We start from the raw sequence: 245,112 nt of genomic DNA on the forward strand, positions 1-245,112 counted from the left end.
GCTAAATGAATGAACGAGCAAACACAGACAAACTGGTATCTTGCTCCTTAACCTCCAAAGATTTAAAACTCGCCAGCCAAACCAGGGTCCCTAAGCATGACTTCCTGCTGAAAGATCCCCTTTCCTTCTTCCATTGCTATATCTCCAAAGTGGAAGATCCCGCATGTCCCATCTGAAATAGCAATCTGGGGCTGGGGTAGGAGGTCTCGGTGCAAGGAAACCTTGCAAAAGTAGCTTGAGTGACAGAGACAGATGCTGCCACCGAAGCTTCTCCAGCTGTCCAGATAACAAGGCCAAAGGGCAGGGGGAAATTGCACACAGCTATGTGGAAGGATATATGGGCATCTCTTGCTGAGAAAAGGAAAAGCAAACCATCAGCAGCAATCTTCTTCTTCCTTTGGTGATCACTCGTAGCCGAGTAAGATTGTCTTCCATAAACACGATTTTAACAATGGGTCTGTAAGTGACTGTGGAGGCCAATTCTGGATCCACACGTCCTTTCACAGTGGGAGTTGATCACGGTGTGGATTTGCCAAGCGTGCCTTCCTCTTAGCACGTTTATCCCTTGAGTCCTGAGATCGAGTTTCTTCAGCTATGGCTAGTCAAAATAAGTAGCCTCCTAGAGTGCAGCCAAAGCCTTGATCCGTGGTCTGGCTTGCACAGCACAATAAGCCAAACAACGGCTTACCCAGACTACATAAACATGCATGCTCCCTAAGAGGAGCTTGCATTCACACCTGCCAAGTATGAGCTAAGCCAAGGTTATCCTCACTAACCATAAGCTGTGGCCAATTGCAAACCTTTTAAGCCATGTCTATTACTAAGAACATAGGAAGTTGTTCTATAAAGAGCAAGTCCTTTGGTCCATCTAGCCCAGGAGTAGTCAACCTTTTTATACCTACCACCCACTGATGCATCTTTCTTGATGATAAAATTTCCTTACCGCCCACCAGTGCTCGATGGAAGGAGGATTCAGTTTGTGCCGTAGAACGCTCTACCGCCCACCTAGAATCCTGAAACGCCCACTGGTGGGTGGTAGGGACCAGGTTGACAACCCCTGATCTAGCCGGTGGTGGATGGTACCCACTAGTAGGGCAGAACACAGGGAGGCCAACACTAGGGGGAGCCGCAGCCAATGAAAGCCAGAGTCAACTGAAAAATTCCAGTTTTCTCCCCATACGCAATCCTGCTTTCAATACTATTTGCGCCTGCAAATGTTCTGGGGTGGTCATACTGCTTCATTTCCAATCAGGCAGATCCTGTAATTTGCTGATGAAATCCCATAAATGTTGTGTGTGTTTTGTTTGTTTGTGCGGCATTTGTAGTGCTGCAGCCCAGCGGTGTAGGAGACCGCTCAGTCACCCGGGGTGGCATCCCGCTCCGTAGTGCGCATGCGTCGCGCCGCTACGGAGCATGCACACTCAACGTCGTTCCGTAGCGACGCTGTGCATGTGCACTATGGAGTGGGTTGCTGCCGCCGGCGCTCCAGGGTCAGCAAACCGTGAGCAAGCCATGGAGCGAGGTTTTTAAAAAATCCTCGCTCTGCAGCTTGCTTGCTCACCTGCTAGGCGCGCTCAATGCCCCTCCCTGGCCCGCCCCTTGCCTCTGCCTGAGCAGGAAGAAGCAAAGCACGCTACGGACCGGGTTGCCGGTGGCAGTGCCGGCAAACCGCGAGCAAGCCGCGAAGTTTTTTTTTTAAAGTCTTGCTCTGCAGCTTGCTCGCTCACCTGCTCGGCGCATGCTTTGCTTCTTCCTGCTCAGGCAGAGGCGGGCGGGCCAGGAAGAAGTAAAGCGCACCGGCCAAGCAAGTGAGCAAGCAGCCATTCGCCGAGTGAGGCTTTTTACCGGGCAGCGTCTGACTGCTCGCTCGCAGCGGGGCCAAGTGTCACCCCTCCAGGGTGGCACCTGGGGCGGACCGCCCCCTACGCCCCCTTGCTATGCCCCTGCTGCAGCCTCTCCAGGCAGCAACAATGTGGCAACATTGGGGAAGTAAAGCAGAACTAATAAAGCAGAACAAATCTACCACTGGTGCACTATTCCTGTGTCAAAAAATGTGTTGCAGAATACACCGGAAATAAAACAGCAATGTGAAGGGGCTCCAAATCCACAGGCTAGAGCTGATGTGGAAATTATTTCACACCTAGACTTTAACTGGAGGGGCTACTTTCCCTGGGTGATGATGTTAATAATGATAATAATTATGCAACTTAAGGGAAATGGTCAGTGATAGGGAAATGAGGCATTCAGGCAACAGAGCACACAGGCTTGGCAAATCCTACTTTTGGGAAGCGAGAGGATGCTGGGCTGGAAATAGCAAGCCAGACAAGAACAAACAAATGTTTAAAATAGTCTGACTGCTGCCTCCTGTGGTGTGAATCATCTCAGTTTCCAATGGTGTCTTATTTTCAGTGCAGCAAAACACTCACAAAGGGAAAAGTAAATGACACGCATATCTGAGTGAGGGATTCCCATCAGGAGGGAGCTAAGGATTTGAATTATATATTTGTGGGAAATTGCAGTGGGGGGATGGGCCTAATAAGAGGCATGGGAAAACCAGCTACTATTTTTTCTCTCCCTTTTTGAAGTTTGACAAAACTTCAGGGCTTTTTTTCCAGCTGGAACTCACTGGAACTGAATTCCAGCACTTCTCAAGTGAGCACCATTGCCATTATAAGAGAACAAGGGAGATGTTCTTGCACCTCTTTTTTCTAGAAAAATAGTATCACACAACTTTATTACATTCACACATGGATCTGTGATGGAATATCTCTTATCACCGATTGCTACCGGTATATAAAGATGGAATTATTAACAAACCGACATCGATGTATGCTTGCTTGCTTGCTTATTTATAACAACATTTTTAATACCCCTTGATTGTAAAAACAACAACAACCTGTAAGCAGTTTACAACAATATAAAATAAAGCATTAAAATAATTAATAAAAAGCAGTTTAAAACAGGTATTCAAAGGTGATTAAGATCAACAGTAGCTAGAAAGAGATAAAATGCATGCAAACTTTCCACATGTCTGGATGGGCTTGCTTAAACAAAAATGTTTTAAGCAGACGCCAGAAAGAGTACAATGAAGTCTCTGCCTGATGTCAATAGGCTGGGTGTTCCAAAGCATAGGTGCTGCCACAGTAAAATAAAAATAAAAACGATTTAATTAGTATTATGTGGAACCATTAACAGAGGCAGTTCTGCAGACTGAAGCAGCCAAGTGCGCATATGAAGGATAAAGTAATCCCACACAGGTAAACGGATTCCAAGCTGTTAAGGACTTTGTATGCTAACAGTTATACATTGAACTGGGGTCAGTAGCAATATGCTGACAGGGTCTCACTCCTTTGTGGAGTCACTGTTAGCAAAGGCACTTAAATAACGTAGATGGAGTCCAGAAAGAAGAGCCCCGACTAAACTTTGCTGAGTAAACTGAAGAGAATCAGTGTATAATTTGAGGGGAAAGGGACAGAGAAGTTTCGTGCTTATTAGGTCAGGTTGTATACATAGCAGGGAGGCATTCAACCAAGCAAACAGAGGGAAAAACATATTCTAAAAATCTCTCAGAACTACACAACCAATCAGAGCACTTGCTTCCTCAGTGAACTCCTGCCAGTCTCCTTGGTTGCTGAGCAATAACTCCACTTGTCCCTCTCTTGGCTAGTTGGCTTTAACACTAACAGAATTAACCCCTAAGTTACAAACTGAATGATCCCTGTTGTCACACTTCCAACAGTCACAGCATATACAGAGCCCAGCCTGCCCTGGAATGAGTATTCGGCTTGTGCCAGCAGAGGCAAAGGGCCAATCTTCTTCTCTTCTAATAAATGTAACACAGGAAGGTTTGAATTCCGGCCTTTGTGTCAGTGGACAGCATTGGAGATGAATGGCAAAACTATCTATTTCCCCCAAAAGTATTTTCCAAACACCATAACCGTAAGCGTGCTGTGAGCAGGCATTGTCTAGTTTCTTCCTTTTCCCACACCACTGAGAACAAGACTAAGTCAATGGTCCATCTGGGCTTGTGTTGGGAGCCCGTTCTCCATAGCTGCCAAGTTTTCCCTTTTCTCATGAGGAAGCCTATTCAGCATAAGGGAATTTCCCTTTAAAAAAGGGATAACTTGGCAGCTATGCCGTTCTCTCCTTATATTTTGAGCCACTTCTCAAGTTGTTGCTGTTTTTAAATATAGGTTTACAAACTTTTTGAGACTATAGCATTAAAAAGTCACTAAGATGTGCAAGTCAATAAAAAAATAACTGTAACCATAACTGTGACTACGGTAAGTGACGTAAGGCCCACCTCTCACCCCTAAAATTAACAAACTATACAAGTGTGGCTTCAGTCTACACAGGAGAACATAGCAGTGGGTGGTGGTCGAATGAGCAAAAGCAACAACACTATCTGGATTTTTTGCCATGGACCAGTGTGAAATCTCCATCCCATGGGCTAATCCTGATCTCCCAGGGGGTTCAGTTTGGTCTGTGATGCCATTTCCTCCAAACCATGCCCACCTGTCTATCAGAGCCCCTGAAGGGAATGCACTGGCAAAGCAGCACCCAGCAGGGAGCAGGATTGTTGATGAGCCGAGAAGCCAATCCTGGATGCCCCTTTCCTGTTGGGAACACACTGGTGAAACAAACCCCTTCCTCCACCCCGTGGGTCAGCTTTGGCAGGTGGGCAGGAATACCTACTTATGGATCACCTGATGCTATCGTGACATCAGCAGATTGGCCAGGGACCCCACTTACCTGCCAAAGATGGTCTGCCGAGTAGGGGGGATAAAGATCTGGCCCTCTAGCCCATCATAGTTCCTGACTCCCTGGCCTGGGACATAAAAGTCCTCAACATTCTCATACAAATTGGAAAGTCAATTTTTTAATGGGAGAGGCCAAACTTAGTTAAGAATTTACATATTTTTGAGGCTGCTTGGCTCTGTTGTTTTACTCTATTTAGGATGGGGGTGATACTCAAATATGTCATTTCAACCTAACAAGTAGTGGTTATTTTTGTTTGTTAAACCAAATTATTTCCCTCAATGTCTCAAGAAAAGCAGCTGTTTGGAGGTTCAGCAAAATGCATACTTTCCCCCTAAATTTAAGCTCCCTTAACTGGTTTGTCAACAGATTAAAAAGTCTTTAAATCAGTAGATATAACTGAATTAACTCTGTTCTGCATAACATTCTATTTAGGATCGGGAGAGATGGCTTTGCTGTACTTAGTAAATAATATAGGAGCAAGCAGTGACACACACACACACACACACACACACACACACACACATATATATATATATATATATATATATATATATATATATATATATATAAAACACAACTAACTGCAGGCCAACATTTATTTATTTATGTAAATACATTAATGTAATGTGGTTTCCTTGGGCAGTTTTCTGGTTTTGTGCAACTCTGAGGGATCAAAAGTGGATAAATAGACCTAATACCGGGTACTTGTGCTTTTGCACACTTCCTTGGCAGAGTATTTCTTTTTTTAAAGCAAGGTGTACAAAACTATCTGCATGCATGCATGGCCTGTTGTTACTTGATCGGTATGATAGAATCAACAAATTAAAAGGCGGAGACAATTACAAAAGGGAACATCTTCTACAGCTATAAACAGAAAAGACCAAAGTTGCTACTCATATACATGCTCTGGTCTAATTCATATGGCAGGTGTGTCTCTGCCTGAGGGGAATTGGATTAACAACTAACTAGTTCTCAAATGCAGACAAGCCCCAGGTTGTTCTTTTTCTCAATTTGGATCACAGCTATTTTGGGGTGGGGAAACATATAAAACACAGTATTTCATAAGAAGCTACTGCACAGATGTGTATAGTCGCTTACATAGTTTGTACGGGGCTTCCCAAATCAGCGGTAGGTGCATACTGGATGCAGAGTAAAATGTTCAGTTGGTAAGCAGCTAAAATTGAGAGTTGGGACTGCTGAAAGCAAATTTAAGGGGGAGTGTACCACCTTGTGGCTGGCCTGCATATTGCAATCCTTCCAAGAAGCTGCCCCTATGCTGTGTACTGTACATTTATCTATGTACTGTACTGTATTTATTTCATTGATATTCCATCTTTCCCTCCAAGGAGCAAACGGTGGCATACATGATTCTCCCGTTCCTCATTTAATCCCTGCAACAACCCTGTGAGGTAGGTTAGGCTGAGAGGCAGTGACTTACTATGGTAGTTGGCTGGCTGGGTGGCTAGCTGCCAGTCAAGCCCTCTTCCAGGACCTCCTTTCTACCGCCTTCCCCACTTTCTCCATTTACCCAGCCCCACTTCTGTGGCCACTAAGCATGCTCAGTCGTCAGTGAATTCTTTGGGGGCCTTAAGGATTGATTGATGGATTGATTGATTGATACTATGGTCTTCCCCCAACCCTGTTGATACCTTCCTTTTGTGCCTGGGTTGAGTCATTTTGGCTGCCTAAGGATCCATGCTTGGAGATGGCTGAAACATAACTATGCCTGACAACCTTGGAATCATTAGCTGTGACGATATGTGACTGCTTTGAAATGTTTTATTTCTTTTGTTTTATATTGTATTGTTTTGATGCTTTGTTGTTTGCTGCCCTGGGCTTCCCTGGGAGAAAAAGTGGGCTAGAAATGTAATCTATCAACCACTGAGTTCTCAGTTAGCATGTAGGACCTGAGGTAGAGCTTGGGAAAGGGGAGGAGTTTGATTCAGTTTGTTTTTAAATGTGAACGTACCTAATTTGCACTTTCTGAAACAATACAATTAAGTGCATTGCATTAGGGGAAATTGGTTTGCAAAAATGTGTGTATTATAGGCACAATTGCATATAGACGTGTGTACATTAGGGGAAAAAACCACACACTAAAATGCTGGTGAAGTTTCATGAGGACTTTTGCAAAAAGTTCACAAACTGGAGAACCAAATTTAAGCTTTGAAAAAATGGTAAATTGCATTACAAGGGGTTGGGCTAGATGACCCTTGGGATCGTTTCCGACTCTACCATCCTCTGATCCTTTGATAAAAGGGGAGAAATTGAAATGGACTGACTCGTCACCATTCCCTAAGCAGAGCACAGGGAACTAAGTTGAAACCTGTGCACTCCGTCATACATTGCCTGTTCTTTCTCCATACCTTAACACAGACTTAGCAAAAAATATGTGCATTTTAAGCACAAGCTAATGCATGAACCAAGTGAGAACAGCAAATCCTCAGTCAGCCTCCAAGATTCAGAACTGAACAGGATTCAGTTCTGAACAGGAACTGAACAGAACTGAACAGGGCGTGACTTTTTATGAAAGCAGTGTTCCAAGAAGGTGCAGCCTCAGCTGTTGCCCAACTTCCCTTCAAAGTTTATCTAACTAACCGCACAAACCAACGGTCTAGCATTACTCTGCAGTTTCAGACGGAAGCCCCGATTGGCTGGCGCGGAGGGGAGAGCACCATTTGAAATGTGTATAGAAAGGAAACAGATTGAAATGAGGAACGAGCGGCACAGTTCTCAACACTAGCCAGGCAGAGTCCACACCTGCAGGCACATACAGGGTAGACAAAAGGCAAGGGCAATCTCTGAATACAGGAGAATCAGCAGAGTACCGCGGTTAGAGCGTTGGACTAGGAGACACCTGAAGTCAAATCTACATGAGGCTACCCCTCTGCCCAATCCTGTTGAAGTTAGTGCAGAATGCTGCACCAAGACAGAAGCGAGACTTTGTCTGCATGAAACACCCCTATGCTCAGAGATCTGCACGGGTTGGGACGAAGTTAAAGGTGTAACGATTGGTATATTAAACCCTTCTAACTTGGGACCAATTTTCCTACAAGATTACCTTTCCCCATATGTGCCCACCTGACCACTTTGATGCGGGGACGGGGACCAGACTGTTCCCAAGGCCCTATGTAATTACCAACACAAAATGTCATAAATTAGTGAGTGCAAGCTTTTGAGTCCAACAGAATTCTGCACCAGGCTGGATTCTGAACAAAACTGGTATGTGTGTCTGAGGGGGAAAAGGCTACCTTAATACTGAAGCCATACTTCCTGCATTGGTCATAAATTTCATTATTATTATTTTGTCGTAAAGCAAGGACAGTTTTGTGAGTTGTCTGGAATAGCACCTGCATTGCCTCTTTTGTGGGTGACTCTTTCAGGAACCACATTTATTCCTCAGCCCCCCCCCAGCGCATACACACCATCTGAATAACTGTCCTATACCATTGGGCTTTGGAGCCAACTTCATAATTGGGCCTGAACATCTGAGAGGGTTGCGTAGTCCTTTCTCTCTCAACAAGTTTCTGAAGAAGAGAATAATTGCCAGAAGCACAGCACTGGGTTAAACTTTAAACTGCTGTTTGATTAAGGATGCATTGTTTTACTGTATGGCTTTTTTTTTTACCATGCCTTACCTCTCAGTTCAGTGCTTGTTTTTCATCTCTGAGGTTGAATGTCAGTGTCAGCTTCTGACGGACCAAGAAACCCCCATCTAAATCCAACTTCTTGTTTCATTATACATTTCCTTCAAAAACAGTAACGTTCAGTTTATTTATTTTTATTTTCAATTTATTTTTATGCTCAGAGTAGGAAACATGCAAAATGCCACTACAGTTGTACCTTGGAAGTTGAACAGCTTAGTTCCCAAACGTTTTGGCTCCCAAACAACTCAAACCCGGAAGTGAACTGTTCCGCTTTTTGAATGATTTTTGGAAGCCAAACGTCCAGTGGGGCTTCTGATTGGCTGCAGGAGCTTCCTGCAGCCAATCAGAAGCCACACTTTGGCTTTTGAACGTTTTTAGAAGTCAGGCGGACTTCCAGAACGGATTCCGTTTGACTTCAAAGGTGCAACTGTACTCTACAGCTTGGAAGAGGCATTTGAAGTTGGGAAATCAGCACTGGGGAGGATGGGAATGATAACAACCAGATCTCCTTATTGTACCAGACACAGGTCATTTCTCGGACACCAATAAGAGACACTCCAGGTCAAAGCTTGAGGAGCACTGCAGAGCTCTCATCCGCAGAGGTTGCATTTCTCTGGCTAAACCTGATTGGGCAACCAGAACAAACAATGTATATTAAGTAACATACCTGTTGGTGCTTGAACAGGGATAGCATTACCTGAAGAACAAGTATTTATAGGGTGGCTCATCAGTGTTCCCTATCAATAACAATGTTTCCGCATGGAGATTTCAGTGAAGCATGTGCAGAAGTTGCAGATGGGTTACATCTCATGGGGCAGATCTGTTTCCCCTACTCTGTGGCTCTTATTGGCACCCAAAACCAGCCACTTGGAACAGCTGTCTCACCTTGCCTCTGTCAAGCTGCCTCTAGAAACAGTAATACTAGTACACAACAGGGTTTGCTCAAATGGAGCTCATTGCACTCCACATACAACAAACCGAACATTTCAGGGGTTAGGAACGATTTTCTTTCTTTTTATTAAATTTTCATTCTATTTTCTTTTTCTATTGTCACATACATCACATATCCATAACATTCATATTACATTCCCTCTTCCCTCCCCTCCTGGGCTTCCCCCAGCTTCCACTTCTGATTTATTTTTCCCTTATTTCATACTGCTGTTTCTAAAAAAATACACTATATTATTTATCTTCTATATATATTTGCTAATAAAGGTGTGTTTATTTAAATCCTGCCATCAAGTCAATAGCCTTCCTTAGTTTCTGCAAATATACTATAAATGGTTCCCATTCTCTTTCAAAGTCACTGTTGCCTTTTCCCTGAAGTCTGTCCATCAATTTTGCCAGTTCTGCATAGTTCATCAGTTTTTCTTGCCATTGTTCTTTAGTTGGCATTTCTCCAGTCTTCCAATTTTGTGCTATCAAAATTATCGCCGCTGTAGTAGCATACATGAATAACGTCCTCTTCTCTTTCTTAGGAACTATTTTCAGGCTTCCAGGCAACCATCTGGGGGTGGGGAATCGCATGCCAGCAGCAGGAGGGGCCAGAGGCAAAAACAGGCAGTAAAACTATGGAAAGTTTATCTTTGTCCCATGGGCTAGTTTCTACCACATTCACACACTCTTATCTATCCTCTGCCTAGACAAAAAAGAGGCATTATCTGAGTTCAAAGACACATTCCAGACAGACAAAAACACTCAGGGTATGAAGCAGAACTAATAAAAAAAAATCCAGGAGGATGCCTTAGCCCCTGGGCCTGAGGTTCTCCCACCTTTGCTACATAACAAAGCCACCACTATCACACCCCAAAATCACCATGTGTTGGTCCCAATGCTAATTTTGTGTCAAGAGAAAGTTGGATAGTTCATGGAAATAAATTTGTACAGTATTTAGCACAAAAGAAGCATATCAAACACAATTAATTTCTTTCAATTCAGACTTTATTTCTTTTTAAAGTCACAAACTCAATAAATTACACAATCATTTCTCCTTCCACCCTTTTAAAATAATTTTTTCACAAAATAGAGTTTACAATTTTTAAGGAAAAGCTTTAAAAGTTTGCTTTCTTTCTGAAGTGCTGATGAGTATCTCAGCTGATGAGTATCTCTTTGTTACGCTGGTGAATTGTTTTGTAGCTGCTACAATAGTTTTGATTTTGGAGATTTTACAAGAACCCAAAGCAAACACAAGCAACAACAACAAAAATCACACACAGATCTCAGGGACAATTTTTCAGTGGATAATTAATGAACAATCAAGTTAGCATTCAATGCCAAGGGGCTAAGCACCATGAAAGGAGGTGACCTGGTGAGGCCTCCCCAACTCTTTTAAGAAATAGCAGTGCATTTGGGCGTTAACAGTTTTACTGTACGATAAATATAACTTGCTCTATTACTAGATACTGCACTGTGTCTATGAAGCACATGCAATAATGTATCCAGAATCTGGATTTGCTGAGGATTTGCAAGTGCCAAGAAATTGTACACAGTAATCAGACTAGTTAGGACGTACATGACTGAGAGTTCCTGCTTTTCCAGTCCTCAAAGAAAAGACAGTCAAACTCCTGCAAGTCGTGCTCATTTGTTTGACACATTTTTAAAGGAAATTTGTTGATGGATAAAATTGCAGGAGTGCTTTCCTACCTGCAATATAATCAGGTCTCTAAAGGCACAGGTGGTGCTTTAAAGAGCTTTTTCCCGCCTCTGAACATTTACATTGTAACTGCACAGAAGAAATCTGACTTGTGTATTACCTTTGCATTCAAAGAACAGACATCAATAGGATCCTCAGTTGACAAAATATACTATAGCATAGCATCACACTGAAAGCGGGGCAGACAGATATATGCCAAGTGATACAAGTTGATATTCTCCTGAAGCTTGTCTCTGTGAAATCCAAGATCATTAGATCTCAGTTATTTGGGGCAAGATATAATCTGCTCCAGTGCCTTTCATGGAGGGGGGGGGGTGAAGGTCAATTTACACTCCAATTTCTAGGTTGTAGCTGATGGCATCAAGACTATTTCAACTGAGACAATATAGTTATCTTCCCCAATGAAATCAACACACATACTATGCCAGTTTTCCCTGTGGAAGTTCTATTTACTCATGAAATGAAGAAGTCTTTATTCCTGTCTGCTATCAAGTCCTGTATATGACGGTAATACAAAACAACATAGTGTGGAACTTTTGTTTACCCCGTGCATGGAGAGCCATGGGCAGAGTAGCCTGCATACCCAAAAACCAAAGGGGGAGAATCAAAGTTGCTGAAAACGTCAGAGTAGCAGTCAAGAAAGGGAATGGCTTTCTTGCAGAGTAAAGGCTTCAGTTGTAATGTGGTGCACAGAGAGACAGTAGTGAGGGAGCACCAAGATGGTGGAGGAGGGGTCTAGATTGGCCTTTGGTTGAGTCACTTCTCTGCTCTCTGTGCATGGATGGAGCTGGCTGGGTTGTGCCAAATGTTCTGCATCTACTACCCAAAAGTAATTTAAAAAGTGCCTCTCACATGAGAGCAATAGAATAATCACTATTACTTTGTGCAGAGAACAATGCCCACCCCACCCAAACAGGCAACATTTTCTAGCAAGAAAGAATCTGGATAGTTCAATGGTTATGGTACACTAAGCTTTCAGAGTCCTTCTTCCACAAAATAAGTGAACAATACAAATATCCCATCATCAAGACCACCACTAAGAAGCGACCAAAAAACCTCTGCTAAGAAGGGAGTGGCTAGCATGACTGGCCTCTAAAAGCCAGGGCAGAAACAAAATATGGGAACATTTTTCTCATTTGCAAAGTTTTCAGCAGAATTTGGGAGGTTTTTCTCTTCCCCATGATTTACATTTGTAAAAAATTAAAATAAAATAAAAAGTTGATAAAAAGAGACACAATGCATTAAAGGTAATGCTGGATGTCAAATGCAAAGGATGGGGGCAGCTAGAGACAGATTTAGCACAGATTTAGTCTTTCTTTACCTAAAAAAAATGAACCTGAATGCTCAATGAACTAAGCAATGTGCCACCAGACTACCTATTGCAGCATTTCAAACTAAGAGATTTGCCCAACAGTAGTTTAGTGCTTGAACCAGAGGTTCCCTTTGCATCACATTTGTTTTATCATGTTTTGTGCCATCAACTTTTTTTTCTAAAAGAAAAAAGTGGAGAATATCTATGATGTGGAATTTACGGATGACCCAATTCAATATGAGACAATATAAATAATGGGGATATTTTCAAAAGATGGGGAAGTCAAGTCACTCATACAGACATAAATATATACATGCTTACTCTACAAAGTTGAATAATTTGCATTACCAGCATGCAAACCTTATCTTCAATGGGCATGTCAAATTCTGCAGTATGAAACTGGAATGTTTGAAATATTCCTAGAAAGCAATCACCTTCTAAAATGTCAAGTTTCCTGGTCATGTGGATAGCATTACAGCTGCAGCTTGGAAATATACACATATGATTGTGAAATAAGAACAGCCACCTTGAGCTTTGTTTACAAAAATCAAGAGAAATGCAATGGGGGGGGGGAATACTGAACCCTGACACCTTAAATTTTGGGTTAAGTCTGTTTTTTGCTTCCACAGAGTGCTGCCCTATTGTTAGATACAATCCTGACAAGTTCAAAGTACTACAGAGGTCACGTGTCCCAATTGCTGTCTTTAAAAGCAATTTTAACTAACCGGAGTTCCAACTCAAAAGCATCTGGGCGGTCCTGTGGATTAGCAGCAAGCATTTCCTTAATCAGCTGCTTCATACGAGCATTCATTGTCTTTTTCTTAACAGGAATGAGTAGCTCCATTTTTGGATTTTCCAACAATGCCTCTCCAACAGGTACAATCGCAGTCCCTTGTTTCACATAACTCCCCAACAGTTCTTTCTTGGTCTCTGTATCTATGAAAGTGATCCTTTCCAACATCGCCCAGATTATAATCCCTAATGCAAAGATGTCTGCTTTGGCAGTATAGTGACCTTCCCAAACTTCAGGAGCCATGTAGAAGTCTGTGCCACAAGCTGTAGAAAGAAAACATTTATTCACGTTCACTGGCTCTTCAGGGTTCTGTCCTGACGCTGAACAAACCTTACTCAGTCCAAAATCAGCTACTTTCAAAGTGGGTTCCAAGTCACTAGCATCCATCCTGGATTGAGAGATCAAGATGTTGTCAGGCTTGAGGTCACGGTGGATGATCTGGTTTTTGTGCAGAAAAGCCAGGGCACTGCTGAGTTGAAGCATAAAGCTAGTATTGGTCTTACGACTAGGCTTTCGAGACAGGAGATATTCATTCATATCACCTCCATCACAGAAATCCATCACAAACCAAAGGTAGTAGGCGCTTCTGGGATCAAAGGCAATTTCACCTTTCAAGGAGGTCTCTACAAGCTGTAATAAGAAAACATTTAAGGAATCTGTTCAGCAAGTAGGAGTCAAGTTAAGAAAGTAGCTGATGAAAAGGAATGCTAGAAACCTATTATCTTTTAATGCATGTATTATAAATACCCCTTTTGTGCTCATCCAATTTTCTTCTTTAAACAGTATTTTCAAAACACAATTGATGCTACCATACATTCAACCAACATTCTCCGTGGAAGCACAGACTTAATTCTAAACCATAGTAGTTTAGTACAAACTCATGAACTTCCAAACATGCAGACATATCATGGTTTGGAGCTGCTTATCTGCTTTTATTTTCTATCTGCTCAGCATTCCTTTCTACAGAGCAAGGGACTCTAGAGGTCTCAGCTGGAACCATGGCTTGTAAACCCACTTCAAGGCATGCTTTCCATTTCTGGCTTGCTGGCTGATTAAAGCAATAGTGTGAACCAACAAACATGACAACAAACCAGTTAAGTTTCCTTTGATATGGTTTGGTGTATTGTGTGAATGAAGCTACAGTATTCCATTATGAGTACTATTATGAGCACTACTGACTCTGGATTAATGGAATATGTATCTGGTGGGACACTGATACACACTTTCCCCTCCATCTGCATGAATGAATGCCGTCAGACTAACCTAACAGAACAATAAAAATGCACAACTACAAAAAATTAGAGGCCTTTGCTTTTGTTCTCAAAGTTATTTTTACTGCTTATTTTACTGCATGAAATGCAGGTTGCTGAGCAGCTGTTTTCATGATTTGCTTGACACAAAGATGGAACTATCTCGTTCTGCTGTCCTTTAAAGAAACTGTTTTTCCTTCTTTAGAATATCAAGTGGGAGGAAGGTGGTAAGAATTAACTGTAGAACATTGATTTAGCCTATAGAAAGACTTTAAAAATATGATTAATTTATTCTTTGACTGGCTTTTTATTTTTAATTTTGTTGTTATAGTGCTGTTAGACAACACAACTCTTTGGAAATAATGTAATATGCATTCAAGGCATGGAAAAATGTATTTCATTAGAGATGATTTGATCATAACATTGCCTAATAAAGTGATGAAGCGGTCAGATACAAAATTATTAAAAGGGTTATTAATGCTTCTTTTCCCAGAATGATCCCAATAGTACTTATTGCTATAATACCACTAACATTCCTGCCATGCAAAAATAATATTATTCAGTGTTGTGCTGGCACGGCTGTCATTTAAGACTGTTGGAAGACCTATTACTTTTGGACAGCGGGATAGTTTTGAGCTGTGGGAAAGTTTTTAATAGCAGTTTCCTATATCTCACTCCTCTTTCAAGCACAGCCAAAGTTTAGAAAAATCAGTTGTATTTACAATCTCATGTAGGTAAAGGTAAAGGACTCCTGGACGGTTAAGTCCTGTCAAACTAGACTATGGGGTGCAGAGGTCATCTCACTTCAGGCTAACGGAGCCAGGGTTTGTCAGCAGACAGCTTTCCAGGTCATGTGGCCAGCATGACTAAACCGCTTCTGGTGCAACGGGGCACCGCGATGAGTGAAATTCAATGACAGCTTTGCGTACAACTGTTTTGTGTGCTTTCACTGAAGTTTCTGCTTCAGGAAAACTGCTTTTATTAATGTTTCCAAAGTGTCTAACTGCAGAAAAACAGAAAAGCAAACACTCTTCTAAAGAACACTGTAGTATACACACTTCTGGCCTCTGTGTCTTTTGTTGCCCTTTCTGCTTCCCTTTACTTCTAACCCACTGTGTTTCTTCAACTACCTGCAACTTCATTTACCTGCAAATAAAGCGAAGAGCTGGAGCCGTGGGACATCTTCTGCACCATGCCATCTTTTTGCAAAACGCATTCCTCCAAGTGAATAACATTTGGGTGTTGGCTCTTGATGCTGCTAAGTGCCCAGAATTCACGCAGGGCAAGCTCTACATTTTCTGGAGCATGGCACCGAATCTTTTTCACCGCAACACGTGCAGATGTTTTCCTCACTACTGCTTCATACACCACACCATAGCTGCCACGACCAACCTCCCGTATTAGATCGTACTTTGGCTGGCTACTCACCATCTTCAAGGTCAAGGTATCTATAAGAACAAAAAGTCAAGCACAACTAATAAATTTCTGGCAGATCGATGTCCTATCACTGATTATGCCCCATCACTGCCATCCCAATGCTATAAATATACACTCTACCCCAATTATGGACCGCACTTCTCAGTTCAGTTCTGTGCTACTGTGTATTGTTGTGTGGTGGCTGTATCTATTTGTCCATGTAGTAATTTCAGACCACACATATTTTTCTTAGGAATATCTATATAACCCACCCCACTTCTAAACATCTGTTAGTATTTAAGACAGGAATTTGCACCAATCTTTTGTTATTTTAACTACAGACTGGCAGCTGTTCTTCAGCAGCAAACCATTTCAATACTGAAGATGAGCATATAAATATACAAGAAACTACAAAGCAGATTTTAACCAAAGACAGAACTCCCATATAGCATGAGACACATACCAAATGTTTTCTATGATGCCATGGTTTTGACAAGAGTAAATGGGTATGATCTTTGGGAAGGGGCATTTTAGTTTATACAGTAGGAGAAACAACTGTCAAAAGCATGTGGCAGGTACAAGATTGTTGACGAGGAGGTGCTTTATTAGATAATCTGTAGGTAATCCTTGGAAACCTTGGAAATCGACAATGATGATATCATGACAACCGTCAGGTGCCTAGAAGTTGGGTGCTCCTGCCCACCTGTCAAAGTTGACCTATGGGGCAGGGGGGGTGGTTCTGTTTCACCAGCATGTTCTCTGCAGGGAATATGTTAAAGCAGCACCCTGAAGGACTGAACTCTCTGCTCATCAGCTGATAGCAGTGTGTTCAATAATGTTCTCTGCAGGCATCTGCTTCCTCAGCACGTTCCCTGTGGGGATCGTGTTCAGCAGGACTGAGGACTGAACCTTGACCCCTTGCCTATGTCACCCAGTGATGTCAGCTGATTGAAAAGTGAGTATGGTTTGGGGGAAATGGCCTTATGGGCCAAACTAGACTCCCTGGAAGGCCGCGGTTGGCCTGTAGGCCAGAGGCTCCTAACCCCTGCTACAAAACACAGAATTCTGGGTCCACTGAATTACACATACCAATTTGGTTTTGCTCCAACTCTCTTAGCCCCCTATCAGCTAGACTTCTCCCTATCTTCATTCCCCAAGTGTCACTTTGTTTATATATACTAGACATTGCTGTGTATCACATCACTGTGAAAAGCAGCATACTTTTACAATTCACTGAAAGGCAGCTCTTCCATATACAGTAATTTAAATTGAGCATATCCCTGTTTTAACCAGTGAAATAATTCAGCAGAACAAGGTCAGGGTTCCATTCCTTTGATTAGTTATGCAGAAGGAGAACTGCAAGCAGTATATCTTACATCACTCTTTCCCAGCCTGGTGTCCTCCAGATATTTTGTACCACAGATCCCATCATCCATTTTGACTACTAGCCATGCTTGTTGGGGCTGACGGGGAGTTGGATGTCTGAAGCATCAGATTGGGAAGGCCAGCTTACACCATCCCTCCATAACCATTAAAAGATACAGGCACCCATATTTCTCTTGCAGAAGTTGGAAGATATACAGAGATGACACTGCAGCTCACCTGCAGCAGTCTGATTCTATTCAACAGGTTAGTGTGCACAGGACTAGATCCAGATTTAGCCAAGACTAATTCAAGCCCCCATAAACCTACTCTACTTATGACAAAGTCTGGATCCAACCCATATAACTGCAGCCTCCTTTGCCATGTCAGTGTTTTCAGTCAACCTGTAAATGGCACAAAATACTTGTTTGCAAAACACATTCTTCACACAGGCATAATGATAAGAAAATGAGGACTGCTTTAGGAGCGGATGGGTGCCCCTATATATATAAAATCACCTGGAGGGAAGCCTAGAAGGAAGGAAATAAAGACAGACAGCACGGGGCCTGGCCTGCTCTTGCACCTTTAACAGTCGCTTACTCCAGAGAAACCAGCAGGCAAAGCTTTCCAGCAGAATTATCACCAGGCAATAGCCGCAAAAGCAGCAGCTGATTAGGAGACAAAAGCAGCAACCCCCGCCCGATGCAAAAAAGTTGGTGACAGACCTACGGGGCTGACAGCCGGTGGCCAACCAGGGATACGACATAGCTGCCAAGTTTTCCCTTTTCTCGCGAGGAAGCCTATTCAGCATAAGGGAAAATCCCTTAAAAAAGGGGATAACTTGGCAGCTATGGGATACCACCGCCGCTAGACCTGCAGCACTGAGCAGGTGGCCGTGTTTACTTCCGTATCATTAAAAAAAAAAAAAGTTCACCTGCTGGTACCCCATCTCTCTTAAAGCGACAGAAGGCCAGGCTAGGACAGCTTGTTTCGGGCTCCCTCCCCGCCCAGCCCCTGGAAAGCCAACCCGGGTATTCGTCACGTAACGTGTGAACCGGCGCTCCGGACACGCGAACACCCGCAATTTCCCACGACCGCCTTCCCAAAACAACACGAAGGCGTGTGAAGGGAGCTATGAAGCCTGCCGGGCGTCGAGCTGCCTGCTCCGAGCGCCCAAGGCCAGGGACGCTAGCTCGGGGCTCCCTCGGGCCCAGGCCCCTGGGACGCCCGGGACTCTTGGCTCGGCCTCTAGGGCCTGACGCGGAGCGTCCTCGGAGCTCCGGGCGCTGCTCCCATGCCAGGACTCGGCGCCGAGGCCCGAATGTGTCAAACATTTACCTCAGAGGCGCTGCAGCGTTCTCTTCTCCTGGCCGCCATTATCATCGGGCTCCCTTCCCCCCTCCTGCCGCCGCCGCCGCCGCCGCCGCCGCCTTCGCTTCTCCCGGGTTCGCCGACACACCCCCTTCTGGGCCAGCTTGCGCAGGCGCGCACCCGCGCCAAGGACAGAACGCTTGCGCGCGCGCACAACCAGACAGACATGACAGGCCGACACCAAACTCACCGCCCCCTCTTTTGATTGGCTGCTGAAACGGAGAAAGGGGGCGGTCCGCCTCCTTTCCCTTCGCAACGCGGAGAGCGCGCGCGCCGCTTCTCATTGGCTGCTGAAGCCGCAGAGCCGGTGTTTCGAGCTCCGTTTCCCACCCTGCGCTGAGTTTGGGCAACCTTGGGTTGCTCGCGGAGCGAGAACGGCTCAAAGTCCGCTAGGGAGAGTTTGGAGGGGGGCGGTTTGAGGGGCGAGGGAGAGATTGCATGCACTGCGTGGAACGTTGCTACAAGCAAGCAGCATTCTTTGCTACGGGTTTTGTTTATTTATTTAATGCAGTATTATTTCCCGTGCTTTATTTGCGAGACGTTTTATTACGGCTGCTGCTATTAATTGCTCCTGCCTGATGCATTTGGAAAACCCTTCTTATACTATGATGATGATGATGATGATTAATGCGGATTGCTCCTGACTTTGACTAGCACGCTTCGTATATTCGGGATCGCGATGCGCAGCTCCGAGGAGCGCGCCGATGGGCTTGCGCGGCGGGCCTTGTACATTTGGCAAAGCTGGGGAGCGTTTGCTTAGTGCGCGGCTTGGGAACGGGCCTGGAGCATGAGAGCTCCCTGGTAGAGGACGGGAAGCGGCGGGGAGACGCACGCCGCTTGCCTTTGCGTGAGCGCAGCCGCCGCAAACCGCGTTAAAGCGTGCGGAGGAACGGCGGATTATGCACCGCTTTCGAGGCGGCTCCTACAGGCGATTGCGGAGAAGTGCACGGCGCCTGGTGAATAATGAAAGAGGTTGCGCAGAAATGGGGAGCCTATCTGCACGCACCGCCACCCCTTCCTCCCGCCACCGCCACCTCCCAAATTAGGTGCTGAGGCCTATTTGCAATGGTGCGCTATAAGCCACTTGTCACCGCTCTGCTCCCGGCTGCCTCCTACTTGCTGTCTTGCCCCCTGCAAAATACCTACCGTAGCTGTCACCCAGAAGTCTTGCTGCTGCATTCCCCGCTGGATTTTTGTGCATTTCTCATATTTATTTTTCTTCTTTCAATTAGATTCCTAGCCAATGTTTTCTTTTTGTTGTTGTTGCTGCTTAAAAAAAATTGGAATCTCTTATTTGTCTGCCTTTCTTAAAGAAAGGAAGAAGAGAGGAAAGAGTCAGCTGTCCTTATATAAACAGCTTTTGCAACTGAGGAAGCTTAGTGACACCTTTTGTTATCCCCCCTCTCCCCACCATGCCATGGGGACATGCTTCTGTGGCTGCTGCAGACACATGAAGGTTGCAATCTGATGGTAAGATCTTTCCCACCCCTCTCCTCCTGAGAATGGAGGGCTGTTGGTATCTTCCCTTAAAGGGACACCGTCTTCCCATTTTTCTCGTATTAAGGGAGAATGGAATCACTTTTATCTATATGGCATCTGGGGTGGGGGTGGGGGTCTGTGCTTCAGGGAGAGAGAAGATGAAGTGCAGCTTTGCAGAAGGACCTGCTGTGGATTAGAGGAGCTCACCTGTCAACTGCAGAAGGATCCGTACAGACCAGTACCTCCATTGAATTTCCACTGTAGAGCTGCTTGGGAGCAGCTCCACAATTCTTACTAGTAATATTAAGTGTGCAGCAGCTGTGAAGCAGGCAAATCTCATGCTAGGGATCATTAGGAAAGGAAATGGAAATAAAACTGCCAACAGCATAATGCCATTATACAAATCTATGGTGCGACTTCATTTCCAATACTTATGGTTGCCTCACCTCAAAAAAGAATTTGTAGAGCTGGAAAACACTCAGAAAAGGGCATCCCTTAGGCCCTTTTCAAAAAGGGATAGATTTTTAAAGGATTTAACCCCAAAGTTGTTGAGCTTTTTAAGGGTTTTATCCCGGGGCATATACTGCCACGGGGGGCCGGATTAAATTGACTGGCAGGCCGGACTAGGCCCCTGAAACGGACTTTGGACATGCCTGCCTTAGAGTGACTCCCCAATGAAGAAAGGTTGCAGCGTATTTAGTTTACAGAAAAGGTGAGTAAGAGGTGACATGTCAGATGTTTATAAAATTATGCATGTCATGGAGAAAGTGGATAGAGAAGTTTTTCTCATAATGTCGTGGACATCCATTGAAGCTGAATGCAAGAAGATTCAGAACAGATAAAAGCTGTTATGTAGTTAAACTATGGAACTGACTCCCACAAGAGGCAGCGTGGCCACTAACCTTTAGAAGAGGGTGAGACAAATTCATAGGGGAGGGTGTGATCAAAGTCTATAGCCGCCATGGCAATTCTCTGCCTCCAGTGTTGCAAGCAGCAATGCTTGTGAAAACCAGCTGTTGGAGACCACAGGAGGGGAGAGTGTGCTTGGGCTTGAATCCTGCTTGCTGGTTTCCCCACAGGCATCCAGTTGGCCACTGTAATAAGTTCTTAGTTCTAGCTAAGTTGGGAATGCAAAGCAGTCATGCTTGCTCGTTGAATCTCTGCAGGAGAAAGAGGCAGAGGTGAGCTCAAGAAGGAGAAAGTGCAGAAATGAGGGCAACAACCCTAAGAAATAACAGTCTAGCATTTTGGGAGAGGAGAGCGGTCAGCACAAATTAGGTCAGAAATGGAGGTTTCTCTGCCTGTTTTCTCCCCCTGCAAAGCTCCATTAGTCTTAAGCTGAGTTTGAATCCCAACATTCCAGTATGGGATGAGTGCCACAAAATCCCCATCCTTGGTCTAAAAGCGTGATGCAGCAGCATTGCTCTAGCTAAGCAGGTCTGGTTGGTCCTTGGACCACTTGGGAACTACAGTAGAATATAAATGTGATGGATGCATCTTTAAAAAAACTGCTCTATTAAAGCTTAGGTAGAAAAAGTATGAATTTTTGGCACTGTTTCTCAGCTCCCTTCATGCATACTATGGGGACAATACAGCTCTGCCCAAAAGGCTTATTAAAATAAAAACAAGGGAAGCGTTTCGAACATTCCAGCATCTAGAAACGGGCTTAATTATTACTTTTTGTCCATGATACACACTTACATGTTGGAAATGACATGTATCCTGCATGTATAAATGATCGTGTGAGATAATTACACACCTGCATTTTGCCATATGCTGTGCAGTGCTTGTTTCATGTTATATTTCATGCTGACAGGGCAATCCTATGCATGTCCGCTTAGAAATATGCCGTGTTAAGTTCAGTGGGACCTAGTCCTATGGAGTAAATTTATATGGGATGGGTTGGGATCCTGTGGCCCTCCAGATGTTGGACTACAGTTCTGTTCTAAGCAAAAATCTGCTCTTATTCCCTTATGGGGTACACAAGAGCCTTATTGGGTTCTCCATCGGTCGGAGAATATATAACAGAGGCCAACCAGAGAAGTTTGAGAAGCAAAGCCTTTATTTGCTGTTGCAACAGGGTCCTTCCCCTCACGCAGGAGAACAAGGAAGGAACCCAGAACAAAAGAGAACCTCCACTTTTATCAGTTTTCCCATCACCAAGAAACGCCCCCAATACATCATTCCTACATCACAGCTATGTAATCAATAACTCACAAAAAAGGAGGGTTCAAGGTAGAAATCTGAGCACTTTTGACACCTCTCCTAGTCCTCCTATCACCCCTCCCAGGTGTGAATTCCTAAACACAAAGAGAAATTAACATTTTCATAAGAGTTGATCACTGTCTTTTGTTCAGAGGAGTCTTCCATTGTGAATGAGATGCCATCGACAGGGAATTATGGCTCCCAAGTTGCTAGTCATGTGGAAATGTGCGCATATGCTGATCCTTAAGCCTTCCTTAAGGCAGGGTTGAGTCCAAGCGGGAGGGGTGCGGGTCTCTGGAGTGGAGCAGAGGCGAAGAAGGTGGTGTTGAGAGGGATTCTGGGTAACTGCAGCTGTCAGGTTCGGTCACCCCTCTCTGTTCATTAGTAATGGTGTTCTGCAACCCCCTTATAATTTTCTATAACAGTTCCCATCACCCCCACCTGACATGGCCAGTGGTCAGGGGTGATGGAACTGGAGTCCAACGACTTCTGGAGAGAGTGGTTTCCCGCTTCATATATAGGGTTACTGTCTAAGCCAGTGTGAGCACCGTGGGACTTAGGTGGTATCTACATTCCCATTTACTTTGCATCCAGTGTGCACTCCCACCCTGATTTGTGAGGCAGTGTACACATGGTGATAGGCTCTACCCTGTATCTATCCCATCATTTCTTATGGTATTCTGTGGTTTGTTTGGTAGTTTGAGTGCAACTCAGCTGGCGGAAGAGGGGCTTGCAGTGCTATTTTTCTATGGTGCCGGAACTCACCATGTACACCTCCCTTGTTCTCTTAGAATGGCCATGGCCAAGGCCTGAGTGCTGCCAGAACTGAGTTCCTATGTGTTCCCCCTGGGAAAAAGCCCTGGTCGGGGCATCCAGGTTCCCTAGACTATTTTACCGGTATATCTTGACTTCTGATGAGCTTTCCTCTTACCTTCGGTTGTTCAACTGATATGTCTTAGGTTGCACCCTGCTTTACAGATTCCTGCTCCTCTCGTACTTTTCTCTTGCACCTCAAGATAAGAGGTCACACTGGGACTGTCTTCTGAAAGAACAAAGCAGCCTGCATGATTGCATTGTTCTGCTACCGTATTGGCTAATAAGCTAAACTAGAACCAGAAACTTTCCTCTCCAAGTGTGCATTTCCTACAATAAAATGCTTTGTTGTTTTTCTTACCTATAAACAGTGCTTTTTTCAGGGGGCGCTCAAGGGTACTGAGACCTCTTTTTTTGTTCTTAAAAAGTGTGGCACTTCCTGAAACAACTTCATGCTGAGTACCAGCACCTATTTTTCTAGAAAAAAAGCATTGCCTACAAATACCGTGTATTCCGGTGTATAAGATGACTGGGCGTATAAGACGACCCCCCAACTTTTCCAGTTAAAATATAGAGTTTGGGATATACTCGCCGTATAAGAAATATGACCCGGCGTATAAGACGACCCCCAACTTTTGAGAAGGTTTTCCTGGGTTAAAAAATAGTCTTATACGCAGGAATATACAGTACCTCTGTGTGAGATTGCAACAGGTAAAACTCTGGGCCCTAACCACTCCTTTGACGCTGCCTCACCCCACAGACCAAATGGGTTCCAATAGGTACCGTAATTGGCAACCAAATCATCCAATATGTTGATGCACCCCCCCATCCAGTATTTTGATGTGTTTCCCCACAAAACCATCTTCGATTCAAATGGAGATAGAAGAACTACCTAGTTGTGTTTTAAGCTCATAACATGTACACAGCCTTACTTGCAGGTTAATACACGTTGCGCTGTGAATTACAGCCTTAGTAGAAACCTAGTGTTGTCACCAGCTAAGTTTTACTCAAAGTACAGTGGTGCCTCGCTAGACAAATTTAATTCGTTCCATGGGTCTTTTCTTATAACGAAAAATTCGTCTAGCGAATCCCATAGGAATGCATGGAAATTTTTTTTTTGAATTTTTTTTTGCCCATAGGAATGCATTAATTGAATTTCAATGCATTCCTATGGGAAATCGCTATTCGCTAGACAAATTTTTCATAAAACGAATTCGTCTAGCGAGGCAACCTCCGCTCGAAAAATCCTTTCGTTAAGCGGAAATTTCGTTAAGCAGGGCATTTGTTAAGCGAGGCACCACTGTATACTCATTGAAGTAATGGACCAAACTTAGTCGTGTCCATTAATTTCAATCTGCTGAGTAGGAGAACGTAGGATTGGGTACAACTCTAATATATAAAGTGGGTCTCAGTGGTTAGCCATTTGCTTATCCAATGGAACAGCACTCAGAGCCATTTTAGAATATGCAGATTTCAAAGTAATTCTGGACATGTCAGCAAGCTTCTCTTTCCTTGCCCCTTTGTAGATCCTCAAGAGGCACACACACAGCACTCAAAAATAGTCACAGCAGCTGTTAACAGAGTGCATGGTGGGAAGGGGAAAAACCAGGAGTGTTTGGGGGTTTGTGTGTCAGGAGGGGGCGCTTTGCAGCTTCAGAAAGAGCTGGAGCTCTCAGGTAGGTGAAATGTTGGTTCATAGTTCCTAGAAGAGGATGCTGAAAACTGTCCAGTCAACAGAGGATGATGAAAAAGAGAAAAGAGGGCACTGAAAAATCAAACAACCTACTGGTAGAACTTAGTTATAAATAATAATAATAATAATAATAATAATAATAATAATAATAATAATAATTTATTATTTATACCCCGCCCATCTGGCTGGGTTTCCCCAGCCACTCTGGGCGGCTTCCAACAGAAAAATAAAACACTGTAATCTATTAAACATTAAAAGCCTCCCTGAACAAATAATTTCTACACAGATCTCTAAAATTGGGTGGGAAGGCTTCTTTTTCAGCCCGAGGACCACATTCCCTTCTGGACCACTTTCTGAGGGCCATATACCAGTGGTGGGTGGGGCCTAAAGCAAATGTGGGTGGGGCAACAAACACACATTTCCCTTTTGTCCAATAAGCTAGTTTCTACCAGAGGTGGATTTAGCAGTGCAGAGCCTTGGAGACACCACAACTACGATTTACAATGGAGCGCGAGAGGCGGAGGGGTTCTGAATTTTGGCTTCGCCCAAAACCCTGCTGAAATTGGAGACCCCAAGGTCTGCTACAGCTTCTATGTGTATTCACCCACCCCTCTTTATCCTCCACCCAGACAAGCAGGAGGCACGATCAGAGTTGCAGACAGGCAAAGCCACATGGAGAATGATGCAAGACCCATGTGGGGCGTGGCCTGGGGAGAGTTCGGAGAGCTACATTCAATCCCCCTCTCCCAGTCTCTCTTCTAAATATTGCAAGTTTGCTCCTGATAGCAAAGGTTTGGCCCCACATTTCTAAAGTGTGTCAAGATGGGCAATGCCAGTAAGGATTCTCTCACAATGTGCTTACCATGGGATTGGGGTGGGGGGTGTAGAATGGATCACTGTTTTCTAAAGCTTCCATCCTATACACACTTGCTCTCAAGGAAGCTCCTTTATCTCTGTGGGACTTGAACTTGAAAGCCCATCCAAACTCTCTCTTAGGTCTAGGCTTATTTACCCTGCTATGATTTTGTTGGTGAAATACCGTATACTCAGAGTCCTGTAGTGACTTCATGCTCTTTATTGCAGCTTGTAAAACTGAATGAAATGCCCCCCAAATCTCAGGCTTTTATATACATTATTTACACAATGAGTCCCATCTGATTGGCTGATTCTGCTTCCCTCCTGGAGCCTGATTGGTCTTTTCCTGCAGGCCAATCAGTTGTCGCATTCTACGATCCTACCAGCCTAATAGGCTGATTAACTTCTTCCTGGAGCCTGATTGGTCTTCTCCTGCAAGCCAATCAGTTGTTGCATTCTAGGATCCTACTCGCCTATTCTAGGATCCAAGCTTAGTACATAACAGTTGGGGTCTTGCTTTCCCACCTGACTGCTTGTCTTAGATTTTACAGTCATACCTCGGTTTAAGTACGCTTCGGTTTGAGTATTTTCAGTTTAAGTACTCCGCGGACCCATCTGGAACAGATTAATCTACTTTCCATTACTTTCAATGGGAAAGTTCGCTTAGGTTAAGTACGCTTCAGGTTAAGTACAGACTTCTGGAACCAATTGTGTTTGTAAACTGAGGTACCACTGTACTCATTTTTTTTTCAGGAGAGGACCACTGAATGGCTGTGATTTCCCATTAATCCTTCTAGTCCATTTTTTGGTTGCCTCCTCCTCTGGCCTCCCATGACAGCCGGGTTGAGCATGCACATTCAATTCCTTGCCACTGCCGAGGAGACGTCTTTGCACTAGACTCAACTTTCTGCATAAAATGGAGCTCCAGCGACCACGGCGGGGGAGGAATGCCTGTACATGCATTTGATTTTTTTACCGCTAAAGATCATTTTGCTGTCCCACGACAGCCAATGGAAATAAATGTAAGTGGCATGCAGATCACACTGCCACAAAGCACAACTAGCACTGTGCAGTGGAAGCGGATCTTGTGTTGCAAAGTGTTTAATTTGCTAAGGAAAAGAGGCCTTGTTGGTCCTGTTCCTTCTGCAATGTGTCTTTTTTCCAGTTACATTTTCTACAGATCAGTTTCATTTATTGAGATATTAGTGTTACATTAGGAAGAAAAGTGAGAAAGAGGTGGAGGGGGCCATGGTGAGGGGTGGTGGTGGAGTTGGGTGGCAATATTTCTGTCTTACTTAATGTATGTGTGGGGTTTTGTGTCAGACTAAGGAAAATTCCCACAACACTAAACAGGTACACACACAGAGACCTGTTTAGCATGGAAAGCATCAATAGGTAAACTGTTCCTTCTTGATGTAAGAAGCTCACGTCATGGACTCCACCAAAATGGCCAATCCCCTTTCTTTCAAAAGGCCTCCAAGCGTAGTGATCTAGAGCAAAAGGAAAGTTGCATTTCAAAGATGAATTATATAGAAATCATTCACAATCTGTTCAGAGTGGAAGCATTGGCAGGTGGCTGAAAAATGGGTGAACCTGGCCATTAATGAACCCTCAAGCCAGAAGGGCACAGAAGGACATGTCCATACAGCTTTGGGTGTCTTCAGTGGAGTAAATTAGAAGCGTTGGGTTTTAAGCGCTCTCTCCAGAAGGCTATTGATGATTGAAGAGTGAGTGACGGCTACCAGCTGCTGGCTGAGAAGCAGCAATTCCACCCCACTGTAAGAGAAGTTCCCAGAAGGCAATCACTTTTTAGTAAACAAGTTCTCTTTATAAATCCATGGGTTTCTGGGGCAGAAGATCTATTTCAGAATACTTGCTAAGAGAGATTAGGAAGTATTCATCAGGATATGCACAGTTTTAATCTCACTTTTGCCATTCTGGCCTTAAGTGGCCGACGTCATCTTTTGTCTCTCAGATGTTCTCCCATCACCAGTATGGGGATACTGATTTGTTTCCAGTGTATTAGTAAGGAAGGTCACTTAGTGGTATATTTGCTCTGCAGACGAAATGTTTTTTGCGCTACTGAAATATTGCTGTGCAAGAGGATGCACTAGTGGGTTGCTGGAAAGTCTGTGGCTGTGGCACGATGCATAGTGCAATCTTCTGCACCGTGAGCTTTCTGCTAGTTCAACTGCTGCACAGCATTCCACCATTGAAACGGGTAGAACTTCACTGTAAACTTGGATATTATTGCACTGTAAGATTTCTTTAACCAGCTGTTATTTTCACACACACACATTTCTATGCAGATGGAACTCACTTTGGGGACTTAGAAATTTGAAACAGAAATCAGTATACAAATTAAATCAACTAATCACATGCGCTTTTCATCTCACATTATCATTTTATTGCAATTCCTAGACCACCCATTGACCAAAGTCCTCTGGGCAGTTTACAAAAAAAATCAATAAAATACACAATACAATAAAACCAATGAAAACCACCTCAATAATAACATTAAAATACATAGTGGCCCTTGCCCTTGTATCACTCCCAAAGTGACTCCCTCAAGGAGTGAGGCTGTTTGGTGTTTTCGCTTTGGCTGCAGCATGTCAGTGACAGTCCACTGCCAGTGTTAGCCTTCCAGCTTAGCTGTTGCAGGAGAGAACAGTTGAACAGCAATTCCTGCTTTAGATTCATTTGCAGGCACATGATGATCACACAGTAATCACATGACAGTCTGACCATTTAAAACTTTTTATCATGCTGTGGCTCTTGCATCACTATGTACCACTAGTTGTCAATGAAGATAAACCTCACAAATGATGAACCCTTTCAGCTCTTTTAGATTCAAAGGAAGTCCTTTTCCACACAGTACTGATTGGTTAACAAGAAGGATATCCCACTTAATCAACAAAAGCAGGGCAATCCAACGTGGTGCCCTCCAAGAATGATTGGACTACAACTCCCATCAGCCCAAGCCAGCAGGGGCAATGGTGAGTGCACAACATTGGCTACCATAGCTGCCAAGTTATCCCTTTTTTAAAGGGAAATTCCCTTATGCTGAATAGGCTTCCTCGTGAGAAAAGGGAAAACTTGGCAGCTATGTTGGCTACGTTTGAGAAAAAAGTGCAGCTGAACAAAGACCTCTAAGTGGTTTACATATAACAATAAAAAGTGATGAAATCAAACATTAATAAACTAGCAGGTATAAAAATTTCTTTGAAAATATAAAGTCAGAAGTTTAAAAATGAACATTCATAATAAAATTACGTGTCTGGGTTAGCTTGCCTACATAAAAAAAGTTTTTCTCAGGTGCTGAAAACAATATGGAGGACCCACTGTCTGCCTAGGGTTGACCGACCCCTACGCAGGAGAAGGAGGAAGTGATTGATGGGAACCAGGGCCAGAGGAGACAGGCTCTCCCCATTGTATCTCAATGTCAGCTGCTTCAGAAGGGGGAGTAGTGATGTTGGTCCCAGCGAATTGAGCAGATGAGACCAAGAGTGGGTCCAACGGTCAAAAAGGCGGTTTCTGCACGTGCCATAGAGGGAAGTGAGGGACAGATGGGACTTGTCAACCTGGGAAGGTAGCCCGTCTAGGAGAAGATACCCTCTGATCCTAAACTTCTACTGCCTTGTGGGATATCTTCAGGAGAAGAAAAGGCTAAGGAGTAGACCCTGCTACACAAACCCAGAGTGGAGATGATTGGGTGGCGACTTGTACACCACCTTCCGACACCTCCAGCAGCCAAGCTGGAGCCAAACATATCGCTCTGCTTTCCTTTGGACCACATCAGCAAGGCCTGTGTCTGTGCAGCCCAGGACCTCCATACACAAACTGCCCAGGCTTGTGCTTCAGGGGAGGTCACTTTGGTGCTGCTAACACAGCAGTTTGTGGAGACGCACTCCATTGTCCCCCTCCATTGTCTCTCGAGACAGACGGATGCCAACAACAGCAAGCATGTCAACATTGACAGATAATGAAACTAATTGACTGGCAGATAAGTAAATGCCCATGGCCAGGGATAGATATTGAAAACTAAAACCTTGACCTCAGCCAGAGGACTCTGTCAATTTTCACTGGGGGTGGAGGAGAATGAGGAGGCGGTGGGGGAAGTCATAAAGTTCAGGTCGCAACTCATTCACTAGGCAGATATGCGAGAGCCCAGATCAACACCTCTCCAAACAACAGCTGAGACTCTCCCAGGCTGCACAACAGATGTTAGTGTTGCTTAACTCTTCTGGAAATGAGAGAGAAAAAGAGAGAGAACTATAAACCGATACGTCCAAAACAGTGAATTTCTGTCTTACCCATACTGTTGCTGTCTGAGAAAATGTGTCTACACTGTCAGGGACACCTGTGCCCTCCCTCAAAAGTCACAAGAACTGTATTGCACGGGAGAGCAATGGTGTAACTGTACCCCCATTCTTGGAAGATCCAAACAAACAAAATCAGGCCTGGCAAAAACACGTTCTGGCCTTAGAAATAATAAACAGGGCAGGCAATGTGATCTGTGCTCCTGAGTGAGTTTCTATTTCTGGTCTTCAGCCGGTCACTTGCAAAGCCCAATCCTATGTCTGTTTACTTGCAAGTAAGCCCCATGGGGTTCACTCCCAAGTCAGTGGACGTTGGATGCTTGCAGCCTTGGCCTTGGGATTGTTTTCTGTACAACTTGACTGTGCTCTTTTTCTTGCAATGAAACCTAGGGGATGTGTCACCCTGCAATTAGCGTGACCAAGTGAATGGGCTCCTGCACCTTTAATAGACTGTGTAGAACAGCCATTGCCAGCTTGGATGATAAGCTACACCTGCTGAAATTCCCTCTCCTTCACAACTATGAAAGGTGCAAGAGCTTTGTCTACTTTGGTCCTGGGTCACCCTATGCGAGTCTCCTTATTAGATCTGGATTGCTCAGCTTTTAGCCAGGCTGCACAGACTGAAATATATTGCAAGCTGCTTCTGCTACTTCTCCTCCTTCCTCCTCCTCTTTTTCTTCTTCCTCTCCTCCTACTACACCATATCTTTCGGAAAGTTGTTTGCCTGTTCTCTATGCATTTAGACACTTCTTAAAATATCATAACCAAATTTTGTATGATGGTTCCTGAGATTTTCTTATATGGCTGGGTGCCATTTTGAATCATGATGGTGGACTGCACCTTTAAAAACTGCATGGCTTTTAACCACTGAATTCAAAACTTTGTTGTTGTTGTTGTTTAGTCGTTTAGTCGTGTCCGACTCTTCGTGACCCCATGGACCAGAGCATGCCAGGCACTCCTGTCTTCCACTGCCTCCCGCAGTTTGGTCAAACTCATGTTCGTAGCTTCGAGAACACTGTCCAACCATCTCGTCCTCTGTCGTCCCCTTCTCCTAGTGCCCTCAATCTTTCCCAACATCAGGGTCTTTTCCAGGGAGTCTTCTCTTCTCATGAGGTGGCCAAAGTATTGGAGCCTCAGCTTCATGATCTGTCCTTCCAGTGAGCACTCAGGGCTCATTTCCTTAAGAATGGATAGATTTGATCTTCTTGCAGTCCATGGGACTCTCAAGAGTCTCCTCCAGCACCATAATTCAAAAGCATCAATTCTTCGGCGATCAGCCTTCTTTATGGTCCAGCTCTCACTTCCATACATCACTACTGGGAAAACCATAGCTTTAACTATACGGACCTTTGTAGGCAAGGTGATGTCTCTGCTTTTTAAGATGCTGTCTAGGTTTGTCATTGCTTTTCTCCCAAGAAGCAGGTGTCTTTTAATTTCGTGACTGCTGTCACCATCTGCAGTGATCAAGGAGCCCAAGAAAGAAAAATCTCTCACTGCCTCCATTTCTTCCCCATCTATTTGCCAGGAGGTAATGGGACCAGTGGCCATGATCTTGGTTTTTTTGATGTTGAGCTTCAGACCATATTTTGCGCTCTCCTCTTTCACCCTCATTAAAAGGTTCTTTAATTCCTCCTCACTTTCTGCCATCAAGGTTGTGTCATCTGCATATCTGAGGTTGTTGATATTTCTTCCGGCAATCTTAATTCCGGTTTAGGATTCATCTAGTCCAGCCTTTCGCATGATGAATTCTGCATGTAAGTTAAATAAGCAGGGAGACAATATACAATCTTGTCGTACTCCTTTCCCAATTTTGAACCAATCAGTTGTTCCATATCCAGTTCTAACTGTAGCTTCTTGTCCCACATAGAAATTTCTCAGGAGACAGATGAGGTGATCAGGCACTCCCATTTCTTTAAGAACTTGCCATAGTTTGCTGTGGTCAACACAGTCAAAGGCTTTTGCATAGTCAATGAAGCAGAAGTAGACCTTTTTCTGGAATTCTCTAGCTTTCTCCATAATCCAGCGCATGTTTGCTATTTGGTCTCTGGTTCCTCTGCCCCTTCAAAATCCAGCTTGCACTTCTGGGAGTTTTCGGTCCACATACTGCGAACTCCTAGAAGTGCAAGCTGGATTTCGATGGGGCAGAGGAACCAGAGACCAAATAGCAAACATGCGCTGGATTATGGAGAAAGCTAGAGAGAATTCAAAACTACACCGATTCTTTGGTTTCTTAGAATTCCCAAGCAACACCATGTACAAGGCTGCCACTTAGATATATTTTATTGTAAGCTAACGCTGCTACTGAGGACTCAGCTACATTAGTTAAAAAATAGTGTTCTGAATGCATTATAAACATGCAATGACAGATGGCGCTGGAGAGCAAAAAAAAACTTTGCGATTTTCCATAGAGTCTTTGGTATAATTATACCCTTTGGTATAATGATTTAATTTCTTACTTATTTATAGTGTTCCTTTTCCTCTGTGTAGATCCATCCCTGAGCTATTACCATATGTTAATAAATGCATTAGGCAGGATCTGTGCTTTAGCTGCAACCCTACAATATAGGGGTGAGGAACTTCAGGCCTGAGGAACAAACATGGCCTACTAGGCCTCTCTATCCGGCCCTCAGGACTCTCCAAAGGCCACACACCCTCCTCAGCCACACCCACTCTCCCCAGGCCTCGTCCCTCACCAGCCCTACTTCCTACCTTCCTTTAATGCTTTTGGCTGACTGGAATGTAAGTGGATATAGGAGAATAGCTTTGATCTGGATTCAACCCATTATTTATTTTTATTTTATGCATTTACCACCACTTTTCAGGTATGCAGCCTCCTAAAGCGGTTCTACAAAGATTTTCAAACAATACAGCATTAGTGAAGATACAGTATAGAGTATAACTGTAGAAGACGACAACAGAAGAGCATTTGAAAAGCCATCAGTCAAGCAAAACCTCCTGAAATTTGTTTATTTACTACATTTCTCTCCTGCCTTTCCTCCCATGTAGTGCACATGGTTATCTTTCGTGCTCTCCATTTTGCCTTCACAACAATCCTGCGAAGTAGGCTGGGCCATCCCAGCAGCGCAGCTCTCCCAAAGAGTTGAAAGGAGTTTGCTAGACCAGCCTTTGCTAGCACCCTCCAGATTTGGACTGGTGGGCCTGATGGAGTGGTTTGGACTGTTTTGGACTGGTGGGCCTGATGGAGAATTGTAGTCCAAAACACCTGGAAGGGCACCAGATTGGTGAAGGCTAGTTAGGGGGCAGGGTGAAGAAGGCTTCACAGGACCGGCTGTCCCCTTGGTCTTGCACCCAAGTTGCTTTCTTACATGAGGTTGGAATGCGTCCCCGGAGAGTGCCAACCCGATTAACACGAGGCTCTCTGGCATGACAGCCCTCTGAGTCACTGTGCTAAAATTGTGCTGTTGCCTCCCCTCCGCACCCCTTGGGCTGCCAATATTTACAGGTCTCCGTGTAGATCTGGAATAATAACCTGTTTATCGTTTGGGTCCCCAGATGTACTGGAATGTGAAACCCTGGTCATATGAGCTCTTGGGTTGCACCCAACACTTGTCCTGCCCAGTTAGAGCCATTGAAATGAATGAGCATGACTAAGTTAGGCCCATTAACTTCAATGGGTAAAACTTTGTTGGATAAAATCCAGCATTTTGGTGGTTGTTTCTGCTTGAACTAAACTCACATCTCTTCAGGTTTCAGGACGATGCTCCAGCCCAACTCCTGGTAGCTCAGTTGGTAGAACAAGAGACTCTGAATCTCGGGGTCCTGGGTACTTTGGACAAAATATTCCTGCATTGCAGGGGTTGGATTAGATGACCCTTGTGGTACCTTCCAACACTATAATTCTATGAAACCTATGAAACCCTCCAAATTAGCCCTCTCTCTAAGAGCAGCAAACTGGGAGCATATGTATTTCACAAACTGCTGGAACAATGGGAAACTTTCTATTTTCATGCATTTCATGCTATGCAGCAGCAATGAGGAACCTTTAGCCCAACAGAGGTTGCTGAACTACAACTCCCATCAGTCCCAGCAAACATGACCAATGGCCAGGGATTATGAGAGCTGTAGTTCAGTAACATTTGCAGGCCCAGAGGTTTCTCACACTGGCTAGATAGCATACAAATTGCAGGTTCATTCTCATTAACGTAGCCAAAACATCACCAACTGTGCACAAGGGGAGGCAGCAACTGGCTTGGTGAATCACAAGGTTTGTAGAAGTGCAAAATATATTTTTTAAAAAACTCTGAAGGACCCCAAAAAAACAGTCCAATGAGTACTGAGCAGACTTAATGACACTGACTGAATGTTTGAGGAGAACTGAAAATGGGGGGGGCAGGGGATGGAATGGAGTATCCTGGGAGAGAGAGTGGCTGGCTGGCACCATGAAGGGGGGCACTCCACACTGCAACATTTCATCACAGGTGAAATATTCACCTCAGCTGATTTTAAACCCAGGCGAAGGTGACAATTTTTACCAGGTTAATCATTCACCTGAGGATGCTGGAGTGCTGAGCCCCAGGAAAACAGCATTGGCACATCTGGGAAACCCCCCAATAGTAGTGACGGTGCTTCAGAATATGGTCATCATTTTCTCATCACATGATAGTGAGCAATCCCTGAATTTCCTGTGGTCGAGGGTGCAAAAGCAGCCCTTATGCAACTGCCAGAATCGGCTTTCCCCAACCTAGTGCTCACCAGGTAATTCAGACCACAATTCCCATCAGCCCCGAGCTCCAGCATGATCAATGGCTCCTACGGACCAGGGACATGTTGCTTCGAGCTGCTAGGAGTTGTAGGCCAAAACTTTTGGAGATCCTCACCAGGTTGGAGAAGGCTGGTTTAAGTTCTTTCTGTCATCCTGGACCAGCGGAATGAAGCTAATCATTCTAGGAACATGCCTTTTCCAGGCCTTATAGTCAATTTGTCTGCCTGGTTGAAGTGTGGCGCACCTTTTGCACTCCAGAGGTTGCTCAGCTGCGACTCCCACCATCCCTGGTCCCTGGCCACACATCTGGTCTAGCCTCATGTGGTCGTCTAATCTGAATGACCAGGGCTCTCCAGGACCTGAAGCAGAATTCTTTTACATCACTAGCTACCTGCTGTTTTTTTTAACAACAACAACACAGCTGGAGATGCCAGGAACTGAACCTAGGACATTCTGTGTGCAAAACATATCCCTCTCATACACACAACAATTTAACAATGGTTATATATCCAGTAGCTGAGCGAAAAGCATTAAGTCATGGCTGGGTGTGTGTGTGTGCCCTCCATATGTTGTTGGACTCCAACTTCCATCTTCCCTGACCATTGGGTATGCTGGCTGGGGCTGGTGGGAGCTGGTGGCCCCAAACCACAGCTTGGTTATCATTGCATCAAGTCATTGCTAGGTAATAGTTCAGTGCTTCCTCTTTCCTAGAGAATTCGGGAAATGTCCCAGCCGTGGCAAAAAGGGGTGTGGCTGGTGATAGTGCCACAGGCCATACAGAAAAGTTGCATTTCTATATTCTAAATAAGCTCTTTCCTGTTGGCTTGCCAACTTTTGATTGTATAAGAATTCACACCTAACATTTAAAGCCCATGGCTTTCCCCAAAGAATCCTGGGAGCTGTAATTTTGGTTGAAGGTGCTGGGAATTGTATCACTGGGAGGGTAAAACTTTTGATCCCCCCCCTAAAGTTATTGGCATGTCTTCGCAGGAGTATCTGGCCATTTTCCTGAACTAGATTCTTCCATAGCATCTAGAGATCCCCAGAAAACAAATGCGCTTGACTGTTCTTTTAGAATAGAAGCAGCCATCTCCCCATTTCCCCTGTTTTAGTTTATCCCCAGCATTTGGCATTCAGGGGTAGGTTGCATCTGCACTTGAAGGTTTCACTGGTGGTCAGGACAGCTAAATGAAACCTCCAGCTCCAGATGCAGTCTACCAGGTAACAGGGACAAACAGCATGGGAGAGCTGTTGCCTCTGTGCACTGCTGGTGCAGCTGCAGAATAGCTGCTGTGCTGTAGAACAGAACTGAGTTAGAGAGCTAAAGTAAGGGGTTTCCTGATGATCTCTTCTAGACAGCTCAGATTTCCTTCTACTTATGCCCTTGATTCACAGCACCCAGTATTAGGGGGATTGCGGCCTTACAATTAGGTAAGGATTATATCCAGTTCCATACCCTCCAACATTTCTCCAATGAAAATAGTTACATCCTAGACCTATTTAATAATACCGGCAGTAGTAGTAGTAGTAATTGTAATACCCCACCCTTCTGACTGGGTTGCCCCAGACACTTAGCACGGCTTCCAACATATATGAAAACAATAAAACATTTAAAAAATTTTTTTTAAAAAAAACTGCCTTCAGGGCTGCCTTTGGGGCGGTCAGATAACTCCATACCATCCAACATTTCTCCAGTGAAAATAGGGACGTCCTAAGGAAAAGCGGGACATTCCTGGCTCAAATCAGAAACCAGGACAGCTTCTGTAAATCTGGGGCTGTCCCTGGAAAAGAGGGATACTTGGAGAGTCTGCAGCTCCTGCCGTGCCTCGGTTTGTCCGGTGTCCTTAAAAGAAGTGTTGTAATTTGCACTTCTTGGGTGGGAAAGAACATATAACCAGCCCACTTCAGATAGTGGCAGCAGTGCAGTGCTTTAAATTATGGCAGCAGTGTCAGGAAGAGCAAACAGAGGCGTCTTATTTGTGTTTGGCAAGTTCCCCAAGTTTTGAAATTCACGTTGCTACAATCCACTATGAAAGATAACATGGAGGTGGGGAGAGTTTTCTTTTCTTTTGTTCCTAGACCCACAGCTCCTGGGCTTGGCTAGCTGTCTCGGGGCAGAAATGTTAATAAAAGAAACTCCACCTAGTAACGGCTACCGGCATTGGGCAGCAAGTTCAGCGTAAAGCTGCTAATTTTGTCCCAGCTGTTACTTGGCTCCCTGCAAAACCCATCAGCGAAGTTCTTTAAGAGGTTAGAGAGGAGGCTGGCCAAAAATAGAGCTGCAGGCGCTCAGAGGTGATCAGTGTCTGCAGTCCTTGAGATGCAAGCACTGCGCTGTGTACATAGGGCCACCCCAGTCATTGGGCAGATAGTGCAATGTTCCGTCTTGCTGGGGGTCTATCATCACGCAGCCATTTGCTGGTGGGGGGCAGGGAGATTTTCTAAGACTGGCTCGTTTTAGATTTTGAAACCTGGGTAAGGTCAAAGGGGGAGGGGGAGCCAATGGAGGCCAGGGGGTGGAGTTCGGCAGACTCAGGTGGGAGAGGGTGCAGAGCTCGAATGGCCCAAATCTCACTACTGTGGCTCACACTGGCAGCAGCAGCAGCAAACTCAAACGCCCCCTAATTCCAGCAGGGAGAGGTGCACAGAATCAGATGCCACCACAACACGATCCGTTTCTTTTGGTCTTTGGTTGCTCTCATATATATATAATTGATGGGGGTTTTTTGGGGGGGGGAGCTGTTGTCACTGTCCCAGATAAATCACTGTCTTATTTTATCCCTGGTTTTGTATTGGATGATGCCTTATTAATATTGTGTTGAGCTCTTAAGAATTAGAATTACAGAACTGGAAGGTATCTTGGAGGTCATCTTGTCTAACCTACTGATCAATGTCGTTTCCTTGAACTGTGATTATGCTTCTTGCCTCTCTTGATTGAGAGATGGGGCTTGGAAACATCTGGATTTTGCACAGCTGGAATGGAGGCTGGTACAAAGATAAGAGTCATGTTTGTTGCTCCTCTTCCCTGTGCCTCTTACCCTGCCCAACACTTTAATATAGTGTCATAGACTGGGAAAGTAGATTTTTCAGCAGTCAACAGTTAGTCTGTTCCTTGCTCCTGGACTCCCACTGGTGATACTGACCTAGAGATAATTTCACTACAAAATTCACCACTGCCCCTCCTCAGTCATGGACCTCCTCTCTGTGTATTCCGTTTCTGCCCTATCAGAGAAATGGGCTCCCCCCACAGAAGGATCAGAGGTGTGGCTTGTTCTGTTTGCATGGAACAGTAAACAGGGTCCTTTCATTCCAGATCTTTGTGGCATCTTGCAGGGGCCAGTAAAATCTTCCATTTATTTTTCAGGGAAATCACTTGACCCTCTTCAGAACATGCACACAAGTTCCCCCAGCCCACTCTCACAGATGTGAGATCTTCCTGGGAATCATTGACTAATGTCAATAAAGATATACCGTATCAGGAAATTGCTCCTTAAGTTGAGCAACAGACATACCTGGTTTTTCAGAGGCTCTTTGCAAGGATGGTCCAGGACTAAGGGGCAACATTCAATTCAATTTGCATTTAAAATGAATTCACCTAATTTGCACTTTCTGAAATAATATAAAAATGGAAACAAAGTCATTCTTCGAAATTCATGCGTCTCTAAATTTTGCATTTCAGTTGTCCAGGCAAGTAATGTGTTGAAAAACACATTTGCTAGTGTAAAGTATGCATATCAGTGCACATATAAGTGAAAATAATTTACCCAAAGGAATTATGCTAGAGGAAATTGCTTTGCAGAAATACGTAAAATTGCATACAACTTCCCTGTTAATCAATATTTTCACTCCCTCTCCCAACTTTTTAGCCAATCAGAAGGATTTTAGTTCCCCCTTAGTTGCCAAGTTCCTAGGATGAAGAGCAGAAAGGAAGTTCAGCAGAACAATATCCCTTTAATATTTAAAACTTGTTTTTTTGCACTATTGACCCTCCTATGCAAACTGGCCTTCAAAGTAAAAAGCAATCATTTTGCAACCCAACTTTTACGACCAAAAAACACAAACACAAAATGGCCAGACCTCTTCTTTCACCTGGACTAATGGTAGCTTCCTGTGTTTTGTTCCCAATTTCCAGCTGACAAGAGTTTTGATATAAAATGTAGGTGTCAAGCAGACTAAAGTGGATTAGTCTTTGCTAGACGTGAAACTGTTTTCAGGATGCAGAGGCTACAGGGACCAATAAACAACCATGCCTCTTTCTCGGGGGCCTTGAGTTTCTCTCCATAGAACTGTAAACCTCTAATGTCCAAAGGACAGCTTCAGGCATTGTCAGAAGCATCAACAGCTGGTTAGTGCCATTGGGTTCTTCTTTTTGATCTCCCGCCATCTAGGTTGGTGTCCCCCCCACTGCCTCTTGCAGGAGCGAGTGGCATAATTCAACTATGCACTGCATGAAGAACTACTTTCTTACCGTATATCTGTCATGACCCTTCCAACCTTTGGCTTCATTGGATATCTATGAGATATTATGAGAGCGAGCAAAAAACGTTTCTCTATCCACTTTCTCCATGACATGCATAATGTTATAAGAATTTTGAGGTCATATCTATATATATATAATAATTGTTCATAAAACATGTACATGAATGTACAGAAACATGTCTGAAGCAGCACAGGAAAACAGGCCTGACTGACACCATTTTGACTCTCTCTGACCAGGTGTTCCTCTGCAAGGAAGAAGTGGGGTGGGGGGAACCTTCTCATTGTCTCAGGAATTAAAGTGATAATCCCTGGCATCCTGATACCTGACTGCCAGACAAAAGGGTGTGATTAACTTGGCTGGGAAACAGGGAAATGTAAATATCTCTCAATTTTGTTGATTAGGTTTTGGGGGGCAGGGGGCAGGGTCCAGACTGCTCAGATTACTGCCACCAGACCTCCCCTTTCATGATGTACCTATGATGAATCTAGGGAGGGGGGTCTTGGGCTACACCCCTTCTGTGACATATGGATGATGCTTCTGGGGGGGTGGGCTGAAACCAATTTCAAATCTCTTTTTAAGGACAAGACATCTTTGTTTGGGGTTCCTTCCTTGTTCTCCTGTGTGAGAGGAAGGACCCTGTTGCAACAGCAAAAATAAAAGTGCCTTGCTTCGTACGTCCTGGTTTGGTCTCTGTTATTTGGTGGGCAGGAGACGCTTAAATTTGTCTGCTTGCCTGGATCCTTGAGCTCTCCCTGGGTCAAGATCCATTTCTCTGGGTTCATAGGAACCAGCTTAAATTTTACAACAATTTGGCGACCACTTCGGGGACCCAGTTTTGCCTTGAGCTCCGGGTTGACTGAGGAAGGGGAGCCCAGCGCGCCCTTGCCTCTTTTGCAGGGGGGTAAACCAACCTCAGGACCCGAGGCACTTGGTAGTAATTGAGAGTCCAAGCGGGACCCCCAGGACGAAGCAACGTTTAAAGGGACAAGGCTGTTTTTTTTCAGGAACCAGTTGGAAGCTGGAGACAATGGGATTCGACTGAAAGGATCGGTCGTGAGTATTAAAAGGGGACACCTTGGGTGAGCTAAGAACCACAGCAACTAAAAATCTATTTCTCCACTTGGACTATCCTTTTCTACTCTCCTCTTTGGACCTTAGTTGCAGCAAGGCTGCCAGGCACAGTTACAAGGTAGAACTGAGGTCCAGGGCAACAGTCTTTACGTTAAACGCAGAGCTCAGAAAGACTGTCCCAGCTCCCTTCTGCCAAACTGAGCAGAAGTCTGAGCAAACTGTCGCTTTTCTACCAATCTGGGAATCTGGCTATCCCAGCTCTGTTTCCTATTCCTCTGCTCTTAATCTTCGGGTGAAGACGCCCCCCTGCCATGGCGACTCGTGTCGGGAATGACCCATGACCAGAGATTGCAAGTGCGCCCGTTCCTTTCCTACTACTCTGTATTCCTCAGTTCCGACCTGACATTGCGTAGGCAAGCGTTCAGTAGGATATGAGTCTAGTGTGTAAGAGGCAGGGAAGTTGCTGTGGAACCCTCAGGCAATTGATGACCAGTGGGAGGGTTCCAATAGGGTTTTAGCTGCACCAGGCCGCCTAGTAGTTAGTGCACGCGAACGGCAGGCAGGAACACCACTAGGACGTGGGGGTGAGTCATAGACTCGGGAAGTTAAGAGTGTCCAGGAACAGGGTCGGGGACCCGAACTGCAGTATAAAAAGGCTTAAGTAAAATGGGTGCAACCCACTCTAAGGAATTCCTTTCCCAGACTCCCAACCGAGGCAAAGCACAACTGAGGCTTGGCTCCGGTAAGGACTTTGAGGATGAAAGTCCACTCCAATTCGTTCTCTTAAATTGGCACGAAATCCCCGGGGCGGACAAGCTTGAAGGGAACCAATTGCAAAAACTTTGTAAGAAAAAAACATTGGGTCCGATTTACTATGGACCACCCAGATGAGGGGAAATGGCTACCAGGAGGTTCCTTTAACATACAGTGAATCTCCGCTTTAAAATTAACCCTGGTGAACTCTGAATGAGAAAAGTTTTGTGAGGAATCCTACAAAGTATGTTATGGTATAAAATTATATATGTTTGCATGTTACATGTTGTCTGTGTTGTCTGTGAAGTGTATGTGCGTCTGATCCTTGTGTCTGCTATAGTTCATTGTTCCCCTTAAAGTAAATGAGAGATATAATCCAGGTTTAGGAAATTAAGGGTTTGTGTAAAATTTGGCCATGACACCCACAGACTGCCTTTTTTAAAGCATGCATAGTTTAAAATAATATAAAAATTAAGGCAAGCTTGCTTAAATAATCTTATGTAAGGGCTTGATCAACCCCAAAACATGGCAAATCTTTAAAAGAGTGGAGGTAGTGTGTAAAGGTTTGTTTTAAAGAGGCTGTAGAAGGCCATTTTTTTCCTCTCCAAAAAAAAAAAAGAGGGGGGGGCAGGATGAAGGAAAATAAAGAGTAGTAAGTTTGAAAATGCTTGCTCAATGCTTTGAAAATATTTTGAAACTTGAAAATGTTCACTTCATGAGGTGTGCAAATGTTTGTTATTGAGAGAGGCTCTAAAAGGGAGTCTTCCTCCAAGTGACTAGAGGAATTGTCTATCTGAGTCTAGTTTTAACTTCAATTGTGTTGGACAGAAGGGTTATTGTTGGGCTCCTAATATCAGTCTCTTAAGGAAAAAACTCATCTGCTAAAGGGTTCTGTATAAAGTTGGTATTTTCATTCAAATCTTGTGAATCCTGTATCTTAGAGGGTTAGACTAAATGACCTCAGGGTCCCTTCTAACCCCCATTTTAGAGCTATGTGAAAGGCAATGTGTCTGATGTGGTGATGGGTTGAAATTCAGCCCAGCTCTGCTTTCTGGCAAGGAAAGATTATTGGTTTTCAGAGTTGGAACAAGAGTGTCCTTGTTGTTTTTATGGAGTGATTATATAAGTTTTTATCACTTTCTCTATTAAGGTTTAAAGTCTAAGCACATATGAAAGTCTTGAACATTTCCCAATCTTTCTCTAGAGAGTAAAAGAGGGGTGTATGTGCATACCTACCCCTTTCTGTACAGAAAGGGGGAGCGGGAAGGGAAAAGGGAGATTGTAATCTTGAAAATGTTTGTTTGTGAACTCACAATATTTAAGGTCTGTGTCACAAGGGAGCCATGTGCTCTGTATGTAATGTTTCACCATGTGACTATGGAATATGGTGTTCCTTCTAGGGAAATGTTATTAAAAGTAGAGGCTCCATAGCCAGCAAATGTCTATCTGAGTCACTTTAACCTTGATTCAAATGGACAGAATGGTTTTAGTAAGGAAGTAAATTCCCTCTTAAACTGTTTATCCAATCTTAAGGTTTGCTAAAGGCTTCTATATAATGTTGGTACTTTTAATCTTCCCCTTCCTTATTTTTCCCTTAGTACACACGTGTGCTTCCGTGATAGGGCATAACCTGTGTTTCCCTCCCAGTCAGGCGTCTGTACTCAAATGTATGTGTATCCTAAGGGCAGTGATAGTGTTGAGATCCCCATATTTCAGAAGGGGTGGACTAGATTACTCAAGATCCCTTCCAACCCTTTCCAAACTTGCAAAAAGGAGGGAGAGAAAATGTGTTTGTAAGCACTGAAAAGTGAGTTTAAACCCTGGTGGTATAGTGAAATGGCCTGAATTCAGTCAAGCATTACTCTTTGGTGGAGAAGGATGGAAAGATAGATTTTTAAAGTTTGGCATGAAGAGTTTGAGGTGCCATTCAGAAAGAGGTAGAGATGGTATATCATGCATTGAAAATGAATGTCTGGTGTTATTTTTACCACCATAGTGTCAGCCATTTTTTTTTTAACTGCAAAACTCCAGCCAACAGTTCAAGCACATACAAATTCATAATCAAGCAGAATGAGCCTTGACCATCCCTGTAAATAAAGGGCCAGAAAATTTTGTCTGAAATTGGTAAGGCTGAAAATCAATGAGAATGCAAAGGATTTTATGAATTCTGGCTCTATGACCATATCACCCATAGATAAGGGGGCAGAGAATTTAGTCTGCCATGGCTGTAATAAATTAATTAAAAACAAACAAACAAACGAAAACATTTGCAATTACGAATTCACCCCGAACCCTGTAGATAAAGGGGGCAAATCAAGATTTATTTTGCCTGGGGTATGAGATGTTTATATAGTACAGTAAACATGGCTAATTAGTGCCATGACTTCATTAAGGAGTTTAATTTGACCAAACTTTTCTTGCAGCTTTCTGGTGAAAATATTGGGTTGCCTGGATATTGAAGTTTTATATATTTAAAGTTTAAGATTTATAAGCCTGCTTCCTAAGCAGCAAGGAACAGGAAATAAGAGGTGTCAGAAATATCTCAGGACACAAAAGCTAAAGAAATGGATTTAAACTGACCAAAGAATTTAATTTCACCACTTTTGTTGCTGGTTTGGTGGAAGTGTAAATTGCTGGGTTTCTGTGTAAAATCTAACCCTATTTTAAAATCTACTCTTTCCCCTTCCCTTCCTTTATTCAGATGGTAATTTTGTCAAGAGGTACAGCACTTTAAAAAAAAAATGGTACAATAGACTGCCGAATCATGAACTCTGTACATGCACAGAGGCTATGTCAGCTTGAAGAGGAAAATAGAGGAGAAAAAGGAGGTTTTAACTAAGGGGCGAAAAGGTTATAATCTGCTCATGAAATATTATTCAAATTTCTTAATGTAAAGCTTTGAACCACTGAGGGAAAACAACCTCATGTGTGTTACTGGTCCATCAAGGTTAAGTGGTTGCCAAGTTCCAAAAATCTTAACATGCCAGATTCTTTCCACAGGTATAAATAGCAGAGTACTACTATAAGTCTGTCTCTTGAGTAGTTTATAAATTAATTAAGAGGTTCAAGGTTATGCTTTGCACATGAAACTTAAATTTAAATTTCCTTATGTAAAAATAAATAGATAAAGAACCATTGAGAACCATCAACTGTTTAGAAGCTGCCAATTCCAGTTCAACATGCAAAACTCTGTACATTTTAGGAACATTTCCTGACTGATTTTCACATGAAATAATTTTCCCTTTCCAGCAGAATACTGAGATTCAGGGTGTGGAGAAATTCTTTCAGAACCTTAATGCAAAATTATCTCCCAATGGGGGGGGGGACACGCCACCTAAACAAGCCCCCTCCACACTTGGAAATTCATAGAAAATTGCTGTCTACCAGTTGACAGACTATGCAAACAAAAGGCTCCATTTCTTTCCTAGCAGGTACTCAGGATGGATACTTATCTCTCATTTGCATTTCACCCCGAAGCATTACCCTATGTTAATATAACCCTCCCTTTTCTAATGTAGCAATGTTTGAGTGTTTTGCCAATTCTTTTCTTCCACAGCAAAAAAAAAAAAAAAAAAAAAGTGAGGAGTGAGGAGATACAAACAGTAATTTCATTTCTCTTTGGCTTTGCCTCTTCTCTTTAGCTTATAAATAATCTGCTTCCATTTATTAAATCAGTTTTTCCATTATGTCTATGAAATTATTCTAACAATAACCAGGTATTGTTTTGTGACTGTATTTTGTCAGGTAGTCTTGCCTGAGTATTTCTTATTATGATGAATTTCAAAGCTTTTTCCGTTATTTTACCATTTTTCCATCTTAATTGGATATTTCACCTTCAGATCTTTAAGGTTCCTCTCCAATTTATAATGTCTTTGTATTATTTAATGATAATTTTTTTAAAAAAAATCTGATACGTCCAATTTCATTTGAAAAATTGTTGTGTGAGTGGTAATCTAAATTTTATTATTTTATTTTTGTATCTTTTTTGGTATTTCTACTTTTTCTTTCTGTACATACAAATGTAGCATCTAAGTCATTCTTTCCTGTAAATAATAATAATAATAATCCCTTTCAAACAAGATACGTGAACCTCAAAGAGAATTCAGAACCACATAAGGAAAATGTTAATAACTTATCGATTGTGTCATAATTAACAAAATTTTTGTCCTTTGTTTCCTCCACAGCCAAACTAGGTGAAGTAAATTAAACAGACTGAGCAGACAATAACAGCAGTAATTAAATATGAATGATAATAATAATATTTAAATGAATAAAATGCCTAACTATGATCTTATATTATTTGCAGCTTCCCAAGAAGAAATTTCTAGAATATTCTCCCCTTTCTCGACTATTTATTATTATTATTTTTTAACTAATTATATCTTCAGGCCCCAACCCCCTGCAGGCCTATTTTCAAAAGGATGTTTTACAGGAAACCAAATTGACATTTTATCTCTTTGATCACAACCTAAGAAGGAGGACCTAGAAAGCTATAACGTTTCAGCAAGGTTTAGAAGTGCTGTTATAGAAGTACTGTTAACTTCCTCCCAGTGACTCGAAGGCAGACAAGAAAACCCCCTTGTTGGAGATACATGCAAAAGCAGCAAGAATTATCTCAAGTTCACCTGATTGCCTCAAGATATACAAATGGCGTATAATTAATAATTTGAAGGTTTTGTGCATTCTGTGTTATATAGGAATACTGAAATGTGTCAAATGACTTTGGGACAAAGGGGGAAAGTGAATTGCAAGGACATTCTCTCTCCTTGACCTCAAGACTCTGTGCCCTAGGATTTAAAAGCAGCCGGAATTGTCTCAAGATCATGATGGCCTCAAGACATACAACTGATATATGATTATGTTTTATGTTGTGTGATATTCGACAGAAACATTGAACTATGTCTGACAGTATGTTATTTCCACAAGGAGGGGGGGGTGAACCAATTTTGTGTTTAGTTGTTTTTTAATGTTTAATGTATAGTGTCCCAATGTTTTTTTTGTATTATTGCCATGCATTGTATGCCTTTTAAAGGATCAGGATATTGCATAGTTCAGTATTTAGATTAGATCAAATTATGACCACATTTTCTTGTCCCACCTGGCACTCTGCAGTGTGCCAGCCTTCTTACACAATTTTAGATTGTTTAAATCATTTTACCAAGAATAAGCCCCAAGATCCATGAAACACCAGATAAATGAAGGTATTTATGTCTTGATTTAACAGGAATGATCCCTTTTAGAGTTAAATTTGACTAATTTGGACATGTTTTATGGGGCTGTATAAATTTTAATTTGGCTTCAGTTCTAATTGGGCAAGTGTATCCAAGGTGCAAGTAGCTTTCTTCCTTTAAGAGCAACTGGGCAACTCCCTACAGTGCAAGGCCAGAGCCTATAATAAAGGCCCATAGGAAGCCCAAGGCAAAGGCATCTCTCTCATGACATGTCCAAACCTGTGGCAGCTATGGGGGGTGCCAGGCGACATGGTCAATATGAAAGCCCTAAGGGGATTCACCAGGGATTGTTGCTGTTGTGCCACGATGGAGGTGTGCAACCAGAGGAGAGCTAGCTTTTGACACCTGAAGAACACACAAAAGGGTAAACAAACAAACTGCACTTTCCAGTCAATATTGGTGGACCATCCTGTTAAATGAAATACGTAGACCATTTTTGAGAAATGCTTCTCCCAAAGTACTAAAACAACACATCTGGTTATTCTTTTGTGGGGCAACAATTTTTAAGAAAAATTATAGCCCCAAATGGGGAATTGTTATAAGAATTTTGAGGTCATATCTATATATATATAATAATTGTTCATAAAACATGTACATGAATGTACAGAAACATGTCTGAAGCAGCACAGGAAAACAGGCCTGACTGACACCATTTTGACTCTCTCTGACCAGGTGTTCCTCTGCAAGGAAGAAGTGGGGTGGGGGGAACCTTCTCATTGTCTCAGGAATTAAAGTGATAATCCCTGGCATCCTGATACCTGACTGCCAGACAAAAGGGTGTGATTAACTTGGCTGGGAAACAGGGAAATGTAAATATCTCTCAATTTTGTTGATTAGGTTTTGGGGGGCAGGGGGCAGGGTCCAGACTGCTCAGATTACTGCCACCAGACCTCCCCTTTCATGATGTACCTATGATGAATCTAGGGAGGGGGGTCTTGGGCTACACCCCTTCTGTGACATATGGATGATGCTTCTGGGGGGGTGGGCTGAAACCAATTTCAAATCTCTTTTTAAGGACAAGACATCTTTGTTTGGGGTTCCTTCCTTGTTCTCCTGTGTGAGAGGAAGGACCCTGTTGCAACAGCAAAAATAAAAGTGCCTTGCTTCGTACGTCCTGGTTTGGTCTCTGTTATTTGGTGGGCAGGAGACGCTTAAATTTGTCTGCTTGCCTGGATCCTTGAGCTCTCCCTGGGTCAAGATCCATTTCTCTGGGTTCATAGGAACCAGCTTAAATTTTACAACAATAATTTTTGTAAACTTCTGTCACGTCACCTTTTAATCACCTTTTCTCTAAACTAAAAAGTCCCAAACACTGCAACCGTTCCTCACAGGGCAATCGCTCTATCCCCTTAATCATTTTGGTTGCCCTTTTCCAAACCTCTCTTCTGAACCTAAGATATCCTTTTTGAGGCGAGGTGACCAGAACTGTACACTGTATCCCTTCCCTCATGATCTCTAGTATGGGATTTGCCTTTTTCACAGCTGCTGCACACTAGGCCAACGTCTTCATTGAGCTATCAGCTACGACCCCAAGCTCCCACCATAAAACTGGTGGTCTGTCCTGTAAAAAGTCCTGCAGACTTTTTACTCTCAGTGGATACAGATCAGAGAAGAGAGGGCTGCGGCTTGAGATATGGGCAATGGGGCTGAGAGATTCCAGAGCCAACAGTAATAGGAGGAGGAGGAGATGTTAAGAGTCTGTGGAGGTGCTGAAAATAGCAAACAATTTTGTTGAGTGCTTTGAGTTTAACCCTCGGTTTTCTGGAAGTCAGGGGTGACAGGCGGGCTCATGTTGCCTCTTTTAACTCCCTGGAAAGTGTGACTGTGTTTACACAACGATGTCTCCAATTTCTTTGTCCCAAAAGACACTGCCGGCTGCAGCAGAGGAGGAAAATAATATACATCCCTGGAAGTTGACTTCCCAGCCTTCGAACAAATTGTCCTCAGCCTTGTTTACAGACCTCTCTCTGGAGGGGTCACCCCTCCCCATGTGACAGAATGTCAGCCTTTAGGAAACACGACCCTCTTCCCAACTGATCCTGCCAGCCAAGGCACATGTGACTCAGATGATATAAATAGAGCAGAGGAGCTGTCTCAGACAAAGTGCAGAAGCCCAAAGGTTTGCTTGAAGGGTCAGCGCACACAGTTCTAGAACCCAGACGCAGACGGTAAGACCGTCCGCACGGAGTCTCTCTGCAGTCGCTTAAAAAGAAAAGAAAAAGGATATAATTTGGAAGCACCGAAGGGGGCAATGGATTACCAGTCGAGCATCATCCGGGACTCTAACCCCATGGAGAATCTGGAGAAACAGTTGATTTGCCCCATCTGCCTGGAGATGTTCTCCAAGCCTGTGGTGATCTTACCATGCCAGCATAACCTCTGCAGGAAATGCGCCAACGACGTCTTCCAGGTTAGTATTGGCCAGTCCTAGCATTGGCCAAGGTGTGTGCTGGGATGACCGGGGGGGGTGTTGTGGGGGTGCTGTGGGTGTGTTTTAGGTGGGGGGAGAGCAGCGGGGAGTTTTGCCACTTAAATGTATAGACCACCTCTGTGCAAATTAAGATGCAACCCAACCTAAAAAGAAGAAGGAGGGGGAAAGGGTAGAAGATCTGGGTTCATCCCCGAACAATATCCCCCGTGTGGTGTGCATATCTCAGGTTTGTGGATTCTACTGGGAGGGGGGCAGTTACCAGAACCCTGAGGTCCCCCCTCCCAAGTGGGTACAAACTAATAGCTTCACTGAGCTACAATTCCCAGCACCCTTAACAAACTACAGTTCCAAGGATTCTTTGGGGAAGCAATGAACTGTAAATGTGCTTCAAATGTACAGCCTACATGCTCCTATCCATGCTTATTCAGAAGCAGGTCCCACTGATTTCAACAGGACTTCCTTCCAAGAATGCTTGCCTAAGACGGCAGTCTTTGACTTATGGCCAAGTGAGCATGGTTAGGGTCCTAGAAAGAGATCAACAGCCCTCCTCACATGTTATTCATGTGCAAAACCTAAGTGTACAGAGCAGGGAAAGGGAGCCTCCATCCCAGGGGCCAAATGCAACCTTCTGGGCCTCTCCCTCTGGCCCTTGGACCTCTCCCAGGTCCCACCCTTGTACTGCCACACACCCTGTCCCCAGGCCACGTCCCTCACTGGCCCTGCTTTGCAGGCCCCTTGGGTGCTTCTGCCTGGCTGGAATGTGCCCTTGAACTCTGATATTGTTTATTGCTTTCCTAGAGGGGTGTGTGCGAGAGTGTGTGTATTAAAATGAGCCAACAGCAAAAATTACCTGGGTTGCTGAACCCACTTTTGCCTCTGGTCCCGCCCACATCAGGACACCTGGCTGTGCTGGTATACCGATCACATGGAGCCTCTTCTAGAGAGCAGGAGCTCATGCGTTGGGCTTTTCTCTTCCACAACATACAGCTGTGAAAGAAGGGAAGATGTCAGGGGTGGAGCTTGAAAAGTCCCCCTGCTCCTCATGCTTCTTATGCCCCTTATGCACACCAGTAATAGGTGAAGAGCCTACTATGCCATCCTGTCATCCTTGGGTGGGACTTTGTATCTTAAATCATAGACCTATATGTCAATAGCAACAGAATTTTTGCTCGTTAACCAATCGGTTGCATAGAAACAGTAACAAAATTGGTATATGCAAAATGCATTAACCCACTACAAAGTGCACTATTCTGTTACAACTGCCTGTCACTTATTACCATTCATTATAATCTAAAATGGTAAGTGCATGAGCCTGAGGGATAGCTCAGTTGGTAGAGCATGAGACTTAATCTCAAGGTTGTGGGTTCGAGCCCCATGTTGGGCAAAGGATTCCTGCCTTGCAGGGGGTTGGACTAGATGACCCTCACGGTCCCTTCCAACTACAATTCTATGCTTCTATGTCTTCTGCTTCCATAAAGCCATTTAAAATTTAATACCCTGTTGAAAGCCGCCCAGAGTGGCTGGGGAGGATAGGCCAGATAGGGTATAAGTAATAAATTATTATAAAAGTTTTCACAGCCCTAAGTGTCACATAATAGTCTGGTTCATCCAATATGTACCAGTTTCTTATTTATCCACTTATACAATGAAGAATGGTCTCCATCATAGTGTTATATACCTACAAATACTCAAAGGCCAATGCGCCCCTTTTATATGAGTGTGGAAAAGATTTCCCTTGACTCGAGAAAACCAAGCTCTGTCCCCAGAAGGACTCAAAGATACCAACGGAGCCAGAGAATTCCATGAAACCCCTCTCCCAACTGCCTGAATACCCAGCCCCCAAGATCAGGTTGTCAAATGCAACGTTGCCATTTTCTAGTTGAAAATAAAAAATCTCAACTCAACCTTGGTGCTACATGGCCTGGAATTGCCAGCAGGGAAATAGCTGTTTAGTCTGTTGTGAGGCCTTAAAACAGGAGTAGCCAAGGTGGTGCCCGCCAGGTGTTGTGGACTACAACTCCCATCAGCCCCAGCCAACATGGTCAGGGAAGATGGGAGTTGTAGTCCAACAACGTTTGGAGAGCACCACCTTGGCTAGTACAGCTGCCTTAGACTTAAAACTTTATTATGGGATTCACTTTTGTGAACTAAAGGAAGTGCACTCCAATCCACAAAAGTTTATGCCATAATGAAACGGTTAGTCTTTCACAATATTATTTGACGTTTTACAGAATGATCCAAGTAGGGTTCCCCTCTGGCTAATTCCAAGCGCAGTTCCGTGTTCTTATTTCATCCCTGAACAGAATGTTATGTTCTGAAAGAAATCACCCTCTGCCCAATCCCATTAATTGATCTATTGACTCAATAACTGGAAGGACAAGATGAGCCAGCATTGAGGAAACTCATTAGCAGCATTGTGCCAAAATGCAAGAAGGAAATGAAAAAGGATGTACTGTATCAATGTACTTTAGTTGCAACATGAGTTAAATATAATGAAAATCATGATAACTGTGAAATATCCTTCATTACTTTTGCCAGGGGTCTCATCCCCTTGAAAATTCAAATTTCAGTTTGTTGAAGTGCACCAAGACCACTTCCCAAGAGAAGCTGTGGCCAGGAGCCAGTTGATAAGAGTGCTGGGCCTCTAGGGGGCCTGTTTAACTTCTTACACCGCCTTCCCAAAGTGTGTTGATTGTTGTTGCCAAACCTCCAAGGCAACAAAACAAGGAGAGGCAGGAAGGAAAACCCAGGGGCAGAGGAGAAATTGGATTCTGTTTGCTGGGACAGGGAGATTAAAGTATTCCAAGGGTCTTACAGTTTGACAGCCAATTGTGGAGGGGAAGGCAGGGAGTGAGGTGCTTGTTGAAACCCAAACCAGACCTGTTGTTCCTTATCACCAAGGGCTGCTTCTCGCAAGATGGCTTCCTGCATAGGCATAATTTCCATCCAGGAAAACCCACATGTCCACTGGGTCATGTGACAAATACATGTGTGAATGTGTCATTTGTAGATTTTTTTTTAAAGAAAAGAAACTAATTACAGTGGTGCCTCGCTAGACGAATGTAATTCATTCCACAGGTCTTTTCTTATAACGAAAAATTCGTCTAGCGAATCCCATAGGAATGCATTGAATTTTTTTTGATTTTTTTTTTTTGCCCATAGGAACGCAATAATTGAATTTCAATGCATTCCTATGGGAAACCGCGATTTGCTAGACGAATTTTTCGTAAAACGCATTCGTCTAGCGAGGCAACCTCCGTTAGAAAAAACATTTCGTTAAGCGGAAATTTCGTTAAGCAGGGCATTCGTTAAGCGAGGCACCACTGTAATACTTTCATGGAGGAGAACCATCTGGTGTGAAGATACCTCATGAGCTTCTAGAAGCAGAGTTTTAGGGAAAGCCGGTCCACAGTTTTACCTAATGCGTTTTTGTGCATCGCAACAGTCAGAAAAGTGCAGATTTCAGAGGATGCTGGTGTTTCAGATCTCATGTTGCTTTGGAACGTGCAAATTTATTTTATTTTTTAAAAAAATAAACTTATTTTTTTGCAAGAATTTACAAACAATTTGCCATACACAAACCAAAAAATATATAGTAAATAATAATCAAAAATTATCACAACCTAACAAAAAATACAACAAATAATAAATAATCTTTGCTTAATCGAAAGGCAATTTACATCTCATCAACCACCCCCACCACCCACCCTCCACCCACCCTATTGTGTTTTCCAGCCAGTCTTATATTGCGCCTTTTTACTCTTCCTTTACTCATATGTATACCTATATCCTCTCTGTCCCTTTTAATATTCATTGGTTTGGGCCTTCATATATCTATTGATGGAACGTGCAAATTTGATAGATTCTCTTTTAAATGAATTGAATTTCTCCCCCATCTCTGGCTGTCACAGACTTCTTCTTCCTTTATGATAAGACCCTTAAAACAGCCCTGCTAGATACTCTAAAGGCCTACCCTAGCCCTGCATTCTGTTCCCACAATGGCCAACCAGATGCCTCCAGGAAGCTCACGAACAGGGCAAGGCAGCAGTGACCCTTTCCTGCTCTTGCGTGGCAGTAAATGATAATCAGTGACATACCAGATCCAAAATCTGGAGAAGGTGCATAGTCATAGTGATGAGCAGCCATGGATAGACCTACAGAATCTTCCTTCCCACCAGCATCCATTTTGTACTGCTGGCAGTTCATGGTGCAGTCACAAGAAGCTATTGTAAAATAAATAAATTCCAACACTGTTTCAGCTCCTCTTAAATAACAAAACACTTCTTTCCCTTATAATCCCCCACTTGAACCATCTCTACCGGTAACACTGAAATTAACCTGTTGCTCAAAAGTTGGATCTGAGCTCTGCTAAAGAGGATTGGAGCAAGTGGCCTGTTCCTATTAAGGGTTGTCCAACCCATTCAGATTTGCTCATCAACAGGCTGAAAATTAATCAAGGGCTGGAGCGGCTTCTCTCACAGTCATTATCTAATGGATGTGATTTGCAGCAGGCACAGGATGGACCAAAAGAAAGTACTTCACACCCCACACTCTAGCTTAGATGGGCTTTTAAAAAGGAATTAGGTCAGGGATAGGGAACTGGGGAGCTCCAGTTATTGTTGGACTCAAGCTCCCATCTGCCCCAGCTAGCATGGTCAATGGCCAGGAATGATGGGAGTTGTAGTACAGCAACATCTGGAGGGTACCGTGTGTTGTCCATCTCTGGGTCATAGAAATTCATGGAGCATAGACTTAAATTCAATGGGTATTATCCATGATGAAGTGTGGGGCACCTTTCACACTCCAGAGCAGGCATCCCCAAACTTCGGCCCTCCAGATGTTTTGGACTACAATTCCCATCATCCCTGACCACTGGTCCTCTTAGCTAGGGATCATGGGAGTTGTAGGCCAAAACATCTGGAGGGCTGCAGTTTGGGGATGCCTGCTCCAGAGGTTGCTCAGCTGCTTTGGACTTTAGTCTTATTCAGCAAAGAGCTATTTTTGCGTTCTTCAGTTCTTGTCTTTATAAGTTAGGGATGGGGCGGAAATCTGCCACTTTCAGTTTCTCCTGTTTCTAATCTTAAATTCAATTCACATTTCTGCAGCAACTTGCAGTTATTATTATTTTAATCCTCATGAAAAGTATTCAGCATTTTAGTGTAGATCAGGCATAGGCAAACTCCGGCCCTCCAGAAGTTTGGGGCTACAATTCCCATCATCCCTGACCACTGGTCCTGTTAGCTAGGGATGATGGGAATTGCAGTCCCAAACATATGGAGGACTAGAGTTTGTCTATGCCTGGTGTAGAACTCTCCTTATATACACATTTTTTGCAGCTTTGACTCGTGTGCTCATTTTTGCAAGCAATTACAGTATCTCCTAGTACAATGCATTTTTGTATGTTATCTTCACCAATACATTCATTTTTATGCACATCTCCCCCCCTTATATATGCATTTTTGTTACATTGGTTGTTGAACTGCATCAGAAAATTTGGAGGTGTGAATGTTGATGGATGGCTGTGTTTTGGTTCTCATACATTTTCAGAAAGTGCAAATTGTGATGAATTCAGCTTTAAATGTGAGGCGAATCAAACTTCTCCTGCATTACTAGTTAAAACAATAATAGTTACTAAGAAGTTACTTTAAAAAAGGAATTCTTGAACTGTCAAACTAGGCGCGGAAATATTAGAACTTTGGGAAAAGAATGTTTTAACCGGGAAAAGTGACGTTGGATTTTATAAATAAATAAAGGACTAAGAAGTAATTAAAGGATTGAAGCAGACTTGGCAAGGAATGTGCGCCATCTTTGGGAAAAGACACCATGCGCCCTCCATTGTAACCTGAGAACACAAAGGAATTGGACAGACATAACAATGAATACCCAGCTGGATAACGATAGACTGCAACTTTTGTTGCAATTAGTTCAAGAGCTGGGAGAAGATGTTCAGGAATACGGGAGACAGACACAATGTCTTAAAGAAGTGATACAAAAGTTTCCCCTAAATGATACTTTGGAATTACAAGATGAGACAGAAGAGCCGAAAATTGAAGAACCGGAGCAACTTGTGGGAGAAGTTGCAAAGGACATTGAGCTTACGCAGATGGCTTCGACTCAGAATCCTGGACTCTCAGTGGGAGAGGGAGTCCAGATTCTGGTCAAGGTTAATCAGACAAAGATAGAAGTTTTGAGAAAGTTATGGCTTTGGGGGGGAGAAGAGAAGAAAGTCGGGAAAGGGAGGTGGAGAAAGAGATTTGAACAACAGAAGAAAAAGTGGAAAGAGGGAGGGGGCATGGAGTGGGTAAGGGATGGAGTGGGGTGAAAAATAAAATGAATTTTAACAGGGGATGATTTAAATGGTTTGAAAACGGATTGTTAAAAGGAGCTGGCCAAAGTTTGCAGGGAATCGCCAATCAGGGGAAGGAGGGGGGTGTTTAGAAAGGATTCAATATATTATACGGTGATTTTAGTAAGTAAAAGATTGGGAATATTTTTTAGGGAAATTATAGGCTAAGGGGTTTTAGTTTAGATATTTGATTGAATATTTTTTGGATAGAAGTTTATGTAAGATGAACATAATTGATTAAGTAATAATTTATGTTACGACATAAGGGTAATTGATTAAATGAGAAAATTGCTGAAGTGGGGTTTAAAATGAACTCGGGGAGGGAGGGACGGGGAAGCCGAAGTTATGTTAATGATTATTAGATAAGATTTAAAGAATTTTTTCTTTTTCTTTTTGCTGTTTCCTATTTTTCTTTTTTCTTGTTTTCTTTTATTCTTTTTTTCCTTGTGCCTTTTTTTTTAAAAAAAAGTTTTATTGTTCTTAGGATAATTGCTTATGTTATGATGATATGAAAAATGTCTAAATTGAAAATCTTCAATAAAAATTATTTGAAAAAAACAACAAGAAGAATAGTGAACCGGTAGACCTCCAGGTTTTACCAGTATTCAGCTACAACACAGGTGGGGAAATCTCAGCATCAGGAAGACATGTGAAAAATCCAAAAAGAGTAGATAACATCTGGTCGGATCATCCACTTGGCCAGCTTTCCAATGTCATGCTCTGATACAAGTGCAAAGCATGATGGGGTTTTCCCATCCCATAAGGACAACTATGAATCATTCTTTCAAGGGTCACCGGATAACTGTGATGATACTTGAATAGTTGAGCCCTCACGTCATCCTTTCCAGGCCAAACAGTGGTAGGATTGGTAGTTTTGTGGGGTCCTTTGTGATTTATTTATTATTATTTATTGGGAAGATTACTGAACTTTGCCCTTACATTGTTGATGGCACTTGCAGGCTGCTAACCCATACTGGCAAACGGCCCGGGGGACTACCATATCAGGGGGACGGTTCCGCTGCCCCTCCTGCCGCCACGAAGTCATCCTGGACCGCCACGGAGTCTATGGCCTGCAGAGGAATCTACTGGTGGAGAACATCATTGATATCTACAAGCAGGAATATACCAGGTTTGTATCACAGCTGCCTTCCTCCTGTTTGCCATAGCTCAAGGGGGAAGTCATAGCTCAGAGGCAGAGCATCTGCTTTGCATGCAGAAGATTCCACATTCAATCCCCAGCATCTTCAGGTAAGCCCGGGAGACGCCTCGTCTGAAACCCTGGAAAGCTACTGCCAACCAGTAGACAATACTGAGAGAGATGGGATAAAGGCAGCTTCCTGTGCTTTGAGGGAGAAGCATGGTTGTCATTCATATTTGGGAAGGATCCATTTGTTAGAAAGCGGGCAGGAAAAAGCAGACCTGTACAGGAACACTGGGAGGACTATAGGAACCCAGCACACATGCACCAATCCATTTCCATTAGAGGAAGTGGAATTATTAGAGAGGTATCTGAATATAGTAGGGGAGGCACTGATGATGCTTTGTGGGGGAGTGGGGTGTCATTAAGTCCTGCCCAGAGTGAAGAAATAGCATTGGCTTCCAAAAATAAGATCAACAGCTCTGCAGAGCCAGAGTTAGCTTCTTGGACACTTTGGCACGCACAGAAGCAAGGTCTAAACATAACCTCAGTGTGGAGGTTAATATTAGAGAGGTGCTGGGAGTCATTCCAATTCCTACTGTACAAAGAGATGGCCAGGGTCTAGTATGTCAAATCCATCCCCCATTATATTCTTGCAGAGAAGCTGGTAAATGTGGACTGGATAAAGTAACTGTTAAGTAGATTTGTAGCTGATTGACAAACCCAGAGACTGCTCACTAACAGTTCCTCGTCATCCTGGAAAAGAGTGACAGGTGGTTCTATCCTGAGTCCGTTGTTGTTCAACGTCTTTATAAATGACTTGGAAGAAGGAATTGAGGGGATGCTCATCAGATTTGCAGATGAGCAAACCAGTGTGAACTGAACACACAACTATCCTTTGAAATCTGCACTTCTCCAAATTTTGTGATGCAAAAAGCATGCCAAAAATGAATAGATGAGCGAAAATGATGTACAAAACTACATCATATGGGGGAGGGGGAAGCTTGCAAAATGGATATATTAGGCAAGATGTGTACAAAGATGCATAGCTGAGAAGAAATGTGCACACGAAAAATAGTGTGGCCTTTTTAAAAGGAAAAAAAATATTAGTTGATGTGGAATTGGAATGGGGAAATGAGAAGCAGAGAAAGACAGAAATTGACAGATTTGTGCATCTCTGTTGTAGCGGTTGGTTGCTGATGGAGAAACACACCTGAGCCACTGTTCCCATTTAACCAAACTCACATGTGAACTCTGGCTTTATTCCCATAAATAAAAAGACGTCATTAAGATGAGAAAAGAGGAGGGAATGTGTGTGCTTGTCTTTAAACAGAAGTTCATTATGTCCAGGACTAAGGGTCTCATCTGTCCAACTGGCTTCTTTTGTGTTTTCTCCAGCCGACCCCTGAAGAAAGGAAACCACCCAATGTGCAAGGAACATGAAGATGAGAAGATCAACATCTATTGCTTAACTTGTGAGGTGCCCACCTGCTCCATGTGCAAAGTCTTTGGGGCTCACAAAGACTGTGAAGTGGCGCCCCTTCAAAGTGTCTTTCAGGGCCAAAAGGTACCAGCTGTTGCTTTCAACGGCTTTACACTCGTTTTCAAACTTTTTATTGATTGATTGATTTATTAATTTTTGCCTCCAGAAAACCCTTCCCCCCCCCCAATTGGCTGATCTGCAGGGGAACTCCAAAGCCCTTGCCATGGAAAGTCTGCAGGTTGTTGAACATTATTACAAGAGCAGGGAACCTCAAACCTAGGGGCCAAACACGGCCCTCCAGTCTTCTCCACCCAACCTTTGGGACTCTCCCTAGGCCACCCTTTTGCACCTCTATCCAATTGCCAAAAAAGGGACCCTGCTTTCTTCACAATGTAAATAAATAACCCTACCGAAACCTCCCACACATGGCTGGCTTGTTGGTGGTAGGGCATAAGCTGTCTTTCAAGGAAAGCTGTTGTTCACCATTACTGATCTTCTCATTGAGGAATCCTTGATAAGCTTTGGAGGAATCTCAAGGGGTAGTTAGACCATTTTTTATTCCAGAGCTAATTGTCTTATTGATGAGGAGGGGACTCTTAAGGTGGCAATGGGCATTATTTCACTTGTGGCAAGCCAGACCTGCTATGTTTTGGTACCCACCCGCTCAGTCTCCCAAGTGGGGCCCTGGATTTCTGCCCCAAAGTCCTACCTGGATGGCGCAAGTATTGGACACTACCACATTAGAGCGAAAAGGGGACCCATTAGGAAACCTTGGTGCATTGCCCAAGGACAAAAGGGTTCAGTCCCTTGACCTTAGAGGGGTTCACATCTCATTGCTTGGCATGCAGATGGAGAAGGAGGGAGCATCTCCCATTTGGGCTGAGAGGTGATTGGAGACATCAGGAGGTGCTGCGCTGTGCCTTTCAGGAATAGCCTTTGACCGCTAACACAGCTGGTATGGATATACACAGATGACTGCAGTCTCCAAGCAGCTACCAGCAGATTATATTTAGAGTCACTTGAGAGCGGTGGTGGACCCCTCAGAAAGGCATTCAGTCCCAAAGGAGCAGCTGTGAGCAGGGCTGGGTGGCTGGAGGTCTTTCCCTGGTCTTATTGGATGTGTGCCATGATTTATCTCACAGGAGTCAAACAAATCAATCACTGGGTCCCTTCCCCACTGCAAGCACAGCGAAGGGCCATAGCCCAATGGTAGAGCATCTCTTTGGCATGCAGAAGGCCCCGGGTTCATTTTCCGGTGTTGAGAGTAGAACCCGTGTGTGGAAGTTGCAGCTATAAAATAAATAAACCTGCCATGCAGGGATAAGTTGATCACCTAATGGCTTCGTCACCATTCACAGCTCACAGTGCAACTCATCCTTCTCACCACAAAGCTAGGTTGAGCTTTGGCCAATGTCAGTTGCACTGTTTGCGTCATGATAGGGACAAAACAATTGCCCCAAGGCCCACTCACCCAACCAACCCAGGCCAAGCTGTGCACGGCACAATGTCCATGTGAGAGCCACAGTTCAGACAGCTTTTTGGATCCCTGGAGGAGGAGGAGGAGGAGGTGGGGGCGGCGGCAGGGTGTGTGTGTTGCCAAGCGTCCAGGTGACAAAAGACCATCTGTGCTGGCTTCTGCTTGGTGAAAAGCACATTGTCTCCCAGGGGCTGAAAGGATCATGTGAAGGTGTCTTCAGAAGCCATCAGGTCTGCAAGGTGTTGAATTTGCAGGGAGCATGAGGAGAGGGGTTTGCAGAAGCAACCACTGAGCTGAGGTTTTCTTAGCAACATTCTCTGTTTCCTTAATAAGTCCTGCCCCATTCTTTCAGAGACATGGGGTCTTGGGCTGTGATGTGCTGGGGGCAAATGGCACCTGAGTTAATAATGATAATGATAAATGTTTTCTGCACTGTACAACCCCCTCCCAAGTACCTGCCACCAGTTTACAGTCTAACTAGACATGGCATGAAAGGGAAAGGGGCTAGAGGAGAAAGGGAAGCAAGCCAATCTAGGCTGGGGCTGTTTGTATTACAAGTCCCCCCAGCCCTGTCCTGACCCAAATTAGAGGGTTCCTCTTTATCTCCTCTATTAGGACCTTTCATTTATTCCCATAGCCATCCCTTCTTTCACTATTATCCAGAGAAACAGCATGGCATGCCCTTTCTCTCGAAGGGGAAGGGGCACGCAGGATTCCAATCTATTTTTGTTGCCTTCTCTCACACACAGACGGAGCTGACCAACTGCATCTCTATGTTGGTGGCAGGCAATGACAGAGTGCAGACGATCATCAACCAGCTGGAAGAGTCGTGCAAAGCCACCGAGGTGAGGAATGCAACAAATGACTGAGCCCTTGGAAATCTGAGCGGCGGAAGGGAAACTCAACTCTGAGAAATGGCTGGTGCAGGTGTTGACAGGCCGGGGGGGGGGGCGTTGGGGAGGAGAAAGATGTCTGCCTGTCTCCGAAGTTCACTGGCTTCCCTCTTTTTCCAAATCTGGACAGCTAAATCAGGGGAGAAGTCTGCTACTCCATTTAGGCAAAGCAGTCGCTGCAAACCCGCCATGTTCCTCATCCACTTCTTTCCTCTCAATCCCTGGCAGGAGAATGGCCGGCAGGTCAAGCAGGACTTGTGCGAGAAATTTGAAGCCCTCATTGCCACTGTAGAGGAGAAGCGGAGTTGGCTGCTGGAGCGCATCTCCAAGGCGCAAGAAGAGAAAGTTGGCTTCATGCAGACCCTCATCCAGCAGTACAAAGACCAACTGGAGCAGTCTAGCAAGCTGGTGGAGAGCGCCATCCAGTCCATGGAGGAAGAGGCAGGAGCTGCTTTTCTCTTGGTGAGGCAAACCTTATGGCCAACCAGGTGTTGGCTGGACTACAACTCCCATCATAACTAGCCATTGGGGTTGCTGGTGGGGGCTGATGGGAGCCCAGCGGCATCTTGATAGCTATAGGTTCTCCAGCCCTGTGCTAAGGAAGTGGAGTGGGCGGCCAACTCCTCTTTGTCTTCTGGCTGGAGACCAAGACCAGATTGCCCTCCTGCTCCCTTCCATAGCTGCAAGAAACTCGGTGCAGCAGGCCTTGACAATCATAATCATAACTGCAGGATTTTCTTTTATGACCATTGTGGGTCCATCACTGGCAGTAGGGAGGGATGGTTGCTTGCACATCAGGAACCTTTAGCTCTGCCGAGGCACTGTTTTTCTACTGGAAGTAGAATTTAAAAGGCTGATTCCACATGGGGCAACATACCATTCCATCCATGTCCAGCAACGGCCATCCTCCTGGCCTAGATCAGGGGTGGGGGGAACCCTGCCGGCCAACTTTGACAGATGGACTGGGCAATCCAGCTGTCAGTCACATGACACCGTTGTGATGGCAGATGACTCACAAAGCAGGTTGCCCTGCCCACCTGCTGAAATCCCTTGCGCAGGGTTCTCAAGATGTTGGAGGTGCAGCAGGAGACACCCAAAACAGCTCACAACAGAGCCATTTGCAAGTCTCCTCCAGGGTGGAAAGGAGCAGCACAAGGGGACTTCAAAGAGCACTGCTGGGAGCAAGAAACCGTTGACATGAAATAGAAACTGCTTCCCCCTCCTTGAGCAAGCCACCCCCCCCACCTATCAGCTGATGGGTTGTTGGGAGCCCACCTCACTTCAGCAAAGGAACAATTGGGAGCCCATTTTAGTCTCCTGATCGTTCCTTTGTAGCCTCGCCCTTCCCTGTTCCACACTGTGCCACCCTCTTCGCTGCATCTCCCTCCTTCTTCCAGGAAGCAGCAGCAACTCACCTGCCAGGCGGCCAGGTAAATGTCTCCACCCCACCATCTACTATTAAATTCTGCTGAGTGCTAGCACCAATCACAGTTGAGGGAGAGAGGGACTTTACCCAAAATAAGTCCAAGGGAGACCTTGCGTATCCTTTTTCAACTCTCCACCTGCTGCTTTAGGAGACCCAACCTCCAAACTGGCCTCTAGATCAAAATATTTGAAAAGAATCACTTAGCATATGCCAAATACCATATAAATGCTATCTCAGTAGTTCCAACAACAACCCTGGAAGGTAGGCCACTATGAGACTAAAGGAGAAACACAAGTTCTAATCCCCCTTCAACCAGAAAACTCATTAGAAAACCTTGGGCTATCACTCAGCCTAACCTACCTCATAAGGTTGTTGTGAGGATGAAATAGGAAGGGGAAACCATGTATGTTGCCTTGGATCCCTGGAGGAAGGGCAGATGATCAAAGCAGGTCAAACTTTTAAGATACTGCCTCTAAGGGGTGGGTGGAAGCAGTTTTAAAGTGAAATGTCTTTATCCACTAATGATCACTCTCTGTCCCCCCCCCCCTCTCCTCCCTCTTTCTTCCTCATTCCAGTCTGCCAAGCAGCTCATTAAAACGTAAGTCCTGGAACATAATTTTCTAAATTGCAGCTTCAGTGTGCAAATAGTAATGCTGTTCTTCTCAATGAATACAGGATCCTAATGAGAAGTTCTCTCTGATTGAAAGCTTAAAAACAAGGCTCCTTTTCAGAGCTGACCAGCTTAGAAGGGGTGTGCTGTTTTTTTGTTTCTTTGCTGAGTTGTAATACTCCTCCTTGCAGAAATTGAGAGGCAGAATAATGATCATAAAGTATGCTTTATTCAGTTTGCATTAAATGTGAACCTTCCATATCCCCACTTCCTCTTGTTCCGCTTCTTCCACACACCCTCCAGAAAACTTCTCTTTAGTGCTCTATTGGAGCAAACAGCAATTTGGGTTTTCTCTGGACTGATGTTTGCTCTGATTTAACACTAAAGAGTGGGTTTTCCCTGAGAATGGAGCAGGGTAAAGAAAAGAAAAAGGCTTGAACCCATGCCTAGAAAGTGCAGGTCAAGTGGGAAACTGCTTGGACTCCTGCTTTTTAGGCACAAAACAATCGGAAGTGTGGATCAACCCAATAGGTGAACCAAAGCAAAGCCATCCTTTGAAATAAATTTCAGGATGAGTTATAACCAAAAATGAAGCAACACAATGGGTTAATGAAGTTCTGGGAACACTCATCTGGGAAGAAGCCCCACTGAGCATACTTGTAGAACTTACTTGTGAGTGAATTACACTGCACAGGTGTGGTCCTCTACCTACTTACCTGGGGGCAAATCCCATTGAATTAAGTGGGGATTGACTCTGAGTAGACATGTATATGATGGCATTGGGAAACGCACTAAGAGCAGGAAGAAAAACAACATCTCTTTCCATTCTGTTTTCTCTGTAGAATTATCGAGGCATCAAAAGGGGCTCAATTGGAGAAGATTGAGCCAGGTTTTGAAAACATGGATTATTTTACCATAGACCTGGAAAACATTGCAGAAGCCTTGAGAAGCCTTGACTTTGAGGCAGGTATGGTAAACATGGCACCTTTTCAGTGTTCTTGTCATTTAAAGAATCTTTTCCCTCCAATTAATATTAACAACAACAACTTCCAAAATAATTTACAGATCAATAAAACCAAGACCAAGTCCCTACCCCCAGAATTCCAAATATACAACAGAAATGGAAACTAGATGAGTCAGTCACTAATACAAAAAAATCATTACAAGTTATCTCTCAAGCTATACTAAGTACTATTGCATGCCAGCTGTCAAACACCACCTATCAAATACTGACACCAAATTTCCTTCAGGGTTTCCTTGAAGGGGTCACATGCAGTTGTCAGATATACAGTGGGACCTCGGTTTACGAATTTTCGGTTTACGAACGCCGTGGATCCATCTGGAACAGATTAATCCACTTTCCATTACTTTCAATGGGAAAGTTCGCTTCAGTTTATGAACACTTCAGTTTAAGTACTCCGCGGACCGTCTGGAACAGATTAATCCACTTTCCATTACTTTCAATGGGAAAGTTCGCTTCAGTTTATGAACAGACTTCCGGAACCAATTGTGTTCATAAACCGAGGTACCACTGTATGGTGCATGCCTAGTAAATATTGAAAATATGTCAAGTGTTCTCCTGAGCAAACATTCATAATGGGAAATTTGCCAGAGAAAATTCCTTTTGTGTCTCAATCGCCTCTCCCAACTGCTCTGTGGCTAAGGTCCATTGCTCCCTACTAAGGACAGCTGCATCACCTTGTTTTCTGTTATTAGAGAGGTTGAGCAGACTAATGAAACTGCCTCTACTTGTAAGCCAACTGTCCTGCAAAACAAAGATAATGGATTATTAGCACAGTTAGAAATAATAAATAATATTTTCAAATACTGCCCCGTTAGGCACAAAAGGTTTTCAGAGAATCCCATGCATTGTTGCTTATGAGGAAGAGATCATAGCTCAGCAGTAGAGCATGTGCAAAATATGCAGAGCATCCCAGGTTCAATCCTCAGTATCTTCAGGTAGGACTGGAAGAGTCTTCAACCTGAAACCCTAGAGAGCCCCTGCCAGTCAATGCGCTCTACGTGGGGCTACCTTTGAAGGTGACCCGGAAACTACAACTAATCCAGAATGCGGCAGCTAGACTGGTAACTGGGAGCGGTCGCCAAGACCACATTAACACCGGTCTTGAAAGATCTACATTGGCTTCCAGTACGTTTCCGAGCACAATTCAAAGTGTTGGTGCTGACCTTTAAAGCCCTAAATGGCCTTGGTCCAGTATACCTGAAGGAGCGTCTCCACCTCCATCATTCTGCCCGGACACTGAGTTCCAGTACCGAGGGCCTTCTGGCGGTTCCCTCGTTGCGAGAAGCCAAGTTGCAGGGAACTAGGCAGAGGGCCTTCTCAGTGGTGGCGCCTGCCCTGTGGAACGCCCTCCCAACAGATGTCAAAGAGGAAAACAACTACCAGACTTTTAGAAGACATCTGAAGGCAGCCCTGTTCAGGGAGGCTTTTAATGTTTAATAGATTACTGTGTTTTATTTTTCTGTTGGAAGCCGCCCAGAGTGGCTGGGGAAACCCAGCCAGGTGGGCGGGGTATAAATAATAATAATATATTATTATTATTATTATTATTATTATTATTATTATTATTATTATTATTATTATTATTATTATTATCAGTGTGTAGACAATACTACCGGTAAACTGGGCAGACCAACTGTCTGATCTGGTCTAAGTCACCCTTCTGTGTTCCTTTGAAAGGATAGTTGTAGTGAGCAAACTGCTTTCCTCCCAGTGTTTTCTGCGAGGAACCATTGAGCACAGATGTTTTTTCATGCAGACGGTCTCCAGTTTGGTTCTTGGCATCTCGTTTAAAAGGGATCTGGTAAAAGGAAATGGAAAGACCTTAGCCTCAGCCACTGCCATTCATCAGAGTAGACCAGGGGTAGTCAACCTTTTTATACCTACTGCCCACTAATGCATCGTTCTTGATGGTAAAATTTCGTTACCGCCCACCAGTGCTCGATGGAAGGCGGATTCAGCTTGTGCCATAGAACCCCTTACCGCCCACCTAGAATCCTGAAACGCCCACTAGTGGACGTCAGGGACCAGGTTGACAACCCCTGGAGTAGACAATAGGGGAGCTACCATAATTGTTGGCTGTGCACACACCATACATTTAAAGCACACACATCCCTAAAAAATAATGGGAAGTGTAGTTTGTTAAGGGTGTTGTAGCTCTGTGAGGGGTGAACTACAGCTCCCCTGGTTATTTTGGGCTGGTGGTGTACTCTAAATGTATGTGGTGTGTTTGCAAGATCCTTCCTAACTGAACTCCTGGCATCAAATGTCAGTAGATGGTTCCTTCGTAGAAAAAGGTGGTTCTAAATCTCCTGCATTGTTTATCTCTCCGCCCGCCCGCCCCCCCCCAAAAAACCCTTTTAAGATGAGGAAGATGAAGAGCTGAATGAGGAAGAAGAAACAGAAGAGGGAGACCCACAAGATGAGAAGGTGGATGGTACGTGCATAACTGGAGCAAGCCTGAGCAAGTGAAAGAGAAAGGTGGATGTTGAGAAACTCTTTTAACTTTGGCTGCTCAGAGTATCCACGTTCTTGCAGAGGACTGGTGTTTGCGTGGCACCTTGAATCATGGCAGTGCTATTTTCATTTCAATACCGTGAGGGGGGGGAAATGGCACCCATGGGATGCCTTTTTGAGTTTTGCCCTTCCAGAACTTCACAGCTTTGGCTGCCATTGATGGAGGCAAGGAGATTCACAGTGCAATGTCACCCTGTCACTGGAACGCTGTTCTCAGCAAAGAACGCAGGCTAGATGAAAGAGAGGTCCCATCTGAACTATACATTTAAAGCAGTGTCATACCACCTTAAACAGCCATGACTTCCCCCAAAGAATCCTGGGAACTCTTTGAGAGCTGCAATTCCCAGAGTTCCCTTGGAAGAGAGACTGATCAACCCCTCTTCCCAGGGCACTCTGGGAATTGCTCTGTGAGGGGAAGAGTGCTCTGTGTAACTTGGGGTGAGCTACAGTTCCCAGAATTCTCTGTGGGAAGCTAAGTGGTATAAATGAGCTTTAAACGTATGGTGTGGATGGAGAAACAGTCTGCCCTCTTACAAGGCAACTGCCATCACCTGTTGGCCATATTAGTTGGAGGCAGAGCTGATGGGTTTTGGGGTCCAATAACAATTGGAGGGTCCACAAATTCTCCATCCTTTCCTTGTGTACTAAACTGGTTTCACTTACATGTATTTTCTACCTTTGTTTGTTTCAGGTCCTCAGTAACAAAGGAGGAGGGGAAAATGAATTCCAGAGGGAAAGGAGAAATTCTGCCTGTACGGACCGGGAAGATTTGGGGAGGGGGAGGAAGAGGGGTGTAGTGGGGTGGGACGCCCAAATTGAATGCCCAACAAGCAATGAGGAAAAGGAGCAAAACGAAGTTCAGCTGAAGAAGAGCCATTTGAGATGTGGAATTCTTGGCAGTCCAGAAAGAATACTTGCACAAGGACACTTTTATACACGGGTGCAAAATGGAACCTTTCATACATTTTATATGTTGTTGGTGTGCATGTTTTTGTACATAATTGTCATGCACTTGAATTTTTTTTGTAAAGAAAAAAAGATAAGCTTTTTCTCCCCTCAGTTTTTTTTTGGGGGGGGGAGGAGCATTCAGAGCACCCTTCCGCAGACCGAAGGATGCCAATTCTGGGAATTAGTTAGAGTTACTTTGCACTGCTTAGACTGGTAGGAAAAATGGGAAAGTTTTAGGGTTAGTAGACCTTAGCAAACCAACCGTACCAATAGTTTTAGTCAACTTTTTTGATCTTGGAAGAAGGATCTGATAAAAGAATATTATCTGCCTCAATGCCTGTAGATGAACTTTTAAAGGTGTCTGCCGATTTTACTTCTTTGTTGTATATAGTTAAAATAAAATGAATTCCAGTTTTATCTCAATTGGTTATTTATTTCAGCCAACCAATCTCTATTATTATGATCACAGATCAGCCACTAAGTTGCTGTACAGTTAAACAAATGCAGTTTTCAGGCCAAGAAAAGACTATTAGGAAGAATTACTTATTTAGAATATTTATAACCTGCCTTGCAAACAAATGATCCATACTTACCGTAAGTTATAATACTAGTTTGGGGAACTTTTGGTTCTCCTCTAGATCAGGGGTGGCCAACTCCCAAGTGATTGCAATCTACTCACAAGATTTAAAAACTGGCAATGATCTACCCCCTTTTTTGGGGTTCAGGTCAAAGTTGTTGAGCTTTTTTGAGGGAGGAGGAAGGCCTGTTTTTGGGGGGTGCAGGGCTGAAATGTTTTTTTAGCTTTTTTAGGGGAGCCAAAGTTGTTGAGCTTCTTTGGGGGGAGCCAGTTATCTGCCAGTGATCTACCGGTAGATCCCGCTCCACCTGTTGGACGTGCCTGCAATGTTGCTAAACTACAACTCTCATTAGTCCCAACACACTGGTCCTGAGTCGTTTAAGGCTGTATAGGTCAAAATCAGCATTTTGAATTGGGCCCGGAAACTAAATGGCAGCCAGTGCAGTCAGGCCAGGATTGGTTTAACATGCTCAAACCATCTTGACCCATTGGGCAAACTGGCCACTGAATTCTAAGCTATCTGAAGTTTCCAAACAGTCTTCAAAAGCAGCCCTATGCAGTCATCCAGGCACATCCAACTGGCTCCCCCCAAAGAAGCTCAACAACTTTGGCTCCCCTAAGAAAAGCTCAACATTTTTGCCCTGCACCCCCCCAATTGAGGCTTTCCTCCTCCCTAAAAAGCTCAACAACTTTGACCTGAACCCCCCAAAAGCGGGCAGATCACTGCCAGTTTATAACTCTGTGAGTAGATCGCAGTCTCTTGGGAGTTGGTCACACCTGAGTAATCTAACCTAGGGGTTACCAGAGCATAAGGAACAGCATAAGTTAGGCTGTCCCTGCCCAGATAGGGGCCCAGCTGGGGCACCAGCCAAAGCTGATGGAAGGCACCTGAGCCTCAAGCAATAGCCAAGGATCTAGAAGTACCCCCAAGCTACTTACCTGCTCCTTCAGAGGGAGTGTAACCCCATCAAGAACAATAACCTCCCATGATGAATGGGAACTGACTTACCTTTCTGGGAGATAAGAAGGATAACCTCTGAATGGCCCTTGATCTGATGGCGGGGGGGGGGGGGCAGAGATGTTACAATAATCCCTGTGGTCACATCCACACCATACATTTAGGGCACAAATCTTTCCCCAAAGAATACTGTAGTGTGGGAGCTGTAGTGTGTTTAGGGCGCTGGGAATTGTAGTTCTATGGAATGTAGTTCATTCTTTGGGGGAAGCCAATACTGTTCAGGTGGTCTAAATGTACGGTACATTATATGTATGCTATGCGGTGGATGGGAACTAGACAGCTTTGGATAAAAAGGATTGGCCAAAAGTGCAGTGAACAAGCTAAACCACACAATGGCTAAAAACAGAACCTCCATTTTCCAAGACAGTATACCTTTGATTACCAGATCCTGAGAACAAACAGCAAAGACCAGCTAGCTGAGCTACCATACAACTGTGTCATTGCTTGCCAGCTCTTGAAATGGACAATTGTAGTATCTGGGGGGCTGAAAAGCAGTGGGTCTGGCATCTCTTAAAATTATTTTCTTCTGGTGGATTGTTGGCAAACGGCAGCCCTGACTGGGTGGTGTGAACAGCATGACCATAAGGCACACACCAGGCCCAGCAATGCACATAATTTGTGGCATCTCTCCAGTCAAAATGTTGCAGCATGGAATGCTTCTGTTTCACACCCTTACCTCTTTCAAGTTCCATTATATACCATTATATTTGCATTTCAGTCCTCATTGGGCTATATTTGGGGGTGTCCCCACCCTGCAGGATTTTAAAGAGCCAGTGGTCCAAGTCCCCTTTGAGTGGACCACAAGTCTTTGTAGCAACTGAGCATCCATCGGTACTGGACCTAGCAGGGCTCTCCTTATGTTGGATAAGACACAAACAAGTCGAAGTTCCAGTTTTGACCTTGGAGTTTCTGGGTTTGCGCCCCATCTCCTGAAAAAGCAAACAAACCCGGAACTCCCCACCACCACCCTTTTGTGTGCGCGCGCGAGGGGGAAGGTTGGGATCAGGGAGGGGTCGGCGTCTTGCTCTGTTCGCGTCTACCAGGTCAGCCGGCGTTTGCAAACTTTGCAGCCGGGCCGCCCCGGCCGCCTCCTTCTCCCCCTGCGGGGCTTTGCGCACGAGTCAGCGCCGTTTTCACACGGGCTGCTGCTCGCCCAGCCGAGATAAGAGGCAGCTGCCAGCGCGCCGGCCTTACCGGGTTGGAAGGCGGCGGAGGAAGGGGGCGGAAGGCCGGAGAGGTCGAGGCTGAACGGGGGCCTCCACGGGGAAAGGAGCGTCCGTCGGTTTGCACCTGCCGCCGGCGAGGATGGAGCCGGGCTCGGGAGAAAAGAGCCAGCTCCTCAACGGGGTGGAAGGCAGGTGAGTCCCGGGCAGCGGCCTCCGCGTTTCTTTCCCCCACCTTGCTTTCTGCTCCTGCAGTTCTCTGCCCCGAAGGCAACGCGGACGCTTCGCGCCAATATACGGTAGCTCCAGATCCTCCCCAAACCATTTACCACCTCGCTGCTTCCCCACAGTGCAGTCCGATTTTAAGCATGTTTACTCCGGCATAATAGCAGACTCCAAAGGGCCCAGATCCCTTCTGGCTCGCACCCCAAGTTGATAGGCAATACCATTCAAATAGTGTTCGCCTTGTGATTGATTATGCCGGGTGCAGCTTCCTCCCCCCCCCCACAATATTTTATTTAAGTTGATACCTTTGTAGTCGGGGTAAGTCCCGACAGGTTAAGGATATGATGATGATGATGATGACACTAAATAGGTGCAAGATTGGACTCTAGGTGTGCAAACCTGTGTTTGCTCAGGTGTGAATTGTGTTGCGTTCAGTGGGAGTTAGGCCCTAGTGAGTGCCAGGTAGAGCCTTGCAGCCTTATCTAGGTCGCTGGCTTTGGGAGAGGGGGGTCATCACAGCCTGCCCACCTTAACCTGCATAAGAGTTTGGGGGCTCCATAGAAGCCTTCAGATCCAAAATTGTGCAGGCAGACCCTCCCAGTACAGACCCTCTTACAGTACTGGGCTGGAGCCCAAAGAAGTGTAATGAACTTACAAAAACGAAAAAGAAAAATCCTGCCAATTCCTAAAACACGGGTGGAGAAGCTGTGCCCTTCCCCCCAATGTTTTTGGACCCCCAATTTTGCCAGTCCCCACCAGCAGGACCATGAGCCAGGGATGGCTTTTCTGATTGGTTTTGGCAATTTACACCCTGCTTAACAGCACTCCTCTCTAAGTAGTAGTAACAGCAAGCTCAGTAAATGCCATGGAGATAAAATCAGTTAAAAGCTAACTCTAAAATAAAAAGTAGCTTAAAATGACTGCTGATATGGACTCCGGAAGTTCAACAGGGAAGTGGGGGGGGGCTATCTGATATCAGCTGGGAGGGGACAGTAAGCTTACAACATCTGGAAAGCCAAGGGTTCGCCATCTGTGGTCTAGAATCAAATCAAGAAGTTAAACTTTTCCTGGCATAAAATTTCAGGGAGGCTTTATCTGTTGAATGTTGATATCTGTTGTGCATTTGTTAAAGGCAAGGGAGGCAGCTTTGTGTGAAAAAAGGATGGCAGCCTCAGGCTCAAGCCCTCCCAGGGTGCGTGTTCAAAGAGTAATTAATCACTACTGTACTAAGTAACTTTGACATCCTTTTTTAAACTGCAATAATGGTATCTAAAAGCAAGGTAAAAGGGTTGTTCCTGTACACCCCCACTATACCAGGGAAAACCTATGAGCGGCGTGTGGGTTCTGTTCTTGTAGCAGAGACTGCGAACAGAGAGTGGGATCAGAGGGTAGGGATTGTTCCAGTTTAGTTAATGTAAAAATGGAATCTTGTGTAATCTAGCATAAAATGCTTTGCAGCAGGGTGATGGCAGCATTTCAGGAAAAATGCAGGGCTGTTTTGGAGAGAGCCCTGGGCTGCGACATGTATTTGTAACTCTTATACACCACCCTCCTAGAAGAAGCACTGGGCAGACCACTCCCCCCCCCACATTATCCTTACAACAACCCTGTGAGGTAGGTTGGGGAAGAGAGAGTTATATGCCAAGGTCACCCAGCGCGTGGGCTAAACTCTATGCGTTTGTTCTTGTTCTATAAAGAGCATCTGCAAGGAAGCAACTTCCAGGCAAATGTGGCGAAAGCTTAAAACTTTTTCTCTGCCTGCCCTTGTTCTGAGAAAACTTGCCTCTTGGAAGCAGCTGTTGGCATTTCAAGGGCACCATCAGAAGCTTCCCTTGAAATGTAAATTGCAACTTTAGAGAGGAAAAGGGTTGGGTTTTTTTGGTCAGATAAGGTTGCATGGAGAGAAAATAAGCTCCTCCCCACCCCACCCTCAGGGTCCCAAGATTGCTCAAGCTTTGCAAGAGATGCTGTATTTGTCCTTAAAAACTTACAAGTTGCTATATACAGTACATTGAAAAGCTTGAACTTGGTGTGATATACAGAACAAAACCCTTGTATGTTAACTGCATTATTGCACTCAGCTTCATGGCTGAGTGGGGATTTGAACCCTGGTCTCCCCTGCCCTCCTTTGGCACTGTAGAAACCGAAATTGTTTGCCTGGGTGGATAGTAGGAATGTGTGTGTGTTTGTGTATGTGTGTGAGAGAAGAACCTCTGCTCCTCAAAAAGTAAGAGTCACACCCATCCATTGTTCTGCCTGTGTCCCTCTTGCCTGCCTTTAGCATGCAGCCCTCAGAGGTTGCCTGTGAGTGATTGCAAGAGGCATTGTCACATTGCAAGGGCACATTCCACCCAGGAAAAGAACACCTGGGAGGGGCAGAGCAGGGCTGGTGCTGCAGGACAAATTACCTGGGGAATGAATGGGGCTTGGTCAAGGAGGAATCAAGAGGGCTGGAGGGGAAGGGCTGCATTTGCCCCCTGGGCCTGAGGTTCCCCACCCTTGACTTGAGTGGTGCATATGTGCAGAGGCAACAGGAGCCAAATTGCTTGGTAGTGCTGCCTAATTCCTGGAGGGCATGTAAATCAATCTCATTCACTCAATCTCACACACAAGCAAACACAATAATAAATGTGATCAAGATACTATTTATTTATTAGTTTACATTTCTTTCCCACCAAGGGATACATTTCTATCCCACCATGTTGCCCAGAGTGGTTGGAGCAACACAGTAAAAGTAAGAAATTATTATTATTATTTATTATTATTATTATTATTGGCTCAAGGTTATGTACCTAGTTTTCCCACACTCCCATTTTATCCTCACAACAACCCTGAGAGGTAGGTTAAACTGGGAGACCCAAGGACCACCCAGTGAGCTTCCCATGTGAGGACCTGAATCTTGGGCTTCCTATGTCCTAGTCCTGCACACTAATAGTGACTTTTGTAAATTAAATTCATCAGGAGCTGAAGTAAGGCATCCCGTTCCAGCATCTGCTGTTTTCTGCTTTGCTTTTCCAGCTGACATTCAACATTGTGTGGCTAACTAACATACTTGGTCCTTATTGGACATCTTTTGTGGTGGTGGTGGGGGTTATTCAGTTTATTGTTGTGCTTCTGCAAATTTAGAGTTTGGGGGACAGCAGCATCTCTGCCTGAGACAATCTCTCTCTAAAAATCTTCTCTTTATGACACAGGTCTTATTTAGGAGTTGTGGGTAAGAATTTCCCGAACCCAATGGTCGGCTACGTTCCGGACCTTTCCTCCTTCGAGCTGGGCCTGAACGGGAACCAGCACTGCCATTCCAGCTGGGCATCCAACAGCAGCTACGATGCTGAAAAAGAGAGAGCTCGGAAGAAGCTCTACCTCGCCTCGGCCATCTGCTTGGTCTTCATGGTGGGAGAAGTTGTGGGTAAGGCTCTTGACGCTTTTTGACACAGCCCTGTTTGCTTGCAGAGAGCTGTCGGGTTGTGTATCATGACTGTGTACAAATTATCATCATCTATCGAATCATAGAATTGTAAAGTTGGAAGGGACCTCGAGGGTGTTCCAAGGGATACATACAGAGGCCCAGAGGGCAGCATTTGGCCCACAGACCTGAGTTTCCCCAACACTACTGGAATGCATGAATCCTCTGTACTCAGTGTTGGAAACTCGCATTGCTCTAGGCACATTTTGCAATAGGGAATTTCATTGGTGCAAGTAGCTTCTGAGTTCTGGGTGTAGTACTGCGCCTAATATTTCAGATTAAAACTGCAGAGTGGAAAGAAAGGAGGACCTTTTTCTGCCTCCCCACTTCCAGCTACTCTCTGAAGACTGGAGAAGAGACCCTCTCAAGAATATTAGGAGGGTCGGCAGAGAAAGGACTAGACCATGTGAAAAATGAACATAATATTTTAGCTGCAGTTCATTCATTTTCAGCTTTGTATTCCTGTTATAAAAAAGCATGCCTAGACATTCTGTTGTCTAGGATTAAGGTGCCATTTAGCTCCTAGCTTCCACATCTCAGTTTCTAATACTGCCTTCTGCCTGTTGGGCTCTCTCTCCCCAGGGGGGTACCTTGCCCACAGCCTTGCCATCATGACTGACGCCGCCCACCTCTTGACGGACTTCGCCAGCATGATGATCAGCCTTTTCTCTCTCTGGATGTCCTCTCGGCCCCCCACCAAGACCATGAATTTTGGCTGGCATCGAGCAGGTAACAACATCCTGGCTACTAAGGAGTAAGTCTCAGCGAATACAGTTAAGCAGACTTCCAAGGAAGCCCACCTAAGGTTGTGCCTGCCGGCTATGTGGCATTCACACTGTAGTAGATCAAATACAAACTTCTGAGCAGGGAATATAGAGCTGTGTTGGTGGGGCATGCTGATTTAAAAAAAAAAAAAACCCAGCACAATTGGGGGTGTGTGTGTGAAAAGTTGCAACATGATCTGGGAATTCAAAAGATATGTTGGTTAAATTAATGTAACTTAGTTTTGCTTGGTAAGTAAAATGTGTATAAAATTGCATAGAAATAATTAAAAATGATTGCCAAGTACTTGCAGTTGTTGTTGGCATCCATTTGTCTCGGGAGACAATGAAGGAGGGTGCCTTTGGGGGTTATGTCAAACTGCTGGAGAGTTGCAGCGCCTGCTGTGGCTGTAGAGACTGACGTAGGAGCAACATGTTTTGTTGCAGCTGGGGCAGATGAAGGCGTCCAATTGTGCTGCTGAAGATGCAGCTATATTATTATTATTTAGCATTACCTGATATTTTTCGGAAGGTAGAATTAAAAGTGTTTGGGTTTCCGAAAGCAGAGGGAGTAATGGATCTCATTTTAACCCAGAAAATAACTATGTGTGTGTTATCTCAGTGATGCAGGGAGGACTGAGTTGGGGACGGTAAGATTTGCGGGCCCAATTCACATGAAACTCCTGCACATGGGAGAATTTACACACAGGTCCCAATATCTCCCGTTCCCCCTCCAATAAGGTGCTTAATGCCTTTATTGTTGTGATCTGAAACAGTTCTCAGCACATAATTTTTACTGTTGAGGCTGCCTGCACAAATAGAGTAGCACTGAATCGGGCCTCTTGCTGCCTTGTGCAGTTGGTCGGTCTGTCGCAAGAGAATGTATTGGAGCAGTCTAACTGGGTAGCTTTATTTGGTGGATGTGCTCCCGAGTGTATGCACCTAGGACCAAACGCTCAGCTAGTAGCTGCTTGGGGAGTAGTTGCTCTTCGCCTGCCATTGAAACCTAACCTAACCAAACCTTCCTGGCTTTCTCTACAGAGATCTTGGGAGCCCTGTTGTCTGTGCTGTCTATCTGGGTGGTGACTGGTGTCCTGGTTTATTTAGCAGTGCAACGGCTGCTCTCGGGCGAGTACGAGATAGAAGGGAATGCAATGCTCATCACCTCTGGCTGTGCCGTGGCAGTAAACATCATGTATGTAAGCATGCTCAGAATGGACTTGAATGGGCACCTAAGGAAGTTGCATAAACTGGAGATTCTCCTCAGATGCGGGTTGACCCTGGCAATGGATTTTGGGCCGCATAGATCAGTGGTTGTTGTTGTTGTTTAGTCGTTTAGTCGTGTCCGACTCTTCGTGACCCCATGGACCATAGCACGCCAGGCACTCCTGTCTTGCACTGCCTCCCGCAGTTTGGTCAAACTCATGTTCGTAGCTTCGAGAACACTGTCCAACCATCTTGTTCTCTGTCATCCCCTTCTCCTAGTGCCCTCAATCTTTCCCAACATCAGGGTCTTTTCCAAGGATTCTTCTCTTCTCATGAGGTGGCCAAAGTATTGGAGCCTCAGCTTCACGATCTGTCCTTCCAGGGAGCACTCAGGGCTGATTTCCTTAAGAATGGATAGGTTTGATCTTCTTGCAGTCCATGGGACTCTCAAGAGTCTCCTCCAGCACCATAATTCAAAAGCATCAATTCTTCGGCGATCAGCCTTCTTTATGGTCCAGCTCTCACTTCCATACATCGCTACTGGGAAAACCATAGCTTTAACTATATGGACCTTTGTCAGCAAGGTGATGTCTTTGCTTTTTAAGATGCTGTCTAGGTTTGTCATTGCTTTTCTCCCAAGAAGCAGGCGTCTTTTAATTTCGTGACTGCTGTCACCATCTGCAGTGATCAAGGAGCCCAAGAAAGTAAAATCTCTCACTGCCTCCATTTCTTCCCCTTCTATTTGCCAGGAGGTGATGGGACCAGTGGCCATGATCTTGGTTTTTTTGATGTTGAGCTTCAGACCATATTTTGCGCTCTCCTCTTTCACCCTCATTAAAAGGTTCTTTAATTCCTCCTCGCTTTCTCCCATCAAGGTTGTGTCATCTGCATATCTGAGGTTGTTGATATTTCTTCCGGCAATCTTAATTGGTACCATGCTTTATGGGCCAAAACAAGTCTTGTGTTCATTGTGGGGAATCTCCAGCCTTTGGTCCTGCCCACTGACATCAGATGGTAGGAAAAGGCATGGCTGCCTTCTCTTTGAAGTCCCTTTGCAAGCAGTTTCTATTGAAGCATCCTGGAAGCTGACTTTAAAAGTGATATTGTCACTTGAAATGATAATGAAGTCAGGTGATTAGCCTGCAGGGATGCGTGGAGATAGAGATGCCCCACCCAGTGCCCCACCCCTGTGCGAAAAGGATCAGGAAGCTGGTAATAGAAAGGACTTTAGCCAGAGGCCCTGGAGAGACACTGCCCATTAAGGGTCTACATTACTGGGCTGGGCAGACCACCTGAGCTGGTGTGAAGCAGCTTCCTGGGTTTTTGCTTCCGGATGTCAGGGGCTGAATGAACAAAAGCCTCTGGTCAAAGGAAGAGCCCAACTCTCTTGCCCCCACTTCTGAGTGTTTTTACTTTCGATGTTCTTCATTTAGTGCAGGGGTAGGCAACCTAAGTCCCGGGGGCCGGATGCAGCCCAATCGCCTTCTCAATCTGGCCCACGGATGGTCCGGGGATCAGCGTGTTTTTACATGAGTAGAATGTGTCCTTTTATTTAAAATGCAGCTCTGGGTTATTTGACCCCCTGCCCCATTTCCACCCTTTTCTTTTTTTCCCATATGAGGCTGCATTTTAATTTTAATGTATTTAATCTTGTTCTTATGTTGTATTTTAATCAGTTGTTTTATATCTAGTGTTAGCCGCCCTGATTGGGGAGGGCAGGTTCCTGACCCCTGGTTTAGTGCAATTATCAGATTTCTGTCCTGCCCTTCTTCCTGAGGGTTCCCAGCAGGGTGCCAAACAACAAGTAATACAACTTATATACAGAATGCAAGAGGAGTTGAGAAGTCAGTGTGGGATTTAGTTATTTAACTGTAGCATTATTTCTCTGCTCGTCAGCTGGGGAAAGGGTCGCAGAACTGCATCTGGAAGAATTAAGATAGTTTCTGCCCAACGCAGTCAGAAAGAAATGACAGAGGAGGAAAAAGCAATGGGGAGGGAAGAGGAAAATAAAGAAGCCCAGATACGAATTTTTAAAGGAACTAATGACAACCAGCTGAGGCAGGAAGAGAGTTCAGGAAAGATCAGAAAGCAGAACGAGCGGTTTGGCCCTGCTTCCCTTCTTTGCCTCTGCTGCAGCCTGATGCTCTCCTTTTGGTAAAGGCTTCTCTCCCTGCCCACTTTTCCTTTTCCTTTCTCCCTCCAGAATGGGCATTGCTCTCCACCAGTCAGGGCATGGGCACAGTCACGGCAATGGGCATAGTCATGGCAGTGGGCACAACACCAGTGTCCGGGCTGCTTTCATCCACGTGGTTGGGGATTTCCTGCAGAGCATTGGAGTCTTGGTGGCAGCCTACATCATCTACTTCAAGGTACAGTAAAGCGGTCTGGAATAATTGATAACTGCAAAGAATATTTATTCCATGATGGAGCAGCTCTGCCGACTCCTTAAGGGGACAACTGCTGCTGTTACCATGTTGGCTCTGTAAAGAACAAGCTTGTTTGGGGTCAGTAATAAGTTAGGTGCAGAGCACAGCAGGGAATCTGCAGTCCAGTGGCAGAGCATCTCAGGTTCGGTCCCCAGCATCATCCCTCCCTGAAACCCTAGAGAGCTACTGCTGGTCATTGTAGTGGGTACTGATCTAGATAGTCCATTGAACAGACTCTGTCTAAGGCAGAGAGGCTCATGGTTTTCTTTCTCCTTCGCCTTCTTCCTCCAGCCAGAGTACAAATACGTGGATCCCATCTGCACCTTCCTGTTTTCCATCCTGGTCCTTGGAACGACCCTAAGCATCCTCCGAGATGTTGTCCTTGTGTTGATGGAAGGCAAGTCTCTCCTTTTGAAGTAGGGGAAAGAGATTGGAGCATCAAGTTGGACTGTGCCATGAATTTTCTATGTATGAGGAGGAGGGGGAGCGGCTACTTGGTGTGTGGGGGACATTGCAAGTCAAAGCAAGGCATTGCAGCACTTTAAAATGCAGGATGTCGTTTTACTTTTACTTTGTTCGACTTCTGTTGCATTCTAAGGGTTTGGGTAGTAATGTGTTAGTTACCGTATTTCACCTTGTGTCTCCTTGTCCCCATAGCAGCTGGAGGGACACACTGTTTCAGTCTGGAAAATAGGGTGGGTGGGAAGGAAGCACCACACCTCTGAGTCTCTGGAAGGTCCCTCCCTCTCCAGCTGCTGAAATGATAGGGTGGGGAGCCTCAGGCCTGGGGGCCAAATGAGGTCCTCCAGTCCTCTCTCTATGGAGGCATCTCCTCCCCCATCGTTCTGCCCGGTTCTGAGGTCCAGCTCCGAGGGCCTTCTGGCGGTTCCCTCGCTACGAGAAGCTAAGTTACAGGGAACCAGGCAGAGGGCCTTCTCGGTAGTGGCACCCACCCTGTGGAATGCCCTCCCACCAGAGGTCAAAGAAAACAACAACAATTACCAGACCTTTAGAAGGCATCTTAAGGCAGCCCTGTTTAGGGAAGCTTTTAATGTTTGATGGATTTCTGTATTTTAATGTTTTGTTGGAAGCCGCCCAGAGTGGCTGGGGGAACCCGGCCAGATGGGCGGGGTATAAATAAATTATTATTATTATTATTTATTTATGGCTCTCAGGGCTGGGGGAAAAGACCCCCAAGGAAACACGAAGTCGTCTTCCATGGTATAATCCAATCAAACCATGTGTTTTAGCTTTGCGCAAGACAAAGAAGCAGTTGTGTCGTCATGTTGTCCGCTTCTCACCAGCATCTCCTCCTCCACCTTTGCTTCTTTGCAGCCACCCCAAAGGGTGTGGAGTTCAATGATGTGAAGAGTATCTTGCTGTCCATAAGCGGAGTGAAAGCCTTGCACAGCCTCCATATTTGGGCCCTGACGGTATCTCAGCCCGTGCTGTCTGTCCACATTGCCATCAGTAAGTTACACTCCTGAGCAAGGAGGTTTTTTTTTCCCTGGGGGTTTGGGGAGAAGGGGGGGGGGGAGAAAATATAATAAATCGGGCTTCTAGTTGTGGTCCAAAAATATCTGAAAGGCACCCAGGTTGGCAAAGGCTGTTCTAAATAAACAAGTATAACTGAAAGGTGGGAGCAAGTTAGTTTCTCACAGAAACAAATGAGGGGACTCGTGCCTGCACCCCCTGCCTTGCATCTCACGTTCTACGAATGCTAGAAACTTACTTTGTTTGGGGGTGTGTTTTTTTTTAAAAAAAGAAGAAATATGGGCATCTTGTGTTACATCTGGCAGGGGAGAGGCAGTCCTTCCTTCCTTCCTTCCCTGCCCACATGGCTACGCATGCCTCGATGAGTTGCAGGTTTAGGGGTTACAAGCTGCAGTCACTGTAGCTGAGGTGGGTGTTGGATTTTGCAACTGGGGAAGAAAAGCATGTGGGCATAGACCAGGCACCCCTAAACTTTGGCCCTCCTGATGTTTTGGACTACAATTCCCATCATCCCTGACCACTGGTCCTGTTAGCTAGGGATCATGGGAGTTGTAGGCCAAAACATCTGGAGGGCCGCAGTTTGGGGATAGACAGCGCTGGCACCCAGAAAAGCCAGGCTTTGACTGGGATGGTCTGCCAACCTCCACCTTTGATCTAGCAAGCATGCATCCTCCTCCTCCTACCCAGTGGCTGGATGGCTTAGGCAGCATGCTGAATATCTTCAACTGCCCCTTACCCCCAACCCTGTGCTTTTTAAAAAATAGAACACTTTGTATTTGTTTAATAATAATAATTAATAATAATAATAAATAAGTAATTTATTATTTATATGCCATCCATCTGACTGGGTTGCCCCAGCCACTCTGGGTGACTCCCAACAAAAAATAGTAAAAACACAACGCAATTTTTTATTTTTAAACATTTCTAAAACGTTTAAAAATCTCTCTTAAGCAGTATACAAAAATAACACTGAACGAAGTAAGACTATCACAAAATCAGTGAATGAAACCCAGGAACTGGTTAAAGACAGGCATTTGGAAATAACGGGGCCCAATTCAACAGGTCACAGAAAGCACAGGCAGAAACAAAAACAAAGCAAAAAACATCTTCACAACTAATGGATGATTTTTCATATATACCAGAGGGTGCTTGTGGTGGTGCGGATGGGGGAGAGAGGCTCTGAAATTGCTTGGATCCTGACCAGTTTGTGGGCTTTGTCCTTGGTGATGTTTTTGTTGCCATTGACTTGATTACATAATCACCTTCATGAACAGTCCGTTTTGATCCTTTCTGGGGAAGAAGCTGCCCTAATAGGCAGCTGTAAACCTGCTTTGCAACAGGCAAAACTTAAGAGGGTATGTAGGGGTGCTCTCGCAGATATCTGGGGCCCAAGTAGGGCCACAAACGTACTGTGAGAAAGGCTCCCAGATGCATGACTTAGCATGGCGGAAATAAATCCACTTGTGCCGCCTTCCTCAACATGGCACCACCCAGATGTTTTGAACTACAACTAACAGTACACCATCTCCCCTCACCCTCGGACTTTGTGTCAAATAAACGGTACCTGTCTTCCTTTTGCTGCCCTCGCTTGCTGGCCTCCCTTTCCAGACAAAGACGCAGATGCTCAGGCTGTCTTGAAGGAAGCGAGTTCCCGCCTGCAGGGAGCCTTCAACTTCCACACGACGACAATCCAGATTGAGAACTACTCCGAGGACATGAAGGACTGCCGGGAGTGCCAGAGTCCCTCTGACTGACTGTTTAGAAAATAAAGAGAATCTGAGGAGAGTTGTAGAGCAGCCTGCAGATGGATATGCAGCCTTGTCAAAACTGCTACCTCAGAATTCGTTCCAGTGTGACCGTTACTCAGGGCCAAGTAACTCATTCAGAGTCACCTAAGTGCTGATGCTTAGTTTGTTGGGAGCAACTGAAAGTACCACTGCGCTCTCTCTCTCTCTCTCTCTCTCTCTCTCTCTCTCTTGTCTCTCTCTCTCTGCTTCTCCCTTTCTTTCTGTTTCTCTCTCTCTCTCTCCTATAGTTTTATAAGTACTGTACCTGAAAATAAAACTCTGGGATCTTTCTGTTTATTGATTTGGCTGTAATACCTCCTCAATGCAAGGAGTTTCCTCTTTCTCAGGGGAGTTAGGATCTTTCTCCTTGTATCTAGAGTGGAGATGGGAGAGAAAGTCATTTCAGTTTGCATTTCAAGGCAAACTTGCATAATTTTTGAAGCGATACATGGACTAAAACACCACCCATTGTTAGTAATTTGCACTTCTTGGCTGCAGAACTGCACTGCAAAATTCCAAGTAATGTGCTCAAAAATGCACCTGCTAAGGGAAAGTGTGTTAGCTAGTTAGTTATTTTTGTGCATATAATAGGGTTGCCATATTTCAAAAGTGAAAATCCAGACACAAAAGTTTTTGAGCTTTTTTAAAAAAAATTATTTTCAACACAGAAAGCCCTGTTGCCATACATCTGGGTTTTCCCAGGCATTTTGCCATTTTCCAGAAATCCTGGACACTATTTACAACAACCGATTCCCAAATATGTTCGTGGAAACCCAGATGAATGGTAGCCCTAGCATATAACATACAAAAATATATTATTTTGGGAGAAATTGCTTTGTGGAGATGTGCATGTTTGGCAAAATAGCATCCAGAAGGGGTGTTTTTCGTGGTTTTTTTTTGTTTTTGTTATTGTTTTTTTGAGAGAGAGAGGCTCCCTAAAAATGCTGATAAATTTTCATGAGGAGCTTTTTCTTAAGAAAGAATACAAACTGATGAGGAGAGGTAGAGAACTGAAAATTGGAAGAATGAGAAACCAAGAAGATGCTGACAGTTACGTCCATCCCTTATCTACAGTTCAGGGCCAACTCCAGGACTGAGGAGAGCCCTAGCCATAGAATTGCCTCACCATTTAAATTTCCCACAATGCCCTGAAATGTCCAACGTAGCATCACTCTGAGAATTTACAGAACTGGCTTCACCGCAAGCTTTTAATAACTGGTTGAAGCCAAAGTTACTCACACAACAGGACTTCGCTGTCCTCTTTCCCCCTGGGAGCAGATTTTGAGGGTTGTGACTGGGTGGTAGTGGAAGGTGCAGCCTGGCTGTGTAAGTCCACCCCACTCATGCCACCGCTGTTGAGATACAAAGCGATGCTTTCATTGTTATGTACCGTTACGCTGTTCTGAGGGCATGGGAATAGGGTGAGGAAGCTGTTATAAATTGTATTAAGAGTGATCTGTTAAAATGGGGGGGGGGAGCCCTCTGCTCTTATGCCTTTGACAGCAGTCCAATGCAGAACTTAAAGCAAGTCATGCTCTGAATGGCGTGGAGTTAAGGCCTCACCTGTTTAATTTCCAGTGTGGCAGAAAAAGCCTCACCTTAATTTCTGAGAATCCAGCTGCCATTAACATCACAGGAGCCCAGTCAGTGGTGGTGAGAAGGCTGGTCACACTGGGTGGGGGTTTTTTTGGGTGGTGGTGGTGGTTCTGGAACTGTAGTCCCCTGGCAGGATCTGGTGATGCCACAGAAACCATTCTGAGGAACTGTGGGAAATTAAAATGGCCTTCCAGTCAGCCACAGCTGATAGCAGCTCTAGTACTGCTTCGAGCACCAGGTAAGCCTGTGGGATGGGTGGCCATCACAGGACACTTGGTCAGGGGCTCCTCACAAACAGCAGCCGGCCTGGGTTTAGGAAGCGAGCAGGCTGCAAGCGTGACGGACCAGGCGTGGCCTTGCAAAAGACAACAAATGCCTAGTGCTCACTGAGCCTGATTTAAGTCACTAACCAACCACTAGAGGGCAGCAGAGGCTTACCTTAAGCTGTGCTGTTGCTCACAAATGCCCCAAATATTCCTTCTAGACCTTTTAAGTAACAGGTTCGGGCTTTATGTTGGGCAAGGACCCACTGAATTAAATTTCGATTAGCAGCCAGTTTCTCACCTGGGAGAGATCTCTGCCTGAAAGCTCTGGATATCTGCTGCCATTCAGTGTAGACAATATTGAGCGAAATGGACTAATGCTCTGGCTTGGCATAGACAGCTCCCTAGAGAGCAAGGTATATTACTTCCCTGACCTCAATACATGGTAAGTTAGTCCTTGCTGGCCTTTTAAGAGCCTTCCTGCTTGTTTGGTTTAGGGGAGGGGAGGGGCTTGGACTTCTGCCCTCAAGTCCAGCCCCCGAGGGCAGGCGCTGCTGCATGAATCTGTGTCATAAGACTTGCACATTTTGCGCCGTGATCCCTCCAGCGTGGCCGCATGCCTGGTGTGCTTTGTGCAAAAGGTGGAGGAGTGCAGAGCCTTCCCCTGTGCTGTGATGACCCCAAAGAGGCCAGCAAGTCACAGCTGCTTAAGGCAGCATCACATGAAATGCTTTTTCTTTTTGCCCTCAAACCTCCCTGTTAGAACAGCTCTTGCTGCCATGCGGCTTTGCAAGTGCCGACTGTGTTGCTGTTTTTGTGTTGGATGAGTTCCAGTTAGTAAGGCTTGAGAATGTGGATAAGGTGCTTGCGTTGATCTGAGCGACCGCTTGCATTCTGGACCCTTGCCCCCTCTTGGCTGATCAAAACTAGCAGGGAGGGGGCAGCTGGCTGGGCCAGGGAGGAGATCAATGCATCCTGCAAGAGGGGGTGGTCCCTGCCTGCTTGAAGGAGGCAGTGGTAAGACCACTCCTCAAGAAACCCACCCTGGATTCAGAAAATCTAAGTAAGTACCACCCAGTTGCTAATCTTACCTCTTTGGGCAAGGTTCTTGAGCAGGGGGTTGTGGACTAGAGCCAAGCACTCGATAAGAGGAAACTGATGATAAATCCACTGATTAAAGGCCACTGCATTAAACTAATATTTCTCCTGGAACTTCGTGGCTCAGATTGATGGATGGATTGGTTACTATTTATAGCCCACCCACCTTATCATCTTGTGTCAGGGCTGATGACATATTTAGTGAACTGCCTGCCTGCTTTGTGCAAAACTGGCTTTCCCCTTCTTATTTTACAAGATTACACATGAAATTACAATAATAATCATAATAATCATACTGCACAATGCAGGTAACCACACATTTTTATTCCTCATCTTAATAGTCTCACTATATATTACTGTGGGTTTCACCAATGTTAGTCCTCCTCAGAGTAGTCCCATTGAGGTTATGGTTCATTACTTTCAATTGGTCTACTCTTGAGTTGCACTTTGTTGGCAGCAACACTTTGATTACACAAAAAAATTCTCTCCCGTTTATAATTAATGTTTATGAAAGAATAAGCTGTATTATGATTCACAGTGCAACGTTTTATTCTCTTTATTGCCAAAATCTAACTTAAGTGTCAAATACTGTACTTAATCATTAGATCCCAGCTCTTCAAAGTTTGTATTTTTGTGGGATTCACAGAAGTGGTGCCAGTTTATCCATTTCTCTTTGTTTACATCGTTTCCTCAACAGACGGGTCTGACTTGGAGAGCATATAAAACTGATACATGCTTATCTCTGGATACTGAACCTCCTCGCCCATCCATCTGTCTGTCCTTGAGAGTAGTCATTAACCAGCTTTCTATTTTGAAAAGGCTGAAGTAGTGAACAGGTTTAATAATCAACAGCACTGGCCCCAACATTAGGCAGAATGAGCCAGCTGCTTCAGGGGGTGGATGCTGTGGCTGGCAGGCAGCAACAGAGGAGAGGCAATGGAGAATGCAATTGTTTGCACCACACAGCCTGCCCTGCCCTGAGCCTAGCCTGTTCTCCTAAACCAGGGGTCAGCAACCTAAGGTCTGTGGGCCACAAGCGGCCCATGGGGGTCATTTAACCAGCCCACGAGCTGCTCCCAAACTGAGTCGCCCAGTCGGCAAGTCCCCACATGCTGTGCTAAACCATGGCACCAGAAATCACATCTGCGCATGCGCAGACGCAGGAAATGACACACACACACACACACACACACACACACACACACACACACACGATCCGGACCACAGCAGGATCTCCGCTGGAGTGAACCGGCCCAGGAGGGGTAAACCTTGCCGACCCCTGTCCTAAACCACGTTAAACAGGGAACCTTTGCCTGTGTTTGAATAAGATTCAGCTGCCAATCTGGTCAGCTTTTGCGCATAGAAGTATGTGTGGGTGTGCCACCTTGTCCTTCACTTCATGCAGCAAAATGGCTTATCACATTTTTTTAAAATAGTGCCTCAATCATACCACTTCTGAAGAAAAGTGCATGTTCAGGATCCCTTACCTGTGAACATGGGACAGGGAACCTGCATTCTTCCAACTATCCTCGGGCTCCCAACTCTCACCAGCCCAAGCCAGACGGCTCACAGGGCTGATGAGAGCTACAGTCCAGCAACATCTGGAGGGCCACGAATTTCCCATCCCAGCATCAAAGCACAGCACTTATACAAGTGTTCTGTTGCTGTTCCTACACACTTTGGCTGAGCTGCCAGAAGATGAGCCTGTTTGGATGTGGGAATCACACACACACAACCTGAACCTCTGCAGCAACCTAGTATAAAGAAAACTGGCTTGGAGAGGCTTGGGGAATGTATGCTCAATTGGAGATTAAGCTAAATAAAATGTTATTGCTTGTTTCGGGGGAGCGATATACTAGGACATCCAATTCTCAAGTAAGAGACCTATATAGCAACAGTGCTTTTTTTCTTAAAAAAAAAATGCTTAGGGGTACTCTCATTTTCCTAAAGGGACCCCTGACCATTAGGTCCAATCATGACAAACTCTGGGGTTGCGGCACTCATCTCGCATTATTGGCCGAGGGAGCTGGCATGCAGCTTCCAGGTCATGTGGCCAGCATAACAAAGCTGCTTCTGGCGAACTAGAGCAGCACACGGAAACGCCGTTTACCTTCCCGCTTGGAGCGGTACCTATTTATCTACTTGCACCTATTTATCTACTTGCACTTTGACGTGCTTTCGAACTGCTAGGTTGGCAGGAGCTGGGACCGAGCAATGGGAGCTCACCCCGTCACAGGGATTCGAATCGCCGACCTTCTGATCAGCAAGCCCTAGGCTCAGTGGTTTAACCCACAGCGCCACCTGCGTCCCATTTTCTTACTCATATTGAAATACTGCCCCTCAATGAGGCCAAACTTAGATTCCATTTTAGCTAATGGGGGCTTCTGCTGCTGCCGCTCAGCCGGAGCATGATTTCTGTTCTCATCCTGAAGCAAAGTTCTTAACCTGAGGTACTATTTCTGGGTTAGTGGAGTCTGTAACCTGAAGCATTTGTAACCCGAGGTACCACTGTACATAGATAGATAGATAGATAGATAGATAGATAGATAGATACATAAATTGATATAGATAGATTGATAGATGATAGATGATAGGTGTCTATAGATAGATTCATAGATTGATAGATCCATTAAAAATATACATACATACATACATACATACATACATACATACATACATGATAGATTAGATATAAACAGATAGATCCATAGATAGGTAGGTAGGTAGATGATAAATAGATAGATATAGATACGTCTATTGATAGATAAATAAAAATATATAGATACATACATACAAGGTAGGCAGGCAAATAGATCCATAGATAGATAGATAGATAGATAGATAGATAGATAGATAGATAGATGATACATACATACATACATACATACATGATAGATAGATATATTACATCTATAGATTCATAGATTGATAGATACATAAAAATATATAGATACAAACATACATACATACAAGATAGATAGATCCATACATAAATTGATTCTGATCGCCGAAGAATTGATGCTTTTGAATTATGGTGCTGGAGGAGACTCTTGAGAGTCCCATGGACTGCTAGAAGATCAAACCTATCCATTCTGAAGGAAATCAGCCCTGAGTGCTCCCTGGAAGGACAGATCGTGAAGCTGAGGCTCCAATACTTTGGCCACCTCATGAGAAGAGAAGACTCCCTGGAAAAGACCCTGATGTTGGGAAAGATGGAGGGCACTAGGAGAAGGGGACGACAGAGGACAAGATGGTTGGACAGTGTTCTTGAAGCCACCAACATGAGTCTGACCAAACTGCGGGAGGCAGTGGAAGACAGGAGTGCCTGGCGTGCTCTGGTCCATGGGGGGTCACGAAGAGTCGGACATGACTGAACGACTAAACAACAACAACAACAACATTCCCATTCTCATTCTCATTGTTATTCCCGTTCTTCTCATTCTCATTCCTATTAATCGGCAGCCTTTGCATTCCTGCAAACCACCATCTGTTTGTCACACACACACACACACCCCGGAAGTGCATCTGGGGAATGTGGGACACGGCCCCATTGCCATGGCGACAACGGTCTTTTTTTGGAAAAGAAACAAGTAAAACGTCAGCAGGCAGCAGGGATCAATGTGCAGCCGGGGGAAGGCAGAGCAGGAGAGAGAAATTGTTCTTGCAGTGGTTTGCAAACAGAAAATTGCAATGAAGGCCAGTTGCAATGGAAATTATCTACCGTATATATCTCGATAGAAGGGTAAATAGATCCATAGATAGATAGATAGCGCTCCAGTTGGAGAACAGCCTTGACCAAAGGTGTCATGAGCTTTGAAGACACTTGAACTCAGGACGCAAGGGAGAAACGTGCTAAGAGAAAGGCACAGCTGGCAAATCCACATCGGGATCAACTCCCGCCTGGAAACCAATGTCCCCACTGTGGAGGGACCTGCAGATCCAGAATTGGCCTCTACAGTCACTTACGGACTCATTGGTCAAACCGTGTTTATGGAAGACAATCTTATTCAGCTACGAGTGATCGCCAAAGAAGAAGAAGACAAGATAGATAGATAGATAGATAGCTCCATAGACAGATACATAAATTGATAACATAGATAGATAGATAGATGATAGATAGATAGATAGATAGATAGATAGATAGATAGATATAGATACTTTGATAGATTCATAAATTGATAGATACATAAAAATATACATACATACATACATACATACAGGATAGATAGATCCACAGACAGACAGATAGATAGAGATATGTCGATAGATTTATAGATTTATAGAAGGCGAAGCATTTAAAATATAGATACATACATCTATATATATAACGAAGCCCCGTTCATCCCTCCCTCCCTCTGCCCCCTGCATCCCTCCCTCCCTCCCCTCTCTGCCCCATCTCCTTCTTCCCAGGCCCTCTTCCCCCCCCCCCGGGGGGGCAGCCTCGACCCTCGCTCTCTCTGCCCCCCTGCATCCCCCTCCCTCCCTCTCTGCCCCATCTCTTTCTTCCCAGGCCCTCTTTTTTCCGGGGGGGGCAGCCTCGACCCCCCCTCCCTCTGCACTGCTGCACCCCCCCTCTCTGCCCCATCCCCTCCTTCCCAGGCCCTCTTCCCCCCCGGGGGGGGGCAGCCTCGACCCTCCCTCCCTCTGCCCCCCTGCCCTCTCCCTGCCCCAATTCTCCATCCTCTCCCCCCTCAGAGCATCTCCCCCCCAAAAGGGAGAACTGGGGCGGGAGGTGGAGAGAAGGATCCTTGCAGCTGGAGGAGAAGCGACCACGCCGGCTTCGCTGCTGGGGAGTTCGGGGAGGGGTTGTTTTTTGGGGGGGTCCCTTCCTAACCCTGCGGGGGGGAGTTGCGGGTCGGTGGGGGGTGGGGTAAAACATTGCCGGGGTGGAAATGTCTTGAGAAGGGAGGCTTGGCTTTCCTCCACCCCTGCTTTGTATTGGGGGGGGGATTTACGGGGTGGGGGTATTCTCTTGAGAAGGGAGGCTTGGCTTTGTATTTTGGGGGGTTACATCATAGGAAGATTTACGGGGTGGGGGCGAATCTCTTGAGCGGGGAGGTTTGGCGTTCCGCAGCCCCCCTGCTTTGTATATTGGGGGGCACATTCTATAAATATTTGGGGGGCACATCCTAGGAAGATTCGCGCGGGGGACACAGCGAATCTCTGGATTTCCTCTGCCCCCCAATTTCTTCAGCCCCCCCACCCCATCCGGCTTTGATCTCTCCCTCCCCCCCACCCCAAGCTCCGCCCCCCCCCCGCCCGACACGAAGCACTGCCGCATTGACTGGCCTCCTTCTCCCTTGCGCGGGTGCGCGCCTTTGCAGGGGGATTTCTGCACCGCGGACAGCGCCATTCCGCCATTCGCCCCCCCCCCAAAATCATTTTTTTGCGGCTGTTTGCAGGGGGGGCATTTTAGCACCAAAGAAAGCCGCGTTTTGCAAGGGAGATTCAGCACCTAGGACAGCGGCGTTGTGCAAAGGGGGCAATTCAGTCCCGGGGAAAGCTGCGGTTTTTTGCAAGGGGGGCAATCCAGCACCGGAGAAAACTGCGTTTTTGCAGGTGGGGCGCAATCTAGCACCCGGGAGAGCGGCGGCTTTTTGTAGGGTTGCAATCCAGCACCAAGGACAGCAGCTTTTGCGGGAGGGGCAATTCAGCGTCGGGGAAAGCTGCATTTTTGCAGGGGGGCAATCCAGCACCCGGGAGAGCTACGGTTTTTTCTTGCAGGGTTGCAATTCAGGACCACGGACAGCGGGGTGTTGCAAAGGGCTAATTCTAATCCAGGGAGAGCGGCAGGTCCCCCCCCCCCAGAGGGGGCAATTCAGCACCCGGGACAGCAGGCGCCTCTCCTTCTCCCAGACCCCGGGGCAATTCACCGCTGGCTGGGGGGTTGCCGGGCAGCGCCGGGCGATGGTGGGGTGAGCGCCATGCGCCTCCTTCTGCTGGCAGTGCTGGTGTGCTTCTCGGTGGCCCGCGCGGGCTGCGAGCCCAAGGTGATCAACATTGGGGCGGTGCTCAGCACCAAGCGGCACGAGCAGGTCTTCCGTGATGCCATCGGCCAGGCCAACAAGCGGCACGGCACCTGGAAGATCCAGCTCAATGCCACCTCCGTGACCCACAAGCCCAATGCCATCCAGATGGCGCTCTCCGTCTGCGAGGACCTCATCTCCAGCCAGGTAGGCAGGGGGGGGGGACCCGAAGGACCAAGCCAGGAATGGGATGGGCCTAGAAAGGGCCACCCAAGGACCCCTGGGTCCTGTGGACTGGGCTGTGGGCTTGGGGCACCAACATTATTATTATTATTAGTAGTAGTAGTATCCGCCTATCCGGCGGGGTTTCCCCAGCCACTCAGGGCAGCTTCCAACAAATATTTAAAACACATTAAAATGTCACACATTAAAAACTTCCCTGAACAGGGCTGCCTTCAGATGTCTTCAAAATGTCTGGTAGATGTTTTTCTCTTTGACATCTGGTGGGAGGGTGTTCCACAGGGTGGACGTCACTACCGAGAAGGCCCTCTGCCTGGTTCCCTGTAGCTTGGCTTCTCGCAGCGAGGGAACCACCAGAAGGGGCTCAGCGCTGGACCTGAGTGTCCAGGCAGAACGATGGGGTTGAGACGCTCCTTCAGGTATACTGGACTGAAGCCGTTTAGAGCTTTAAAGGTCAGCACCAACCCTTTGAATTGTGCTTGGAAACGTACTGGGAGCCAATGTAGGTACTGGGAGCCAATGTAGGACTGGTATTATGTGGTCTCGCCGGCCGCTCCCAGTCACCAGTCTAGCTGCCGCATTCTGGATTAGTTGTAGTTTCCGGGTCACCTTCAAAGGTAGCCCCACGTAGAGCGCATTGACTGGCAGGGGCTCTCTAGGGTTTCAGGTTGAAGATGCTGGGATTGAACCAGTCTAGCTGCCGCATTCTGGATTAGTTGTAGTTTCCAGGTCACCTTCAAAGGTAGCCCCACGTAGATTGCATTGCAGTAGTCCAAGCAGGAGATAACCAGAGCATGCACCACTCTGGTGAGACTGTCTGGGGGCAGGTAGGGTTTCAGCCTGCATACCAGATGAAGCTGGTAGACAGCTGCCCTGGATACAGAACTAACCTGTGCCTCCATGGACACCTGGGAGGAAGCACCACCCAAGGACCCCTGGTTCCTGTGGACCAGGTGGTGGGCTTGGGGCACCAACCTAGGGGCTGGTTGGCCCTAGAAAGATGGCGTGCAAATTTATGCCATGACAAAACGATGGTCCATCAAGGTTTTCAAAACCACATGTTCCGAGGATCTCTCTATGAAGTATGGCAGACATGTCCAACAGGTAGATCACAGGGTGTTTCTGGTAGATCCTGGTTTATCTCTGCCCTCTCCCCCCCCCCAGTGATCTCCTTAGAAGAAAGCAAAAAAAGCAAAACAACATCAACAACTTTGGCTTCCCACAGCTAGATTTTTTTTTTACGACAATGGGTAGATCACTGCCAGTTTTTTAAATACTGTGAGTAGTTCACAGTCCCTGAAGTATGGGATAGGTAAAAAAAACCTATTGGAAAGGAAAACCCCTTTTGTGGTTATCCCCATTACAAATACGATGGTAGGATTGCAAGTATCTTTGTAAGTTGAATAATAAAAGTCATCGTAAAGAAGATTTTTAGTAAGGGAATAGGATATTATATTTAAGCAGTGGTTTAAATATAATAAATATAGAATTCAGAAATAATTGTCAGGGTTGATGGAAGTCAGGCTTTGATAGCCAAAATGTGTATATAAGAATGGAATTTGAGATGGAATTTCATAATATGTTATGGACAAATGAATAAAAATTATTTAAAAGAAAGAAAGAAATTATGAGTGTGAAAAAAATTAATGTGAGTAAGAAGTGGGTAACATAGAAAGTGTTACTTCAAAAGGATTGCAGGAAATGGAAATTAAAACCGTATGAGGAAGGGAAAGAATATGTGAAGGATTGGCTACATGATGATCAAATTAATGAAATGTTTAAGGATAATTTTAAAAAGAAGGGATTTGGAGTTGTTCAATCTAAGTTTGAGGTTGAAATATTGAATAACAAATAAAAAATATTGTCCAAAATGTATTTTTTTTTTGCTGGAATGGCAATGGAAAGAAGGTGAAGTTGGTAATGATTCGTTGGGCCAAAATTTTGGGTTATAATATAACGCTAGAAGATTGAAGGTGATGTATAGGTGGTAAACTACACCGGTTAAAAATTAAATGTATTTTAATATTCTGTTGGAAGCCGCCCAGAGTGGCTGGGCAAAGCCAGCCAGATGGGCAGGGGTGTTGTTGTTGTTTAGTCGTTTAGTCGTGTCCAACTCTTTGTGACCCCATGGACCAGAGCACACCAGGCACTCCTGTCTTCCACTGCCTCCCGCAGTTTGGTCAGACTCATGTTCGTAGCTTCGAGAACACTATCCAACCATCTCGTCCTCTGTTGTCCCCTCCTCCTAGTGCCCTCAATCTTTCCCAACATCAGGGTCTTTTCCAGGGAGTCTTCTCTTCTCATGAGGTGGCCAAAGTATTGGAGCCTCAGCTTCAGGATCTGTCCTTCCAGTGAGCACTCAGGGCTGATTTCCTTCAGAATGGATAGGTTTGATATTCTTGCAGTCCATGGGACTCTCAAGAGTCTCCTCCAGCACCATAATTCAAAAGCATCAATTCTTCAGCAATCAGCAGGGTATAAATAATAATAATTCCTCCTAAGGAATCCTGGGTCCTCTGGGCCAGACCGTGGGCTTGGGACCCCCTTCCAGTCCTAAAGAATCAGCCTAGGGTCTCCTCGACCTGAAGGACCAAGCTCTTGGCATAGGGCTCCAGTTCAGGGACCCCATGACTTTTAGAAGCCAACCTAGGGGTCCTTCAGCCCTAAGAGACTAGCCAAGCCTTGACCCTACTCAGGAAGGTCCAGTGACCCTATGGGTCAGGCTCTTGGCTTGGCGGGGCCAGCCTAGGGCCCCCTTGGCCCTAGAGACCAAGCTCGGGATCCTACAGCCCTAAGGATGGACCTAGAGACTTCTTGACCCTACTAAGGACCATCCAAAGACCCCTTGACCCTCTTGGCTTGGGGGACCAGGCCCCCTATGGACCCCTTGGCCCTACTAAGGACCGCTCAGTGACCCTATGGGTCAGGGTCTTGGCTTTAGAAGCCAACCTAGGGGGCCTTCAGCCCTAAGAGACTAGCTGAGCCTTGGCCCTACTAAGGACAGCCCAGTGACCCTATGGGTCAGGCTCTTGGCTTGGGGGCCCCAGTCAAGGGACCCTTGGCCCTAGAGACCACCCTACAGACCCCTTGGCCCTACTAAGGACTGCCCAGGGACCAGCCAAAGACCCCTTGACTCTATGGACCAGCCTCTCGGCCCCCTTGGCCCTAGAGATGAAGCTCGGGACCCCCTTCCCATTTTAAAGAATCAGCCTAGGGTCTCCTCGACCTGAAGGACCAAGCTCTTGGCTTGGGGCAGCAGCCCAGGGACCCCTTGGCTTTTAGAACCCAAGCTAGGGGACCTTCAGCCCTAAGAGACTAGCCGAGCCTTGGCCCAACTCAGGAAGGCCCAGTGACCCTATGGGTTAGGCTCTTGGCTTGGGGGCCCCAGGGACCCTTGGCCCTAGAGACCACGCTCGGGACCCTACAGCCCTAAGGACCAACCTAGAGACTACTTGACCCTACTAAGGACCGGCCAAAGACCCCTTGACCCTATGGACCAGCCTCTCGGCTTGGGGGCCCCAGCCAAGGGACCCTTGGCCCTAGAGACCACCCTACAGACCCCTTGGCCCTACTAAGGACCGCCCAGGGACCAGCCAAAGACCCGTTGACTCTATGGACCAGCCTCTCGGTCCCCTTGGCCCTAGAGATGAAGCTCGGGACCCCCTTCCCATTTTAAAGAATCAGCCTAGGGTATCCTCGACCTGAAGGACCAAGCTCTTGGCTTGGGGTAGCAGCCCAGGGACCCCTTGGCTTTTAGAACCCAAGCTAGGGGACCTTCAGCCCTAAGAGACTAGCCGAGCCTTGGCCCAACTCAGGAAGGCCCAGTGACCCTATGGGTCAGGCTCTTGGCTTGGGGACCCCAAGGACCCTTGGCCCTAGAGACCAAGCTCGGGACCCTACAGCCCTAAGGACCAACCTAGAGACTACTTGACCCTACTAAGGACCGGCCAAAGACCCCTTGACCCTATGGACCAGCCTCTCGGCTTGGGGGGCCAGGCCCCCTATGTACCGCCTTGTCCCCTAGGGGACTTTTTAGCCCACCCGCCTCTCCCGGGTGGGGTGGGGGTCCAACTGGAATAAAATATTGGGGGGAGGAATGTGCAGGGGTCAAGCAAAGCTTAATTTCACCTCATTTGGAACTCCCCCACCAGGATGGGAGACTCAATGGCACAAAAAAATATCCCAGGATTATTTGGGGGGGGTTAGGCTTTTATTGGCGGGGGGTTTCTCATAACCTCAGATTTTCATTGGTTCTTATTGGTTTTATTGTTTTTAAAAATTGTTTTTGATTGCTTTTGTTGGGTTTTGGAATTGGTTTTGAATTGGTTTTATCTGGGTTATTTTTTGCTTTTTTAAATTGGTTTGATTGGGGTTTTAAAAATGGGTTTCCGATTGGTTTTAAAAATTGGTTTCTTATTATAGGTTTTTTTAAAAACCAATTTAAAACCGCCGCTCGCCCCCTTTGGGGAAACCGGGAGCGCTGAATCCGGATCGAATCCAGATCGAATCCGGACTGCAGCAAAGCGGGCACGTGCAGGGGACGTGCAAAGGGGCGGCTCTCTTTTTTGCGGGGGGGGGGGGAGATTCTCTCTCTCTCTCTCTCTCTCTCTCTCTCTCTCTCTCTCTCTCTCTCTCTCTCTCGTAAAGCCAGGGTGTTTTTTTAGGGGGACCCCTTATGGGCGTAGCAAATGTGGGGGGCAGGTGCCCCATTCTAGATCCATCAAAAAGTTCTCTCTCTCTTTCTCTTTCGTCCTTTCTTTCTCCTACTCTCCCCCCTCTCTTTCTCTCTCCCCTCACCCACCCACCCCTCCCTCTCTCTTTCTCTCTTTCTTTCTTTCTCCTTCTCTCCCCCTCTCTCTTTTTCTCTCCCTCCCTCTCTCTTTCTCTCCCTTTTTTCTCTTCCTCCCTCGCTCCCCCTCTTTCTCTCTTTATTTTACCTCCATCTCTCCCTCCCTCTCTCCCGCCCCCTCTCTCTTTCACTCTTTCTTTCTCTCTCCCCCTCTCTTTCTCTTTAGTTTTTTCTTCTCTCCCTCCCTCCCTCTCTCCCTCCCTCCCTCTCTTTCTTTTTCTCTCTCTTTCCCTCTTTATTTCTCTCCCCCTGTCCCCCTCCCTCTTTCTCTCCCCTTTTTTCTCTTCCTCCGTTGCCCCCTCTCTTTCTCTATTTTTTTCTCCCTCCCTCCCTCTTTCTTTTTCTTTCTCTCCCTCTCTCCCCCCTCCCTCTTACACACCCACATATTGGGACCTTAAAAATACCAAACACATCCCATTTCCCAAGGAACAAAGCGGGTACCCAAGGCATCAAATGGCGCTATTTACGTCCTAATAATAATAATAATAATAATAATAATAATTTATTTGTTATTTGTACCATGCCCATCCGGCTGGGTTTCCCCAGCCACTCTGGGCGGCTTCCAACAAAGATTAAAATACATTAAAATGCCACACATTAAAAGGTTCCCTAAACATTCACGTCTCATTTTTGACCCTCCCCCTCTGTCCTTTTCCCTTTTCCCTTCTGTGATGGAACTCATATCTGGGGACTTCCCTGGCTTTTTGGGGGGCCCACAGAGGACCAGTCTGGATAGTTGGCCTTCGGTGAAGATTTGACATTTTCTTCCCCAAACCGTTTTTGATTTGAGTTTCTCTTGAAATGAGACTGCCTTTTAACATTGTATTTCATCTTGTTTTTAAGCTGTATTTAAATCAATTGTTTTATATCTGGTGTTAGCCGCCCTGAGCCCGGTCTTGGCTGGGGAGGGCAGGGTATAAATATTATTATTATTATTATTATTTTAAGTTTTTAAAGAGAAACTTTATTTAGATTCTTTAAAAACATGCAAAGAAAAAAATCAACTAATCAAAGAATATACGAATATCATAAAATCCAAGACAAAAAGATAATCAAGTAATACATAAACAAAGAAAGAAACAAATAAATAAATAAATTTGAGATTAAACATTAAAATTGACTTCCAGTTGTTTATACATTGCTTCCTTTAGTGATTGTTCATATCCTGCTAGATCCTGCTAAATACATTATCTGATGGAAAATACCAAACCAAGAAATTTTAACTAAATCTATCTTTCTCCCTGTGCATATCTCAGTATAAGCAAATCACCAATTCTGTTTTATACCATCTTTATTCAAATAATCTTCAACATATTTCCACTCAGCCTTAGATTTTTGTTTAGCTACATTCCTAATGGAATATTATTATTATTATTATTATTATTATTATTATTATTATTATTATTACTTTGAAGCCATCAAAATTGCAAACCTGACCTACCTTTGAAGGCGTCCCCCAAACTGAGCAGAAAAGGCCATTTGTAGGAGAAGCCAGCAAGGCAGTAGGATGTTTCCATGGCAACCGCATCTCAGTTGCTTTGATTGGGCAGATCCTCTCTCCATCGATTGCTCTTCGCCTCCGTCTCGCCAGACCATTTCATCATAAATAGTCCCCAGAGGGGAAATCACATTTAGGCCTTAAATGTGCGGTTAAGGAAATTGGATTATCTTGCATGCTGGCTCGGCAGACTGTTCTCTCTCCACCCGTCAAAGGCTGGGCATTCGAGGACGCCCATATTTTCATGGGAGAAATGTTGGAGGGGAAGGAAGAAGGTCTGTAATTTCTTTTTTGGGGTGACAGGAGGCGGGCAGGTGTGGAGGACTCCCTAGTCCTGAATGGGGTAACTGTGCCCCTGAAGGACCAGGTGCGCAGCCTGGGAGTCATTTTGGACACACAGCTGTCCATGGAGGCACAGGTCAACTCTGTGTCCAGGGCAGCTGTCTATCAGCTCCATCTGGTACGCAGGCTGAGACCCTACCTGCTCCCAGACTGTCTCGCCAGAGTGGTGCATGCTCTGGTTATCTCCTGCTTGGACTACTGCAATGCGCTCTACGTGGGGCTACCTTTGAAGGTGACCTGGAAACTACAACTAATCCAGAATGCGGCAGCTAGACTGGTGACTGGGAGCGGCCGCCGAGACCACATAATGCCGGTCCTGAAAGGCCTACATTGGCTCCCAGTACGTTTCCGAGCACAATTCAAAGGGTTGGTGCTGACCTTTAAAGCTCTAATCGGCCTCGGCCCAGTATACCTGAAGGAGTGACTCCACCCCCATCGTTCTGCCTGGACACTCAGGTCCAGCGCTGAGGCCCTTCTGGTGGTTCCCTTGCTGCGAGAAGCCAAGCTACAGGGAACTAGGGAGAGGGCCTTCTCGGTAGTGGCGCCCACCCTGTGGAACAGCCTCCCACCAGATGTCAAAGAGAAAAACATCTACCAGACTTTTAAAAGACATCTGAAGGCAGTCCTGTAAAGGGAAGTTTTTAATGTGTGACATTTTAATGTATTTTAAATCTTTGTTGGAAACTGCCCCAAGTGGCTGGGGAAACAAATAATAAATTATTATGATTATGATTATGTATATAGGTCCATAATTTCACTGGGAAAACCTCTATCCCATAGGTCTACGCCATCCTGGTGAGTCACCCACCGGCTCCCAATGACCACCTCACCCCGACGCCCGTGTCGTACACAGCCGGTTTCTACCGGATCCCGGTCATCGGCTTGACCACGCGGATGTCCATCTATTCGGACAAGGTAAGCCCACAGTCAGGACCTGCAGTTCTCCTTGACCTCTGGTGAGAGAAGGCCTCAAGCTCCTCCTCTGCCCGGTTCCACGCCGCTTTGCTTCTCGCATGGAGGGATCCACCAGAAAATCTTCAGAGATAGACCCCAAGGGAGTCCAGAATTCCTGGTCCATTAGAGGCCATATCAGACTGCCCCCTGCCCCTCAGAAACAGTCATTCTCAGATGTTGACATCCATCCATCCGTCCGTCTTCCAAGCTCCTTCAGGCCCACATCACCTTCAATGGTTGAAAGGACGCTTGCTATCTTTCCCATACTGGTGAGCACCTAGCCCAAACCTTCTGGTGGAAAACTAGAGCTTGGTTGTTGTTTTTGTTGTTGAGTCGTTTAGTCATGTCCGACTCTTTGTGACCCCATGGACCAGAGCACGCCAGGCACTCCTGTCTTCCACTGCTTCCCGCAGTTTGGTCAGACTCATGTTCGTAGCTTCGAGAACACTGTCCAACCATCTCGTCCTCTGTCGTCCCCTTCTCATTGTGCCCTCAATCTTTCCCAACATCAGGGTCTTTTCCAGGGAGTCTTCTCTTCTCATGAGGTGGCCAAAGTATTGGAGCCTCAGCTTCACGACCTGTCCTTCCAGTGAGTCCTCAGGGCTGATTTCCTTCAGAATGGATAGGTTTGATCTTCTTGCAGTCTATGGGACTCTCAAGAGTCTCCTCCAACATTATAATTCAAAATTATAATTCTTCGGCGATCAGCCTTCTTGATGGTCCAGTTCTCACTTCCATACATCACTACTGGGAAAACCATAGCTTGAAATAAACGGATCTCGGTCAGCAAGGTAATGTCTCTGCTTTTTAAGATGCTGTCCATGGATCACTGTCTTGTCATGGCGAAGGGGCTTGAATAACTCAGAGAAGCTATGAGCTATGCCATGGAGGGCCACCCAAGATGGACAGGTCATAGTGGAGAGTTTTGACTAAACGTGATCCACCTGGATCAGGAACTGGCAAGCTACTCCAGTATCCCTGCCAAGAAAACTCCATGGACAAAGACAACAGGCAGAAAGACTAAGCCACTATAAATCAAAAGTAATGTGGATTTGTTTTAATTAAAATGTATTTTACCTCGTTGAGTTTATAATGTATATATTTTATTTATAATGTCTGTTCTGAAATTGTCGGGTCTGTTATGCCTAATAAAGGTTATTGAATTATGGAAATATGTTTCCCTCTATGATGGTAAGAGGAAGGTATTTAGCTCTTCCAAAATCTGAACGTTTCTGTAAATGTAGTAAGAATGAACTTGACCATTGGAGCATATCTTCTTCTTGTCCTGTAATCACGGCACTCATGCTAGAAGGCGATTGTTAAATGCTTTACAAATGGACACATCAACCTCTACATTACCAGCTCTTCAAAGATTAGTACCGAACAGTAACGACAAAGTTGCTTTGATAGTGGCTGGGTTTTTATGCTCAGTCCATCCAGAAAGACTAAGCCACTACAAAGAAGATTACGGGATCTTAATAAAAAATAACGTGGATTTGATATATTGTTTTAATTAACATGTATTTTACCTCATTGAGTCTGTTCTGAAATTGTCGGGTCTGTTATGCCTAATAAAGGTTATTGAATTGAATTGGACGCCACCTCTGTCTCCTTGTCTCCGTAGAGTATCCACCTATCTTTCTTGCGCACGGTTCCCCCATACTCACACCAGTCCAATGTCTGGTTTGAGATGATGCGCTTCTACAAGTGGAACCACATCATCCTGATCGTCAGTGATGACCATGAGGGCCGGGCGGCCCAGAAGAAGCTCGAGACCCTCTTGGAGGAGAAGGAATCCAAGGTCAGTAGCTCCCCGCACCCGCCGCGCTCCTCTTAAAAGTCTCAAGCTTTGTCGTCCGTGCGTAGATTGATGTCTGTAAAAAACACCTTCTCTCTCTTCTTCCCATTGTTAAACATTGACCCACCCAATGCTCTAAGCACCAGCCGTTTAAGTCCCTGACCCAAAAGTTTGTTACTCTTTATTCATTTCACTTGCTTTGCCATGGTCGAAAAAAAATCTCCGACTACATAATTTTTTTTTAAAAAAAATGAAATCTGAAACGGACAATAACGGGGAGATGAGGGGGAGACGTAACCTGGAGCTCGGCCCCAAAAACCCGTTCCTTATTGGGGCAGCTGGTAGGAACATCTAGGAGAGCATCTCCTAGTAGCACCTAGTAGCTGGTAGCATCTAGGCGAGAGTAGACTTGGATCATAGAGTTTGGAAAGGACATTGAAAGGCCATATGGTCCAACCAAGGCAGGAATCTCAATGTGGAATCATAGAATTGGAAAGGGTGGTCTGGTCCAACCAAGGCAGGAATCTCAACGTAGAATCATAGAGTTGGGAAGGAGCCCCAAGAGAAGCTGGTGAGGCAGGGGTAAGCAGCTCTCTTGACATGTTTCCTTCCCCATCTCCAAGGAAGCGCGTGGTCAACACAACAAACTGATCAGTAATATTGATCATAACTTTATCCTAGATACCCCCATCCATCAGACTGGGTTGTCCCAGATGTTCCAACCTATAGAAGGACACCATCAAATGTCCAACCATCCACAACTTTTCCCAACTTTTCTTGAAGGTCCAGTTCCTTCTCTCCTGGGTTGGGGGTGTTCGCAGGACTCCACTCCTCTCTGACATTTCTCCCGTGAAAATACGGACGTCCTATTCCATCCCCTCTGACATTTCTCCCCTGAAAATAGGGACATCCTATTCCATCCCTTCCAACATTTATCCAACGTAAAGTTCCAGAAACTCGCAAGGGACATTCACCAATTGAAAGGAGAAGTAGAACTTGCAGGAACCCCCATAGGAAACTGCATAGGAAACCCCTGTAGGAGATCTTGTAGGAAACCCCCTTGGGAAACTTTATTGGAAACTTAATCAGAAATCTTATAGGAAACCTTGTAGGAAATTTAATAGCAAACCTTGTAGGAAACTAAATAGGAAACCTTGTAAGAAACTTTGTAGGAAATTTAATAGGAAACCTTGTAGGAAATTTAATTGGAAACCTTGTCGGAAACTTTGCAGGAAACTTAATAGGAAACCTTGTAGGAAACTTTGCAGGAAACTTGATAGGAAACTTTGTAGGAAATTTAATAGGAAACCTTGTAGGAAATTTAATAGGAAACCTTGTAGGAAAGTTTGTAGGAATCTTAATAGGAAACTTGTAGGAAATGTAATAGGAAACATTGTAGGAAACCGGGTTTTTCCGTGCTCCTCTGTTACGGCGCCCCCACAATCCCCCCGGCCCAGATCAGGCGGAGTTGGCTATGGAATTTGCTTTGAGTGCCCGTCTTCCTTTTTTCAACTGTTTATAATCTTCTTCTGTGTCTGCATATTTTCTCTGTGCACATTACCCATCAGAGTAAAAAAAGGAGCTATGACAGCCTCGAACAGCTATCCTATGACAACAAGCGCGGACCCAAGGTATCTTTGCATGGAAAATGCACGCCGCCCACCAAACCTATAGAGCAAAAAATAAAAATAAAACAAATTTAATATACCGGGCCGCCTCGGCCCATGGGCACCCCACAAAAAATAAGAATAAATTTTAGATATATCTATATATATATTTAAAGGGAAAAAATTAAGAATGTCTCTCGAGCCAGCGAGCAGACTCCATGTTTTTTGTTTTTTTTGGGTCGCACGTTCTTTTCTGTTGGGATCTGCTTGGTTTGACCTTGACCTTGAGGAGCAAGCCAACCTTGGATGTCTCTCTTCGGGAGACCCTGCATGTGAAGCCAGAGCGAATTTGCAAGTTTATTTCCCACCCACCCCTGTTTTCTCCTGGGACCATCTGATTCCCCCTTCCTGCTCTCCTCTTCCTGCTCCGCCCCTTCCTGTCCTGACAGGAAACGTGAGATGCTCACTTCAATTCCCTTGGAAAGGCGGAACCCTTGCGTGTTTTCTCCCCCCCTCCTCCCCTTTTCCTTTTTTAAATTTTTTTTTTTACTTTTGGAAAAGCAACAGTCAACTGCATCGCGAAACCAGCCAGCCAACTGATATATGGATATACGCAGTTGCCGCCAGGAGGAGCTCCCTCGCCGTCGCAAAGTCGGCGGCGGCGGCGGAGCCAAAAAGGCAGTACGGCAATTCACTCCTCATGAGATGGCGGGGGTTCTGCAGATTTTGCAAATTTTGCAAAAATAATATAAAATTTTGCAGATTTTGCAAAAAGTAGTTTTTGCAAATTCTGCAAAAAAATTAATTGTTTGCAAATTTTGTAATAAAATTGTTTGCAAGTTTTGCAAAAAAAATAGCTTACACATTTTGCAAGAAATATATATATATTTTTGCAAATTTTGCACAAAAAAGAGAGAGAGAGAGAAGAAAAAAAGTGAGAAATCAATTTGCCACGGTGGGTGGAATTGTTTCGGCGGCTGCTGTGTATCTCTATATATGCCTTTTTTTCCTCTTTCCTCTACCAATGCACGACCTTCTTTTGGGGATGGAGTGACCTTCTGTTTGCATGCCCTGTGCAACAAGAAAGAAAAATGATTTTTTAAAAAAATATATAATAAAATAAAAAAATAGATATTTTTTTTGGAAGGGGGGTGGGGAGGAAATAAACCCAGTAGAAAATGGAAAAAAATAACGGGGGGGGGGGGATAACCGAGAAAAAAAAGGAAGGAGAAACGACCAGGTAGACCTTGGAAAGAGAGAAGGAAGTATCTTTCTGAGGAAAAGCATGGCTCTCGCATGTGGGATCAGGGCAGAACTGGACTGACCGGATTTGCTCGCGCCAACCTTGCAGGCAGAGAAAGTCCTTCAGTTTGAGCCGGGCACCAAGAACGTCACGTCTCTGCTCCTGGAGGCCAAGGAACTGGAGGCCAGGGTCATCATCTTGTCTGCCAGGTAAGGGACGGCCAGCGGGGCGAGGTTGGGATCAGGTGAGTGGAGGAGACCCAGATTTTTTCCACCCCCATGCCTTCTGACCTTTCTCCCGTAAAAATTGGGACCTCCTCTTCCATCCCATCCAGAATTTATCCCATGAAGATAGGGACGTCCTATTCCATCCTGTCCAGAACTGATCCCACAAAAATAGGACTTCAACCACCCCTTCTGATGTTCCTACCATGAAATTATGGATGTCTGCCATCCCCTCCGCTGACGTTTCTCCCATGGAAACATGGACCTCCTAGAATTTATCCCATGAAAATAGGGACATAGCAAATTTGTTGAGGAGTGGAATAGTTTTTTGATTTATCTAAACAAAAGGTGCAACCTCAACATGATTCACACACTGGAATAACTTGTAGAAAAATATTTTTGTTATATAGCAAACAAAATATTAGATAAAAAATCAGAATAAAAGTCTTAGATGATTGGTTTCAAATTAACAATTATGAACTTCATGTTTATCTGTAAAAAAAAAAAAATTCCTTCAGTAGCACCTTAAAGACCAACTAAGTTTTTATTTTGGTATGAGCTTTCGTGTGCATGCACACTTCTGCACACGAAAGCTCATACCAAAATAAAAACTTAGTTGGTCTTTAAGGTGCTACTGAAGGAATTTTTTTTTTTTTTTACTTCGATCCAGACCAACACGGCTACCTACCTGTAACCATGTTTATCTGTGTATAATATGCATAAAATCAATGAAGAGTTGTGTTAGGGAAGTCAAAATGTTCATGTAATTAAGTTCTATAAAGTAGTTTCTGAGTTGATAAAACTAACTGTGTTATTGTTTTTTTCTTAAAAAAACAACTTTAGGTTATATATTATATGTAATAGAACTTATATTATATTGTTTAGTAACTATGTATGATGTAAGGATTTATTTTTGAAAAATGAATTTAAAAAATTAAAAAAAGAAAGAAAAGAAAATAGGGACATCCTATTCCATCCTTTCCAGAATTTATCCCATAAAAATAGGGATCTCCTATTCCACCCCTTCCCGAATTCATCCCATGAGAACAGGGACCTCCTATTCCATCCTTTCCAGAATTTATCCCATGCAAATAGGGACACCCTGTTCCATCCTTTCAATTCAATTCAATAACCTTTATTAGGCATAACAGACCATTGCATTTCGAACATACCGGTACTGTATTATATATAAAATATTTAAAATATGGACTCAACAAATAAGGCTTATATTAATTAAATCATTAACTCTAGAATTCAATACTAATCCATAAAAAGATTAAAACTTCTCATAATAAACCTTAGTTAAAACAACAATTGATATAAATGATATAACAGTTTTATAATGCCGCATTAGTATTTAACCAAGATCCCTAAACCTCTTTAGGATAGCTTAATCTTTCTATATGACTGAACTTAAAAATTCGGTTAAAATTGAAGTAATTTTATAATTACTATCCGATAACAATGTTTGAATAGTTGGAAGCATAGACCTTTCCATTTGTAGGGTATCTAATACAGTAATTGACTTCTAGTGTTAGTGCGAAAGTTGCAAGAGAAGAAAATATATTCCAATGTATCCAGTTCCTTCTTACTGCATTTACATAAATGTTCAGATTTTGGGAGAGCTAAATACCTCCCAAACATGTTAAATATACTCCACCCCTTCCAGAATTCATCCCATGAAATTATCAACTACTACCATCCCCTTTGACATTTCTCCCATGAAAATAGGGACCTCCGATTCCACCCCTTTGAGAATTTATACCACGAAAATAGGGACGTCCTACCATGCCCTTCTGACGTTTCTCCCACCAAAATATGGACATTCTACCACCCCAAAAGCCTCCTTCTCTTTCTCCAGTGAGGACGATGCGACCACCGTGTACACGGCTGCTGCCAAGGAAAACATGACTGGTCCCGGCTACGTCTGGCTGGTGGGGGAACGGGAGATCTCCGGGAATGCCCTCCGGAACGCCCCAGAAGGTAAGCTGCAAGTCCTCCCCGTGGTCCAGCTTCCCAGTGGTGCTCTCCTTCCATTCTCCAAGTCCATTTCGAGGTCTCTGCCTTGCAGCGGGTTTGGCTGGATGACCTCCTTTGGGGTCTCGGCCAACCCGATTGTCTGTCTCTACCCCACCCCCGTTTCAGGTCTCATCGGTCTCCAGCTCATGAACGGGAAGAACGAGTCGGCTCACATCCGCGACGCCGTGGCCATGGTGGCCCAAGCCGTCCATGATTTATTTGAGAAGGAGAATATCACTGACCCGCCCAGGGGATGTGTGGGGAACACCAACATTTGGAAAACAGGGCCGCTCTTCAAGAGGTAACAGTGTGTGGTGGTCCCATGGGGAATCCAACAGGCGAAGTCCAGGTCTGGTCCACAGTCCAAAGAGTCAATGTCGAGTCACTTTAATTTTTTATTATAGCCATATATGGACCAAGGGTATGGAGGACATCCTTATTCACTATTCCCTCCCAGAATTTCCTGAGTTGTCATCCTGGGACCAAGATAATATTCACGACTCGATTCTAGCCAAAAATGAAGCTGTGGACTTGGCATTGTCCAAGTCAGCTCGTCTTTCAATGTGGTTCCCTTGAGTGAAAGCAGTAAGGTCTTTTGCTAATTATTTGGGAGACCTGACGGAGCCTGCATTAAGAAGGGCTTTTTCTATGGCCCACTTCCATACTTTCCTCCAGGGTATATAATAATAATAATAATAATAATAATAATAATAATAATAATAATAATAATAATAATTTCTTATTTATACCCCGCCCATCTGGCTAGGTTTCCCCAGCCACTCTAGGTGGCTTCCAACAGAAAAATAAAATACAGTAATTTATAAAACATTAAAAGCCTCCCTGAACAGGGCTGCCTTCAGATGTCTTAAAAAAATCTGGTAGCTGTTTTCTCTTTGACATCTGATGGAAGGGTGTTGGCAATGTTTCCCGGCCATTGGCCGAAGGATTCAAACGGACTATCGTCCGTGGGCCAGACATGTGCAGAAGCCATTTCCGGCACCCCGGACATGGGCAGCACAGCACCGGAAATGGCTTCTGCACATGTCCGCGGCTGTGCAGACGCAATTTCCAGCGTTAGCACAGGTACCATTTTTGGTGACGCTCGGCGAGTCCCCGAGCCACGCTGTGCCGGTTTAGCACAGCGGGCGAGGGACTCGCCGAGCGGGCGACTCGGTTCACAGGCAGTCCGTGGGCCGGATAAATGGCCTTCGTGGGGCATATCCAGCCCATGGGGCGGACGTTGCCAACCTATGCCTTAAAATCCCTATTGATCAGTGCCTCTGTTCCTGCAATATGAAAGAGACAGAGGACCTTATACATTTCTTATTTCAGTGCCCCTTATACGATTCAATAAGATCTAAGCTTCTTTCCTTGATCCCGCCCTCCATTATATCTAAAAATGACTGCTTGAAATTCTTATTAGTAGATGCAAATCCTCAAATAACACGTGGATTGGCTGTTTTTAATTCTGCAGGCATTGAAACTTAGGGATTCCTTGATAGGGACTGTTATCTAGAACAGGACAATTAACACACTTATTCATTTCTAGAACGTATTAATTAAAACCCATCCCTGTTCTTAGCTGCTTGGTATCTACCAGTAATTCTATAATCGGCCTTAGGAGTTTTAAATACTAGCCCTATATGTGTTATTGTTATTCATGTTTTATTTTGTTATGTTATGCTTGTAGCTCAGTGCTATTTATGTAATTTATCATTTTATTGTTTGTATTCGGCATTACTTGTTGATGTCGGTCGGGATTCTGCTATGGCTAATTGCTAATGCAATAAAGAATTTTGACTTTGACTAGAGTCAGTCCGATGTAGCCGAAGCAGGGTGCAGGGCAGGAAACCAGGCAAGGTCAGGATCAGGAACACAGGCAGGATCCAGCAAACAGAAACATTTCTCCCATAACCTGGGGTGGGGTCTGACTGCCTTTTATCTCTGACGGGACAACAGCCGGTCCAGATCCCCCAACGACTCACTACCCTGTCTTGCCCAAAGGCGAGCACTCCTCCTGCGAGTTCTCTCAAGTCTCTCCTTCTCTCATACCTGGGTCTCTGCAGCTTGGACTCATCATCCATTACCCATCATCCATCATCTGTCATCTCAATATTCTGCTCCTTAAAAGCTGGGCTAAGCACTGGACATTTTGTGAATGTAAGTTTGGCACTCAAACTTAGATGTGTGTCTGGAGGCGGTTGGAGGATGGATGGCGGCTAACAGATTGAGGTTGAATCTTGACAAGACAGAAGAACGTACAAGGGGGTGGTAGGACACCTGTAATCTCATGGTAGAAAGGTCAGAAGGGGTGGTAAAACATCCGTAATTTCATGGGATGAAGGTCAGAAGGGGTGGTAAAACATCTGTAATTTCATGGGACGAAGGTCAGAAGGGGTGGTAGAACGTCTGTAATTTCGTGGGAGGAAGGTCAGAAGGGGTGGTAGAATGTCCGTAATTTCGTGGGAGGAACGTCAGAAGGGTTGGTAGAACACCCGTAATTACATGGGAGGAACGTGAGAAGGGGGTGGTAGGATACCTGTAATTTCATGGGAGACCTTTCCAGCGCTCCGCCTCCCGATCCATCCGCCTTCTCCCCAGGGTGCTGATGCAGACGAAGTATGCCGATGGCGTGACAGGCCGGGTGGAGTTCAACGAAGACGGAGACCGCAAGTACGCCAACTACAGCGTCATGAACCTTCAAAACAACAAGTTGGTCCAGGTCGGCGTCTACAACGGCAGCCACGTAAGTCTTCCGGGGGGGGGGGTAGAGACCTGCCTTTCTGACCTTTGGGGGTCCCTTCCGACTCTATGGCCATTTAACCAAAAAGGCTGGCGGAGAAGGTCCGGTCTCAACGGTTCTCTCCTCACCTCCGCAGTTCCTGCCCAATGACCGCAAGATCATCTGGCCTGGAGGAGAAACCGAGACGCCACAGGGCTACGAGATGTCTACGAAGCTCAAGGTATCGTCTCTGTTCTGCCTTCCTCTCTCATGAACCTCAGCCTGGCAAGGAATGGTTGAAGGAGCTGGAGGAGGGGAGACCAAGGAGATGGGAGAGCCACCTTCAAACGTCTCAGGGTGGTTGAGAGTCTAGGAGGCAAGCCTTAGAAGGAACGTTTGAAGAAGATGGCCATCTTCAAACATCTCAAGATGATGGGGGGGTCTAGAAGCCGAGCCTTGAAGGAGATGGTTCTCTTTAGCCCAGAACAGAGGAGACTGAGAGGAGATGCTAGGGCCACCTTCAAACATCTCAAGATGTTTGAGGGTCTACAAGGCGAGCCTTAGGAGGAATGGTTGAAGGAGATGGCTCTCTTTAGCCCAGAACAGAGGAGACTGAAAAGAGATGTTAGGGCCACCTTCAAACATCTCAAGATGATGGAGGGTGAATGGTCGAAGGAGATAGGAATACTTAGTCTGAGGAAGAGGAGCTATGAGAGCCATCCTCAAACATCTCAAGCGCTTTCGCCTGGAAGAGGGAACAAGTGTGTTTTCTCCCACACCAGAGGGTTAGGACTCAACCTCCAAGAAAGGAGAGCCTGGGCCAATGTCAAGAAGAAAATTGCCTTCGGCCGCAGGGTGCAAGCGAGCAGGCTCTCCTTCCTTGGAGGTTTCCAAGCAGAGGTTGGATGGCCATCGTTCCCGGGTGCTTTAGTGGAGATGGTTGCATCGTGGGGCGGGGGGATTGGTCTAGATGACCCTGGAGCCCTTCCAGCTCAACCATTCCTGAATTCCCTGTTGAGATCCCGGCGTCCAACTCTCCCGTTCCAGGAGAAGGTAGCAGAGGGATCGGTAAGCCAGCCTGGCTTGGAGGGGGACCATGTCCCACCTTCTGACTTTGGGGAGTGTCTCCCTCCCTCCACAGATCGTCACCATCCACCAAGAGCCCTTCGTCTACGTGAAGCAGACCCTCGCCGATGGCAAGTGCAAAGCCCTCACCAACAGCACCGGCGGCTTGGTCCAGCAAGTCCTCTGCACGGGGCCCAACGTGACCATGCCAGGTAAGTCTCAAACCCAGGGCCGGGCCGTCAGGTCAGACGCTGTCTCCATTGGGCGGCAGCCAGCTCTCCTTCCTGGAAGGCTCTCCAGGGAGGGCTTTCTCTCCTGGATGCTTGAGATGAGACCCTGGGGAGTCTAAACCAGGCTCCCTCAACCTGTTGTGGGGCTACAACTTGCATGATCCCTCAAAAAGTGTATTTATTTCAGTAACACAACTTAAAAGGAGCAAGATTGTTACTAGCACAAGTCTGAAAACAACAACAAATACCAACAGCAGAAGAGTGGCAGCCAAAAATAATGGAATATGCGGGGAATAGTCAAGTTAACAGGGAAAATTAGACAAGAAGGTGATGAAAAATTTGATAAGGAATGGAGGAAATTTATGGACTATATAGAGAAGATATGTTGAAAGTGAGAATATCAGTAGATTTGAAATAAATCTCACAAAGCGATTGTATTCTATAAATGTGTACAGTTTATTGGTTGATTAGATGGAAAATGGCAATAGAAGATTAACAGTGAATATAATTTTCAAGGATTTTTGGTTCAAAATAGATATTAATAAATATTAAAAGATTAGGCAAGAAAGGGAAAGCAGAAAAGCAGAAAAGCAGTGCGTAGGAAAATTTGTTTGTAAGAAGACAGTCAAAGGAAGAATGGAAGTCAGCCGTGATGGAGTAAGGAGAGGATGTGATAACAAGAATGTGAAATATGTAAAGTAAGCAATGATAGAAAATATGGAAATAAGAATGTAGAAAAGATAAAGTATGTAAAGTATGGGTATGATGGAAAACCAATAAAAATCATAACAATAAAAAAATCATACGTGGAATGGAATCAGCTGGAGGGGCGAGGTTGAGGGAGCCCGGTCTAGAGGAACCCCAGATTCCCTTCAGATGATTCCGTTCCATAGATGATCAGGAAGGAATCCAGATTAGCAGGCTGGAAATGAAACAGATCAACGGGGGAAGAAATCAGGAAGCAATCAACCTTGTCCTAAAATGGTATCTGCTTGATGGAGCGATTTAGAAGGTCCTCTCCGCCCTCTGCCAGAGGGATTGGACACATTCCAATTTGCCTATAAAATGAAAAGATCAGCAGAGGATGCCATGGCGATTGCCCTCCATGCTATTCTTGCACATCTGGAGCAGCCGGGGAGCTATGCCAGACTGCTTTTTGTAGATTTCAGGTCAGCATTTAATACTATTCTACCGCGATGTCTGATGACTAAATTGGAAAATCTGGAGCTCCCACTATCACTCTGTGGGTGGGTATTGGACTTCCTGTCAGATCGCTGCCAGAGGGTTCGGTTGGGCCCTTATACCTCTAATATGCTTAGGACTAACATAGGAACACCACAGGGATGTGTGCTTAGTCCGCTCCTTTATACTCTCTATACGTATGATTGTGTCGCTGCTCACCCTAGTAATAGGGTTTTCAAATTTGCAGACGGCACAACCGTGATTGGGCTCATCTCTGATAAGGAGGGTGAAACGGACTATAGAGATGAGGTGGAGCGGCTTACAGAGTGGTGCAGAGTTAATAACTTGCTCATAAATACGAGGAAAACAAAGGAGCTCGTGGTGGACTTCAGGAGACAGAAGAACGAGATCCAGCCAGTTTTGATTGACGGAATCCGTGTGGAGAGCATAACAATGTTTAGATTTCTAGGCACTGAGCTACAGGAGGATCTGTCTTGGAGTGTTAATACAAGGGGGCTTGTGAAGAAGGCGCAGCAGAGACTGTACTTTTGAGAATTCTAAGGAAAAAACATCTTCCACAAAAGTTGCTGCTTGCCTTCTATCACTGTGCCATACAGAGCATGCTCACATATGGTTTATGTGTGTGGTACAGAAACTGTACTTCTCAGGATAGAGCAGGGCTGTGCAGAATTATTAAAACAGCAGAGAGCATTATTGGCTGCTCACTCTTCACCTTAGAACAAATCTATACCACCAGGTGCCTTAGAAAAGCACTAGACATATCAAGAGATCCAATGCACCCTGGTCACCATTTCTTTGAGCTCCTGCCATCGGGACGGAGATATAGAACAATGCAGGCAAGAAAGAGGCATCTCAGGAACAGTTTCTTCTCTAGAGCGATCTTGGCCTTGAATGGAAAGTCTGGACTTTGAAGAGTCATCTTATTTTACTTGTTATATTGTATCATATTGCACTGTTTTAATTAGGGTTTTGTAGTAATTTTGGATTATGTGGAATGCTTTATCTGAGAGGATGTGGTAACCGAGTAATTTCCTCGTTCCCGCAAGGAGACAATGACAATAAAGATTATCTTAGAAAGGCCCCGCTTTCTACTGCCCACGCAGGTCGCCCCAGCGTCATGCTCTGCTGCTATGGGTTCTGTATTGACCTCCTCATCAAGCTGGCCAAGACCATGAACTTCACCTACGAGGTCCACCTGGTGGGTGACGGGAAGTTTGGCACCCAGGAGCGGGTGAGTGGGTCTCTGTAAGCCTCCGACTTCTCGGTAGACCTCCGTGGGTCCGTCCCTTTCCCTGGGGATGGACAGGCACCGTCCCGTTGAGAACGGGGACCTAAACTTTCCATAGAGTGGTTGGCTTTGCCCATCAGCTTTCCGCCCACACTGGGGTGACCCAGTTATTATCTCCAACATTCATCCCATGAAAATATGGATGTTTTACCATCATCTCCAACATTTCTCCCATGAAATTACAGACCTCCTTGCCCTTCTCACCCCAGCTCTGTCTCGCCGCAGGTGAACAACAGCAACAAGAAGGAGTGGAATGGGATGATGGGGGAACTCTTGAGCGGACAGGCCGATATGATTGTGGCTCCTCTGACCATCAACAATGAGAGGGCCCAGTACATCGAGTTCTCCAAGCCCTTCAAGTACCAGGGACTCACCATCCTGGTGAAAAAGGTACGTCAACGGGGCAAACGGCCACTAGGCGTCGTTGCCCTCCCAAGGGCTTGGTCCACCAAGGTGGCCACACTCTGCTTTGGTCAAGCCCTTCCTGTTTTCCATCTCCTTCCCTTTACCAAATCCCAATGGAATTTCTCACGAATATAATGTCATGTAATATAATATACAATCAGCACCCATCAAAAAGGTCATATGTGAGGATTTGATGATGGCCCACCCTTTAAACGCCTGAGGAAGTCTCCTCAAGCTTTGTGAGGAACCCTACGCTGCCCCCGCCAGGGTCTCCCCCCGGCCACTGACGCCTGTTTCCGGTTCTCCCTTGCAGGAAATCCCCCGCAGCACCTTGGACTCGTTCATGCAGCCATTCCAGAGCACCCTGTGGCTTCTGGTGGGCCTCTCGGTCCACGTGGTGGCTGTGATGCTGTATCTCCTGGACCGGTTCAGGTAACTGCGGCTACCCCCTTGGTCTTCCTGGTTGTCTCCTCCTCCTCCCTCTTTCTCCTCCTCCCTCTTTCTCCTCCTCCCCCTCCTCCTACCTCCTCCTCCTCCTTCCTCCCTCTTCCTCCCTCTCCCCTCCACCTCTCCTCCTCCCCCTCCCCATTCCCCCTCTTCTTCTTATCTGTCCTCTTTGTCCCTTCCCCGGTGGGGAACATGGGGAGAATTCACAAGCGACCGCACCATAGAGTGGCAAAGGAGCCTGCGGGTGTCATTCAATCCAACGTTCTTCGACGTAGGCATCTCAACCTAGATCCATAGGGTGGTGGTGTTGGAAGAAGGGACCCCAAATGTAATCCAGCCCAGCCTCTTTGCAAGGCAGGATGGGGAGACCAGAGGAGCCATGAGAAGTTATCCAGCTCTGCTTCCTCCCACCTACGAATGGGGGCAGGGACAAGGAACGGAAGGTTCCTCAAGACATACCCAAATTACGTACCCATCAATGATGCAAAGGGACCTCTCTCCACTGGCTTGGCCTAACTTGTTCCACCTGTGAACAGCACGAGGGAAACCAAGGCATCCTTGAACCCCTGTCTCCTCTGCCTACCCGGACCTCTGGAGTTCCTCACACCCGTGAGGTCCAGAAACTTCTTTTCCATGGGGCATCTTCCATGGGGACAGACAGCTGACCGCTCGCCCCGCTTGCTCTCTTTTCCAGCCCCTTCGGCCGCTTCAAAGTCAACAGCGAGGAAGAGGAAGAGGACGCCCTGACTCTGTCATCCGCCATGTGGTTCTCCTGGGGAGTCTTACTCAACTCTGGCATCGGAGAAGGTGAGTCTCTCTCATGGGAACGATCCAGCTGTGTCCATCCATCGAGGCTGCAGAGCAAAGGCTTGGGCCGTCGAGACCCCATCTCACCTTCTCGGACATTTCTCCCGTGAAAATAGGGACCTCCTGGATGAAAATAGGGACTTCCTACTGTAGTGCGTACAAAGGAACCTTAGTTCCACAACTTCTCAAGGATCACAAACACAGGTCTATCCTGGTCTGAATAAAGACATTGGATTCTTATCTCATTATACACGATAAAGCTATCTTTAGCCATCTCACCGCTTGCTTTTTCCTGTAAGACCAATTGCAGTTGTTAACAGTCGTCAACAGCTATCAGTCAGTCAATCACCCCTTCCCACCACCCTTCTGAGTAATACCCCCCCCCCACCCTCTCACTATATATAAGCATCTGGGGACTTCTGTTTCAGTGTATCTGAAGAAGTGTGCGTGCATGAAAGCTCTCTGCTGTTCAGTGGAGGCGGCCCCAGGCGCAAGCCTGGGGCTGCCTCCTCCGCACCTGTCACTGTTGAGCGGCTTCAGGCCACTATCCCGAAGCGTGTGCGTGCCTCCGGAGAGCAGCCTAAAGCTGCTCAACAGCTGACAGGCACAGTGGAGGTGGCCCCAGGCTCACGCTCCCCGTGCGAAGCTCTGGAGGCACGCGGGGAGTGCGAGCCTGGGGCCACCTCGCCACGCCTCGCAGCTGTTTTTTTCTACTTTTTATTTTTTTCTACTTTTTATTTTCTATTTTCTATTTTATATCTTTAATTATTATTATTATTATTATTTATTAATGGAGGGACGCCAAAAGGTGATCTCGCCTAGGGCGCAAAAAACCCTAGCACCGGCCCTGCCCAAGTCTTGGAGCCTCACCTTCAGGATCTGTCCTTCCAGTGAGCACTCAGGGCTCATTTCCTTCAGAATGGATCGGTTGGATCTTCTTGCAGTCCATGGGACTCTCAAGAGTCTCCTTCAGCACCAGAATTCAAAAGCATCCATTCTTCTGCGACCAGCCTTCTGGATGGTCCAGCTCTCACTTCCATACATCACTACTGGGAAAACCATAGCTTGAACTAGGCGGACCTTTGTCAGCAAGGTGGTGTCTCTGGGAGGTCCTACCGTCCCCTTTGACATTGATGAAAATAGGGAGGTCCTACCATCCCCTTTGACATTGATATGGAAGTCCTACCACCCCCTTTGACATTGATGAAAAATTGGAGGTCCTACCATCCTGTCCGACCTCCATGATTTCTCCCATGAGAATAGGGACGCCCATCTCAGCTTCCTCCTCTCTGGGTTCTCCCCCAGTTTGATGGTCTTCTGGAGGGGTGGCACTAGAGAGCTTGGGTGACGTCTCTTTCCCCACGGCTTCGGCCCTTCAGGTACTTGAGGACCTTCCCGACCTGCCCTTTCTCTTCCAGGCGCTCCCCGGAGCTTCTCTGCTCGGATCCTGGGGATGGTGTGGGCCGGATTTGCCATGATCATTGTGGCATCTTACACTGCCAACCTGGCAGCCTTCCTGGTGTTGGACAGACCCGAGGAACGGATCACAGGCATCAATGATCCCAGGGTAAGCATGGAAGGGGAAGGCCAACCCTCTGAGGTTTCTCCCATGAGAACAGGGACATCCGACCATCTCCTCCAACATTTATCCCATGAAAATCCCTGGTGTTGGACAGACCCAAGGAACGGATCAGGGGCATCAGTGATCCCAGGTTAAGCATGGAAGGGGACACCAACCCTCTGAGATTTCTCCCATGAGAATAGGGACGTCCATGGGTTTAAGTTAAAGCCATATGAACAGATACAAGATCAGTTCACAGGATGGTTACAATATTACCAAGTAAATGATCTGTTTAATGCTGATATGGGACATCGGTGGCGCTGTGGTCTAAACCACTGAGCCTAGGGCTTGCCGATTGGAAGGTCGGATGTTCGAATCCCTGCGATGGGGTGAGCTCCCGTTGATCAGTCCCAGCTCCTGCCAACCTAGCAGTTTGAAAGCACGTCAAAGTGCAAGTAGATAAATAGGTACCACTCCGGCAGGAAGGTAAACGGCATTTCCGTGCGCTGCTCTGGTTCGCCAGAAGCGGCTTAGTCATGCTGGCCACATGACCCAGAAGCTGTATGCCAGCTCTCTCGGCCAATAAAGCAAGATGAGCACCGCAACCCCAGAGTCGTCTGCAACTGGACCTAACGGTCAGGGGTCCCTTTACCTTTACCTTTAATGCTGATAGCAGAAATTTAGGATTTGAGAAGAAGTCAAAATTTCAAATCGAGTTGTTAGGAAGCAGAAATAAATTATTGTCAAAAATGTATAATTTGTTATTAGACTGGTATACTCAAGATGAGGAAATGAAAGAAGTTATGATAAAATGGGCAATTGATCTTGGGCATATTATTGAGTTTGATGCATGGATTAAATTATGGAATGAAAATTAAAAGTTTACGGCATGTACAGCATTGAAGGAGAACGTAATGAAGATGATGTACCGTTGGTATCTGACACCTGTAAAATTAGCTAAAATGTATAGAATGAAAGATTAGGCATGCTGGAAATGTAAGGTATTAGATAGTGATTTTCATCACATGTGGGTTGAGCTGTGATAAGGTGAAAAAAAATTGGGAGCTGATTCATAATGACTTAAAAAGGGCTTTTAGGTATACATTTCCCAAAAAACCTGAGGCTTTTTCTGCTGGGGCTGATGGGTAATGAAATAGCAAGAGTAGACCAAAGACTGTTCATGTACGCCACAATAGCTGCGAGAATATTGTTAGCTCAAAAGTGAAAATCCCAAGAGGTACCTTCGATTGCGGAGTGGCAGACGAAGATGCTGGATTACATGGAGATGGCCAATCTGATCAGGATGATTCGAGATTCCAGAAAGAATGGAGTAAATTTGTAGTGTATGTAAAGGATAATTATAAGAATTTGAAGACACTAGCGGCACTGAAATAAATCCTACAATACTGATTTTTAGCTAAAGTAGAAAAATGTACGAGTGGAATTAAATAAATTGCCTGCTGAGGGGAGGGAGGGAAGTCTAAGCTCGGCAGAGCTATTTGTTTTATCATTGTTGATTGTTGTATGATGTTAAAGAAAAGAAAAGGAGAAAATAATAAAAATTTATTGGGGGGGGGAGAGAATAGGGACGTCAGGCCATCTCCTCCCACATTTCTCCCATGAAAATATGGACATCCTATCACCCCTTCTGACATTTCTCCCACCAAAATATTATTATAACAACAACAACAACAACAACAACAACAACAATTTATTTATACCCCGCCCATCTGGCTGGGTTTCCCCAGCCACTCTGGGTGGCTTCTAACAGAATACTAAAACACAATAACCTATCAAACATTAAAAGCTTCCCTAACAGGGCTGCCTTCAGATGTCTTCTAAAAGTCTGGTAGTTGTTTTTCTCTTTGACATCTGGTGGGAGGGCGTTCCACAAGGCAGGCGCCACTACCGAGAAGGCCTTCTGCCTGGTTCTCGGAGCTTTGCTTCTCACAGTGAGGGAACCGCCAGAAGGCCCTCGGCGCTGGACCTGAGTGTCCGGGCAGAACAATGGGGGTGGAGACACTCCTTCAGGTATACTGGGCCGAGGCCGTTTAGGGCTTTCAAGGTCAGCACCAACCCTTTGAAACGTACTGGGAGCCAATGTAGGTCTTTCAAGACTGGTGTTACGTAGTCTCGGCGGCTGCTCCCAGTCACCAGTCTAGCTGCCGCACTCTGGATTAGTTGTAGTTTCCGGGTCACCTTCAAAGGTAGTCCCACATAGAGTGCATTGCAATAGTCCAAGCAGGAGATAACCAGAGCATGCACCACTCTGGTGAGACAGTCTGCAGGCAGGTAGGGTCTCAGCCTGCGTACCAGATGGAGCCTTCTACCTCCCCTTTCCTAGTTGCGCAACCCCTCCGACAAATTCATCTATGCCACGGTCAAGCAGAGCTCGGTGGACATCTACTTCCGCCGCCAGGTGGAGCTCAGCACCATGTACCGGCACATGGAGAAGCATAACTACGAAAGCGCGGCTGAGGCCATCCAGGCCGTGCGGGACAAGTGAGTAGGAACCCTTCGAATATTCCGGGCAGGCGGGTTTGGGGAAAGAGGCCTTCGTCTGTGGGGCTCATATTTTATTTTATTTTTGACCAATTAATTTCCATGAATTTTGACCAATTAACAATATATTTTTTTGACAATTAATTTCCATGATCGTTGACCAACAAACAACCCACTCGCTGGAAGCCAACCCAAAGGCAAAGAATTTTCACTGGGATTTGGCTGGGATTTCTAAGAAATTGGCTGGGATTTCTGAGAAATTTGGCTGGGAATTCTAAGATATTTGGCTTGGATGTCTAAGAAATTTGACTGGGAATTCTAAGAAATTTGGCTGGGATTCCTAAGAAATTGTTTGGCTGGGATTTCTAAGAATTTTCTGCTGGGATTTCTAAGAAATTTAGCTGGGATTGATAATCAATTGTTTGGCTGGGAATTCTAAGAACTTTTGCTGGCATGTCTAAGACATTTGGCTGGGATTTCTAAGAAATTTAGCTTGGATGTCTAAGAAATATGGCTGGGAATTCTAAGAAATTTGGCTGGGAATTCTAAGAAATTTGGCTGGGATTCCTAAGAAATTGTTTGGCTGGGATTTCTAAGAAATGTTGCTGGGATTTCTAAGAATTTTTTGCTGGGATTTCTAATAAATTTTGCTGGGACTGATAATCAATTGTTTGACTGGGAATTCTAAGAAATTTGGCTGGGATTTCTAAGAAATTGTTTTTGCAGGAAATTATAATAAATTGTTTTGCAGAAAATGGTTTTGCGGGAATTTCTCAGAAATGGTTTGGCGGGAATTTCTAATGAATGCTTTTTCCAGGAATTTCTAAGAAATTTGGCTGGGATTTATAAGAAATGGTTTGGTGGGAATTTCCAAGAAATTTGGCTGGGATTTCTCAGAAAAGGTTTTTCAGGAATTCCTGATAAATGGTTTTGTGAGGATTTCTAAGGAATGGTTTTGCAGAAATTCTGAAGAAATTTGGCTGGGATTTATCAGACATGATTTGGCTGGGATTTCTCAGAAATTGTTTGGGGAAAATTTCTATGGAATGGTTTTGCCGGGATTTCTGTTCTTTTCCTTTTTGGGATCACTTTATCATGGGGAAATGATACGTGGGAAGAGGGGGAGGGAAGGATTTTATAATTTGCTGGGAGCGCCAGAGCCCTTTTCCCGTTGACCCTTCCTGCTGGTGTCGCCTCCCAGCAAGCTCCATGCCTTCATCTGGGACTCGGCAGTCTTGGAATTCGAAGCTTCTCAGAAGTGCGACCTGGTGACCACGGGAGAGCTCTTCTTCCGGTCAGGATTTGGGATCGGGATGCGGAAGGACAGCCCCTGGAAGCAGAACGTCTCGCTGGCCATTCTGAAGTCGGTACCCCCTCCCGGCAGGGAGATGCTGGCAGTCTGGGGGAAGGCAGTAGGGTTGGGGAAAGAACAACGGGCCCTCTGAGCATCCCTGGTCCCATCCCGGAAGGTCGTGGAGGAGAAACATTGAGGGGCCTCTTTTCATGGGAGAAAGTTCCAGCCACCCCCTCTGGCGGAAATCAGGGGGGACAGGACGTCCGGGGTTCAAACCAGAAAGTTGCCGGCCCCTCCGACGTTTCTCCTCCCCCCAAAATTGGGGTGTTCTGGGGTCAAACCGGAAACCCACCATCCCCTCCGACATTTCTCCGACCGCCCCCCAAATTGGAATCGAATCCAGAGACATAAAAGAGGGAGTCCCATTGGGCCTGACCTCCACCGGATCTGTCCAAGATGGCTGACGAGCCTTCTAGGCCAAGTTCCTGATTGGCACTCCTGGAGCACAGGAAGATGTCCAGGAAGCAGGGAGTGGCCTTTTCCTGGGGTTCCCTTGGGTCCCCCCATAACAGATTTCAGGGTCGCAGGGCGGGGTTTCCCCTGGCCTTCTGCCCACCCCACCCCCGCTCCATATTTTATTTAAGATGGCGGGACAACCCCGCTTCAGCTCTCTCCTCCCGCCCGCAGCCTCCATGAAAACGGCTTCATGGAAGAACTTGACAAGACTTGGGTGAGGTACCAGGAGTGCGACTCGCGAAGCAACGCCCCGGCCACCCTCACCTTTGAGAACATGGCAGGTAGGTTCCTGGACCTCCCCATCACCTCCCCCCCCCCCGGAGCTCCCTTCCCTCCGGAATCAGAGAAGAAGGTGCACGAGGGACGCCACCCCACCCCCTAGGGGTCATCCAGTCCAACCAAGTCTTCACTCAAGCATCCAGCATAATAAATAATATATTTATTATTCATACCCTGCCCATTTGGCTGTGTTTCCCCAGCCACTCTGGGTGGCTTCCAACAGAACATTAAAATACAATAATCTATTAAACATTAAAAGCTTCCCTAAACTGCAGCTGCATCCTTCCAACACAGTTCTCCGACCATTCTCCCGCCTTCCGTTTCCTTCTCAATATCTTCCTCCCAGGGGTCTTCATGCTGGTGGCCGGAGGGATCGTGGCCGGCATTTTCTTGATCTTCATCGAGATCGCCTACAAGAGGCACAAGGACGCCCGTCGAAAGCAGATGCAGCTGGCCTTCGCGGCGGTCAACGTCTGGCGGAAAAACCTGCAGGTAGGACAGGCCGGTTATGGGGGGAGCAACCCACAGAAACCATCCAGGGGGAAAACAAAACAAACCCAAAACAGGTGGATGTCTTCTAATTTTCTTTCTTTTTTGGACGTTCTTTTCCGTTTCTCATCTCTTCACCCCAACAGTGACTACCGTGCCGAAGGGGAGTAGCGCAGGGGGAAACCCTCTCGGTGGCCTCCACTTACAAAGGGGAGGGGAACTCCGTAAGGGTCACTCCTTCCGGGTGGAGGGTTGGTCTGGATGACCCTTGGGGGACCCACCCCACTCGTCCTGGGAAGGCCTTTGAGTGCCCCTCCCCTCCTCAATGGGGGGGGAATTCCCCAATGGAAATAGGAGTTCTTGTTGTTATACACACCAATAAGAGTCAGACCAAGAACTCAGGTCAACAATACCATTCCATCATGAGAATAATCCCTATTAACAAACCAATTGTGAACATAGAAAACATTTTTTTATTTTTTTATTAAATTGTTTATTTTTTCATATTATACCAATCACCAGCAACCCAGACACAAAGAAAGGTGAACCCCCCCCCCCGGCAGTCGATACATCTGATATACATCAACAGTGTTGTTGTTTAGTCGTTTAGTCGTGTCCGACTCTTCGTGACCCCATGGACCATAGCACGCCAGGCACTCCTGTCTTCCATTGCTTCCCGCAGTTTGGTCAGACTCATGTTGGTAGCTTCGAGAACACTGTCCAACCATCTTGTCCTCTGTCGTCCCCTTCTCCTAGTGCCCTCAATCTTTCCCAACATCAGGGTCTTTTCCAAGGATTCTTCTCTTCTCATGAGGTGGCCAAAGTATAGGAGCCTCAGCTTCACGATCTGTCCTTCCAGTGAGCACTCAGGGCTGATTTCCTTCAGAATGGGTACATCAACAGTAAAACATATTTAAATCTGTCATTTGTACAATTCTCTATATATATTCACATTCCATTAGGTTTATTTAACTTTTAACATTTTAATTACCCCCAAATTGTTGTAAATACACAAATAATTCACCAACTTCTCCAGCCAGTTCTCCTCTTTCTCACTGACCTTAAATCCTTTCATTCTACATATCTTCACCATTAAATATTCTAATATTCTAATATTGTTCTATTTTTTCCTCCATTGGTTCACCTCTATTTTTTCTGCGTTTTCCCACTCACTTGCTATAACCTGTCTGGCTGCAATTACTATCAAATTAACCCATTTACATTCCTCTTTTGTTTTTAGCTCAGTGTTCTCCAGGCTAATAAGAACCATTAATTTAGATATTTCCACTTTCCTTCCCACAATTTTTGATATTTCTATACCTATCTGTTTCCAAAAATTATTAACTAAGGGACAATCCCACCACATGTGACTGTAAGTTCCCATCACTCCACATTTCCTCCAGCAATTTCTACCATTTTTGTACCAGCTTCAACCCCTGCTCCTGGATTATGTGAACACAGAAAACAAAATTACATGCAACCATACAGAGAATAATTGGGAACACGCTGACCTCCTTAAACTTAGCTGACGAAGGCTAAAGACAGTGAAACAGGGTTCTGTCCTGGCTTCTGACTTTGGATAATTGTGGACGCGACTTTATTTTAGAAGACTCTCACATCAAATGCGGTATTGATATATTCTGACTTCAGGTTATTTTGCTCTTTATCTGACTTTCAAAGACTTTTACCCCAAACACCATCTTGTTATTTTGCGTCAAAAGACTCTTTAATGAAACGGGAACCTGAATTATTCAATTAGATACCAGTTTGTAAATATTATTTAAACATTAAGTTTATTAGGGAAATGGTATGGTTGCATGTAATTTTGTTTTCTAATTTTGTGGTATCTGAAGAAGTGTGCATGCACACGAAAGCTCATACCAAAATAAAAACTTAGTTGGTCTTTAAGGTGCTACTGAAGGATTTTTTTTATTTTGTTTTCTATGTTCACAATTGGTTTGTTAATAGGGATTATTCTCATTATTGAATGGTATTGTTAGCCTGAGTTCAAGGAAAATTGGGGTGTCCTATTCAGTCCCCTACAAGGAAAATTGGGGCATCCTATTCAATCCCCTTCAAGGAAAATTGGGACGTCCTATTCAATGGAATAAGGGCGTCCTATTCAATACCCTTCAGGAAAATTGGGACGTTCTATTCAATTCCCTACAGTGGAAATAGGGGTGTCCTGTTCAATCCCCCACAAAGAAAATTGGGACTTCCTATTCAATGGAAAGGGGGCATCCTATTCAATCATCTACAAGGAAAATTGGGACGTCCTATTCAATGGAAAAGGGATGTCCAATTCAATACCTTACAAGGAAAATTGGGACGTCCTATTCAATCCCCTACAAGGAAAATTGGGGCGTCCTATTCAATGGAATGGGATGCAGGTGGCGCTGTGGTCTAAACCACAGAGCCTAGGGCTTGCTGATCAGAAGGTTGGCGTTTTGAATCCCCGTGATAGGGTGAGCTCCCGTTGCTCGGTCCCAGCTCCTGCCCACCTAGCAGGTCGAAAGCACTTCAAAGTGCAAGTAGATCAATAGCTCCTGCTGCAGCGGGAAGGTAAACGGCGTTTCCGTACGCTGATCTGGTTCGCCGCAAGTGGCTTAGTCCTTCTGGCCACATGACCTGGAAGCTGTACACTGGCTCCCTTTGCCAGTAAAGCAAGAAGAGCGCCGCAACCACAAGAGTCATCCGCGACTGGACCTAATGGTCATGGGTCCCTTCACCTTTTATTCAATCCCCTACAAAGAAACGTCTTATTCAATGGAATAGGCGCGTCCCATTCAATCCCCTACATGGAAAATTGGGATGTCCAATTCAATCCCCTACAGTGGAAATTCAGATGTCCTATTCAACAACCTACAATTAAAATTGGCACATCCTATTCAATCCCCTACAGTGGAAAGAGGGGCATCCTATTCAATCCCCTACAAGCAAAATTGGGACATCCTATTCAATCCCCTACAGTGGAAATAGGGGCGTCCTGTTCAATCCCCTACAAAGAAAATTGGGATGTCCTATTCAATCCCCTACAAGGAAAATTGGGACATCTTATTCAATGGAATAGGGGCATCCTATTCAATCCCCTAAAAGCAAAATTGGGAAGTCCTATTCAATGGAAAAGGGGCGTCCCATTAAATCCCCTACAATGGAAATTGGGACGTCCAATTCAATGGAATAGGGGCATCTTATTCAATCCCCTACAAGGAAAATTGTGGTGTCCTATTCAATGGAATAGAGACGTACTATTCAATCCCCTACAAGGAAAATTGGGGCATCCTATTCAATTTGCCTACAAGGAAAATTGGGACGTCCTATTCAATGGAATAGGGGTGTCCTATTAAATACCCTACAGGGGAAATTGGGACATCCTATTCAATCCCCTACAAGGAAAATTGCAGCGTCCCATTCAATGGAATGGGACGCGGGTGGTGCTGTGGTCTAAACCACAGAGCCTAGGGCTTGCCGATCGGAAGGTCGGTGGTTTGAATCCCCGTGATGGGGTGAGCTCCTGTTGCTCGGTCCCAGCTCCTGCCCACCTAGCAGGTCGAAAGCGCTTCAAAGTGCAAGTAGATCAATAGGTCCCACTCTGGCAGGAAGTACATGGCGTTACCGTGCACTGATCTGGTTTGCTGCAAGTGGCTTAGTCCTGCTGGCCACATGACCCGGAAGCTGTATGCTGGCTCCATTGGCCAATAAAGCGAGAAGAGCGCCGCAACCCCAGAGTTGTCCACGACTGGACTAATGGTCAGGGGTCCCTTTACCTTTTATTCAATCCCCACAAGGAAAATTGGAATATATTATTCCCCTACAGTGGAAATTCGGATGTCCTATTCAACACCCTACAATTAAAATTGGGACATCCTATTCAATCCCCTACAGTGGAAATGGGGGGGGTCCCCATTCAATAACCTACAATGAAAATTGGGGCGTCCTATTCTATTCAATCCCCTACAGTGGAAAGAGGGGTGTCCTATTCAATCCCCTACAGTGGAAAAAGGGGCATCCCATTTAATATCCTACAATGAAAATTGTGGCGTCCTAATCAATTCCCTACAAAGGAATTTGGGGTGTCCTATTCAATCCCCTACAAGGAAAATTGGGACATCTTATTCAATGGAATAGGGGTGTCCTATTCAATCCCCTACAAGCAAAATTGGGACGTCCTATTCAATGGAATAGGGGCATCCTATTCAACCCCCTACAAGGAAAATTGGGACGTCCTATTAAATGGAATATAAGGCATCCCATTCAATCCCCTACAAGGAAAATCGGGGCATCCGATTCAATCCCCTGCAGTGGAAATTGGGATGTCCTGTTCAATCCCCTACAATGGAAATTTGGATGTCCTATTCAATCCCCCAACAAGGAAAATTGGGGTGTCCTATTCAATCCCCTACAGTGGAAATAGGGGCGTTCTATTCAATCCCCTACAAGGAACATTTGGGCGTCCTATTCAATCCCCTACAGTGGAAATTTGGACGTTCTGTTCAATCCCCTACGAGAAAAATTGGGATGTCCTATTCCATACCCTAAAAGTAAAATTGGGATGTCCTATTCAATCGCCTACAGTGGAAATAGGGGTGTCCTATTCAAACTTCTACATGGACAATAGGGGCATCCTATTCAATCCCCTACGAGGAAAATGGGGACGTCCTATTCAGTGGAATAGGGGTGTCCCATTCAATCCCCTACAAGGAAAATTGGGACTTTTATTCAATCCCCTACAGTGGAAATAGGGGCATCCTATTCAATCCCTACAAGAAAAATTGGGATGTCCTATTCAATCCCCTACAATGAATATTGGGACTTGCTATTCAATCCCCTGCAAGGAAAATTGGGACTTGCTATTCAATCCCCTACAAGGAAAATTGGGACTTGTTTTCAATCCCCTGCAAGGAAAATTGGGACGTCTTATTCAATCCCCTACAGTGGAAATTGGGGCATCCTATTCTATCCCCTACAAGGAAAATTGGGACGTCCTATTCACACCCGGCAAGGAAAATTGGGGTGTCCTATTCAATCCCCTGCAAGGAAAATTGGGACGTCCTATTCAATCCCCTGCAAGGAACATTGGGACGTCCTATTCAATCCCCTACAGTGGAAATTCGGACGTCCTGTTCAATCCCCTACAAGGAAAATTGGGATGCCCTATTCAATGGAATAGGGGCATCCTATTCAATCCCCTGCAAGAAAAATTGGGGCGTCCTATTCAATCCCCTACAAGGAAAATTGGGGCGTCTGATTCAATGGAATGGGATGCGGGTGGCCTGGGGTCCAAACCACTGAGCCTAGGGCTTACCGATGGGAAGGTCGGCGGTTCAAATCCCCGCAACGGGGTGAGCTGCCGTTGCTCGGTCCCTGCTCCTGCCCACCTAGCAGTTTGAAAGCGTGTCAAAGTGCAAGTAGATCAATAGCTCCTGCTGCAGCGGGAAGGTAAACAGCGTTTCCTTGCGATGATCTGGTTCGCTGCAAGCGGCTTAGTCCTGCTGACCACATGACCCGAAAGCTGTACGCCAGCTCCCTCAGCCAGTAAAGCGAGAGGAGCGCCATAACCCCAGAGTTGTTCGCGACTGGACCTAATGGTCAGGGGTCCCTTTACCCTATTCAATGAAATAGGGGCGTCCTATTAAATTCCCCACAATGGAAATTCGGACGTCCTCTTCAATCCCCTACAAAGGAAATAGGGCCGTCCCAGGGTCCAATCAGAAACCGGGACAGCTCCTCTCCATCGGGGGCCATCTATCCCTTCGTCCCGCCCCCACCCCGCCCCCCAAGTGAGGCAGGCTTGAATTTTTGCAGGCAACCCCGAGCACAATAGTCACTGCCATTTTTCACTTGCCAACTTTCTAGAGAGGAGAAACCCTTCCCTGGGGTGAAGGCGGGTCCGGTCCAGGGTTTTGGGGGGGGCGAGATATGGGGGGCCAGGATTTTTGGGGGGGTGGCCGTCGGCCGAGCATGCCCCTCCCCCTGCGGCCGACGACCAAGCCGACGCACCGGAGATCCGTTTGACAATGTAAGACTTTTCCGCAGGACGAACCTTCCGGCCACTAGTACAAATGCTAGAAGGTAGGCAAGTGGAAAGATTTCTTTGTTCAATAAAAAAAAAAAAAATTAAAAATATACACATCAAAAAATCAAAATATGACCAAAAAAATTATATGTGTGTGTGTATATGTATATATATATATATATATATATATATATATATATATATATATATATATATATATATATATGTATATATGTGTGTATATGTGATATGTATATATATATATGTATATATATATATATGTATGTATGTATGTGTATATATATATATATATGTATAATATATATATGTATATATATATATACAGGTGTTTCTTTTCAAAGTATTATTTGAAATCATGGGTGGGGTATAAATAATATATTATTATTATTATTATTATTATTATTATTATTATTATTATTTGGTTTCGGTGCCCCTTCCGCCATGGCTTTTTCTGGCGCAACGCCCCGGGAAGCCCCACGCCGCTACCTCTCGATTAATATATGTAAATATATATATATAGATATATAGATATATATATATATGCGGGTATCTACCCGTCTATATATATTTAGATATAGATATAGATGTAAAGCCGGGTGTTTCTTTTACAATTATCCTTTGAAATCATGGGCGGGGTAGAAATAATCTATTATTATTATTATTATTATTTGGTTTCGGTCACCCACCCCCGCCGTGGGTAGCCACCTGCCGATACCTCCGGATCAATATATGTAAATATATATATATATATATGTGGGTGGGTGGGTATCTATCAATATATATATTTAGATATAGATATCTCCATCCATTCAATCCTATCGCTGGCTTTTTTTTCCCTGTGCATGCGTGGGTGCGGGGAAGAGGGGGGGAAACGGGGGCGGGAGGAGGATGTGGATCGATATCCGCTCGGCTCCCCCAACCCCGGACGCGGAGGAGCCAGACCTGGTCTCTCCCCCCCAAAAAAAAACCAAATCCAATGGTGTTTGGGGCAGGGTGGGGTGGGGTCAGAAACGGAGTCCTCCAAGGGGATTTCAGATCGGGGGCCCTCCAGATCGTAAGTCATCCAAAGACACTAAAAAAACAACAACCCCGAAACCAGGTCTGGTTGCCTCCCGGCCAACCGCTCCCCTCAATTTCCTCCCCTTTTAACCCCTCGTTCACCGCCCACCCGCCCCCTGAACCTCTCGCCCCAGCTTTGCTTCTCCCCTCCCCCCTTGAATCCCACCCCCTCTTTGATATTTCCGCTTGGGGTCATCGCGTCCCCCCCCATCCCCTTCCCTCCGGAAAGCAGCCCCCGCCAGTTTCGGGAGAACCCCGCTAAGGTGACCAGACCCCATCGGAAACCCGTCGGGGTTGAAAAAAAAATAAGAATAATCTGGTAACCTTACTCTATCCTTCTTAATTCTTTTTTAATTCTGGTTTTTCTTTCTTTTCTTTAAATTCTGATTCCCTCCCCCCATTTTCTCCCCCCTTTAACATACAATGACCTCCCTTCTCTTTCAATGCAGTCTTCTCTCTCCCTCCTGGCCGTAGGATTCACCTTGAGAAAAGGCCCCAATATTTTTTATGTAGTGGTAGGTGAAAAGTGTCTCTCTCTCTAGAAGCTGGAAGGAAAGGGGTGCGAGCAGCTGGCAGGGACCCCCCACAAATAGGGTGGGCCCCACCTCCTCTTCAAACTCCCAAGAGTTACTGCAGGAACCCCAATGTTGCTCATACCTGCACCCGCCCCAGTCCTGCAAAGGGGTCCACCCCACATACAAGGTCCTCACGTACAGTTGCCATCGGAACAATCCTGAATTGGGCAATCAAAACCAAAGGAACAGGAGGAGCTCCTACCTTTCCCTTTGATGGTCCTCCCATGAAATTATGGACCTGCTACCACCCTCCCATGAAATTATTGACCTCCTACCACCTGTTTTGACGTTCCTCCCCTGAAAAGATGGGTGTCCTATCCTCCTCTCCGACCGATGCTTGGAGTGCTTCCAACGCCATCTTTGAGACCCAAGAAGCCCCCAAAGTTGCCCTCTCAGCGGAAATCTGCCTGCTTGGCCCCGGGGATGGGATGGTTTTGAGGGCAACTGTACGTACTCTCTGACATTTATCCGGGGTGGTGGTGGAAGAGGAACGTCCGTTTCCACCCCCTTCCATGAAAAGAGGGACTTCTGATTCCATTCCAAGAGGGGTGTCCTCTTCCACCCCGCCCCATGGAAACTGGGTACACCCTCCGATGTCCTCCCCGTGAAAAGGACAGTGGATCTGCTCAGAGTCTGGACCGCCCCAACCCCATAGGGTCGCTCGGAGGGTCATCGCTCATCAGAGCGGCCTCTCTGGAGTTCAGCCGCCCCGTAGGGCAGGAGGAGGACAAGGTGAGGAAGGCGGTCCAGGAATGCGAGGCGCAGGGCGGTGCCGGTGTAAGATGTAGAGGCCCAAGCCACCGGCCGGTGATCTAATCGCTTATATACATGTTCGTTTTAGGATAGAAAAAGTGCTAGAGCAGAGCCAGACCCTAAAAAGAAAGCCACATTTAGGTCCATCACAGCCTCCCTGGCCTCCAGCTTCAAGAGACGTAGGTCCTCCAAAGACACGGTAAGAAGAAGACAAACGGTTATGCCCTCCTTCTCTCTCTCTCTCTCTCTCTCCTGCCATCCCATCAACCCGCCCCATCCCATAGCTGCCATGGCCACATGTCCGTCCAAGGTCGGCCGTTCCGTCCTCCGTCAATCCGTCTCCACTGTCTGTCCCAAAGATCTAGGGCTTCCTCTTCTTCCTGGCAGCGACTTTCCCCCCTCCGTGGTTTGTTTTCCTTTCTGTTTCGACCCAGATTTTTCTTTTTTCTTTCCCCTTTCATTCCTTTGGGAACCGGTCCTCCCTGTCCTGATTCCCACCAGCAAACCAGTACGCCCTGCTGTTTTTCTCTCGTCCACCCCCTGCCCCACCGTGTCCCTCTACCTGTGGTCATTGTATGGCTCCGCAAGCGGCCACCGCCGGGACTTCCTGCCCTCCCCCACATACACACCGTCCTCCCCCGCTGCACTTCCTGTGGGATTTGGGCCTCGCCCAGCACCGTGTCTCTTGTCACCTTCTGTACCTGTGCTTTTTCGTCCGTGGCTTCCTTGGAAACAATGAACCAGGGAGAGGCGGGGGGAGGGGTGCCAACACTTCTCCTGTGAAAATAGGGACATCCTGTCGCCCACTCTGGCATTGACCTGAAGGAAATGGGGACATTCCCTTCCAGGGGTTGACAAACCAAGCCCCCCCCCCCAATCCGGATCAGACCCAGCTGGGTCCTCAATCTGGCCAGAACCCAAGATTATCAGCAACAGCAATGGGACTCAGCCGCTCAAAGGCCGTGCCCAGTTTGCCCCAGTGGTGTTGGATGGGCAGGGATGCCCTGCGCTGTGATCCAGGCGTGGCGTTTGATTGGCCAAACTGCCGCCTCTTGGCCCCTTCCTCCCGCTCCTGCCGCCCTGGCACTCCTAGGGTAAGGTTGCCAGATGTCCCCATTTCCTGGGGACAGTCCCTGTGCAAAATCCGTTGAGATTGAAAAGCAACCCCGGATCCAGTGACCTTATTATGGGCCAGGGACAAGCTTGCTCTGCCTACTCGCGAGAAGAAGAAGCAGCGGTGGTGGCAGCAGCCCTTAGGAAGGAAAGCGCAGCAGCTGGAGCTGGGGCTGGGGTGGGTGGGGAGGAGGACTCTTTGACCCCCTCGCCTCTTCTTCCAGTTCTCTCCCCCCAGGTCCCGCTTCTCCAGCCTGCCACAAGGTCTGAGGGAGAGTGGACCAGCCCGCTGCTAGGAAAATGGCCGCCCCCTGTCCTATTCCAGAGCCTAGAGCTTGCCGATCAGAAAGTCGGCAGTTCGAATCCCCACGACGCGGTGAGCTCCCATTGCTCGGTCCCAGCTCCTGCCAACCTAGCAGTTCGAAAGCATGTCAAAGTGCAAGTAGATAAATAGGAACGGCTCCAGCGGGAAGGTAAATGGCGTTTCCGTGTGCTGCTCTGCTTCGCCAGAAGTGGCTTTGTCATGCTGGCCACATGACCCGGAAGCTGTACGCCGACTCCCTCAGCCAATAACGCGAGATGAGTGCCACAACCCCACAGTCATTTACCTTTACCGTCCCCTCTGACATTTCCCCCATGAAAATATGGATGTCCTATTCCATACCTGCCAACATTTCTCCCAGGAAAATATGGACGTCCTATTACATACCTGCCAACTTTTCTCCCATGAATATACGGGATGAACCCTGGACCCAATTAGAAACCGCCATGGCTTCTTCAGATCTTGGGCCGCCCCTGCAGAATAGGGACCTGGGGCTCGCTGCTCCGTTAGGATCCTTCATCGCAAGCGATTGATAGGCTGGGAAAGAGGTCAAGGAGGGACAACCTGAACTTCCGAAATCGGCAGGTTTTTCCTGCTGTTTTCCTATGTGCGGGCAGTTCCCCAGCCAGATTTGGGGGAGGGGGGTATTTATTGTTATTATTACTGCTACTATTACTACTACTACTACTTAATTAATTCTTATTACATTATTTATTTATTATCATGATTGTTATCATTTATCATTTATATTTAGCATTATCATCAGGTAGATAGCCATGTTGGTCTGAAGCATTAGAAATATAATAATGATAGTAAGAATATGAATATGAATAATATGAATTCATATAAATATCATCATCATCAGGTAGGTAGTCGTGTTGGTCTGACAAAGTAGAAATATAATAATAATAGTAATAATAATAGTAATATTTATATACATGTATCATCATCATCATCATCATTGTCATTATTATCATCAGGTAGATAGCCGTGTTGGTCTGACGCAGTAGAAATATAATAATAATAATAATAATAATAATAATAACAACAACAACAACAACAACAACAACAACAACAACAACATATTATCACCATCACCACCACAATTATTGTTGCCAAAGAGGCATAAAAATCCCCTCCCACATTTCCAGATGAAAAAACAGGTGATCTACGACCTCCTTCGGCGTTTATCCCATGGAAATACGTACTTCCGACCGTTCCTTCCTTCCGACATTTCCCACGTGACAATAGGGTTGTCCTCTTGGATTCCAGATTTGGACTATAAAGAAGACATAAAATCCCCACGGAAACATTTGACTGGGACTTCAACTCACTTGCAGAATGAATCAGGGGCTGCGGAAAATCATGAAGGACGTAGTAATTATAATAATAACAACAATAACAATAATAATGATAACAACTTTTATTTATTTATTTATTTATTTATTTATTTATTTATTTGTACCCCGCCCATCTGGCTGGGTCTGCCGAGCCACTCTGGGCGGCTTCCAACAAAGATTAAAATACATTAAAATGTCGCACATAAAAAAACATCCCTAAACAGGATGTATTAGAAAACACAGGAAGGAAGTGAAAGGCTTCTGGGAAATGATTTAGAAGGAGATGAAAAAGATATTGAAATCATATGTATGTATGTATAACAGAAGCATTTTTTACTTGGCATTGTAGCCGCTGACATTAAAGGACACGAAGGATAATTGTAATCTTTTGAAATGCAGTAGAACTTTGAGATGATTAGGATTCCCTCCAATCTCGAAGCATGGGAAGTCACCTAAAAAAATCACAATAATTTACAATTAGGCATAATATTGGGATTCGTTGGATTCTTGGATAATTTGTAGAATTTGGAATATATCATTTGGTTGGATTGGAAATTTTTAACAACAACACCAGCAACAAGTTGTTGTTGTTGTTGTTGTTGTTGTTGTTGTTGTTGTTGTATACCCCGCCCTCCCTGGCAAAAACCGGGCCCAGGGCGCCTAACACTATTTTAAAAAGAAAAAGGAAATAGGGACATCCCTGCGACGCGGTGAGCTCCCGTTGCTTGGTCCCAGCTCCTGCCCACCTAGCAGTTCGAAAGCACATCAAAGTGCAAGTAGATAAATAGGTACCGCTCCGGCGGGAAGGTAAACGGCGTTTCCGTGCGCTGCTCTGCTTCGCCAGAAGCGGCTTTGTCATGCTGGCCACATGACCCGGAAGCTGTAACGCCGGCTCCCTCAGCCAATAAAGCGAGATGAGCGCCACAACCCCACAGTCATTTACCTTTACCCTCTGACATTTTCCCCATGGAAATATGGATGTCCTATTCCATACCTGCCAACATTTCTCCCAGGAAAATATGGACTTCCTATTCCATACCTGTCAACATTTATCCCAGGAAAATATGGACTTCCTATTCCATACCTGCCAACTTTTCTCCCATGAAAATACGGATGTCCTTAGCAAAAGCGGGATGAACCCTGGACCCAATTTGAAACCACCATGGCTTCTTCAGATCTTGGGCCGCCCCTGCAGAATAGGGACCTGGGGCTCGCTGCTCCGTTAGGATCCTTCATCCCAAGCGATTGATAGGCTGGGAAGGAGGTCAAGGAGGGACAACCTGAACTTCCGAAATCGGCAGGTTTTTCCTGCTGTTTTCCTATGTGCGGGCAGTTCCCCAGCCAGATGGGGGGGATTTATTATTATTATTATTATTATTATTATTATTATTATTGCTATTACTATTATTATTATTATTATTATTACTACTACTGAATTAATTCTTATTACATTATTTATTTATTTATTATGATTATTATCATTTTTCATTTATCTTTATAATTATCATCAGGTAGATAGCCATGTTGGTCTGAAGCATTAGAAATATAATAATGATAATAAGAATAAGAATAAGAAATCTGAATAATATGAATTTATATAAATATCATCATCAGGTTGGGTTGCTGTGCGTAAGAGAAACCTGGTGGACAAGCAGTGGCAAGGACAGGCCCATCTGTGTCGTCCAACCAAGTCTCTGTCACACATGCCAGGTCAAATCCTCCATCCACAATCAGGTCGTGGATGGCAGTGGTTTTGTTCATCATTGACCTGGCATTACACAGCAACACTTTCAGGTCATGTGGGTTTCCCTTGCTGATTCCAGTATCCTTCTGGTCAGGACCAGACCTGGAGGCAGGGATAGTCCTCAAACAACGACTAAACCTGCCTCCTCGGTAATGACATGGTCTGGTCTTAGCGTAACTCCTCCTCCTGCCCGTGATCACTGAGATCCCAATACACCCCCCCCCCCCGTGGAACCTGCCCCATTCCCAGGCAGCGCCAACCCTATCCCCCTAAAAAGCAAAATACAAACCATACAGTAACTTAACAAAAGAATAAAAATAGAAACAAGACAAGAAATAATTATACTAAAATTAAACTACTCCCTACCCCAACAAAACATTTGCCCCAGCCCAAACAGAAATAAATAATAATATAATATCACAAAAAACCCCACCCTTCAAGGTGCAACAGATTAAAACACAAAAGGCATTTAAAAGCATTTGGTTTGATTGGAATTTTTTAACAACAACAATAATAACGATAATGATGATGACAATGATAATAATAAAATATAAATAGTAATAAAAATAAACAATAAATAAATAAATAATATTTTATTTATACCCCGCCCGCCCTGGCCAAAACTGGGCTCAGGGCAGCTAACACTATTTTTAAAAAGAAAAAGAAAATAGGGACATCCTATCATCCTATCATCCCCTCAGACATTTCTCCCATGGAAGTCCCAGCTGGTTCAGCAGCAGTCCTTAAAACAGGTTGTTTATTATTATTTATTTATTTATTTATTTATTTATTTATACCCCGCCCTTGGCTTCCCCAGCCACTCTGGGCGGCTTCCAATGAAATATTAGAATTCAGTAGTCCATGAAACATTAAAAGCTTCCCTAAACAGGTTGAAGGCTATTATTATTATTATTATTATTATTATTATTATTATTACCAGTCTACTAAATGTTGAAGATAGACATTTCCAAGTACTATCTAAACCCACCTTGTTGTTGGACTACAACTCCCATTATGGCTCACTGCTGGTCCAGACTGGAAATTACTAGATTTCTCAAACTTCCTCCCCAAAGAGACCACAAATCCCATCACATTTTAATCAATGTTTTATATTTGCTGTTAGCCGCCCTGAGCCCGGTTTTTAAACCAGGAAGGGTGGGGTATAAAAATTATTATTATCATCATCATCATCATCATATTTGTAGTAGTAGTAGCCCATAAATCCAGACCATAAAGGGAGAAAACATAGTAATACTAATACTACTAATAATAATAATAATACCTTGTTTCCTTAAAAATAAGACATACCCATAAAATAACCCATAGCAGAAATTCTAAGCATTTGCACAATATAAGCCATACCCTGAAAATAAGACATAGTGATAGGTGCAGTTCTGAAGGGCGCCGAGGAAGAGGCAAGGCTGGACATGTAATAAAAATAAGACATCCCCTGAAAATAAGCCATAGTGTGTCTTCTTGAGGAAAAATAAATATAAGACAGTGTCTTATTTTGGGGGGAAACACGGTAGTAGCAGTAGTAGTGGCCCATCTAACCAGAATATAAAGGGAGTAAACACAAATAAAAAGCAGTTTGAAATAATGTCAACACATTCCCATCCCCTTCTTATTTATTTTTATTTATTTTAAAGACATTTTCCAATTTTCTTGTCCGTTTCCCATGACAAGTTCTTCCTCGTTGGACGTCCCAAGCCATCACTCCACGTCCGTCCGTCCGTACGTCCGTCCGTCCGTCCGTCCATTCATTCCTCCCTCCCATCCATTCTGCTGAATGTCCGTCCATTCATTCCTCCCTCCCATCCATTCTGCTGAATATCTGTCCCTTTATTCCTTCCTCGCATCCATTCTCATATATGCAGATAACACAACCCTGATGGCAGAAAGTGAGGAGAATTAAAGAACCTTTTAATGAGGGTGAAAGAGGAGAGCGCAAAATACGGTCTGAAGCTCAACATCAAAAAAACCAAGATCATGGCCACTGGTCCCATCACCTCCTGGCAAATAGAAGGGGAAGAAATGAAGGTAGTGAGAGATTTCACTTTCTTGGGCTCCATGATCACGGCAGATGGTGACAGCAGTCCCGAAATTAAAAGACACCTGCTCCTTGGGAGAAAAGCAATGACAAACCTAGACAGGATCTTCAAAAGCAGAGACCTCACATTGCCAACAAAGGTCCGTCTAGTTCAAGCTATGGTTTTCCCAGTAGTGATGTATGGAAGTGAGAGCTGGACCATCAAGAAGGCTGATCGCTGAAGAATGGATGCTTTTGAATTCTAGTGCTGGAGGAGACTCTTGAGAGTCCCATGGACTGCAAGAAGATCCAACCGATCCATTCTGAAGGAAATCAGCCCTGAATGCTCACTGGAAGGACATATCCTGAAGCTGAGGCTCCAAGACTTTGGCCACCTCATCAGAAGAGAAGACTCCCTGGAAAAGACCCTGATGTTGGGAAAGATGGAGGGCACAAGGAGAAGGGGACAACAGAGGACGAGGTGGTGGGGCAGTGCTCTTGAAGCTACCAACATGAGTCTGACCAAACTGCGGGAGGCAGTGGAAGACAGGAGGACCTGGTGTGCTCTGGTCCAGGGGGTCACAAAGAGTCGGACATGACCAAACGACTAAACAACAACAATCAATCAATCCCGTTATTCCTTCCTCCCATCCATTCTGCAGAATATACATCCATTTATTACTCCCTCCCATCCATTCTGCCAAATATCCGGCGATTCATTCCACCCCCCCATCCATTCTGCCGAATATCCATCCCTTTGCGTGTGGAGACCTTTTAACCACCCCCCGAAATAAATCCAGACCAGGCTCAAATCTTTGGTTTGGTTTTTGGCGGAATTGAGGCCAGCACTTGATGATGACAATCAAGTGAGTGGTTGCATAGGCTCTGGTTCGACTAGCTCCCTGCACCCTTGCAGGCGGCGCTGACCCAGGGCTCCAACCATAGGTCAGCCTCAAGTGAACACCTGGGATGGTGGCAAGCAGGGGGGTCTGCTAGGCCTCCACCCACATGTCCCCTGGACTCAGGTTCAGAGCACAACCCCTCACAGGGTTGACCAACCATGAGTCCGTGGATTCCTTTTAGAGGAATACCCAAGGCATAGGGATGGCTAGGCATCCTGCCACCCCTATCCTCCTGAACCAGAGCCTATCCACAACCTTCCAAGCTGTGACAATTTGCTACGCAGCAGGTGAAACCCAAATGGCACCAGCCAATCCGCCAAGTGGGGGGAATACCTGCCGTGCCCCTGTCCCAACGGCAGGCGACACATGGCAGTGTAGCAAGGTCAAGTGTGCAAGCCCTCAAATTAGGGAGAGCTGGGCGGGTCTTCCGATGCACTGAGCCCGAAGAAGAAGCTCAGGGGCATGGGCATGGGCTTCAATAGAGGTCCCTTGATCGCTTTGACTGGCGTCCCTCTGGCCCAATTGCCCCCCAGATCGAGGGAGTGGTGGCTATCCAGATGTGCCCACCCACAACACAGGGTCTGGTTGCCAGGTTGCACCGCAACATGTGCCCTCTTGTTAGGGAGGACCCGATTTATTCCTTCCTCCCATCCGTTCTTCTGAATAGCCATCCCTTTATTCCCCCCTCCCATCCATTCTGCCGAATATTCATCCCTTTATTCCTCCCTACCATCCATTCTGCCAAATATCTGTCCATTCATTCCTCCCTCCCATCCCTTCTGCCGAATATCCGTCCATTAATTCCTCCATTTATTCCACCCATTTATTCCATATTCCATTTATTCCTCCATTTATTCCACTCATTTATTCCAGATTCCACCCGTTGCTTCCCCCATTGCTCTTTGGTTGGGAATTTCTCTTTCATTCAATCTTCCGGCCTATGCAGTTGCAATCCAAATGGTTTGATCCCCATCGTGAGTCATATTCGCTCTTGACATTTGCAGAATTCATGCTCTTTCCAAGGAGCAGGTTGCACAAAAGCAATCTGTCCAAATTATTCCCTTGCAAAACCAGTTTCTGATCCAAATTTGCAGAATTCCCGCTGTTTCCAAGGAGAAGATTGCACAAAAGCAATGTGTTCAAATGATACCACCCAATTTTATTTAATTTCAAGATATTTCCCCAATGGCACATCATCATTTCCAGCACGGTCACCACACGTGCGAGAAAGTTCCCTCTCCCTCTCAAAACTCCCGGCACATTTTTTTACCCTCTATTATGCATGTTTGTGAGTTCAACCGCATTGCCCCCCTTTTGCATCTTTCTAAACGTCCCAGATGTTGAAAGGTCCATCTGGGGCAAAAGCCAAATTCTTGGCCATCTTTGAATTCTTATTTTTCGTCTCTTTTTTTCTTTTCTCCCCCAAAAGGACATCTGTCACTAGATATTGGGCGGGTGCTCTTCCCAAAGGGAAAAGGTCTCTGCCAGAAAAGATAGCTTCGCCCATTCCAAACTTCCCCCTCATGACTCTCAATTCATTCCTCCCTTTCGTAACTGCAGGAATTTATTAAAAATGTCTCCTCTCCAGTGGTGGGCATTTGCATAGCCTCCGGTGATTCTCCCATGGAAATAGGATGTCCTATTCTATCCTCTCTGACATTTATCCGGTGAAAATAGGGACGTCCGATTCCATCCCCTCCAACATTTTTTCTGATGAAAATAGGGACTTCCTATTCCACTCCCTCCGACATTTCTCCCATGGAAATAGGGACGTCCGATTCCATCCCCTCCGACGTTTCTTCCATGGAAATAGGGACGTCCGATTTCATCCCCTCTGACATTTATCCGATGAAAATACAGAAGGGACATCCAATCCACCCCCTCCAACGTTTTTGCGATGGAGCTAGGGAACTCCTATTCCATCCCCTCCAGCGTTTATGTGATGAAGATAGGGACGTCCCATGGAACAGCGGGACCTTCTGGGATCCCGGCGTCAAATTGGGGTGGATTCTGTCTATCCTGGGAGAGAGGGGCGCTCGGAGGGTCTGCTTCCCATTCTAGGCATTCCAGCATGGAGGGCGGTGGGAGGAGGAGGAGGAGGAAATGCAGCCGGGCGGCGTTCAGCTTTTCCGGGGTGGTGGTGGTGGTGTCTCCTGGGCTTCGGTGCCAGGTTCGAAGCTGGCTTTCAATGTAATAGACCATCCCTTTGATGCGCCTGCTCCCTACAGACGGCCCCGCGATGCCACCACGCCCAGAGTCCGTGAGCTGCAGATAAAGCCCTGTAGAGAATCCCCGCCTTCAGGAGCTGATCGGCACAGGGTGGGCTCTTGTCGTGAATGTTGATGCACTTTTGTCCTGTATCCAAAGTCCTGTATGGTATTGTGATGCTGCTGGTGGTGGTGGTGGTGGGGACCAGTTGTCCCATTCTGGGATGTCCCAGGAAAGGACAGGGGGAGATAGGTAGGGTGGCCGCCTTGGAAAAAGCAACTTATTTTTGAGCCAAGTTGCCGAGCTTTTTCTCGGAGGGAAACGGGGAGTTTCTCAGCAGCCGTGAAGGGAAAGTCGTCGACGTATTTCGTAGAGAATTGACCCAAAGTCTATTGATTTCTAAGGGGATTTGCTCAAAATCGGCAAGGTATTGAAGTTGCCAGGCAATTTTGAAGGGAATTCGCCCAAAATCGGCAAGGTATTGAAGTTGCCAGGTGATTTCGAAGGGAATCTGCCCCAAATTGCCAAGCTATCAAAGTAGGGTTGCCGTATTGGGGGAAAAGTGACAAAGGAGCTTCTTTTTCCTTAGGGGGGGAAATTTGAAGTTTCTGAGCTATTCTTAAGGGAATTCGCCTAAAGTCGCCGAGGTACTGAAGTTGCTGAGCGATGTACAAGGGAATTCAGACAAAACTGTCCAGGTATCAAAGTTGCCCTAAGGCAATCTGCCCAGAGATCGACACTTCCGACGTACGCCTGGCTTTTCCCGGACATTTCCGCAATTTCCCCCGGACGCTATTTTTTACGGATCAATCCGGGAAATCCTGGGCGTAAGGGAAGCCGACAAAACCCAACTCCATCTGCTGTGAGAGAATACGATACGCCGAACGTTGAGAGAGAGAGAGATGTGAGGAAAGCTAGCCGGATGGACAGGCTATAAAGCAACGCACAGCATCTGAGCCTCAAGACATTCAGAAAAAAAAAATATTTATTGAATTTATATACTGCCCTATACCCTGGGTGTCTCAGGACAGGTTCACAGAAAAAAATCAATATATAAAACCACAAAATACATAATAGAAATAAAAAACAACCACACAATAGCCCCACTACCACATATATACAGCCGTGCAAGTTTCTTATCTATTTATTTATTTATTTATTGGCCAAAGAGGGCAGGGTATAAATAAAATTTTGATTATTATTATTATTATTATTATTATTAATGAGATGAGAGTTCAATCGTTCAGCTAGGGAGTTTTTAAAAAAGGACACAGAGAACTCCGGATATATACATATTAACACTATGCTATACTATATATATGCATATAGTATATATATATATGGGGTGCGGGCGGCGCTGTTGGTTAAACCACAGAGCCCCTAGCGCTTGCCGATCAGGAGGTCGGCGGTTCAAATCCCCACGACGGGGTGAGCTCCTATTCCTCGGTCCCAGCTCCTGCCAACCTGCAGTCCAAAAACACGTCAAAGTGCAAGTAGATAAATAGGTACCGCTCTGGCGGGAAGGTAAATGGTGTTTCCATGTGCTGCTCTGGTTCGGCTCCATCGGCCAGTAAAACAAGATGAGCGCCGCAACATCAGAGTCATCTGCGACTGGACCTAATGGTCAGGGGTCCCTTTACCTTTTTTTAAATTCTATCTACTGTAATACACAGAGGACTCCAGATATATACATATTAATAATAATATATATATATAAAGGTAAAGGGCCCCCTGACCATCAGGTCCAGTCGTGTCCGACTCTGGGGTTGCAGTGCTCATCTCGCTCTATAGGCTGAGGGAGCCGGTGTTTGTCCGCAGACAGCTTCTGGGTCATGTGGCCAGCATGACAAAGCTGCTTCTGGCGAACCAGAGCAGCGCACGGAAACGCCGTTTACCTTCCCGCCGGACCGGTCCCTATTTATCTACTTGCACTTTGATGTGCTTTCGAACTGCTAGGTGGGCAGGAGCTCACCCCGTTGCAGGGATTCGAAACGCCGACCTTCTGATCAGCAAGCCCTAGACTCTGTGGTTTAACCCACAGCGCCACCTGGGTCATTAATATAATATAATATAATATAATATAATATAATATAATATAATATAATATAATGAATATAATATATGGTCATACTCATAATTGTGTCAGCATATCGAGACATCAGTTCTTTGCGTTACTCCGCTCTCGAGCTGTTCCACGAATCAGAAAGAGGCATTGGGTGTCTCATTCTGCTCTCACAGCAGACGGATTGGCGCTGGGTTCAACCCTGTTCCCTGCACCCTGCATCTTCATCGGAAACAGAGCCCCTCAAGAGGAGGTGCAAGCCACCTTGGGGGGAAAGTGACTTTTTTTTTAGCCAAGTTGCTGAGCTTTTTCTCGGAGGGAAGACTGGAAAGTTTCTCAGTGACTGGAGGGAAAGTTGTCAATGTATCTCGAAGGAAATTGACCCAAATGTGTCGAGGTTATCGAAGTTGCCGAGCGATTTCGAAGGGGGTTTGCCCCCAAAATTGCCGAGGTGTCGAAGCTGCCAGGTAATTTCAAAGGGCGTCCGCCCAAAATGGCTGAGTTGGCGGGTGCTGCTTTCCGGGGGAGGCGCTGTGCTGCGTGGGGGGCCCTGCTCCATGAGGCTGCCGCCCGGGGGAGATCCCTGAGGGACGATGCGCTCCAACCGGGAAGGGGCTGAGCCGAATGGAAACGGGGGGGGGACGGGGAGACAGGTCAGGGTTCCTAAAATTGGTAGGGTGGCCCTATGTCAGGGTCCCTAAAATGGGCAGGGTGGCTCCATGTCAGGGTCCCTAAAACGAGTAGGGTGCCCCTATGTCAGGGTTCCTAAAACAGGTAAGGGGGCCTTATGTTTATGTTGACAGCCATGAACGCATCTCGGTTCGGGGAGGCGCAGCATCATCCCTGAGCGGTTTCCCGTCGGGGGTGGGGGCGGCATGCGGTGGCGTGTGTCTCGGCCACGCTGGCCCACCTCTGCCTAACCGCCGCCCCCCATGTCTTGTCTTTTGTCTCCCCTGCAGCAGTACCACCCCACCGACCTCGCAGGGCAGCTCAACCTCTCGGACCCCTCGGTCAGCACTGTGGTGTGAGGGCCACCAGCTCGGGAAGGGGCGGGGCGGCGGAGGCTTGGGGGTCCGCCCCCCGCACCGCTTCTTTCCTGCCCACCCCCTCTCGGACTACCCCGGGGGCCTCGGAATGGACCAGTTCTTCTTCTTTTTCTTCTCACACGGACCTCCCTTGGGGACTGGCGCAAAGGAGTTGGCCCCGCCCACTGCACCGCGGACGGAGACCTGGCTCCTGTATGCCTCCGGCACCCGGGGCCCATTTCCTGCCACCCCTTGGAAGGACGATCTCCCGGGGAAAAAATCCCGTCTGTGGACGTTGCTCCTCTTCCGGTTGTCCACGTTGGGGCTTGCTCGATTGGAGGGGGCATCTTCCTTCCCTCCTTCCCTCCTTTCCTTTGTCCCTCTCTGCCATTCTCTTCCCTCCCTCCCTCCTTCTCCTTCCTTCCTTGCTTCCTTTGTCCCCCTCTCCCTTTCTCCTCCCTCCCTCCCTCCCTCCCTCCCTTTCCTTCCTTCCTTCCTTCCTTCTCCCATTTGGTAAGGACATATTTTCAGGAGAGTCAGGCAAGGGACCAAAAGGAAGGCGGAGGGAGACGTTCCAACATTTCCACCCCCTGCAAGGAAAACTGGGACTTCCTGTTCCATCCCCCTTCTGTTCTGGCCCTTTCTGGGATCCTGTTCAAATATCCGTTTCCACTCTGAATATTTCCCTTTTAATAAAAAACCTTTCCAGGGATTCTCAACCACTCGTTCCCTGCTTCCTGCCATTTCCCCAACATTCCTGCTTATTCCCATGGATCCAGTGAGCTGACTTCGTCCCTTCTTAGAGATCCATTCCTCCACTGACCTTCCCTTTATTTTATATTCTGCTGTCGGAAACCCAGCCAGATGGGTGGAGTATAAAATTATTATTATTATTATTATTATTATTATTATTATTATTATTATTGATACTGATATTATTGTTGATATTATTAATACTATTATTGTTGTTGTTATTGTTATTATTATTTTCCCGAATCCTGCTAGCATTTTCCCTGGTCTGAAATCATTTCCTACACATTTATCTCACATCTGGAATTGTGGGCTGGAATTTGGGCATCTCTTCCCGAGGATTCTGTGGATTTTCTGTACGATGATTATGACAATAAAATGTGCCGTTCCAAACATTCGTCCAGCGCTTCCCTGGGTTCCTCTGTACATATTTGCCATGTGGTTGGGTAGGTGGGTGGGTGTGGGTGTGGGTGTTGTTGTTGTTGGTTTTTTGCAGGATTTTTCATTTATTTTATTGTTACTTTTCAAATGCTCACTGGAAGGACAGATTGTGAAGCTGAGGCTCCAATACTTTGGCCACCTCATGAGAAGAGAATAATCCTTGGAAAAGACCCTGATGTTGGGAAAGATTGAGGGCACTAGGAGAAGGGGAAGACAGGACGAGATGGTTGGACAGTGTTCTCGAAGCTACGAACATGAGTTTGACCAAACTGCGGGAGGCAGTGGAAGACAGGAGTGCCTGGCGTGCTATGGTCCATGGGGTCACGAAGAGTCGGACACGACTAAACGACTAAACAACACTTTTCAAATGGATACATTTCCCATTAGTTTCACAATCCATTGAACATTGCAAAAAATGAATTTGGATAGGCGGAAGATATTAGGAAATAAATTTATGGATCCACAGAAAAAGGGGAAGGGAGTAGATAGATGAAGTAGATAATTATATGAGCAAGTGAAATGAATTTAAATTTATTTCCTAATATCTTCCGCCCCTCCAAATTCATTTCACTTGCATCTAATTATCTACTTCATCTAATAATCTATTTCATCTAATAAACTACTTCATCTACTTCCTTCTCCCTCTTTCTGCAGTTCCGTAAATTTATTTCCTAATATCGTCCGCCTATCCAAATTCATTTCACTTGCTCATCTAGTTATCTACTTCATCTAATAATCTAATTATCCGATTATCTACTTCCTTCCCCCTCTTTCTGTGGTTCCTAAAATTTATTTCCTAATATCTTCCGCTTATACAAATTCATTTCACTTGATCATCTAATTATCTACTTCATCTAATTATCTAATTATCAACTTCCTTCTCCCTCATTCTGCAGTTCCGTAAATTTATTTCCTAATATCTTCCACCTATCCAAATTCATTTCACTTGCTCATCTAGTTATCTACTTCATCTAATAATCTAATTATCCGATTATAGACTTCCTTCCCCCTCTTTCTGCAGTTCCTGAAATTTATTTCCCAAATATATTTGAAAATATCTCCCGCCTATCCAAATTCATTAGATAATTAAATGAGCAAGTGAAATTCATTTGGATAGGCAGAAGATAGTAGGAAATAAATTTATGGATCCACAGAAAAAGGGGGAAGGGAGTAGATAATTAGATGAAGTAGATAATTAGATGAGCAAGTGAAATGAATTTATATTTATTTCCTAACATCTTCCACCTATCCAAATTCATTTCACTTGCTCCTCTAATTATCTACTTCATCTAATAATCTACTTCATCTAATTATCTGATTATCTGATTATCGACTTCCTTCCCCCTCTTTCTGTGGTTCCTGAATCCCCCCCCCCAAAAAAATCCCCCCCAATATCTTCTGCCTATCCAAATTCATTAGAGATTAGATTAGTGTGTGAAATTAATTTGGACAGGCGGAAAAGATCAGAAAATAAATTTAAATTCATTTCACTTGCTCATCTACCATATATACTCGAGTATAAGCTGACCCAAATATAAGCCAAGGAACCTAATTTTGCCTCAAAAAAACTGAAAAAAATTATTGACTCGAATATAAGCCGAGGGTGGGAAATGCCGACAGTGGTCTCCTTCTTTGCTCCACAGGGACCCACGGGTTCTGCCCGGCAAACTAGGTGGCTGAGCAGCCTCGCACCTGGATTTTTCCATAACAAATCTTATGCCTTTGACAGTAGTCCGATGCAGAACTTAAAGCAAGTCATGCTTTGAATGGCTTGGAGTTAAGGCCTCACCTGTTTAATTTCCAAAGTGGCGGAAAAGCCTCACCTTAATTTCTGAGAATCCAGCTGCCATTAACACCACAGGAGCCCAGTCAGTGGTGGTGAGAAGACTTGGCCACACTGGGTGGGGGTTTTTTTGGGTGGTGGTGGTGGTTCTGGAACTGTAGTGCCCTGGCAGGATCTGGTGACGCCACAGAAACCATTCTGAGGAACTGTGGGAAATTAAAATGGCCTTCCAGTCAGCCACAGCTGATAGCAGCTCTAGTACTGCTTCGAGCACCAGGTAAGCCTGTGGGATGGGTGGCCATCAGAGGACACTTGGTCAGGGGCTCCTCACAAACAGCAGCCGGCCTGGGTTTAGGAAGCGAGCAGGCTGCAAGTGTGACGGACCAGGCGTGGCCTTGCAAAAGACAACAAATGCCTAGTGCTCACTGAGCCTGATTTAAGTCACTAACCAACCACTAGAGGGCAGCAGAGGCTTACCTTAAGCTGTGCTGTTGCTCACAAATGCCCCAAATATTCCATCTAGACCTTTTAAGTAACAGGTTTGGGCTTTATGTTGGGCAAGGCCCGCTGAATTAAATTTAGATTAGCAACCAGTTTCTCGCCTGGTTAAAAAAAAAAAGCCACTGCAAGTAGCAAAGAGTAAACCTCTTAAGTCCTGGGTTTGATTTCTGGCATCTCCAGGCAGGGTTGGGAGAGATCTGTGCCTGAAAGCTCTGGATATCTGCTGCCATTCAGTGTAGACAATGTTGAGCGAAATGGACTAATGCTCTGGCTTGGCATAGACAGCTCCCTAGAGAGCAAGGTATATTACTTCCCTGACCTCAATACATGGTAAGTTTGTCCTTGCTGGCCTTTTAAGAGCCTTCCTGCTTGTTTGGTTTAGGGGAGGGGTGGGGCTTGGACTTCTGCCCTCAAGTCCAGCTCCCGAGGGCAGGCGCTGCTGCATGAATCTGTGTCATAAGACTTGCACATTTTGCGCCGTGATCCCTCCAGCGTGGCCGCATGCCTGGTGTGCTTTGTGCAAAAGGTGGAGGAGTGCAGAGCCTTCCCCTGTGCTGTGATGACCCCAAAGAGGCCAGCAAGTCACAGCTGCTTAAGGCAGCATCACATGAAATGCTTTTTCTTTTTGCCCTCAAAGCTCCCTGTTAGAACAGCTCTTGCTGCTGTGGGGCTTTGCAAGTGTCGACTGTGTTGCTGTCTTTGTGTTGGATGAGTTCCAGTTAGTAAGGCTTGAGAATGTGGATAAGGTGCTTGCGTTGATCTGAGCGACCGCTTGCATTCTGGACCCTTGCCCCCTCTTGGCTGATCAAAACTAGCAGGGAGGGGGCAGCTGGCTGGGCCAGGGAGGCGATCAATGCATCCTGAAAGAGGGGGTGGTCCCTGCCTGCTTGAAGGAGGCAGTGGTAAGACCACTCCTCAAGAAACCCACCCTGGATTCAGAAAATCTAAGTAAGTACCACCCAGTTGCTAATCTTACCTCTTTGGGCAAGGTTCTTGAGCAGGGGGTTGTGGACCAGAGCCAAGCACTCGATAAGAGGAAACGGATGATAAATCCACTGATTAAAGGCCACTGCATTAAACTAATATTTCTCCTGGAACTTCGTGGCTCAGATTGATGGATGGATTGGTTACTATTTATAGCCCACCCACCTTATCATCTTGTGTCAGGGCTGATGACATATTAAGTGAACTGCCTGCCTGCTTTGTGCAAAACCGGCTTTCCCCTTCTTATTTTACAAGATTACACATGAAATTACAATAATAATCATAATAATCATACTGCACAATGCAGATAACCACACGTTTTTATTCCTCATTTTAATAGTCTCACTATATATTACAGTGGTATCTCTGGTTAAGAACTTAATTCGTTCCTGAGGTCCGTTCTTAACCTGAAACTGTTCTTAACCTGAAGCACCACTTTAGCTAATGGGGCCTCCTGCTGCCGCTGCGCCACTGGAGCTCAATTTCTGTTCTCACCCTGAAGCAAAGTTCTTAACCCGAGTTACTATTTCTGGGTTAGTGGAGTTTGTAACCTGAAGCGTTTGTAACCCGAGGTACCACTGTACTGTGGGTTTCACCCGACTGGATTGTCGTAGGACTAACTCAGGGTAGTCCCGTTGAGGTTATGGTTCATTACTTTCAATTGGTCTACTCTTGAGCTGCACTTCGTTGGCAGCAACACTTTGATTGCAAAAACATCGTCTCCCAGCCACTCACCGTTTATAATTAATGTTTATGAAAGAATCAGCCGTATTATAGTGCAACGTTGTTTTCTCTTTATTGCCAAAATCTAACTTAAGTGTCAAATACTGTACTTAATCACTAGATCCCAGCTCTTCAAAGTTTGTATTTTTGTGGGTTTCACAGAAGTGGTGCCAGTTCATCCGTTTCTCTTTGTTTGCATCGTTTCCTCAACAGATGGGACTGACTTGGAGAGCAGGATCTCCGCTGGAGTGAACCGGCCCAGGAGGGGTAAACCTTGCCGACCCCTGTCCTAAACCACATTAAACAGGGAACCTTTGCCTGTGTTTAAATAAGATTCAGCTGCCAATCTGGTCAGCTTTTGCACATAGATGTATGTGTAGGTGTGCCACCTTGTCCTTCGCTTCATGCAGCAAAATGGCTTATCACATTTTTTAAAATAGTGCCTCAATCATACCACTTCTGAAGAAAAGTGCATGTTCAGGATCCCTTACCTGTGAACATGGGACAGGGAACTTACATTCTTGCAACTATCCTCGGGCTCCCAACTCTCACCAGCCCAAGCCAGACGGCTCACAGTTAGGGCTGATGAGAGCTACAGTCCAGCAACATCTGGAGGGACATGAATTTCCCATCCCAGCATCAAAGCACAGCACTCTTGCTTAAGAACGTTCTGTAGCTTTGCATGCAAAAATGTCCCCAGTTAAATTCCCTGTTATGTAACTGTGGCTTCATTTACAGTGACATAAATATTCCCATCAATGTGATTGATTCTAGAAAATTCTACACATACAGTGGTACCTCTGTTTACAAACACAATTGGTTCCAGAAGTCTGTACTTAACCTGAAGCAAACTTTCCCATTGAAAGTAATGGAAAGTGGATTAATCCGTTCCAGACAGGTCCATGGAGTCCTTGAACTGAAAATACTCAAACCGAGGCGTACTTAAACCAAGGTATGACTGTAGATGTTCTGGCTGGGATCATGTGAGCTGTGGTCCGAAACATCTGGAAGGCACCAGGTGGCCAAGAGACGCTAAACATACCAGCCTATCCCAGGCAGCGATCAAATTCCACAATCATCACACAATTGAATATTCTTAAGAATTTTTGTATTCGTAGGGTAATATGTCCGATGAAGATCACGGAGTTTCGATTACCAGAAGGCCTGCCATTAATTTTATTTCACTTAGCAATTTGTTATGTAACCGTTACATTATTCACAGTGGCATAAATATTCCTATCAGCATTAGGTGATAGATTTTAGAAGGATCTGCATGTAGTACCGTAGAAGATTCTTTGCACAGAGCTCAGCCTGGGCTGGGCAGTCCAAGCCATTTTTCTGCCTAGGGACTGGGGAACCCGGGTTCAAATCCCCCCCACTCAGTCATGAAGCTCACTGGATGTGACCTTGGGCCAGCCACTGCATCTCAGCCTTTCCTACCTCACATGGTTGTTGTGGGGATTAAATGAGGAGCAGGGGAGAATCATGTTGTGGGGATTAAATGAGGAGCAGGGGAGAACCATGTATGCCACCTTGAGCTCCTTGAAGAAAAGGGCGGGGAATAAATACAATAGATATAGATCAGATAGATAGATAGATCAGATAGATAGATAGATAGATAGATAGATAGATAGATAGATAGATAGATAGATAGATAGATAGATAGATAGATATAGATAGGGCTGTCCATTCATGTCCAGTTTAAAGACAAAGAACCAGAAAAGGTAAAAAACTGAGCCCCTGGGGAAGCAGACTTGAGTGGCACACAGGTCACATGGCCAGTCTTCTCCACTATGATGAGATATATTGCATTTCTTGTTTAAATCGTTTTGTGTGTGTGTGTGTGTGTTTTTCTGAATCTGCACACATAGTCACATAAATTAGCATATTGAAATGTGCATCCTCCTTTTTCCATGATGCCTAACTGGCCCCTACCTTTCTTCTTAGGTGCTATCAGAGAGCTTCATCAGAATGATTAAGAGAGACTGCTGATTTTAGCTTTTCTTGATGCAGAATTTGGGCTCATGTGGTACATAAATTTGTAGTGTTTGGGCTAAGCTAAAGGAGCATTTAAGGCGAAAGATTTATACGATCTGAAGAGAAACCAGAGTATAGGAGCATTTAAGGGATGTGGGTGGCACTGTTGGTTAAACCACAAAGCCTAGGGCTTGCTGATCAGAAGGTCGGCGGTTCGAATCCCCACCAGGGGGTGAGCTCCCGTTGTTCGGTCCCGGCTCCTGCAGTTCGAAAGCACGTCAAAGTGCAAGTAGATAAATAGGTACCGCTCCGGCGGGAAGGTAAACGGCGTTTCCGTGTGCTGCTCTGGTTCACCAGAAGTGGCTTTGTCATGCAGGCCACATGACCTGGAAGCTGTACGCCGGCTCCCTCGGCCAATAGAGCAAGATGAGCGCCACAACCCCAGAGTCGTCCGTGACTGGACTTAATGGTCAGGGGTCCCTTTACCTTTACCTTTAAAGGAGCATTTGGTATTCAAACCAACTGTCCTTTTTGTGTTGTGAACTGTAATGTGATCTTCAGATGAAGGGCAGTATACAGATTAAATAAATAAGTAAATCCTACAGCAATAGGTGCACTCTACCTCCATATTGTTTGGCCTTTACTCTCAAAGCAATGGAAAAAAGAAAAGGATGACTGCTAAAAGTAATTATGCAGACTGTCATTATTATCTTTTGCATTGTTTAATGCTTTGGAAACCTTTATTTGTTAAAAACCTGTGTTTCTTCTTTTACTCTCCTAGGAAAAAAAGGTGGTTTTAATTCTAAATCTGCAACCTATTAGCATGAGCATTTGTGGAAACACCAGCTACAAATCCCTATAACCAAGTGGCAGCCCCAATTTCTTTAAAAAAGCATAAATGGCCCTAGGTCTAATCTTCCCCACTGTAATACCTAATCATGAAAGAGTGGATTCTGCCAGTTGAAAATTCTAAAAGGAATGAAACACACGGATGTGGGAAACGTTGCAAAACCCCCACCAGGAAACACTCATGCTAAGGAATTATTTATGGCTCCTTTCTCCTCCCTAGGCTTCATCCCTGTCTTTATAAGCGTCTCATTTTTCACAGCCTTTTACCAGGAGAATATTAACCACAAATCCCACCCTTAAAAAACCCCAGTAGTCTTTTGGCAGACATAACAGCAGCTTCTTACCTCTGCCCCTCCTCCCCCAAGTCTCATTTTATCTACTGCATTTTGCAACAGGGACCTGGACCAAATCAATTGCTTGCAAATTATGCAACTGAGTAGATGCTCTTTAGCCAATTGCCACCTCCCAGCTTGAAAATTTCACTGCCATACAAATCAGATTTAGGTGGAATAGGGAGGGCTGGGCTGGCATGAGACATGTTAATGCCCCAGGTAGAGCGTCCAAATAATGGATAGGAACACAGGAAGCTGTCTTTCACAGAGTCAAATCATTAGTCCACCTAGCTCATTACTGTCTGCACTGACCGGCAGCAGCCTTCTGGAGTTTGATGCAGGAGTCTCTCTCCCAGCCTGACCTGGAGATGCCAGGGATTGAACCTGGGACTTTCTGCATACAAGGAGATGCTCTACTGCTAAGACCTTTCCCCGCTAGTTAGCATGGAAGTTCTGTGCTAGCCTCATCCAAAGCAGTGGTTCAATGGGGATTGTGCAGGAGAACTGTATCCTGGATTGACATCCCTAGTGGGTCACTGGGGTTGTCAATTGGCTTGGGGGGCGGGGGCGGAAGCCAGCCTCTCCTGTTCCTGTTTGAGCTCCAGAAGCCCACAGCCAAAGCTTTTTAATTGCACCTAGTGCCTGCTTAAGCTGTGAGGAGCAGTTACCCCTGCCAGGATGTCGATGAACTGCAATTGCCATCATCCCTGGCAACTGGCCATGTTTGCTGGTGCTGATGGAAACTGAAGTTCAGCAGCAACTGGGCAGCTCGTTCCTGCAGATCAGCTTTCCCCAACCCTAGTGCCCACCAGATGTTGGACTACAACTCCCATCATCCCTGGCCATTAGCCATGGTGGCTTGGGTTGATGGGAGCTGGATTCCAAAGCACCTGGAAGGCACCTGGAAGATTGCTGCTAAAATGGACAACTACAAGAGCTGGTTGGAAAGTTGACAACCACACTTCCCAGGTCTGTCTGCCTCCTCCCCTGCTGCCTCTCGTGCAAGTCTCTTCACTTCCTCTTGCTGCCTCTGACAACAGGAACCCAAAGGAGGAACCAGATTACATAACCCCCAGATACTGATGTTTGCAAAATTTCCTCTTTCTCTCCACTTGCTTGCTTGTTATTGCTAAAAAGCAGCAGCAGCAGCAAAGGTCTGCTGCAAACAGTGAGGACAAAATGAGAAATCTATCCTGCTAAAAATCTATCCCATCTGCCCTGCATCCAATCTCTTGTCTTTGATAATAAGCAGAAATTTAGCAGGTGGAATATCTTCTCACTGCAACTGCATGCTGGGAAATACTTCAACTACTGAATTTTCACCTGCTTGTTTTCGAAGGCAAAAAGAGAGGCCTTGTTATGCATTGCCACCCATTCATTCATTCATTTCCAAAAATTAGCACCTCTGAACATACGCAAAGTACATTTTACCTGCTCAGGAGAGAGAGAGAGAGAGAGAGAGAGAGAGAGAGAGAGAGAGAGAGAGAGAGAGAGAGGTTTTAAGGACAAATAAGTGCTTTTCCTTTCGTAGGGTTGCCATATTTCAAAAAGTGAAAATCTGGACACAAAGTTGCTGGGTTGTTGTTGTTGTTTTGTTAAATCTGAGCTATTTTAAAGAAAATTCACCAGACTTCCAACATCAATTGCCATATGTCCAGATTTTCCCGCACATTTCAGCGATTTCTGCTCGGACACTGCTTCTGACTTCAATGTCTGGGAAATTCCAGACGTAGGGCAACCCTACCTTTCCAATAGTAAGCAGTTTAAAACAAATAAACATACTACTTCTCAAATCACAGAAGAACAAAGGGTCCTCCCAATCCCCTTACCTTTTCTGAGGGTCCCTTAATCACTGTTTTTAGACAGCTACCACAGACGCAAAAGATTTGGCTAAAACCAGTGGTGGCTGGTTTCCATTGGGACCAACAAGGCTTGAATGCAGAGAGCCAAACAGTAGGTGGCGCCAGAGCCCACTAATTGTACTTTTGTCCATATCCTGCTTCCTTCTGAGAGCTGACTGAAAGATCAACATTGAGACTAAGGAGGAGGAAGGTGACATGCAGTTTTGCACCCTGGACTGGATATAAGTAGAAAGGCAGGCAGGTGCTGAAGGCAGACTAAGGCTGGACTAAGGCACTGCCCCATTTGCCCTGATTCACCAGCCTCCACTGGCTAACAGTGCATGAATCAAAGGGTGGAGCTAGCATATTTCATGATAGGACCCCCAACCTTTTCCTCCAATTCAAAAACCAGGGGACAGAAAAAAACCAATGCAAGAACACATTGCTTTGAGCATGTGCAGAGTGCTTCCACCCCACCCTCCCAGTATCATCCATCCATCCATTCATTCATTTTAAAACTGCATCTGCTGGAAAGCAGGAAATAACAAAGAAATTGAACAGAGGTGATATATATTTATGGCGTATCCTCCTGTAATTCTGGCATATTAGCAGCTGGGTGACATAGTAGATCAGGCAAATAAATTCCGAGCTGCTGAGGTTACGTCAGAAAAAAATGCTGACAATTCTAGCTGAAGTAAAGACAATGAAAAAACCGTCCTGTTAAAAACAACCAGGGAGAGACAGAGCCAATTCCTGCAAACCTTTATTTGTACTGGTAAAACCCAATAAAGACTGAAAATTCATCTGGCATCTCCACAGCTACCAGCAAGACGAGAGCATTCCTCCTTTCAGTATCGAAAGTTAGAAGGCTCTGGGGGTCTGTAGTCTCCTTCCTTGCAATGCTACTGATGGAATAGGCCCCAGCTCAGCAACCCACCTGTGTGCCACAGCACTGCAGGTACTCCCAGTGTCCAATATGGGGAGGGCTGAGTCTGCCAGTGCTCCTTCTGCACCATTTCTTCTCCCAGAGGGAAGAGGTCTCCTCCTGCTCTCTCTGGAGCTAGGCTCTCTCTAGATGTCGGTACTTTTTCCGTAGCACGGACACCTGGTCCTTGAAGAGCACAGGGTCCAGGCGGAACTGGGAATGCACCAGAGGCATGTACCCAAACCAGGCTGCAAACTGATTGACACACTCCTGGCGCTGAGAGAAATGAAGGTTCCCATTGGATGGGGGAGCGCTCTTCAACAGCTGCAGGGGAAAACAAAGGCAGGCAATGGGAGGGAGAGTTCAGACACATTGCTGTGAATTAACACACACACACACACCCGCAAAAAAAAGGATGCCATTCAGAAGCCATGCAAAGGTTCGTGGCTTCTCCTCTCTGCAATTCACATAGAGATTTCACATAAGGGCTGTTCACATGTTATACTGAACGCAGGTATAAGCTGACTCTAAATGCACGTGGAAGTTTGTGTGAAAGAGTGAGCACTTGTTGATTTGTACAGCTCAGCCATTGTGTACACAGGCTGTGAACTCATTGAGCCTTGCAAGTGAGCATGTGTACGAGTGTACAGCTTAGCTATGTCTGCGCACAGGCACATAGCTGGTACATGTATTGAATGTTATGTGTGAACACCCCATGCGGGGACGGAGTATTTGTCTGTCTAGCCTATGGAATGAGAGAGACATGTGACTTTGTTTGCATTTTAATGAGTAAGCACCTAATTCCTTCAAAAAACAATGCACAAACAACAGCTATCGGTCAAAACTCGCACTTCTCTGGCTGGGACTGATGGGAGTCGTAGTCTGGAATATCTGGAGGGCACCAGCTTGGGGAAGGCTGACATTTCAGGGGTCCAAATGACTATTGGAGGGGAAATGATGTGGAAACAACCCTTGTTCAGATCTTTCCCCCTATACTCCCCATGTTGGCCAGTAAACACCTTGTACCTGCTGCGAGGGACTCTCTCTGTGCTGCTTCTTCTGGGTCACTTTGATGGGAGGTAGCTTGGTGACAGCAGAAACCAGGAAGTTCATCAGTATATCTTCACAGTTGGCAATCTGATCAACAAGGCTCCTTAGTTTAGCAGGCAAATAATTGGTGAAGAGGCTGTGATAATACCTGTCGAGGGGGAGAAACAGAGGCATCGTAAAGTGACAGGAAAGGAGAAACAGGTGCATTAATGCCGTCTCCGGATGGTTCAGGGCATCAGTGGTCTAGTAGGGGCAGATGGGGCTGGTGCTCATTGGAACTGGTTGGGCAGAAGGCAAGGAGGCCAACAGTAGGGGGAGCCAAAGCCCAACAGCAGCCAGAACCAATGACAGATGAAGTCAACTAATTATATTTCTGTCTTCTTCTTCTTCTTCTTCTTCTTCTTCTTCTTCTTCTTCTTCTTCTTCTTCTTCTTCTTCTTCTTCTTCTTCGGCAGCAGTGAGACTAAGGAGGAGGAAGGCAGGCAAGTGGGGGTGGGTTGAGGGTGGACTGAGGTTGGTGGGACAGCACTCAGTGTCAAAAGACAGTCGAAGCGAGGGGTGGGGGTGGAAGGAAAAAAAACAGAAAACCAGGAGGGGAGGAGAATGGAATGGAGCATCCTAGATGAGAGCACAGCTGGCTGATTGGAAGGCTGAGCAGGAGAACACTGCAACATTGTGTTGCAGGCTCCACTTGTAATTCTCAGTAGTGATAGCTGAGATTGGGGGGGGGGTGTACCTGTGGTAGAATGCAGCTGCGGTGAGGACCATAGAGAACTCATTGGTCCATTTCGAAGTATAGCTCCACTGGTTCTTGCTGGCATCCCAGAAGTGGCTGCGCATAGGGAAGCCTACAATCCGGTCGGGGAAACTTCTCCACACCACAAAGGCAAAGTCAACCTGGAGAGTCAGGAAGAGAGAGGAGGAGGAGGATAAGTGCACCATTCTTCCAAGAAAGGATACTGCTTCCCAGTCACCATCCCTTCTCCAGCATTTTTCAGTAGATTGTAAAACAAGAACAGCCAATCCAACCATGCAAAGAAGAGCAGGTGGTATCTACTTCCCAGGACTGTGCCACTTCAGAATGCAGTGGGGCAATCACATGTTTGAATGCTTCCATTTTGATAAGAACTCCCTGCACACAGAAAGGTAAGAGGAAAGGATTTGAGCCTAGCTTCCTCCTTGAAACGCTAGTCTTCCATGTGCAGGGGATTTCTTGTTGTTGTTTAGTCGTTTAGTCGTGTCCGACTCTTCGTGACCCCATGGACCATAGCACGCCAGGCACTCCTGTCTTCCACTGTCTCCCGCAGTTTGGTCAAACTCATGTTTGTAGCTTTGAGAACACTGTCCAACCATCTCGTCCTCTGTCGTCCCCTTCTCCTAGTGCCCTCAATCTTTCCCAACATCAGGGTCTTTTCCAGGGAGTCTTCTCTTCTCATGAGGTGGCCAAAGTATTGGAGCCTCAGCTTCACGATCTGTCCTTCCAGTGAGCACTCAGGGCTGATTTCCTTCAGAATGGATAGGTTTGATCTTCCTGCAGTCCATGAGACTCTCAAGAGTCTCCTCCAGCACCATATTTCGAAAGCATCAATTCTTCGTCAATCAGCGTTCTTTATGGTCCAGCTCTCACTTCCATACATCACTACTGGGAAAACCATAGCTTTAACTATACGGACCTTTGTCGGCAAGGTGATGTCTCTGCTTTTTAAGATGCTGTCTAGGGGATTTCTTAAGGGTGTGATTTCCAGCAGGTACTCAGGGGCACACTGCCTCCAACTGAAGCTACGGTAGTAGCCAATGATAACTTTATCCTCCAGGAATTTGTCTAATCCTCTTTTAAAGACACCCAAGTTGGTGTCTTTAAACAGGTGATTGCCTGTTTGAGAAGTGACCTACTAAGCATTTTGCTGCATTTGCTCTGGGAAAAGTCAACACGCCTGTATATTTTTAAATAAAAGAATGACATCTTCCCCACCCAAGCTGTCTACTCCTCCAAGCCTGAAAGAATGGTACTTCTCCCTTGCTCACCACTCCCTAAAGCAATTAAATGCATGAGCCTCAAAAGGCCAGGGCTTCAGCTCGGGGGCAGAGCATCTGCTTTCCATGCAGAAGGTCCTCGGTTCCAGGTAGGGCCAGGAGAATGACTCCTTCCTGAAACCCTGGAGGGCTGCTACCAGTCTGTGTAGATAATACTGAGATAGATGGACCAGTGATCTGACTCTGTGTAAGTTACCTTCCTATGTCCCTATCACCAGCTCGACTCCCTCAACCATTCCTCATAAGGCTTGGCTTCCAGAGTCACTTCTGTGAACCACCTGAATGAAGTATAGGGGCCACTGGTGGTCTGCAGACCAAACTTTGGGAACCCCTGTTTCAGAATACTTATTTCCTGCTTTACAGACCCTCCCCCCGCTGCCCAAGGCTCTCATGGTGGCATACAAACAATATATAGGAAGGTGTCTGTGGGATTTTCTGCCCGAAATGCCAAATATTTATACTGCCTTGTGCCTGCTATTCATCTTGACTTGGGAATGGGGGCGATATCTGCTGCTCCACCTCAGACAGCAAAATGTCTTGGACCAGCCCTATCTGAAACAGAAATAGCACAGTGCCCAAATGATGCCAGGCTGATGCAGGCGGCATTTCCTGCTCTCATCCTTGGCCCTCCCTTGTGTTGCCAGGCAGCAGGTCCCCACTGAGGACCTTTGCGGCAAGGGAGTGAGGCTGAGCAGCTGGAACTCACTCAGCTCACGATGATGAAAGCAAAGGTCTTCCCTTGCTGGCAGTTCACCAGCTGAAAAGGAGAAATTCTATCAAGTTGCGGGAGAAGGAGAGAGATGGGAGTGCAAGGCCTCACTAAACAGCTTAGCTAAAAGACCAGCAGCTTTTGACTCATCTCCCAAAAAATTTTCCATTCCTGTTGCTCACTACAATAACTTTATTTATCTAAGAATTAGTGCCTAAGCTTGCTTTTTTCCTCCTCCCTCCCAGCCTCTTTTCCTTTTGTGCTGTGTCTCTTCAATTGTGAGTGTGAGTGCAGGGCACGGCCCATCAAATATTATGCCCTTTGGCATGCCCATATATTATGGGTGCCCATGTCTGCGAGCAAACCATTAAAAGGCTCAGGAGAGCTGCCTCACCTCACCGGTTGAGAGGCTGGTGTGTTCATCCAGACTCAGCACCGCATCTGTCCCAATGGCGGAGTAAGGCAAAAACCGGTCACTAACCTTCAGCAGAAGAGAAGGAGACACAAGAGGGACATGGATCAAAATGACAGAAGAGTATTATTTAGGTACATCAAGAAAACAGTATTGAAGGAAGATTAAGAAATGACCATTCATTTACTTCATGCAGCATGAATGACCATAGATCAGGCATGAAAAAAGGAATACCAAAAGGAGAAGAATGATTAAGTAAAATCCGGCATATTGCCGAAATGATTACCGTAAATTCGCAAATAATGGTTATGGGAAGACATGGTAACACCTTTACTGAAAAATCAGAGTTTGCTTATTTCCTATTGGAATGAGAGAACTCGGGGCAAAATAAACCAATATGTTACTATGAAGAATTGTAAGAAGAATTCTATTTGCATTTATCCTGGGTACGTTAATGCCAATGTTTTCACTTCTATATCTCCTCCACGGCAGTCAAAGGCAACTTACCTTGCTGCTGCCTTGGATGATGGTCAAAGGTACCGCCGTCTGCGGCCATTTACTGCTCTGTGGGGGTGGCTTCTCACAGCTCCATAAAACTAAAATCTGTATTTAAAGAAAGAAGAAGAGGAGGCATATCACTCACAGAATGATGCATCAACTGTCACAGACAAATGTGCACGCACACACATTTCCAGAACCCCCTCTACAACCCTGTAGTGGGGTGGGGTTGCCTTTTACTTTGTACAGATCATTCTAAGGCTAACGACCCCACCCCAGATCAGGAGTGAGGGGGAAGGTTGCCTTTTCATCTTAAGAGATAACGCCTCTTCCTGCTTTTATCTCAACACTAAGATCAGAGATAAAAGATCCCTCTGACTGTTCTTTAGAGAGGATCTCTGAAGAGCAGTCAGGGGGATTTTATATCATGAGATAAAGTGCTCTTGCTGTCCTCCAGAAGTGGCTCTCTAAAGATCAGGCAGAGTGCTTTATCTCCCAATCTGATTGGCTGCAAGGGCTGGCAGGCCACTTCCTGTGGCTTGGTGGGCTAGATACGGCCCCATAGGCTGCAGGTGAAGCATTCTTGAAGTAGACCATGTGATGCTGGCCCTCCACCTTTGTCCAAGCAGCTGACTGAAGGTTGGAGGAAGGTGGATATAAATGTATTTTATCTTGCTTATGTTAAAGGGAGAGAAAATTAAAAGGGGGGGAGGGAGGTGATATAGGACAGAAGGATGGCCCCTTTGCAGGTAGTGCACATTTCTTAAAGAGCTTTAGGGTGCTGGAAGATGCTTTTATCTACCTGGAGTTCTCAGATAAAAGATAACTTTTCTCCACTCCATCCTAACTTCAAAAGGCTGTATATGATAGGTCACCAGCGGACCACATTTTAAAAACAAACAAACGAACCAAAACTGGCTTGCTTTTGGGACTTTAAGAGAGGTTTGGTCTGCAGAACTCAGCAAGTGAAGCTAGTTAATAGCATTGAATTAATAACCAGTCTCCAGCTTCATTGCTGCAAATCAAACAGCTTTAAAGGGACAACTCAGGTGCAAAAGTTGGCAATCCTATCTGTATGTAACCAGACAGCCTGGGCTTGAGGTTTTTTTAAATATGTTTGCATGTGTGTGCATTTAGATAGTAAGGAAGGTGTGTTTGCCTCTGTGTGTACATACAGTAACTCCCTCCGAAACCCATGGCCAGGCCAGCTCAGCCTTCTTCTTCACCAGCAAATAAAAGTACCCTTACCTTGATTAACCTTTTTAATCAAACAGGCCGGGGAGTTGCCGGTATAAAAACAAAAAAACCTGGAGAGAATAGTACTGTATAAAGTCTCCTATTCCTTGGCCTGTGGTTGTTAAATATCAGGGCCAGGGATGGTGAAGCCATTTCAGTCTATGAGTTGCTGTACCTTTCCGTGTATAAGATTAAGTTTTTTTCCTTAAAAATCATGCTAAAAAGTGGGGGTCGTCTTATACATGGGTACTAGTGCATAGGGTGGGCGTTTTATTGGTTGCTGCTGCGTCTGTCAGCGGCTATTGTGCATGTTACTGGTTGCTGCGTCAATGGGTGGTGTGGATTGGCTGACACCCTGGCAGTTGGGTGGGAGATAGGCAGTGTCTTCTGGCGATGGGACAGACAGGAGGCAGATTTTGTGACGTGTGTGGGTGAGAAACAACTCAACAACTCTGGGCAATCCTCCGCAAGAAAGCTCAACAACTCCGTGCCATCTCCCCCCATTTTCTTAGGGTCCCCCAAAATAGCGGGTGTCCTATACATGGGGGCGTCTTATAGATGGAAAGGTACGGTACATTCCCTTCTAGGCAACTTTCCAGGTAAAATTCCAGTAGTGGGCGGAGTCAGGGGCAAAAGTGGGCAGAGCAAGAATATTGACTTACACACACACCTCCCACTGAGGCAAGCAAGAAGCATTATCAGGCTGAAAGAAAACCTTCCCTGCCTGCATGAATGGCGTCATGTCAGGTTTGGGCCTTGGGCTCCGTTTTATGAGAAACTTTCCCTGGATTGATGGCAACTGTCTTTGTGTTTAGCCTACCCACTATCCTGCCCCACATCCTATTTCAAAGGATTTATTTTTATGTTTGTATCTCTAATATTTTTTTTCCTTTTAGAAAAGAATACTTACCGCCGACCATATAATTACCATGCTAGAAGCAATTACAGTTCCGCTCTAATAGATGACATCTAGAGTATGCGCTTTAATACAACCTCAATATTATTACTAAAAGCAAAGCATCGTTGCTAATAAAAGACTCTCGTGGGGGAGAGCGCCTATTGTAATGGGTCTATTTCGTTTAATTTAGCAAGAAGGCTTTATATTTCTCCAGTGATTTGAGTTTCCCACTCCACATCTTCTTCGCCTTCTGCATGAGCTAGAAAGTTAACGCAGGGACATAGGAAGAGGCCTTTTGCAGCAGGCGAGCGCATCGTTCCATCGACTCAGCATGATCTACGATGGCTATGGAAGGGGCTCTCGAGGGTTTCGGACAGGGATCTTTCAGAGCCCTGTCTGGAGAGCTTGGGAGCTGAACCTGGGATCTTCTGAATGCAAAACATGTGCTTTATGGGTTTAAAGCACAAGGCACCCCCTCCTTTAAAAAAAGAATCCTGGGAACTGTAGTTTGTTAAAGGCATTGGGAACTGTAGCTCAGTTAGGGGTAAATCACAGTTCCCAGGATTCTTGGTGGGGAAGCTATGTGCTTTTAAATGTATGGCGTGTACACTTAACTACAGCAGGCATCCCCAAACTTCTGCCCTCCAGGTGTTTTGGACTACAATTCCCATCATCCCTGACCACTGGTCCTCTTAGCTAGGGATCATGGGAGTTGTAGGCCAAAACATCTGGAGGGCCCCAGTTTGGGGATGCCTGAACTACAGCATTTCCCCAAGGATGCAAATAATTTTTCTCATGAGGCAAACATCTCTAGCAGCTTTAACTTATGTTAATTTGGCCATCCTGAAGCTATTAACATAGAATCATAGAGTTGGAAGGGAATCTGAGGATCATTCTAGTCCAACCCCCTGCAATGCAGGAAACTGCAGCTGTCCCTCACGGGGATTGCCATGTATTGTGCAGGGAACTCGTGGATGAGAAGAGAAATTATTGTGGTGGGCTACCTTACACTTTTTTCCTTTTCCTTTTCAGAGTTTCTTGCACTCAGTCATGAACTCAAGGAAGGTGCCTCTTAGGCCACCTAGCAAGCTTCCAGCTGTGAGTTTATTGTGCAATTTCACACGGGAGAGCTGTTGTGTGATCTCAGTGACTTGTATGTGCATGTTAGCGGCAGGTTCCACAGGGTATCATCATCGCAATGGAATGCCAGCCCATACTTTCGTTACACTTAATGCAGATTTCCCCATACCATGGAGAATCCTATTTGTAAAAATGAGCCACGGTGCATCTTCTGTCACAGTTGGTGTGGAGGGGTGGGCAACTGGTCACTTGTGAGGTTGTGTTTCATTGGCTGCTCTCTATTGCCACACCCCTATTTCCACTTGCCCAATATGGACATTTTATTTTCAGAGGCCCAAGTGACAAAAAGAGGGTTCCTACTTCCACTGACTGGTGCAGGCTGGAGGCATGTCTGTATTCAAGAAGCCAGGTTGAAGGAGCTAATTTCTCAAGGTCTTCACAAAGTTAAAAAAAGGGGGGGGAACTATATCAGCCTTTTAAATGCTAATGATATGGTAGTTTTGCACAAGACTGGCTATCACAATTCCGCTATTTCATTGCAGGTTGACTCAGCTAAATATTCGTCCTGCAGAGTCCATATTATTATTTTTAAAGACACAAAATGGAGATGGATTTTGCTCCATCCCTAGAAAAAGCACAAGACTCCACTTTGCCAACCAAAACATGATCCTCGGTATCGTAAACAATAAAATAGTAGGGCAGGGAGGACCATGCACAATAAAGTCTCACTGAGTTACAATCCCCAGAAACTTTAGCAAACTATACTTCCCACAATTCTTGGGGAAAGGTGCTTTAAATCCCATGGTGTGTACACAGCTGAGATGTTTTTTAAAAAATTAAGAGTAGCAAATCAGAAGGGAAGAGCTGAATTTCCACTGTGCAGTGTGCACTGTGCTTGTTTAGAACTGGTTGCCTCAACTCCTGGTTGTAGCTGGTGCCATGCCATTGTGGATGACACCTCAATACGCACTGCTTCTGCTTGGGTAAGACCAGAACAGCTGCATTTTTGTGGGCTTCCCCTGTTCTTTCCCGCCCTACCTCAGGGTTGTCAATAGGTTGCAGATCAATATCTTGCTTTCTCCTCGCAACCATCTTATGGGTTGGTATTCCAGCAACATCGTTGGGAGGCAGCCCAAAGCCACAATCTTTTGTGGCATGACTGAACAAGGGAGCTGGGCCTCTCTCAGAGGCCAGCCCTACCATCAGGTAGAATGAAGCTGCAGCCTCAGGCTACTGGGTGTCATTAAAGGGCAAACCGGTAGCTATTTCTTATTATCGCATTCTTTTAGAAGCAGGGAGGTATACAGGGGGGTGTTCCATCTGCTTCATGGGGCATAATGACTTGACCTGCCTTGAGTGTGATACACTTTGATTTGGGAGAAAGGATGCACCATTTGCTACTCGGCTTCAGGCAGCAAAATATATTGGGTCAGCCCAGCCTCTCGCCAGAGAAAACCCAGTCTTCTGTCTGCCACATGCCACATACCACCTAAGACTGAACATATGTACTTTGAACAAGTTCAGCTGAAGTAAAATGGACCCCCTGATTAATCTATAAATTCACTTTCTCTTAGTTCCCTCCGACAAGTTCAGTTCTCAGCTGGCAGAGCATGAGACTCTTAATTTCAGGGCCGTGGGTTCGAGGCCCACATTGGGCAAAAGTATCCTCCATTGCAAGGGGTTGGACTAGATGAGCCTCATGGTCCCTTCCAACTCTATAATTCTATGTTTCTGCATAAAAGTATAATTATTTTTAAAAATAAATAAATAAAGGGCCTTATGAAATTTCAGTAGCATTTTACTGTGATTTTTTCCCTAAAATATACTGTACTTTCATGTGTCGTTCCGTCCAACAGACACATTTTTGCCAAGCCATTCCCCCTAATACGATGCATTTTTGAATGTCACTTTCACTGACATATTTTTTTATCGACACTGTACACGTTACTTGGCTGGAGAGCTGCCTCTCAGAATTCGCAGAAGCACACATGTGGAAAGAAAGGTGGCGTACCAGTTTGCACACTGCTTTGGAAAGTGCAAATTTAGTTCACACTTCATATGCGAGGTTAATCAACTCTCTCCCCTACCCCTACTTCAGAGTAAATGTGGCCTGGATCTAGGGTGCAAGGGCATCCTAGCCCGCCATGCCCGGGCCAATTTGTTGCTGTGCATTTCTGAGCACCTGGGGTGGCCTGAGATGGGTGAGGCCTGTTGGCAGAGTTCTTCTTCAGCAAGACATAATTGCTGACAGGACTTGCCCCGCAGGTAGAAGGAGAGGTGAGCACCTGCTGGCAGCGGCGGTGGCTTTATGCCCACCCAAGTGCTTCCTCCAAGCTGCCAAGCATTCCAGGGGAAGAAATCTACCATCTCTGACATTTTGCCTTGGTGCATTTGGGTGCATATTTATGGAGGGGCAGAAGAATGTCTCACTTCATCAAAGATTACTGGAGATTTGTTTTTTTTAAAGGGGAGCAGCAGTAGTACAGGAATTGTTACATTGGCACCATCAAGGCAGGACTTTAGGGCAGAAGCCCACAGCCCTGTTCAGCAGAATGAGCACAAGGACCACCCAAATGCAGCAGAGTTTGTGTACCACCATTTGATGCAAGTGATGTAATACATATGAGCATATAAAACAGGTCCAGGGAAACCTTTGAGCCTCCAGATGTCGCCGAACTACAACTCCCATCAGCCCCAGCAGACATGGCCAATGCCCAGGGATGAGGGGAGTTGTAGTTCAGCGATATCTGGAGGGCCAAAGGTTCTGCAGGCATGATCAAAACAGTTCCTCTCCCCTCTGCTCCTCTGATAACAGCATTAAGACCTGGATCTAAAGTTACCTTACTCCACTGAATGGTGGAAAGAATAAAGGTGGGGACAAGGTGGTAGAACCTAGAAGTCAGGGTGTGGAGTTCTCCCAGAAAGCCACTGTATTACCGTAGGACAAGCCACACCTCCTGCTTACCTGGGCGCAGTACTGGGACCCGGAGACAGCTTGGATGAGCTTGAGGATGGGCTGAGAAAGGGAGACAATAGGCGAGACAGCACGGATGAATGCTGTAAATTTGTTGGAGGGGCTGGATCCTGTTACAGGGGGAAACAAACACGATTAGTATGAAATACCAAGACTGCTCCTCGTGCCCCACCTTTTCCATGTAGCCCTGCCTGTCCCAAGGAACTTGCCATCTGTAATGCAACACAAAACAATAGAGGAAAGGGCAAAGAGGGAGAGGAGGGTGGAAAGGAGTGGCTTGGGGGATCGTTGGGGTGGAATATCGCCCATCATGTGATGCTCCTGCTGCTAAAAGAATCGCACTGGCTGCTCAAGGTGTATAAAGCCCTGTACGACTTGGGACCAGGAAACCTAAAAGATCATCTCAGTACCTATCACTGCACCCTGCAGGAAGGCCTCCTCCAGCTGATACCATCTCATCAGGAGTTCAATTAGGCATGGCATAGGAACTGGGTCTCTATTGCCGAAGCATAGCATGTGGGTATAGGGGGACCATGGCCCCTGGTGCACATTTTTGAGCGGATACAACCAGGTACCCCTACGACAGGTACAGAGCCTTTGCAGCTGAGGCACGGAGGCAGGTGGGTTGGTCTAGTGGGCAGGTGGGTGGAGGCAGAGGGGCAGGAGCCTGTTTGGGGCAGGCTCCATTCACCCTCTGTGTGGGCTCTGCCTGGGCCGTCCTGGTGCAGGCCCCCACCCTTGCTGCCCAGTCCATTGGGGGGTGCAGAACACTTGCCATGCCCCCGGCACCGGCAACCCACACTATGCCACTGCTCTGTTGTAGCAGCACCTACCCACCCATTACGTACCAGACAGTTGGCGTTGCTATTATCTTTTTGCCCCCTTCTCTATTTCTAGTGCACACCTCAGCAGAAGGTTGAAGGACAAACATGGAGGGGAGGCATCTGAATGTGCGCTCCCACCCATCAGCGGATGAGCAATAGGAGCGCACCTTGCTCAAGACTTTCAAACGCTCCTTGAGTTTCTCCTCCAAACCTCTGCTAAGGTTTAAAGGAGAAGTGTGAAGGGTGGGTATGAATGCACCTCCAACACTCCCCCTCTTCTCCTGAAAACCTCCACAGTTTGAAGGAGAAATGTGGGGGGGGGGGGTCCTGAAAGCCCTTTGTAAACATCCCTGTGTGAGGATGTTGACAAAGGGCTGTTTGAAAGCTCTGCAATTCACTTTGAAGCCTTGTCAATCTGGCCTTCAAAGGGAAGCATCACCTGCCATCACTGTGGCATCAGGTGTGACTGACAGGTGGGCAGCCCTGCCTGCTCTACCCTTCATAACTTCGTTTAATCCCTTCCATTGCTTTCAGGCTCCTTGGGAATATAGGCTTGTTTAGGTTGCCTCTGTGCAAGGATGTGCCCTGATGGTGCAGTAATAACCATCGTTCCCTCTAATAGCAAGCGCAGCTGCCGGGTGCTGGCAGAACTGTAGCTAAAATGGGAGCACTGGGGGAAAAACAAGAGGATAAGCTACAAGGTTTACAGAGGATATAGCAAAAATTTGTAGGGGGAGTCACCCACTCAGGCATCACAGTAAGGACTGTGCATAAATAAGACAGTAATTGTTATTGTAATAATTAAGGATGCGTGGGAATTTCGGTTCAGTTCATGCTTTCCAAAGTATTATGCAAATTTTACAAAATAAATCAAAAATTGCACTTGTGATTCAGTTATCCAACCAAGCCACATGTACAGTCAAACCTCGGTTTACGCCTACCTTGGCGAGCAACTGCTTCGGCAAGCGACCACCACGGACCCGGAAGTGTTTAGATCCGGGTTCCGTGGCATCGGATGCGCAGATGCGATATGCACAGCTTGCACATGTGCAGAAGTGATCTGCACAGCACGTGCACAGAAGCAATCTATCGGCGCTTCGCGCACATACAGAAGTGTGCCTTCGGTGAGCGACCGCCTCCGCAGAATGGATTGCGGTCGGAAACCAAGGTACCACTGTACAAAAATGTGCATATTAAGAGAAAATACACATAAAAGTACACATATTGGGAGAAATAACAATACAGAATGTATCATCCTGGGGGGGGGAATTGCTAAAATGGAGAAAATTTTCATGAGGATGATGTGGAAATGAACTTAAGGTTGGTGGGGGGGAGAGAACAGAAGGGAAACTGAAACTGACAGATTTATCCATCTCTAATGGAATAAAAAGCAAAGTGAAGGCATAATGTGATGTGTTAAGTGACAGTGGGGGTGGTGGCGGGGGGGGGGGGGGGAAGAGTCCCATACCATGTTGCAGATAGTAGAAAGGGAAGTCATTGAGGTGAGTGGAGTATTCTGGCAGTGCCAGCAGCCCTCCTGGAAGGGCGTTCCAGAAGAACTTTGGGCGGGATTCCTGATGAAATATCCGATCCTTTATGATCTAACAAAAGAGAAAGAAAGCTGTCATCACGCAAGCAGCATTACGCTCCTGAAGCTGTCAGCACCTGGCAGGTGATGAGAGGGTGTCACCTGGCCTATGAGATCATCTGCAAACTGCCCTCCTCACTTCAAGGTAAGGAAGGGTGGATTAGGGGCACATAGACACTCAGAGTCTGAACTGCAAGCCAAGAAACCCCAGTTCAAAATTCACCTGGGGGGGTGAGCTTCCATAGTTACCTTATGGCAGGTGGGGAAAAACTTTGGGGGGGGCTTTTGACCTCTGACCTGCTGGCCAGTCTTGGCCTGCAAGGGTGTTCAATTTGACCCAAAAGGCTATTCCCCCCTGAAACCACGCCTACCTGATGAACAGAGTCCATAGCTGCAAAGTGCTGGTCCACCTGCACACTCCCTGCAGGGAACACACACTGGTGATGCAGATAGCAGGACTGAACCCTACACTCATCGGCTGATGAGCAGAGCATTTAATCCTGCAGAAGACTGCTTCACTGCTGGCTCCTTCCCACATGGTGCCTGATAATTGACAGATGATTGACACCTGTCAAATTTGGCCTGGGAAGTGGGGCTGAAAAAGAACTGTCCCATCGGGCCAGAAAGGTTCCCCGCCCCTGCTATAGCCCTTCCTACAATGGGGCAAGAACCTCGCTATATTTTACATGCATGCACAAAGCAGCACATGAAACAGGCTGCTCCCGGTCTTTGGAACTGCCTCCCTAGAGAAACTAGACTCCTTGTCCTTCTGCTGGCAAGTGAAGACTTTTTTGTTTCAATAGGCTTTGGGGAACTGGCTGCTTTCAATGGAAGGGCTGTTTTATTGCAATTATTGGCATGGTCTAAATATGTACTGTATATGGTTTTACAATGACTGTTTCTCCTATGTTCTTAGTGGTTCTTATTATATGTAAGCCACCTTGAGTCCCATCAGGGGAAAAGATGGTATATAAATAAATATTTAATAATAATAATAATAATAATAATAATAATAATAATAATAATTCCAAAGGCCCCTTTGGAGGCAGGCAGAGAAAAATGGAGAGGAACATAATAAGCAAACACACAGGGAAACAGGGACTGGTGGCTATCATTCTCTTATCTGTTTTTAAAATATTGGTTAATATTCCCCAGGAGTTGAGAGGGGAAGGGGTCAAAGCAGATTAGCTGTTTAGAAGAGGGAGATAAACAAGCAGAAATGGCTTGCTAGGAGCCGCGAAGCCCGCTTCCCAGCAGGAGGGCCCCTGCAGCTTACTGGGAAGAAGAGTCGGTGGGGGAGACGCAGCAGGGAGATCTGCACAATGAAAATGTTCAGATGGAGCAAATTTGGTGTTCCTGCTGGTGCATTTGCACCTCACCAACCATCTTGCTGGTCACCTGCGGGGAAGCTAGCGTAGCGGCTCCACCTCACCTGACAAGCAGCTTCCATTAGCAAGGAATGAAAAAAGGCTGCCAACAATACTTTATCTGTATGTGCTATTTCTCTCTCCAACCCAAATTTCCCTGCCTTTTTTTTTTTTTTGGAGGGGGGTTTCAGAATTCCTGTTGAGCAGAACCCTGGATTGGTGATTGTCACCTGTAGCCAGACTCAGCATCTCTTGGGACAGTTTGCAAAGGGAAGTGGTCCCCGTGGGTAAGGACCTGAGCCTCTGCCCTTTTGCTGAGTTACCTCAGGGAATATTTGAAGGCTCAGGTGTTCAGGTTTAGACAAGCAGCTGTAAACTGCAGGGGTTCATCTAAGTTCTCACCACTTTGCTTATCCTGCTGCTAACCAGGCATGGAAACAAACAATGAGGTTGTCCTAATTCTTTCTATTCCTGCCTGGACTGAAAGGAACCAGCTCTTCCCCTTTTTGAGAGACTTTCATGGGGTAGTCAGTAGACAATGACACAATTACAGGCACTGATCAGGCTGACACCTGTTACAGCACTGGATGCAGCCCAATTGCTCACTGGGCCTTAAGGGAAATGTGGTCTGTGTGTTTGCTTTGAAAAGCTATGGATCTAAACACCATGTTAAAGTCTGCAATTCCGCTGATTTCCTGAAATTCTAATCTTAATTTATTTGCAGCTGACCTCTTGGAATATTAATCTTACTTATCTTTCTCACATTGGAGACAAGGTACTGCCAAGAGTTCAGGACTGAACCAGCAGATCAGGTGTTCCAAAACGATTTCCAGGCTTCACCTGCAGAGGCCCAGAGGCCTTGGTACAAAGCATGTTGCTTTGTTTTCACTGTCTTCAGTTTTGCAAGGTTTGTTTGACTTGTCTTAATCAGTACATGGGGGATCCGAGTATGCTTTTGGTTCAGTATTGCCCCAGACACCCCTGATCAATCTCTCTAGTCTTTCCTCGACCACAACAACAGCCATTCATTCATCAACAACAGACAAATGGCGGGCACGACACAGCACTATCAAGTTATGAATGACATGGAAAGAGTTGATGAAGATCCCTCCTCTCATAATATTGTAACTCAGGGTAAAGTACTGAAGTGGGTGGGCTGTAGGGTAGGCTGTGTATATAATCTGAAGGCACATGGGACCACCACCTTGCTGAAACTAAGCAGGTCTAGATCTGATCAGTGCCTGCAATGTTGGGTTCTATTATGTAAGAAAGGTTGGAAAGAAACTTGAGGTGTTTTTTTAAAAAAATATAAAATGCTTCAAAGCAGAGAAAAGGAAGCACTATTTCACTTGATGCACTTGCAGGGTTCACTGCCACCAAAACACCATGATGACTCCTGGCTTAGGTGGTTTTAATATATTTCACAAATGCATGGAGGAAGATCAGTCTACCAGCAACTATTAGTCATGATTCCTACAGAACTTTCCCATCTAGAGGCAGTCTATCTCTGAACACTGCTAGCTTTGGGGGGGGGAGGGGAGGGCAAACAAAGGGAGGTTGTTGTCTTCAGGTTTTCCTGGATGGCTTCCCAGAAGCATTTGTTGAGCTGCTTTGAGGAAACAATGCTGGACCAGGCAGATCTTTCGGTCTAATGCAGCACAGGTCTTCTTACAGTTTCAAATAAAAGTGTGCAGTGAAAATGTTTTCAGTTTCCTTTAATGCTGGGAACAGCAGGGCAAGGAGTGCAGCTCTGGAAGTTCCCATGCATCACCAGGCTTCCTGATCAAGGCATAATTTCCCGTAATTTTTCAGCCACTAAACAATGCAGAATTGTCTACAACTGTTCTATGACCAGCAATAGCCATGGCCTCTGGAGACATTTCCTCTTATTCCTTTCAGTTTCACTGAAAGGTGATGCTCACTTACATAAACGGATTATTATTATTATTATTATTATTAAAAAATGCTGTATGTGCAAGCCAAATGACAGGCTTTTCCTCTGCAAATCTGTCCAGTCAATGAGGACTTGGCATGGATGATAAAATGGTCTCAGAGGCTGTAGCCAGGGAGTGGTTGCCAACATCATATGCCCTGCTGGCAAACATCTGCTGTAGCTCTGCTGAAAGCCAGGTTCTGAACGCCATGGGCATTTTGGTTTGTTCCAACACGGCAATTCTTGGTTAGTGTGTCAGACCCCACCCAGCTGTCTCTTTGGGCCCTCCAGGGGTAAGGAGATAAGGATCTGGCCGGCCGGCCAAAATAGATTCCCCATCAATGACAAAGTCAGCCTCCTGCAGTATTCCTCTCTTCAATCCAAACCATTCAGCAACAATTAACATTGAACAAGGAGCTGGCCCATCGAAGGAATCAGCTGCCCAGGCTCTTGTGGCTTACCTCAAGGGTGGTTTGCACAATCTTCTCCACAGAGGAGAAGTATGCTTCCCACAGGAACTGGGTCTGCTGCTGGAAGGCCAGGATCTTGTCGCTGTGGAGACATCGGACTGTAGATGGAATCTGTGAGGAGGTGGGGGGGGGGAGGAAGCAGAGTGATTTATGACCAATCACAAATATATACCCAACATACTGGCTTTAAAACCAGGAGCAGCGGGGCCCCTCAGAAGTGAAGGGTAAAGATGTTGAGTCAGCCAAACAAGCTGCACAGCAGGCATTGCCTGAAAGATGCATCGTGCAGGTTACATTTTTCATACTTGGGAAGTCTGAATATTCTGAACTTGGGGGGAGGGAGTCTATAAAACCTTTGGAAATGACATTTTGTGGTCAGGGCAATGAAATAAGTTACTATGCGCTTCAAAGGGAGACTCCGGCATGATACCACTATTTTAAGAAATACAATATTATCACCTATGACCTGAATCAAGAGAACAGGTTTTTTAACCCAATATAGATGTTAATTGCTCCACCAGTGCCAGGAATTTTGTATTACCATTAGCAATGCTTAGGTCACTGTACATTTAAGTTTTAATGTAATGGTCACAGCCTGTAGTTTTTGCATTTCATTATTCTGACCTCACCACTAACTATTGTGCAGGGGGTGGGGTGGGCAGGCATGCACACGCGCGCACACACATAAGACCTTCCAATTTAGGCTTGCACTCCATACATCAACTCCAGTCCACAAAAGCTCATGCCATAATAAAAACTGTTAGGCAACTTCTGCATCTTATATTTAGGACAGGATCATACCACTTTAACACCCATGGCTTCCCCCAAAGCATTCTGGGAACTACAGTTCGTTAAGGGTGATGAGCATTGCCATACCTTCCTGAAAAATGTAGCTCTGTGAGGGGAATAGGGGTTTCTGAACAACACTCAGGACCCTTAGCGAAACTACAGCTCCCATGAATCTTTGCAGGGAAAGCATGGCTGTTAAAACCAGTGCTTTAAATGTACGGTGCAGACGGGGCCTTAGTTGGATATCACCAGTGCTTTTTTATCTGGGGGGATGCATACCCCTAAACATTTTGTGACTCTTAAGTTTGGCCTCATGGAGGGGCAGTATTTCAATATGAGTAGGAAAACGAGAGTACCCCTAAACACTTTTTTTTATAGAAAAAAAGCACTGGATATCACCCTCTGCAAATAACTGCTTAGATGTCTTTCATTATTTCAGGCACTGCTCCTGTCAATGCACCCATTTCCTTCATGGACTCTTCAGATGCACGATCTGCCAAGAACCAGTTCAGGCCAGAGCCGTGATGATCTCACAATCTCGCCTGCTGCTATACAGTAAGCCTACAGTGCTCGGTGTGAAAAGCACAGCCCTGCACAGAGGACCGCTTATGCTGTGCCTTCTTGTACCAGGCTGCCGGCTGGGCTTGGGTTGTTAACACAGTGCAGGCATTGTTACCTGCAGCAGGAGCCTCTCATCCCCGACGATGGCTGATTTGCTCCAGTCGATCACCTCTGAAAATGGCAGCTCCCAGCCGTTGCTGAGCAGCACCGGGATGCAGGCGGCCTGGATCAATGAGAGACGAGGAACAGAGATCAAAGAGACAGAAGAAAGAGAGCTGTGCAAGGGGTGAGGTGGGGAAGCAGGCAGAGGTAGCTTTAGGATGAACAACAGAAATCCATGCATGCTTCCTCAAAAGCAAGCCACACTGTGCTCAGTGGGGATTACTTCCAGGTAAGTGTGCACAGGGTTGCAGCCTTTGAAATTCCTGCTGTGCTAGGAAGAGTGATTTAATTGCAACCTCTGTGTATCATACAAGTGCTCTGTTGCTGTTCCTACACACTTTGGCTGAGCTGCCATAAGATGAGCCTGTTTGTACGTGGGAATCACATACACACAACCTGAACCTCTGCAGCAACCTAGTATAAAGAAAACGGGCTTGGAGAGGCTTGGGGAATGTATGCTCAATTGGAGATTAAGCTAAATAAAATGCTATCGCTTGTTTCAGGGGAGCGATGTACTAGGACATCCAATTCTCAAGTAAGAGACATATATAGCAACAGTGCTTTTTTTCTAAAAAAATGTTTAGGGGTACTCTCATTTTCCTACTCATATTGAAATACTGTCCCTCAATGAGGCCAAACTTAGATTCACAAAATGTTTAGGGGTATGCATACCCCCAGGAAAAAAGCACTATATAGAAATGTGGAGGGGTTTTGCTTCTTTTGATAAGGCTTTCCCTAAATTAATAGCTGGATGATGATGATGATGATGATGATGATAAATAATACTCAGACAATTGATCTTCCCGTTATGGTTTTCAAGAAAATTGGTAGGGGGTGGCAGAGAGTGGAGAAATGTCTCCATCACTATCATATACCCTCAAGGAGAATTCCAAAAAGCACACATCTCTGTTGAGCCATTATTTTTCAGTATATAATACAGATATGCATACACATTAAGCTTTAATGGCAGATCATCAGTCAGTTGGAATGCAACAATTTTAACTTAGAAATGCAAAGAATGTTACCATTAAACTGCTGGTGTGAAGAAGTAACCCCATCAAAGGAAAGGAAAGAAGTAGCTAGGTCTTGCTTGGTTATTTTGCTCTTTCCTTAACTTCCTCTGTGCCAATCTGTTTCAAATAAGCCGTATTATCACTTCATTCACTGGTCAGAGCCAGGTGAGTCCAGCAGTTATCCTGGTACTTCAGCAGATGATGGCACTACTCCTGCGCTTGAAAAGTCTTTCCTGTGTCCTCACCCGCCATTACACCATTTATTGAAAGGAACTGAGCTTGCTGAAGGCATATCTACTCTACAAACTGTCGTGGCCTCCACAAGAAATCCTAGGAACTGTAGTTTAGGAATTGTGCTGAGAGAAAGCACTGCACTTTCCGTTTAAAGAATTACATCTCACAGTGTAAGGAAATGAGGAAATGGGAATGACTCGTAAAACAGCTGATACCTGCAGTGCACTTGAGGTGGGGCAGGTAGATCTACATTACAAATTTTGATTGCTTCAGTACCATTTTCTGATAAAGACAGCAATGAATGAAACAAAAACTAACATTCCCACCCACCAATATATTTAAAAGGATAAATCCTCTGAAAAGCAAAGAGCTGAAAGAGGAAGCAGGGAAGAAAGTTTCTTTCTTCCACTTTCCTTCTTCAGCTCTCTGTACTGTACCTTCTGTGAGAAACAGTTGCCTGATAAACAGTAACAACTATTAAACCGGTTTATATCTGTAAATACAAAAAAAACACTTTTTGTTGTACCTGTAGTGCTTCTAGAAACCGGAAGGACCCCAAGCGTCTCCCTCGGGGAATGATGCAGAAGGTGGAATTGTGCAAAAGTTCCTGGTAGTCAAACCTGGGAAGAAAAGACCCAAACTTATTTTTCAGAAAGTTGCCATTGGTAGCGCTGTACTCTCCCCTATGCCGTTGGACTCATGAGCAGAAGACTTTGACTGAATAGCACTGGCAGGGGAAATAGAGACATTCTGGGATCAAATCAGAAGCTGGGATGGCTTTTGGAATCCCAGGATTGTCCCTAGAAAATTGAGGCACTTGGTGCATATGCAATCAATAGATCAATGTTAATAAATATAACAATATCTGGAGGTCGCCATCACACTAGCTATCCCCAGTAGAGCCAGTACGGTGCTAGATGAACCAATGGACTGACTCAGTATGTTTCTAATAATAATAATTACCGTATATGCCCCTGAGTTGCCTGTTTGGGGGCTGGCGTAATTGGCAAACAACCAGCTCCCAGAAAGGGTCTCAAAACAACTACAAGACTCCAGTGGTCTCTCCTGTTTCCACCATTCTAAGCAGCTACTTTGAGCACACATTGCACATCAGGTCAGGTCCAAGGTGGGCCCAAGATGTACATCCTTCCCGTATGCGTTTAAGGCACTGTGGAACAAAGAATGCACTCACGGCCCAGGGAATGGCTGACAGAGAAGTCGTGTGTGCTGAATGTGACGCAGCTCAGGGGGAGCGGAAAGCTGAAGAGAGACAGAAGTTTCCACACAGCTCTGCTAAGGGTGCCGAGTTTCCCTCACCACACACATACAAATATCTTAAGTACGGTTAGGGAGGGAGGTGGGGGGGGGGCAACAGAGGAGCTTTGTACATGGAAGGATTTCCCACAGGATATGTGCATAGTTATATTTCATGGCTTCTCTTCCAGGCCCAGGGCTGCTTAGCTTGTGAATGAGAGCGAAGCGCATTCTTACACGTGGCTTCAAGCAGCTCCTGCTTCAGACAGGTTTGTAACGCAAACGTAAAGCCTGCGTTTCGGACAGAAACGATTGTTCACATTACAAGTGCCAGACGTAATTTTCCCACTGGGTTTGGGCCGGCCCTGTTGTTAAGCAAAAGGAGGCCGTCACCTGGGAAAGCCAAGTTACATGAAAGGGCTGCAAATAGTTATGTACCTGTTTATTATTGTCATGGTTTGAATCTCAGGAAGAGGTGTTTGTGGGATTTTCTGCATCAGGTGAAAAAATAACTGGGCCAGTCAGCCCAGTACTTGACTAGAGGTTGGGGAGCCAGTGCCGCCATCTGCGGCTCTGCCTGGGCAAAATGCCTTGGTTTGGCTCTGTCCTGGGCACAGAATCACCCAGAGGGTGCTTTCTACCATAAACAATATAGTTTGTTTTCTATAAACGTACCCCTGCAGGTTATCTGTTTAGGGTGCCAGCAATTTCTTTTAATATACCCCAAGCAGTTTGCAATTCCAGCGTGTTAGTTAAGTAGATTCATTTATTACATATAATGGATCTCAGGGAAAATGCAATAGAGGACTAAATGGAGTGAATTAACAGTATAATAGTGATAAATGTCTCCTTCCGTAAGGGAAGCATTATTCTGCATTTCATGGAAAATATATTTTTCACACGCACACATTTATTTATTACAAGGGCTGTGTAGCCTCGGCCTCCAAGGAAGAACAAGGCAAGGGGAAGTCCAGATGGGGCGCAACCATTGACCAGAAATGGAGCTTGCTTCCCCACTCCCTGACAACAAAAGCACTCTGCTCCAACGGCCAATTGCCCTGGGACTGCAGAACTGAAGAGAAATATGCTCTGGCCACAGCCATCGGCCAGGGGACCAAGGGCTGGTTGGGAGCTGCTCCCTTTGCCTCCTAGGAAGAACATCAAGCTAAAGAAGAGACCAACTTGGTCCCATCCATCAGCCAAAGAAGGAGCAACTAAAAGAAGCTTTCTTCCCCCACTCTCTACCAAAAAAGAACACTTGGGCTCAAGTAGAATGTGCAGAGAAGTCTGATGGAAATGAATTTGCCAATGTTCACTTATGCGTCCCACATCTGGATCGGAAATCAATCCAGTCAATACGTTCAGTTTGTTGTTGTTGCTTTCAGTCCAAAATGATATATAATTGATTATGTTCACTCCCCATTTGCATTGCATTTCCTTAGCATTAAAATGTATGGAGTGGAAATTACAACACAATTTACACTTTCATTCATTCATTTATATAATGTCCCACCCTCCCAAAGGAGCCCAGGATGGAAATTATGTAATTATGTAAATTACACAAGTTATGTAATCTCATCGCGGCGGGCAGCAAGATGAATAACAGAGTTTTTGGCAGAAGATGAACCGCTCTAGAACAGAAACGGTGCCACATGTGACGAATATGGGATGGAAAACACCCGTAGCCCCAACTGCCAGTTGCCCTGGGACTACAGAGTTGAAGTTTTAATGGTGTGGGTTTGACACATGGATGCACACATGTGTCCTGGGAAAGCCAAGTGCTCAGCCTGCGGAGATTGGAGAAGTAAAGGCACGCTTAGTGTATCAGAGCTGTGGAGCCACCCTCCTAACACTGACGTTGCTGCTGCTTGGCTGGACAGGGACAGAGAAGGGTTGTGGCAAGGTGTGGGCCATGCAGCTGCACCAGTGGAACAACAAATCAGGCACTCCTGTTGGTGGACCTGCATGGCCCAAACCTCACCAGCATGCCACCCTTCCCCTCCCCTGTCCAGGTGTTGTGGGAAAACTCCACACCGCTGTTAGAAGTGGGTCTGAGACCTTCAAAATAAAATCTGAACAAAATTGGTGAAGCAGCAAACAATTTATTGATTGCAAAAGCGTTCTTGCAAGAGCGGGTGTCCAAAAGTAGTCACACCCCAAAATTGGCAGACACAAGCTTATATCCCCTATACCCGAAGCGCAGGTCCCTCCCTTGTCCCCCCCCCTTGGGTGGGGACTACAAAGTTTTCAGCCTCTCACGACCGCCTAATTACCCTATTAACATTTTTCATTATTTCCCTTATTTGGTCTATTTCCTTTACAACTACATGCTAAGGCAAGCAAAAATAGCTGGAGATAAGTATGAATTGATCTCTATATTTGCTGATGCTTGTCTACTTATCACACCCACATTCTGACCACTAGCAGGTATCAGCAATATGCCTGCTTCTCTGAGATTGCCTAGCGCCCTTGTACAACGCAACATTATGCCTGAAGTTGTCCAGTAACTATGGTGTTGAGCAAAGCAACATCATAGCCGCGGCCTTGTGGCTTTTATATGAAAAGCAACATTTTCATTTCTTACACCATTACTCTAATTTTGGCAGCTACCACCCTTGATTACCTTTGGTCCATGTTTCTTATGTTTTTACACATTGACTCATGTGATGAAGCCACATCCCAACCACTAGTGGGTGTAAATGAGTTCCATATCAGCGAAGCATACAATAAACAGCATTTCAGTTGCAAACGGCCCTTATCTATGAGCATCCTAACCACAAGCTTTTCTAAAGGTACGCCCTAGGTGAGCAAGTCTGTGATTACCTAGCCATTTGCAACCTTATTTATGGTCTTTTGAAGAAGCACGTTCTTATTCCTCACAACCACCAAGACCAAAGCCACGGAAAACACAGGTAAGCAGCAGCGACACAAGTGCTGGTAAGACACCTCTGTCACACCACACATGCTGCTGCCAGGTTGCAGGGCTTGGGTTTTTCATCTCAGTCTTGAGCTGGCCATGCTATTGCTGTTGCACTCTCGGGATCTGGATTATTACACTGCCATCGTCCCCTGTTAGCCGTGGCTTTAGATCCCTATGTATAAATCCAGGCTGATGATGAGGCCTGCACTGCAGTCCACTCACCTGGAGTCTTCATCAGCCCTTCAAACCAGGAAGAAGAAAAAGGAAACTAGTCTTTCTGTTGGGCAAGTCAATGTCTTCTAAACATCTTCCCCAGTGCACAAAGGGCTCTGTTGGGAATGTTCCTGGTTCCTGGAACCTGGCAGCAACCACCATGCTCCATGAAACACCCGGAGATGAAAGAAGCCTCTGTGCGAACTTCACAGTGAGAGAGGTAAATTCACTGCAGGCTGCCTGTGTAACCACAGTGGAAAATCCAATATTTACATTTGCTCTGGACACACCATCTTGTGTTCCAAACTTGTGCTCCACCAACAAGCAGCACAGTGGGGCAGGAAGAACAAAGGGGCCAGTGTGGGGCACGGCGCCGCATGGAATAGTACTCTTCTTGGCTTTCAGGGAGGAGGTCAGCTCCCCTCGCACACAAAACATTGAGGGGAGTGCAAGGCTGAACAGATTGCTGGGTTATAAAGTTCTCCAACCACTCCAACCCACCCTCACCCTTAAGAAACTTAAGAAACTTTGGGTCTTAAGAAAACAAAGAAAAACCCTCTACCAGTCTGCAGTCTCATAGCATAGTACAAAATCTACTTGCTTGTGTACATCTCTTGGGTTGTTTCTTAAAAGCCACAATAGTTTCCTTAGCAGCAAATCTGACGACATTCATTGGACCACCATCTTATTCTGACTGTGCTTCTGGTTTAGGATCTATTCATGCGTGTGTGGGCCTGTTTCACTTTAATGAGGGATGGAAGAGAATTTTGTTTAGTCCACATTTAGAGAGTTTCAGCTCATTTTGACATTTCTCTCTACTTCTTTTTTTTTTAATCACTTATACCAAAATTGAAATAAAATTTTGCACAAACTTTAAATTGTGTAAAATTGCAGGTTTTTTTTATTTCAAAACTTGTCAAAAACACCTCCACTGTTAGAGGCAATATGTTTCTGAACACCAGTCTATGGAAACCACAGAAGGGGAGAGGGCTGTTGAGCTCAGGTCCATCTTGTGAACTTCCCAAGGGCATCTGACTGGCTATTGTGAGAACAGGATGCTGGACTAAGTAGGCCATTGGCCTGATCCAGCAAGATCTTTGCATGTTCTTAAAGTGAACTGACCTGACTCACAGTTCCCAAATTTAAACCTGGATTAGAACACAGTTATCAATCAGATTGCACATGCCTCTGAACTCTGGGAATCGAAACTCTGTGAGGGGAATAGGACGCCTCTTAACAACTTTCCGCGCCCTTAACAAACCACAGCTCCCAGAATGCTTTGCAGGAGTCATGTCTAGGATTGCTTTAAAGGCATGGTGTGAACGTGGCCCTGCTCTAAGCATGCAGCAGCAAAATCCCCCCCCCCACTAGCCACTTCAGGCTGTGAGCGACTAAATGACTTCTGGTGTTCAAAAGGAATTTTTTTAAAGAATGGACCGTGTCAGCGCTGGAGCCCTCAGACTGCCTTGTAAGTACTTCTGTTTCTTTATTTTATATTTGCGTTTCCACACAGACCCTAAGGATCCCCCCTTTTAAAATCCACACAGAAGCATGTACAACCGGGATGTACGTGACCAAAATGGCCAGTCCATCCCTAATCTCTCCACAGTGAGGAGGACTACAGACAGGTGCCTCCTCGGCCTGCTTTCTATGTGCTGCTAACAGATTATGGGCAACTTCAAGGCCCCTCTTGCTCTCTCCTCCTCTTTAAATCAGATTTGGCCCAGCAGCCTTCAAACAGAGGATGCCATCGGTAAAACAGGAGACAGTGCCCACCACTCTGTTAACTATTCTGGTATCTGCACCCTAACTCCTAGCTTGTTAAAATGGTAGGGGAAATGTGTGGCATCTGAAAAGGTATTGTAGAAGAACCCTATTCCCCGCACAGAGCGCCTGTTCTCATAGCAATTTTAACAACTATATTAGCTTTCCCAGAGAACTCTGGGAATTGTAGCTCTCCGAGGGGAATTGCAGGCCTTCTAACAACTCTCAGCACCCTTAACAAACTACAGCTCCCAGGATTCTTGGGGGGGGGGAGGCATGACTGCGGTATGATAGTGCCTTAAATGTATGGTGTGGAAATGGCTTTACACACATGTAAGCAGCATGAGTTTCTCTTCAGTCACAAACCTACACCTACAAAAATGGCCCTGAGAAATGGCGCAAGATGCAAGTGACTGCCGGCAGACCTTACAGCAGTGCCCATGGAGCCCTGGGCAGGAGCAGAAAGACGTCTCTGTGGCCAGAATGCCCCTCTGCAGAACCAACGTCAAGCTGTTGGCGGGTATCCAGCAGTCTCTACAGCTGCCAGTTCTTTGGCCGACATACCACACCAGAGTGATCCCGAAAGCACTCCACAGTTGGCAGGCCTGACGTGATATTTCTTTTGGAGCAGTTCCTCTGCTTGTTGGCTGGCACTAACAGCTCACAGCCTTTCCAAGCCTGCTAAAAGGGGCTGAAATCTGTGTTTCCAAGCCTGCTAAAAGGGGCTGAAATCTCCGTGGAACATCCGTGGAACATCCTGTGTTTGGGGGAAAGGACCATCAATAAAGTCCCTCCTTTAAGGAGCTGTGCTCTGAACCTCTGTCCCACAAAGGCCCCAGACAGATTTGCTGAACATTTTAGCATAGTGATGTATGTGTGTGAACAGCAGCATTTATTTATGTTAATTATAAAAGTATTTAGATACCGCCCTTTCATAAAAATATCAGGGCAGTGTGCAGCAATCTAAAAAAAATTTTTTTAGAAAACAAAACTTTAAACCCTGGCTTGGTAGTGTGCTTTGGCCTCTGCCTTTGGTCAGCAAGTCAAAGCAGTTATATATCCCGGTCTCATCTTGCCCCCACCAATTCAGCAAAAAAAATGAGTTGCAGCAGAGAGCTGACTTCTCCCCTCCTTGCCATAAAGAACACAAAGATGTTACTAAGAACTAGTGCCTGAGTTTTGTTTATACTCACAGTCAATCAGTAAAATTAGATCCAAAGTTGCACTACACTTTGGAACCCCCTGCCTATTGACACCAGGCAGACACCTTCCCTCTGCTTTCTTATGGCACCTGATTAAAACAGTTTTGTGTAGGCAAGCCCACCCAGGCATGTAGAAGTTGCGTGCATTTTATTTATTTTTAGCTACTGTTGATTTTAATCATCTTTTGAATATTAGACAGCTGAATCTTAATTCAGCATGTCGGAGGGCACTGACATTCACTAACCACTCTTCTTGACACCTGCTTGCTGCTCATCCCCCCAGACATTGCAAGGCCACCACAGTGCATTATTTCAGTTGAGACCTGTTGGGGGCTGTATTCTAGTAAAGCAGGAGAGGCCAGAAGCCAAAGCGGGCAAGGCCAGAGAACATGGTGAAAATGAGGCGTGCACACACAGACAGATGAGTTTTTTTGGTGGGGAGAGGTAGGCTGTATGCCTTGTCTCCCTTCTAATTCCTGTAATAGCCAAGCTAGCTTCCTAGTGAGGTGATTGCCTAATGGTAAGGGGCCATGTTATGTACTGAGCTGAATCCTAGAACAATAGGATTCAGAATCAGCGGGAGCTACCCAATCCAACTCCAGGTGGAAGTGAATCCGCAACCTGATTGGCCTGCTGGAGCAGCCAATCAGGCGGCTGGCAGAAGTGAATCTGCTACCTGATTGGCCTGTAGGAGCAGCCAATCAGGCTGCAGGCAGAAGTCAATCCACAATATAATTGGCCCACAGGTGTAGCCCTGAAGTAGCCAATCACGCAAGGCCCATTGTGTAAATAATGTATATAAGCAGATGGTTTTGGGAAAAGAGCCATTCTTCTTCTCCTCTTCTCCTTGATGACTATGAGCTGAATAAAGAGCATGAAATTCACTCTCGACTCCGAGTACATTTCACTGGCGACGAAGGTGGGATCCTGCTGAGCTGACCGCCACCACGCACTGCACCGCAGCACCGCCACCTGCTGCACCGCTGCATCGCACCGTGCATCCAGGCTTCAGCTCCAGGACCCAAGGAACCCAGAATGGCAACCGACAGCAGCTTCTCGCCATTCAAACCAGCATCAGGAGACTGGGAAGGGTACGCCGCCCGTTTCAACTTCCTCCTGCAAGCGAAAGAAGTCACCAACGATGCCATGAAGAGGGTGACATTCTTCAGCGTCTGTGGAGAGGAGACGTTTGAAATCGCCCGGGCTCTCCTTGCACCTAGAGATGTCGCTACCGTCTCTTACAAAACAATAATGGAACGGCTGAAGGAGCACTTCTCACCACAGCCCTCGGTGGTAGCTTGCCGAAATGCCTTCTACGCAAAGCGGCAAGCCCCGGGGGAAACCATAACTGGGTTTGTGACCTCCCTCCGCCAAGCCGCCCGGCTATGCAACTTCTCAGAGTTGGAGAACATGCTTCGTGACCGCCTCGTCGGTGGCCTGAGGGACGAGATGTTGCAACGACGCCTCTACGCAAAAAAAGACCTCACGTTCCAGATTGCTCTGGAGGAAGCCCTGGCAACCGAAGCCGCCAAGAGGTCAACGCAAGAGGCACGACCGGCCCCGCCATCCCAACCGAGGGTCTACCACGAAGACCTCACCGACGAATCCGAATCTGACAGGGAGGAAGTACACCGAGTACAGCGGCGCACTCAAGCAGCACACACACCACAGCAGCCTCGACGAGAAGGAGGGAACTGTGCAAGCTGCGGGGAGAACCACGAGAGGAGGACCTGTCGATTCCGCAACGCAGAGTGCAGGCAGTGCCGAAAATTGGGACACATCGCCCGGGTGTGTCGGGCTCGACTCACCCGTCGACAAGCATCAGATGACCGACCCAGGAGCCCCAGGTCACACGGCACCATGCACCAAGGCAACTCGACGGAGATCACGGACTACCAGGTATTCCAGTTACCCCATCCCAGCACAGAGAAAATTTATATAGAGGTACAGATAGAGGGAGCCCCATGCCGCATGGAGCTGGACACGGGTTCAACTCTATCCATAATCTCGGCCCGAACATTAAGGGAACTGTGCCCTAATGGGGGTCCCAAACTAAGGCCGGCCCCATTCACCCTCCGGGACTTCCAGAAACGTAAGGTCCCTACAATGGGGGTGGGGACCTTCAGGGTGCAATATCGAGGGCGAAAGCAACAATTGGACTTGCTGGTAGTTAAGGGCCCCTACGTTAGCTTACTGGGACTGGCATGGTTTGGACCTCTGGGGCTAGCCGTTACCGGGGTGAACCGCACTAGCTTACAAGTGGACGTGGACGCCATATGCAAAGAGTTTCCAGGGGTTTTCGATGGGGCATTGGGACGATATACAGGACCCCCCATTGCCCTACAGCTAGACCCCGCTGTACGACCCATCAGGCACAAGGCCCGCCGGGTCCCGTTCGCCCTGAAACCCCGCATAGACGAGGAATTGGACCGGCTCGTGGAGCAAGGAGTGCTGGAGCCGGTGCCCAACGCCCCCTGGGAAACTCCAATTGTCACACCCGTCAAGCCTAACGGTTCGGTCCGCATCTGTGCAGACTACAAATGCACCATAAACAAGGCTCTCACGGCCCATGCATACCCAGTGCCAGTGGTCAGCCATGTCCTCGCCACCCTGGCTGGGTCAAAAATCTTTGGCAAACTGGACTTGGCCCAAGCGTATCAACAGTTGCCTGTGGACGAAGCCACAGCAGAGGCTCAGACGATTGTGACGCACAGAGGGGCATTCAGAGTAAAGCGGCTGCAATTTGGCGTTAGCGTGGCACCAGGCATATTCCAGAATCTAATGGACTCTCTCCTTAAAGGGATTCCTGGCATCACCCCCTTCTTCGATGATGTACTGATCGCCGGGCCCACACCAGAAGAATTTGAGGACCGCCTCCGCTCCGTCCTGCACCGTTTCCAGACGGCGGGCCTCAAGGTGAAGCGGGAAAAGTGTTTACTGGGAGTGCCGCAGGTGGACTTTCTGGGATTTAAGGTGGACGCAGAAGGGGTCCATCCAACCAGTGACAAGGTACGGGCCATTTGTGAGGCCCCAGCGCCCAAGAGCAAGCCCGAACTTCAGTCATTCTTGGGACTATTGAACTTTTACCATGCCTTCCTTCCCCATAAGGCAGCGGTAGCGGAGCCCCTACACAGACTCCTAGATAAAAGGGCCCCTTGGGTGTGGGGCCAGCGACAAAGGGCCGCATTCCAGGCAGTCAAGGACTTGCTCGTCTCGAACTCGGTCTTGGCACACTTCGACGAGAGGCTGCCAGTGGTGCTGGCATGCGACGCCTCTCCCTATGGCATCGGCGCTGTCCTGGGACACCAACTCCCGGATGGAAGAGAGGTGCCGGTGGCATACTTCTCCCAGACGCTTGCTGCAGCCGAACGAAACTACTCACAGATTGACAAGGAGGGTCTGGCAATCGTGAAGGGCGTAAAAAAATTCCATGATTTCTTGTACGGGCGGCCCTTTACCATAGTGACTGACCACAAGCCGTTGCTTGGCCTGTTTGCCCCCGAGAAGCAGACCCCCCAAGTGTTGTCTCCACGTGTCCTCAGGTGGTCAATTTTCCTTGCCGGCTACCAGTATGCACTAATCCACCGCTCTGGGAAGGCGATGGGCCACGCAGACGCCCTCAGCAGGCTACCACTACCAGAAACAGGACCCGACCCAGCGCCTGCGCAAGAGGTTATGACCCTGGAGCTGCTTCCCGACCGACCCATTCAGGCACAAGAAGTTGCGCACCATTCCACAAAAGATAGGGTCATCTCCCGGGTCCTGGACTGGGTGTGGCGAGGATGGCCCAGCAGCAGCCCCGGGCCAGAATTCGCTGGCTACACAAACCGCAAACATGAACTGTCGGCCCACAAGGGGTGCCTGTTATGGGGAAGCAGGGTTGTTGTTCCCCAGCCCCTCCGCAAAAGGGTCCTCACAGCCCTACACGAGACACACCCAGGGGTAGTGAGGATGAAGGCCCTTGCCAGGAGTTATGTGTGGTGGCCGGGGATTGACAGAGAGATAGAGGCCTGGGTCCAACACTGCCAGACCTGCCAAGAATCCCGCCCGGATCCCCCAAGGGCCCCAGTCCAGCCCTGGGAGTCCGCCCGACATCCATGGTCACGCTTGCACGTGGACTTCGCTGGCCCCTTCCAGGGAAAAACATTCCTCATAGTGGTGGATTCCTACACCAAATGGCTGGAGGTCGCACTGGTACCGTCCACTTCTACGGCGGCAGCCATCCGGGTACTACGTAAGCTTTTTGCAACCCACGGGCTCCCTGACACCCTCGTCTCGGACAATGGAACCGCATTCACGTCAGAGGAGTTCCAGACCTTCACAGCGCAGAACGCCATCCGCCACATCCGCTCAGCACCATTCCACCCTGCCACCAATGGCCAAGCGGAGCGCATGGTGCGGACCACCAAGGACAGCCTCCGCCGCATGACACAAGGGGACTGGGAATACCGCCTTGCCGCATTTCTTCTAGCACAGCACAGCACCCCAAGCACAACGACGGGCCGGAGCCCAGCTGAACTACTAATGGGCCGGCGCCTTGCAACTAGACTGGACCGACTTCACCCCGACAGAGCTCAGGATGAGGTAGTGGTGGGGAAAGGCAGGAACCCCCGGACATTTGTGGCCCAGGACGCAGTGTACGCAAAGAATTTTGGGGCAGGCCCAGCATGGGTACCCGCCACAGTCACCAAGGTGACCGGTCCCGTGTCGTACGAGGTACTAACGGAAGGGGGGCAATGTTGGCGCCGCCACTGCGACCAGCTACGGCGACGATTCCCAGGAGGAACCCGGGAGGAGAGCGGGACAGAGGGGTCCCAAGGGGACAGCAGGGCAGTGAGGCCTGTAGAGCGAGAGGGGTGGACAGGGGAAGCAGAAGCAGTAGGCACAGAGGGGCGCCCTGAGGCTGGAAGGACACCGGAACCAGAGCCACAACCTAGTGGTTCAGTGGCGCCAGACCAGACAGCCCCGGCACAGCCAGCAGCCTCGGAACACGAGCCAGAACCAGAACCCCTGACCAAGGAACACCCCAGGCCACAACGCACACGGAGGCGGCCAGCAGACCTTGGGGACTACGAATGCAACTTCCCGGGCAGGACTGGAACTTAGAGGGGAGGGGTGTTATGTACTGAGCTGAATCCTAGAACAATAGGATTCAGAATCAGCGGGAGCTACCCAATCCAACTCCAGGTGGAAGTGAATCCGCAACCTGATTGGCCTGCTGGAGCAGCCAATCAGGCGGCTGGCAGAAGTGAATCTGCTACCTGATTGGCCTGTAGGAGCAGCCAATCAGGCTGCAGGCAGAAGTCAATCCACAATATAATTGGCCCACAGGTGTAGCCCTGAAGTAGCCAATCACGCAAGGCCCATTGTGTAAATAATGTATATAAGCAGATGGTTTTGGGAAAAGAGCCATTCTTCTTCTCCTCTTCTCCTTGATGACTATGAGCTGAATAAAGAGCATGAAATTCACTCTCGACTCCGAGTACATTTCAGGCCATTAAGGGAATAAAGGAAGCAAAAAATGGGTTGAGGGCTCCTCCCTCAACTGATTGGTAGTTAGAAAAAGAAGGGTGAGAGCTGAGAGTGGAGTGATGTGAGCGAGAATCAAAGCAGCAAGCTAGGAAGCAAGAGAGTCAGAGCATGCTGCGAACCCTCCATTGTAGGCTCAAACTGTAGATATGTGTAAATAAACTGTATACAGTATCGTAAAGACACCACCATCTGCACTCAACCTCATTCCAAAGGAAACACAAACCCTGGTTAATTCTGCCTGGAACCCCTAGAATCTCACACTGCTCGGAGATTGAGGTGGCATGCAGCAATACTTTTATAACATAGCTTCTCAGGCCCAGGATGAATTAATACGCTTGTCACACAACTACAATATTTGCTTAACAGAATGCATTCTGCCTCCCAACCCCTGCCCTTTCAAATGGAGACAATGATTCATATTGATGGCACCCAGTATAAATGAAGAAACAGGTATGAACAGATAATCCTTTTTCCATACCTTGTCACAGACTCGATTATAGTTGCGGTCCATCCCATGTTTTGCAGATTTAAAAAATGCATGAAAACCCCACATTTAAACTGCACGCATTTTATCTGTGTGCTTCCCCTAAAATATTCTTCTTTTCAGTACATTTCCCCCAAAGAAATTCCTCAAAATATACAGTTTTGTGCACCCCCCCACACAATGAAATTGCATCATATAATTCAGAGAAGTGTATAGTTTGTGTGACAGCTGCGCTTCTGATCCACATATAAATCCATTGCTGACAAATTAGATTGGTTCGCTTTAAAATGCAACACAACCAAACACATTTCACCTCCATCTCTGTGAAGAAACAGCTTAGCTGCTCCTGCCATCAGCTTACGAACTAGGAGGGATTTCTGCAAGACCCAACATCCCTGAGGAGTGTCCTTCCCTGACTTGTACTTGTAATAATCTGTGGCCTAATTCGAGGACTCGTTGAGCAAAGGTAGCTGTGGACAGAATTAGCTGGACCAGCCTCACTTTTCATGCATTTTAACAGAATAGGCAAGGACTTGAAAAGAACCTAAATTCTTTCCCAACCGTCACAGGCCCCAAGGAAACTACAAGGATGTAGGCTGTTTGACTGTTCCTTAAAAACAAAAAGTACAGAAAAGGAGCGGAAGATGTGAAACCTCCATTCTGGCTAGCTGTAGAAGCACCAATGCAACAAGGTGAAGTTTTGCTCAGAGGCAGGTCTGAGGGAGCAGGCATGAGTTGAGAAAATCCTTTAGTCTTTCCTGAATCTACTGCAATTTTATTGGGCACCCCCAAATTCTAGAATAAAGGGAGTCCTCTCAGGCACTTTGGGCTGATTGACATCAGACCCTCCAAGTGTCCCTTTTTTCAGGGCCAGTTCCAGATTTACAGAAGCCGTTCTGGTTTCTAATTTGATCCTGGAATGTCCTGCTTTTCCTTAGGACGTCACTATTTTCGTAGGAGAAATGTTGGAGGCTATGGAATTATCTGAACCCTGAGCCAAGGAGATAAGTAACTATATAACCTAGAAGATAACTGAAGGCAGCCTTTTATAGGGAAGTTTTAAAATGTGTAATGCTTTATTATGTTTTTTTATATGTTGGAAGCTGCCCAGAGTGGCTGGGGCAACCCAACAAAATTGTTGCTGTTAATGTTTTGCCATGAGAGCAATTTTACCTTTACAAGACCCATAGATTTCCAGGAGAAATTCCACCGGTCCCTTGGATTTTATGCTGCCAGTGCTTTCTCTGGGTGGTATTCAACTTAAGCTTTACTCATGTTCATTGATTTTAACGGGTCTACTCTGAGTAAAACTCAGTTGACTATCACCCTCTGTTCTTGCTCCCATTTACTTCACTCAAAGTAGAGCCTTATAGCCCACTGTAGGTTACAAAACCCAAACCCATGAGGCACAGGAACAGTAAGCAAAACTCACATACCCAAAAATATTTGGGGCCTGTATCAAATTACAGATAGGAGCAGATGGTTGCACAAGTTAAGAGCAGATGGAATCTGCAGGAGTAATGTGGATATTTAAGCATGCCCACAGCTCAGTATGTGCTTTTGCTTTAGCGGAACTGTATATTTCACTCCAAATCCTATTTTGGTCAGAATCTGGCAGTAACTGTAATTATAACATTGCTACGAAGTAAAAAAAAAGTAAGGCAGTAAATGAGCCTAGACAGAGCTGCTCCTAATGGGGAGCAGAGGTGATGAGTGCAGGCAGAAGATCTTTTTTGACTACAGTACTTTTTTTGCTGACTTTTTCTGAACTGCTTTGTTGGGACAGACAAGTGGAGGGGTATCATCTGAAAGCTGAGAGGGAGTGTGGTGTAGACCTGGGAGACCAGTGTTCAAATCCTCACTCAGTCATGGAGCTCAATGGGTGATCCCAGGCTAGTCACTCACTCTCAGCCTGACCCACCTCACATTGTTGATTATGAGGATAAACTGTGGAATAAGAGGAATCACAGACGCCGCCTTGAGCACCTTGGAGGAAAGGTGGGATGGAAATATAATGAAAATAAAGGGGCACACTTTATCTGGGGAACCTGCATGCAAACATCCAACGCCCTTCTCCCTGCCGATTCCTGGCCCAGAGGAACAGCATACTAAAAGAGCACTGTTTTGTTCTCTCTTTTTTTAAAAAAAAAACTTGTCTACTGCCTTCCTTTCTAGCTTCACAGCATTGTCAATGTCAAACTTAGAATTACTGCAAATTCTGACCAAAGTAGAATTTGGGGTGAAACATGCAATCCTGCTAAATTCGAAGTGCATACTGGAGTTAGGAGCATGCTTAAAGATTCACATTACTCCACAGGTTCCATCTGCTCTTATTTGCAAAGCCATCTGTTCCTATCTGTGAAGTCATGAAGGACCCAAATCTTATTGGATATGTGTCTACTTCACCAGCAGTCACTGTGCACCATGGGTTTCATAGCCTATGGCAGCTTTGTCAGCAGCCATTATGCACCAAACCCTCACAGACCTATTTGCATGCCCAGTAGCCAATGTCCCGCTGAGAAGAGCACTTGGCAAAGACCACCATGTTTCAAGCCTTGATAGGTCATGAATGAATGTGGGCCTACAGAAATGAGCATGGCTGCAGGGTGAAGGTACAGCCAAGAGGCCGGGCAAGACTTGGGGAAGCTGGGACTGAGGTGAAGATCCCAAGGCAGGAAAAGAGAGAGGGTGCAAGGAGAAAGTTGGGGCAAATCCAGATGGAAGGGGGAACTGGGGCCAGAGTTTGCTCACCCACTCAGCTACAGCCTGTGTTTGTAGACACAGATCCAGTCTTACTGTTTACTATTTTGTGTTCATCCTGATAGCTGACCTGAATCAGAACCTAATTTCTGAACAACTAGTAATAGTAAAAGATTTCCTATAAATATTCTTAGTGCAGCATAAGTACAAAAGCTCCCTCTTTATTTGTGCTTTGATGGAACCTGTTTGTTAATACAGTTCCTTGGACAAGAGGTGAATGGGGGACGTTTTAAAGCTTTCCCCTTCTTTGACAGATCAACCCCTGGCAATAGGTGCACTGTTAGGCAAAGTTCACCCTGGGAAATTGGGTGGGGCTGTTGCCAAAAAACAATTGCTCTTCTATCAGCTGTCACAGACTACCACCACTCCCGCCAACCCAGAAAACTGCCTCACCATGGTAATGGAGCATGGGGTCACCAGATGTGAAACTGACCTGCAGTAAATGCACGACAGACCAAACAACAACAACCCTGCATCTTCCACAAGTTCTAGTGATGGCTGTGGTTTTAAGAGAAAAGGACTAGACAAATTCATGGAGGATTATTGGTGGCTATTTGTCACGATTGCTTCAGTGGAACTTCCACACTGAGAAGCAGTGTATCTCTCTGAATAATGGATGCATTGCTTTCATGCCCTGCATACATATTTCTGGGAGCCTACGTAGACAGCAATTATTGGAAGCAGAATTCCCCTGGATCCTTGTACAGCAGAACATTTCTTACGTTCTTATACAACTAATTACAGGTAGGTAGCCGTGTTGGTCTGCCATAGTCGAAACAAAATTTAAAAATTCCTTCCAGTAGCACCTTTGTTGTTGTTTAGTCGTTTAGTCGTGTCCGACTCTTCGTGACCCCATGGACCAGAGCACGCCAGGCACTCCTGTCTTGCACTGCCTCCCGCAGTTTGGTCAAACTCATGTTCGTAGCTTCGAGAACACTGTCCAACCATCTTGTCCTCTGTCGTCCCCTTCTCCTAGTGCCCTCAATCTTTCCCAACATCAGGGTCTTTTCCAAGGATTCTTCTCTTCTCATGAGGTGGCCAAAGTATTGGAGCCTCAGCTTCACGATCTGTCCTTCCAGGGAGCACTCAGGGCTGATTTCCTTAAGAATGGATAGGTTTGATCTTCTAGCAGTCCATGGGACTCTCAAGAGTCTCCTCCAGCACCATAATTCAAAAGCATCAATTCTTCGGCGATCAGCCTTCTTTATGGTCCAACTCTCACTTCCATACATCACTACTGGGAAAACCATAGCTTTAACTATACGGACCTTTGTCGGCAAGGTGATGTCTCTGCTTTTTAAGATGCTGTCTAGGTTTGTCATTGCTTTTCTCCCAAGAAGCAGGCGTCTTTTAATTTCGTGACTGCTGTCACCATCTGCAGTGATCAAGGAGCCCAAGAAAGTAAAATCTCTCACTGCCTCCATTTCTTCCCCTTCTATTTGCCAGGAGGTGATGGGACCAGTGGCCATGATCTTGGTTTTTTTGATGTTGAGCTTCAGACCATATTTTGCGCTCTCCTCTTTCACCCTCATTAAAAGGTTCTTTAATTCCTCCTCGCTTTCTGCCATCAAGGTTGTGTCATCTGCATATCTGAGGTTGTTGATATTTCTTCCAGCAATCTTAATTCCGGCTTGGGATTCATCTAGTCCAGCCTTTCGCATGATTAATTCTGCATATAAGTTAAATAAGCAGGGAGACAATATACAACCTTGTCGTACTCCTTTCCCAATTTTGAACCAATCAGTTGTTCCATATCCAGTTCTAACTGTAGCTTCTTGTCCCACATAGAGATTTCTCAGGAGACAGATGAGGTGATCAGGCACTCCCATTTCTTTAAGAACTTGCCATAGTTTGCTGTGGTCGACACAGTCAAAGGCTTTTGCATAGTCAATGAAGCAGAAGTAGACGTTTTTCTGGAACTCTCTAGCTTTCTCCATAATCCAGCGCATGTTTGCTATTTGGTCTCTGGTTCCTCTGCCCTTTCGAAATCCAGCTTGCACTTCTGGGAGTTCTCGGTCCACATACTGCCTAAGCCTGCCTTGTAGAATTTTAAGCATAACCTTGCTAGCGTGTGAAATGAGCGCAATTGTGCGGTAGTTGCAGCATTCTTTGGCACTGCCCTTCTTTGGAATTGGGATGTAGACTGATCTTCTCCAATCCTCTGGCCATTGCTGAGTTTTCCAAACTTGCTGGCATATTGGGTGTAGCACCTTAACAGCATCATCTTTTAAAATTTTAAACAGTTCAGCTGGAATATCATCACTTCCACTGGCCTTGTTATTAGCAATGCTTTCTAAGGCCCATTTGACTTCACTCTCCAAGATGTCTGGCTCAAGGTCAGCAACCACACTACCTGAGGTGTACGAGACCTCCATATCTTTCTGGTATAATTCCTCTGTGTATTCTTGCCACCTCTTCTTGATGTCTTCTGCTTCTGTTAGGTCCTTACCACTTTTGTCCTTGATTATGGTAATCTTTGTACGAAATGTTCCTTTCATATCTCCAATTTTCTTGAACAGATCTCTGGTTTTCCCCATTCTATTGTTTTCCTCTATTTCTTTGCATTGCTCATTTAAGAAGACCCTCTTGTCTCTCCTTGCTGTTTTTTGGAAATCTGCATTCAGTTTCCTGTATCTTTCCCTATCTCCCTTGCATTTTGCTTGCCTCCTCTCCTCCGCTATTTGTAAGGCCTCGTTGGACAGCCATTTTGCTTTCTTGCATTTCCTTTTCCTTGGGATGGTTTTCATTGCTGCCTCCTGTATAATGTTACGAGCCTCCATCCATAGTTCTTCAGGCACTCTGTCCACCAAATCTAAATCCTTAAACCTGTTCCTCACTTCCACTGTGTATTCATAAGGGATTTGATTCAGATTGTATCTTACTGGCCCAGTGGTTTTTCCTACTTTCTTCAGTTTAAGCTGGAATTTTGCTATAAGAAGCTGATGATCTGAGTTACAGTCAGCTCCAGGTCTTGTTTTTGCTGACTGTATAGAGCTTCTCCATCTTTGGCTGCAGAGAATATAATCAATCTGATTTCGATGCTGTCCATTTGGTGATATCCATGTGTAGAGTCGTCTCTTGTGTTGTTGGAATAGAGTGTTTGTGATGACCAGCTTGTTCTCTTGACAGAACTCTATTAGCCTTTGCCCTGCTTCATTTTGAACTCCAAGGCCAAACTTACCAGTTGTTCCTTTTATCTCTTGATTCCCTACTTTAGCATTCCAGTCCCCTGTAATGAGAAGAACATCCTTCTTTGGTGTCATAAGTAGCACCTTAGAGACCAACTAAGTTTGTTATTGGTATGAGCTTTCATGTGCATGCACACTTCTTCATACTAATGAACCTCATACCAATAACAAACTTAGTTGGTCTCTAAGGTGCTACTGGAAGGAAATTTTTTTATTTTATACAACTACCATAAGTTATGCACTCATGCAGAGGAAGATTGCATGTCTGAAAATATTTATCGTGGAGAAAAGAGGAAGGGGGGAATCACCTGTGCATGCACATGCATTATTAACCCTCCTGGGTGTTCTATAATCATAGTGCCACATTATATTAGTTATATAGGTAGGTAGCCGTGTTGGTCTGCCGTAGTCGAAACAAAATAAAAAAATTCCTTCCAGTAGCACCTTAGAGACCAACTAAGTTTGTCAACATGGCGTAATAATGCGTACAAAAGTAAATAAAAATGGGTCATGGAAGCCAAGTGAGTGCCAGTTCTTGTTTTCACTGTTTCTACACTTACAGGCACATGGGGGAAAGGACATGTGCCCCAGTGTGCCCCACACTCTTGGGCAGGGATGGCTGCCCCTATGTTGCAAAGCACCACTTTAGCTAGTGCCCATCAGGCATCTTTGTGCCATTAGACTGTTTTCCCAACAGTGAGCTATGGCTGCTTCTGATCATTTAATAACAAGGCAGAATTGATGCAGCTGACAGGGCAGGTGTGTGTGTGTGCATGAGACAGAAGCGAAGCATCCAATAAGTACAGGGGAAAAACAGTCTGTGCAGAGACATGGGGCGGAGGTGTCACTGTTTGAATTGCCTTGTGAGAAATGCAAGGGGACCATTCCACATCCAACCCTTTGTCTGCACATATCATCTCCCCAGTAGGGATGGGTGAAGCTGTCAGTTTCAGTTTCTCCCCGTTTCTCATATTTTCCAATCTTAAGTTCAGTTCTCTGCATTACTGTTGGCAATGAAAAAGAAAAAGTCCTCATGAAAATTCATCAGCGTTTTAGTACAAATTTCTCATAATATACAATGCCTGTGTGCCATTTTGCCTGATACACACTTTTTGTGGAAAACTCTTTCTCCTAATATAACACATTTTTGTACACTGTTTTATGCACTCTTTGCCCTAGTGTGTGCATTTCTATACATATTTGGCTGGATTACAAAATTCGGAGAAGGGCAAATTTAGAAAGGTTGTTTTGTTTCCATTCGTGCTTTCTTTCAGAAGGTATAAATTAGGTTGATTCAGTTTTAAGTACAAACGAAATCAAATTTCTCCTCCATTCCTAATTCCACCAGGCATACTTGTGTCATTAGAACATTTCCTCATAGGTGAATTCTGACTGCTTCTCATCGTTTAATAGCAACACAGAATTAATAGCACTGGGCCGGGGAACATTAAATATCAACAACATGTCCAATAGCTATGAGAAAACATCAGGTTTGTGGAGAGACATGGGGGAAGTCACTATTTGAAATTGCTTTCGAGAATATGCAAGGGGGCCACTCCACCTTCAGCCCTTTGCCTACACACTTGTCCTTTCCCCAGCCACTTTCTGCAGGGGAAATACTCTGAAAGACAGAGGTCGGCAGAGAGGTTATACTACTGTATACTGTGGGCATATGTTCAAAAGCACCAAATCTTCTTTCCCCTCCACCCACAATTAAAATACTTGACTTGACCCTGCAAATCCTGGTCACTTGCAAGAAAGCTGAGGCTCAGCAGGGCATCCGAGTGCAATCTTCGATTTACAGCCGCTCTCCCTGGGTCATGCCCTGGCCCTCATGTGCTGGCAGACGTCTGAACATGTAGGGCAACCTTCATAGCATCTTAAGACAGGAGTGGGGAACAGTTCCCCAACCAAACGTCATTAGTCATCATCATCATCATCAATTACCTGCCCACCCTGTAAGCTTCTGAGGTACAAAATGCATATATAAGGGCACAATGTGAAGGGGGGGGACATAGATAACATACAAAAATGCATTATGGTAGGGGGAAACTGTTTGCAAAAGCTTGTGCATTCAAGAAACTACATTCAAAAACCTGTTTGTAAGGAAAAATTCACACCAAAATGCAAATGAATTTTCATTAGGATTCCCCCCCCCCAAAAAAAAAAAAAATCTGCAGAAACGTGGAGAACTGAATTTGTACAGTATAGAAAAAACTGAGAAACATAGAGAAGCAAAATTGACAGATTCATCCACCCCTAGTGCCCTCCCATTTCTGGAAGGAGAGCATATTTTTGGCAAGAGTGACAGAAGTCAAGACCAAAGTCGCAGGGAATGTAGCCAGCCTGTGTATCTTACTGTAGCTTAGCCTCAAGCTTACTGTACAGGCGAGCAAGGGACTGTGGTACTTCACGATGCAGGTCTGGGAGTGGGATACCTGGATCACTTTGTGGTTGTAATTTGCTACCAGGTGTGTGTTTTATAGTAATGTTTTATTGTTTTTCTCTCGTGCACCAGTTTGCGGTTTTGAACTGAAATGAGTACAAAAAGAGTTTAATTAATAAACAAAAATTTAAAATGACAGCACTCCTCAATGTAAATCAGTGAACCAACACTGTGCCCTTCAGATGTTGGACTACAACTCCCATCAGCCCCTATCAGCATGGTACACAGCCCTTCATCTGTAGACTTTGTGTTATTGTCAAGTTTACCTAGGGATGCATTTGAGCATGCAATCTCATCTCATCCCTTCCCAGGTCATCGAGAACCCAGTCCCATAAGGACGGCACCATGCACTACCCCTGCACCCCTTTATCAGCCTATTCTCTGCACTCACTTAGGGTACAGTTGGTACTGGTTTCCCCAGGGCCATCACACTACAGCCACCCTTCTCCAAATCAAATGGCCATGGAACTCTAATGGCCATGGAAACGATTGCACACCTCTGAAAGAAATAAAAAACAAATTGCTGATTGCTGAAGGGGAGAAAACATAATACTGGGGAAATGGTGTTATTTATTATTTTGTCACAGAAGCGAAGTGGGAACATGGCATTTTGCTAACTCAGGTGGGGATTCTCTGACCCGGCAAATTCCTTTGTTGTACATGATGGATGGATCCCTGTCAGTGCTGAAACCTGATTATGTCAGGGGAAGAGTCTGTAAACACCCCCCCCCCCACACACACACACAAAAGAGAAGGGGCGGGGAGAGAGAGAAAGAGGAAAATAAGAACAATTCCTAAGCGCTAAGGCTTGTATCCAGCTATGTTTTACTCAGAGTAGCCCCACTGACCTACATTAGTAATGTTCATTAATTTCAGTAGTCCAGTTCTGAGTACGACTAGCATTGGATATAACCATGATGCTGCAATCCACTTACCTGGGAGAAACCCCCACTGAGTTAAATGGGACCTACTTCTGGTAGACACGGGTAGGATTGCAGCCTAAGAAAGGGAAAGGGTCGTGACTTTTGTAGTCCTGTGCATGCTTACTTAGATGCAAGATGCACTGAATTCCACATATCTTGCTCCTGGGTAAGTGAGCACACAATATGCACCCTGTATCCCTTTCTGAACTGTTCACCTTGGACTTTGGGAAGTTTATAATACCATACTATTTCCCAAAAGGACTGTAGGTTTTGTGGGGGGTGGGGATAGAAACCGGGTTGCAGTTCCACTTCAATCCTCATTAGTACTTTCTGGTATTAAATTGAACTGGGGGAAACCAGTTTGCTCACCCCTGGAATGCGGCCCCCAGAAGGTTCTCTCTGAGAGATGCGGCCCTCATGCTGAAAAGGGTTCCTTATCCCTGGAATAAAAGATGGAAGAGGAATGTGCATCAATGTGTTCTATGATAGGAAGGATCTCATGGGTATGTGAATAGAAGCATTAAGAAGAAAGAAGTATCCCCATTTTCCACCTGTGAGATGCTGCAGAGTATGTGGACAACCTCACCACACCTCAAAGGTTGTGTCTAACAACAGAGGAAACCTGTTTTTCCAAGTTAGGAAATAATTTGTGTGTCACATGTGCAAAGAAATATACAGATATTGTGGTTCTGTAGGAGCCTTTAAGCTGCAAAAGCCAGTTAAAACTCGATTACGGTAACCTGGCATGACTTCAGACTGCTTAGAAAAGCTAATTTGGTCGGTTTTTCACAGGACAGAGATATTGCAAAGTGACGCATATCCGGTTTGGGAATATTCACATTTTCTGCATGGCTGCCTCATCATGTGAAAAAAAATGATGGCAGAAGAGACCCCAGGCGTTGTGGGTAGGGGACATCAGACAGTTATATTGAAAACAGAAAAGGAAGTGGAAATTGCAGTAGGTTGCATGTTCATATGTGGTCAAAAATGGAAATCGGAGAAAGGAATATGACTGGCATTCGTTCACACTGTTTTTTTGGTCAGGTCCACAAAAGATTTGTAATTAATGGCATTTTTCATGCTGCTTGGATGTTTCCTTTGCTTTCAAGGTAGTTACATAACTTGTGTTAAATAGCAGTGAGCAAGACAAACAATGAAGTTTTTGGCTGAACTCTGCATTGTTCAGAAGCTCCAATTTAGTGCAATTCAACATGAACAGATCATATAACACCAATTCTGTTGCAACTACAATGGCTGCTTGTATGTTTCCAAGCTCAGTTCAAAGTGCTGGGGGTTTTTTATGTATAAAGCTCTTTACAGCTCAGGAACCCAAAATCTTCCAGAATGTCTATCCCAGTATAGGTAAAAAGGTACCTTTATCTCAGTATGAAACATACCCAGGCCCTTGAATCTTCCTCTCAGGTCCTGGAGGGTAGTGACAAGGGAGAGGGCCCTTTCAGTTGTGGCTCCCCATCTATGAAAGGCTCTCCCCTGTAAGATGCACCTGGCACCTTCATTCACATAGTTTCAGTCTCAGGTTTATGATAAAGATTATGTTGCATTGTTACTAGTGTTGCCAAAATGCCCTGTGGCTGTTATGGGGTTTGTTTCGTTCTGATTTTATGGTACAGTTTACATCTGCTATGCCTACCTCTGGAAGCCTTTGGGTAACAAGTGACCCGTCCCTGTTTTCTTACATCCCTATTCGTAGGTCAGGAGATGTGTGGGGCTCTTGAGCATCCCTCATCAGGGTCCCTGCCCAAACCCTACCAGCTCTTTTAATCCAGGTCCTATCAAACAAAGCTGGATCTACACAAGCAGGAGAATGAGATAGTAGAGTCCTAACGTGGCAGAACTGTCTGTACCACTTCAGAGTGCAGAAATAGAACATTTACCCTGCATGTAAAAAATAAATAAATCCTAGGACAGGAGAAGGAGAAGGACTGGACTAGAATCTTTCTTCCAGATGTGCTAGACTAGTTATCTACCGTACTTGCAGGGAAATTATTTGTTTATCATACATTATGAGAGAGCATTAAAAATGGTATCTGCTTTACAAAGCAGGGCTCTACCCTCTCACTCTGCTGTGAATACAGATCTGGCCTTAGCCACAAACTCAGTGGATGGTTGTAGGATAGACAACCCACTGTTATCTCAGTTTCAGCCTCTCCAAATACACAGAAGGGATAATAATACTGAATCAATCCAACAAGGGGGAGCAAACAGCTGCAAAAGGCATGTAAGATAAGTTTAAAAACAGCTGTCCAGAAATCCTGTATCCTTTATTCCCAATGCATTTCACACTTTGCTTTTTAACTTTACAATGAAGCAGATGAGCTTCTGCTCATCTGTAAACACTGACTCGGTGCTTATGATTAAAATAACCTGGAGCTCTTACCAGCCAGAAAGCTTGTGTTAACTGTGTAAATCACAAGTTGCATATCCTCTAACATTTCGCTTAAGAAAATAGGGGCGTTCATATATGTGTAACTCTCTTATTCTTACACAAAGATTTACAACTTTAGAACACGCACGCGCGCGCGCACACACACACAGTGCACACTGAAATTAGCTTTCGTATCATTGTGTGTTAGTTAACTATAACCATTTCCTTCTTCAAAAAAATAAGAACGTGTAATCTCACAATTGCTCTTATTATTATTATTATTATAGAGCTTTTGTTTTCATTATAGAGCTGGTGGAATCTGCAACAAAACATTGCAGGGTGGAGTGCGCCTGCTTAAGGTGCCTACCAGCCGGACATGCCCTCTTCAAGGGTGCACCATTCCGTTCCCCCTCTTTCCTGGTTTCCTCTCTCCCTTCCTCCAACAGACACTCTGACAACAGGCATTTTGTAACCACTGGACCTGCTCAGGTCGGTCCATTATTCCTGGTATGGTTTATTCTGAATAAGGACAGGGGAGAAATGTTATTCAGTTTGCATTTGTCTGGAGAAATCAAACCATAAGCTCTGGTTTGCGCATGGCACTAAAACAAACCATGGCTTAGCTCTAGCTGGTGCAGCAGCAGCAGCTTGACCAGGGGAGGAGCTGAGTTAGTGTGATTTTTGCACGCACACACCCAACTTGCTCGTTCATACTGAGCCCTGATTTGATTTAGTGTTGGGCCAATATATGTGAACCAAGTGTGCATATTTGACTCAGGGGTTTCAAGGGCTTACAACCTTCAAACGTAATTCTGTGCTACACATAGAGGGAGATCATATGGACTTCATGGCATAATGCAATCCATGCTCCCCCACCTTCCCGCCCTCCCTACGAGGAGGCTCAGATGCATTTAAGACGCAGGCTGGGAATCAAGAAACCCCCCATCTCAGAAATATCTAGTTCTGGGCCAACAGGTCAGTCTCGTTTAATCAGAACTCGCTTTCTCTCTGCCTGGAGATTAGTGGCTCTTGATTTGATCCAGCCTGCCTCCTTGCAGAGCAGGCTGCATATATCCTAGAACAAATCTATTGGAAGTGATGTTTTCATTAGAAAGCCATATGGCGGCTCTTAACTACGATTCTGCTTTCTGCAGGTGGTCAGACAGAAGGTAGGCAAATCTGCCTGGTTTCTCCTTTCCGAGAGACCGGCTGCCACGGAAATGATACCCACGCCTGCATCTGCAAGCGAGGCCCAATTAGCAGGAAGAAGACTCACCAGGGACTCTTCCGAAATAATTCACTCCTTCCCCTCACTGGTAATTCCAGAAGACTTCCATCCCCAATAGTCTTGTCCCCAGTCATTTGCCCCAGCTGCACTGCCTTGCCAATGACCAGAGTGGGGCTTTCTGTCCCTTTGGGATCCCCTGTGAGGTTCGCAACACCCTTATCACGCTCCACAGGCAAACTGTTGAATCCTCTTTCACAAGGAAGCCATGCCCTTTGCAGGACAAAGGGCTACCTGCTACAGCTACTGCCTGACTTTCGGGAAGGGCTGTAGCTCAGGGGTAGAGCAGAAAGTCCACAGTTCAACCCCTGGCATCTCCATGAAGGGCTGAGAAAGGTTGCTGAAATCCCTGGAGAGCCATTGCCACTCAGTGTAGACCATACTGAGCTAGATGGACCAACGGTCTGACTCTGTACAAGACAGCTTCCTATTATCCTCATGCCAAGGAGAGGGGGATTTGCAGTCTGGGGTTAGGGATGGGGAAGAAATTTCAGTCAGTTCATATTTAAAGGTGGACCTACCTAATTTGCGCTTCCTGAAACAACACACAAACTGAAACACAGTTGTCCTTCAAAATTAAGACTTCTCCAGATTTTGCAGTGCAGTTCTCCAGGCCAAGTGGTGTGTACAAAAATGCATAAACTAGGGTAAATGTGCACAACAACTTACATTGTAGTGAAAATAGCTGTAGTGAAAAGTGCATTGTATTAGGGGAAACAGCTTTGCAAAAAAATTGTGCATTAGGCAAAACTGCATACAAAAATGTGTGTGTCAGGAGAAATTTGCACTAAAGCATTGGTGGATTTTCATGAGGTTTTCTTTTTTAAAAAAATATTGCAACTTATGGAAACATGAACAACTGAATTTAAGATTGGAAATATAAGAAACTGAGAAAATATGAAACTGGCAGATTCGCCCATCCCTACCTGAAGCCTGTGCGGAAGGGTGTGGAACGTGTGGCAGTAGCTGTGGCCTTTGGTCAGCAGGGAAAGAGACCTGGATGACGTTGTCAGGACTGGGTGGCTGTCATTTTAGCACACAAGAGGATGCGTGGAGGGGGGGTGTTCAGCAGCGGCACATGAGAGTGAGGCTCAGACATGGGGAGTTCTGAGTAGCGGTTCAGACCTAGAATGGGAAGCTGGCAGTTTGGGGAAGGTGCTGGCATTGATGGAGATTTGGGTAGGCAAGATATAAGGGTTGTTCAGCGGTACATTCAGGGTTATGTATATGTGTACAAAAATAGTGTAGCTGTACACTCATATAGTAATTTGTATGTAATGATCAGCGCGTGCCCTGTCTGTGTACCTGTGTGCATAATAGCTGGGCTCGGCTAATGAACAGCTGTTACACAAACAGTTGTACATGTGTAGAAATAAGTTATCCCTGAGCTTCGTGCAAAGTGTGCACAACCTTACTTAGAGCCTGAAACCACCTGAGATTATATCAACACTACAAGCTTACATTGGTTTCATTCCAGCTTGCTTTTATTTTTTATGATTTGATTTATAAGCACAACAAACAACACACACAGAGACACACACACTTATTTACCACATACAGTGGTACCTCGGGTTACAAACACCTCGGGTTACAAACACTTTGGGTTATAGACTCCGCTAACCCGGGTGTAGTACCTCAGGTTAAGAACTTTACCTTAGGATGAGAACAGAAATCGCGCACTGGCGGCGCGGCGGCAGCGGGAGGTCCCATTAGCTAAAGTGGTACCTCAGGTTAAGAACGGTTTCAGGTTAAGAATGGACCTCCAGAACGAATTAAGCTCGTAACCAGAGGTACCATTGTACCGGCTTCTTTAACATATTTTTGCAGTGCTGTTCAGCACCCTTGTGTCACCCCGCTACCCTCCTCTTGCTCTTTGGTACCATTTTTCTTCTTCTTTGCCCTCACTGTCCTTGGCCTCACTTGCTTTTGTTCTCATCCCATCCGATTGACAAAATCACATGGTCTGCCACTGCCAATGATGTGACGATACTCTGAGTAACGTGGTCCCACCACTTTACGCTCATATGGAAAATCTGGTAGGTTGTTATTGCCAAACAGACTAAACAGCAGCAAGGGCAAGTGAGGGCAAGGACGAAGCTTAAAAAGAATGCCAAGAAACAGTAGTTAAAGAAAGAAAAGAGCACCCAAACAAAGCAAATGTTCAGTGGGGTTTGGGGAAGGGGGTACTTGCACTGGCTTCTTTGAATGTGTCTATTTCGAAATGAACATCTTTGATGCAAACTTTGAACAAAGTGGCACCAGCTGATGCACACGGAAATGAGGGACACGTGTGTGATAAATGGAGTTTTAAAGCGAGAAGACAGGAGTGCCTGGTGTGCTATGGTCCATGGGGACACAAAGAGTCGGACACGACTAAACGACTAAACAACAACAACAACAACAACAACAACAAAGCGAGAACAACAACAACAAAGCGAGAATTAGTGGCCACACAGTACTTGAAAATCCTCACCAGCAAAGTAAAGGGCACTGCTCATTTTGACGCTGTTGATCTGGCAACTGTTTGATGACATATGTACTACATTAACAAACGGCATCTCTGTTCCCATCGTAGCATCACAGAGTGTCTCAGCTCTTGGCAAGACAATCGCTCATCTCCTCTTTGCAATGATGCGTCTTTGCCTCCTCTTGGGCTTTTCATGCAAAGATACACAGATATGAAAAATGCACTGCCAGGCGTGCTTGGGCCTAATGTACTGAGATGTGAATCAAGATGCAGATGTTTTCATTAATGAGTGCATCTATTTTCTCGACATTCCTACAGTACATTTCCTTGGTTATTTCTCACATCTTCACATCTAGGGTCCAGAGGGGAAATGCCTTAAGGTTTATCTTTTATTTTTTTAAAAAAAAAAAAAAAAACCAAGAATAGCTCTAAGGACCAAAGGGGCTCTTGGAGCCAATGAAAGGATACCTCTAAATTTCTCAGACTGGTGGTTTCAATAGCAGTGTTACCACGAACAAGCCACAGCAGGCCTTAGACTCAAGCACTCTTCTTCCCTCTTCTGCTCCCAAATGGCTGAGGGTGGCAGACTGAGTAGGTGTATTAATGTTCTGTGTCTGCTTCCAACAAGTCCTATGAGGAAAGGCTGAAGGAACAGGATATATGTGGCCTGAAGAAGAGACAACTGAAATGGAACAGGAGAACACTCTGCAAATGCTCAGCCAGAAGAGGGCAAAGACATGTTTTTTTGCTGCCCCAAGGTGGAGATGGCCAAACCTGTCCATTTCTCTTTCTCTCAGTTCCTAATTTTTCTACCCTTTAACTTCAGTTCTCCACATATTTTTTTGAAAAGAAACTCCTCATGAAAAATTGGTGCAAATGTCTCCTAATATGATGCGAGTTTAGTGGTGGAAATTTCTCCTATATATTTTTGCATGCAATTTTGCCCAAAACATTTTGGTAAAACAATTTCTCTTCATCTAAGACATTTTTGTATGTTATTTTCACTCATATAGACACACTTTGCACTAATATATGCAGTTCTATACACACATTACTTGGCTGGAGAACTGCACCGCAAATTTTGGAGAAGTGCAAATTTCTAAAGATGGCTGTGTTTCGGGAAGTGCAAGTTACATAAATTCAAATTTGAGAATTGAATTGAATTGAATTGAATTTCTCCCCTAGTTGCACAAAATCCGCAGATTCCTAAAAAGCTATGGCCAGGGGCAAAAGTTAGTTTCACAAGGGCTGCTTGAATGGGGGAAACTGCAGGCCAAAAACAGGCAGACACAAATCTGCCTGAGAGCTCACCAGGGGGAACTTCCCTCATCCCTCTGCTGAGCAGAACAGCCGGCACAGATCCCTACCTCAAATGTCTCATTTACACTTCAGATTTAGAGCTAGTAAGAAATGGCATGAGGCCCTTCTGAGCAACAATACAAACCCCTGTTTCTCGCTTTATCCATATCCACATAAATGAGAGAAACCCTTGTCTCACCAACATGCTCTCTGTGCATGCCAGAAAAGGCAGGGAAGGAGACTGTTAACAACCACAAATAGCAGCTTGGTAGTAAGCAAAGGTAACGTTTGTGGACTCCCTGGAAAAAAGGCAATGTGCATGGGAAACAAACTCTTAATCCGCTTTTCAAATGTAAGAGCTCAAACCATGCTGTAGTAAGTCCCACTGTGTTCAATGGGGTTTACAACACAGCTTTTCGAAAGGAGGGAAAGGGGCTTTGATATTGTGCAAAGCTGGGGGGGAAATGACTCGGCAGACTTGCGGTCCTGGCAAGTAGGCAAAAAGTAGTCCATGTGCTTTGCAACTGCAAGCGTGTAATTTTCAGGATGCAAGAGCATTTTGAAGTTTGGGGCTTTAAACTCAAGTCCGCCGTAGGGCAGGTTTTGCAGTACAGCAGTGCATTGACTTTATTTGCATTCTTCTGCTGGGATTACTCTTTTGTATGGACAGGAAAGATAATGGATACTACGAAAACTATTCTTAAAAGATACTTGTAAAGTAAACAAAAGATGATAAAGAAAATGGAAGGTGAAATTTCAGTGACGTTACTAAGAATCAAATACAGAACTGTTTCCATGGGAAACAGTGTTTGTGTTTACCTGTGTGTTAGTTAAGCGTGTGCGACGGTGTGTGGATCTTGCCTCACCCACTACTGGAATATGACCCCCAACAGCTTTCCACAGGGGTAATGTGGTCCAAAAAAGGTTCCACACTTCTGGTGCATAGGAATGGTGTTGCCTTCAAAGCTGTTGCCCACCTTTGTCTCTCTGGCTTCTGAATCTCTGACTTCTGTTAGTGTACCCCCCCTTTCAAGGTTCCCCTCGGTTAATATTGGCCTCCTTGCTGAATAAACCAATCCAAGCATGCAGCCCTCACACTAAGCAGCGCATGCACAAAGTTACTTCTCCCACATCAACACCACTTGCACGAACACCAGCGCTCTCCACCGAAGAAAAATATCTCTGTGCGGAAAGAGAAAGTGAGGTTGAGATGGGAAAGGGAGGCGTGGGGATGGGAGAAGAGTGGGAAGCTGAGTGTCAAAACAGGAGGAGGGGAAATCCAGCAAGGTGAATGCTCATTTTAAAAACAGCAGCAAACAAACAAACGCAATGGATTATACTGAAATCTCAGAACGACAATTACTGAGCGCGAGTCTGGGCTGACGCGATGGGGCGAGGACCCATTTAATAATGCATGAGGCGGCGAGTGTCTTTGTGCTGCTTCTGCCGATGCCTCCGTCATGTGGAGGAAATGAAAGGGGAAAAAGCCCCATCACTTCAGACTTGCCTTTAATTAATTCCTTGGAGTATGAGAAGGAGCCCAAAATAGTTACCAGGAAATGTTGCCACTGTACTCTGGAGAAGATGTGCAGCCTGCCACGAGGGCAGGAAAGCAAAGGACAATCCCTAGGCCCTGTCTCTTTCCAGGAGACCCAGGCACTGGGGTCTGGCAGGGCTAAGACTGAGGAGAAGGATGAGGGAGGAAGTCAGTTTGGGTCGCATCCTAATACAAACCTACCTAATTTGCATCTCCCCCCCCCAAAAGGAAAAATCTGTGCAAACCACAATGTAGCTATCATTCAAAATGTGCACTTTTCCAACAAGAAATATACAAGAAAATGCACGTGCTAGGAAATGCGCATAAAAATCCATGTTATTGAAAATGCGCACAAAATGCTATTTTTTATTATTTTATTAATATGTATGCATATTAGACAAAAAATACATGCAAAAATGGGTATATTGAGAGAAATGCTGGCTTAAATTCTGATCAAATTTCATGAGGACTTGAAAAATAAAGAATCACAAGTTGATGCAAAAAGGTGGTGAACTGAACTTAAGACTGGAAAAAATAGAAACTAAATTTGATAGATTCGTCCGACCCTAGGCAAGAGTATTGGTACCCATTTCCACAGCACCTTACCAGAATGTTGGGACCTAGTACGTATCCTATATGTCCCTCTTGGGGGTGGGGACACAATGCACAGTCACATGACATGTTATTTGACCTCTGAGGCCTACTAGAGCCCTTCAGAGCTTCTGGGGCTAATGGGAGTTGGAGTCCAGCAACCTGCAAAGGTTTCTCACACCTGGGTTAGCAAATAGAAGTTTATACGGTCCAGTCAACGCCCTGGATGCTGCATTCTGCATTTGTTAAATGTTTTATCCTTATTTGTTTTAACAAAAGCTGCTTCTGAAAGCACCGGCTGGCTCTTCTGGACAGCTGGCAACCTAAAACCAATCTACTTTCCTGTATCTGAGAAACATTGAACAATGTTTCCTCTCTCTCTGCCCACACTCCCCATCCACTCTACCATATGCAATGACCCCTGATTGCAGCTTTCTCGTAACACACTCAGCCATATTCCCAGGCCACTCGGTTCCTTCCAGCCAAACGGTGCCACCATAAATGCCCTTGCCTTTGGTTGCTAAGAAGCGACAGGACCTTTGTCACCTCACCTTCATCCCTGCCGCTTGGTCGCTGCACTACAGCCCCAGAGACCAAAAACAACAAGCAAACGGGATCTCACTCTCACACTCTCGCTCTCTCTTTCACACGCACAGCACAAGATGAATTGGCTTCTCTCTCCTGTTCTGACAGATACATTATCTCATCTGGCTGGTTTCACAGTTCATAGGAGAACCGGGAAGTAAAGCTTGCTTTGCAATTAACATCCTCTCTGTGCAGAAAGGCAGTGGCCAGGATGGATAGGGAAGCAGCAGGCAAAGAGTGTTGGAGATTCCCCCTTTGAGGCAGGACTAAAGAGACTTCCCAAAAGCAAGCCATTTATAGTTGAAATTCTATGCAAGTTTACTTAGGGGTGCAGCCTACTAAGATCTACTCAAAGAAGACCCATTGAAAGTAATGGACAGAAGTTAGTCTACTCTGAGTAGGACTAACATTGGCTATAAAAACCATTAGCCAGAAGTAAGTCCAACTGTGTTCAGTGGGGCTCATTCCCAGACAAGGGGCCACAGGAATGCAACTTCACAATTAAGCCATATTGGCCAGCTGGTGCCCTCCAGGTGTTGCTGGACTGCAACTCCCATCATCCCTGGCCACTGGCCATGCTGACTGGGGCTAATGGGAACTGGAGTCTAACATTTGAAGGGCACCAGGTTGTGGGAGGCTGTCTTAGCCTGTGCACCCTCTCGAAAAGATGGTACAGAAAGGCTATTCAAAAGCCATTTCGGGAACTTAGTAGGGTGTGAGAAATTACAGAACAGCACCTATCTGATAGCAAACACAAGAAATAGTCTCTTGCAGTACCTGAAAGACAACAGTTTTATTGTGGCTTTCTAAGACTACATCCCACTTCCTTGACAGCACTCAATCCATCTGATAAAAGAGGCTCCAGTCTGCCGATGTAACAATTCACCTGTGAAGCCTTTGGAGACTAGGGATGAGGAAGATATTTGATTCAGTTTGCATCTGAAGGCAAACTTACCCAATCCATACTTTCCAAAACAATACGTAAACAAAAACAACAACATCCTTGGAAACTCACATTTATCCAAATTTTGCACTGTGGTACTCCAGCCATGTGTTCAAAATATGTTCAAAAATGCATGTGCTAGGATGAAGTGCACATAAAACATCATATATTAAGGGGAACTAACACACCAAAACTCTTTGCATTGGGAGAAATTGAATAATTTTGTAAGCAAAATTGTGCATGATCAAAATTCACATTTAAATGTGGATGGATTTTGATGAGGACCTTTTTCTATTTAAAAAATGATGTGGAAAACTGAATTTACGGCTGGAAAAATGAAAGGAACACCTAATTTTGACACAAGACTCTTTGTTGGTCCACTTATGAAACATTCCAGCCTCCTATCAGAGTATTCTCTTGAGGTGCCACCTCTCACAACTTAATTATCTCCTGTATCTGATAATTGAGCTCTGTGCCTCTGTAGGGAAGCCTAACATGTGGTGAGGCTTTACCCTTTCAAAGAATCCTCTGGAGACACTCCCAACTGCTATTTGATAACTGCCTTTATGATGATGCAATTCCCCCTTTTCCCCATCTTCTATCACTTAACCTGCCAGTATCTCCAGATTATTCCTAAAGATTGCCAAATGGTTCCAAGGCTGCTTGACCCACACCTTACACTGCCCAATGGTGGGGCTTGCCCCATCTCTCTTGTACTCCCCCCACCACACACACACACACACACTTGCTTCACTAAGTACGTAAGAAGAGCCTGCTGGATTAGGCCAATAGTCCATCAATAGTGTTGGGACTGAGCTTTAAAGCCCTAAACAGCCTCAGTCCAGTATACCTGAAGGAGCGTCTCCACCTCCATCGTTCTGCCCGGACACTGAGGTCCAGTGCCGAGGGCCTTCTGGCGGTTCCCTCGCTGCGAGAAGCCAAGTTACAGGGAACCAGGCAGAGGGCCTTCTCAGTAGTGGCACCCGCCCTGTGGAACACCGTCCCACCAGATGTCAAAGAGAAAAACAACTATCAGACTTTTAGAGGACATCTGAAGGCAGCCCTGTTTAGGGAAACTTTTAATGTTTAATAAATTATTGTATTTTAATATTTCTGTTGGAAGCCGCCCAGAGTGGCTGGGGAAACCCAGCCAGATGGGTGGGGTATAAATAATAAATTATTATTATTATCTAGTCCAGCATCCTGTTCTCCAAGTGGTCAACCGGATGCCCCTGAAAGCAGGAGCTGAGTGCAACAGCCCTCTCCCCCCTTCTAGTTCCCAGCAATTGCCTCTGACTGTGGAGGCAGAGCATAGCCATAATGGCTAGTAGCCACGGATGGCCATTACATCTACAAATTTGTCTAATTCTCTTTAAAAGCCATCTAAATTGATGGCCATTGCTGCCTCCTGTGAGAACATGTTCCACAGTTGACAATGCACTGTACAAAGCAGTTCTTATTTTGTTTGTCCCAAATCCTCCAACATTCATCTTCACTGAATGTCCATGAATTCTGAGAAAGGGAGAATAGGAGGCACTGCTTCTTCCACCCCTACAGAGGAAACGGCGGGGGCTGCCCCTCGGGTCTCCTGAGCTCTGCACCTTCCCAGCATGATTCAGCATGGGCCCATTTCCTCCTGCAACAGACTTGGATTCCCAGTTCAACCATTGGGCAAGGTCAATTAGATTCCCCGCCATCCCATTCCTGATGTAGATCTTCACTCCCCACTTCTTCCGTGGTGGACAGGATACCATTTTGTGGTTTGCCTCAGGTGCCAAAATATATGGAGCTGGCACTGGGCTAGTTCATACATTCTGGTGCTCCTCTCCCTTTTGCAACTGTGCATGACCCTTCTGTTTAGAACACTCACCTCACACATGGCATGATGGTAGGGTGTCTTACATTGCCCATTCGATACCAATGTCTTTGTCTCCAGTTGTTCAGACATCCTGGGCCCTTATAGCTTAATCTCACTCTGTTGTTCTCTCATGATGTTGCAGTGGACCCCCTGGAAACTCTGACAGAGCCCAAGACTCTGGGTGCTCTCCAACAATCTGACAGACGCATTTTCCACCCTCCTGCATTCACAGGAAACATTTGGTATGTGCAAACATTTATTTGGAGGTGTAACATTTAAGGCCTGCAAATATTTGAAAATGCAACCTTCAGGAATGTGGGGCCCATAAAATCAGGCTCATTAACCCTCAGAATCCACGAGGGTGAATTATTTCCTCACAGCGTTCAGAGATCTGGTCATGGTGCGAGCCCTAAAACATCCTGAGAAGTTTGATTCAATGTTACAGGGGGCGTGCTGTTTTGCTGTGCCAGGTGAAGAGGCATCACCCTCTTTTAGGTTCTCCTATAGCCTAGAAGTAGTTAACAAAAGGTGTTTTAATAAATAGCCCATTAACCTGTTCTTGAGTACTAAAGCATTCAAAAGAACGCAATGTGCCTCTTCATAACTGGGAACCTCGATAAGGCAATGTTTGCTAAGTTAACACTTAGTTCCACTAAGTTCAAGGTGCTGGTACTGCTGTACCAAGCCCTTGCCTGGTATTGAATCCCTTCCTCTTTCAACAAGCCTTTAAAGTAGAGCTGTATCCCAGTTTGCATCTGCACTGGATTTGAATGATTTTATATCTGAAATTGGTTTTTATGTCTGAAATTCTATTTCTTAAAGTGCATTTAACATTTAATTTCCCTCCTCCTACCCCACCCCGCCCCAGACATTCCATGGAGGTTAGTATGTTCCAGTTACTTAAGTAGCAGGTAAACTTATGAAATACTTCATGCTGTTGGTTTTGATCTCTGTCCAGATCAAGCGTCTCCTCCATGTCTTCTTAACAGGTTTTTCCAAAATGAACCATGAGTTGATGGTGGCTACACTGTTTATTCAACACATAGGAAAATACCAATACTAAACTATTTCAAAGTCATTCTTGCTTTTTGTATTCCGCAGTGCTCCAAGTCCTCTCTTTGAGGAATATATATTAAACTGATTTTTGGAACTGGGATTGTCGCTGCTGCACTCAGGCCCCCCTTGCAGGCTTCCCACAGCCACCATGTCAGCCATTGTGAGAACAGGATGCTGGACTAGATGAACCAATTGCCTGATCCAGCATGCTCAACTTAGGTTCTTATGTCCCTAAGTTGTTTTGTTGGTTTTTCCATTAGGGCTACGCTCTACACCCTCTCCCACTGTGCCACTAAATTCATGTCGGTAGCCATCTTCCAAGGTTGAGTAATTAGCAGTCTAGTGAAACTGCTTTTATTGCTGGGGTTTTTTATGGATAAGCACTTTGAGCTGTTTCATAGAAAGCGATTTGTGCATAGAATTAAATAAATAAAATACATAATTCTTACTGTCTTGAAAGGTGCTCATGGCGGGGTGAGGAAAGCAGCATGGATTTAGATTGCAACTGTGCATATTAATATGCATGTGTACTATGAGATTTCCTTACTCAGATACTTAACTGAATAACATGTGTGGCATGCATGTCTCTTATAAGAACATCAGAAGAGCCACGTTGGAGCAGGCCAGGGGCCCATTTAACCCACCATCCCATTCTCACAGTTGTCAACCAGGTGCCTGTGGGAAGCCCACAAGCAGGGCAGGAATGCAAGAGCTCTTCCACTTGTGTTCTAGTATTCAGAAGCATGCTACCTCCAGCTGGCGTTAGAACCTAGCCATTGTCTCTCTTAGCCATTGCTAGCCTTATCCTCCAGCATCACTCCCAAAATTACAAGAAAATGTTACTGGTGAATAGAGATAGGCCACGTGCACACCATACATTTAGAGCACTATTATACCCACATTTAAAGCCCTGTTACACCACTTTAACAGTCATGGTTTTCCCCAAAGAATCTTAGGAATAATAACTGGTTAAGGCATACCCTCCAACATTTATCCAATAGGGACATTCTAAAGAAAAGCAGGACATTCCAGGATCAAATCAGAAACCGGGACGGCTTCTGTAAATCCAGGACTGTCCCTGGAGGAGGAGGAGGAGGAGGAGGAGGAGGAGGAGGAGGAGGAGGAGGAGGAAGAGGAGGAGGAAGAGGAGAAGGAGAAGGAGAAGGAGAAGGAGAAGGAGAAGGAGAAGGAGAAGGAGAAGGAGAAGAAGAAGAAGAAGAAGAAGAAGAAGAAGAAGAAGAAGAAGAAGAAGAAGAGGAGGAAGAGGAGGAGGAGGAGGAGGAGGAGGAGGAGGAGGAGTTTGGATTTGATATCCCGCTTTATCACTACCTGAAGGAGTCTCAAAGCAGCTAACAATCTCCTTTCCCCTCCTCCCCCACAACAGACACCCTGTGAGGTGGGTGGGGCTGAGAGACTTCAGAGAAGTGTGACTAGCCCAAGGTCACCCAGCAGCTGCATGTGGAGGAGCGGAGACGTGAACCCGGTTCCCCAGATTACGAGTCTACCACTCTTAACCACTACACCACACTGGCTCTTGGAGGACACTTGGAGGGTCTGTTAAGGGTACCAAGAGATATTAGGAGACACCATCCCCCCCCCCATTCCCTTCACGGAGTTACAGTTCCGAGAATTCCCTAAGAAAGTTGTTGTTTAGTCGTGTCCGACTCTTCATGACCCCTAAGAAAGAGGGGGTGACTATTAAACCACTCTGGAATTGTAGAATTAAGGGGAATAGGAGTCTCCAACAGCTCTCAGTACCCTTAACAAACTACAGATCCCAAGACTGACAGATTCGCCCATCCGTATATCAGGGAGATCAAAACGGCAGCTCCAAGTCATCCAGCAATGATCACTGCAATGCCTGCAGCCATGGGCAAGCCTGCAGGAGTCCCCCAAAACCTGGAATCAGTGCTGATCATTAAGGTAGTCTCTGTACTCAGATCTCTGTGCAATCGGTATGAATTCCAAATGTCACTCTTCTCTCTGTAAAAATGGTGATGACCCCCACTATGTGTCAGTAGTCTAATGCTTTACTATCTGCCTGACAATGTCAGAAATTTCTCTGATATCAAATTTCATTATCTTTTCTCCCTTCTTCTTCCCTCCGGCTTCTAAGTATTATCTTTAATTTGTATTTTTTTTTCTCTAGACGGTTTAGTGATTTGAATTTTAACCTCTGAATGAATTGCATGTTTTGTTATTCTGTTTTACCTGCACGGCTTAATGTTACAATGAACATTAAAATAATAATTTTTAAAAGAGCTGAAATCCACATCAGAAATACGTTGCTTGGTTACTATTTATATTCTGGTTCCATTTAGTTAAAACGATTGCTTAATGTTTTCAAGATCATAGCAGATGCCAAATTAAAAATTAGTGGATTTGATGCATTTATATATTCCACATTATTCTTGTACACAAATGCCCAACCTTCTGGGGCTAGAAACTCTGCTTGGTTTATGGACTTCCCGTAACAATCAGGGAACAAACGAATTAATTTGAACATGACCTCAGATTTCCAGAGGCTCAAGTTGTAAAACATCCCATTTTACCTCTCCCTTAATAAGGACTAGGAATAGTCCTTATTATTAATTCTTTCTGTACTATGCCAATTCTTGTTTGGTGATTTATGATGTTAGATATTTGTGGATTATTCTGTTAAACTATTGTGTTTTCATCATTTTGACCACATTGTTTTTATTAGTAAGCTCAATGCTCAGAGGTAGGAAGGGAAAATAATATGACAAAACAAATAAATAAATGAAAGATGCCAATCATTCATTGTACCATCAGATACTCCTCACACCTGCTGAACACGCATGCCAGTGTTGTGCTGTGGTCACTGTTGAACTAGAACCTTGGAGCTCACGTTTTAAATCCCATCTCAGTCATGAAGCTCGCTGGGTGAACTTGGGCTGGTCACTGTCCTTCTGCCTAACCTTTTCATTTGATGTTTTAATGCAGATTGTAAACTGCTTTGAGATTCCCCCCCCCCCTAAAAACATAAAGCAGTATAGAAATGAAATGAATAATAATAATACCTCACAGGGTTGTTGTGAGGAAAAAACGAAAAGGGGTTGAACCAGGGAGGAAAGGTAGGATTTAAATTTAATAATAAATAAATGAAATAAATTCCAAAATGAGATACAGTTTTCAGTCAACTTCAGAGAAGCATATTTGACTGACTTAATAAATGCAAGAAGGAAGAGAGGGAATGGGATACTTTCTCCTGGAGCGGCTGGCAGGTAGGCCAGCACTCAGAGGAGCCAGTCTTCTGGCATCACAGTTTTCTGAGACAGGGCACAGCACACACAACAAGAGTGCACTGGTAGAGCCAATCCAGTGTTCCTACTGGTCTGCTTGCACTGCACCGATCTGAGAGTTGTTAGCAGCCCCTTATTCCCCCGCACAGTTCTAAATCCCAGAATGGTTTCACAGTCCATCACTCTTTCCAAAGGAATTCTGGGAACTGTAAGACAGTGAGGGAAATGAGGGTTTCCTAACAATGACTGGTTCTCTTAACTCCTCCCAGGATTCTTTGAGGTAGCCATGACTGTTTAAAGTACAGTGGTACCTCAGTTTATGAACACAATTGGTTCCGGAAGTCTGTTCATAAACTGAAGCGTTCATAAACTAAAGCGAACTTTCCCATTGAAAGTAATGGAAAGTGGATTAATCCGTTCCAGACGGTCCGCGGAGTAACCGTTCATAAACTGAAGCGAACTTTTCCATTGAAAGTAATGCAAAATGGATTAATCCGTTCCAGACGGGTCCGCGAAGTACTTAAACTGAAGCGTTCATAAACTGAAACATGGGTGTAATTGGTTCCGGAAGTCTGTTCATAAACTGAAGCGTTCATAAACTGAAGCGAACTTTCCCATTAAAAGTAATGGAAAGTGAATTAATCCGTTCCAGATGGGTCCACGGCGTTCATAAACCGAAAATTCATAAACCGAGGTGTTCATAAACCGAGGTTCCACTGTACTGTAGTATGATACTGCTTTACTCTATATACGCCCATTTGACAGCTTCAATTTGTGGAACTGGCACATAATGTGCCACAAAATGCCCTCTCCACATTTGTAAGAACTCAATATTTTAGTGTGGCAGCCCCTACATTTTGGAACTTCCTGCCTACTGATACCAGGCAAGAGCCGTCACTCTACTCTTTTTGGCGCCTGCTAAAAACATTTTGTTTAGACAAGCCTACCTAGTTGTTTAGAAAGTTGACGTAACTTTTTGAAAGTCTTCCATTGTTGTTGTTAATTTTTCTTATTTTATTGCTTTTTCTTTTTTTGTAAACAAGGGTGTACAATTTTTTTATGAAATAAATAAGTGCATTGTGCCAGGTGGGTCTTGAGTTTGAAACAAAAGGGCTGCTTCGTGCATCCACATTCGTCACATGAGAATTTCTGCGTCAAGTGACGGTGTGCATGTGCAAATGACTCACCGGAGGTCAGGCACCCACACACAGGAATTTCATATTCCTTCTGCATCGTCTCAAAACCCAGTAATCTAGTAGAGTCTGTTCACACATCTGGCAACGAGCCATCAAGTGTTGTGTAATCAAAGCGATGTCCTTTCATGTGTGAACTGGCAACCAAGAGCTTTTTCTAGGTTGAGTGTAATCCAATATTTACTACAGAAAAATCACACAATGAAAGCATGATTCATCACGGCTGGAGGCCTGGTTTTTGTTGTTGCTGTTGTTTGTTTTTAAAAGAGTCCTGTCCAAGAAAAAGAGGAGCAGGTTATCTCACCTTTAATTTGGCTAGATTATTTGACCTTTCCCGAAGAGCTGCCTGGGAATCCCTGAATTTCTAGACACTTCATCTTCTTCCACCCCATCAAGAAAATTGAGTAGTGGTGTACTTGGGGATGGCGTGGAAGAGACAGGAATGATCACGGAAATTATTCGCCATCTGTTATGTTCCTTGAAACTAAGAGTTAAGCTCTATGCCAGCAGAAGCCTGCTGATTTCAACAAACTTGAAAGGTCAGCAAACAAACCAAAACCCCTGATCATTTATCCCGGGCTTTGGTCATTCAAACCCCCTAGCTTTCCTGATTCAACATATATATCATGTGGTGAAATTTCATCTGTGTCATGACATTTTTGAAGGAAGGCACACTCCCAAGCCTTCAGGTTTTTGGTTAAGCAGGTACAAACCTTGATTAAAAAAAAGAGCTTTGCATTGTGGAACCTCAAAGTTTGACACGTTTATTATAGCACAAGATTTCCTGTGTCTAATGAAGTGAACTGTATGTCACCAAAAATTATTATTATTATTACTAATTTAATTTCTATTCCTCCTTCCTCCAATAGCAGCCCTGGGCAGCAAAACACCAAAGTAGTAAAACAATGCCATGATAAAATAATATAAAACCATATTGGAAACATATTGGAAAAAATTAAAACATCTAAATTTTTTAAAAACAGGCAGAGTTCAAAACAGCTAATAATTGCAAGGCCCTAGTACAGTACCTTGAAGTGGGCCTAGTAGCTTTCAGAACCGGTAACACAAGGTCCTGTCAGACTGCCCCACTAACCGGCCTAGCAGCTGCATTCTGTACCACCAGCAGCCTCTGGGCTGTCTTTTGACATAATAAATGTGCTAGTCTTGAAGATGTCACAAGAGTCTTCTGCCCAGACCTAATTTTTTATCAAAATGCCTGGATTTCCCAAAGATCTGGGGTCCAGGTCTTTTAAATACTTGAAGTCACAGTGAAGATTTTATGCACTCTTTAAACACCATTGATCCAAGCTTTAGCACTGCTGGTATATTCAGCAAAAGAGACTAACCCTCCTCATTCTTCAACAAGAAGAATTTTACAGGATGACCAGCTCAAACAATATCTTTAATGCTTATTGAAGTCCAAAAAGAAAAATAATAATAAATCAAAGAGTGGTCAGAAAGGCCCCAGGACTCACATACAAGAGAAAAAAAGGGGAATCAACTATCTTCCAGTTTTCAAAAGATTGCTTGCCTGGTCCCTTTGAGTAAATTCTGACTTGCCCAGGGCTAGTAGCTACTTATAGTGTTGTCTTGCATCTCATCCAGTATACAATAAGCCATGGTTTCCCAAACTTGAGTCTCCAGCTGTTTCTGGACTACAACTCCCATCATCCCTAGCTGATGGGAACTGTAGTCCAAAAACAGGTAGAGACCCAAGTTTGGGAAACATTGCAATAAGCAAAGAGCTCCATGTCACAATTGAAAGAATACCAGATTGTTCTCTCTAAGCTTTAGAATCTAATGGTCTGCATGGCAAAAGGGGATAAAATATTATTAAAATATCCAAATCATTTAAAGCAGCCTTCACCAACCTGGTGCCCCCTAGATGTTTTGGACCAGAACCCCCAGCAGCCCTAGCCAGCATGTGCTTCTCTTTTGAAAATATTAATATCCTACCCAAGAAATAGAATAATAGGTTCACCCTGTGCAGGCATCCTCCAAGAGAGTAAAGTCAACATGCAGGGGGTGGGATTGTACCCCTGGCTGTGACCTCTAGGCGTTGATTGGGCCTTTTGCACAACTCGGCTAGGCATTGTGAAGAGGCTCTGTACACAAGGTCTGAACAACACGTTGGAGGTCAGAGGGTGCAATTCCATCCCCTCTCCATGCATGGGCTGTATCCACTTCAAGGAAGTCTGGGCAGGGCTTTGTTCTGTCTATTGCATGACAAATAAATAGGTGATTCTCTCTGTAGACCAGAATATAACATTTCAACTTGACTTCTGAAAATTGGATTTGCCATATAGTACCTATCTACATAAGTTATATCATTTTTTGTATGGGGCATCACTCAAGAATTTATCTTGGTTAGTCACGTAGACAGAACTTTGTCCTATAAGGTGGCCCAAAAATATTTAAGTGAATAAACCAAAGGGAATTAAAATAATCATAAAGATGTATCCAATTGTGTCACTGTGTGAACAGAATGGACTTCTACATGTGCAACCAGAACTTTCCCTTTCTCTTTCTTTCTTTATTTCCTCCCCCACCCCCACCCCAATGGACTCCCTATGTGTATGTGCTCTTGAAAGTTGGCGGACTCTCCAGAGCAGATTTGGCCCTCAATCATCATAATATAATTTTAATAATAATAATAATAATAATAATAATGTATTATTTATACCCCATCCCATCTAGCAGAGAGAGGAAGAGGAGAGACTCCACTGCAGAACAACTCACAGAATTTCCTGGTCATGTCAGTTAACATCAGAGGCGGCCCATGACTAGATGTTAGTGACAAGGCACTTTCTTGAAAGTAGTGATAATCTTGTAAACCTCCTTGATTATTCAGCATTTGGCAACTCACCCATCAATGGTTAACACTATTTCGGATGGGTTAATGACTGACGCATCCCAAATATTATTAAAACAAATGACTGGGACCAGTGATGCGCTTAAGACACAATCCAAAGACACACCCCACTTATTTACACATGTTTACTCAGAATTAACTTTCACCAAGTTCAGTGGGCTTGTTCCCTACTCAAGTGTACACCACATTACAGTAGCCTTCATAAGCCTGTCCGACTACGATCAGGGAGACCCGTGTTCAAATCACCGCTCAGCCATTAATTCTCTCACCTACTTCGAGGATAAAATGGGGGGGGGGAACCACCACATATGCCATCTTGAGCTCCTTGGAGGAAAGTTGGGATATAAATAAATTATACAACACCCATCAGCTCCAGCCAAAGGCTAGGGTTGCCAGACTCAATAGAGGACAGGACTTCTGTGCCTTTAATTGCCCTGCTCTCTTTTGAGTCTGGAAACCTTAAAGAGAAACCAGCAGACCCTTTGCTTGAAAATGAAACAAAAGGTCTGCTGGTTTCTCTTTAAGGTTTCCAGACTCAAAAGAGAGCAGGGCAATTAAAGGCACAGAAGTCCTGTCCTCTATTGAGTCTGGCAACCCTATCAAAGGCTGTATTAGAGCTTCAGACTTCCTTAAGTCCCTTATAACTACTTTCTCATCTATGTGCTTAGCTCCTTCTCACTAAAATCAGTTATGCAGCTGTCGTACTCACACTTATTTGAGAGCAAATCCCAGTGCATACTGTGGGGTTTACTTCTGAATAAAGCATGCATACAATCAGGATCAGACTTATAGCTGCCTTACATCACCTGGAACATGATGGGTTTTTAATTGCCCTGAGTCATTCGTTAGAATACTGAGAACATGAGTGCACTATTTTAAATTGCTTTAAAAGAAAAATTCTTAGCATTCATTGGCTCAATAGTTTTTGAAATAATGATGGCAATAACAGATTAAGTCTTAAGAAGCCCAGAGACAGTGAACAGAAGTCCAAATTCATTATGCATTTTAGATTCTGATAAAATATTTCTGAAAAAGGGTTTCAATTGGATCAATAATTCCAGAACAAGAATCAATGTTATGTCACAGATGAAGTATCCAAAACATCTAGTGCCTCGAGTCCCTATGCCTTTCTGAAAATGATATGCAAGTTATACCAATTTGCCTAAAATAAAAACACGCGGACTATCTGAAAGTAAAAGAGTAACTGCTGCCTGCAGTGTTGAACATGAAGCACTTTTATTAAGGCCAATTAGCACTGAAAGGAAGCCTGCAAGTCAGGCTTAGCTGTTCAGAAGAGAAAGAAAGAAAGAAAAAGAAAAAGGAGGCAAATATTTGTTTAGCCGTCTCCAAGATGCTATAGAAGAACATAAAAGACTAAAGAAGATAGTTTACGCCCAGTAAATTATGCAAAGTAGTGCAGACCACATAAGTTTGCATGATAAAAATGAAGAGTACCAAGGCTTGGATATAGAAACGGCCTTCCGTCTTCTACCCCAATCCCAGAAATATGGGAGTTGGCTGCAGAGACTCAGCATTGAGAGGATAGCACTCTGCACGTGTTAAGAGGCACACTCTTCTTTACTATCATTTCACACATCCAGAGCTAAGCTCTGGCGGTGACAAAGCTTCCAGGGACAAACCCTATTGAGGAGTGGCTCAACCAAAGCCCTAGAAGTTTGAGCAAACAAACCTGGCAACATTCACACAAGGTTATGCTGACACATCATTACATTAGGGTCACGCTACAAATCCACGTAACAAGGCTTTCGAGATATCTTAGCTTTTTGATCCTGGAAATTCTGTCACACTTGCATTTTTTAATTGCTGAGTCCTCTGTTTGCCTCACTGCGTGAACATCTGCACCTAAGCATATTAGAAGCAAATTATAGGACTCACCCAACACATTTCAATGCCTGAGGTGAGAAATAAAAATCACACCTCACACATGCTTATTAAAACGGGACATGGCTGATTGGGAAATTGTTTTGTACAAGCCTTGTTGGAAGGAGTACATGCTCTTGGCACAGGACTTCTGCAGAATTTTCCTGTGGATCCTGACCCATGTTGATCATAGCCGCTGGCATCCCTCACTACTGCCCTAAACCTTGCCTTGTGGTATGACCTGCCCCAGAGAGTCATAAAAAGTATCGCACTTACTTTTCGTAGTCTTTATTATCCTTGTCACACCGCTTATCCTTGTGTTTCACCCAGTCTTTGCCATGTTTACATGTGGTCAGGGAAATTATATCTTTGCCATTGTGGATATGGTGGAGGGCATTCCTGGTGTCTGAACCAATACCGGTCAGGTACCTTTTCCCTTTGAAAACCAAGAGGTACTTTTTCTTCGGAGGGACAGAGGTCTTTTGCAGCCAGCCCCTCTCCCCACCTTTCCGGGGATGGTCCTTTGAAAACAAAGGGATGGAGATATCAAAACCAGGCCGGAAGTTCTCCACGTAAAAGCTCGCCTTGGCTAGGATAGCCTGACCAATGTCAAAGCCCAGGTCTTCGGTGTAATTAGGCCACGTGCCAGAATAAAGGTTAAATATGAGGTGGTTGCGGCCATCGTTCCAAAGAGGGAAAGCTTGGATTTTTTCATTGATGTTGTGGACATACTGTACAGAGAGGTGGTCCCTGTCCAGAGTGTCAATGTTTAGGACAAAGAGACAGGCTTCTTCGGGATTGGAGGTATAATACCGCGACTCTTCAATGGACGTGATGATTTTGAGGTAACTTTCTGAGACAGGGTCCCCTCTTTCCAAGGGGTAGACAAAGACTTTGAACCCATGCTCCCTACACTTGGAAAAATCAAAGCAAGTGTCCATGCGGCATCTGCTGTTCTTGTAGATGCTTCTCCTCAACTCCCTCCGGGTTTTGAGGGACAGCTCAGCATGGTCCCCATCATCACTCTGGAGCTCTTCAGGATCTGCAAAGTTCTTCAGAAGAAATCCATCTGCCCAACGGGGCCAGCTCTTTAGCCCTCCAGCTTTCTTGCTAGAGAAGAATGGGAGGCGCCTGATTTGGTCTCCAAATAAGAAAAGCAGAAGCCAGGTGGCAAAGAAAGTCATGAAAATGTATTTTTTCCGGGCCTGCATAGGTTCATACAGAACCCTCAACTCTTTCTCTGAAAAAAGGAGGCCAGGTTGGTCATTCAGTCAATCCAGAAAGGAAAAATTATTCAGGCAGCATTCAAAAGATGCAAGTAAATCAACTGGAGATAAGCAGGAGCCCAAATCTCAAAACTAGTGGAGAGGGGTGTCAATCATGCTGGTAGAAGGACCTGGAAAACTGTATTAACCTTTCCAAACCCTTTCCCATCTTCTCTCTCACACACACAGGCACCGGTGCTCCTTCCACTTTTTGAAGTTCGGTTTCCTCCTTTTCCTGTGCCTCAATGGCAACCCTTTCTTCTCCTTCAGAGCAGCACCACTTAAGTTCTGCTATATGCAGCCTACCTTATCTTTGAAGATGGCAAAGCATTGCCGGGTAATGTTTTTTAATCGCAGTTTGCAACCACCCTGAACTGAAATGATTGTTACTATTTTTCCCCTTGCCACTTCCTGGTGTGAGTCTTGTGCTGCGGCTTTAAATCCACAGTGAGGCTGCCCTCTTTTTCCTCCCTCTTCAGATTTAAGAAAAAAGCAAGTCGCCCTATGCCTTTTGTATATTGCTTTCAAACCACTCTCTTGCCCAGTCTGCGGTTGCAGATTTGTTTTGTTGCTCTTAAGTCCCGGTATCAGTTTCGGGGACGCCACAGCCCTGCCTCTTTCTGCTACGCACACCCCTCTGGGGAGTTCACCCTGTCCTACTCTCAACAGATCAGCCTCTCTCTGGATATCTGACTCTGTAGCCTGAGGGTCGGCCTCTCCTCACACGCCGGCCGGATCCGAATCGGATCCTTTGCCGTTAAAGACTCGCACCGGCGGACTTCAGCAGCTTCTGCCATGGACGGAAGACCCACCGAGCCACGGGTTCCGGGGCCACGTTTCTCAGGCGCCTCGTCAAGTGTCAAGGAGTGTCTGAGATGCCCCTTTTCCAGCGATGTCCATCGACCCCGCTTCTTTCTCTCCCACCCCCTCCTTTTTAGCTTGCTCAGGAGTTACAACAAGCTTACATTCCCAGCCTCATTACAGAAGCCTTTTGGAGGTCCTTTAAGACTAAGCTGCGTTTTTGATATATTAATCTCCTTCTCTTTCCCTTGATCTCCTTTAGTTTATATTCCCCCTCCCGCGCCTCCTTTCTCTCTGATTGAAGTTATTTCTGTCCCTGAGCGGTTCTGTTTCGCTCTCTTAAAAAAAAGGAAAGAACAAAAAATCAACCTGTCACTTTTCTCCATCGGCTCGGACGTTAGAAGAACCCGATCCCCGCCTGCTTTTGCCCCGTGGGATCTGATCCCTCTACTTGGAGTTGCACTGGCCTCATGATATGCGCCGGGAGAATTCCTCGGAATAAATCCTGCGGGGCGCCAACCCTGGGCTCAGCACCGCCGCCACCTCGCCACACACCTAACTGTCTCTGGATCGCTGCGTGCCGCGCTCTCCTATGCCATTATTCATTCCGCGTCACACTCCGTTGACCGGCCCTCTTGCTCCAGTCAATAAAGCAACAAATGGCATTCACCTCTCCTCTCCTCCATCCTGCATCTCGGCTGCTCTTAAACCGCTGGACCGCTCATCTCTCTGTCTGGCAGCCCCATCTCGCCTCCTGCTAACCAGCATCTGGTCCTTGCACACAGCGTTCCAATTCCACCTTCACAACATTCCACCCCGGCCACGCCCCCCTCGCCTGCCATTCGCTCTCCGCCTACCAAAAAGGCGTGGCTGCCTAATAACCCTTTCCTCGCCTTGAGGGGTGGAGGGGAAGACCTTGTTTTTGTGGGGGGTGGGAATTGAAGCCTTTTACATTTTTTCCCTTCCCATTGGCTGCTGCCAGTGCTGCTCCACGTCGAAAAGTGCCGGTCCACGTGGCCAGAGTTGCCCACCACCCAGGCAAAACGGTAGCTCGGCGGTGGAGCACGTGTTTTTGCAGGGCGGGATGTCTTAGGTTCAATCCCCGGTATCTCCAGGTTTGGAAAAAGCCCCCTATCCGAAACCTTAGATCAAGGAGAGCACTATGGGTGTTGTGTAGACTACGGCTCCCATCACCCCTGATCATTGGTATAGCCAGGAATTTTGTGGGAGGGGTGGCCTTTTGTGGGGCAGAATCTCAGTTTGGTATGTATTTTTATTGATTGGGGGCAGCTGCCTCTCCCTGCCCCCCCCCTGGCTACACCCATGCTCCTGATCATTGGTCATGCTGGCTGGGGCTGGTGGGAATTGGAGTCACAGAATCGTAGAATTGTAGAGTTGGAAGGGACCAAGAGTCCAGTCCAATGCCCTGTAATGCAGGAATCTTTTTACCCAACGTGGGGCCCGAACCCATGACCCTGAGATTAAGAATCTCATGCTCTACCGACTGAGCTATCCTGAAACATCCAACCTCATAATCATACTATTATCATGATTTATGTCACCTTTCGGCTTTCCGTGGTTAAAGCCATGCTCAAAGCAGCTTACAACATGAAAAAATTACATAATTTATAGGGAGGTTTCCCATATAATTCCCAAATTTTGTAGAAATTAATTATTCAAGAATCACATACATACTTCTCAGAGTTGCCAATTCTTATTTCTATGTCACATTTGTCTCAATCAGCCATTCACAGAATCTATCCTGGTCGTCTCATCAACCCTGCTTCATGTGAGCTTCCTTTAAAAATATGCCACTGACATCAGCCTTTCCTTTGAAATAGGAGATACACACTCCATCAAGTCAGGGTTTTAATTACCAGAGATTCAGAAGTGCTGCCGCGTTTGAGGTCTTCAAAATATTAAAGCAAGATCCATAGCTGTGTTTGTACTACAATGATTTAACTCCCCTGTGGTTGATTGCATCATGGAAAAAGACAGGACAGTGTCATCGCTATTTTGCATGAGGATTCCTGTTCAGATAGCTCTATTATATGTTATCCCAATAGTATTTTGGCCTACCACAAAACTATCTGCCCTTATGCAGATATGATGCTTTATGAAGGTTAAGGATTCCCCAGAAACCAGGGTGCAGAATCATGGTTTGAACCAGATTTACAAACCAAAGTTTGTGTTAACCATTGATTCATATTAAATCTACACTGAGGAAACTATCGTTAATAAGGCAATTTCCTCACATCTTCAGACTCTCTGCTTGAGAAGTGATAATCGGGGCCAGCCCTACCATTAGGCAAAGTGAGATTACTTCCTCAAGTGGCAGATACTTGGGGACAGCATTGGAAGTCCCTTGGCTGTACCACCTAAACTTTCCTACAGCCATTTCCATCTGCTGGAAGACAGGCTTTAAATCTAATGTCAGTTGTTCCTGAGGGAAAATGCATAGGCTTGGGTTGTAAAACAGGTATCACTGTACATCTGGAATTTTAATCAGAGTTACAGCAACAAACCATGGTTAAGTGTTATATTTTGACTCGCCCTAGGTAGGCATAAGTTTAAAAGTTTCTGGCTGACTGTAACAAGGATGGGGAACCTTTTTGGCTCCAAGGGCCAGATCCTTGTCAGGAACTGCCTCACGGGCTAAATTTGACAGGCGCATGGGGCTGTTCATCTGTCAGTCACATGATGCTATTATGACACTGCATGATTGACAGGTGTGCAGGGGCACAAACATGTCAAAATCCATTTCGTTCAGATCTTAAAACATTTTCAGCAAAGGCAATGATATATATTTGCTTATTTCAAAAACCTATACTACACTTTTCAACTTGGCGGCATAAAAGTTAAAAGGTAAAGGGACCCCTGACCTTCAGGTCCAACCGCAGATGACTCTGGGGTTGCGTCACTCATCTTGCTTTACTGGCTGAGGGAGCCGGCGTACAGCTTCCGGGTCATGTGGCCAGCATGACTAAGCCGCTTCTGGTGAACCAGAGCAGCGCACAGAAACACCGTTTACCTTCCTACCGGAGCGGTACCTATTTATCTACTTGTACTTTGACGTGCTTTCGAACTGCTAGGTTGGCAAGAGCTGGGACCAAGCGACGGGAGCTCATCCCATTGCAGGGATTCAAACCGCCGACCTTCTGATCGGCAAGCCCTAGGCTCTGTGGTTTAGAACACAGCGCTATCCGCGTCACTAAGCCATAACAAGTTAAAAAATCAGCCAGCAATATAAAATAGAAAGCAGCATAAAAGAACAATAAAACAGTACTTAAGAGAGTTTATTCAACTGCAGCTGAAACAGAGTTAAACACCAAAAAATAAAACCAGAAAATAAAACCAGCAGTTTTATGGCACATGTTCTTAAATAGCTATTTCACTAATTATCAGTGAAGAATAAAATTTCCTCTCCATGCGACCAGGCACAGGAGCTTTCTACAAACTCATTCATTTTCTTCTTGCAGCCACAAATAACTCATATAGTCACAGGCCAGAAACCATTTGTGTGAGGGAATATTCTGTGAATAGATTTCCAACACTGTAGCATGTGTGTTTTCTTCACATCCCTCAGAGTTAATTAACCCTTCCCACCTTGTCCCATGCGCTACAAGTGAGAATTCTGATCAGACTAATTAAAACCTCCTCCCTCGATGGGAAGAGAATCTAACACTGAGGCAGTTAAGAGAGGCTAGTCATCACAAATTCCCCAGCCATGATCAACAGGAAGAAAAAGACAGCAGGAAACAGGACCAGGAAACAGAAAGGTTTTAACTAAAAGCACTGGTGACCCAATAAATCTTGATAGTACTTGGTCCACCTACACCTGGTACAGGGAACCTGTAGCCCTCCAGATGTTCTTGGAATGCAGCTCCCATCATCCCAAACCACTGACTATGCTGATTGGGGCTGATCTGATGGGAGCTGGAGTCCCGCCACATTTGGAGAACCACAGATTCCTCATCCCTAACCTACACTGAACATTGCAAATCCCCCCCCACACACACACACAAAGTACTGTATGCCAACAATATAGACCGTAGAATTGTAGAGCTGGAAGGTACCATGAGGGTTGTTAGTCCAACCCCCTGCAATGCATACCAATTGAGCATATATATGATATATTGAGCTACTAAGCTGAGCAAAGACTTAAAGGTTATCCATTTACTGAGCATTCATGCTGATTTGTTTGCAGGAGGCTAGATGATATTGGGCCAAAGCAAGTGTTTACCTATACTTACCAGTGCATTTCCAAACCACTATTCTTATTGTGAAAAGTCTAGTCTTTGTGGGAAGGGGTTTTGTTGCACCAGAGTGCCAAATCAGCTTTAACTGTGAAACCCGACTTTGCCAGTATGTGTTTGAATCCCACCCCAAAATAGGAACCATCTGGAAGGACCCTCACTTTGCACTGTCATAACAACCCCACTTGAAGCCTGGCTCTGTCCAATGGAGGCTGGTCTTGTGGGGCATCAGCCCAAGCAACCACAATCTGCCCTCAGCAAGCCTGCACCTGCCTGCCTTACTCATAACCAGAAGGTGGCCCTGGGTGTCAGCTTCTTCCTCCTCCTCCTCCTCCTCCTCCTCCTCCTCCTCCTCCGCCCTGTGGTTGCCCTTGCCAAACTGCTGGGAAGAGAATGGAGAGAAAATGAGAATTATAGTTGGCTCTGCCTCTCATTTGCAGTGACTCTGCCTGTCACTGTATCTGGCTCCACCCAGTCATTGAGCCTCCCTGCCTTCCGCCCTACCAGTTCCATTGGTCTGTCTCCTTCTAGTGCGAGAGGGAAAAGTGACAGGTTGTGTGAGAGAGAGGTTTTTGTTGTTGTTCCTGCCAAGCACAGCTACACAGGGGATCTAACCCATCTGACCTGTCACCCGGCCCACACTCCATCTCCACCCCTTTCTCTGACTGGAATCTCTTAGTTCTGCTTATAATCTGATAATACCATTCTTTACGAGATCACAGCCTTTTACCATGGCAACACAATTGACCTGATTTGTAGGGAAGGTAGATGGTCCATCCTTGCCAATTGGCACCCTGCCGCTATTAAAACCAGCACTTGGCTCTGTTTTTGAGTGACATGAAATAAGGCTAAAATAATTGACGATGTGGGGGTGGGAGCAGGTGAAATTCTATCAGTCTCTCGACGTGGGGATCATTCAGAACTAGCGTTACCAGACTCCGTTAAAGATTGGCCCTTTCGCAGTTGCAGAGAAGGGAGAATTTGATCCCACATCGCCTCTTTCATTTTGGTGCTGAAGGGGTGATGGGAGAAACTGTCTTTGCTGAAATTCTCACTCTTAGGCAAACTTCCTGCAACCTGATGCTGCTCAGGTCTACGTACTGAGGATTGCAGCGTCCGAAGTTGAATCGCACCCCCTGTGTTGAATTTAGCAGCCGCCACCCTGTTGTGTCTCAGATCTGCACCTGCATTTGCCGGGAGCCACCTCAAAAGCAGACATTCTCAGGGCCCTGCTCAGATTGCCATTTCAAATGCCGAGTAGTCCAGCTTTATAAATAAGCTCACAAAATTATGAAGCTGTAGCCTCCATTTCCACGCTGAGCATGGAAATGAGCTGGATGCTGAGGAAGGGAAGCCCACCCCCCATGGAAATGCAGGCTACTAGCCCCTCTTAGCCAGTACTGCAGTGGCAAAATCAGAAGTGCAGAACCCCTTCACATCCATGTAGGGTTGCCAGGTGAATAGCATCCCAGATCCTGAGATTTCAGGACCCAAACCTGAGACCCTGGGGTCGCCCTGGAGAAGGGAGCCAAGGAAGGCAGATCCATTCTCTCGCACTTGGAGATTCAAGCCCTCCACCTGCCACCTGTAGGGAGTCAGGTAAACCTGGAGACTTCGTTTCAGACTTCGAAGTCTGGCAACAAAGCAGCCATGTCCCTTCTAATATACAATAATATTATATTTATACAATAATAATGATTAGGGGTGCATTGGAACAAGATCTTCAGGTGTTGTCTTTCAGCTAGATCTACTATTTTCTGGGTGGGCATGTACATGAGCAAATGATCTGGAGTGCTCCAATATCTTCTTTAGGAGTGACTTAATTTGCATTTTCCACAAAGTTCTGTTGTATATAACAGAACTTGCACATCGTTCTCTTGAAACGGAAGCACCTTGTGTTTTCAGTGTTCCCAAATTCTTAGCATTGGAATCACAGCGACTATAAAGCTTTGCTTTCATGCTGACTGGCCAGCTCTAGGACACTGGAGACAGGGTCCCTGCAGGGACTCTGTTGCAGAAATAGTAACAGGTCTTTGACATACACACACACACACACACACACACACACACACACACACACACACACACACCACATCCAAGACCAGTATGCTACTGCTCTTAGTAGACTACTACTAAAAAAAAAAAGCCTTCTACCAAGGGAATTGGTGATGTAGCCATCTATCTCTGCTCTGCAAGCCTGCTTGGCTTTCCTTCCTCCATGGCTATTTATATCTTTATTTTTTAAAAAAAAATAATCCTCCCAGTAGCACCTTAGAGACCAACTAAGTTTGTCATTGGTATGAGCTTTCGTGTACTTACTTACTTACTTACTTACTTACTTACTTACTTACTTACTTCATACCCCATCCTTCCTCCCAAAGGTGCTAAGGGCAGCAAATGCAATGTTAAAACAATACATTTAAACAACATATTTTAAAAGTACCTAAAAATAACTGCATACTCTCACAGCAATGTTTGCAAGAACAGAATTTTTCAGCCATAAAATGTTTGGGGATACAGAAATGTTTTTAAATTCCTGCTGAAATTGGAGGAAGACAGATGCACCTCACCAGGGAGGGCCTTCCACAAATGGGGAACCACCACCAAGAAGGCCCTGTCACAGGTCAACACCATCCGGGCAACACCCAGCAATGGCACTACTGATATAGAAACCAGGTAGACTGGTGAAGACAGATGGAGAATGCTCTCCTCACTCCACCAGCCTTCTCACTCGTCTGCATGGAATTCCTGATCACCTATGGTGAGCAAACAGATTGTTAAAGGCACAGCTGCAGTAGCCCCTGGTGGAGAAACTTTACTGGCATTATAATGTCAACCTATAGCAAGTCCATTTTCATACATATCGGGTGTGGGGAACTTTTGGCCATGCTGCTGGACTACAACTCCCGTAATCCCTTGCCATTGGGCATGCTTGCTGGGACTGATGGGAGTTGTAGTGCCCAGGATTTGTGGGAATGTTGAGGATAGTAGGAGAGCATATATTGATTAAATATTATCCTTCCTCACTCACGCTAGTGAGCTGGTAGCAGAGTTCATTCCCCTGTATATTGCAGGAAGCTAATTGGTAGTATCTCTTGAGTCAAGCAATCCAGTCTGGCTTGTCCAGATTGGCTTGTTCCTGGTAAATTCCCTTTGTTCCCTCTTGAAAATAATACAGACACAACAGTCTTCTCTTAAAGTTTACTTACATTCAGTTCACAGTATGATCATGAAGGTAGGCTTTAGCTTGTAATTACAGAAGAGAGTGTGGGTTCATCCCATGTGGGGAATGAGCCCATGTGCTGCTGGCTGAGAGCCAGCAGACAGCAAAAGAACACCTAGGTGGAACAAGGCAAACCAGCGAAAGGAGAAGAAGGGAAGATGGCTGTGTGACCAGCTCTTATATGGGGTCTCCCATCTATCTGATCACACGCAGAGGGAGGATGCTCCAGACCAGGTGTCACAGGAAGTGCTCCTGGCTGGAGTAACATCCCCCTTTGTGTCCACTCTGGGCAAACAAGAAATGTTGTACTTCTTGACTGCTACAGTGATGTTACATCCCACAAGGCTCCCCACCACACCTGATATATACAGAGAGGTGTGGCATTTTATTGGTGTGCTGAAAGCTGCATGTATATATTAGAATGCAATGCTGTCTTGTCTATGCTATGAAGATCAATTTATGATAAATGTTTAAATTGAAAATCTTTAATAAAAATTATTTATAAAAAAAAAATAGAATACAATGCTGTGGGGCACTCCTGTGGGAATAGGCCCATTGGAGCTATTGGAAAAAGGTGGCTGGGAAGATCTGAAGGCAGCCAGTTGTGCAGTGAAAGCCATGCATTTGATTTTCTAACGTAAGTACCAATGAGACCTTGTGACGCTCTCTAAGATTCTTTTAGGCCAGCTCCATGAGCTTCTCTGATGTATTATATTTATCACACCCTTCCAAAAAGGAGCTGAGGGAAATCATACATGAGATTATCTCATTTATCCTTACACGACACTCCAGGTGACCTGCCTATGGTCGCTTGGTGAGCTCCCCCCCCCCTTTTCCACCATTGGCTCTCTGCTTTTAAGTTGTTAATCTGTAAAAGTAAAGCAGAACTGAGCAATAAACAAGTGAGACCTGAAACAACATGTTGAAGCCTGGAGTGCTCTTGCTCAGGGTTCCAGCCAGCTAGCCATGCAATCTTCCAGTGCACGCCGATCCCCAACCTACCCCATAGTTTTCTACCACTCCCAACATCCAGTCGGGGTTAGGGATTCGGGAGAAATTCAATTCGGTTCTCCATTAAAACCAAAGCTATCACATTCGCACTGCCCAAAACAATATGCTAACCAGAACACAGCTATCTGTCAAAACTTGCACCTGTTGGAACTTGGTGGTATAGTTCTCCAACTGAACAATGTTTGCAAAAAAAAAATATTAGGGGAAAGTATTCATAAAAATGAATACAGTATATTCATGAAAACAACACAAAAATGTATTGTATATGGGGAAATTGTTTTGCAAAAATGTGTGCATTAGTCAAAACTGCATACAAGAATGTGTATTAAAAGAAATCCACACTGCATAATTTTTTGTGAAGCAGCTTTCCAGGGTCTCTGGTAGAGGACAACCTTCCCCATCATCTGCTTCCTGGGATGCTTTTCACTCCCAGGAATTAAGATGGAGACCCTGCACCTGTGCTCTGCCACCTACAGACTACAATAATATTTATCACTGTGGTGCTACTATGAAAGGCTTATCTCCATTATATTCTCACAACAGGATTTGCAAACAAACTATGGTACCAGGTGCAAGGAGAGATTGTGATCACCACTACAACACTTGGGGAAGAGATGCTTAACCTTTTCTTTCCTTGGGGCCAGAAAAAAAAACCAACCCAATGCAGCAATTAGCATTATTTTATAAAATATTAAAATATATTTTGTATGGCTTTGTATAGTGCTAATGACCACATGGGAACAAGGTGGTTTTTATTGAAATCATAGCTGGGAGGGGGTTAAACCTCCCCGCCTTGTGACCTGCAGTACCAATCACAACGTCCCCCCGGCCCCAGTTTATGTTTATTTTTATATTTTAAAAAAACAACCTGCAATGTGATTGCCAATCACTTCATTAACATGATGTGGTTTGGCCAGAAGTTACTAGCTGAGCTAGAATCTAGACACATATAAAAAACGCTGTGATTTTTTTTTTTACAGTTTTGAAAAATACCATATTTTTTCGTATACTGTACAGTATAACACAACCCCATGTATAAGACGGCCCCTTCTTTTGGGAGACCAAAATTGAGAAATCAGTATCTAAAAGTTGTTCAGCCTTTTTGGGAAATCATCAAAAAGCTGTCAAGCTTCTTGCCTCTGCAGCTTGCCTCTGGCTTCACCTTGCCTCCGCTGGTGAGAGCCAACAGTGCCGCAGCCAGCTCCCTCCTCGCCTCATCCCTGCCTTGCCTCTCAAGCTAGCTCCGCGGCCCTGAGTCCAGCACTCGCTGGAGCCACCAGCTCACCCAAGACTTAGAATATAAATCAGTGTATAAGATGGGGAGGGAGTGGGAAGGGAGTGGGGACATTGTCTTGTACACAGAAAACTATGGTATATTGAATTTGCTCACCATCGCCATCTAGTGTCACATTTGTATAATGCACTTTAAACACACTTAAAATGTTCTATTTGCAGCTGTATAGCTGAGTTCTGAATCATAGCATTGTGGGTAGGGAACCTCAGGCCCTCCAGGCACCTCTCTCCAGACCTTGGGACATTGCAGGCCACAGCCCCTCTCTCTTCATTCACCCTGCTCTATGTGCTAAGTGATTGCTTTGGCCCATAGCTGCCAAGTTTTCCCTTTTCTCACGAGGAAGCCTATTCAGCATAAGGGGAAATCCCTTAAAATAAGGGATAACTTGGCAGCTATGCTTTGGCCTGGTTGGAATGTGTCCTTGACCTGTGATAATGCCTCGTTTCTCTGGATGGGGGATTGAGAGGAGTGTGTATGCATGTGTGTGCAAACCTCTGGCTTTTGACTGGGAAGAACATAGCCCCACTGCACAAGGGCAAGAGTCACTTCACTTCCATTGCTTCACCCACTTTTGATTATGGCCCCGCCCACCAATGGTCTGCATGGGAATGGCTGCTCACCCTGGTCTAGCCAGAGGCATCCAGCTGGCTCCTAAGGGGCACAGGCTGCTGAAGTAGATAGGCCTTGTTCTGCTGCGGTACAACAATTCGTATGCGCCTACATATTGGCCACAAAGCTTGTTCTGGCTCCTCCTCAGACAATGATGAAGAGGCTGGCATATTCTTTTATGAGGAAGGGGCTGTTTCGAGTGCTTCAAACAACTCGGCTGTTGGCATTTGGTAAGCTCTTACATTCCTAACCATGCCCTGGGGGGCTGTTCCCTTTTACAAGAGATTTATTTTAAAGGACTGCAACTGCCAAGATGTGCATTATGGTCCCCTTATACATGTATTGAGCCTCAGGCTCAATAAAGAGATTTTAAATAGTGGAGAATTGATGTCTGCTTCAACTGGGCTTTTAACTGGATATGTTCCATTGAGTCCTGCTCATCACTGGGTTCTTATTTGCTTGGGAAAGGGGGCAGATGAAGGCTGGCTTCATTTGAACTGATTCCTCCTAGGTCTACCTCCTTTCTGTTTTTAACCTCATAATAATCCCATGAACTCTCTGCAGGACACACACACATGGCCCTGCCAGCCCCTGCAAGTGCTTTTGCTTGGCTGGAATACATCTTTGAACTCTCATAAGGCCTCTGGCTTGTCTGGATGGAGGAGAGATGGGTGTGGGGAGTTTACCCCTCACAGAGGTACAGTTCCCATCACACTTAACAAACTAGAGTTCCCAGGATTATGTAGGGAAGTCATGTTCTTTAAATGTCTGGCGTTTGTGCAGTCACAGTTCTAGAATGAATAATCTAAGGCAGGGATGGAGAACCCCTTTTTTAAAAATAAAAAAATTCAAGGACCAGATTCCATTGGGTGTAATCTGTCAGAGATCAGATACTTGAGGTGGTTAGAGCCAGGGCCAAAAGTGGACAAGGCCCGGTTGGAAAGTGGGTCAGGCACCCTGTTCCCTCTTTATACCTCTTTCTGCTACCCCACTTCCCCTCCTTGTGATATGCCTGAAATTAGGCTGAAGGCACACTGGTCCCTGACCCCTGCTTAGGGGGAGGAAAAACACACTCTCTCATGCACACTAAAACTCCTTGTAGGAGAAAAGATTTGCAACAGAGCTTTGAGACTGAAAGTGACCTGAGAAAATATGACTATGAAATACAACTTTATGGATGGGATTTTTCTCTCTCTCTCTCTCCCTCTCCCTCCCCAGTGCTGCTTAAAATGCAGCAACATCCTTGGTGAGAGGTGACCACTTTCTTGGCAGTGAAACTTGGCCAAGAGAAGGTGTAGCTCTGAATAACTAACTGAGCTCTCTTGATGTTGGAGGCAACAGCAGTAGCTTGGCCCAGGTTGGGAAGAAGAGGTAGGCAATTGCCCCTGATATGAGCAGTGATAAAGGGTGGCCTTGGGCCCTGAACACCAACTATTTGCATCACACGTCAGATTCCCTTCCCCTTATTAAAAAAAAACCCTTCCCATCTTTATTTGCCCAGAGAGATCTCTACATAGAGCATTTAGGATTTATTTATCATACTTCTATCCCAAACAAGGATGGGGGGGGTCTGTCATAGCAACATAGGAAGCTACTTCATAGCATCAGAACATTGATCCTTATAGCCCAGTATTGTCTGCACTGACTGGCAGCAGTTCTCCAAGGCCTCAGATGGGGAACATTCCCAGCCCTACCTGGAGATGCTGGGGTTTGAACTGGGGATTTTCTGCATGCCGGGGAGATGCTCAGCTATTGGCTACAGCCCTTCTCCAACCTACGGATGTCAATTTTGGTTTCTCATACTTCTCTCCCCCCCCAAACTTAAGTTCAGTTCGCCATGTTTCCACATCAGTTTGCGCTCTCTCTCTCTCTCTCTCTCTCTCTCTCTCTCTCTAGAAGTCCTCATGAAGATTCATCAGCATTCTACTGTGATTTTCTCCTAATAGACACCTGTGTATGTCATTTTGCCTAATAGACACATTTTTGCAAAGCAATTTTCCCTAATGTGATGCTTGTGTGTGTGTGTGATATATGCACATTTATGCACAGTTTATGCATTTTGTTCTTGGCTGGAACACCACATTGCAAAACTGAGAGAAGTGCACATTTTGAAGGATGGCTTTCTTTCCGTTCTCAGATACTTTCAGAAAGTGTGGGTTAGGTATGTTCACCTTGAAATGCGAAGGGAATCAAATCCCCCCCCTAAGATTCCTAACTTACTTCCCTCATGGAACTCAGGGTGGCACATACCAGGTTTGCAGGCAGCCACCCACCCAGGCACAGACAGAGCCCAGAACTGCTTAACTCCCACAAGGGTCACATGCCTTCAGATCAGGCCCTACTGGCATCTGTTAAAAGTGGGGGGGGGCAGTTCACTCAATGGATGCAGACCCACCTGAACTGATCCAACCACCCTCAGACACACACTCAAAGAGATGCATGCAATGTGTGGCAGTGATTCAGCAGTGATTCACATAAGCAGAGCCCTGTGGGAGCAGGCTCATGGCCCATCTAGTTCAGCATCCTGCTCATACAGTGGCCAACCAGATGCCTGTGGGAAGCCTGTAGGCAGGATCCAAGCACAAGAGCACTCTCCCCTCTTGTGGTTCCCAGAAAATGGTATTCAGAAGCATTACTGCCTCCAGTTGTAGCCATCAATAGCCTTCTGCTCCATGAATTTGTCTAATCCTCTTTTAGAGCGATCCAAGTTGGTGGCTGTCACTGACTCTGGTGGAAGCAAATTCCAAAGTGTAGGTATGCACACTGCGTGAAGAATTGCTTTTATTTATCTGACTTGGATCTTCCAACATTCTGCTTCTTTGGATGTCCCCAAATTCTAGTGCTAGGAGAGAGGGAGAACAACTTTCTTCTATTCACTTTCTCCATAGCATGCATAATTTTTCCAGCTCCTGCCATGCCACCTCTTACCGTTTCTCCAAATGAAAATGTCCCAATCCTTCATCCTACCTTCTCCCCAGACATGGTGACTCAACTCTTTATCTACATGTGAAATATATAACTGGTGTATGTTAATTGGTTTCCAGAAACACTTGGATTCATCTAAGAGCATCTCTTAGAAAACAAGATGCCCCGCCGCCTCACTGCCCTGCCTTGGCTGCTGGAAGCAGAAACTTGAGATTCCAGCGTGCCCATGCTGGGTGGGGTACGTGCTTGCTGTTTGCACTCTGGCTATGGGAATAAGGAGCCACCTGAAGTGGATTAAGAGCTCCTTGTAACTTGTGTTAGCTAGCCTGCTCTTTGTGTCTTTGTTTTCTTTACATGCCCAGTTTTACGTTCTCTTCTATTGCTTCAAATGAAACTCTCCCTTGTTGAAGATGACAATGGAGTTTTAACTGGGGTGATTCAAAACACTCAGTCTACATAAGCTTCCTATCGTTGAGTAATCGGATGCTGCTGGGGGAGAGGGTGCACATGACACTCCACCCAGGGATGCTACCTTCTGAAACCACTTTCCCAAGGTGAGCGATTCTCCCTGGCTCTACGTATTTCGAATATCAGTTACCCTGCCCAATGCCCCTTGCTGGATGTTGTTGATGAGAGGGAGAGGAAAGGGATGGGCAGGCTGTGCAAAGTGTATTCCAAAAATAATCTGGGGTGGAGGGTGGGAGGATTGACCTGGTTTGCACGTAATGCTAAACCAAAACATGGCTTGGTGCAAACTCATGATTGTGCAGGATCACGGAGAGGAGATTGTATCTGCTTTGCTTCTCCTTGGGGAAGGGCTGTAGCTCTGCAGTAGAGCTTCAGCTTCGCATGCAGAAGGTCCCTAGTTCAATCCCCCACATCTTCATGTAGACACTACTGAGCTAGATGGACCCAAGGGTCTGATTCAGTTCCAGGCATATTCCTATGTTCTTCTAGTCCTGTTGTTGCTGAAAGCTAAGCCATGGTTAGCATGTCATCTGATCCTGGGCTCGTGGTTTGTCTTATACCAGACAAGCCACAAGCTACAGCAACCAAAGGTTGTTCTTGGTTTGTCTGGAGGAGACAAACCCAGGTTCTGACAGCAAGCTAAGCCAAACCATGCAGTAGGAGCAGGATCAGAAGAAGAGCAAAGTTAACATGATCTCTTATCCAGGAGTCTGCATGTTCACTGAGCCATGGTTTGGCTTAGCATCACATGTGAATTGAACGATTGTGCACAAAATTAATTTAGATTCCAGATTAGATTCAGATCATGCCCATATGGCAGCTGTGGGGAGCCCATGCCCCTCCCCCAGATGTTGTTGGACTCCACTTCCAATCAGCCCCCAGCCAGCATGGCCAAACTTCGGGGCCAATGGGAGTTGTAGTGCAGCAACTTGGGGGGGGGGCAGCACAGGCTCCCTATCCCTGCCTTATGGCAATGATATCACATATGGCCCACCCCAAGATATTTTGCTGCCTGAACAGGAGCAGCAAAAGCCCTCTGTCCAAGCCAGTCACACTGTATAGCACCCAAGTCCAGCCAAAATATCTGACACCAGAGGCAGAAAATCCTGTAAGCAGTAATAATACAACGACACAACAATTTTCTGCCCTTACATGGCTCCCAAAATCAGCTGCCTGAGGCAGATGGTGCAGGGGGGGGGGATTGTGGCCAATATGGTGCTCTCCAGATGTTGCTGGACTACAACTCCCATCATCCCTGACTGCGGCTGATGGAAGTTGTAGCCCAAAACATCCGGAGGATACCATACTGGTTACACATGCCACAGCAGGACCATGAGTGCACACTCATAGCATCATCACAGCCATACAAATACGCATTGAACCAGAATTTGCTGTCGCTCAATGGGAGAACATCTGCTTTGCATGCAAAAGAGCCCAGATTCAATCCGCCGCCATCTCCAGGTAGGGCTGGGAAAGATTCCTTGCCTGAAACCCTGGAGAGCCATTCCTGGAGAAGCCAGTGGGGGCATTCCTGAACTCAATGGACCAAGGGTCTGACTCATTATTAAGGTAGCTTGCTACGACTACAATCCTCTTTCAAAGGAGTTCACAGATCGGTTGACTCATAAAACCTACCCAAAGTCTTTAGTGTGCAGGCTTCGCTGTCAACTCCATCTGCTGCAGAGGTTTTTGATGCGATAACCAGGAAATGTGTGCTAAGCAGGGTGAAGCCTGTGACAGCCTCTCTTGTCACATGTCTGTTTCCGATGACCTCTCTGGGGCAAGTGCCAGGAGCAAGCTGGTCCTGAGATAACTCTCTTTAGCAGAGACGGCTGCAGTGTAGGAAAATGATACTAGTCTTAAAAATAGGAATGGCAGCATGGACAACAAACCGATTCCTGGAACTCTGTGCATTAAAATATGGCCATTGGATGTCTGGGTGTCCTACTTTATAGGAGGCAGTCCACCCTCTGAAGTGTTGCCCAGCCCAAGTTCTGTCCTCTGTAAAGTAGGGTCCATGGCCCCACCTGGAAAAGAGGACTGTCCAATTAAGAACAGTTGAAGTGGGAAATGGGCAAATCTGTCAATTTTGGTTTCTCATTTTTCTAGTCTTAAGTTCAGTTCCCCACATTTCCACATCAGTTTGCATTGCTGTTTTCATGAAAACCCCTCGGTATTTTAATGCGAACTTCTCCTAAGATGCATATAAAGGAAAGGTAAAGGGACTCCTGACCGTTAGGTCCAGTCGTGACCGACTCTGGTGTTGCGGCGCTCATCTTGCGTTATTGGCTGAGGGAGCCGGTGTACAGCTTCCAGGTCATGTGACCAGCATGACAAAGCCGCTTCTGGTGAACCAGAGCAGTGCACGGAAACGCCGTTTACCTTCCCGCTGTAGTGGTACCTATTTATCTGCTTGCACTTTGACGTGCTTTCAAACTGCTAGGTTGGCAGGAGCTGGGACTGAGCAATGGGAGCTCACCCCATCGCGGGGATTCGAACCGCCGACCTTCTGATCGGCAAGCCCTAGGCTCTGTGGTTTAACCCACAGCGCCGTCCGCTGTCCCATATTTGTATGCACATATTTGTATGCAATTTCCCATTTTTGCCCCTAATACAATGCACTTTTCTAAGTTACTTTCACTAAGGTATGCATTTTTTAAACTGCACACTTTACCGTGTTATATTCATTTTTGTCCACATTGCCTGGATGGAAACCTGCACTTCAAAATTTGGAGGAGCACAAACTTTGAGGGATAGCTATGTTTTGGTTTGCATGTTGTTTTTTGGGAGAAGTGTGAATTAGCTTCGCCTTTAAATAGGAACTGAATTTCTCCCCCACCCCTAACTACATAAAACTGCCTTTTGGAAACTCCAGCTGGTTCAGGGGTGAACAAATGCTGGCTAGCTGAAGCCTAAGCAATTGTAAGGCTGCAGTGCTCCATCCCCTTCCCTGAGCATCACCTCCACCACACTCAATGGGACTTAACTTCTGCAAACACATGTATAGGGCTGCTCTGTAAGGGGAGTAGTTCAGCTCACTCCTATACTAGTTTTCTCAAGATCTTTTGATCTACTCAGATTAATCCCTGGATCTGTAACAGCTTTTCCTGTTTGTTTGTTTGTTTGTTTGTTTGTTTGTTTGTTTGTTGTTTTACACAGGGAGCCTGTAATAAAGACCTTGGAGCCGTTCCATCCTCAGGACAAATGGATGTGTCCTTGCGATGTTTAGAGGCTACCCAAGGAACATCGCACACCCCTCCTTCCCACCCCACTTCCCCGGTGGCCCAATAAATATGTAAAAAGCTGCAGAGACCGATTTAATCAGGAGCAGAGAGGAGGCAGAGCCGCCCTGGGATCGGCAGATGATGAGAGAGGGGAGCCGTTCCCTGCAAGAGTGAGACAAGGCCTTGGACCAATCTGCAACATTTTCAATCATTTCTCGTCTTCTTCCTCTCCCCCCCCCCCATCCCCGTGCACTAAACTCATTTCATTCTGCCAGCTTTTATGGCTGTGGGGATGATCTATGGAGACACCAGCATTACTTTGGTGTGTGCCAGCCTCATAAATACTCACAGCCAGGGGATAGGAAAGGGGGGCAAACAACTCTGCCCTGGGGAAGAAAGAATAACAGCCAAGGAGACTGAGATATATATGTGTATGTGTGTAAGAAACCTCATGCTGCTTCTTTGCCCTGCATTGTTGCACATGCACCCACTGACAACTGCTTCATAGGGTGGCTGTGCATGCCTTTAATAGCAGCTTGAGCCTCAGACTGAATCAGCCTGAGATAGCTGGTTAGAGCATGGTGCTGATAATACCAAGGTTGCAGGTTCGATCCCCGTATGGGGCAGCTGCATATTTATTCTTGTATTGCAGGGGGTTGGACTAGATGATCCTCGTGGTCTCTTCCAACTCTACAATTCTATGATTCTATGAGACTTTTTGGCACTTGAGGTGAACCACAAAATGCTGCCCCCCAAAATAAAACCAGGTAAGAAGGAGTGAGTGAATAGCTACATCAGGAACAAGGGAGGGATAAAAATCCTGCATGGGGATCCGCTGCTCCTGTGGATCCGGCCCCACCTTGCGTCATGAGTGGGCCGGCTCACTCATTAATCTTGTTCACATGTTATGTTGAACACAGATACAAGCCGTCTCTACACATGTACAAGTGTTTGTGTGAAAGAGTCTATTCTTGTTGATTCATAAAACACAGCTGTTTGTGTTCACAGGAGTGCAGATTGTCCACTAGTTGAATGTAAAATGTGAACACCCCTAATATCACCTACTAATCAGGAGTGGGCAGTGTGGTGGGGGGATGGAGCTCATCTGACCTCCCAACGGCTGAGTTGTTGCTGCTTCCCAGGGAGGAGAGGCGGTGTCAAGAGAGGTTGGCACAGTGCAAACACACTGGCAGGAGAGCCAGAGAGGTTCCATTAGTATGTTCGCACCACACTGACCTCCCTGCTTCCTCCCCGCTCCTCCCCAGTAAGCAGCAGTGACTCAGGTGTTGGGATTAGTGCCACCACCCCGCCACACTGTCCGCTACTCTGACTAATGTATGCCTATCAGGCTTCTACAGAGAAATGTTGAAAAGTTGGTAAGCATGCTAGTCAGTTGCAGCAGAAGCTTGTCAGTATTCCAATTTTTCATCCTTAAAAAAACAAGGCAGCATGACGAATGTTGGCTGGAGTTTTGGGGATTTGTTTATGAGTGTGGAATCCCTTTGTAGTCAGGAGCACTAAGTGTTTTAATTTAAGCCCTTTCTCTCTCTTTCCAACTACAGGCACATTCTTTAGTGCTGATTAGAAAGTCTGATTTCATTGCAGTTATTTCTTTAATAGCTTTTATGTGCCTCTGCGTCTGCCTCCGACTCACCCCCTTGCATACAGAAACATGCACACACCCACACAGAATGTGTCTGCCTCTGTCTGGGGGGCATTCATCTAAATTAACAGCTCTGATTCTTCTGGGATTTTCAAACAATATTCCAAAAAGCCCTGTGATCTCTCAGAAATGTCCTAGGAGTATTGCAACGAGAAGATCAGCCATGGTAGAGAAGGATCTCTGAGAAAGCGGTGCCCAGCATTGCTGATTTCCTCAACAGCCTGTTGCAAAAGTGATGGAGCCAATGCCCCCATCTGCATTACCATATATATTTAAACCAGTATTATACTGCTTTAAATAGTTATCACTTCCCCCAAAAGCACTCTGGAAACTATAGTTTGTTTATGGTGCTGACAGTGGATCTTTTCATGGCAGGATGAGATAAATATTATTTATTTCTTACACTTTATGCTATCCTTCTTCCAACTAACTCTGTTTAGTTCCTGGCACAATTTAAGCTGTCACCATGATTACTTTTAAAGTCCTACTGCTGTTTCAGCTAAAAGGCAGTCACCTTCTCTCATGGGGAACCTTTTAGGGGGCAAATTGGGAGGAGCAACAGATGTGTTTCTTTTCTTTGTGCACAAACACCAGAGGTTTCTGCGTACAGTCACAATCTCGCCATCCAAGGAAGCAAAAAGTGTTATCACTGTTCAAAGATGCATCCCACCCAGGAAAAAGCACTTGAGGAAGATGTGAAGCAGGGCTTGTGAAGGCTATGACCTGGGGAGACATGGCCTAGGAAAAATCTTGGCCTGAGGTTCCCCACTCCTGTCCTAATGGCTCAGGCTGGGGATACTTGAAATACTGTCTTCTGCACCATCCTGCTTGCTCCCTATGATCTGTTGGAGAGGCTCTTTTTCATGCCTGAAACACAATTGTTTGGACTGAGAGAGAGGGCCTGATCTGTAGCAGTGCCCAGACGACAGTGCTAGAGGCAGTGTGGTATAGTGGTTAGGCTGTCAGCCTAGGACTATGGAGAACCAAGTTCAAATCCCCACTTGCCCTTGAATCTTACTGGGCGACCTTGACCCAGTCTGTCTCTCTGCCCAACCTACATCAAATATAAAAGTGGGGGAACAGTCAACAGCAATGTATGCTGCCTTTTGCTCCTTGGAGTAAAGTTGGTGTATAAATGTCCCAAGGAATCAACATTTAGGCCTATGAGAATTGTGTGCACAGCTATAGCTGGGGCTGCAATTCTGGGTGGGTTACCCTTCCTCTAAACTAAAATCTATTTCAAAGTGCTCTTCAGCTGAGTTGCAGTTCCCCTCCACATTTTCCCTCCCCAAACCCTACATTTATGGCTCGGGCTACATTTAGACCTCACCAAAGCTCCCCCTGTCCTCTTCCTTTTCACCACTGCAAAGGCTATCATTAGAGATCTGGCAGGCACAGCTAACCTCGGAATGGGGAGGCAGAGAGGCCCCTCTAGGACTGCAGGGGGGTCCTTCTTAGGGTCTGGTCTGAGAACATAAACAGGAGACAGAACAAACAGGCTATGTTGCATACTCGGACATGTGCTACGATCTGCCCTCTCCATCACTTTAGGCAGTAAACTACGTAGCTCTAGAAATTGTCCATATAACTCTCACTCTTCTAAGTTTTCATTCTTCTTCTGAAGAAGGTTATCGAAAGAAACAAAGGATGGTTCTTTGCTGAGATTTTGAAAGTAAAGCTATCTGGAAAGAGCAGCATTGCCTCCAGACTGCCATTATTTTGTAGAGGGGATTTAAGTGCATATTGGATATTTAGGTTTCTGCAATTAAAATGAGGCTCTTCTCGATTATTTGTTTATTCAGCATCCATCTTGATTTGCTTACACAAACATTACACAGTGGTTAGACATAGGACTCAGCTATACTCAGTCAGTTATATCGTCGTAACTCCGTTGTAAAGATACAACACCAGATGGACCTGCAGAGCAAAAACTTTGTCTATTTGATTTTACATAGGGTTGTTTTTGTTTTGTTTTTGCTTTTGTCATAACGATCTAATTTATTACTTATTTATAGCATTTTTTCCTGTGTATAGATCCAGCCTTGGTCCAGTCTTCACTGAGTACTGTATTTGTTTCTGGGGAGGTTATATGGCAATGAGCAATGATTTATTTCTGGAGAGGTTATATGGCAATAAGCATTCATCCTGATTTGCTTGTGGGGTGCTTATATGGCTTCCCATTATTCATTCATACCACACTTTTCAGCCCATTTACTCATTACTTTCCAGACCATAAAAAACTAGCTGTTTTTTAAAAAGTGGATGTGTTGTGCTAGGGCAGGGGTCCCCAGACTTACCGGGCTTCGGGCCGGAGGGCAGGGGAGTGCGCGCGCAGCGGGCCGGAGGGCGGGGGAGTGCGCGCCCGTGCGCATGCACACATGCACACGGTCGGGGGGGGGGGAAATCGCCGAAAATCGCTTGTGCGCATGCATATGGGCCTCCCCCGCCCCGGAAGTGCATCGGAAATGACCTCTTCTGGGTCGGGAGAGGCCCATATGCATGTGCACAAAGGATTTTCGGCGATTTTTTGCCGATTTTGAAGATCGCCGTCGCACCGTGCTCCGTAAGCGCGGGCGGCGGCAGCGGGCGGCGGGGGTCCTCGCGGGCCGGATTGGGAGGCCAATTGGGCCGCATCTGGCCCGGGGGCCGTAGTCTGGGGACCCCTGTGCTAGGGCATTTTAGTCTGAATTTCTCTTTACAGACACATCTTTGCAAAGTGATTTCCCCTAATATAATGAATTATTTTCATTATTTTTTAAAAAATGAATGTATGCATTTATATGGTCACTCTACGGTAGTATATCAATTTTTGTAAACATTAATTGGCTGGAAAACTGCGTTGCGAAGTTCAGGGAAGTGCAAATTTTGAGGGATGAGTGTGTTTCAGTTTGCATCTTGTTTTCGAAAGTGCAAATTAGGTAAGCTCTCCTTTCAATGTGGACTGAATTGACTTGCTCCCTCATCACTAGTCATCTTCACATAAGTGTTGTGCAAGCATATTTTACTTAATATACTGTTGTTGTTATTATTATTATTCAATTTATTACCCACCCTTCCCCAGCAGCTCCCAGGGCAGGTTACAACAATGTAAAATTCAATTTTAAAAACAGTTAAAACAAATTACACTCACATGAATAGGGTGGGTCCAAATCAGGATGAATGTGGAATAAATAGGTCATCTGGATGAGCCCCAAAATTACTTCTGCAACTGCCAAATATTCAGATCTGGGGAGCATTTTTTCATCCAGCTCCTCTCCAGCTTAATTAACAAGGTAAGGCCCAGGTACGTCAATGGATATGTGCAAAGTAAGTTATGCATAATCGTTACATGGGTGCAGAGAAAAGCTTGGCGTTAGGATATAAAGCAAGGTAATTTTATGGGAATTGAGGAACTGGAGCCAAGGAAGAGCTCAGCTCAATTAATTAACAAAGTGAGGTCCATGTCGGTTAATCTATTATGAGTAAAATTTTGGCAAATTTATTACAACTGTCAAAAAAAACGGATGAAGAGAGAAGACATCACTCAAACCACTTTGAAGCTTTAAAATCCATTTTATTGCCTTTATTTACATATGCATTGTTGTAAATGGTCACCAAGTGGGTGAGTTGCTGGAAACCAGAGGGAGGGGAGAGTGCTGCTGCTGCTGCCAGGTCCTGCTCAAGGGTTTCCCAAGGGCATCTCATTGGCCACTGTGGGAACACAAGGCGAGACTAGATGGGCCCCTGGTTAGAATCCTGTGTTCTTAAACATTTCTATGCCACCCTCACACACAAAACTTCAAAAATCACATTCTAACAAAATACAATCATTTAAAACAGCAATTTAAAATACTTCCACAACCTAGAAGCACGGTCATATTAAATTAAGTAAAAGAGTTTAAAATCAGTGACACTGGAGATTATTAAATACTTAACTTGCCCCCTCCCTTTTTTTTCCTCCCACACTTTTGCTTCAAATGTCTTCCATTTTCAGGGTCACCCCTCTCCTGCAGTCTCAAATTCTAAAGTCTCTGAGTATTTTTCAGGATGGATTCAAGCACATACCAAAGAGAGCCAGTGTGATGCAGTGGTCAGAGCTTTAGACTAGGACCTGGGATGCCAGGGTTCAGAAAAAGGTGGGATATAAACACCTTTTAAAATTGTGTTTTGATGGTGTTTCTTTTTTCATCCATTTGTTATAGTTAGTATTATATAATATTTATATTTTTAATTTTGTGTTTCTAGTAAAGAAATTGAAAATAAATGATAAAGGAATGGTGGGCAGGTAAAGCTATGTGATCAGGGGAAATCCAATACTGACTAGTACCTTCTTTCCCCACAAACCCACATCTAGGTTCTGGTTTCCCTTGACTCACCCTGAGCTGGAAGTGCCACAAAGGATGGAGGAGACATTAAGTTCAGTTCCCATTTGAAGGTGAACCTACCTAATTCACTCTTCCCAAAACAATGAATTACCGGTAACCAAATCGCAGCCATCCTTCAAAATTTGCACCTCTCCAAATTTTGCTATGCAGTTCTCTAGCCAAGTAATAAGTGCAAGACAGATATAAATGCATAAACTAGGGTGAAGTGTGCATAAAAATATACATATATCTGTGAATATATCATACAAAATGCATTATACTAGGGGAAACTGCTTCCCCTGGGTGCTGATGCCAGAGTCCTTGGTTCTAGGGAGCAAGACTTGGAATGAGTAGCCGCTGCCACATAGAGAGGGCGCGTTTTGTAATCGTCATGACAATAAAAGCTGGCAGTTTGCATGTCTGAACTGGCTGCCTCTCCCTTCCCCTGGTTTCAGTTCTGTTTGTATCCACAGGACTTCCACACCCTTCCACCGCATTCTCGGCACAGAGTCAAAACGCCCCGCAGGACAGAAGCCAGCTGCAAAGCAATCAGATTGGAGGGTTGCCCTTGGCCCCTCAGCTTGGAAATGGGCTGAAGGTGGCATAAGATCAAAAAAGCAGCCAGGCCTGTAGGGGCTGCCTCCTAAAATTTCCAAGACTGGCAGGTTCCTGAACCTCCCCAAGGAAACAAGAGTGCTTAGGAAACACTAGCATGGAATGGGGATAAGTCACACACAATCCTGGTTCTCAAAAATATCAAGGCCAGAGCTCAGTGGTAGATGATCGGATTTATATGCAGAAAGTGCCAGGTTCACTCCCTAGCATCTCCAGATAGGCTGGGAAATACTCTCTTTGTGCAATCCTGGAGAGCTGCTAACCGCCAGTGTAGGCAGTACTGAGCTAAATGGACCAATGGCCTGATTCTGCATAAGGCACCTTCCTATGTTTTCATTATGACCTACCTCGCAGGGTTGTTATGAATATAAAATTGGAGGAGCGCAACATATGCTGCTGTGAACTTCTTGTATCAAAGGCAGAATATAAGGTGCATTTAAAAGAGGAGGACTGTGAAGTCAAGGAGGCAAGATGGCATTTTGACTTGCTGCTCCTTCCTTCCCCAGAAGCAAAAATAGCCTAGCTTGCTCCAAAACGAAGTCTTGCTCAAACTTTTAACAGCTCCAAGTGGGCTATGAGCTGCAGAATCAGAGGATCACAAAGCCACATTCTGGTGGGGCAGTGCCCCATTTGCCCCAAATGGGCCAGCCTTTACTGCACAGGAAGGGGTTTATCGGGATTCACATGGGTCCAAAAATGAGGACAACCATCTCACCTTGCCTATGGATAGGGCCGGCTGTGTCCAGCCACAGTGAAGCAGAGATGAAATAGTTGAAAGCTTGGAAAGGCTCCATAAACGTTTGCTCTATGGGAGCCGTTATTTTCTCTGCCTCCGAGTGAGAATGTCCCAAAGGGGAAGCCGGCTGTAATTAACAGCCTGTTTTCCAAAGCAAGGACACCGTGATTTATTTTTCATAAACTGGTCCCCAGAGTACCTGGCAGCTCTCATTAGTAAACATTAATTTCAGTCTACCCTTTATGTAAATGTTCTTCTACAGTAGTTTTCTTCTTCTTCTCGTGCCTTGTCCCCTCCAGGAAACATGGCAGACATGACTGGAGGGCAATGACATTGTCTTTCTAAAGAGATTCCACATTTTGCAGTCAATAGTGCAGTGATTGCCAACTCGGCACCCATGGGCACCCAGGTGCCCACCAAGGCCTTCATAGGTACTGCCAGCAGGGACCCCAGACCCTTGAGTTTTCATTCATTTATTTGAACAAAAATATTTAGTCCCTAGCCCTCCTAGAAAGAAAGCAAACTGGGCAGGTACCCTTCTAAGCCATTTATGTGAAATGAGCCAGGCTGGCTGCTCTTGCCTGTCAGTGTTTTTTAGCCAATGGATGAAGTCAAAGCTGTGATTGATGAGTGAGTTGTTTGGACACCAGGCAATAAGAATTCATGGGGTCCTAAAGAACTGCTGTTGCCCCCTCCCCTTTTGTTGGCTCTTCCTTTGCCCCTAGGACCCAGGATGCATCTTTCTTGTGGTGAGTTCATCTGAGATCAAGTAGTCCCTGGAAATTGTTTTCTGCAACTACTATTACACAACAAGAATGATTGGATGTTAAAGAATCCTCATCCCCCCAAAGACAAGTGTAAAAACTTTGCAAAGAGACTTAGTCCTGTCTCTTGATGTGCAGGAGTTAAGAATTCCCTGTATAGCTAACTTACAGTACAATTGTATACATGTCTACAAGTGCTAGTGTTTGATGGAGTAATCCCAGGTCTTAGTTGAATCTTAGTTCAATACAGGCAAAGGGATATTGTTGAGGGCAAGAGGGTAGTTACATGGGTGCAGGGCAGACTGCAGGATACACGCAGCCCTTTTCTCCCAATAGAAGAGGAGCTCGGGAGGAAGGGCTGAGGGGCTGCCCCTCCAGCATCTGCTGCCTGAAATGGTTGCTGCACCTGCTGCCTATCTAATGGCAGGGATGGCCCTGGCTAAAGTGTCACCACAGCCCAGATTTACTGGGTTGTATCTTAGAATAACCAGTGAGGGCTAGTCTGTTAGAGACAAATGGGATCTTACCCTCACTAACCTACCTACAGCCAGCCCCAGCCCCCACTACACTTGCCAGCCTTTCTACTTACAGTCAGTCCTGGTGGTGCCACAGCCTGTTTGTCTGCTTCCTCCACCTTAGTCTCAGTGGTAGAACAAAGCTGGGAGGAGGATGGGGACAAAACTAGCACTAGCTGACTGTACCTGCCATTGGCTCTGGCGCCACCTGCTGTTCAGCTCCCTGTCTCCCTACCAGTCTCAATGAGCATCAGTCATCACTGGTGATAATGCCTGAAGAGGGCTA

General features: G+C 45.5%; 5 protein-coding genes across 8 annotated transcripts; 3 read left to right on the plus strand and 2 right to left on the minus strand.

Annotated features, from left to right (window-relative positions):
- Positions 1-13,022: 13,022 nt before the first annotated feature.
- On the minus strand, positions 13,023-18,644 carry PDIK1L (PDLIM1 interacting kinase 1 like). The gene is made up of 3 exons (XM_035120711.2): positions 18,533-18,644; positions 15,563-15,864; positions 13,023-13,796 (listed from the first exon to the last, which is right to left on the minus strand). The coding sequence occupies exons 2-3, from the start codon at positions 15,845-15,847 to the stop codon at positions 13,056-13,058; spliced, it is 1,026 nt and encodes a 341-aa protein (XP_034976602.1). The 5' UTR covers positions 15,848-15,864; positions 18,533-18,644; the 3' UTR covers positions 13,023-13,055.
- Positions 18,645-48,288: 29,644 nt separating this feature from the next.
- TRIM63 (tripartite motif containing 63) lies at positions 48,289-66,900 on the plus strand. 3 transcript variants are annotated; one of them, XM_035119658.2, is made up of 9 exons: positions 48,289-48,597; positions 55,924-56,093; positions 57,501-57,669; positions 59,812-59,907; positions 60,184-60,417; positions 61,957-61,979; positions 62,834-62,958; positions 65,378-65,493; positions 66,221-66,900. In XM_035119658.2, the coding sequence occupies exons 1-8, from the start codon at positions 48,439-48,441 to the stop codon at positions 65,482-65,484; spliced, it is 1,083 nt and encodes a 360-aa protein (XP_034975549.1). In that variant the 5' UTR covers positions 48,289-48,438; the 3' UTR covers positions 65,485-65,493; positions 66,221-66,900. The 3 variants fall into 3 exon arrangements, with proteins under 3 accessions (XP_034975549.1, XP_034975550.1, XP_034975551.1); XM_035119659.2 differs by having other exon boundaries at positions 65,378-65,449; XM_035119660.2 differs by lacking the exon at positions 65,378-65,493.
- A 1,965-nt stretch (positions 66,901-68,865) lies between these two features.
- Positions 68,866-81,419, plus strand: SLC30A2 (solute carrier family 30 member 2). The gene is made up of 8 exons (XM_035120868.2): positions 68,866-69,430; positions 72,655-72,869; positions 73,509-73,655; positions 74,729-74,882; positions 77,097-77,262; positions 77,611-77,716; positions 78,655-78,789; positions 80,422-81,419. Exons 1-8 carry the CDS (start codon positions 69,378-69,380, stop codon positions 80,565-80,567), a joined length of 1,122 nt encoding a protein of 373 aa, XP_034976759.1. The 5' UTR covers positions 68,866-69,377; the 3' UTR covers positions 80,568-81,419.
- A 3,013-nt stretch (positions 81,420-84,432) lies between these two features.
- On the plus strand, positions 84,433-140,632 carry GRIN1 (glutamate ionotropic receptor NMDA type subunit 1). Its single transcript, XM_035118241.2, has 20 exons — positions 84,433-84,490; positions 89,414-89,730; positions 97,233-97,367; positions 99,031-99,207; positions 102,163-102,263; positions 104,140-104,261; positions 104,424-104,598; positions 106,899-107,043; positions 107,177-107,260; positions 108,161-108,296; positions 110,621-110,748; positions 111,031-111,195; positions 111,524-111,642; positions 112,352-112,464; positions 113,883-114,031; positions 116,370-116,527; positions 117,729-117,890; positions 118,509-118,618; positions 118,963-119,108; positions 140,209-140,632. Exons 1-20 carry the CDS (start codon positions 84,433-84,435, stop codon positions 140,275-140,277), a joined length of 2,769 nt encoding a protein of 922 aa, XP_034974132.2. The 3' UTR covers positions 140,278-140,632.
- Positions 140,633-147,351: 6,719 nt separating this feature from the next.
- On the minus strand, positions 147,352-219,956 carry EXTL1 (exostosin like glycosyltransferase 1). Of its 2 annotated transcripts, XM_035118061.2 has the most exons (12): positions 219,851-219,956; positions 217,391-218,354; positions 171,739-171,832; positions 169,919-170,026; positions 168,445-168,564; positions 164,564-164,696; positions 162,263-162,381; positions 156,093-156,188; positions 155,568-155,654; positions 153,167-153,327; positions 152,407-152,578; positions 147,354-151,704 (listed from the first exon to the last, which is right to left on the minus strand). In XM_035118061.2, exons 1-12 carry the CDS (start codon positions 219,864-219,866, stop codon positions 151,516-151,518), a joined length of 2,259 nt encoding a protein of 752 aa, XP_034973952.1. In that variant the 5' UTR covers positions 219,867-219,956; the 3' UTR covers positions 147,354-151,515. The 2 variants fall into 2 exon arrangements, with proteins under 2 accessions (XP_034973953.1, XP_034973952.1); XM_035118062.2 differs by lacking the exons at positions 217,391-218,354; positions 219,851-219,956 and adding an exon at positions 194,268-200,435 and having other exon boundaries at positions 147,352-151,704.
- Between the last annotated feature and the right edge of the window lie 25,156 nt (positions 219,957-245,112).

This window comes from Zootoca vivipara, chromosome 6 (genome assembly GCF_963506605.1).
Source record: "Zootoca vivipara chromosome 6, rZooViv1.1, whole genome shotgun sequence".
Lineage (NCBI taxonomy): Eukaryota > Metazoa > Chordata > Lepidosauria > Squamata > Lacertidae > Zootoca > Zootoca vivipara.

Coding starts and splice junctions, on each gene's coding strand:
- TRIM63 (XM_035119658.2), top strand. CDS start 48,439: ATGGATTACCAGTCGAGCATCATCCGGGACTCTAACCCCATGGAGAAT. Junction 59,908..60,183: donor AGTCGTGCAAAGCCACCGAG/GTGAGGAATGCA, acceptor AATCCCTGGCAG/GAGAATGGCCGGCAGGTCAA. Junction 61,980..62,833: donor GCCAAGCAGCTCATTAAAAC/GTAAGTCCTGGA, acceptor TTTTCTCTGTAG/AATTATCGAGGCATCAAAAG.
- GRIN1 (XM_035118241.2), top strand. CDS start 84,433: ATGAGCCAGCTGCTTCAGGGGGTGGATGCTGTGGCTGGCAGGCAGCAA. Junction 89,731..97,232: donor AGGACCTCATCTCCAGCCAG/GTAGGCAGGGGG, acceptor TCTATCCCATAG/GTCTACGCCATCCTGGTGAG. Junction 111,643..112,351: donor TATCTCCTGGACCGGTTCAG/GTAACTGCGGCT, acceptor TCTCTTTTCCAG/CCCCTTCGGCCGCTTCAAAG.
- PDIK1L (XM_035120711.2), bottom strand. CDS start 15,847: ATGGTGAGTAGCCAGCCAAAGTACGATCTAATACGGGAGGTTGGTCGT. Junction 13,797..15,562: donor GCTCTTCGCTTTATTTGCAG/GTAAATGAAGTT, acceptor TTCTTATTACAG/CTTGTAGAGACCTCCTTGAA.
- EXTL1 (XM_035118061.2), bottom strand. Junction 155,655..156,092: donor TCATCCAAGGCAGCAGCAAG/GTAAGTTGCCTT, acceptor CTTCTGCTGAAG/GTTAGTGACCGGTTTTTGCC. Junction 153,328..155,567: donor CCAGCCTCTCAACCGGTGAG/GTGAGGCAGCTC, acceptor CTGACTCTCCAG/GTTGACTTTGCCTTTGTGGT.
- SLC30A2 (XM_035120868.2), top strand. CDS start 69,378: ATGGAGCCGGGCTCGGGAGAAAAGAGCCAGCTCCTCAACGGGGTGGAA. Junction 73,656..74,728: donor TTTTGGCTGGCATCGAGCAG/GTAACAACATCC, acceptor CTTTCTCTACAG/AGATCTTGGGAGCCCTGTTG. Junction 77,717..78,654: donor TGTCCTTGTGTTGATGGAAG/GCAAGTCTCTCC, acceptor GCTTCTTTGCAG/CCACCCCAAAGGGTGTGGAG.